The sequence below is a fragment of the Haemaphysalis longicornis genome, unplaced genomic scaffold, assembly GCF_048455015.1.
Source record: "Haemaphysalis longicornis isolate Haplotype H1 unplaced genomic scaffold, Haemaphysalis longicornis Haplotype H1 scaffold_8, whole genome shotgun sequence".
In the NCBI taxonomy this organism is placed as follows: domain Eukaryota; kingdom Metazoa; phylum Arthropoda; class Arachnida; order Ixodida; family Ixodidae; genus Haemaphysalis; species Haemaphysalis longicornis.
Window position 1 is genome coordinate 44,273,934 of NW_027526445.1, and position 288,358 is coordinate 44,562,291.

Consider the following 288,358-nt stretch of genomic DNA (forward strand, 5'->3'; position numbering starts at 1 on the left):
ATTTCTTTAAGTATCCACAATAAAGTAAAAACACCTTAACCATGTTGTCCCAAATTCATGATTACCACGCACACCCTTGGGTTCCCACACAACACACAACATACTCAGAACGTTTTCAATGTTACGAACGTCCCAATGTTTCCTCCAACGCCCTCAGGATATCCTGAGTATGTTTCCAGCCAAATGAACTCAAAAGATTCTTAGAGTGATGTACTCAGTGCGTCCTCAAACTGTCAGACGTGAAGTTGTTTGACAAAGCTCCCACAGCTCTTTTTCGGGAAGATTCTAATTTTTGCCTTCTTTCAGTAAAGTTCCCTATTTGGACCTGTTAACATTCAGAGTTCCTCTTTAAAAACTTACACATCTATGTAGCATAACCAAATCTGTTTTCTGGCAGTTGCGAGATTGATTGGCTGGGACAAATCTTTGCGACGAAAGTGAAAGCGAATGAGAACAGGAACTCTGGAAGATGGTTGATTTATAGATTGGGGGTTGAACAAGCTGCCGCAACGCAGGCGATAAGGCGTGCCGTGGTGGGGGGCTCTGGATTAATTTTGACAACCTGGGGATCTAAACGCGCACCAAAATCTCGCACACACTGGCGTTTTTGCTTTTCGCCTCCATCAGAAAAGCGGCTAAAAGAGCGTTGCAAAATCCGGTTAACTAGGACAGCTTTGTTAAATCCGGTTAACTTGGGTCACTCCTCAGCGGCCATCCTGGCTTAGCAAGAACGTGGCAAAGCTTAGCAAATATAACAAAACTGCGGAAGAACGGAAGAAACTAGGTCGACCCCCAGCTCCGCTGTCCTTTTTTTTTTTTTCAACTGAGCACCTAATTGACACCGTTTCAACACCCTACAGAAACCCAAGCGTGTTGCAGTCGGCAAACACCTTTTCGCCACACGACTATAGAGTTTTTAATTTTGAAGGTTCAAATTGGTGTTTTCCGTGCCGAAGCTAAACTTGGGGCATGAGGTGCACCGCATATTGAAACGAGCGATCATTGCATACACACAATTATTTTTTTTGCGTTTGAAAATTTTTAGCGAGTAGATAAGTATATGGGGATGTTTTGTTCTTTACATTGCTATTATGCATCCAAGCATGGCCTTATTCAATGAACAGCTAAACGCCTTTTTCACACCATTTCAACACCCTAAGAAATACCAAGGGTGTTGAGTTGACCAACGCCATTTTTTCACACAAAAAGGGTCTAGAGCTGGAAAAGGGTATTGAGATTCAAGAAAAAGGGTGTAAAGGGCTTCCAATACCCTTTTTGCATTTATGCTACACGTGTTTTGGCTAAACGGGTGTAAAAAATTTAGTGTGTACACTCCGGATTGACACTGATGCTTTGCCAGGAATTTTAAATCGGATAAGCAGGGGGACAAAATAAAAAGCTGTGCCTGCCAGGGATCGAACCTGGGACCTTCCGCGTGTTAGGCGGATGTGATAACCACTACACCACAAGCACCGCACGAAGTGCACACCTGATGCGACGCAGCCGCCTTCTGCTAGGTATTACAAGTGACACAAATACGCCTTCAGTCGATCACCTCGTTGGCGACATAGTAAAACCAAGGTCCCTTCCGGCTGGCGAGACGCCAACGGAGCGTCCGTTATCGGATGAGAAAGTCTACGTGAAGAGCAACAATATCAGCTGAATCGAGTTTAGTTGGGCCCAGTCAGAGAAGAAAAACACGAAATACAACTCGCGTTATCTCAACGCTACTTGTCCTGTCGTGTGTGCTGTTTTCTTGAAGTTCCTCAAACGGTTTCTTTTGGCTCTTTTATTCCTTCAGCTTTTCATTATGACACTGATGTTGAAACCCGTTTCCCACATTTCCGGCCGTATATGCGGGACAAAACACCGTCCCACAAGCAGGCTGTGGTACAGCGGGACCACAGCGGCAAAATCGAACGTGTACCGCCTAAAACGCGACGTCTGGTCAATTTACAGTTATGTGAGAGCAAGCGGCCATCGCGGACGATATAATCATGCGGTGGTGAATGAACTTCTACTAATAGATGAAAGAACAAAAGGGTGAAGGAAAAAGACAAGGGTAAGAGAAAAGGGGAAGATGCATATGTCTAGGGATACTGAAACTAAGAAGGATCGCCTACCAATCTGCGGCTGTGAAGGATGGGAAACTGGGACGGACTGTCTGTAGGCGCTCGTCAAATGGTACATGCAGGCGAGCTTGCGCGGTAGCCGCATGACCTGTGACGGGTTTGTAAGTGAGCTCACGCACCACGTGACCTTAGCCTCATTTCCTCATGCAGGGCGACTTTGAAGGCCTTGTGAATGAGGGTGGTAACCCAGGTGAGGTTGTGGTACGGGAGGCTATTCGCGATGCTGCTGGCGATAAGTTCGTGAATGAGGCGTATTGTGTCTTTTCCCCGCAATCTTGGTAGACTAAGTGTAATACCCCGGCTACACTAGTGTCCGAATGTCATTTGAACCGAATGTAATTTGACTCAAACGGGGTGCTTCCAATGTCATTCAGAATCCACCGTGCTGCACTTTAGTAGCTACACTACAATTTCGATGGGATTTGAAAGCTTTCACAAATGCTCGCCGTGCTGTAGTGGCACTGTGTTCGCCCCCTTCCGTTTCCGTACATTAATACAACACTCAAATTTAGCAGCAGTCCAAGGCAGTAAAATGATATCAAATTAGAAGAGACACGAGCTTTGACTCTAATGTGGTGGCTGTTTGCGTAGCTTTATTTTATTTTCCAACTGACCCACTGGTTTTCAGACTGTAAAAATTGAGTATGTTGATTTCATATTTTAAGTAAATGAACAGTGAACAAAGTTACAGAAACAAAAATATTTTTTTTGTTTTAGGTAGGGAAGTATTACATTTTTTTATTGCCGATCGAAGACGCTGCGTGCCAGAGTGCTAGAAATCACATTTGAAATCCCAAATATCCCTCTCGGTACTCATTTGGCTCGGGTGTCAATTGAGCCGAATGGTATTTAAAAACCCAGTGTAGCAGCACAACTTCGCATTCGAGTCAAATGACATTTGGTTCAAATGACACTTGGACGCTAGTGTAGCAGGGGTATAAGTCGGTTGATATCTGAACAAGCTGAGGAGTTGTTTGCTGCAGCCTAGGAGGGGTGAGATCCGCCTTGCCGTTGTGCTGCAGGAACACGCCATGAATACGGACCGTTCCTGGTTGTTTTCCGGGATAGGGGTTTGTCCTGTAAGGACCGTCGGATAGGTTCGTCGTTGGCACGATTCCCTAAATCGGCATGACCAGATTGGAACGCCTGTACAACCACGAAATCCGTAACGAAACTTGCGATCGGGGCCCGCGGTAGGAAGGAAATACATACGTGGCAGATCAGAAATCTCTTTTTGTAGCTAGTTTGGGATGGTCACAACCCCTTACGTAAGAGTTCAGACCAGCCGAAATAAAATATTTCCACGGTTTATCGTGACGAATACCAAGAAAAATTGACCTTTTGACACGCTATTTTCGGGTCCTCGGTAGTCTGCTGATCCAGGTTATCCAGCTTTCTGATCCCACTCATGAATCTTCCTTCCTTTACTTCTTTGTTTGTTGTCGTTCCTTTTTCAATGTGTGCGTGCGTGTTTGTGCTCGTGAAGTGCCCTCATGAGAAACTTCACTGCAGACGTAAAGACAGCCTGTTGTCTTTTTAAGGCCAAGTGCAGAAAAACATTACACCTGTTGAAAACCCAGAGAGAGAGAGAGAGAGCTCTTTATTAGATGAAAGCAGAGAGGTTTGCGGGCATGTTCCCGCCTACATGCTATTCTGCGGGGATCGGGAGAAGGGAGTAAAGTCCCTAAAAGAAGTAGTGCAAAAGACAGGGGCGAAAGAAGAGGTTAAAAGAAAAAGTGAACACGAAGCTTTGCGTGGGGAGGTAAAAGTCCGCACGACCTCACAGGTAAAGTTCGAAATTGTCTCTGCTACGCCGATTCCGCGTAAATAGTAAAATAAGGCAACCAATATTTTTCTCTGGGACGATGGAGAGGGACAGGGTCTAGGGAGACCTTTGAAAGATATAGATGTGTTGTTGAGGCACTCAATCTTTTCTGCGTGGTGAAACCCTGTTTCAGTATTGTCCGAGCAAAACGTCTGCAAAACAGGAAACAGAAGAGATGAATTCCTCGTATGCACGCCGCAAGCGACCAGTGAAACCAGTTAAAACTAGGCAATTTTGAAACCGAAACGGAAACAAGCGCGGCCATACGACCAAGGTGGAGTGTCGTTCCTGGGGCGGTATTCTCGTGTTTGTCCGTTTTGCGTCCGTTTTATTGTGACGTACGTCCAGTTCTAGACGGGCATTGGGCTAAGTTTTGCGCAACGGTTCTTGTAAACACAATTTAAACGACTAAACCTATTTTAAACTTGTTTATGTGTTTATTGTTCCAGCAGCGAACAAGCACAAGGCAACGAAAAATCGCTTGCTCCAAATCGTCTGCTCCGTGAAGCCGCTGTTCATAGCTCCGCCCTTGCTTGCATGGCGTGACATCCGGGTGTTCGCTTTTAGCAAATGAGCGCTTGCTCAAAATGGACACTTTTGAAACGGACATAATATGGACAAAACACGAGAATACCACCCCTGGAGGCAAGCAGCGGCCAGCCCAGTCCGTCAAAAGCATGCGCGCAACCTCGTGTGGCGCGCATGACAACCGTGAGGGAAGCGCGCCCAGCAAGAGCTGCAGAGATTGACCGGTTCTCCAGCTGCCCGGCTGCCCGGAGGACTAAGCACGCGGCCGGCAAGCATGGCACTTCCGCTTTATGGCTGTTTGCTTGATCCGGTAGCAGCTGCGTCACTTGCCACGGAGCGGCGTCATTTCCGGGTATGCTATACGCATCCGGGGAATGTTAATCGCAGACGACATTGTTTTTTTTATCTGATAACCAGAACGAAATGCAAAGGCTCATAATTATTAGTGGCCAGGAAGCCACAGATCGCGGGTCAAATTTTACCGCTGAGAAACCTGCAAAGGATTTTCAGTGACACCAGTACTGACACCGTGTCAATTGAGCATGGATGATTACCCACAGTAAAAGAATATTATTATTTCGGGGTGGGGATAAACGGAGGGGAGAACTACTTAAGAACTCACGAAGAGCAACTTAAGAATAAAAGAAAGCGCAACGCAGCTATAATGAAGCATAGAGCTCTGGGGAGATATAACAAATATGAAGTTGGGGGGGGGGGGAATGTGGAAAAGAGTAATGGTTCTGAGCCTCACATTAGCGAATGCAATTCTCTGCTTAAAATAAGACGCACTTTCATGCCTTGAAGTGAACCAGAGAACAGTAGGCCGTTTGGTCTTAGCAGCCCATGGCAAAACAACTAACGAAGCAGCACTGGGAGCAATGGGCTGGGCGTCGTAAGCTCAGAGTAAAATATGTTTTGAGAGGAGGTTGAGAGTAATGGATCAACGTAGCTGGAGGGTTAAAGTTTTTAGGCACCTATGCAAGAAAAGGCAAACTAGTAGGCCAACGATGAAATGCGAAAAGAGCAGTGGAGAGAGTACGAAAGACAGCCAAGGTAACCACAAAAGAAGGAAGGCGGGTAGGAACGATTAAATGGAGAAAAAAAGGAAGCTAACACGTCGTTAGATATGTATAGGGCAGAGAAATCGGACATCAGAAAAGAAAAATTCTACGGTAAATCGAAAGACAGTGCTTTGCCTTTTCACGATAAAGCAGGTTGCTTGAGAACTAGCAGCTTTGTGAGGAAGTATACAGAAAATGACGGGGCATGCATGGTCCACGGGAAAGAAACAAAAATTTGCGGCGCATTGTTTTAAAATATGGGTGTATCCATCCAAATCTGAAAAGGGGAAATCTTCGCCTTCCAGAAGGTTTGATATTTAAGGGTAGCACGAGTTACTTCAAGGCTGTTGAGACGACTAAAAGAAGATTAGAATGCTGGTGGGCCTAAAGCAGAGAGGCGAATAAGGCCTAAGACTGGTACCACCTGCATCAGACAAAAGAGTATTTTGTGTTTGCCCTCGAGGGAGAGAGAGAGAGAAACACGTTTTATTCCCTCGAGCAGCGTTAGTACTAAACGAAAAGTATAAACCAGATAAATTAGTTTTTCTTGGCAAGATGACACGTAATCGTCCTTCTTCAAAGGGGATACCACTAGCAATCAATCAATCAACCATATTTAAGCCATCGTGACTGCTGAACAAGGGATTTCACGGGTGTACCTGCCCAGTCCCGGTGGTTTTGATGGTATCTACTGCTCAGTTGGCCATATATTTTTGATGTCAGTTTGGCAAGGCGTCAACCAAAAAAAATTACGGTTGTGCCTGCCAGGGATCGAAACTGGGACCTTCCGCGTGTTAGGCGGATGTGATACCACTACACCTGCATCAGACAAAAAAGTATTTTGTGTTTGCCCTCGAGGGAGAGAGAGAGAGAAACACGTTTTATTCCCTCGAGCAGCGTTAGTACTAAACGAAAAGTATAAACCAGATAAATTAGTTTTTCTTGGCAAGATGACACGTAATCGTCCTGCTTCAAAGGGGATACCACTAGCAATCAATCAATCAACCATATTTAAGCCGTCGTGACTGCTGAACAAGGGATTTCACGGGAGTACCTGTCCAGTCCGGGTGGTTTTGATGGTATCTACTGCTCAGTTGGCCATATATTTTTTATGTCAGTTTGGCAAGGCGTCAACCAAAAAAAATTACAGTTGTGCCTGCCAGGGATCGAACCTGGGACCTTCCGCGTGTTAGGCGGATGTGATAACCACTACACCACAAGCACCCGACGTGAGGTAGCTTCGGAGAATCTCACGTTCAACCTTCAATAAATCACAAAGGTTTTGTATGTTCGTTCCCCTTAAATACCCTGCTGGTTATCTCGCAATCGGGTAGAATGAAGACCGTGCTTTCAAATGATCAATTAGTTCCGCTTAGATCACTCGGAGTAACGTTTGCGCAATTTGCTGCTCATCAGATAAACTGCTCGTTTGTGACCTCCTTTAACCCTACCGCATGGGAAAGGAGAAGGCGCAGAGAGGTGTTGGCGAAATACGCGTTTCTGGTTTCAGCATTCGCTGAAATGCGCACCAAATAAATTACTACCCAATAGGAATTTATTTTATGAACCGTTTTATGGTGCTCTGGCCAACTGCTCGAAAGGGCAGCTCCACATAAAAAACACATATGAGGTGTACCTTTTTATCTGTGCAGTTATATATACAGGGCAGACCTCAACCACGCCACACAATAACGAAAACAGTTCAAATAAGTTGCCGAGGGAAAAACCTTTTGCTCTAAAGAAGGGTTGGGGGGTAGTGAGTCAACCGGAATTACGGCAAAGCGGCTTCGCCGGAATTACGGCAAAGTTACAGGAGGCACAATGATGGGAGTTTCGAGGGGATTTGTCGTTGAATGTAAATTGAAACATATCCACGAAGAAAAACGAAAACCTGCAGTGTTTCAAGGGGGCAACGAATGTGAATAATGTATTATAAATAAGGCCGGCACACACAATGCCACATTTGTTCTTGTATAGCCGCTAGAAAAGACGTCACGGGAATCTGTTTTCTTGTGTCTTGATTTTTTTTGCCGGTAACACGTGGCACTGAAGGATACAGTAGTTGTGCATCATCAGCAGATGATCTGCACGCAATGCGCCAGAAAACAGTGGTACTGACAAGTGTACGACCTAAAAAATAACAAAAAATGTGCCGAAACGTAACAAAAAAAAAAAAACAGCTGTGCCGAAACCCGGGATCGAACCAGGGACCTTTAGATCTTCAGTCTAACGCTCTCCCAACTGAGCTATTTCGGCGGCACGGAGTAACACGGTCTTCCGTAAAAAAAGGGTTCAAGTTGCGGTCGCTCCGTGCCTAAGAAGCTTAACTTTAGAAAATTATTTGTCCTCATGCGATATTTATTCTAAAGAAAATTAGCAGATTGACTGAACCGAGCTGAACTGAACCGAACTGATCTTAGCTCAACTCACTCTGTTCAATTCAACGGAACTCAGCTGAACTGAGTTGAACTCAAATAAAACTAGCTGATGTTTACTCAACTGAACTCAACTAGACTGGACTGGATAAACTACCCAGCTAGATTGTACCAGATTCCAGGCTCCAGGCCAGCCTCCATCATGGCGTAGAGGCGCAGAATGGCCGGATTTCTTGAAGTATCCACAATAAAGTAAAAACACCTTAATCATGTTGTCCTAAATTCCTGATTACCATGCACACCCTTGGGTTCCTACACAACACACAACATACTCAGAACGTCTTCAATTTTACGAACCTCCCCATGTTTCCTCCAATGCCCTCAAGATATTCTGAGTAGGTTTCCAGCCAAACGCACTCAAATGATTCTTAGAGTGATGTACTCAGTGCGTCCTCAAACTGTCAGACGTGAAGTTGTTTGACAAAGCTCCCACAGCTCTTTATCGCGAAGATTCCAGTTTTTGCCTTCTTTCAGAACAGTTCCCTATTTGGACCGGTTAACACTAAGAGTTCCTCTTTAAAAGCCAATATTGCCAAGGCAACAAGGCTGATACTCCTAAAAGTAAACTTAATGATCTATATAGCGTAACGAGATTTGACTTCTGGAAATGGCGAAGTCAATTGGCTAGAACTAATCTTTGCGACGAAGGTGAAAGCGAATGCGAACAGCAACTCTGGAAGATGGTTGATTTATAGATTGTGGGGTTGAATGAGCTGCCGCAAAAAGGGCGATGAGGCGTGCCGTGGTGGATGACTCCGGATTAATTTTGACCGCCTGGGGATCTTTAACGCGCGCCAAAATCACGTACACACGGGCGTTTTTGCTTTTCGTATCCACCAGAAAAGCGGCTGGCATGACCGGGAATCGAACCCGCGTCCTTGGACTCAGCAGCGCGACGCCTTAGCCACTAAGCCACCACGGTGGATGGGAACTCTGCAAGATGGCGGCGATCGAGAAAAGTTTAAAATAGCGCCCCTGCATGCTTTAGGCACTTTATTATGTACTTTAGAATCACCATCGTGAAATGTCATGTGACAGAGGAGAGGGAAAATATAATTAGGTCTTGCTCACCAAAAAGGCATTGCTGGTAATCGAACGAAAGCTGATAGAAGAAACAAACTTCTGGTCTTGGAGTTTCAATGGGAACCCGAATGGACCTACAATCGGGCGTCATTGGGTATCTAAACTCCTTCTGCATTAAAAACGGAGCTGTTCTAGGACTGTCCTGACAGCCCAGGATGGTATCGTGTCACGCTCTATCCCAGTGAAAACAAAAGAAATTATATATATATATATATATATATATATATATATATATATATATATATATATATATATATATATATATATATATATATATAGGGAGTAGTAGAAAAACTTCGAACAAGGTAAAAGCACGATTGTGGCCTACGTTTCAGCAAAGAGAACTTGAAAGCAAGTTCTCTTTGCTGAAACGTAGGCCACAATCGTGCTTTTACCTTGTTCGAAGTTTTTCTTCTCTTGTATATATATATATAGAAATATAAATTTATATATATATATATATATATATATATATATATATATATATATATATATATATATATATATATATATATATATATATATATATATATATATATATATATATATATATATATATATATGCCCAGGGTCTTCATACTTTGATATAAGAAGACTTATCTTTTCTCGAAGAACGTTTTTCTGTCAATGTATTTGTACACAAAGGTGATGGCGACTCAACGAGATCCGTGATAGCTCAGCCTTTGTTAGCCGGCGGTTACACGTTGCCTGTTGCGCAGTGAGCAAGACCACCTACGGAGGGAGTATGGTTACAGAAAATGGCTGCAACTGTTGCTTGACCAGTGCTATGCGGAAACAAATTATTACGACAATTAGCCGCTAGGAAAGCCGAAGGAAAACGGAATAAACCCACAGCTCCGGCGTTTCAACACATGTGACACACCACCGCCTGTAGCTGGCACCTGGTCCACGTGCAACTGCCGCGCAGATCCCGACCACCTGTGTTGGGAGTCCCTCTCTACATTCCAGCTAAGCTTCGTGCCCTGGCCACCATAAAACGGGGACCCTGGCCTTCTTCTCTCCTGACATGGGCCTGTCCGGATCCCAAGCCTCCGGATCGAGCCACCGAGCTGTTCCTTCAAGACTCGGTGGCGCCACCGGTTATTGAACGGCTCCTCGACAGCCACAAGATTCAAGCGTCCCCCACTTAGCTGCCTCCTAAACGTCCGTTAATAAAACGGAGGCAGCCCGATTCTTTCCCTCTGCTATGACACCATAGTCGCTTCCACCGCAGTGCTTTCGGCACATTATAATGTGCCGAATAAACCTGGTTTCAATCATTCATTTACTAGTTTGGAATAGTTAAGTTTTTTCAGCCTACGCTCCCGATTGACACTGATGCTTTGCCAGGAATTTTAAATCGGATAACCCGCGGGACAAAATAAAAAGCTGTGCCTGCCAGGGATCGAACCTGGGACCTTCCGCGTGTTAGGCGGATGTGATAACCACTACACCACAAGCAGCGCACGAAGTGCACTGTTGATGAGACGCAGACGCACTCTGCTAGGTATTACAAGTGACCCAAATACGCCTTCAACCTCATTGGCGACATAGCAAAACCAAGGTCCCTTCCGGCTGGCGAGACGCCAACGAAGCGCCCGTTATCGGACGAGAAAGTCTACGCGAAAAGCAACGATATCAGCCGAATCGAGCTTAGTTTGGCACAGGCAGAGAAGAAAAAACACGAAATGCAACTCGCGTTCTCTCAACACTACCAAGACATTTTCTCTTACAAAAGCTTTAAGATGGTTTCCACCGTCTGTTCCTCACGTAAATACCGTAGCTTCAAATCGACGTTACGAAGACACTTATAGTACTCATAGGCGCATAAAGGTGAAATTGAAGAGGCGAGAGAAATCTTGAATAATGATAAATCCGCCATATTTGACTGTTTAAGGGCAGATTTTTATCCAAACTTTCAGTCACACTTGGCATAGTTCTTCAGCAATGCTTGTCGTGAATCTTTCATTGAGCGTTTCTTACGTCCCTCCTTTATCAAATCGTTATTCCGAAGAGTGATGACCGGAGCAGCATCACGAATATGGAAAACAATTGAATTTAGTATAATTTCCCTATTGCTAGCATAGAGTACAAGATTTTAATGAAAGTACCCTCATGAAGTGTTCCCTACCACCGGAATGAAAATATCGATATTAGTCCGCTATCCATGATAATAGAGTATGGTTATACGTTGAAAAATGTTGGCACCGGTTTTTTTTCTCTTTAGGGCAGCCAGAAATACCAAATCATGGTCCTGACTACACGGACAGCATATGGTGCCGTATTGCGCGCTTTATATAAGACAAACACGAAAACTGTGTCAAGCGTATTATTCTGACTAATGATTTTATTGGTTTTTTGACCAGATTATCTGCATTTGTTGCACGTGGGTGCGCAATGCTAAATAGGAATTCCGTATTGCCATAGTTGCTTATATATACGGAAGGTTTCACAAGAGTACCAGATAGAGCATTACAAGGTGTCATAAAAACATTAGTCGCCCAGAGTAAAACATTGCAGTGTAAAGAAGAGGAGGATACACTCGAATATTCATGTTGCAAGTAGTATACTCGAACCGTGTGAAATGGATCAGTCGCGTATAGAACTGCTTTAGATAAGCTTCCGTATCCTATGACACATTTGTTGAAGGACTAAAGCACCTAGACATTTGAAATGTTACGTTAGGAGGGGTTAGGGTAACATTATTTAACACAATCACAAAAATAAGCGTCAATAAGAAGCGAACAGAAATCATTTATGTCCGTTCCTCAGTATATAAAGGATGCGCGCTATCGCCCTTGCTTTTTTCTCTTTACGTTCTTTTTACGTTCAACCTTAATACGCCAAAAGTCACAAGAGAGACGTAATCACGGTGTACGCCTTGGATTCCGGCGCTGTAATTTCATAGCGTGTAGGGGTGATGTCGCCCGTTTTCTGCCTTGGTCGTTGAAGAGTTAAAAATGCTTTCGGTGTCATGCACGAATTTTGTGACAGAACTGGAAATTTATTTCATCTTAAAAAGTGCACTGGTATGTGGCTGGGTGATCTGTCGCAAGCCGGGCGTTCACGAACGAGGGACTTCGTCAGCGTCGACTCCTTTTATATCGGCATCCCATTTGTGCGTTTCCCTGAAGACACAAAGTATGGGAACAAAAGGGCACTTGGTACACGAGCAAACGTAGAGATGAGGCGGGGCGAATTATCATCATCAGCCTATCTACGCCCACTGCAGAGCAAAGGCCTCCCCCATTAATCTCTAATTATACCGCTCCTATGCTTGTTGCGATCAATTTATCCCCGCTAACTTCTTGATCTTATCTGCCAATCTAACCTTCTGCCGCCCCCTGCCACGCTTGCTTTCTATACAGATCCACTCTGTTACCCTTAATGAGCAACGGTTATCTTGCCTTTGCATTACATGCCTTGCTCACGCCCATTTCTTCTTAATTTATATAATATGTCCTTAGCACGCGTCTGTTCCCGGACCCACTCCACTCTCTTCTTGTCCCTCATTCCCTATTCCTTAATGTTACAATATGTATATCCAATTTTGGCTCGAGCAATGCACGCAGGGCGTTCCTTGTATCAAAACTTTGTTCTGTCATGCGGCTGCTGTACTGTCCCACTTTAAAGGCGCAAAAATTTCCGTGGATTCTTGCAGTGTTTGTGGTGCAATCTCAGATCGAGATTAGGAGTCGTCTCAGCAATCCTTTTAGACGGATCGAAGGAGGTGATCTTGATATTTCCCCATTTGTGTATTCTACGGAATGTGGTGCATGTTTTTATTGTTAAGAAACCAGGTTTCACCCTTTCGTGCACATGTCCTTGCAGGTTAGGTTGGCCAATACTTTACCTGATTTTGTTTTGTCCACAGTTTAAGGAACGTGCACGAATACCGGATTTTTTGCGGAAATGTTTTTTCATATCGCTGTCTGACTGCTTGTTTTTCTCGTGATTTGCTGTATTCCGTAACCACCAAGAAATTCTCGAGAGGTTTAACGGAATCTTTTTTTCCCCGACCCGCGTGTAGATGTCGCTACCGTGCCGACACAGGTCACTATTTTTCTATACGTGTCAAGAGGATGGGAAAGAAAGTGAGAAACGTTTGTCTTCAAAGCTTTACTCTGAATTTCTGGATTGGTACTGGTTAAAATTGGGATGCAAAACAGAGGTGTCTATCTTGAATGGGGGGCCCATTGTTTATTGCGCATAAAAGACAGAGTACAGCACGTTTTCCTAGATTGTCGGTTCGCACATAAAGCGTTTTAGTAAGAGAAAAGGGGTATAAGACAAGAAAAAAAAGGAGAATGGGGGGGGGGGGGGGTCTTCTATTCCGATCGGCCAAGGGCTGCCACTGCCACCTTGGCTCGGTTGATCAGTAGAACGTGGTCTTCAAGCCGGACGATGCGCAGCAGACACTCCCACCTCCCCAGAGAAGTGGGGTGGTTGAGGGTGGGGAGTTTGGGGCATAGCAATACAAGGTGGGTGGTAGTGCGTGGGGGATAGTGAGTGGCTGGGAAGTGAGTATTTAGTAGGAATAGGTTCTACGAGAGATGGTTCATAATAGGAAACAGCGCAAAAACAAATCTTGGACGAGAAAGACAACGGGACGAAACGCTACTAGCAACTGAAACGTTTAATCGTCAAAACACACAAATACATACAAAATCTAAGCCACCGCCCACACAAAAGTACAGTGCAATCTACAATCTTGTACAGTCACGGGGGGGAACAACTAACAAAAACACTGCATACAACCAAACCACACGTGTTCATACTCCGAAAGATGCACGGTACACTTTATCTGTCCTTATCCAAGAAAGCAAACTCAGCATCTGATAGCAAAACAGAAGGTTGGCTGACATCTGTTTTCTCCTCTTTTTTGATGTAAAAAAACTTCCATTATCTCTCTTGTTGCCCGCTTACGGTGTTTGTCAAGAACGATGGTGTGCGGTAGCTCCGGATGGCACGCGCATTCCTCGTGGTTTTGGCTTCCATCAGTGAGCGTGAGTAGATTGTAGATTGTACTGTACTTTTGTGTTGGCGGTGGCTTAGATTGTGTATATATTTGTGTGTTTTTTGACGATTAAATGTTTGAGTTGCTAGTAGCGCCTCGTCCCGTTGTCTTTCTCGTCCAAGGTTTGCTTTTGCGCTGTTTCCCATTATGAACCTATACCAACAAGCCCAACTCGCAGTTCTTCTAAACGAGAGATGGATTGTTGAGGTTCAGCCATTTTAGGGGACTTTGTTTACTCGCTTTGAATGGAGTACTGACATGACTTTTCAAAGTTTTGAGCAATTTTGTCTTTAAATTGCACGTAAAATTGCAAGCCCTAACACAGCGCATGCAAATTACTAAAAATTTTAATAACACATTTTTTGTTATTGAGAATTCATTGTAAATATATATTGAATATATGAATATATTTACGTTAAGAATACAAATATTGACACGGTAAAACACCGAAAAACCATCTCAGTGTTGCATCATGGCCCAACCCGCAAACCCGATTTCGTTAAGTGACTAGCCGTAGTCACTCTCAACTATGGACAGTGACTCTTGCAAGGCAATGAGTGGAAGCGGTTTGGCAGTTTGGGTAAAAATCAAGATAGACTGTCCCCATCCAGTGGTGTAAAACCCTCGTGGGCGTTCGCATCCGCAAGTGATTACTGTGTCTTGATTTTACACAAATGGCCAAGGCGCTTACATTCCCAGACTAGCCAGAGGGACTACCAATAATTAACAATGACTCTAGCTTATCAGTTAGCAATAGCGGGTGGCCGAGTTGGGTGAAATCAACTACGACTGCTCCCAAGACGGATCTGGTGAAACACTATTGGGACTGTTGCCATATAATATACATTAGCAGCGGAAGACAAGCGGATAACAACCCGGCGTTTAATTGATGTTTCGCCTTATATAGTATTTTACAGTTTCTTTTAATACGTTTGCCGAGTAGAGAGCTCCGCCTCCGTCATCGCACCAACTTGCTCTTTGCTTACTTGCTAGCTATCATCTTACACGAAGATTGGAATATGGAAATATGGATCACAGAACACTAGAGACTCAGGCAGTTTCATTGGATAGGAATAGATCATCGCGATGTAATAGCCGAATAACAAATATGAATAATTATAGTCGCGAATATTCGGAATATATTTAAACGCCACAGAAATTTTAGCACCCTCGTAAGCAACTCTCCCTGGAACACTAATTTTTCGCAGGAGTCTCGGCCTTTGGAGCTCTCCCTTGCATACGCCAGTACAGGCCTGCATGAGCATAAAATTGACATGCACTGCCATTTTATACGAATGCTTTCTAGCGGAAGTACCATAGCGGCAAAGGCTGTGATCACACCACATGTCCGCCGGTACTCTGTCCTGCACACCGGGCGGTGCAAGTATGAACACTTCACTGTACACAACAAGCCTCCAACGTACCGCTCAGTCTCAGTTTTCCTGGTCATGCAGAGGCACAGACATAACGTCCCGTCAGTAACCGTCTCGGATTGACGGGGTGAACGGTGTAATGAGAGCGTGGCGAACAAAGGCAGTGCCCTGTTACATTGGCGAAGGCATCCAAGAGCCGGCATTCATCAAGTCGTGGTAGCATGGTGAAGGAGCGGCCTGCAGAGCAGTTCCTCCATTGGTAATGACGAAGGGACTAGAGGAAAACTTAATTTGTTTAAGGGCGAGTAGAGAACACCGACTTTGGAGGCAGCAGCACACGGCCTTGCTTACAACAGGAAAACCTGAACGGGCAGAGTGACGTTCTGCAACTGAGCCCGGAACGCTCGGCCGAACGCTAGCAAAAACCGTCTCTTTATAACCAGAACTCCCAGTGGTAAAGCGCTTTGCATTTTTCTCATGGCCCCAAAATTCAAACACTCAAACCCAAAAACCCTCTCCGAGCCGGAGAGCCCATGATTAAGACCGCAGCCGTGAACGGGTGCTCGACATCGTTTAATCGCAGCATATTCTCGAAGCCACATCAGCGGAGCAGGTAGTTTAGCTCTTCCGTCACCATGGCTCGTCGAGAAAACACACACACACACACACACACACACACACACACACACACACACACACACACACACACACACACACACACACACACACACACACACACACACACACACACACACACACACACACACACACACACACACACACACACACACACACACACACACACACACACACACACACACACACACACACACACACACACACACACACACACACACACACACACACACACACACACACACACACACACACACACACACACACACACACACACACACACACACACACACACACACACACACACACACGCGCGCGCGCGTGCGCACGCACGCACGCACACACGCGCACACACACACACACACACACACACACACACAAGTGTTGCGGGGTTACCACTCCAGAATTTGAATGACTCCGGAATCATTCCACCTTTTCGAGATGCCGGAATGGAATGGGAATGGAATTAGGACAATGCTCGGAGGAATGGAATGGAATGGTACTATTAAGCGCTGTTTGCCCGGAATGGAATGGGAATGGAATTGTGATTTTCAGACGACGGCGTCACCAGTGCTGGTGCCTTCCGGCTACTTAGTTAGTCTGTGGCGCTGATGCTTTAGTATACCTCAAAGGGAGCACCGACGAGGAAAACGAGAAGGCATACTCGGCATCTCGAGTAACTGAATCCACGCAGCCTGTGGCAGTGTGTGTGAAAGTGAACTTCGAGCCGCGCAAGCGCTTCTGGCAGGTGGCGTCGCGCTGTGGCGTCGTTAGGTGGGCTCTTCTTCCTTCTGCAGTCTTTTTGAGGCATAGATTTCTCTGCACAACTGCCCGTGGCGCTGATGGCAGACTGGCTTCTCAGCGGCAGGCGCGGTGTGGCCAGGCCAGCAGGCGGGAATAGCATCGAGAAGCAGGAAGGGGCGGGGGATAAGAACGCCGCGCATCCGAGGCCGCGGTGTTTCTCACCGCAAGCTGATGCCGCGAAGTTTTGCAGCTAACAATACACAGCGTTCACGCATGATTCTTAAATCAATGACTGCGTTCAGCATTCTCCTCCCACACTCTATGCCCGTCGCGCAATGAATAGCATTGTAGCTTGTAAGCCAACGTATTGTCATGTCACAGAAATACGGCGCCAACCGGTCTACTGCCTGCTCGTGGGTTGCAGCGAGACCCCGGTGCTCTAGAAAATCAGAACAAAGTCAGGAAAAATAAAGTTGGGGCGAGGAATTTGGGGGCCCGGCACCCATCATAAGCGTACGAAGCGAGCTTCCGATATGTTACTGAGCTTTCTACCTCCACACACTGCTATGGCGGATACCCTAGTGGGCAGCTGAGATATACGATTACACCAGATAATATATAAGACAATGTATAAAACAGCTGCCGACAGGCGTTTCTAACAGTCCCGGCTCCAATATCGCCCTTTTCTGAGAGTGCCTTAAACAGACCTTTCTTGCTTCGTTCCGAATGTGTGGCGCTCTCCTCCGGTTGTGCCAAATTTCGTGGTTTTGTCGCTGTGCTTCTGCGCACGTGGCCTCTGCGCACGTGGCCTGTGCGCCTGGGTACAGACGTACCTGATTACTGAAGCCTTAGGTGTCCGCTTGAAATTTGGAGCATCGCAACTGTTCAAGTAGGGAGGTCTTATCCAAAATTTTGATCGGGTCCTCATGCGTATTGGTTGCACGTTCATGGAAACTAACTCTCTGACCATACTTCTTTATTTTGGCAGGGCTCAAGCCACGATATCGTTTTGTCACTTTAAATGAGCGGGTCATAAATACTGTCCTGTATTGAACGAATGAGGCCGAGGTAGTTCCAGGGCAATTAACAAGCGCGAACAAGGTCAACGTGGAAGCGGTGGAGGCTTTCCTACGCTGAATGAAGAAACTGTTAATGGTGTTCCGTGTCACGGCCCTCCCGTCTCACGCGTTGGTACAGTAGCACTAGTGCTCAGTGCTGTAAAAATTCACTTGAAATCCTTCAAGTGAGCATTTCGAATGCGTGTACATGTGAGCAAGCTCCGCGCGACATGCCTGTGAGTTATCCACAGCATACTAATTACGCTGGTAGGACGGTACACCGAGCAGATGGCAAGATAGCACGCCAAAGACTGTGCAACAAAACGGAAGAAGCCGACATCAACATAATAGTTACTTCATCTCGCCTCGCGGAGGAACAAACCGTTAAAATATGCGAACATGCGAATACTATAATAATTCCTATAATGCGAAAAGAACCACTGTCACAGTGTCCATTTTTAATTCGAAAGCTTTTTTTAGCGGCACTGATCGCATTCTGTCGAAAAACTAATACTTTCCCCCTTAGACCGGTTGCTCGACCGAAAAGCTCTGATAAGATCTTTGCACACACTGCGTGAACGTGAAACTGGGGACCACAAATTCAGTCTCCCTCTCTTTCTCTCTCTCCGAAACGGGGCCTCCATTGTGTCAAAACGCTTACTTGAAAATCGCAAAAAATTAACCGCTCCCCGCGGTGGCTCAGTGGCTAAGGCGTTGTACTAATGAGCACGAGAATGCTGGTTCAATTAACGGCCTCGGTGGCTGGTTTTCTGATGAAGGAGAAGTGCAAAAACGCCCGTATGTTCAAGATTTCGGCGCACGTTAGAGATCCCTATGTGGTCAAAATTAATCCGAACCTTACACTCAAAATCATACAAAAAAATAAAGCAACAAACAGTTCCAAATAACTGGTCTGCTGCACATGTCTTCAAAAAAAAAAAGGAATGCTACCTCACGCCTTCTTTTGGTATCGCTTCACATGCAGACGACAAAAGGAACGCTGGAAATCTACCATAAATCTACGCAAGTTTTCTGTGCAGCGTTGTGAAACGTAGTTAAGGCGATTCTTTCCCTTCAAGAATTTATTGTGACCAAGGCTTCCATGTGGAAGCCGAAATGTTAATTTTTTTAAACTCGAAAGAACTTGTGGTCGGCGTACTGGCCTTTCTTCTTCAACACTTAGGTCTTGAAGAAGGAGTACATTAGTATACCATCATCTCATAAACCACGTACCTTTGCACATTTAAATCGTTTTTAGTTGCGCTTACTTACTGCGCAAAAAGACGCTGCATGGGTTCGTTCTTCGCTTGCGGTTAGGGAGTTTGAAGGCTTGATGATCGGTTAGACGCACTTTCACCGAAACTAGGAAGGACTTTTAGCTTTCGCGCCTCTCTCTACTTTCTGAAGGGAGGGAAATTTTTTGCATTGGGTAGTTGCTCTGCATGAGATACGTAACCTATGGAATATGAGATAAGTAACCACTCCCAACTACGGTGACAAGTGACACTTTTTGAATACTTTTGTTATTTTCAACGCGTGTGATAAGGTCAGATTCATGTTGCTTCATCGGTAACTCGATGGAGCACCTGAGGCAGTTTTTACGTTGAGGAACTAAGGGAATGGAATTTAACTTTCAATCCATTCCAGGAGTGGGAATGGGCTAACCTCAACCTAGTGCTTGCTTCGACCCGCCTGCGCATTGCGGCCGCCGCGTGCAACCTCGCTCGACTAAGTGCGGTCAACCTCCCCACAGCTCCCGCGATTGGCTTCCTCTTGCACAAGTACGAAACACGGTACACAAGAAAGGCCCTCTACGCCTGCGAAGCCGTTGCCCCGTTGCTCTCCCTGGGCATGTAATCACGACAGTAATAGAGAGTTCTAGCAGTTCGGAAAAACGGTTCCGGTATGGTAACGTCCACCGTCTGGACGCTACCGCGCATGCGGAGAACCCTACCATAAACCGGAGCGACTTCGCCGGGCGGTACCGAGACGTACCATGTCCGTCGTTCCAAAGCGCGCGGCAGCTTTGGAATTGGCTCACCTCTAGTCGAACGGATTGTAAATGTGAGATGGTTTCAGAAAAATTCCCCGCATTTCCCCGAGGGGAAGAATGTGAAAGTGCGAATGCACGAGTTGAATTTGCGCGGTTCGGGAATGTTCGCGAAAGAGAGATCACACACACACACACAACTACAAAGAAAGAAAGATGCATTTATTCACAGACACCTATTTGTGTTGTCGTTGTACTTGATTGCTAGAGCGGATCTCAGCTTTGAAATTTCATGTCAGTGCTCCTTTAAGCGGGTGCATTAGCCCTTCTCACGCCCGATTCCTGGCCAATCCCCCACGTGGGTATGTGCCATGTCAGCAGGAACAACAACAAGAATGAGCCATGGGGACGCGGCCAGGCAGCGCGCGCCCATCTCCCCCCGTTGCTAGGGAAGACGAGGAGCGCGCGCACCCGCAGCTGTTGCTATGCGGACTACGGCGGCGGACGATTCAGGCTCGCTTAAGAAGTGCATTCGCACTTAAAAATGAGGTTGCAACAAGTGAAATCCGCCTGATTCTGACAGCGCAAGCAGCAAGCGAAACACGGTCCGAACCCAACTGCCGTGACTTGTGTCGTCGAACGACGCATGTAGGATAGCTTCTTTTATGTTAAATAAAGGCATGCTGTCTGCATAGCTAATATTAACAGCAACATGGGGCCCGTCTACAAATCGGCGAGTGAGGAACAGGCGGTATCAGTGCGAGGTACTCTCAAACACAACTAAAAACTAGAAGCAGCAAGCCGTATGTTCTGAGCGCCTAGCTTGACCTGCTGGCGCCATCTGTTGAGATGCAGTATGGGTAAAATTTCCACTTTATGTTCCCGCAGTCGCTTGTTCGAATCTCTGTAGGGGCGTTGGATATTTTTTTATCAGTGCCTTGAGCGCTTTTGAGAAATAAAAACTAATATTTCAGCACAGGAAGCTCGACAGGCTCATGAAGAATCGCCAAACGACGTACAATCCAAGTCACTGCCAGTCATGGTAGCATGTCCGGTAGTTACGGTCTGCTAGAACTCTTAACGCGAGCCTCCTCGGTATGGTCCCGTAACGCTACCGCGTACCGTACCGTAACCGTTTTTCCGTTCTAGTATAACTATGTAATGACAGGAACACGCGACCCTTACAAGGATGTTAACAAGAAACATGCTGTGAAGCTCCCTAAGAGATTTAATCGCAGTTTCGCACCACCTAGCAAATGCAGCATAACGATAATAATGGGGAAAATACGCGGCACTTATGCGAACAGCTGCGCACTCCCGCCTCCCCCCTCTTCAAAAACAGGCGCTGCATTTCAGAGCTATCGGCAAGAAAGATATTATATGCATCCAAAAAGGACACGTCTGAACTCCGCTCTTTCGCTTACGAAGCCACGATGCCACCACTAAAGCCATAATGTAATGCCCCAAAAATATTTTAGAAAAGCCCTTTATCGGCCCTTTCAAAATAATTCCAAATACAGAAGTCGCCATTCCTCATGGGTTTATGAAATTTCAATTGGAGACTTTTCAGCAAAGATACTGCGGAATTACCCTGCAGCGGCTGTCGGTATTTAATGGCCGAAACGACCGTGTCGACCTCACAGCAGCAGTATTCAAATGATCCAAATTCCTCCGTGTTCGTAAAAACCCTGAATTCAAGTTTAGCTTGCAGTGCCTTCTTAAAACGTGATGGTGTGCTTGAACACGCGTTCTCTAGGGGTATTTACCTGTTGCTGAACGTGTCTAAATACGTCTCTTATTGGTAGGCGCACTCGCGAATGCTTCGAATTTAATCGCCTCCGATTGCCCAGTTTAATATTTGGACCAATTTCTGTGCCCGGTGATGATGAGTAGCAGCAATAATATTCCGTCGAGAAAATTGGCAATTATGTGCATGCAAAGGTCGGTTGAAAGCAAATATATAGAAGCCGACACAACCAAGCGTTAAAATATGTGTTCCTAAGAAAACTACTGAGGTCACTGCTTGCAACTGGACTGGTGATGTCCCCAAATAGCCTTGCCGACCAGCTATCCTGTTAAGTGAAGTCATTCCTCCCCTACCTCCTCCTATGCTAATCAACAAAGTTCTACTGCTTGTAAGATCAACTGGTGCACCCTCTGGCGAATGGCTTTATAACTGTGCTACACGGAAGGCGATTGACTACTTTTTTTACAAGTGCTCTCCGTAAACACTAACACTTAGAATAACGCCCCAAAACCGAACATCCGCTCAGTGGTACACCCTGTCCGTAAACCCTCGAAAAACAGCTTGCTTTCGGCGCCGTTGTAAGGCCCATACACAAAAATAACACGCCGTTCTTTCAAACACAAACTAAAGTCGCACATACCAAACCGGCCCACTTCCGACGCAGTGATGGTCTTTGGAGTCACTCCTAAACTGCGCCTTATTAAAGGCACGCTGCCCGCTGTCGATCCGATGGAATGAGAAACGCAGACATCAGAGCGAGCCAAGAAGGGCTGCACCATACGGTCGCTCTCGCCCTCCCTCTCAACCATCGAACGGAGTGCATGCCCGACGAGTTTCAGCATTGACCTTCTAGGCATTACAAGTGACCTGATTACGTCTCCAATTTATGACCCCGTCCGCGGCCTTGCAAGGTCAAGTTCTCTTCCGGCTGCAGAGACGCCAACAAAACAAAACTTCTCAGTGAAAAAATGCTAAGCGAGATAAGCTGAATTGAATCTACGGGTGCAGTCAATGAAGAACACAAAATACGGCTCGCGTTAGCTCCACATTACAACAACCCGCGCTTGGTGCCATTTTTCGATACGATTTGCAAGCTTGTTAAGCTTTTGCGTAGTGCTCTTGACAAGACGTTCCTTACCCAACTGGATGTACTCGAAGACGAGGTTACACCGAGAATTCAAGTGCCAACAAGCTTAGGGTTAAATAAGCAGAAAATAGAAGATCCCAATAAAAGCATAACGTTAGGGATCTCAAAGCTCAGTGGCAAAGTTTTACAAATAAATTGCAGAGTTTGCCGTCTATTTACGCAATGTTGTTTCGAATGTTTGAGTAAATTTTTTCAAACTCACTTACCCGTGCCAAACCTTAGTATTCACAGGAGCGATGGCACACAACCGCTTAACGAATTAGCAATGAAACCAGATTTAAACCAATTAGACCAATAAACGTTACAAACAGAGGCTAAAAGATTTTCATGAATGCATTGGCCGAAAAACAACAAGGTGTCTTAAAACATTGGTATGCGCACATAAAGTTTGTGACTTAAAGAAAGGAGCTTTCGCAAAAGCCTTTCTGTTATACTTGGTACAGTGGAGTGCTGTTACGCGGACCTCAGGCGCGTAGCAATGCTACAGGTAGTCTTCGCGAAAGCTATTCACAGAACCTGCCATGACACCCTTCTTCAAGTTTTATGGCATGTATGCATAGAAAAGGTTACATTTAAAGATGTTAGAACACCATACTTTAAGTGTGGCAGAAAATACTACCTAAGGAAATAAGATAAAGCGTATAATAGTCTGTTCGGAAGTGCGCCAAGGGTGCACGCGGTCGTCCCTGGTTTTTCGTGTGTACGTCGAACCTCTTTGCGAGAAAATTAACCAAAGTTATGTAATTAGGGGGTACGACTTACAACCCAGTAATGTAGAGGTGCCAGTGTATGTGGTTGTTGTCAGGTTGTTGTTTTGTACCTGCATTAACGCTTCTGTATAGCATAGCTGGGGCTAGGTATATTTCCGTGCTGGATATTGCCCGTGGGAATTGGAAATTCCCCTTGAGGCTGAATCTCGGAGCCTAACCGCTTTTGCCACCCACGGTTGCATTATGAAAGCTGGCTACCTATACAAAATACAACTTCCTTGAAAAATGCAAATTGTTTAATACACTCACACTGCGCAAAAATATGCTAAGATGCTGACTAATTAGGCTGATACATCCAGGACAGTGGGTATTGAAGTTTTAATGCACCTGGCTGTCCATGTTGAAGAGGCATGCAGATAGTATATGGCATCATTTGCTGATGGCTTTCCCAAAAATAATCACTATGAGTCACTGAAAATTCAACAAAAAGTCAATAAGAACTCCCCACTAGAAAAATCATTGCGCAGACCACAACGAAAATTCCATTGAGCTCTCGATGTGTAAACTCAATGAACATTGAGTTTCTGTTGATTTTCCGTTGGATCAATAAGAACTGAATAACACGTAAACAGAAATTCAGAAACCATTTTTTCAAGGGTCAGTTTCCCATTAACTAGTATGCGCGAGCGACGACGTTTGCATGCGCGAGCGCCATATTACGGGGCCAAGTTGCAAAGTGCTTAAGACTAAGCACATGATCAGAAAGGGCGCTCAGCTGGGCCTATCGTATGCTAGGCTGTTCTTTCTTATGAACGTTACCCCATACAAGCGTGCAGCAAACGCACATGCAGCGTGAGGGGCCGAAATATCTTGCTCGCATTTTAAGCTACAAAGGTAAACGTTGCAGCAACTAATGGAGCAGAGGAAATCCAATTATACGCCGAACACGCGCAATCATAAAGTAAAAGGAAGAACAACTTATTCATTTGCTACTTCCTGGCGGAACCACCTTTTTATTTGTAGGAAGGTCAGTTATCAATTCGGTTTGCTGGAACGTTGATCTTCCAAACATAAAATACTGCCAAAATCATTCGGTTACGCACGCTGCCTGTTCGACTGCGGCGCGCTTGTTTGGGGTGCCGTTCTTCAGAAGGAACAGCCAAGCAGACGATGGGCGCAGCTGAGGAGCGCACTTTCTGAGCATGCGCTTACCCTCAAGCTCTTTCCAACTTGGCCCAGTCATACGGCGCTCACGCAGAAAACATCGTCGCTCGCGTACACTAGATGAAGATTTGGGCGATTGTACGAACGAACAGGTTTGAAGGCTTTCTGTTCATTTCTTCTACTGACGATTGTTGCAGTGGGCGAGTTAAGGTACCTCCTCCTAACCCCTTTGAAGATAATATTTCGAATGACGACGTGTTTTAGACTTTGTATAAACATTTGATTGATTGTAGGGTTTAATGCACCGACCACCTTGAGGCTTTTTTCCATACAAGAGGTCTTTGTAGTACTAAGAAAGCGCGCATAAAAATTCGTGTTTTTCATCTGTGCTTGCGCCGTTGCAATCGATTTCGCTGATCTCGTTGCCTTTTGCGTGGTGTTTTTGTTCTCCGAAGGCACGTTTTGTTGGCGTCTCGCCAGCCGGAAGTCGGACCTTGGTCTTGCTGCGTCGCCCACGAGGTCATCGACTGAAGACGTATTTCAGTCACTTGAAATGCCTACAGATAACGGCTGCTGCTCATGAGGCCCGCGCTTCGTGCGGTGCTTGTGGTGTAGTGGTCATCACATCCGCCTAACACGCGGAAGGTCCCAGGTTTCGATCCCTGGCAGGCACAGCTTTTTATTTTGTGCCCAGGGTAATGGGATTCAAAATGCCCGGCGAATATTCGAACTTGATCGTGAGTCTATGTAACCTTAAAGGGACGTTGCTAAACTTTTTTGATTACTCCATACGTCCTGAATGCTTTTAGAAGCTAGTCAACAAACTCTTCCAGTACTAATATTAGCGGGTCAGAAAGAACTTGAGACAAATATTACTGCTGTATGACCCGCCGCGGTGGCTCAGTGGCTAAGGCGTTGCGCTGCTGAGCACGAGGTCGCGGGTTCGATTCCCGGCCGCGGCGGCCGCTTTTCTGATGGAGGCGAAAAGCAAAAACGCCCGTGTGTGCGAGATTTCGGCGCACGTTAAAGATCCCCAGGTGGTCAAAATTAATCCGGAGCCCTCCACTACGGCGCGCCTCATCGCCTGCGTTGCGTCGGCGCGTTAAACTCTACAATCAATCAGTTACTGCTGTATGTACATCAGACAACGTAGAAACTTGCTGAAAATATGTTCCTCTCTTCCCATGACTTTCTCCTCTTTCAGCGCTTCAATCACGCCTTTAGAGCGATGTAGCTGCGTTTCGCGAGCCTTTGTTTAGCCGCGGCGATAAATCAACTCGAAAGCCGCTTTCAAAACATCGCCACAAAAGGAAAACGGAAATAGAAGGCGCATCTACTTCGGTAAGCAAATCCCGCGAGACCCTTCTGTGCTGGCGACAAATGTAGCCTTCGCAGGCCTTCCAAGCACTTAGTAAAGAGTGGAAGTGTTTATCGGCAGTGTTACAGAGTCCCTTTAAATACAGTAAACACGGTTCCACACGGTAAAAAACAAGTGAAGCAGCGAACATGGGGTTATGTTTACGAGGCTTCCATTTTATTTCGGCTTCTTTCTTGTGCGTAGCCCTAAAGTCATCTTATTTGTGATATAATTTGGTTCCGTATAGTTTGGCTGAAAGAGCAGCTACAGCCATTTCTTTTATTCAAACCCCGTCCAGAAATTACCATGAAGTGACGAGAAGGCTAATTCTATAAGATTTACAGGTTTACTGTAAACTAACTGACTTTAAGAAGTAATGGTAGAGCCTTGGTATTCTCCTATTCTCATGTAATTAGCTATAGACGGTATTCGTTGATAAGTTTAGCTGTCAATTTCTTCGCTTGGCAACACTGGAAACGGCCACAGGCATGGCCGATGCCCCACGGACACGGTGCAGCCTGGGCCACTGCGGCCGCACGCCGAAGGAAAAAAAAAAAGACACCGGCGTGCGCCATCTGCTCGGTTCCAATCCGATTCTAAACTGTGCCGCCAACAGAGATGTTAATAATCGCTCTCACAGTGAACTCGACGCAATACTTTGTGTTCGGCGAAGAGTTCGTAACGTGAAACACAGTCATGTGTTTCTCAGTCGTGCTTAGTACGGACAAGTGTCGCCATCCCGCGGAGACCGACGTAACGAGTGACGGCACACTCCCACGGTGCCGTGGAGGAGAAGAGTGGTTCCACGCAATTGAACACCGAGGATAGTTTCGACAACACAAGATTTGGAGCCTTTTTCCATAATCAAACTTCCTACGTAATGGTCATGCTTTGCTGTAAAACCAGCAGGGTGGAAAAGTCAGCTTCAACGACCACGGCTTATACCGATTTATTAAAGTTGGTTTTACCTCCGAACAGAATTGCATAGATGGGAATACAATTTTATGGCCAATATAAATCATCTTATATCAAACTATTACGCCAATTCCTGTTCCTATTTTCGAGCGCGTTTTTTTTCTATACTCTCACCCTATTTTTGAGCGGCGGAGAAAAATGCTCCCGAGAAAACGTGACGCGTTACAAGCCTCGACTGGAGTAAAGGCCAGCCCATGAACAGCTCCGCGGTTAATCCAGGAGGGAGCCTGATCCGCGATGACCCCCGTGTTTTCGTTTCATTGGGGTTCTCATATAACTGAAAGATGATAAGATCGTTGCTCTTTTAGCTTTTGTTGGATTTCCAGTGATTCATTTTAAAGCATGAGCTTTCGCAGTGGGACGGATGGCGTAGCGTTGGTCGACAGAAAGCTCTAAGGAGATCTTTTGAAACGCCTGAGTGCGTGTAAGCGGGCTTCCATTGTGTGAAAACGGTTATTTGAAAATCGTTAAAAAATGAAGGTTCCAGATACGAAAGTACACGCATCGATTATGAAAAACGAGTGCAATAGTACACCTCTATGCATTAAACCACGCATCGCTCCACATTTAAACTGTTCATAGAAGCGTTTACTTTGTGCGGGAAAAATCGCCTCACCGTTTTGTTCTTCATTTGCAAGTTGGGTATTTGAAGTTTGCGATTGGACGCACTTTGAGCGTGGGTTGGAAGTACTTTTAGCTTCCGCACTTCTCCCAATTAACTTTCTTTTCGGCGGGATGGTATATGTCTAGCGGAGAAATACCTAATTAAAATTTCTCTCCCCAGTTTCACTTATACCTTTTGACGACTGGCAATCTAGCGCACGTCAAAAAGTGCCTAGAGGAAGCTGGGCGCTATTTTAATTTTATTCGATAACCGCCGTTTCCAAGAGTTCATGCTCACATTGCCTTTCGCTTTCGTCGGAAGGATTGGGAGCCAGTCACAAGTTCTTTTTTGGCTTCATCGTAAGGTGACGGCCAAAATAAAACATTTTGGTGATCAAGCTGCACCCTTTCTAGGCGGGCTTGGTGACTCCGCAAAGCTTTTCAGTGCAGAGCACTTAAGGTGCTCGCCTTGTCGTCGTAGCTCGCTCGCGCTAACGTTCGATATCAAGCAATTTCCGCAGCCAGGCGGCGCAGCGAGATAACGAGCTCAAGTAAACCCCGACGGCTTATCGTAACGGCGGCCCAGAGAGGCTTCAAAGACCAAGCGATTTATATAGCCATAACAGTTCGAAACACCTTAACCACTGGCGCTTCCCGTACATCTCCCCGTTGTACGGGAAGCACAAAAAAAAGCCTGCAGGTACGTTCGAGGCAAAATCTGTGTATATAACCCGCATCTGCCTCATCCATTTAGTTAAGAACGGTCGTTGGGTTTATTTCTACGATGGTAAGCGAAAAAACTGGCCGCCACAAGCGACATCTTTCAAACCGCGCACTAAGGCGCCGGCTCGTTCAGTATGAAAGCAAGCAGAAAAAGAACAAAACTCCCACTGGCGCTGTACTAGGCAGGCTGTGCGCGAATCCTGCAAAGGCGGGTAATTTGAATTGCATTGGACAAACCACCATTACATTCATCAAGACAGGAGTGAGACACAGCGCTGAAAAGCGTGATGGGTAATAGCAATGAGCGGATAAAGGCGCCACAACCCATTACGGCGAATCCCTTCTCTGCACTTTCGACAGCTTTCACGTTGAGTGGAACGACTTTAATGCTTTTGTCGGTGGTTTTAAACTCGGATAGATTCATAATATCTGATATTGCTTCTGGCTGTTGCACCTGTAAGCGTAAGGATTCTTATGTACTACACTGCACCCTCATGCATGCAGCGTTTAAGTTGGTTTATTGCCAATTCGCAATATTGCAACGAAATCTACACTAAAACAAAGCCTATACCACCTGGTATTTGATTAAAGCCTATGCGCAACCTAGTTTTATTAGTTTCATAGCTGAGGTTTGTGACCACCTAAAACACACAACGACGAAACGTTCAAGTATCCATTCATTTTACATGTACTTATGTTCCTGTTTCTTAAGTTCTTGTTTCAGAAAATCGCCTAGGCTGGATCAATCAAACCTGTATTAAGAGTCCAAAATTGGTGATATTAAAAATGGTAGTTCCGGTAAAGTATATATGGCGCGGCAACCTTTCATCCAGATTTTGGTATCGTCTTCATTTGTAAGCAACTACTGCAGCTGCGAGTGGTATATTGGTAGTCGCGACACTAACCGTTACCGATATAGGTTTACTTTTTTAGACTCATGTGTCCCTTTAAACTCCTCCCGATAGTTACTACTATAAATATTGCCTCTGGAGGCGTCGTGGTGTGCGATGCATTTGCCATTTGTGCTTGCAAGGGAACTGAGCCACAAGACCCATAGGCCTTTATAAAGGTAGTCAGAAAGATGTCCGGGACCTGTCGAGAGTAACCTTGCTCTGACCAGTTTAACCTGGTGGTTCGGTACATAAGGCGGAAGTTTTCAAATCAATGTCAGTTCGAATTTTGTGCCTGCACCCGCCTCTTTCTTATTGTTTTTTCCCTTCATTAAAGTGACCTAGCAAGACACCCAACAATGCACTTTGTTGCGTCCTTCGGCATCATTTGCAACAAAACGAGCAGATATACTTCCGATTCTAAAAATAATCTTGTCAGAGTGTTCAATTGGGTAGTTTGTGATATCGTTGCGTGAGTTTTTTATACCCATATTTGAAAATGGGCAGCCAACCAAGGCCACTTTTTGTTTCAGTTGCGTGAATTATTTCTTTATTGTTGGTCTTTTTCACTAATGATGCACCTTTTCTGTGTTCCAACGGTTACATTTCTGAATTTCAATAATTCTAGCCTTTCGAGATGATACAAAACGTTACATGCATGGGGATCTCAGGCAATCGTTATATTTGTGTTTTTCTCGATGCTGTGTCCTGTCGTATTCACCTGAGGGCATTGGAACTGATACACCATTCGAACTCGGCAGTTGTTTTTTGTATGGGTTTTTCATTTAATTCCTCCTATATCCTGCTTTTGGACAAATATTCAACCTTTAAACCACAATATTGACTAAGCGTGTTACTTTTGTGAATGGGTGGTTGTACACCTTAACTGCTGTAAAACGCATTTACTCTGCGTGTGCTAGTGTTGCGCGGGAAAGAATGTTTATGCCTTAAAGTGATCAAAAACGCAAATACACTTTATTCGGCTTGAAGAGCTAATCATTAATAGCCCACTCATCTCCATTCCAGCCACAACAGACGTTGTTAACCGAAAAAAAAAACGCGATGCAATGAAAAACGTTCAAATTTTTCGCCATAGTGAGGCATTATTTGCATCACTGATACATTAAAGGCCAGCATTGAAAACCTAGTTTTCAGTGTAGTAACTGCACGTTACCTATAAGTGATGGGGTCAAACGCATAGAGGTCGCACTACAGTCGCGCAATCGTTGTTCTCGGTGGTGGGTTTCGTCTGCAGCCGCTAGTTGCACCAACAACATTCTGTGGCGTAGAACAAGATTCTGTGACGCATTGGAAACGTCGCCGTTAAGTAGCTGGATAATTGCCACTGCTTCGTCTGTTAGCTTTAATATCTCCATTATTTGTTTAATCTTCCTTGAAAAATTATATGATTCTTATCTGGAGAGAACCGTCTTCTTAATGAATCAGTGATTGAAACGACCTTGTACTTTTGTCTTCATGGCCCCAAGAAATCTCCCCTCGTAAGCCTTACCAGCAGTATCTCGAAACCACCTTAAAACGAACAGCCGCATATACGTCTAATGGGGCAAAGCTGTACTCTTTCCAAGTTTCATTAGGCTATTCACTCGAAGTGTACAGAAACTAAGAGTACAAAAAATCGTGTTTTGTGTATCGCAATCGATCGTTTGGGGTTTGCTACCCATCCACGTTCACGGCGTGGTTAAACTTAAGTCTGTTTTCTTGGCCTAGAGGGTTAGCGGTTTCGTCCGCTTTACCAGCTAAATCAAGATTTACGTACCGCAAGAAGTTCTCTATGGTGTCCGTAGTACTGAGCCTGTGTAATAATTTTCCCGGATCCGGCGTGGAACGCACAGCTCTTTGCACACGGCCTTTTACTGCTCGAAATCCTTTATCCACACTTCAAAAATTGCGATGCGAATGTGTCTGTGACTATGGCATATACATACGAGATGCTTTTGTTATTTTGACGAAAAGCGGTGAGAGAATTTTCATAAGAGAAATTTTTAGTTTTTACGCCTGCATTCTGTGATGAATAAGTGTACGACGTTTGCCTAATTGGTAATCAGCAGATGCAAGCGTCCGAACTTGGAAGTGTACCTCCAGTCAACGCTAGGCGGATGGTTCTAAAATGGAACATCACCTACTCCAGCGACACCAGGGTGCAGATTTCCCTGTTTCGACGTCCTTCGAACTGAATTTTATTAAACTTCAGTGCCACAATTAAGCTGCTAACCGATGATTTTAATCAAATTGCTTTGAAATTCCATTTCAGGCAAAAGAGAATCATCGCCGACTTTTGTGGTTCACAAAGGCCTTTCAAACAGGAACATGCTTACTAACGGGTGCAGCTTTTGCATGCCTCAAACAAAAAAATAAGTATTTAGAGAAAATGTGGATTTCAGAACGCAAGGGTTTATATATATATATATATACAGGGTGTCCCAGCTATCATGCACCAAGATGTTAAAAAAGAGTAATGGCGTAACTCGGAGAAAATCTAGTGCATAATGTTTGCAGTAGTGTAGAGAAGCGGACAGTAGTTTTTTAATGAAACTTTACTAATTAATTGTAATTTATTATCTAACTCGAGAGTTACTGTCCTTATCACTGAAGTGTCAATGAGGCACTTGTTGGTAACCATGAGGGGCATCTAACTGCGGTATTTTCAGTGACGAACTAATTGCGTACTCATTTATTCTGACTGATAAAGGAAATCGGCAAAATATGAAGAATACCACGTTGCACTTTAGTTGCACTTGAAGTCATTACATTACGCTCCTTTCAAGGTAACGCAGTTGCTTAAAAATAAAAGTGTTCCTCGCACCATTTTTCAAACACCGCCAAAGGGAAAAATGTTTGACAGGGTGTAAAAAACGCGAGTGGAGTATAGTGCTGTCCTCATATGTTGCACCCTAAATTCGATTCTGCTTACCTCAATTTTTTTTCGTCTTGCATTTTTTTTGCCTGAGGAGGTACGTTTTGATGGTGTCTCGCCGGCCGGAAGAAACCTTTGCCTTGCAACGCAACTGACAGGGTAATAAACTGCAGACAGAATCAGATCACTTGTAATGCCTAGAAGATTAATGCTGAATCTTGTACGCCACGCACTCTATTCGAAAGTTGAGAGGGAAGGCCCGACCGACCATACGGTGCGGTCCTTCATGGCTCGCTACGATATCTGCGTTCCTCATGGCGTGGGATTGTATGCGGGCTCCGTGCTTTTAGGAAGGCGTAGTTTAGCAATGACTAAAGACCGTCACTGTGTTGGAAGTGGGCTGGTTTGTTTTGTGCGACTTCTATATATTAATAGAATGGCGTGTTATTTGTATGTATTGGTCCAAGAACAGCACCGAAAGAGAGGCGTTTCCCAGGATTTACGAACATGGTGAAACACTGAGCGGCTGTAGATTTTGTCGGATGATTTAAACAGCGTGTGTTCCGCACGTGTTAAGACCAACCCGTCAATGTTCCGAAATGGAAGCACGGCAGTGCTCAACGACATCGTCCCAGAATTTGCGCTGGAAGATGTAGGGTATAGCCTTAGTGGCGCGGGGACAATACAATACACTCATTTTCAGAGCAATAGCCATGCTCGTCTGGACGATTTGCATATCCCGCTAGAGCATTTGCATGAGTGGGGCGATTACCAAGTGTCCCCGGTTTCGTTTAGCGACCGCTCTCTCGTGTCGGTTTAGCTTGGTAGGCTTGCAAAGCAAACAAACGCGTTCGGTTGGAGGTTGTTAAAACTTAATAACAAGCTGCTTCAGGACGAAACATTTGTTGAGGCCATTATCGGAAGTTGACGGGGGTATTTTTGCAGTAAATGTGACGTCAGCTATGCTTAAAAATGGGAACATTTTAAACAGGGAGTGTAAACGAAAGCCATTCAAAGATCGTCGGTGATGAAAAACGAGGAGAAAGAGAAAGATGTCAAGCTACTGAGTAGTCGGAATGTTCTTGTAAAAGAAGAATGTAAATCGCCTTGTATGTTAAAATACGACATTCCAACTGTAAAAGCGCACCTTGAAGTCATCGACAGGAAAAGCTATCACGGAGCACTTGTACGGGAAAGGACAGAACGTTCCCTGCTTGGGAAGCGCCGACGAAAAGAGCACTTATTTCCGACAAAGTTACGCTCGTTGGAATGTGATAGCTGAAAGAGTGTGCTACGGTGTAGTTACAATGACCTGAACAATATTGAGCGGTGTTTCTATGAGAATTCTGAAAAGCTATTTGAGCGTCCCCTTATAAATGTGGTTAAGTTTAAGCGGGCGTTAATATGTTTATCGTCAAAGTTGCCTGAAGAAACCATAAAGTATCTTGTAAATAGTATCAGCGTAGAGGAGGTGAGAGCAGCCATCCAGGATATGAGCCCTGGAAAGACACCACTCCTCCACGGTTTATCAACAGCCTTTCATAAAAAGTATAAAGAAGACCTTTGTCCGGTGTTGTGTAGAAAGTATTTGGAGAAGTACCAGAATGGTGTTCTCTCGCTTACATTTCCAGAGTCACATATCATTTTCATTCCAAAATCCCAGGATGGGGCTAAAGTTTGAGAAATCTTAGGTTATCGCTCCATTATCCTGACAAATGTCGACTACAAGATTTTAATTGAAGTACTGGCTTCCCGCGTGTAGACTGTGGGTAAAGACTTTTGGACTGCACCAAACTTGTGGAATAAAAGGGAGGTCAATTGTAACGAATTTTCACTCCGCCCAGGGTGTTTTCGAATGTTGCGATAGCGTTTAGGGAACATTAGCAATGCTCCAAATTGATGGGGCAAATGCCTTTGCTCAGGTATCGCATGAACTTCTGTTAAACGTGTTAGAGCACGTAAATATTGGGTTTGTTATTCCTGATGTGTTCATGGCGGTTACAGGTTGTACGAATAAGCTAGTTGTCAACAAAACAAACTGGAAACCCACCCCGGTTCAACGGTCTGTGCGCCAGAATTTCCCGCTGTATCCCATTGTATTGTGTGTCTATAGTGAAGCCTTTTGTTTGAGTATTATTAAGAGTCAAAGATTCATTGATTTCCCACTATAACCATGCCAAATGGGTCTTTTGGCGCTTGCGAAACACATTTCTGTCTTTTGCATTGAGAGGAGCAGCATAAGCACTGGAATGATTGCCATCTGATTTTGTGGAGTGCCGTGATGCAAATTCGTGTGAACGCTTGTTATCATCTTTTGCGTAACCCTCCCTGCTTGGGCAGCAATGCTGTCTGTAGTATCTGGAAAAAAATAAGCGTTGGTTTTAAACATACTAAAGGCTTTCACTAAGTACAGTGGCAGTTGCGCAATTGTGCAGTAATCCTTAAATTTTGGCATGGCCACTGGGACACTACCCCGAGTGTTTTTAAGTGCATCAGCTGGCGGACGAGGCAAGCAAAGTAGTTGGGAGTGCGATTACAAAATTATGTCGATAGCGATCCTTATTGGCTCAGGCAGGCTGTTGAACGGCAAGAAAAAGGCCGACAAATGGAAAGGCACTCGCCTTTCAATAATTGACAGGGCCTCAATGTGTAACGCGTATTTATGCGCAAGCTCTGGTATTTTCTTCAGGTACTTCACAGTTTGCGTCAGAACGTACAGGCTTTGATCGTGTCTGAAGTGTTTATAAGGGGGGTCGGCGTGGGAAGAAACGAGCCGCAGGAACTTGTTTCGGCGAGTGCTCGTCGGGGGTCCTTAGCTCTACATTTGCTTTTGCAACAAGTTGTGAAGTTCTCTTTGTTAGTACGTGACGTGAGTAATCCTTTCTTCATCCTATGTGTCAGATTGACCTAGGAAGGGCGCTACCTGATTTCGTGGTTTCATCTGCATTTGTTTCTTTTGGCTACCCCAGATGGCATTTTCGTGAGGTGGTACTGGCAACAGAGTTTTTACGGGCCCGCTTCACGCTGAAATAGCCGTCAAGCGTGACGCACAAAAACAGTACCATGATATTGCGGATGTTGTATTGTCTGTGCTGGTGTTCAGATCCATGTGCCGCGCAGGGCCTGTACGAGACGTACTTAAACAAATAAAAAGAATGACGGTGCTGCCATGGGTTAATAAGGTGTTTTTTTAAGCTTCACGTATGCGTTGTTCTGTGTGTGCGTGTGTGCGTGTGCGTCTACGTCTGCGCGTGCGTGTGCGTGTGGGTGTGCATGCGTGCGTGTGTGTGGGTGTGTGTGTACGTGGGTGCGTGGGTGCGTACTTGCGTGCGTGCGTGCGTGCATGCGTGCGTTTGCGTGCGCGTGTGAGTGTGTGTGTGTGCGTGTTTTTTTAGTTATATAATCAAGATATTGAGTATATTCAGCGTTCAAAGTCGACACTTCAACATGCACGGTCGGCGCACAATTAAAGCCCGTTTGTTCATTGCATCATTATTGACTTCGAACCCACATTATTCCTAATATAATAAAAAAACTTGTGTTGTATTTATGCAGACGCGGTTCGCGTTGGCCACTTGATTTTTTAAGCCGCCTTAATTTCCTTTTATATTTCCGCGTGGTGATATTGCATCGGCGGTGTCGAGGTCGTCAAAGTAGAATGAGCGCATGTCGGGCACGTCGCCTACGTAACCGACTACCCGTTCAAGACGACGTGCGCTAATTACAGGTCGATGTGCGATGCTTGTGGTGTAGTGCTTATCACACCCGCCTAACACGTGGAAGGTCCCAGGTTTGATCCCTGGCAGGCGCAGCTTCGCTTTTTTTGTCGGCAAGGTAAGGAGCCTCCCTCCGCACCCTAGTCATTTATAGGTATATTGAGTCTCACCATCAACGAAGCGAATGAAACAAAGCTTACTTAGTACAGGTTTATTCATAAGCAAACTGAGCTCCTTATAGTATAGTAGCGATAAGGCTAATAGAACTGTTCAAGCATTGACAACCTGTCTGCTCCCTGGCTTCCCGTTTTGAAAGTGAAAGTTTATTTCATAAAAAGGAATACAAGCATAATATTATAGAGACGACGGTCCCATAGTCAACACATTGTAAGGGGAACCTCGATTAAGAATACGCGAACAAATTCGTGAAAGCAGCAAATGGGGGTGACATCTCATCATAATAGATAAAAGATCAGTGAAGTTATTCTGTAATGTACATGCACTCAACAGTAAGCCTAATATATATACAAAAAGTTAAACAAACACAGAGGAAACAACGGCACAAGCAAAGAAGAATACCAATCATAAATACGAACAAAAGCAGTATCGCAATTAAACCAGAAGAAACTCTCTAAGGTTTTTAAAAGAATGTAATAGATGACGATGATTTGATTGTAACAGGCAAATTATTCCAATGTGACAGCTGCGAAAAGGATGTTTTCTTAACGTAATCAGTGCGCACAGTTGGTAATAAGGAATTATTATTACTGGAAAATCTGGCGAATCTTTTGCTTCATAAACTAGCAAGATCAATGAAATCATAAGAATGGTAATAGTGCAATAATTTGTAAAAAAATATTCCCAAGTTGTAGAGAAATACTGCATTAATTGATAGTATGTTTTTCTGACGTAGTAGACCTGTGGCAGAGGAGCGACATGAACTAAATGTTATAATGCGAATACATTGATTTTGAATATATTGAACCGATGAAACGTGAGAATAGTACGCGTTGCCCGATGAAACAAAGCCATAATGGAAATGATGGTGAACGAAAGCAAAATATAAAGACAACATGATGAGGGAAGAAGCGCCGAGCCTTGATCAAAGCTCGTATGCCAAAAGCGGTTTTTTGCTTAAGATTGGAAAAGTGCGATTTATATGTGATGTTAGGGTCGAGATTAATGCCAAGGAATGTAAGGCGGCCACATAATGCATATAAATGAGGCCAAAGTTCTAGTTCGGGAAAAATAGTGTAGTTTTCCGATATGACCTGAATTCCATAAATTTAGTTTTTTCTGGGTTAATAATTAGGTAATTCTCATGGCACCAGTTTATAGCGCTGTTAACCCCTGCATTCAAGTTGGAAGTAAGACAAATTATTGATTAATTGGATAATGATACTGTGGTATCGTCCGCATACAAGACGCGGTGAGCGTGAATAACGCAAGCGGGAAGATCATTATTATATAAAAGAAAAAGGGCCTAAGATTGATCCCTGGGGAACACCGTGAATAAATGTTTTCGTTTTGGAGAAAGTATCAGCAACATATACAGTGTATTGTCTGTTTAGTGAGTAACTTTTCAAAAATAATAATGCCGATCCAGTTATGCCATAAGCTTCTAATTTATTAAAGGAGCCATGAAGAAAAAACACTGAAATATTTCGTGTTTTATAGCGCCCCCTCCGTTTGCCCGAATGCAAACAATTTTTTGTTGACTGAGCAATTAATTATTCTAAGATAAAATTTTCATTTTCCCGCTAAATCGTGTGTTTTCGTCGTCTGCAATGACATCACAGGGCCTTGTTTACCGTTAGTCAACCTAGATGGCGCCACCACACCGGGGCTAGCCGTTTTGTGCCTTTGGTTTGTTTGTAAACGTATTTGTACCTGGCTTCTTTTGTTCATAGAGACAATCGTTTCGTGAAACTTGGTGCTCGCTCGACAAATACAGTCACGTAAGACATCGTCGCTTGCGTCAATTGGCCAGTGTCGTCTGAAACAACCCCAAAGCCCCGCAGTCCTGTGCAGGTAAACCAAGCATAGTGAACGCAGTACCAACAGCAGCATAAGCATCGGTACTTTTATGTTTACGTCTGCTTTCGTAGCTTCCACTGTTTGTCCCACCATTTTTAAGGCTTTCCAAAGAATCTGCCCTAAATTTAAGCGCAAATAGCTCGTTCAGCAGGCTTATAAGCTCCACCTAAATAGCGTTTGCTTTTGCCGCCCTCCGCCAATCGCAGAGCTGTTTGGTATGACATCATATGTTCTGTTGCGGGAAATGAGCTAGTGTGTCGCATGGACATTCCCTTTTTTTCCTATTTTTCCTAATTCGCTTATTTGAGCGAATTTTACGTTAAAAGTGGTGTCAGTATGATTCTAACGAGGCAATCTTCTGAACGAACCAAACTTGTTTTTTCTCTTCGTGGCTCCTTTAACAAGACTTCGTGATAAATGGTATAAAATGCTTTAGTAAAGTCTAAAAAACTGACCCCACAAAATTTCCCGAATCAATTGATTTCTTAAAGAAGTCAGTTAACGAAAGCAAAGGTAGGTTAGTGGAACTTCCGGAACGGAAACCGAATTGACAAGGGTATAGTATATTCGACTTTGGTAGCTATTAAGACGTTTGGAAAATAGCTGTTCAATTAGTTTACTTAAACAGGAGAGAATGGAAATGGGGTGGTGGTTAGATACTAATAATCGATCACCTTTTTTGAAAATAGGTATCACTTTAGCTTTCTTGAGAGAAGATGGGAACGTTCCACACCTAAATATAAGATTTATTACATGGGTAAGTGTATTTCCGATTAGATCGACCACTAACTTCAAATGGCGAATAGAAATCTTGTCTAAGCCTGGGCTCCTGTTTTTTAGTGTAGCAGGAGTAGACCGCACTTCTTCTGGTGTAACCGGGAATAAAAAGAAAGATTGGGTAGCCCGGGGCATACCGAGTTGCGCATTCAGAGACTGAGGGGTATTGTTATAGACAGAGGAAAAGTAATCGCAAAAAGTTTCGGCAATGGCAGTAGCTTTATTTAGGTTTGTTCCATTGCAGGTTATTTTTCGTGTTGAGGCAATAACTGTAGTTGTGTTAAGAAAGGTATTAAACAGGTTTCATTGTTTTTTGGGGTTATTTTCGTGTTTAGCAAATTCATTCACATAATAACCTTTTTTTGCCTATTTTAATAGAATGTTTGGGAGTGACCAGTATTTGTGCTATCGCTTTGCTAAATTGGAATTGAAGGGCTGCCTTTTGGTTTTCTTGTGAAGGTTTTCTTTCGCATGCTTTCTAAAACTCCATTAGTAATCCTAGTAAAAAGAAATCGTAGCAAAAAGACAGCTAATAAAAAGAGATATGGACCGCAGCTGTGTACGTAATTACATGTTTGAATAATCTGTTTAGTGAACGATTGCTTTGATTTTTTTAATAATATTCAACTTGTATAAAACAACACGTTGCTATTGAAAGCCCTGACCGTCTCCGATGTACGTGTTCCTCCAGCCCGCGCTTGAAGCACTTCGCACGCACCTCTTATCAGCTCTTTGCCATCTCCTGCAGCCTCTATCTGCCATTGGGCAGAAGCGATGAGCGGGCTTAATTCTTGTAACTTTCCTTACTGGATGACCCTCCGCATTCATTGAGCCTACCCCTCTGGTTTGGCTTCGGGATAAATACGCGGTAGGTCTGTTTTCAGAGAAGACAAAATAGAGGAAGTCAGGTCAACTATGATTTATCCCCTCCCGTATTTGTAACAGCAGAGCTGTTTAACATTTTAGTTCCGCTTTCGAGCGTTACCAGGGGACTCAGCCGAGCTGTGCTCCGCATCGCGTTCCCTTGCAACTACATGCGAGAGCACCGAACCCCGTAACCTCCTCACACCGAACACTATGGAGGCCGGGGTCCGCGGCATGTGTGCTCTCCACTCTCCTATCTCGAGCCATAGTACCCGTGGTATTGCGTAACATGAGGAGCTCGTAAAAAATACCGAGAACGGAAACCAAGGCCATGTGAACGTGCGCCTCGTGAGGAGCGCCCGGTGTTGGCCCGCTCGGTCTTCAAGAACACTCAGCCCAGCGTTCAGTGCGTGATCTCTCGCGTGCTGTCCTCCTCACCAGTTGACGTGCCTTTACGCCCGAAGGGGGAGCACAAACTCCGAGTTCGCGCTACAGACGCCGAGTTCGTGCAGCTCGTTGCCGCGTGTTGTAGCGCGTGCTATCGCGGTTTACTTCGGGAGAGATGTTGGAGTCTGCGTAATAAAGGATCCGGGCCTGCCAGTCAAAGAGAACGTTCAGCGGCGAAGTCTGGTGATCAGCGGAGAATCGAGACGACGCGGTTACGCAACGGCCCGAGGTCGTTCCTAACGTAACAGTTTGAGGTCTAGCGGCGTCAGCTTGTGGTCGCAGGTCGACATACAATGAGTGTCAGAACACTTCGCGGGTAGTAATACACATCTCGCAAGATCTGAACGTGTCTACAAACGACGCTAGGCTTTGCATCCCACCATATACCGGGACATAGTGAAACGGTACCTATTGAAAAAAAGTACTCATTGTACACCAAACTGCCGGCAACGTTCGGCGTCGGGAGTCCACCGAGCGATACGCCCTGGTGCGTACCCCATAAGTCTGGGGTTATACGACCAAGGTGCAGCATGCGTTCGCAAAGTGTGGCACACGTAGTCACAAAACGGTATGGTCAAAGATTTTAAGGCAGAGCATTTCTTCAACTCACGATGTCACCCGTTCTAGTTGTCCGTAGTAGTCCGCACCCCTCCCCCTACACTATATAAAAAATAATACTTACGGGCACCTAGTTTCGATCCCACGACCCTGCGGGCGGACCGCGAGGTACATGGTGCTCTACCCACTGCGCCACAAAGCCGACACAGAATGGAGGGCTACGAACGCGCCTGATAACCTTGACTCATTCAAACTACGTCAAGAAGCTGCGGATAGAACGCATTCACACCTGTGGGCGGAACGCGAGGTACATGGTGCTCTTCCTACTGCGCCACAATAATCATACCCACCTGCTAATAAATGATGTCACGTGACCACGTAATTACGTCTCCTCATTTAATTACAATACAACAACCAACAGCAACAAGGGCAACAACATTAACGTAACGCAAACTACTTAACGTCGTGCGCCCCCGGAAATGCTCTGCATTTGATCGTGCCCCTCGCGAGGGGGATGTTTGCGAATCTTGGCCACTCTCACAAGTGGGTATGCTTGGCTTGCAGACGTGCGCCGATGAAAATGGGCGGTCGCCGCGAGGCAGGCACACACGAGTGCTCGGCAGTTTCTTGTTTTTTTTTTAAGCTGCAACGGCTTTAGGACGATATTCCGTGGCGGCCGCAGTAAAATCGTCGCTGCACTTTCGATTCGAGCTGTGAATGAAAGAAGCTGGGCTAAATGACACTGACGCCGAATGTCTGCACGGAGCTGATTGCCATATCCAATAAAATTAAACGGTGAGTAGTCATAAATGCATTACGCCTGGAACAAATATTCATATAATTTAGTAAAGTCGTTACGTTTTCGAGTCATATGGTCAAGTTTGCTGTATTTTGTCTCCGTCTTTTTCTATAAAACAAAATTTTGTTCCTTATTCTACTCGAACTTGTCACAGTGCAAAGAAGATGTATGATGCAGTTAATAATGCGCAAAAAGTTTTTTAAAACACACCGCAAATTTTAACACAAAAGATTTCACTCTTTCAAAGAAAAGTCGTGGCACTTACTAACAGAACGCTAACCCGTTACTTGTCGCAGTATACACTAGGTACTTTGTGCTTTTACTAACTGGCCATGCACAAACCAGTAAAAATCTACGCCCGCAATGTGGATCAGTCGAGCGACCAGCAGGACATAAACACCTTGAATGCGCACATATCATATTTAGACAGCAGGCAATTAGATTTTGCAAACACGGGACATTCACGATGCGAACAAGTCGTGGTTTGTCATCATTTTTTTGCAGTTAGCAGCGGAAATTCCTCTGATAGGGCCAGCGGGCTTGTGGAAAAAAATAAAGTATTTTAGCAATGAATACATTATTATATTAATAAATGTGAGCTCGTAAAAGAGAACTTGCGGATTTCCGAAAACTTTTATTCGCGATGTGGAATGGGAAAAAAACTGTAGTTGTTAGTTTTAAAAATGTATAGACTTTTATTACTATCAGTGAATGTTAGTTTTACACAAGCAGTAGTACGTTACTAAGTGTACTGTCTAGAATAGTAACGATAGCATTTAGGTTCCATAATTAGTGGCCTTTGTTGTTCCGGGGGGCAGTAAAGTTCGTCAGCTGTTCGTAATTACAACCCGTTACTATTTATTACTAGCATTTTAGTTCAGAGTGTTAGGAAAGCGGAAACGCCTGTAAAATGGCAGATTTAAGACTGCGCTTTAATCAACCAATTCATCAATTTCCATTCTGCACTAACTTGATACCTCTGAATGGGCCTATAATTTTAACCTGAAATAATATTCCGGCGCAGAAGTTTACTCCACGGCACTCTATGGACGCTCACAATTTTTCCTGCTCGTTTTACCGCAGCCAGTGCATTTAACTGCCAAATGTATATGCGTTAGAACCCATGTGCGTTTCGTGTTTCTTGCACACGGTGATGTCCACAAGTACGTTAAAAGCGATGTTTCCTGTTCTGGTTGACGTACATTGCACCAAATGGGACGATTGTTGCTTTCGTTTGCTTATGCTTATTTTTCTCTTTTTTTGCACGGAAGACTTACGTTCGCACTTTAACAAGGCCTAAATGTGTTTAATTCACAAATTCAATTAACAATTTCGGTTAGTTGGTGGAATGAGTTCCACCCGGTAAAATGAGCAACAAGGCGGGGACACAAGAAAGGACACTAACAAAGGACTACCGCCCGTCCTGTGTAAGGGCCCTTCCTTGTTTCTTCTTCTTGTCGCGCTTTATTCCATGTTGAATACCAAATTATTCTCTTTTCTGCATATAAACGCTGCTACACGATTTGTTCTTTTTTCCAATTTTATGGCTCTTTTGGTTTCTGAAAATTTATTTTTATCTCCACGACGAGAATATAAGACACACCAGTCAATTTCGCGAGTTCGTTGCAGTTATTACGATATCTTCTCTTTTTATTTGTTTTTGGTTCTTTAAATAAACTCATACACACAATTGTAAAAATTTAATATCTTAACTTCTTGAACTGCAAAGTTCTCTGCAGAGACGAGGCATTGCATTTTTGGTGGCGGTTGTACTTAATCGACAGACAAGGCTTTCAGATTGTTAACATGAACAAGCCGCTCCTGAAACGTGCCAGCAGCCGCGCGAAGCCACATATGTGTCTGGTAGTCCAAAGCTCTAGTAGTCTTTCCACGTTTCCTTACTCCAATCAACTCGAATTGTCGGAAGTGGGCCCACTCCCGAATTAAGAGCAACCGGGTTGCTTACTTGTCCAATTATCGTACTGACCCGATTCTAAGCACCCCTTTTTTTTAACGATCGCGATGGCCGAATTGAGGTGAGAGCTTAGATTCGAAAAAACAAAGATTACCCCCTCCCGTTATATTTTTTTCGCTGTGGTATCAGGCTAGACGGTGGCGAAGAGTAACGTTTCATGTGACAAAAATTGCAAAGAAAAATAGTTACAGAGCGATCAAGCGCGAGCAACAGCCACTCGAGCAATCGCGCTCGGCGGCCTCGGTAACATGAGCTTCCTCACAGAAAAGGGGGTGCATAGATTCGCATGCAAATGTTTTTTCTAGTTCTTTTTTTTAGGAAGTGGTGGAGGGTGCTTAGAATAAGGGTTCGCTCAAAATCACGAAAACACGGTACGTCGACGGTGTAGTACACTTTGCCCACTGGATTATTTACGTGTTCCGTTAGCCTAGGGGCGACGCGTGCTGCAAATCGGAAACGTTAGCGAAACTTGCTCCTCTGCGGTGCTGAATTTTTTTATCGCTCTATACTAGGAACCATACTATGGCTGGCCAGAACACCGCTACTTCGGCAATCTCGGATCGGTTGCCTTTGCAACAAGGCACAAGCCGCTCTCAGGTTCAGTTATGGTCGAGTCCATCCAGGATAAGCTCGGGGCTGCACCTTGCGACATCTGAGCGAAATAGGCGTCCTAATAACTCCCATTGAGAAGTGGCGGACTCGTTTCGCATTAAAAAAATACAGGTGGCGATGCTAAAACACATGCTTTCTTCTTTAAGTTTCATAGCAATATCCTTAGGTGATATTGAAAGCGCTACAAAAAATTTTCAGGATCAACGCGGAGAATAGTGACGACAACAACAATCGCTGGAACGTTTACATCAGTGGGTTATAAGACGTACCCCCGGATTATATAACTTCGGTTATTTTCGCCCATTGGCGCTATAGGTACACACCGAAAAGCCGTGACGACAGCCCAGATACTTGGCACACTAACAAGCGCTCTTGTATATGCTTTCTGTTACTTCCATGTTATTATTATTTTCTGCCCGAGTTAAGGTATGCAATTCTAACACCTTCTAAAGTATCGTTTTTAATGCATACGTCCCTTAAAACCTTATACAGTGTGTCATTACAAGCTCTGGCAAAAAGCTTTTTTGTACACTATCTGTAGCGTTGCTACGCGTTTGAGATCCACGAAGCAGCACTTCAGTATACCAAGTATAACAGAAGGTCCTGGAAATTCTCCCTTCCTTCATGCAACACGTTTTATGTGCGCATACCAAATGTTTTTAAACACCTTGTTTTTCTGCTGATACAATCATGCAACAGCTTCCTGGCTGTGTTTGTAAGGTTTATTATTCTTATTTAGGTTTGGTTGCTAATTTGTGAAGCAGTTCGGCAACATAACTCCTGTGAATAAATATTGTTAAGTTGTGCATAAATAGAAATAAAAAATATGAATAAAATTTACAAAAATATTGCATTAAAGAGTGTCAAATCTAGAAGTATTTGCAGAACTTTGCACGTGAAACGGCCAATTTTGCTGTTTTGTTTTTCGGGAGGATTTTCTTTTATGTGCCTAATTTATTTTAAACTTATTTGCACTGAATGACAGGTAGAAATTTTGTTGTAAATTTCAAGTATTTGCGTTAAAAAAGCAATGAGGTGTCACCTTCCCTAGAGCCGAAATTTTGTGGAGTCACTTTGGTAGTAAGAAAAAGCTATTTGAGTATGTGTTGTCTTTCATTGACGGCGCGTGTAAATCCGAATCGCTTAGATCGTTTTCCCCCCAATCATTTCTCGCCTGAGAGGGCACGTTTTGTTCGCGTCTCACGAAATAGGAAGGAAAGTTGGCCTTGATGCGCCACTGACGGGGTCACAAACTGCAAACGGAATCAGGTCACTTGTAATGCCTACAAGGTTCAATTAAATGAATTTGTCAAGTTCCCGTTTTTCCTTGCATTCCGTAGACTGGGTCAAATAAACACACTTTTCATCGTTTATTCCGGCGATAAGGCGCTATTTGTTTTATAAATCCTCAAGGAAGAAAGCCTTCAATGCACAATTTTCAGGGCCGAACTCATTGACAGCAGTGACGTCAGTAAAACGTGCTACGTCAGTCGATGATGTCCAAGATTACCATTCAAACAAGTTTGGGCTTCGGTTCTGTGAAACAACATGGTAGTTATACGACATTAACTTTAGACGGGCATTTTCGATATCTCAGTAACCGGCTTACCACCTTTCTGTCATGTTGGCTGTAAAATGCGTCACATAAGCCTACAAGGGAGGCTTGGAATAGTAGCAATTAATAGCCGAGGCATACGCAGTGGCTGAACGCCCTTCGCGTCACCGCGGACGCGCAGATGTGATGCGCCTCCCGCCACCCCCCTCCCCCTTTGGAGCTTACCTGGCTCATGCCTGTATCATAAAAAGCGCGTTCGCACCAGGCCAAGGGGCCGCTGATTCGGGACTGTGCCCACTCTCCACAAGCAGTCGGCGCTTATCGCAATAGCACGCCAACGAGAACTCGCCAGCGCGTCAGTGTCAGTCTGCGCTTGTCCTGCGACCTCGCTCGTGGAGCAATGAATGGAAAGTGCAAAAATTATGAATTTAGCTTAGAAAACATCGGCCAAAATCAAAGATATCAACTTCAAGAAATTTGCCGCGTATCTTGTTCATCCGTTGCACATGTAGACGAAAGGCGGAGGCCTTTCGCCGACATTTTTGTTTTTTAAAGGAGCCATGAAGAGAAAACACAAGTTTGGTTCATTCAAAAGATTGCCTCGTTCGAATCATACCGACACCACTTTTAACGTAAACTTCGCTCAAATAAGCTACATACTTAGGAAAAAAGGGAATGGCCATGCGACCCACCAGCTCATTTCCCGCAACAGAGCCTATGATGTCATTCGAGCCTGCTCTGCGATTGGCGAAGCCGGCAGAAGCAGACGCAAATTAAGTACAGCTTACAAACTAGCCGAACGAGCGATTTGCGCTTAAATTCAGGGCACATTCTTTACAAAGCAATAAGAATGATGGGACCAACAGTGGAAGTTACGAAAGCACATGTAAACATAGCAGTAATGATGCGTACTGCTGTTCGTACTGCGCACAGCATGCTTGGTTTAGCTGCACAGCACTACGGGGCTTGGGGTTGTCTCAGACGACACTGGCCGATTGGCGCAAGCAATGGTGTCTTACGTGACCCCATTTGTCGAGCGAGCACAGTTTCAGGGAACGAATATTTTCTCCCAGAACAAAAACAAGGCAGGTTTAAATGCGGGCAAAAACAAACCAAACGCTTGCCACGGTATGGTGGCGCCATCTAGGTTCGGGTAACGTAAAGAAACGTGGGAACAAACCAACACCGCTGTACAGGGTGGAGACAACCTTTCAACGGACCGTGCCGCCGCAATTGGGCCAACGTGCTCAACGCGTTGTTCTTTTCGTTTCCCACGAGACCTAGCAACGCGAAACAGACAATATGATTCAAAATTCTGTAGTAAACCGCGTTGCGGCAGTAATTTTAGCGCCGTTTTGACACAATGACTTTCTTCGGCGGCGAGCGAGCGACTCAAAATGGCGGCGCCAGCGTATACGTGTCTCTACCCTGTACGGCGGATGCGTGAATGAAGGTATTCTAGGCTGCAGAGCGGTCGGTTCCTGTGATGTCATTGCAGACCCCGAAAACAAACGATTTAGCGGGAAAATCAAAATTTTAACCTAAATTGTTTAATTTCTCAGTGAATAAAGCATCGTTTGTATCCGGAAAAGCGCTGGGGGCACTATAAAACACGAAATCTTTCGAATAAAACCAACTTGCATTTTCTTTTCATGGCTCCTTTAAAGAGAACGCAGTGTGCGAAACTTCATGTATAGATTTATTTCACCTTTACATGCAGTACTGCTGCCTGAGTTTTTCGTTTCTGGTAAACGGTTCGTCAAGCTCATGAACCTATTTCGCAATTCACATTTAGATATGTCCCAAATCGCACAGAAAAAATTGTATTTGACGATGGTACTGGTTATCACGCTTTTTGTATTTCTTCTGTAAAATAAGAAAATACTGCTGCATCGAGTGGTGAACTGTTAGTCACGACACTTTGATTACCAGATATAGACAAACTTGCTTTTACTCTGTGGTCTCCATTTAATCAATTTCGCAAGTGGAAACGCCGTGGTACAACCCAGACAATACGGAACATTACCGCTCCTCAGACATGTCCTAGTCCTCACAGGCAGCTTGCTAGAACAGAGTTCACAGTCCGAAAACATCAGATAAACACCTGTCTTCCTGGATCTTTTCAATATTGCATAAACACCATTTGGTACCCTGCCATACGTAAATAATTCCCTCATCCATGTACCACAATTTAAGAATTTTGGGGTGGGCACATCTCACTGCCCTCGTACCTTTATGGCAGCCCATTTCCCTCCCCAGCTGTGGTAGAACCTCACGACCACCTCCTGATTGGATTCCACGTAATATCTTCTCTCCAGGGATAAAACAGCAAGGCGATTTGAGGCAACAAATTAATCTTAAATGCAAATTGTACAGAACATTTCTAAATACACGTTCAAGTGATGATTTTAAGTCCTTTAAGCAGTTCAGCAATAAGCTAACACAACAACTGAGCTTAGCTCGGAAAGAATATTACTCGGCATTTCTTGAAGCCAAGAATGTCGTCGGGAATGACTTAGTCTGGGCACGCTTAAACTCTCTGTTAAAGGCTGAGAAGCACCAAAATCAAATTTGCAACCTAAACATTAACGGGATAGAACTCTCTGGAATTGAACTAGCTAATGCCTTCACTAAGCATTTCACGACCATAGCAGCTAGCGGTTCATCTCAGGATGCATGCAAGTATGTAAACGTGCCCAATGATAAAACAGTATTTCTTGAACCAGTTAGTGTAGATAAAGTCATGTTAGTAGTTTCAAATTTGAACAACAGCCGATGCCGTGACATTAACGACATCCAAGTGAAGCCCGTTAAATATGTCGTGGATCCAATTGCGCCAGTTCTCGCACATATATTTAATATTTGTACAACTACAGCTATATTTCCAGAACAAATGGAGGTAGCAAAATTAACTGTTCCTTACAAAAGTGGTGATTGCAATGACCTGGAAAATTACAGACCTGTGTCTATTCTCCTTGTTTTTTCTAAAGCGATTGAAACAATCTTGCACTCTAAATCGTTTAAATTCATTGATCAACATAACATTCTTACTCGAAATCAATATGGTTTCTGCAAAAAACAAATCAACAGAACTGGCGCTACTGCATCAAAATGAATATATCCTGACACAATTTGAAAATAAGGCTCTAGTCATAGGGATTTTGTCGATTTTTCCAAAGCCTTTGATTTAGTGAACCATGAACTACTAATAAAGAAACTAGCGTGTTACGGTCTTAGGGGCACTGCTGGTTTGTTGATAGCGTCATATCTGTCTTATAGAACACAGGTTCTCCACATATATGACACATACTGTAGTGTTAGCCCTGTGGTCTCTGGTGTCCCGCAGGGCAGTATACTGGGGCTTCTGCTGTTTAACCTTTATTTGAATGACATTGTGAATATTAGTGACACAGCTACATTTTGTTATTTATGCAGATTACACTAGTGTGTTTTTTTCTGGAGATAATATGGATGAACTTATATGTACATGCAATCTCACGATAGAGGCGCGGCACAAATGGTATCATGCAAACTACATGCGCATAAATAAAAAACAAAAACAAAAGCAGTTATATTTCGCCTAAAAACAAACCGGTTCCATCTCATTCAACCATTAAACTAAATTCGCGAAATTTACAGTTTGTGGATAGCTACAAATGCCTAGGTGTCGTGTTTTCCGCCACCATGTCGTGGGATAATTATGCAGACCATGTTTTAAGTAAGTTGACTCGAATCACTGGTGTTATTCAGTGATGCCAATTTAGCGGATTTTCCGCTAAATCTGGCGGATTTCATTTTATTCTGACGGGGAAAAAAATAGTCTAGCGGCTGGTGGATTTTTTGACGGGCCATTTTCATACATAGCGGATTTCTGGCGGATACGTCACGCAGTGCATCGATTCAAAATCGCCCTGCAATAAACCATTTCTGTGTCCTCTAAAAATGCAGAAATTGCGTAACTTCAGAGGTTAGGAGGGCTCCTGTTCACTTGCTCCGCCTATCTCAGACAAACAAATCCGTGAGGTTTCAAAACGGCTCTGGGACAATCTAAAAAATTCCAAACCAGTGGAGCAAAATCACCCTCCTGGACTGGATGCAAATATCGTCCACGCAGTCGTTCTGGTGTGAAGTTCACTCCTATAAGGACGCCTGAGGCGAAAACCCGTTCGCCGAGCTGGCCGGATTTGCCTTGTCGATGCTCGTGCTGCCGTATTCAAATGCCGAAGTAGAGATGAGGTTTAGTCAGCTTAGCATAGTAAAATCCAAGCTGAGGAACAAGCTGAAGCCTGAAACAACAAACGCCATCCTCGTCGTAAGAGCGGGACTGAAGTCACACCAGAAAAGTTGTTTTGATTACGAATTCCCCGCAGCAGTTGTTACTGCAATCGGGACATCTGCAACGTATGTGCAACCAAGTCACCTTTATGGTCCCTCAACAAGTACCAGCGGTCCTGTGGAGAGGGTGTCAGACGACGACAGCGGCGACGCAGACCTCGATGTGTTTTTCGTTGACCTGCGAGTTCTTTTGTTTCATCAGTGTGAACATTTATATCTTTTAGTCTCATCCGTGATGAGGTTGACCAATGACGACCACCGCAGCACTGAAATCTCAAGTGTTCTGTTAGACTCCTTGTAAGACTCTTTTATATGTTATTTCAGCTCTCGTAGTTTTGGGGAGCTTTTAAGAATGATAAAGGTATTTATCATACGAAATTGCACGGTTATTTTAAATACAATAGGCCCTAGCGGGAAATTTAGCGGATATGTTTTAGAGTCTAGCGGAATCTGGCGGATTTCTCATTGCTTTTTAGCGGATGTCTGAAGCCAAGCGATGGCAACACTGGTGTTATTGGTCGTTTAAGGTACATTCTCCCCAAATCTGCGAAATTGCTTCTCTACAATTCTCTTTTTTATTCTAATTTAAATTATTGGCAACTTGTTTGGGGTACCGCAAAGTATTCCTGTTTGCATAAAGTTTATTTACTACAAAAAAAATTCTTCGCCACATTTATAATAAAGGTTACAGGGAGCCAACCAGGGACCTCTTTCTTAAAACTGGTGTTATCAAAATCTTCAACTTGTACAATTACCGTGTGAGTAGCCGATTCAAAATAGAAAAAAAGGAAACATAAACAATATGCTTTATTTGGCCCGGTTACGACGGAAACAAACAAATTGCCCTTTGAGGAATAAGGAACCTTGGGCGGACGCTACAGCCTGTTTAAACACTGGAAAAGAGCTCATACAGTATACCCTGCCTATTCTTTTAAATGTATTTGAGTGCACCAATTTTGATATCTATAAATGTTCGAAGCGTCAATTACGTATAATGTGTATTAAAATGTGTTACCCTTTCTATGTCTCTCATTTGCCTTTTTGTTTAACTGTTCTTTTTATACCTTTTGAAAACAACGGGTATTACGTGCAACAAAAAGAAGGGTCGTATTGTTAACTTTTATTCTTACTTTTTCGGTTGTCTTTATGACTGTTTTCTTTTGTCGTAATGCTGCTTTGAGCAGAAAGGGGGCGGCGGCCTGGTCAAGCTGTTTATGACAGCTTTTTTCGGCGGTTCCTTTTTCTGTATCTGTGTTTATTTATCTGTATCTGTGATTATGGAGCAGAAATAACATTTCCTTATTATTACTATTGTTATTAACCTCAACAACAAAACTCTCTCCCCAATGAGTTCTCCTTCTAGCAGAGGGAAGTCACGGCTGATTGGATTTCTTCGGTGCTAAAACGTTCGTAATACTTGATTTTTGCTCCCCCTGGAAGAAGCAGTGAATACTGGCAGTTTCTTCAAAATCTTATCAAAGTTTTTTTTGGAATCGCCTCTCAAGCTCAGACTCATTGTTCGCAACTCATCTACGCTCGCGCAATCTCAAACTTATGCCAAGTGCCAATCGCAGAACTCACTCTCGCTGAAAACTCACAAGCTCTCAGAATTCAATTCGGCTCAGTACTCAAATGACCTCACAACTCAAAATGGATTCAGATCTCACTCGTGCTCAGAGCCCCAAATGGACTGACATCTCATCCGTGGTCAGAACAAAAAAGGGCTCAGTACTCATTCTGGCCAAAAACTCAAAATGTCTTGGGAACTCACGCCGGCTAAATAGGCAAAATAGATCAAAACTCACTCGGGCTCAAACCCAAAATTGACTAAGAACTCAGACGGACCAGACTAATATAAACAACTACTAACTTCACAGTTTGGAAAATGCACGCGGATTTGCAAAACGTCGGGGCGAAAAGCCGTGTGCTCAATTTCTCGATTGTGAAAAGGAAGACCTGACATCGTAACTTCAGTGACATCGGAAACGTTGCAGATTGATTACGGATATACGCTAGGCAATGACTAAAGCCGCTGTATGTATTGGCAATGATGTCTAGCGCCGAGGTAGGTATGTGCTATTGGATTGATGTGGACTGCGTGTTCATGACAAAAAAGATTCAGGCCCGGGGTGAAAACAATGGATGGTGAGAAATGTGACGTGTGCTCTGTTCATTGACATCGAAGCTGTATATGACTGGGGTCTCGTCGGTTCATGTTCCTTATCTTAAAAAACCCCTTGTGGAAAAGCCAACTGTTCTCACGGTTCTGTGAAGGTACCGGCGTTCGTGGTAGTGCTTCTGTTTTTTGTTTTGATGCTTGCTTCATTTTATGGGACAGATCCTGGCTCATGTGTCCTTTATGACTGCGTGATTGATTGAGTTATTGGTAACCGCTATGTAACTGGTAGATGACGTGTCATCTGACGAAAGGATCTATATGTCACCCGTGAAAAATTCGCAAACTTAGCTTGGATATGTCAGGGTGTGTTCATGTGCAACAAGCATATTTTGGTGTTCTTCAACTGCGCAACTGCTTCCAAGCGGTCAAGATCATAGTCATTAGGTACGCGGATTTAAATTTTCATATTGTGGATTAGTGTACGCGCGTTTATGTTTATAAAGGGGCGCATCATGAAATAGTCACGGCTAAATTTACATCGTGTTGAAATTGTAAAAGTTGCCCTTAAGGCATGTGGTGTATAAAATTGAAGCTGTCAATGAGGGGAATCACGTCTGGACAAAAGAGAAATTGGTTTGTGTAAGACATTGATTTGTGTTAGTATTCAAGGTGCTGTCGCTAGGGTCTCTGTACTTCACTGAAGTACTTCAGTGAAACTGAAGTACTGAAGTACTTCAGGAAGTACTTCAGGAACTGAAGTGCTTCAGGATTAACATAACTTGAGGCTGATGCAAAATGCTTTCCGGTCATATTGATGACATGGCCGCTGACATCAGTACAACCCAGCAGTAGTCCATTAACCTTAGAGACACTATCACCTGATCAGCGGTCATATTTATAAACGCGGCGATCACCGATGCTTCGACGGGGTGTACAACCAGCGTGGTGAAAGCGATGCCCTTCACGTGGTTCTTGCTGCTTTCTCAGGTTGGTAATTACGACTTGCCGCGTTTATTTGCAGTCTTTATTTTGCCAGTTCAACCCCATTCCTGGTATGCTTGAGTGACCTTGCATTCTGAAATGGGATTTTGTAGGCGCTGGCGCTGGCGTTTTTGTGTACTGAGACGTGCACCATTTTACTTCACATTACTTCTTCTTGGTGGGGATATCGAGATAATCCCTGGTCCTACCCTGGAAGACCTTTTGGCTGGCCAGATTGTGAATCTCGAAAAACCATCACCAATTCAGGAAACCTTGCGCACTGCAACGAATAAAACAATAAATATTTCATTGGTCAAGTTTGAATGCGTAAGGTTCTCAACCCGTCGGAGGCGAACTTGCGGATCCGCAAGATTATTTATTTCTTTATTTGATACCTGCTTGCCTTTGCATGCATTACAGCAGGGATATACATACCACTAAGCATCAAATATAACACCAAATAACAAAATATATCCACAAAATGTGATAAAAATCGTCATTATAAACAGTTGGTACGATCATACGTGGAAGATAATTTCACTCTCATATTGATCTAATATAAAATAAATCGCGCAAGGCGTCAACTTTAAAGGAAAGTTATTAATTTGCTTCAAGCTAGCGGTCCCAATTTGGGATATATAGAATAGCGCTTGGATACGCTTCTCTCCTTCTATTCTAGTTTTCGAATGATAGATATTACAAAAAAATTTCAACCTGAGGTTTCGTTTCTGCTTCTTCCCGTCTTACCATTCTAGTTTACTTTTACTTTCCCTCATGACAAGTTGACAGTGACAATTACTTAATACAAATCGCACTACCCAATTGTGTATGTTTTCGAGCGTATCAACCAGCTCTTTGGTGTAGGGATCCCAGAAAACACATGCGTACTCTTTGAGCGCACATGAGTGAAATACGGTTGTTCTTTCAAATGGAGGTTCGTTGAAATTTTATCTAGAAAGACAAAGACACGTGCCACCGTAACTTTTGGGTTGTGAACGTGCCTATTTAACCTCTAACCTCTCGTTAAATAAACTCCTAGTTATTTGTATTCACCGGCCGTTTTTAAAGCACTCTAATTTACGGTATACGTATTCAATTGAATTGAAGGTTTTCTTGTAAAGGCGACGTTAACACACTTTTTAACATTCAACGACTTTTCTGAATCAGCACACCAGGATGTTAATAAATTAGAATCATGCCGCAGGTATTCAGAATCACGTTCATTCGCTATAGTCCTGTAAACTACGCAGTCATTTGCGAACATTTTGAACAAAGATTTGAGGCCAATAGTAATGACATTTATATATAACAGCAACAAAAGAGAGCCCGCAACTGACCCTTGGGGAATTCCTGAGGTCGCGGGAACATACCCGGACGAACAACCATCGAGAGCGACCGACTGCTGTCTTAGAGAGATATACTCGGCTATTCATGCAATAACCCATTCATTCAGTTTATAGCCCGCAATGTACTAACAAGACGCTGATGTAGAACACCTCCAAATGCTTTTTTTGCAGTACAAGAAAATACAGTGAACTACTTTAAGCTTATCTATTGCTAGAGCCAAATCGTGCGTGAACTCAACAAGCTGCGGTGAGCAAGAAAAACCCGACGAAATTCATGTTTGCTAGGATGCTGGCGATTATGTTTAAACAAATGGGTCATTTCCGAAGTGTAGCTAAGCTCACCTTCAAACACCGCAACTGAATTAACATCCAGGTGTCGTTATTTACAAGGCTCTGTTATTATGGCAAATTTAAAATAACGCGTGTTTCTAAATGGACAGTCATAAAATCTCATGAAGCCGGGCACGAAGTTGAGCCTACCAATGCACGAGCTTGGCCTCTTCTACGTTTATCACCAACAAAATAGTGCAACATTGTTTTTCTCAGTAATATAGTAAAAAGAATAGCCGCAAACTTGCGCTTTTGCGAACCTTTGCATTTCTTTGGTGGGGAGTCCTTGACATGGTGCCGTTGAGCTCCTGCGTGGCGGCCGCTTGCTCGACGGCCGTTGAGGCCACTTATTTTAGCGTACCACCTCCACCTCGGGTCGAACATCTCTGCCGGGTTGATTTCTCGAATGGTCTACATTTCTCGAGGGGGCGAATAGCCTCGAGCTGATGCGTCGACGAAGAAGGCGGGTGAGGCGTGGTAGCCGCTATGACTGGCGAGGCTTAGCTCACCCGTCGGTGTGGCACATTCTTCTTGTGGCAATAAAGGCATTCCAATGGCATAAAAGGTTCCCTGGTAATGACCAGTGAGTCTTTGCACCTTGCCTGTTCACCTAGAACACACAATATTGTTTACAAACGATGTTCGTTCATTTCAACTGTAGAAACCCCGAGCGGATAAAAAATGAGTCTGGTGATTCGGCTCCGTAACGGCTCTTTCTTCACCCTTGGAAAAAGTAGCCTACACCGGCGGGTCTCCTTCAAACACGTCTGTGCATGAATTCTCGGCGCCCAGACCCGTGCCGTTGTTCGGGTGTACGCCGCTTACCGAAAGAATGACGCATAACCTGAGATCTTATGTAGGAACACCACTTCACTCTAAACTTTTTTTCCACCCATATACTCCTAGAGGTTCTTTTTCGCCTGTCCTCTAGTGATCCTCCTTGTAGGAGTTTTTTTACTACATGGAACAGGGAGGTTTTGTTTACCTCCTCAAAACGGGGTATTTTTAGGTGATAGAAAGGAGGTAGTTAGGGAGTGTTAAGAAATGTTAGGGAGAATTTAAGGAGATCAAAATGGAGTATTCTTTACTTCCTCAAGGCGTTTTTAAGTGATGTTTATGGAATTTTTAGGCGGTTGAATAGGAGCTTATTATGGCTCCCTTGGGAAGTACTTATGTTATTTTAGGGGCGTTTTGAGGAGGTTCAAGGGAAGCATTTACTTCTTTTGCATGGAGTTTTACGTTTTGTAGGCCTCGCGAGGGGAGTTTTTAGGAGGTTCAAGGGAAGCATATATTTCTTTTGAATGGAGTTTTGCAAAGTTGGGGCGGTTTTGTAGGCCTTCTCGAAAGGAGTTTTTTCAAGGCCACAAGGGAGAGTTTCTAGTTCCCTGCGGGAGTTCTGATTTCACACGGTTTTGCTCGGTTTCAGGTTTATTTCAAACGAACTTTCGCATACAAGTTTACATGGTACATGGTGTACACAAGGAGGCTCCGAAATAAAAACTTAGGGCGACCTCCTATAAGAAAGCAAAAATGGTAAATTGCTAAAAACACGCCAGTTAGGAATGGAAGACAGCAATAGAATGCTAGTTGAACAAACCGTAGAATTAATATTACTACAAGAACTGGAAATACGCGAAAAACAAAGATAGGCGCAAACACAACCACATGGTAAGTGAAATCATTATATAATAATAGCGGATCAAGAACGCGTCACTACTTATCAGAACTTATCAGAACGCACCAGTACTCAGTACACAAAGAGAAAAAAATGGTTGCAGTGGTTTACAACAACAAAAAAATTTCAGTTGGTGGTGAAATGAGCGATCTGTGTGCTAGTTGAACAAACTGTAGAAACAATATTACTACAAGAACTGGAAATACGCGAAAAACATATAGGCACAAACACAACGGCATGGCAAGTGACATCATTATATAATACTAGAGGATTGAGAACGCGTGAGTACTTATCAGTACGCATCAGTACTCAGTACACAAAGTGAAAAAAATGGCTGCAGTGGTTTACAACAACAAATTTTTTTTTCAATTGGTGGTGAAATGTGCGAGAGCTGTGTAACGATTTGATATTCAAAGGTAACGAGCATTTTGTAGATGGTAAAGGCACAAGAGATGAATGATGTAGGAGACAGACAGCAATGAGATGGCTATAGATAAATGAGTAATATAAAGAACGAGAAATATGCTGCGGAAAATACCAGTGCGTTTTGATAAAGACACAAATGCGCCAAGAAAAGTGACCCAGTCTGAGGGGTTAATTGCAAGGATATAGAACAGAATGGGTGGTATCGCGACAGCTTCTTCAGAGTGAGAAGAAAAAGCCATGTAATTCGTGTTTTTCCGATAATTTTGAGTTGATTCATTTGGCACCAGTTGCCAACATTATTTAGATAATTGTTTCAAGTTATATTAGTTGGTTAATATTATTGCTTCACTAAAAGATAGCTGTATTATCAGCATACAGAAGGGCCCATCAAATATCCCCTGTTCAGTAAAAAAAAAGAAAACGTCAGAAACATAATACGAAATTCTTTAAACTACTATCCAATGATTACACGATTGAAAACAAATAAAATATTGGTGAGGGATATTGATGCGATAAAAGTTAGTTAGTTCTAAATCTTTCACACGTGGTTTGGTGCTGGCAAGGTCCGAAAAGGCATGTTCCACAAACGTTAGAGCTCTGTGTGCCTTCTTGGGATATTGAATGTTGAAAACCCAGAACGATGCAAACAGACTACACAGTCCTCCCAGTAAAGATGATGCAGTCAAGACACTCTGGCCATCGATGCGGAGGCTAATTTCCCCTTTCGCGGAATGCAGGCAGGGAGTCAAAGGAACATCTACCTGAAAAAGCAAAAAAGAAAAAAAATGCCCCACATGTAAAATTCAAAACAGACACTATGGTTAAACGAACTTAATAATTCGGCACAGTAATAAAATTGTTATGCCAGGTTCCCTGCGAATTTCAGTACTTAAATTAGGAATGCAAAGGCTTCATAAAACCAAGTGCCAGTGCATTAACCATCGTGGCTTTTGCAGCAATAAAAAAGATATTACTTCCGCACAATATACTCGAGCACAACTTTAAATGACAGTGAAGTTAAAATGCAAGTCTCTCTAGGTTGATAGATTAGCTCACGGGGAACACTATTATACCCCTCTTACACCTGACCTTTTTTTTTAAGTAAGGTTGAAACTAGCAAAAACACGTTTTCACCGGAAGGGCTTAAGTGGCCTGACGCGCACAACTTCTTTCTTGGCTGCCGCTGGATGGTGCTACTCGTCCATACTTGGGGTGGCAGTACCGCTTTCCAAGGGAGCATGCGAGCTACGCATGAGAAACTCGTTCGACGCCAAAACTTGCGAGGCCTCAAAAGGCCAATGTTCTTCTTCAGTGAAGCGTAAATACTGATCACAGGTCCCATGGAGAAACATTTTGCTTAGTGGTCTCGAACGGCAAATGACAGGGGAGTTTGGGGAAGCATGAGCGATTTGACCGGAACTGACCAAACTGCTTGGTACGTGGTAATTTTGTATTCAGTTGCTTGTATACTGCTATTAATCACCGCTGCTTCACTTGCTTCCGGTTTATCCTGATGCAAACAACGACTGCAGTCGTGTTTGCGTCACGCTTGATGAGAAGTTGAACAGCGATTTCTCAGCACTTAAGGCATCTTGGCACTAAATCAATGCTGAAATGGCTATGCGGAGGTCCGACTTCCGTTTGAAATCAACTTGCTGGTTGTCTTCAATGACCCTTTAACAACAAGTTACCCTTATGCCTCATCACTGCAACCGATTGTTCCTCCGTGTGGTGCAAAGTGTGTTAGTGTGTAACGTGAAACGAACCGTTTCTGTGATTTGTAGGACTGATTCTGCTATTAATTACTGCAGTGACAACAAGCTATGAAAGAAAATCCCGCCATCTCCACGAAGTGAATGATGATGAGAGGGGCGAATCTAAAATGCTTATCAGCAGACAATGTGACGCATTAAGTGCAAGCGGCTTTCATAGTGTGTGCATTGACATTAGGATATGGCCCCCTGGCAGAATGATTCGCTGCGCGAGATTTTGCCGTACCTAAAAGGACAGGCAACTCATTTTTACGGAGTATAGGATCTGTAAAAGGGTTGCGAGTTGGGCGAGTTGGTAATTATGCATTGCGAAAAATAAACTGCGCGCAAATTAACGAGGACACGAACACATGAAGACGGCACAAGCGCACACTCGCAACTAGTTTATTATTGCACAATTCAAAGCTTTATATGCCCAAGCGCCCAATTGCCGCGCCCCCAATGCGTCACAGTTCTCGGCGCACTCAGCCGAAAATACTAAAAAACCGTAACAACAAAACCACAAAACGAACTTTGAGGCGCACGAAAGGCGAAAAATCAGCAAAGATAACCGCATCATACATGGATTAAGACCCCCCTCCCACCCCCAACACGCATTCCCAGAAGCACCGAAATAGCGCTCAATGTGCGTCTAAATATGCGACTTCTCGATTAAGCAGGGCGATAGAGGGATGACATACATTCGGAACCAGCTTTTCTGATGTGGCTGGCTTCTACAATTTCTCGCGTTTGCTGGTTCTTATGTCGCAAAAGGATGGCTGTGCGCTCAAAGACAGGGACACAATCAGGTCTGCATGCGCGGCAATGAGAAGATAAGTGGCTCAGGTCATGTTGAAAAATGAAAAAAAAAATATACGGTACTTTTAGATGTCGTACGCTCGAGTTTGTGACAACGTACCCGTGTGCGGCTCTGTCCTGAAGTTCGGAGAATTGCAGGCGGGTTGTGTTATATTTCTCGTCTTGCATTACGTTTTCTTTTATATATTAGCGCCCTCTTTCCCGATCTCTCTACCTTCCTTCCCGCTTCCGTCTGACTGCGCTGATTTTCGCCAGCACGAATTAACCGTCACGTTGCTTTGAAACGACGCCGCGCGCGACAAACGATTTTACCTCGAATGCCCTGTTACAAACCAGCCTACAAAAGAATGCGAACGCATACCCCAAAACCCACAAACAAGTAAAATAATACGAGTGTGCGCTTTTTTCTTTGCCCGTGCGCGTACGAGCGGTGAGCGGCACGGGTACCCGGGTACTTCGCTGTTAACCCTATCCAAACGTTTGACAAGCGCATCGACTGATGAACGACCACTTACCAGCGAGCTGTCCACACCTGTCGCCGTATCCAAATGCTGTTTGCAGCCGTTCCTCGTGTGACAGGGGCACATGAAAATCTTTCCAGCAAATGGCACTACTAGTCCTTCACAAATAAGAAAAAACGACGGCCCAAGGCGAGGCTTGAAGCTCCGGCCACGCCGACTCACCGGCCGCGCTGCGTTGATAGCACAGAGGTTGTTTACATCCGGGCAGCCAGTCGTGCCGCCAGGGCAAGTTGAGTCGCTGTAGTCGGGTGCGTTGGCGCGCTGGCACGGGAATTTAAATCGTCTATGTATGCGCAAGCAAGCGAAGCAGATGAACGTTGCAATTGTTTGCAACGGCGAGAACTGCCTCTTCGTTAGCAGCAGAGTTCGACGCCACCTATCGCCAAAATAAACAGATTGAGACAACACGGCCGCGCTCTCTGCCTGTGATCGCGCTGGTTGAAGCATCTATACGGGTATACGTACGGTATTGGTTTTGTAGCTGCGTGCAACCGTCGCGTCCTGCTTACTCGTTCTAATTAGCATTAGGCCACGGTTGAAGTGCTGGTGCACGGAGACAACAGAAGACTAACATGGCGACCGCCCGCTTGAGATGATTACCTCAGATAGGGCGTTTATTGTGGACGTGGTAGTATACAAGGAACCGAACGCCATCTCACAAATGGTGTTAAGTCGTTCTAAATCCTCCCTTTTGCTACCCGGATGGGCAACGGTACTACCGTGGAGGTTCGTCCACTTCTTTAGATCATGCCTAGGGAGTACATTTTTTGCTATAGGTACTTTTCAGGGCACATTACTTGATTAAAACTCCATTTCCGGCTAGTTTGCGTTTACAGTGTTAAAAATTCTGCGGCCGTTCGCTTGCCGTAATTCGGCCGAGGACCGCTAACCGAATTAACAACGTACATTCTAGGGCCGTGCGGCGGCCGGTCTCCTGTATAACACCGGTTGCCCGAAGAAAACGAATATTCTGCCGCCGGACGCGCGATTCAACGTTGAAAGAGCGAATGCGATGCAGCCGCGCTCCGGCCGGCCTCCTTTCGAACACCAACTGCCACAAGAATACGGATATTCTGTGGCCGGTCGCTTGCCGTGCTTCGGCTGGACACCGCTTCCCGAAGGAAAAATGGATGCCCTAAAGCCGTACTTCGGCCGTTCTCTTTCTCAACATCGGCAGCCGAAAGTGAACTGAATATCTGGCAGCCCGGTAGCTGCCGTTGTGCGTCTGAACACGGGCGGCAGGAGAAACACCGAAGCGCTGGTTGCCGAATGTTGGCCGCTCAACGTATGATCTGTGGCTGCCAGAACCTGGATGCTGGCCTGGCATGCACGAACCGGCCATAGACGTGTCGGTCTTGGGACACACTTTCTGTGCCGCCTGGGAGGGACCTCCCAAAGCACAAGGTGTCACGAAGCGCGACCTTGAACCCGGTACAAGGCAAAGGTAGTCATGCAAGCCAGTATGCAGAAGATCAAGGGAATAGAAGAACGCAGCTGAACAAGCGAGCATTTAAGCAAGAAATCTAATTCAGCTGAACAATTACGGTGGAACCTTGTGGACGACCTAGCTAAGTTTGGTCAACGGGAATGTAAAGATTGCGGGTAAACAAAACATGTCAAAAGGAAATATATCGGCGGTGGAAGTGAGTGTGGAAGAAGTGAACATGAAAAAATCACAGCCACATGCTTAAGAGAATGTTAAAACCCCGACCCGTCTCCAATGCAGCCAAACACATCTCTGTCCACCTGGTAGCCCACCAATTGACATTTCGCCTAGCTACTTGGCCAGCCCCATTCCATTCCTTTTCCTCATTTGAACTATGCTGGCTGCTACTCGAGTGGGTTCTCTGATCCCAGTATCTGGTTTCCAGTCTCTAAGTGTTACTCCGATCATTATTCGTTTCATGGCCCGTTTAGCAGATCTAAGTTTCATTTCAATATTTTTAGCAAGGCGCCAAGTTTCCACACCATACGTCATCGCCAGCAGTATGCGAATGGTTTTATATTTCACATTTCAATGATAAGGGTCGCTTAGTTTTCATTATCTGGGAGTGTTTAGAGAATGCACTCTGCAGCATATGCCAATTCTGCGCCAGATTTCTTTCTCGCGATTCGGATCACCACAGGTAAACTAACCGATAGAGTTGTAATCTACTTGTTCTAGCATTGCGTTACATATGCTGAGCAGGGAGTTTTGGAGGTGTTTATTACAAAAGACAGTTCGCCCTGATCGGTCCCCATTGTGATATGGCGCTATCCGCCTCGTTGTCCGTTGGAATATACTGGTATCGCGGGGTGATAAAACGCCGCTGTGGTCCTTGAAGTGGTCGTTTAGATGAGAAACGGGTACTTATCATGGCCAGAAGCCTGGATAAACTGAACGGGCAATTTCAGCATCACGTGCAGGGTAGCGCCGCTGAGCCAACAGAAATCGGTACTTCGCTGTCTTTTCTCTTTAGTAAGATCCCACGCAGTCGCAGGTATCGCTCCTGCACGGCAGGGTTACTGTAGTAGAGATGGCACAGATACTACAGGAATGTGAAGTGGCACTATCGGTATTGTTGTCGGCAGGAATACCGTAATCACGGGCTGGTAGAACACCGCTGTCGTCATTGAAGTGGTCCCGGAGATTCACAGCGGGAACGTTCAGCGGTAATAAATGAGTGTGCCCCTGAAAGCCTGAAGAAGCACGTGTAGGCTTCAGCATCACTTGCCGGGCTGTGCCATTTAGTATGCGTATTGAAGAAATGAAAGAACACACTCGGCACAGAATGGGCGGTTAAAAGTGCGTTTTATTTAGGCATCTTCGCAACATCTTTCTGCGTTGTGTACATTCCCTTACGAAAATGCTATATATGGCCATATATAAAAATTGCCATATATGGCCACGCCAGGAATTGGGCATATGTGGCCATATATGGGTGTGCCATATATGGCCATATATGCCAATTCCTGACATGGCCATATATGGGTGGGGCCATATATGGATCTAGGCCATATATGGCCTTATATGCCCAATTCCTGACGTGGCCATATATGGGCGAGGCCATACATGAGTAAGCCATATATGGCGCCCTAACATCATATATGGCTATATATGGATTGAGTTTATGACCACGTCGATAGCATATATAATGAACTTCAGTTAACAGCAGCAATTAATGCTGCACCCTAAATGCCGACAAACACTTCATGACATACCTTCCACATTTTATTACAAAAATGATGCGCGTGCATGCGAATTAAGGTGGTTGCAGGTTGCTTTGTTGTGGCGATGGGTCAGTGGCTGCATTCTTCTTGGCCAGCTTGGCCCCTTTGATGGAAGCACAAGTTTCTCACTGCATTTATTTTTACCTCTTGTATCTAGCTGTGGCTTTACTAATCTTGCAAATGAAATGAAACAAATAGAGTTATCATTAGTCAATGTACAAGTTCTTTTTTTATTAATCCTGGAAATAAATTTCTTAAATATACTGTCACATCCTCAAATAATTAGAGGGCCTGAACCAATTCTCCCCCTTGCTAATACTTTTATTCTGCCTTACATTCTTCACAACAGGATACAGAACGCAATTGTTATTAGTGATGCTGAAAGGTAATTGCTTGCAATTTTGTCACCATAGTCCATGTTAAAACCTTTATGCAACTTTTAGAAAATAAATTTTATTTGTTTACATCGAGAACTCCTTATTTTGACAATTCAGCTTGAGGTTTAAACAAATGCACTTCAGCTATTCACTTCGTCAAATGTAAATGCACATTGCAGCCCACAGAACATTTTTTCTACTTATGTTGATAAGAAAAAAAGCGGCCCAAAATGGCATCAATTCCTGCATGGAGAGGTGTCTGCTGGATGGCTCGAATGTGCAAACATTTGGCTTTGAAACCCTTTCTGGAGAATGCGACGAGGCAAAAAGGCACCTCATTATTCAACCCCACTCTAGTGCTAATACCGAAAACAACAAACAGAAATGAGCGAAAATTCATTAACCACATTCAGCAGGAGAGCATGCTCATGCAAGGGGCATATTTCTCGGGCAGATTTGACATGGCGATAGTGCTACTAAGATTTCATTAACATGCATTTATATTCACCGATTTTTCTTTTATGTGTAAGTGAAAGCCCCATGAATATTATTTTGTTAAGATGCGTAAGCTATATTTAAATGCCCGGCGGAGTACAGATGAACGACGCTATAACGAACGCTAATATAGCGAATTATCAGCTGCAGCGAACTTAATACGAACTCTGTTTGGTCACGCTCCAATTCAGTGGCACATTCTTTTTATAACAAAACTAAAACATTAAGCCGTGCGCTATATTGGCTGTAATAAAGCAATATTTGGCTAGCAGGGATCAAAAAAATTTAAGATAAGACATTATTTTGAAGAAACTTGGGAAAAACTACCGACGTCCGAAACAGCACAAGTAGAAAACGCCCTTTTGTGCGTGGACACCGTGAAAAACTTCATCCTAATCCGAGCTGTGAAAAGCCACGGGATAAAGACCGCATCCTTCAAATAAATGAGACCGCAAATCTGTTTTGCCAAACAAGCGATGCTGTTGTTCTTTCACGTGCTCATGTTCCGGTCAATTACCGAGCGAATGCATTAAAATGTTTACTTTCACTGCCCTACTGAGTGATAAAAAATGCGTTATCTTCCGCGACGTAACTAATGCAGCAGGCAGCCGCGCGATAAAGCGGTTTCAGGGAGTGCGCCCACTAAGTGCACAAACTGCCAGGGCGCGTCAGCCTCCCAACAAAGTCATGTGCATGTATTGAGTGGCACGCACTCCCGTGTTTACTGACATAAAGCATTCGACTGTACCTCCACCGAACTAGTGGCCCGCACTATGTTTTTGAAAAATAGATGCAGGAAAAGGCGGTAAAACAGGGAAATACAGTGTCCAGGTTAACAGCTCTGAAGAAAACTGAGCGCTACCACCCTTACAACTTTTGGAAACGCATTAGCTGCAACCTTAACACGTACGTACGCGCACGACAAATTTCCGAGAAGAAGCCCTTACGTTAATACGATTTTCTTCAGCGGAGGAGGGGACGGAGAGGGTGAGCTGTAAAACAGCGCTTCTATTAAAAAAAGTAGGGTTGCCGCGGAAACTTTTCGAGAGAATTCGGAAGCGTAAAGCATCGCGTGTAAGAAGGCATGAGACGCACCACCCAGGTTAAGCGATTCTCGAACCACACGCCGGTTGCACTGGTTCTAGCGTGTTTATATCGGTCGAGGCTCGGACAGCAGTTGTTGGAGTACACTTGTTGTACCCGCGAGAGCGTAGGCCAATGGCTTGATCTGTATGCGTGGCTACACGGATAATATCCGCATCCGCGAAGGGTAGCTCGCATACCTAGAAAAAATATTACCTCCAATAAGCAAAGCCTTCGGTGCTTGTCATACAAAAGTGCGGCTTGGGAGCCAGTTACACAGGCCACGTGTATCCTCTTGAAATGAAAGCGCAATTCTATACCAAAATGAAAAAAAAAAAGCTTACCCTGGAATTCTCGGTGAGGCTTTCTCGCGGCACACGTGTATCCATGCATTTCTCAGTCTTTCTTCCCTCGGGAACGTGAACACGTGTACCTTCGTGTCCGCGGTGTAGTCGCCGCGGCATCGTTGTACACAGCACTTGCACGGCATCTAAGCGTACTTACTTTGACATTGCCGAAATTTGCAGACGCGGAAACTCACAGAAACACACAGAAAACGAGCGACTGGACGGCGAAGACGCGCACGTAGAAAAAGACACGCTGGGGAATGCGGAATGTGCGGTGCAGAGGGCGCATCCTGCAGCCCAACGTGTGATTCCAAGAAGTCGGAGTGACTAGACAAGAGGGGTGATCGCCTCCGCGGGGCTGCTTAGGGCGAGTAGAAAGGGTGCACCTGCACAAAGCCTTTCTCCCTTTCCAATCGGTGCTCCTACGACCCCGACGACCCCACCGCGAGCTGCCGAAAGAGAAAAAAGAAAAACGTGCAAGGCTGGACAGCCTAGCCCCTCCCCAAGCGGAAAGCTGAGGAGTGCCCCTTTGTTTACTTTGCGGGAGACGCCTTCCAAGAATGGCCGACCGGCAGCCCACATGCTCACATCCATGCTGGAAAAGGTCCATTTTGTTTCAAGGTGCCATGCGCTGTAGGGCTGTTTGAATGATCTGAATCACGCGCCACGCACATCATGCCGTAGGTAGCGACCGCGATATTGGGTAGGCGCAGCGGGCGGCGCCGCTTCGGCGCCGTGCTCTAGCTATCGCTAACCGATCGAGTTGCGTCACTGCGTAGCGTGCTCGATAAACATGCACCAGGCTTGCCCCCAAATCCGGCGCGTTGTACAGTGCCCCGCGGCGGTGCGCACCGGCACGGAGCATTAATAGAGGACAAATTGAGCGGTTCTACCCAAATGCCATCTCATTAGCTGTGAAAGCAATTCACAAATGCTTTCACAATGGCAATAAAGTAGTGTAATATGACACATCACTACTTAAGAGAGATATTTATTGAGAGGCAATGATTTTATGTGGAAGAACACCATATCTTTCTCAAATTGGAAAAAAAATCACGATAGCAGAAGAATTCTAGATTGATTGATTGTAGTGTTTAACGCGCCGACGCAATGCAGGCGATAATGCGCGCCGTAGTGGAGGGGTCCGGGTTAATTTTGACCACCTGGGGATCTTTAACGTGCGCCGAAATCTCGTACACACGGGAAGAGTTCTAGGCCAGAGTGTGATTTGTGAACATTCTCTTTGTCTACTGAACGCAATTTTAAACCTACTCGCGAGAGCGCTCCGATTAATAAACAGGTTTCAAGCTTTCAAATGCCACCACTACTTATTTTTTATACTGAAAATATCTTTTTCTCGTAACTAATTAAGGCGGGAACTGCGAAATGTTTTTCACAGCAAGCATAACCAGCTATTGGACGATGCTGTACATAAATGCTGTGTTGAAAAAGAAGGAATAAAAACTGTTTGTGGTGCTGTTGCATATATGACAAATAAAGAACTAAGGCAGCTGCATTAAATATAGTTGCAGTTTTGAAGTATGCAAGGAAAGATCTCTGTATAGTAGAAAAACTATCAGCAACGTAACTGGGTAATTAAAGAGAAAGTGTTTTCGCAGAATTTATACTGACAGGCAATTCATATTCCTGTGATTGTTAATTAAATAGTTAGAGAATTTGCATATATATTACTTTAGAACTGCGTTAATCAATTGTATATATAAGTAACTGGCCGCATATCTGGCTGCATTTAGTGTAATACATGAATCTGATTGTGTCATATAGCTGTTGTTCAAGCCATGCAGGGTGTCCCAGATATCATGCACCAAGATTAAAAAAAAGAGTAAAGGCGTAACTCGAAGAAAACCTAGTGCATAATGTTCGCAGTACTGTGAAGAAGTGGGCAGCATTTTTTGGTAATGAGACTTAACTAATTAATTGTAATTAATTTTTTAACTCGAGAAGTACTGTCCTAATCACTAAAGTATCACTGAGGCACTTGCAGGTGCCCAGGAGGGGCATCTAACTGCAGTATTTTCTGCGGCGAACCAATTGTGTACTCATTTATTCTGACTGATAAAGAAAACCCGCGAAATACGAAACATACCACGTGACGGCGCCTCCGCGTGCATGGTAAAGCAACGCCCTCAAACAGGCGGCCTCTGAGTTAGCCAGAACTAAATAAACAAAAGAAAGAAAGAAGAAATCGCGACCGAGTTTGTGCCTTATCTGCACACGCACCCCGCAAATCTCGCTGTGGCTGCTCCTTCCACGCATTCCATTATCAAGGTTATGCGCTGTCTCTTCGGGCAGGTGACAAGGGAAGCAGTTGCTTTCAATCAGCTTATATGGGGATGCTGCTTTACAATGCGCGCGGAAGCCCCTTCACGTGGTATTTTTCATATTTCGCGGGTTTTCTTTGTCAGTCTTAATAAATAAGTAGGCAATTAGTTCATCGGTGAAAATACCACAGTTAGATGCCCCTCGTGAGTACCTACAAGTTCCTCATTGACACTTCAGTGATTAGGACAGTAATTCTCGAGTTAGGTAATTAATTACAATTAATTAGTTAAGTATCATTAAAAAAATTACTGTCTGCTTCTCCACGGTACTGCAAACATTGTGCACTAGGTATTCTTTGAGTAACGCCATTGCTCTTTTTTAAATCTTGGTGCACGATAGCTGGGACACCCTTTATAACAAAGAACGTAGCGCCATATATGGATGTAGAAGGCGCCAGATATGGGTTGACCAGGCCATATACGGTTGTACTTGGCGCCATATATGGGTTGTACGCGCCATATATGGCTCCACGTGGGGCCATATATGGCCATATTTGGCGCCATATATGGGCTGGCCACGCCAGATATGGCCCTATTTGTCCCCATATATGGCAAGTTATAGCCTGATATGAACACATATATAGCTATATATGGCCACATATAATTTATATATGGGCCATATATGGCATTTTCGTAAGGGTTGGCTTACGCTTTTATAGCGTTCTCAGAGACCATTCCTTCACTTTGACGAGAATCGAGCGAACATCGCCGCAATCTACACTATATGATTTATACTGAGTGCCCACATTGTGCTGCAGCCAAAAACCAAACGTGTTAAGCGTCTTGCCCATTGCTCATTCACAACCTAACTCTCAAAGCATTATTTCCGTGAAGTTGCGGTAGCAACAATAAACAAATAAAAAGCAATCAATAAATGGGAATATACAATATTTGTTTACTGTTTTGACTGCAGTCATTTCGCTCTAATTCGCCTGGAACTTTACATTGTACAGCTACACCTCCTGCGCAAGCATGAATGGGCACATTTTCTGCATCCACTCTTCTAGCTCATGCCGGATCTCCGTGAATTGACGGTGTCCAGAATCCACTCGTTGTAGTTGTTCACCTTCGTGTAGAAACCGTACCGACCAGGGACGCCACACTTGCTTTGGTGGGACCAGCTCACGATTCCCACAAGGTACCAAGTGCCCCGGAGCTCGACCACGAACGGTCCCCCGCTGTCGCCTTCGCAGGTATCCATGACCACCGGCTGGTCGTCGTAGCCCGCACAGAACATGTTGTCTGTTATCTGCGGAACGAAATGACTCGTGTACATTGGAAAAACAAGCCTGCACCGTGGTTTCAACACTGAATACTGTTTGCGTTTGCCACATAAAACGGGTGATATAATTATCGTCCGTAGGGAAATACAACCTTACACTCGTTGCCATTGAACCATTTTGCGTATTGCCCCTGAGTTTTGGGGCAGTTAAACTTCTAATGGTTTTTCAATTGCCACCATGTTTACATTTGTTGATGCAATTGTTAGCATCCTGGGACGATTTTGGGGAACGCACGTCTCTAGGGGGTAAAAGTGGTCCACTTTAAGCTCTGTTTAGAGTGCTTACACGAAATGAATTCTATTATACAATACTGTGAATATTTGATTACTAGCAAGTGTTTGCACTCACATATGATATTCACTGGAAAGTTCATGGGGCGATGTCTTTGCTTGGAAACACTGCAAACCGCCATAGCAAGGCTCGGTGTGCCTGCCCATGAGCGTCGTGCAAGAACATCCCCGAAAACAAAACCCACCACGCGTCCCCTTCCAAGTTTCAACCCGCTCCGCGGCCGAGGTTTACACAGGTATAATAAGAATTGCAGTCACACTGTGCGGTGGCGCTCTCCTTGCTCTCTAGAAATTCGCATAATCGGATAACAAAACCGCGGCTTCGAACGATCATAACACGCATCGCTAGAGGCTGACGCTGCAGTTGCCTGTTACAACGGATGTTGACACAAGTGCCCCTAACGCGGCGTATTGCAAAAAACCCAATATTCATTTGAAAGACATTTTTCACGCGTACTTTGATTTAATTACGACGGTACCATAGCACATATTGCAGGCTTGGCCGTCTCCCGAGCCATAACATGCTCGCACTCTCTAGTCGGCGCAAGCGCTTGCGAATACCACGCGCCCTGTTTTAAAATCACTTCCGTTTCACTTCGGTATGACGTAATTGTCGGCAACAATATTTCTGCTTTTGTCCTTGAGCAATGACAGATTTGGAAGGGGTGACCGGCCCCAACCAGCATATACGCGTGACTTGGTCCATCTCGACACAGTTCCGCACGCACGTAAGCTCCAAAGTAGCTGCTGCTCTACAAAGCCGGGCGACGATTTGAACCGTGTCTGGTGATACGTAGATCGAAGTGTGCTGCGCAAAAACGTATCTCGAGGTGATGGCGGCATATACTTGGATCTTTTAAATTAGGGAGGACACTAATTACGAAATCTTGTTGGCCTATTTTCCAGATTCCTAAGAACTTTAAAGGTACCCGTAGCGTGCAAAAAACGCCAACATAATGATAACTCATCCGAAAGGAGATACCCAATATCTTAAGGCTTGCAGACCTATCAGACTACTCCCAGTTGTAAACAAGCGATTTACCATGGTAATAGGTATGCGATTAAGCGGCAGTCTACACTTCGGACAACAAAGAGAACACGTCGAGTTAGAAAGGGTACTCTAGAACACATTACATCCATGTCATCAACCAAGTATTTGACACAGCCGCTGAATATAACAAACCCTTTACGTGTCATTTACAGATTACCAAAATTCATTTGATTCTGTAAGAACCCATGCAGTGCTGGAATAATTGAAATACCAGGCAATACAGAAGATCTAAATAAGACTCCCAGACGCCTTACGTTCTTGTGGGCAATGAGAGAGACGAATCCACAAACCCCAAATACGGCACAAAAACTGCAGAGACAAGAAAAACAATCAACTTCAACTGGAAAAGAGGTTGCAATAAAATAGATTGGAGAACACCCGGATAACGTGTAGTCAGGTCGTATTTCGACTCGGAAATTCCCCAAATCCTGTGGCCGCACGGATCAAAATGAGCAAAATTAATTTGCCCAGTAGGAGTGGGCTTTTGTCGCTACGGATGTGCCTGTTCCGAGGTTGTTTTCCCAAGCATTTTTGTTTTTCGGATCTGGCCTATCTTATATCACTACGTAAATTACGAGAAGCAAGGAAAGAAGATCTGTCTCCACACCTTTAGCAGAGACGACCGGTCATTCCTGCTTCGCCTGCGGCCTAATTACTGAAATGTGGAGCCTGTCTGCATCACCAGGGTGGCCGGGCTACCTGCGCCGGCTGTCCAGAGCCCGAGACCCTCGAGCACTTATTGTGCTCTTGCCGGCAGCATGACACCGCGAGGGACAAACTCCGTGCCGCACTCCAGCGATTCTGTGCAGCAAGCCATAAGCTGGAAGACTTCCTGTTCCCCACGGAACCGACCAGCACCTCCTCAACTTCCAGGTCGTGACAATACTAGCGCAGCGTTTGCCGCCTTCAAGCCATGGACAAGACCAACCCGACATACGCTGTCCCCCACTCTCCTCACTCTTCGCTCTCTCTCTCTCTCTATCCCTTTCCTTTGACACCGGTACTCCCCTTCCCTGGAGTGCGTTGTATGAGAGTGAAGTCTTCGTTAAGCTTAATAATATCACCAGTTCTTTTCGCTTCCCGCCTCTCTTAATACAAAACCACGACCAACACCGCACAATGAAGAGAAAAAGCGAACAAAATGAAACTGAGAGATGTGAAAACTTCATTTATTCCCGCCTGTACACCCCTACAGAATAAATCGCGATACTTTTGCTTCACTCCTTTATTTACCACTTCCTTAATTAAATAGCCGCCGCATACTGGATCTGACCTCCCCCCCTTGTTGGTACGAGTCACTTTATTAAGCTGACAAAGAGAAGATGAAATGACCTTTCTTGCGAAACGTTTTGTAAATCTATGGCAAAAATATGAAAAGCTAGCGCACATACTGAGTGCATTCAGGTGCGTCCACGAAAGAAATCCTGCGGAAGAATCCGAACACAGCTCCTCATTCTGCCTCGATGAATCACATGGTCTTTCCTTGAATGGTTTTAGTGTCCTTATAGCCGTGTTGAATGTTAAAGCGTTTTCCGCCTCACCGCTTCCGTACCGTTCTTAACGATCAATTTCGCATTAACGTTTCATAAGAATGCCTCATCAGGTTGAGTGTTTCAATTTAATACGAGCATAAACAAAATTTATCATTCGAAAATTGGTCAAATACGGCTCACAATTTTTAATTACTGGTGGCCCTTAAACTTGCCCCACCTGGCATGGAAAACGTAGTATAGATTAGATTTGATAGCGTTGTACCTAGGTGCGGCAAAAAGCTTTCACATTTCTATCGGATTTTGTTTTGGGGGCATAAGACATATTTCGAAAAATACGGTAGCTTCGCACTAGTGGTGCGAAGAACGGGCAAACAGTGAAACGGGGGCTCACCTAGCTTATTCTTGGTTCGGCTAAGTTTATCCGTGGTTATGATGGGAGATTGTGCTGCTGAGTCCAAGTACGCAAGTACGATCGAGGCCGCGGTGGGTGCTTTCCTGATGGAGACGAATCCGAAGTACACATGGCCTGCCTGCCGCGTGAACCCCGCTATCTCTCCTTTTGTGCCAGTCGACCATTATTTATCCCGCGCATTCCCCGAGTGCAGTCAAGCCTGGCTGCGGGATTAGCTCTCGTCGCTGCTGGAAGCTGGGCCTGACTAGCGTTGAGCTCAGCTAGGTGGCTAGGTCGGTAGGATAGCGTGCGCCCGCCGCTCTTTGCTGGCGCGCGCTCTAATTTCGCGCTCTCCCGCCTCACCAGGAGGCACCACGTGCACGTTTTTGCTTGATATTCTTTCAGACCCCACCGGACCAACCCCAAGCTTAAACAGCTCCGCTGTTAAAACTGAAGTATGTAAATGATGTTCGGGAAGGGTCATCCTTAAAAAGCAAAGCGACCAATTCAATATCCGAAAGGGGGTACGCCACAGAGAACCAACTCGCCAAAATTGTTCAGGCATGTCTCGAGGTGGTATATAAGAGTCGTGACTAGGACAAAACTGTAGTTCTGATTAAAAGAGAATAAGTGTGGTATTGGAAGTTTGCAGACGACATTGTCTCACCAAATTAGTAGGCAGGGCATCTGAAAAAAATTCCTGAGAAAATACAATCAGAACGCCTGGCTGTAGGGTCAGAAATATATATAAGTAAATCCTAAGTATTAGCATATGAAGAAAGCGGCGTTTTCATCATAGATAACGCAACGCTATAACTTTTAGTCGAGTATAACGTCGTTGGAAAACTTTTCAACGCTGCTCCCGACTCCGACAAAGAAATCCGGCGGAGGAAAGGCATTGGCGGGTTGGGGGGGGGGGCACTGGGCAAGCACTCCCAAGAAATGAACAGTAAGCTACCTCTGTCACTGAAAGAAGAGCTATACGACCAATACGCGCTGGTGGTGATGACGTACACAGTGGAAACTTTGTATCTTACTGAATTACTGGAACGAAAACAAAGGTGGGCTGAACAAGCCCTAGAAGGAAAGATGAAGGGTGCAAAGCACAGGGACAAAATGACCCTCCTGGTTCAGAAAACAAACTTGAATGAGAAATAACATAGCTTAAACTAAGAAAAAGAAGTAGACTAGGGCCGGTCATGTAGCGAGACAATATGACAACCGGTGGGTCACAAAGATAAAACGCTGGCTACCGAGAGACCAGTCTAGAAGAAGGGGAAGGCCATCATAACTAGATAAATGGATGAAATAAGAAAATTCGGAGGTAACGAATGGGTTCTGGCAGCGTAGTACAGGAGCGGGTGTAAATCAATGGGAGAGGCCTTCGTCCTGCAGTTGACCTTAGAGCCTAATGATGGTAGTGGTAGTGGTGGTGGTGATAATGATGATTATGATGATATGATGACGATGAAACTTCCGACCGTGATTGCAGTGACCCGAGATTACCACCCAATCACTCCAAATGCCCATTTTGTCTATTTCTAGACGCACGACCACCAAGTTACTGGGACCCTTCCCATGTGTTTCAACTTCGGTGATAATGGGCTCTGACAGGGACCTCAGGAATATGTTACGTAACCGCTCAGTGTGCAAGCGAAAAAATAGTTCTTTAAGAGAAATGTGCCTTCGGGGTCTGTTTGGCTGAATTTAGTTAAATATTAGGGCTTATTAAATACCACATACCCGAACTGAAGGTAACGATCGGGAGGCATGCTGGTTTTAGCTTGCTCTCTTTTTTGTGCCTTTGTTGCACGTATTTTATTTTTTTTTCGTTATGGGCATTACCTTGGATTCAGGAACTACAGTGCGTAAGGATGGGGTAGGGTTTGCTCCCTTCCTCAGTCATGATGCTCGGTGAAATTCGCTGAGGGTCAATCCAACATGGATATCGGCCTAAACTATTTTAAATAGAATCTACTTACTAAAGACTCACATGTTCATGAAAGTTCTGTAGACCACTAGAATAAATAAGTCCCACAGTAAAACTATGAAGTAGTTTGATATGACCGCCTCTCCACCCACGGTGCCATGGGTTAAAGCCGCACCGTGTATGCATAAGAGTAGCAGTAAGCAATTTCCTTACCGCGTGTTGAATTAGACAAAAGTAACAACATTTCCTAATTAAAATGCTTACCATTTTTATATAGTTACATTGTTTTTATGTCTATTCCCAGCTTCCTTAAATTTTTTTACCAAAATTGACAAGACATTGTTTAAGCGGGAGACAAAAAAGGTGCATTTTTTAGTCAACAAAATGCCATGAAGGTATGCAATACAATAATATTCGTGTACTTTACAAAATCTTTGCACAAAGGCGATAATAACTTGTTTGCTAATCTGTTTGAGTGTTTACCCATTTACATCTCGCTCATAAAAGAATACGGAGTAATGTCGGCTCATACTGGACAAATGGCCCGCCGACATGCATTGTCCTTACACAAAAGGAATGCAAGGTGTTTACAGGTTCCTACACAGTTTCTATGATATAAACCCTATCATAATTAACTACACTTAAGAAGTTACAGCAAACTTTTTTTCAGAAATAAATTACAACATATGTGGCTTTACTTTATATAAACAAACTAACAATGCTACGTTTTGAATAACAAATACATGTTATGTTCTTACACTAACTCAACGGCCGTTCGACTGATGAATGACAACGAGGAGAAAAATAGTTACGGTAGGCAATGACACAACGATTGGTGCTGGAACGACTCTATGGAGTGCACCCACCCCTCACACGAAACTTTTAATTTCAAGAACGTAGCGAATTAGACGAGTTGGAGTATGTTCATGGTGGTCAGCCTATATGAAAACAGGACAAGAAAAAAATTGGGCCCATCTCCCCGCGAGGGGGACTCGAGTAAATGCGTCGCACAGGGGGTGGGTGTATTGCGTTAACGTTTAGTGTTTGGGGAGTTGGTGGTAGTGAATGCGTTGTATCAGCAGTTTCTTGACGTAGTTTGAATGAGTCAAGGATATAAGGCGCGTTCGTAGCCTCCCATTCTGGGTCGGCTTTGTGGCGCAGTGGGTAGAGCACCATGTACATTGCGTTCTGCCCGCAGGGTCGAGGGATCGAAACCAGGCGCCGGGTAGTATTTTTTTTATATAGTGTAGGGGGAGGGGTGCGGACAACGACGGTGCGGACTACGACGGACGTCAACGCGGGTGACATCGTGAGTTACTGAAATGCTCTGCATTTAAAAGAAAGGACGACACAAGCGCGGTGTCGTCATTTCTCTTCTTGTCCTGTTTTTGTCTGCGCTTGCAAGCATAAATTTTAATGTCAATTTTACCAGAGCACCACTAGAGCAGCCCAGCCTCACTAATTACAGTGGCGATGTGGTCAATACCGCTAAAGTTAGCCCGAAAGATAGCTAAAAAAAGGAAGGCCTTATGCCGGTGCTTTTGCCCCAGCTGTGTCGCCATTGTTGACTCTCCGTGTACTCAGTAGAGTTCAGTCATAAAAGCACTTTTCAGTTTTTTTACACGCTGCAATATATTATTATATTCACTTATTGTACCGCTTTCTAATGGTACAGTTTAGTCTCGATGCTTCCTTGTAGTACTAAGAAAGGAACAATTCTGCAGGATATAGCACGGAAAAGACTTACTGATTTATTTTTGGATTTCTCTCTTAAAATAACGGAAACAAATCATCCTTAATATTTGTAATATTTCAGCTATTACCAGCGATAATAACGCAATGGGCCAGCCTGTGGTATGATGTGAATTAACTCAGAGTGTATCGGTAGTTCGCTTACTTTTTTCCGTACGGCAGCACTCGATGATTCTAGGCAGACCTGCTTGCTCAGCACGGGCAGCCGCACTTCCTGCAGGTTCTCCGGTCGTGGGCCCTTGATGTTTACGCGGCCCCAGCCGCTGGCGAAGCCCAGCACTGGTGTTGGGGAGCGGAACGCCATCTGTCCGGGCAGCAAACATGGTGACACACAGCCGCGCCGAGATTGCGTCATCCATCCTGTTCGCGCAGTGGCGAGCGTTGCTATGGTAAACCGAGACGATTATTACCAAAATGAGGGGACTCGAAAACCAACTGCACGCTTAGAGAAATTCAGAAAGATAGTAGCAAAGAAACAAACCATGAGTAGAATGAACATTGTGCCCCTAGGCACCTGCGGCCCACGTGAAGTCCGAGAGGCTAAGTTACACATACAAGTATATTGACCACGTGCACAGCCAGCTGCTGATCAAGTGATATACCGGGATGGCATTGAATTTGTCTCCAATCGACGCTGTGAAATGGGTTGGACTGCGAAGCTGTAAATGAAACCCACAACGATTGCCCATGCGACGTCACTTGAATTTACACACGCTTCTCTACAAAGACTGAAGTCAAATACTCTGGCCGTGGTTACCTGCCTTTCGCAGGGGCGGCATCCGGAACCCAGTAGCGACGGCAGAACTAAAATGGAGCGGAGCGCCTGGCCAAGGTTCTGGAGAAGGGTCGTGGCTATGGCCACATCTCTCTCACCCCTGCACCTCATTCTTGTTTCATGCTTCGCCACCAAAGAGCGCCCTCTCCGCTCTCCCCATCCCTACACGCTTCAGAGTACAGCTCGCACTCAAATGGTGGTTAAAACGTTATTGGGGCTTACAGAGTGCATCCGGCCGAGCAGCTCTTCCTAGCAAAGTTCGCTCGAATGAGCGTGTGTTCTGCTCTCTTCGGCAAGACAGGTCTCAGAAGGACCACACACGGGGCTACCGGGATGGAAATCAGGAGGGAGGCAGGAATTGTTAAGAAAAAAAAAATGCACGGTCGCAACGAAGTCACATGAACACCGACGTTTGCAGTCCAAGACAGCGAATGTGAATCTTAGAGAAAAGGGGTAAAGATAGGAAAAGGAAAGGCTCGGCCATATCCAGTGAGAAAGAAGTGCTTCGTGGCCGCCATATCAGTAGTCTGTCTGGTTTGTCATTCCGGCAATGGTCGGGCTGAACGGTGAGCTTATTAGCCGGCTTCTGGGGAGCTCACTCTTCGATCCCGCATTAAACTGGCACTAGCTTTCCGAAGCAGTTAACCGGTGTCTACCCGCCAACGGCTGCGAACGATGGCGCATCGGGACCTCGCAGGCAAATAAATTTACCGAGCCCATAACTTACTTTTAGCACTTCAGTACAACGTGGTAGAAGTGCTATTTGTCAGGAGCACTCAATAAAGTCGCATTATAAGCACAATAAAGCGGAAAGTTGGGCGAGTTGGTTAATAACTAATGAACTCATATTGTTTTCGAACTTTAACACTGGAAAAAGTTGTTAAAGATCCTTTATTTCCTCCTTTGTCCAGTGTTTGCTAGCAGTATGAGTTCATCAGTTGACTTATGAGGATGATGAAGAGGAATAGTTAACCGTATCTGAGCACTATACCTAATATACCATTTTCTCGTCAATATAATTTAGATCAGTACTACAGGGTCAGTACAAACTGGCAACCGCAAATGCGTGCTCTGCAGAAAAACCCATGTTGCGTTCAAATGTAGTACCGCGCCACACTATCTAATCGCAAACTCAACTTACTCTCCGTGTGGTTATAATCTCGTGATAAAATTGCGCAGAAATAATATTGTGAAGACTCCATTTATTATCTCTAACTGGTTTTTGCTCTTTTACGTACCGTACACGCAATGCATGCCAACCACAGTCTGCAACAACTTTTTGTAGCGTAGTTGGGAACCATCCCTCGAGCATATTTGACGGCTGTTTTTGTGTTCTGACCTATGTTGTGATGTATACACTTTTATGGAGCAGTACCGTATCGGTCTCGTTCCCGTGAGATGAAAATCCTCAGTTGCACCTATATTTCCTCGTTATTCAAGTAACGACATATTCACAATATGTTAACGGCCACAACATTTTTAAGCAGTCATGTCAAATGGAATCATGATAGAAGTGGGCGCCTCCACATGAATAACCGCATCTACCTTTTCTACTCTTCTTATTGAAGTTTACACTATCGCAACCACCCTAACGTTTTAAACTAAGGAAGTCATGTTTTATATATGCTCTCCCAATACAGTGAAGCTCCCTTTCCTACGTCTTTGCCAACAGAATGATAGTGTTCCGTCTTTTGAGTTTAAATGAATGGCTGATAGCCGCGACGTGGATTCTAGCGCTCGTTATACCTATCGAGGGATTTCGTGCATCAAGTCGTTTGTTCTGAGAACGTGTACTGTACAATTCTTTTTTTGCCTGCAAAGCCAGATAGGGTATGCCGGGATACACAACGACGATCGCAAAAAATACTAAACCCAGTTCTACCCAGTGTATAGCAAGGTGAAACAATAGAGCTGTGCAACTTAACTGAAATAATTACAAGAAAATGAAACTCGGCTTGATGGTGCATCGGTATTAGAAGCTAGGTTTCCCACAACTGCTTCGCGAATACTTTTGATAACACAAGCTTTAAAGCCGTATAATGGAACCCTACTCTCTCCGTAGACAGCCATGCTTCACTCTGCAACACACAATGCAGAAAAGCCAGCTTCCAATGATTAGGCTTACAGCGATCTTCTTAAAATAGGCTTCAGTTTTGAACGAAGATTCATTGTTTTCAAAACATACTTCAAGGGCGAATATAGGCCGTCTTCTATAGAAATATAATGGACCTGGATGTTTTAAAGCACAGCTTTTTACATCTACCCCCCAGGGGTTCTTTCGCGACCGTTGGTATCAACAGAGAACTCCCGCGACCAAATGAAAGAATTTACTGGTACCGCCAGGAATTGAACCTGGAACTAACAGAGTAATAAAGCGAGAGCCCGTTGGCTTACCTATTTAGCTACGAGCTCACGCGGAGACCGGTACGATTGGTGGCGCACTCACCAAGCACCTCTACGTGTTTACCCCCTGCAATCTCGCTGAATTCCACGTGATAGCGTCACGGAACCTCTCGCGCCGCTCTGCGCTCTGTCCATGGCACATCTAGCGGCCATGTGCGCGCCTTGCGCGTGTGCTAGGAGTTGTAAAAATTAAAGGAAGCTCACAACAACGCATGGCATCTCACTTCTAGTACGCCAATGTGATAAATCCTGTTGCCTCCAGTGTTCACGTAAAGAATCACAGCTCCTTGTCGTCCGCCTTATCTCAAACGGCACACCAAGGAACACAGTCAAATGCTCCTTGATGGCCAGGCCATCACTCCAAGCCCCAGCATCAAGATACTGCCTCTGCAAGCCTACATCTCCAGGCCAACAATAAGAGTGACGTATCCTTGCAGCGCCTTAAACACAGCATCAATCAATTCATACACAGAATCAGGCGGGTTGCCACCAAGAAGCGAGGCCTCAAGAAATCCGACACCTTTCGATTAATTCAAGCTTTTGTACTTTCGAGAATGACGTCTTCCTCTCGGCGAGGAATACATAAAGATGCTTTATACAGTGATAAGAAAGGCGGTTGAGCATGCCGTTGGTCTTCCCATGAGTGCATACACAGAGAGGCTGCTTAGCACGGGGCTCCACAACACGGTGGAAGAGCTGATAGATGGCCATCTTTCTATCCAGGAGCTCCGTATGAGCAGAACTGCGGCGGGTCGCCGCATCCTTTACCAGATTGGCTGGGCAGTACAGAATGTCACTCCGCTTGATGTATTCCCGGACTCTTGGCGACAAGAGCTAAAAATACTCCCTTTTCTTAGAAATATGTACCCCTCACACAACGAGGGTCGCCGACAAGCACGGACTCAAGTGCTAAACACCACCCTCGGTGGGGATCATGCAGGTTGATACACAGAGACCTCCCAACAACGAGGACAGCAGTACGCCATCATCGTGGCTACCTCCAGAACGAACCTCCTTGCGTGTGCCTCACTCAAGACCCCAGACGACATCGCGGCAGCCGAAGAGGCAGCCATTGCCTTGGTTCTCACTCAACCAGGGGTTCGGAAGGTAGTCGCCGATTCCCAACAAGCCTATCAGAATTACCAGTCAGGTTGGGTATCTGGACCTGCACTGCGTGTGCTAAAATCCACTCCCCAAACAGTTCCATTTAACTCATCTGGACACCCGCTCACGCTTCCATGAGGGGCAACAAATACGCCCACCAACAAGTCTGTGCTTTTACCCCCCCGCCCCATGCTATGGAGCTGCACGAGGACACTCACCCGCTTGTCTCGTTCAGGGACATAACCCACCATCATTGCCTTCATAGACAGACCCTACCTTCGCCTTACCGTGACCTTTCCAGAGAACAACAAACTACCCTATAGTTCATATATTCGAGCTCCTTCCACAGCCGACGCGTCTTCATTTACTGCACCGGAATCGCTACGACGCGAATGTAAATTTTGCTGAGAAATAGGAACACTCCACTACATTATCGGGGTGTGCTACTTTAGCACTGAGTGCCCTCCTCTCTTTCCCCCAACTACACGACGAGAGCAATGGGAGATGCTGCTGTCCAGGCTTTATCTACCCAGCTTCAGCTGAGCACCCTTCTCAATTTTCGCCAACTGCCAAACCAGAGCAATGGGAGATGCTGCTGTCTAGCCTTAATATCAGCTGGTGGGCGGAGCACAGACGGCGGGGACTGCAAATGGGCACCAGTGAAGGAACCACTGCCCTGGGCCGCACTCTGGGCCGTTCAGAAACCAGAATAGAAGTATTTTCTCCTACTCTTCCTGCTTCTCTTGCACCGATCTCGTCGCCTCGGTCCGCGGCGGCAGAGATGGAGAAGTGAGATCGTCTAACACCGGGTTTGAGCTCCCTTTAATTTTATAAAGAGTTTCCACTCATGCGCTACACCAATACACCTCAACCAACCACCGTTCATGCATTGATTTAATCTCACCAAGAACATCTCTTTGAAGTAATAAAACGTGTGGTTAAGTGCATTTCACTTCTCTCTGGTTTCGCTAGCGACGTGAGTGAATTTAAGTGACGTCGCTTGGGTAATCGTTGTTAGTACGCCTGTGTGAACGAGATTTCGGCGCAAGTTAAAGATCCCCAGGTGGTCAAAATTAATCCGGATCCATCCACTACGGCGTCCCTCATCGCCAGCGTTGCTTCGGCACGTTAAACCCTAGAATCAATCAATCAATCAAATCTCTGTGGGTGCCGTTTGCAGCTTTGCTTTCCAACCACATTTGCAGGGTGGATTGGCGCGAATTTTTTATTGTCTTGATACTTTTCTATACAGGAAACAGGTATTGGCAGGGCACAAGAACATGCTCCTGAGGTAGCGCAGCATGACACCCCACCCCAATTTTGTCAAGCTTAACCATACAACAGTGTCTCATAAAAAATGAATACAGTTCCACTCAAAGTGAGAGCGGTCGGAAGTGGTAAGCAATGTTTCTCCAGAGTTTTCCTTGTGTGTGTCTTCTGTTTATTTGTCTTTTCTTCTGGTTTTTCCATGGTTTTCATTTGTTTTTCAAGTTATTTTTATTTGTGTGCGTGTGAGCACATTGGCTGTTTCGACGTATATGTTTTCTTTTTTGTTTTGCACTTCTTTATTGTTTTAATCAGCTGAGGTGAAATAACACCAAAAATTGCCCTCTTTCTGGCCAGTTCCTAAATGAGCATTGGCTGCGAAGCGAGAAACTACAAATCACCGGATAAAGCTGCTGGAGACTAACCTGCGACGCCTAGGATCGCATTGGTTCTGCCAGTGCTTTTTGTTTTCCGGGCACAAAAAGCTAGGCCCAGGCCATATGAACATGTGTTACACCGTCGACTTGTTTGTTGGATAGAAGGTCTGTCTGCCGTGCTAGCAATAATCGAATAAAGTTAACTTTGGGTTTATTTTCCCACCCTTCTTCGTTTTTTTATCTTTTTAACTTACTGGCTAAATAATTTCTTCTCCCGATTTTGTCGGACCTCATGGTTTTCACGACGAAAACTAATTATTCTTGACCCATTTGTGCTAAGTAGGTATGCGTCATTTCACTTGCGTGGCGCCCAACGACATTGGGCGGAAAACAATTCGTGGGTTTAAGTGCTCCGCCGTTTTAAAACATCATAAAAAACGTACTTGCTCTATGAACTGGGCGTCACCAAGACAGATGGGGCTGAAGCGTGCACTGTACTGGATGGCGGCCCGTAGTTCGAGAAGAGCGATATCGTTGTTTAGCGTGCGGTTCTCGAAGTCAGGGTGGATTACCAGTTTCCTGCGCATGGTTAAAATATTTTGATAGTTTTCTTCTGCTCATTTGGTCAGAAAAAACACGTACTACTGTAGCTGGCTTGGCAACGTAAGACGATGCCGTCGTTTCGGGAGGCAAGAAAACATGCCTGGGTGCCCCGGCGTAACTCCTGACAGGTTATGCACTGCTTCGTACTTTGCACGAAGGGTAGGATATAACGAAACGCTTCACTGGCCAGGGGTTGTGTTCAAAGTATAATTCGTGATTCGTATCCCCAACGAAGCAGGGTATATTTTCTTGGAACAAATTTGTTTATTATTTATGCTCTAACAAATTCATTTACTTATTCAAAGCAGTTTGGCCGCTTGCGTGTAAAAAAAAATACTTCTCCCATACGGCCGTTTTGCATGAGAGCAGTATGTTTTGGCTTTTACATAACCGAACTAACCACTCTCACTAACTCACAAGCAAGGATCACTGTTAATCAATAAAATTAACCCCGGGTAGGGAGCAAGCGGAAGCGATTTGCGGTACGTAAAACGTTAATCATACTGATCCTATGAAGGACGGCCGCCTTGATATAGGTGTTTGTACACTGTACCCCCAGAGGCATCTAGGATCGGTCTTAGGAGCATATATTGCCGCCACCCCGGGGGTCAAACTGGTGGTGTGGTTCGCTGATGCTCTTGTCGATCGCATTTTTGGCTCTTGGTTTGGCAATAAGTGGTGTAGTGGAATGGTGATTTTTCGCAGTTTTATGGTGATTTTCACAGGCGTCGCCAAACAAGAAAACAAAGCGCAGGAAAGGTCCCCGCTGCAAAAAAAATTACAGCAGAGGTGGCAACTTTTATGATAGAAGGCAAAATTATGGTGCACTTAGACATCCTTAGGAGGCGAACACTATTCCTGAGCCCTCGACTACGGCGTGCCACATACCTCTGGCGTAGTGTCTGTGGCGTTAAACACTAGATCAGTCAATCGATACAAAAAAGAGCAGCTTGGATGAGATTCCAGGGAAGCTTGCTATGGCTGAAGCGGCAGCGCCGAGCCGCAACTGCCATAATCGTTCCTACGTTCACTGCACGAATGTCACATATTCGGGTTGCCCGTCGAATGAAGGTAATGATCCCACTCTCGAGAAAAATAAGAAAATTGTAATCTTATAGTAAAGCCACGTAACTGGTACAAGAATTTCGTTGTCTCAGCGAGTTAATATACCTCGCATTGAACTGCCGGACATGGTCATAGATTCTTACCTCGCACTTGAACGTTACTTCAGAAATCAATTCAAACGTCCATCTCGTACTCGCCCATCAGCCATCATTTATTTATCATATTTTAACTAGTGGCCAAGTCCTTTTAATGTGTGTAGTGGTGCACTGACCTTTTGCTAAAAGTAGCAATATAAAAGGCAATAGCAGTGGGTGCCGTGCTCCGCTGTTATTATTCGTAAGAACGCGTCAAGGACTGAATATATGCTTATGCTCATAGATGGCTCTTCGTTGTGACAAGGAAGAATAAAAATACACATTTCTGGACTATTTCAGGATTGTTTGAAACAATTTAAAGCGGCATACTCTGTGCGTGGCAGCAACATTGAATGCCCTTTCTCTCGTTCGTGTGGCATTGCATAATGGGAACATGCCGGGACGGAATTTGAACATTTTGTCATCATTACGTTGTGCACTTGCAGATTGTGTAAGAAGGTGCAACCTGATGAAATCGGCGTACACTAACACCCGCACATGATATCACAATAGCAGATGTCTGCGAATATGACTAGCGGCTGCTTAGTCATCTTAGACAGTGCAAGTTCTCATTAAAGAACCACATTCTGTTCATGCGGCAACATCAAAGGGCCCCCTTTGTCCCTCCGCGCACACCATCTGCAGCAGCCTGCAATCTAAGTACTGAATCACCACCACACTTAACCATATGGTCTATATACGTGCGGTGAGCATCACTTGGCAACAAAAATTAACACTTTTTTTGTAAGTGCCCGACTAAACAAGCATTCAGCTAGGCAATCAGATTTTCTACAATGCACAATAGAACATGCGGCAAATCGTGCCATGCTTTCGTAATCATGACACATTGACACATGACCGTATAGGTACAATTATTATGTGATCGCCTGAAGCTCGTCTACCATACAAGCGCAGCCGCAACTCGCAAAGCCACCCATGTTCTTTTTGGGTACCTACTAAAGCGCACCTTGCCACGCTGACATCAGGCAAATCTGCTCTGCGCTCACTTGATGGACAGGGTGATTTCGTTTTCATCCCTGGTGACCAGACTGTGCTTCCCGAGGACTACACGTACGTCGTGACGGCTGTACTGCTTGAAGCAGTGCGCCGCTGTCAGAACCCAGCGATGGCTGATAAGGCTTCCGCCACAAAACGGGTCGTCTGTCTTCACGTGCTTCAAAAGAACCTGCAAGGGAGATGACGAAGAGGCAGCCGTCATGGTACGGATCATCTCTACACACCAAACAATGGCCTGAATACAATTACTCCTATGAGAAGATTGCATCCATGTGATTGCGCAAAGGACAGTCGATGAGTGGCGAAGAAATATTTCACTCCCGATTACAATAGCGCCAGTGCAAATTATGGGATATTTTCCGGATAGTATTTTGACAGAAGCAAGCCCGTATGTACTCGTAATAGTCTAGGCGCACGTAGAAACGAAGCAGCTGTTTCAACTGTTACGCTTCTAGCTCACAAAGAACTGGCTGAGTTTATTTATTGTAATGATTAAAAGAACATCAGGAGCAGCATATCTGTTGAGGTCAATGTGTAGTCATCATCATCATCATCACCAGCCTATCTACGCCCACTGCAGGGCAAAGGCCTCTCCCATTATTCTCCAATTACCTCGGTCCTGTGCCAACTGTGACCAATTTATCCCCACAAACTTCTTGATCTCATCTGCCCATCTAACTTTCTGCCGCCCCCTGCAACGCTTGCCTTCTCTAGGGATCCACTCTGTTACCCTTAATGACCAGCGGTTATCTTGCCTTCGCATTACATGCCCTGCCCACGTCCATTTCTTCTTCTTAATTTCTACTAATATGTCTTCAACACCAGTTTGCTCTCTGACCGACTCCGCTCTCTTCTTGTCCCTTAATGTTACGCCTATCATTTTCCGCTCCATTGCCCGCTGAGTCGTTCTCAATTTAAGTGGAACCCTCTTAGTCAGCCTCCAAGTTTCTGCCCCGTAGGTGAGTACCGGTAATATGCAGCTGTCATACACTTTCTTCTTCAGCGACAATGGTAGGCTGCTATTCATTATCTGAGAATGTCTGCCATATGCACCCCACCCCATTCTGATCCTTCTAATTATCTCTGCCTCATGGTTGGAATCTGGGGTCACAACTTGGCCTAAGTAGATATATTCGCTTACCACATCCACTGCCTCGCCACCTATCTCAAACTTCTCAAAATGTGTTGTATGGTACATTTAAAACTTAGCAGAGGGTGTCGCCACTTTGTGAAAAATCAGCATATCGTAAAATGGAGCACGTGAGTGATGCGTGGGGGCGTTTACAGCAGTAGCAGCAGACAGAACTGGCGTCATCTGTGAGCCGGCCGTTGCCGTGGAGCCCCTGTCCTGTTGTAAACTGATTTCTGTGTTAGTCCTCTCTTGTGCTCTCACCGTGATTTAAAAGGGCTGACTAGATAGAGACTTCTTCATTGAAAAAGAACCCTTTGGCATCGGTTAAAGCTATTTGAGTGCGAGAGACCCATGTGGGAGCTACCAATCATTTCGATATCTAGTACGGCAAAGACCCCTTGTGCATGGCACATCCCACACTCGCGGAGATGGTTGCTAGGCGGAAACGTGGAGCCACAATGTTAGCGCTATAGGCGGTTTTAATCAATGGTTTCTGGAGCAACAAAGACATCGCTCAGATGTAGTTTCATCATGTCAGATGGTATGGCTGAAAAATGACAAACCTGCGCAGTAACCTGCGTTGCTTGCCTTCGCGTTGCTTGCCTTCGATAAGGCCTCATCGCACGAAATCGCAGCCACAGTCTCGTCATTTTTTGCGTGAGCGAAACTGAGGAAGGTCATCGATTATTCAGCTACAGAACAGGGCACCAGTCACGGAGGCGTTTTCAGCATGCAAAAATGTCTGTGCCATATTTACACTGCAAGCGGTCCCCTACCTCTAAAGGGAATATTTTTTAGTTCTTTCAGACGCGATTTTTCTTTAACAGATGTACTAATGTTCCTTACATTATTCTCCCGCTCAGATATATCGTGCACGTTGCAGACAGGGGAACTGCACTTGTGATTACCTTTGAAGATAATAATGCTCTGCAATCTCTCAGGCACGATCAAGCAATAGCAAATGAACGCCTTCATACATTGAAAAGCCATGCCTTCATTGGTTTTCATGAACGTTGAACGTGTTATCCCACCGGACTAATCTACGCTAGATAAGATAGGCGAGAGAAAAGACCTTGGCAACCCCAATCCACAAGGGCGTGCAAGAGAGCAAGGTTTATAAGTAGATTACACAAGAACACCCACTCATCTGGGCGATGTGATTTAATCAGCGAAGCTCGTGGAAAGTATGGAGTCCCTAACAATGAATCCTAGACCAATATGTGAAGAGAAAAATGACTAGGAGAGAACAGAAAGGCCGGAAAGTTTATTTACTTATTTATAAATCCGACACACCGAAACTACTCTACTCCGAACACGGGGGGGGGTTATAGTATATTACTAAAAAAGTGGTTGTTCCCTCTTGCATCGAAACCAGTAAAACACAAAACTGAAATGTACCTTCGCAGGAGCGGTTGAATAATTATTGTGCATCGGTATAAACTTGCACGTCGCTATTTATATTTTGTCGGTATTGCACCGTTAGACGCATCAACTTAAGACACCGGATTGCACGCGTCGGAGCATTGCGTAAATCCGTCTGAAATCACAGGCGCTCGCAAACCGTTCGTGCGAACCACGGCGGTGCGAACGAAACCAAACGAGTTACCAGCGAGTCGTTTGGTGAACACACGCTGCAGCGGACCGTGCGAGCAAATCGGCTTCTCCGCAGCTTATGCTGCGCGTCCCCCGTACACGTAGGCGCTGCCATCGAGGCGCCAACTGTCGGTGCCCCGGCGCCTCTCCTAAATTGGGCGCGTTTGTCGCCCTATTCACGCGTCTGCTCATAGCGTACTCGGGAGAGCTTTTGGTACCTCCCGTCACGGCGGAAGAGTTCGTGGGTTGAATCCGGGCGCCGCCGCGTCAATCGAAGTTTTTCTGGCGATGTCATTTCCGTGACGGATATGACGTCAGTTGATCTTGGTGGACCCCGGCGTAAATCACTTTCCTGTTGAAATCGTTTACGGCACTGTGATGCAAAATGGAGACGCTCACTACGATAATCAAGCTGTACGGACACACTCCGCACGAAGAGCCAGACCGAATGGATCAATGTCTGCGTGAAGTTTAGGTTAACCATCCTTCAATAAAGAGACTTATAGGACAGTGCGTTGCAATGCGTAATTTCTTTGCGAATATTAGAATGCTTTTCCGAGCCCGCGGGTTCGGTTCGCGTGACCGCGACGGCCGCTTTTCGAATGGAGGCTAACAGCAAATACGCCCGTGTGTACGAGATTTCGGCGAACGTTAAAGACATCCAGTTTTTTTCAAAAGTAATCCCGAACCCTCCACTACGGCGCGCCTCATCGCCTGCGTTGCATCGGTGCGTTAAACACTACATTCAATCGATTGCTTTTCCATCACCTTTTATCCAACGCTCGTCAAGATAGCATGTATACGAAGAAAAAAGAGTATAATTCAGTGTATTGAACTATACGCCGGTTTATAAGAGAACCCGGTTGAAAGAAATAAAGCAGTCCTCAATGCTCATCTCTTTCAATGGTGAGGTCATCGTCTTTCGGCCAAATTCAATAAAAGTAGATCGGTGACATCTAACACAATGCAGCAAATTAAATTATGCACAACTCATTTCCCATTATATTAAGTAAGATGCTATTATCATTTTGCTTGGTGTGTAAAGGTTTTGGTTGTCGGCGCGAATTTGCGTGAACTACCCCTTTCAGGGTTTTAAACATCGCCAGTGTTAACAACGACATGAGATTTGTTAGGACAAATTGTTTGGTTCTTTCACCCATTCTCAAGTAGCACACCCTCCCTCTCTCTATATATATATATGTATATATATATATATATATATATATATATATATATATATATATATATATATATATATATATATATATATATATATATATATATATATATAGGGTTTGAAAATGAGCGGCTCGTTAGGAAATACTGAAAGAAATGCCGGCAGTCTACAACGCCAACGGAGGCATAGGGGAATGGTTAGATTATTTTTTACTGTTAGTGACGTTACATTGTTATTTTATTAATATTAATATTATTAGGTGAGAAAGAAAGAAAGAAAAACACGCGCCCAGAGTGGGGACCGAACCCACGCCTTTCGATTAGATATCGAATGCCTTAGCAATTCGGCTATCGCCCAATTCGCCCAGATAGCCGAATTGGTAAGGCATTCGAGATCTAATCCAAAGGCGTGGGTTCGGTCCCCACTCTGGGCGCGTGTTTTTCTTTCTTTCTTTCTCACCTAATAATATTAATAATAATAAAATAACAATGTAACGTCACTAACAGTAAAAAAAAATCTAACCATTCCCCTATGCCTCCTTTGGCGTTGTAGACTGCCGGCATTTCTTTCAGTATTTCCTAACGAGCCCCTCATTTTAAAACCCTATTATTGTGCGAAAGATTAGCGAGGTCCTCAGTTCTGGCAGCCTTGATGCCAAGGTAGCATAAGAGGGTTTCCCGCCAGTTAGCCACTTATGACAGGTTGTAGACGTTCGCGTCACGCCCCGGGGGTTGAAAAGAAGGTCCCCTTCTCCCCGTGTTGTCTGAGTGGCGCTGGCTACCACCCTCAAGCGTCAGATACAGTTGTAGTAAATATAAATACCCCAGAAAGTGAAGGACAACACAGTCGCCCAGATAGCCGAATTGGTAAGGCATTCGAGATCTAATCGAAAGGCGTGGGTTCGGTCCCCACTCTGGGCGCGTGTTTTTCTTTCTTTCTTTCTCGCCTAATAATATTAATAATAATAAAATAACAATGTAACGGCACTAACAGTGAAAAATAATCTAACCATTCCCCTATGCCTCCTTTGGCGTTGTAGATTGCCGGCATTTCTTTCAGTATATATATATAAAATAAGGGTTGGCAGTCAAGAAAACCTCGGAAAGCAAAGGGGAGGTTGTGGTTTGTCATAGAAAGATATGACGAATTTTTTTAGTCGAAAAGAAAGTTGTGAAAAAATGCCCGCCGGGTGGTATCCGAACCCACGACCTCCAAATACCGGTCTGGTGCGATAACCACTACGCTCCCGGCGGGGCTGTTTCCCCAGCACTTTCTCGGGTATTTAGGTTAAGTAATGTTTGTTTCCTGCACTTGGGGGTGGTAGCCAGCGCCACTCGGACTACTCGGGGTGAAGGGGACCTTCTTTTTAACCCCCGGGCCGTGACTCGAGTGTCTACGACATGTCGACAGTGGTCGACTGGCGTTGAACCCTCTTAAGCTCCCTTTGGCACCAAGACTGCCAGAACAGAGGCCCTCGCTCAGCATGTAGCGAATCAGAAAATGGGAAATGAGGGGCTCCGTGCAAATAATACAGAAAATAAGGGTTGGCAGTCAAGAAAACCTCGGGAAGCAAAGGGGAGGTTGTGGTTGGTCATAGAAAGAGATGAAGAATTTTTTTAGTCCAAAAGAAAGTGGGGAAAAAATGCCCGCCGGGTGGGATCCGAACCCACGACCTCCAGAATACCGGTCTGGTGCGATAACCACTACGCTACCGGCGGGACTGTTTCCCCAGCACTTTCTCGGGTATTTATGTTAAGTAATTTTTGTTTCCTGCACTTGGTGGTGGTAGCCAGCGCCACTCGGACTACTCGGGGTGAAGGGGACCGAGTCCGAGTGGCGCTGGCTACCACCCCCAAGTGCAGGAAACAAAAATTACTTAACATAAATACCCGAGAAAGTGCTGGGGAAACAGCCCCGCCGGTAGCGTAGTGGTTATCGCACCAGACCGGTATTCTGGAGGTCGTGGGTTCGGATCCCACCCGGCGGGCATTTTTTCACCACTTTTTTTTCGACTAAAAAAATTCTTCATCTCTTTCTATGACCAACCACAACCTCCCCTTTGCTTTCCGAGGTTTTCTTGACTGCCAACCCTTATTTTCTGTCTTATTTGCACGGAGCCCCTCATTTCCCATTTTCTGATTCGCTACATGCTTAGCGAGGGCCTCTGTTCTGGCAGTCTTGGTGCCAAAGGGAGCTTAAGAGGGTTCAACGCCAGTCGACCACTCTCGACATGTCGTAGACACTCGAGTCACGGCCCGGGGGTTAAAAAGAAGGTCCTCTTCACCCCGAGTAGTTCGAGTGGCGCTGGCTACCACCCCCAAGTGTAGGAAACAAAAAGTACTTGACATAAATACCCGAGAAAGTGCTGGGGAAACAGCCCCGCCGGTAGCGTAGTGGTTATCGCACCAGACCGGTATTCTGGAGGTCGTGGGTTCGGATCCCACCCGGCGGGCATTTTTTCACCACTTTCTTTTCGACTGAAAAAATTCTTTATCTCTTTCTATGACCAAACACAACCTCCCCTTTGCTTTCCGAGGTTTTCTTGACTGCCAACCCTTATTTTCTGTCTTATTTGCACGGAGCCCCTCATTTCCCATTTTCTGATTCGCTATATATATATATATATATATATATATATATATATATATATATATATATATATATATATATATATATATATATATATAAATGCACGCTCCCGTTCGCTCTCTCTCTCCTCAGTGAACCTCTATAACTAAAAAAGTGTAGGTCACTACAATTCTATTGTTACGTGGCCGCAGAGAAAATTAAACGGACTATAGAAAATATGATGAAATAATTACAGCGTGGACAAGCATGTCATGACTCACGCCTTGCTGCGCTTTCACAATTTATATTTCACAGGAGGTCATGACGTGTGGCTACATCTAGGGTAAGTTTGGACATATATTCAGTTGCTTTTGTTGTTTAACAGAATATGGGTTGACTATGACATAACCGATAAAATCGGTCTGGTTTCTATACTACAATGACTACTCTTAAAACAACCTCAAGTCTGACGTAGCAACATACACCGTCAATGCTCCCTGACGTCGAAAGTACCTTTGAAGAAACTACCTTGAAACTCAAATTTCTGATATCACATAATGGGGGCGATGCTTGCAATATGTTTCCCAGAAGGCACAAACCAAAGAATAGTGTTACTGAGAACTTCTCACCTGCCACGGGTGGGCACCGATTTTGGCATCGTTGCCACGAACTATTTTGGACCCTTCTTGATTTGTTGCGTCACCTGGATTTGCAAGCACCGGCTTCCCACATGCGCCTACGGGTGAGAAACCTTACAGTAAATGTCAAAGACACGTAGGAAATCATGAATTGTCGAGGGAGCGAAAATCACGTCTTTTATTTTACGCTTGCATCTTCTCAGAAAAAAAAACGAAAAAAGAAACAACTTGAAACACGCGAGAACAACGCAAAATACGGATTTTCTGCGTTTCTTCAAATACAAGTTTTATGGTTTTCCGTGCATTAAAGGACTGCTTGCTCAACCCTTTTGAAGAGTGCACTATATTTATCTTCAGTTGAATGGAAATTTTTTGAAAGTACGGAAAACCACATTTCTTAGGTAAAGAATTAGCAACCTGCTTAGTAATCACTGGAGAAGTTTAGACAATTTTCTAAAAAAATTGCTTCCGCTCAACGGTTTACACACAAGAAGGAATAGATGAGCAAAAGGAAGATAGATTTAATTGGAATACCGTACGTTGACGGACTTGTCTGCCATGCGAATTTCAGTCATAAATTACGCTGAGGTAAACTTCCAAGATTTCTCGGCGTACTGGCGTACGAGGAAGAAAAGTTGGAAGATAATAATACATGTGTGGAAATTCGTACGAGCGAACGTTAGATAAGGCATGTTCAAATTGGTGTCGACGTCTTATTATTGTGCTGATTGCATTGCGTCTAATTGATAAAGAGCGGCTTCAGTATGGCGGGATTTGTTTAGTTACTGTTTACTTCAAGTTGACAAGGTTAGCGTAACCATCCGGGAACCGGTTCAGATTGTGCTAATTTTCAATAAAGTGAAAAACACTCTAGACTATACCTCCAACGTAATATGAAATACAGCTACAGCTGTTTAGGTACAGGGATGCAATTCGAATGTTTTTAAAAGGCCCATGTTACATCCTGTAGGTCTTAAAGCCGTACGAAAGGGATAAAAGGAAATTTGCGGGACCATGCAATGCACCTATCTTGAGGTATTGACCTCCTTACCTATCTTGAGGTATTGACCTCCTTCAGATGATCGTCGAGATATATAAGGGGCGGTGCTGGAGTTCTATTTTCTTTTGTAAATGCTACCCTTCGATTGAAAAAAGGGGGGGGGGGGGTCGGGTTGTCCACGCTTTATGCGCAGCAACAGCAAATATTTCCGGTGCATCTGGTTCCAGCTGCGCCAATGTTTAAACCCCGAAGAATTTCCTGTTCCCTTCCCTAGCTTTAACACCGACCGCGAAATAATAGTAGAAAAACTGCAACTGCAACGTCTTCTTTGTGAGGTACAATAAGCCTACGAAATGGTGTTAAAACTTCTGTACTTCAGAATTATTTTGTTTTGCTACCTTAAATGATAAAGTTGAGCCTAGATCCACGCGTAAACAACACAGATCACAGTTCACTGTGACCGCGCACAGGTAAAGAACGACAACGGAAGCCGCAAGTGCACCTTATTACCGCAGCCCACCGCATATTCCTCCAGGCGGCGCAAAAAAAGCGCGCCCTACGGCGAGCCTTTCGAAAATGACAGGAGTTGGTTCAGTGATTTTTCAGACTTAATCTGCTTATAAATTACAGCAGCGACGAGAAACAAACTACGTGAGAAAAAGTAGGCAATGTCATGAATAAAGCGACATCTCCTTTCAAAACGGTATGCCGTGCACACATATTGGGGGCCGGCGCTTCGGTGGAGAGGTGAACTAAATGAGCTATTGCCGTCATTAAACTGTACCCGGACATGGGCTGCTGCAGTGCTGTCCTTTCTGTGACCATTTTGACCTTTGTGTTACACTGAGAAGGCACATGAGTATCAACGTATTCTCAGTACAAATCATGCTGTTCAGGTGTGCTGAGGAAGTGCCAATTTACATATTTATTGTAGTTGGCCTATGTCATCCATTGCAGCGTCGACTGTATAGGGATTGATAAATAACACTCTACCAAGTATGTAGTATTCTCGCAAAGCTGCGATTTTCGTACACAGTGTGCACACTTTACTGAACAACGTTTAGAATGAACTTGTTCAAAATCCAAACGAAACTCTCGTCACCCATTCGTTTTGGCTACTGGAACCTTTTGCGTATTGGACGGTACTCATGATCGCTAGGCCAAAAGGAAAGAAGAGCCCGTTTCGTTTCCTCTCCTTGCGCATAGTTTTCGATGGGGAAGGTGGGACTGATCATAGGATAAAGGGCAGAATTGGTGCCCTTCTTAAATGATCCGGGCGCCACTTGTCTACATGTCATCCATGCCGCAATATACCAACGGTTCTGTGCGCACTGCGGCTTCCGAGCTACAATCTACTTTGCAGTATAGCAACCCAGTCAAGCACGGAAGTTAATCTAAGTTATCTAAGTTATCCCGCCAGCAGTGCTGTACTGGCTTTGCGACCTCTACCCTCCGCAATCAGCTTTGGCTTGGTGAAAGGGAGAAGACGGCGGGTCGCATCAGCGTAGTCCAGGACTACGGATCACGCTCACAAACCAGCTAAACTTCACTGTCCAAAGTTTTGCTCCACCTCTTTACCTTAGGTGCCCCCGCACCTCACAATGCTGGGGTCAAGCACACCATCATGCCGCAAAATTAGGGGGCAGCTCAACATGATGATGAAAAAGATGAGGCAGGCCATTTTATTTTGAGGCACATAAATCATCATTGTTTATCAAACCTCAAAAATTATGTAAGCTATAAGGGCGCAGATATCGTCAAAGCATTGCACCAAACTATTGCGAAACGAAACACATTCACCGCAACTTTAATATGGTCGTTGTGGGGAAAAAGGCTTAGCAGAAGCCGATGAGTCACAAACCTTGATCGAGGCCACCTATCTTGTCAGCGGACGTGCTTGTACCTTTGCCGTCCGATGTCTCCGAGGGCTGCGCCTCGTAGGTGATGTGGAAGCCCCGATTCTTGGCTCCGCGTTGGCAACTGGCGGACAAGACCACGGTCACCTTCCTGCCGGGACTGATGATAGTTCCATTCAAGCTGCCTTCTTTTTCTTCGCTTTCTGGCGTCACCACTTTCAATTTGGGTCCGCCTACGCTAGGGAGAAAGGTTCGAGGGGAATGTTTAATGCTGAGAGGGGGTATATATGAAGAATGAAAATGCTGAGTGGGAGGTTTAAAGAAAAATAACTAAACTATCTGAAGGAGGGACAGCCCGAGTCACACTATTTTCTCTTTTATTACTTGAACACATGTATGATAATTGATTACTAAATATAAAAACGATAAAGTAGATAAAACGTGTATAACATGAATTATGCACAATTTTAAAAGCAGTTTTAACCACTAATGTAACCTCGAATACAGTTTTCCTGAAAATGCCCGGGATAAGAGTTTCTCAATAGGAAATAGACATCGGATTTTGCAGTCAGTCTAAGCCTCGAAGAGTTTCTCTTCTCAAGAAACATATCGATCCGTAGTCATTCAGATATAAAAGAAAACTTTATTTTGCGTTTTGATGTAGAAATCCTAGACATGAAATCCTTTATTATTTATTAAACAAAGTCTACCTCACAGGTGTAAACTCGGGCTTCAATTACACATGACCCATCTTGACGCCTTGTTGCTTCCACACAAGCTTGTGACCGCTCTACGGCCGTAACACTGGGAACTATGTTCGACAGGGAATAGGGTGTTCATAATACTGCCGGGATACTTCGGTATGTTAACACGGAATTAGCAAGGAACTGGTAATAAACTAATACTTCATCCCTGTTTTAGCTTTAACACTTGCAAAGTAATTGATGATTGCTCAATTTTTTAACCCCCAATATCAACCGCAGCTTAGGTAAACGCGAAAGCAAGTGATAGGTTTAATGGTGATGGCTGTGAGGTAGTGTCAACATCGATTGCGGTCGAATCAATTTTGCACATTATTTAGGCGTTCACTGACCCTTTAATTACAAAACTGGGCGATATATGAACCAAGCGAACATGTTAAACAGCGAAAAAGACAGCACGAAGATCAGAGAAGCACGGGATCCGCGCTCGTCGGGTGTTCCTCTGCTTTTCGTCTCAACGTCAGCGCTGTTTAGGTGTGATTACGCACCTACTTGCAGAATTTTTATTTTTTTTATAAAGTTCCCCCGTTCGTCGATCGATAGTTCTTTTCATGCCCCATTGTTTATTTTTGTTGGAACATGAGGTTGTCTGACGTCGTGTGCAGTCCCTGTAATGCAAAGGCACTCGTAAAAAATGATCTATTTTTGGCCCGTGCTAACGCCTCATAAAATGTGTCACCACACAGAATGACGAACTGCTGTGTTGGAATTCACGCTATCGTTCTGAGCTTGTGGCAGCTGTAGTTCTGTTTGCACCATTTCGGGCAATGCCCATTCCGGCGCCACTCTTCGTGAAGAGGTGGTAAATCGAGTTCTATTTTCAGGATTGCGTCATCGAGGGTCGGGGGATGGTGGTTCTGATAAGTATGCCTTTCATTACACAGCTTTTTGCTTGTGCAGTGCGTTCGTCACGTTTGATGGAGAAACACAAAAGACACACTGATTCGAAAACCGGTGTCGGCGTTTTCTGTAGCCGCGAAACAGCACCTTAATTCCAATTGGCTATGACGAACCCTGTACTGTCTTGTGTCTCGCCATTTAGGGAGAACTCACAGATGTTTCGGTGCAACGCAACGGCAAACTTTGCCGGCGTAGATCCACGTGACAGGCATGTTTGGAAATGTACGTTTACATGAACGTTTGGGGGGTTAACGTTTTGTTATGATTTTTTCTGAGAAAAAAATAAAAAAATTTAAAGAAGACGATTCCGCACAGATCTCTAAACAAGTCGACATCCTTCTAAAGGCGGAACCATTAAATGTCTCATCAAACGCGAAAAGTGACCGTAATTGCTGTCCACCAGAAGAATGAATCGAACTTACGGGCCCTGTAAAATAAAATTAGGATACAAATTATACTTAGAAACTTCTTGTGGTCAGAATGGCATTTTCAACCGGGTCGCCAAGAGTTCCAGACGAGTGTAAATAACTACAGCACTAACCATGTACCGTGCCACGACAGAACACGAATTGGCCGAATGCGGGGGGGATGAAACGTGTGTAAGGAATGTTTGGCCGGACCGCGTAGGGAGTCACGAACCCCGACTACGTTCTCGCAAAACACGCACACACACCAAAAATATTAACGTAAGATACGCACACAGCGGAATGGACCCTTAAGCACACGTACGCAATAGACGCGGAAACACACTCAGGGGCGGAGGAGGGTGGACAGAGGTAAATAGCACGAGTCATATTCTTGCGACGATGACCGTGTCGAACGGATGAATCAGTGAGGTACTTCTCTACGATCGACGATTAGTAGTGATGGTTCAACGGAGCCCGTGGCCGTAGTATATTGAAGATGGGCTGCCCCACTGGCCAGGAACGTGGTGGGGGCCGATGGCTACCGGCCAGAGGAGAGAGCTTAGCCTGCTCCGCCGATAGGCATCGCTGCCCGCGCTCTGTGCCACCTAACACCGCTCTCTCCTTGGGCGCACCGGCTTCTCGCGGTAGCGTCGGGGACCTTAGTCGGGGCTACACCTCGACGGATGGCCGTCGTCTCATTGGCAGCCGGGTGGGCGCTCGGACAGCAGCGTTGGCGACGGTCATCAGTCCTACACCGCGAGGGTGGCCGTCTTGCTGCCTCCGAGGCCGAACAACTCCTCCCACCTCTTCTTCCTCGAAACTTGCGTCTTTCGTAAGGTACACCCGTAGAATTCGGTGGATTGGCCTGTCTTGATTTGTTGCAGCGACTCCTCATCACAAGGTGAACGTGACGGCATCGCAAACACAATGCAGCAGTGAAGAACGCCTCGATAATCCCCGTCTTTCGCCTTCAAATGATTTAAGGGGCTGAAGGGCACGGTGAATTTTTCAGTCAAACATTAAAAAGGATATAATTGTTACATGCCAAAGCAGAAATTTCCCAGAATAGCTTGCGCTCTAAAGATCGACGCACAATTTTACGTAAACCTATTGATTTTAAATAGCTTTTTGCTCACGGGAAATCGGTCGCATCACAGCAACGTTCCCCGGAGAAAGTAAGCGTGTCATTGTAATGTTGTGCGGGTTGAAAAAACCAACAAAATTTTTTTCAAAAGTTTTTTTTTGTTTTTCTCTTTTTCCAACCACACACATCTCTAGGCACATTCGCGGGAAGGTGTAATTGTCAGGCTTGTGTGCTCCGCGTGCAGTGCATCCGGAGCTATCGTGCTTGTGAGCTACTCAGACCAAAAACAGGGTAGTTGGTTATGTCAATTCTGACGACAATAATTTGTCTAAGTGGGTACGAAGCACGAAGAACGCCATAGGGACACCTAGAATAGACACTCTGTGCTGCTAATAACCATCATTAGCTGCCACTGTCCAACCTCCTGGAATTCCCAAAGACACTTTCATGCCTTCACGTATTACCACGCTCATTTCAAGCTCCTTTCCCGTTAATAATAAATTATAAAGCCGCCACAGCTCCCTTCGTCGTGTTCCCTCCCAAAGCAAAACAATTTCGGCAAATTTGGCTTCTCGTAGAAGGTTGGAGTGCAAAAGTAAAAAAATGAAATTAAACGCCACTGAAGGCTCTCTCCAGGTTTCAGCTGTGAGTTATATCGTTAAATTTTGTGCGGGTCCTATCATCAAGTTCCGCAAGTAAAGTGGGGGCAGTTATGTTTTTAAGGTTGATTAGTAACCATGCTGGTTGTAGACTAGAAACATTTCGACAACGATTTCTGAAATGTTGTTGCTGTGTAAGACGCTCTGGCTCGCAAGGGACTGGCGCGTCACTGTTCAAGGTATGCGCGGGTGCCAGATAACTTCTTTCTGCCGCTGTTTCCGACTAGTAGCCGCAGAAAACACTCCGTGACCCGCTTTCCACCTTTTTGGGGAAGTTTCAGGCATTCGCGTTCTGGTAGCAGTGTTATTTGCAGTGCTAATACCACATGCGCACTCACGCTTTCTCGCACGTGAATTTAGGGACATTACGTTGGTGCACATGGTGCGACCTTTTTCTTCTTTGGCAGTATCATTGTGTATGACGTGGAGTTAACGCATCGTTCACCCACGCCTATTTGTACCTAATAAGAATCGCTGACCGTACTTCACGCATAAAATGACTGACAGCAGGCCTCGTGTCTTACGTAAACAACAAATTCGGAAATGCTTGAAGAAAAAAAAAATAGTTTAATCAATTTCATCAGTATCACGGACAAGACGGTTTAGCGTGAGGATTTTACACCAATTTAATTCAAATCAAGCAGGCTACTGGAGCTTAATTTCACCTAAGCACCAAGCCGCCATTCGCTAACATCAACCTCCACCTGGACAGATTGCAAAAAAATCTGGGGGTTCCTTAGAACGTTCGAAGAATGTGCAGGCGAAAGCCAAGTTGCAACTTCTGTGGATCTGCTCATGAGCTGTGTGATGAATGTGCGGAGATTGCTGCTTTAACGCGAGACCATTTTGCCGAGCTGTCCTTCACAACCACGGTTGCTTACTCGAATATAGAATAGTATCACCCATTCTGGTCGGGTTTACTTGGGCAAGCAAAATCTCCTTTCATCATTTTCTCCCCTGACTTGCCTTATAACCGGGTCTCGCACCCCGACTTTACCGTGATAGGCCACAATCTACCGCGTCAGCTCTGACGACATGCGTACAGCCTCTTCACCACGGGAACGCCTGATGCAACGACATTGGCCATGTGGGGCGTCGGGTGCCTTGTTGCTGTGGTATTCTATCGTTGAGTCGAACCATGCCTATCTGTAGAGTCTTTAATGCACGCCCCTGTGTTATTATTATTTTCTACCATTACCCTGTTCGCAGGACCGTATTTAAAATGTAGCAATGAACGCTGCCCGTAATATTTCACTATGCTGCCTACTCTCTTTTTGTGCCTGCGAACAGCGAGTCCGTCGCAGCCAGCACTCGTTGGACAGGATCACTGAGCACAGATGGCTGTGGGTTGGGAAAGTATGCCGAGTGCATACGTAACCCCACAACGCTTGCGGCAGGCCCCGCCACCACTTGACTATTCCCCTGGAAAGCACTCTCCGAAGCTCGTTCCGCTCGCCAAAGTACCATAGGCATTTCCAAACGCTCGCTTCGTCGCCTATTGCGAAAGCCTTCATCACTTCAATCTTCCCCCCAAAAGTTATCGTTTAGTGGCGGGTTATCCCCAAGCTCACGATCCCCGTTTCAATAACTTTCGCCAATCTCCGGCTTACACTCGCCACCACACGTGCGTTGTTTGGACCACCTATGGTGCAAACCTCATGAGGGAGAAAGAAAGGGGAAACATTAATCGCAGCCACGGGTACCGAGGGTTGGTGGCAGCTACGCGAAGGCCAGCTGCGACTTCAGTAGCTCTGCGTAGATGACCCTCCAGACACGGCCGCTCGATAGAAACCGTGTTTCCATCGACCGGCCTTGCTTCAGAATTTTCTGGATAGAACTGCCCAACGCCCCTCTCCATATCCCGCTGCTGAAGATGTGAGAGAAGGGGTCGTAAGGGCAAGCCCACATGGAGTGTTCTAGAGTGGCACATTGGCCGCATTGGGGACACTTGGGAGATGGGTATGAAGAGGAGCCGATGTGGTGTAAACGAGCTTTGCGTGAGCTGTAGTCTGCCTGCAAGAGTCCCCAATAACGGGTGTGGTGAGGATAGACGAATGGGAGAGAAGATAGTACGACGAATGAGTCGGTATAGCTCTAAACTGTCATTGAACGTGATTGAACGGGGACCGCGCGCCCTGTCAGGGGACGGTGCTCGCATGAGCGCGGAATGTGCGATGGCAGTCAATGCCATGCGCATGTTCGCTTCCTGGCAGCCCAGTGTGTGCAGGGGCCCACACCAACTCCATAATCTTTTGGGGTGGTTTACTCTAGATGATGGATGGGCTTCAAAAGAGATGGTTCACCGTACAAAATGCAGCAGGGCCAGCTTGGAGTCATTGACTAACTTGGGCGAGGTTGGTCGTTGTTTGAGGGCGAGTGCAATGGCCGCTTCCTCTGCAGTCGTTGGGGAGGTAGGGTAGTGAAAACGGTGAGAGGGCTGAGGGGAGGGCTAGCGCAGTTGCGCGTGACCACCCGAGCGTAGGCGTTGAGATGGCGGCATTCGGCCGCATCACGGTAGACAGCTTCAGGCCATTTTGCTCACGAGAAGTTTGCTTGAAACATTCCGAATCGTAGCTTTGGCTTGAGAATCTGCGAGGACGCCATAGCGCCTTTAATGAGTAACGACTGCAACCTTATTATTTCCAGATTGAACGTCGCAGCACGTTTTGCGACGAACAAAGGTCCTGGCTGGCTGCATTGCGATTAACGTGTCACTGGTAGAGTGGAGCAGAAGCGGCCGGAGTGCGATGGTTGACATGAGCACAGGAGTAGCAGAACAGTAGCCGCCGCCACCGTCTCTATTTTATTATGTGGCTCGGTCTGTGCATTCTTTGTCGTTTTATAGCAGAAGGCGTGCATTTTATTTTTCTTTTAGTCAGGCGCGTGCTACGCAAGGCATCCTGGCCGGTGATAGTGAAATTTCGGTGGCGCCAGAGACATTTTGTTCAGGGTTTCAAGGAGGACGGCCTGCTAGGCCTTTGGATAGTTTGTAGTCTCATAAATACAACACTAGGCAAAGCCAGGCGTGGAGTGGATTTTAAAGCAAAGCGTTATAGCTCTACCAGCCAACGGTTCTTTCGTGGCGTGCGGGACAACAAACTCTCAACGCGTCGTAGGCGGCGGCGAAGGAAGGCAGGGGAAAGTGCGGAGGGTTTCATTCACGGAGCCCACTAGAGATGGCGCCGCGAATTTACCCAGCATTTCCCGCGCAGAAGTTCCTGCTCGACGGCGGTGGCGGCTGCGCCGTAAGCGGTAGGGCTTTGTCGTCCTCTTTAGCGACGATTGTTTTGGGCCTGTTTTGGTTCAGCTTTGCGTCCATTGCGCGGTGCCTTCGCACGGCTTGATTAACTTTTTCGACAGCACCTCCAGGGTAACCCGCACCCGACAGAGTTAAGTGGTCGTATAGCAAACATACGGTAAGGATGGGTTTGCTGGGCGGGAAAACAAAGTTTAAAGACCCCATACAGACACCTTTCCGCTAGAGAAACGTTACCTCCTGCGCAATGCTTGCCACGAATGGGGCTTCGTTTTTTTGAGTTTCTGATTACCAATTCGGTTGTGTTTTAAAAGGTGTTAGAAAAAGCAAAAATAACAACTGGTTCTGATAAATAGCGATTATAAAAGTTCCCTCAGCTTTCTCGCAATTCGCAAACTTTCTGATGTAACTAGTTTAAATCGGTACAAATGGGTATCACTAAGCTCACGTGCTGAATTGTTTCGGTGTGCGCTTGTGTCGCATGGTGGTCTAGCCCCAAGCTAGCACATCATGATGACTGGGTTCCGCTGGCTCACCTTTTGACAGTCGCCCCTCCCCCTTTTTTTCTCCCGACTCACGGCTGGGCTACAGCGGCGGCGATCGCCGCTCTAGCTCGGCTGTGGCCGGCGCTGCTGCTGCGTTTTGGATAGCGCCCCCGCGAATCCCAGGTCACGGCTGGCAGAATCTTTGGTTTCACTCTTGGTAGAGCTACGTGCGTGCATTCAAGTGACATCGCATGCGCGATTGTTGTGGGTGTCGTTTAGAGTTTGCCTTCCAACCACTTTCACAAACTCGACTGGGGCCTTTTTTTGTTCAGGCCAATTCCGTCCCTCTGATGATAAACATCGCTCAAAGCAAAAAACGTCGTACGAGTTCAGTGCCTGTTCTATAACCGGTTGATGCTGTACAGTTTGAAACAAAAACTGTCAAATAAGAAGTGTCTCACCAAGACCTTCACCATCGATGAAAGTGAGGACGTTGCCTGCGCGGGGGCACAGGTCGATGTCTTCAATGCGAAACCTGATCACATTTCCATAGGGAACTTCTACTTTGGCTTCGCAGTAAGCCTCGAGCGGGTAGAAGGCGGGATACGTGGGGCTCTTGATGATACCAGAGAGTTCATTGTCTTCGAAATGACAGCCTGGGAGGAAATTGAGGAAACAAAGTTACAAGTTCATTCAACAAAACACTTGCGTGCAAGGTCGATATTGTCGATGTTAAAAATGACGATAGTGCCAGGGCCGACATAACAACCAACGCCATATTTCAGTCAGTAGTTTAAAAGCTGCCGCTATCACCTCGTCAGCTTTCTCCAACGCTATTCTAATCATAACCACCATTATAAACTGCTTAGCAACTATAAAACGAACTGGTGAGCATCTTCCACGGCAGCTCATGGGCTATGGCGTTCTGCTGCTGACACAAAGGACTTGGCTTGGATCTCGATGGCGCTGGCTGGTTTTGTGGTGGAGGATAACTGCAAAACAATCACGTGTTTAAACACTTCGGCGCGCTTAAAATACACCAGGTGCTCAAAATTATTTCAGGGCCGACAGCTATGGCGCACCTCATAGCTTAGGAGCAACTTAGGTGTGTTACGTGCGACAATCTTACAGCCAACTAATGGGTGAGGGAAGTCACGGCAACTCATGCAGAGCAGTTTTGTTCTTTGTGCATTAAGCATGTTGGGCAATTGCAATTGTTGTTGATTATGAAACATTAACCTAACCGTCGTTAGCCGGGTAGATCAAGGTTTAATTTGTTTTTCGTAGATCTAGACTCTGGCTTGCCCAGGTCCTAACATAATGTCATGCCAAGGCCACACCGTATTGATATGTTGAAGCTACGGTGTGGCTTACAAAATTATGGTAGTAGCTCACCAACGCTATGATGTTAAGCTGTTGTATTTTGCAAGAGTGCTTACTGGTTCAAGGTACTCGGGTTACACTGCACCAAAAAGGCCGTGCCAGTACTGCTGCCCCAACCGCAGACCCTTACAGGTCTGTTCCTTTTTATATACCTTTTACACTTCTATATGCCTTACAAAGGCAGGAATATCTGGCACTGAATAAGGCCTAGCTTTTCCTCAATAGTGGATGAGCATGGATTTTAAATATCAAGGGCTCTGTATAAAACCACATGCTTTAGCTTCAAAGACCGCTAAAAGCAAGGAATTTGTAAGTATATACCATACTTTGGATAAGAGCTTTGCTTCACGTTCGCGACTAGACTGTTTACGTCGTTTTGTATCAAACTCAAAAGTGTGTTTTCAACTGTGTTAATATAATGATATGTGAGCAATACCTAATCAATTTACAAAAGCCAGAGACTGAAGTCCATCGTATAAAGGTGCAGTCCTAATTCCGTCGTACAGTAACAAAATTTGGGTTTCGAATACAGTCGAACACGGATATATCGAACTCCAAGGGGATCGCGAAATAGTTCGACATATGAAAAATTCGATATAAAAAATATGGGCTCTGAGACCTCACCTATGGCGGACGATCACTTACCGATCGTCGCATTCAAGAATGACGACTAATTCCGCACTCACGACGCAACAGGACGCTTTATTTCCGTAAAAAAAATCGCTGATCTTGGCCTGCTTCTTAGTCCTCGAAATGAAATTAAAGACGCTGTTCTTGATCTTCTCGAGGCTGCACAACTAGAAAATTCCAGCAGTACGCTGCGCCTTCGCACACCATGCACAACACACGCGCAAAAGAACAACGCGCACGTACCACAAGAATTTTGAAGGTAACAATTCTAAGGCTCTCTGAACGGACTCCAACAAAGCGCTCGCGATGGTCATCTCCGAGAGAAATAGTGATCTCCGTAAGGTGCGGGACAACTCGCCAAACAGCAGCAACCGCATCAAAATGCAAAAGAAGGAGGAGGCCGCCAGCGCCTTCGTTCCCTCTTCCCTTTTCCGAGACGACATCGGGGGAAGACAGACCCAGAGAGAGAGAAAAAAAACTCTTTTTCGGCAAGCCGGGGAAGGTACGCAGCCGCAAAAAAAAAAGAAAAAAGAACAACAAATGGACGTGCCCAGTCGGGTCATCCCTACCTCGCACTGTCACATTTTCTTAGCGTTCAAGCTTGTGTGCCTAGAGAGATTTAGCATACCGGGCTCCGTCCGCTAACGCTACGGCGGCCGGTAGCGGGGCCCGACTGGGCAAGCGCAAATTCCTTCCGGTAGGGGGGATTAGTTCCGCGAGCCAGTCTTCGCCATGCCCGCGCATTCCTCGACATCCTTCTCAACCTCAATCGGGGGTGCAGCGACCGCCGAAGAGCACCTTCCAGCTCGCGCGGCGTTCGATATACCCAATGTCGGGAAAAATACGGTTCGATATAAATGTACGAATTCCTATACTTTTACACAGAATTTTCGAGGGGATAATTTATGAGTTCGATATAGACAATAATTCGATATACCCGTGTTCGATATATCCGTGTTCGACTGTACCACGAAAGGACTAGCTAGAAGTATTTTATGAAACTGTTATAGCCGTTAGTCACATCCGACTTCGCATAAAACATTTTTCAACATGTAATCATAGCTGCGGCGCCGATTCAGATTACGGTTTATTTGCACGATACAATTTCCTTTGTAGGGTCTTAATGTTTTTTTTTTTTTCATATTGCTGTTCCTCGCGTTGCCGTTAGTATTTGAGCCCGTTTTTTTCATGTGGAATTGTGTATAGGTGTGTGTATAGGCATACGCGGACGAATATTCATTATTGTTTATTTATTGATGACTCGGAGTTCTGATTCTGGGCTGTAATTCTTTGTTTTTGCTTTTTGTGCTCAAATCATTTATCATTCTCTCTTCCAAACGTGTACGTAAAGCGTTACAGCGAAGGAGTTACCTCGACCTATTTGGTATTTCGGTAACGAGGAATGCATTTAGTTAATTTTACTAAAAGGAACTGGCAACGTATTTAGTTCCTTTTAAGTTCAAACAACGAGTAACGGTACCTTGTTACTTCTGAAGAGTCAGGTGCACAACAGCGGTAAAACGGCTTTGTTTTTCTTCTAACTTGTGCATGCACCCGTAGCCACATTGCGCTGATGTTTGCCCCGAAAGCAGCAGCGCCGTTTTCTACATGCGGCTGGTTCGAGGCGTCATTTTTATTGTCAATTATGCCACGCTCATCACAGTCTCCTGTCGTAGCATTGAAATTACGGAAATGTCGACGCGCTGCCCGAGATGACGGTCAGAGACTATTAGCATGGTGAAGGACAAACTTGCAAAGTTTTAAGAAAGCAAGAATGGAAGCATGCGCACGGAGAAACCTGATCTAGCTCGCGGCATTTTCAGGTTTACAGTGTCAACGTCCGTCAATCACCGGGAGGAAGTTTCTCGGTTTATTCTTGTGCCGGATGTGTACCCGCTGACCTCAATTAAGGCGCAGTTCTCGAATTTTCACCGGCTCTTCCTGAAGGACAACGTTGCCGTTCCTTCGAGCGCTTCGTTAGAACGACTCTTCAACGTCGCCGTAGATGTATTTTCGAGAAACCAGGGAAACATAAAACATGAAAAGTTCAAGAGGCAGCTACTGCTTAAGCGCAACGATTACACTAAAAAGAAAACAATGATCCGTGAAACAAAACAGTTGTGCCTTTGGGCGTCAGTGTAACTTTAAAAGTAACTCGTTGCTTTTCGGGGAACTCCTGAGTTACTTTTTGGAATGCGTAACGAATTACGTCATTATTTTCTTTTGTAGGTTTACGGGAACATGTCTGTTCTTTTCGGAGTTGCTTGATCATTTTTTGTTATTCTCCTATTTGCGAAAACGATTTTTTCTGTTCGATTGTATAATAGACAAGTGTACTGAGATATACGTTGCTCACACCTTGTGCAGGGGGCTGAGGACCTCCGTTAACGATGAGCCGCTTTTCTCCCTTCTCATCTCTTCTCCTCTCCTCTCTCCATAAGAGGAAGGAGATGAGCCGCTAGCTTGCTGTTTTTCTAGCCTTGCTCTTCTAGTGGAAGCCGCGCCAATTTTTATTCCCTGTGGTCACCCTACGTCAGTCAGGCGACCCACCGGTTTCCGATGAGCTAGATGCATGTTCTCGCGGGCGTGATTGAAAATCATGATTGTTCTACACGAGCAACCACTTTCCTCTAAGGGATGGCGATGCGCCTGTGCAGCAAGTTCTGCTCGTCGGTTTAGAGGGTGTGAAATCGTGTAGAGCGTTTTTTGTATAGTCGGCCCATACGATAGCTACGGCAGTAAGCAAGCTGCTTTTGTAGTTGCGAGAGATTCGATGCTTTCAGAAAAGTAGCGCACTGGGCGACACGCTGTTCCTGCATGTGTCGGTAATAAAAACGCACCCCCGATTTTCCGGTCGTGTGGTGCCACTCCTAAGCAGGTGACGTAGGTAACCTTGAACTCGTAGTCCTTTACCACGTGAACCACGCTGCTTGACGACTGCACCAAGAGAGTCTCGTTAGGTAGAAGGCCTGTGCCCTTGACCAGAACACGTTCCACGTCTGCGTACAAAAGACACACTAAGCAACCCGCATTTGAGCCTCCCGTCTTGTGTCAATTTGCTATTGCAGGAAACATGCCTTCAACTTTGAATGATTACCCGTGATGAACATTTATGATTAATGTTTGACTGCGCTAAATGTTTACAGGAAAAGAACTACGGCACAAGTTCTCAAGCTAAGCGAGAACTACCAACTGCTTTATCAACTTGCTTTATAACGTAGACGGCGCTGGCTCTACTCGACGCATGCCGAAGAAGTGGCGCAAATAGCGTTCGGCCTGCGGTTTCAAAATGGAGCAGCCGAAATTACAAGCTCAAGAATCATTTTTGCTGGCTTTAGAGCATTATGTAACCACATAAACTTTACCGTTTGACCTTACGACGTGAGCAGGCTTCAAACAACAAAACTTTATAAAGTTACTAACTTTGGAGTTGAATTCACTACGTCTTCAGCAGAAAGAGCGTCAGAGTCCCCTGGAGACGGGCCGAGTAAGGGGCGTCAGATAGGACAGCGCCGGTGAAAGGGCAGCGACTGGAACTTAGTATGGTAACCATTACGAACCACTGTTAGGAAGGCGCTCCTTGACTTCATAGAGCGGTTGCGGCTCGGAGACGTGGTTTCTTTCTGACGGAGACGTCAGGAAGAAACTGTACACTGAATGGCGGTCGCTGTATAGCCATGCAGAATTGTACTCCACGTGCTGAAGAACGTCGGTGGCGGCTGGAGCGCACGCTGCGAGTGAACGGGAAAGGAACGGGAACCCCAATCAAGGGGCTTTAAGATATCTTCGAAGCGGAAATTCAAAGTCTGGCAATTCTGCCATAGTCAAGTTCATCCGAAAGCATTGTATGTACGATCACGTGCAGTGGGCCACACTGTCCAGAGAAGGGATTCCTAGGGTGCGTAGTTTTCAAGTGTTATTTCACAACTAGTTCAATGCATCTATAAATCGTTCCGGATGCCAACGTAGATTAAACAAATGCATGCTTAGACATGTTCAATCGTTGAAACCACCAACTCCTTATAAAATTATTAAACAACGCTTCGAAGTAACTTCTGAAGATAGAAATATGAACGCGCTTACTAGAACCGCAAATGGTGGACAGGGAAGGTATGGCAATTGTGATAGCTTTTGTGGATAACCCAGAAACCTTTGGCATGATCTTGAATCACTGAATGAAACTGCGGGTTTTCCACCATCCGGTAAGGCCCACCGTAAAAAAAACGTAACATCATCGACTGGGCCCCGGATCAGTGTGATGTTGCAAACACTGGCTGTAAATTCACCATGCAGTTGAATAACCTCATACACTGTGACGAATTTGTTTGGGCCGCCCAGCGTGTGTGTGTTTCTGGTCACTGATATGTTGCCTATGCAACCTCCGCCGAGGAGATGGCTGTAGCAATTGCATGCTTACGGAAGTTGACTATGCACGAGAAGATGCTGCGCCGTGTATAGGACTGCCTGGACAGTTCAAAACACGAAGTGCTAGCACAGCAAGTATTAAGCCATTGCCTGTCCCAACCTGTTTCGCGTGAAAGCAACAATCTAAGTATTGTTAGAGTGCCTCTTCACGTCAATGCCGGCTTTAAGGTGTTCGCCCGTAATTTTGCTCAAGGAGTTTGAAACGTTACTGTGTGAATCTTCACGCTCCATCTAAACCTTAGGAATTACCGAGAAGCAGATGCTGAAAAATTCCTTTTTCAGAGCCGACCCAAATGCGTGTCTGAGGTAGACAGCTGGATCAAATGTTGAATATTTTTCGTATTCTTATAAAAAACACCGGCTGCGAGTATTGTTTTAGGCTCTACAATGAAAGAAATGGCTCCGTATCTGCACGGTTTCGTAAAAAAATGCCCAAAGAGAATTGGTATTCTTCCCCCCAGGCCATGAAACTACCTGTCTTCTTCCATTCCCCTCTCGCTTCTCTATTGGTGTTAGCAACGGAGGTTTGTTCTTTTCAATTCCAATTTCCCACGTACACATTCCTTACGTGTCGTGTTTGGGACGGCGCGTACTTTTTATGGATGCTTTGTTCTGTTCTGTTTGGAGCAGCAGTACCCAAACTGTTTTTTACAATTACCTGACCTTTCTTCAACCCTGTTTCTTAACGCGTTGGTTTTCCTCGGCTTCTATTCAAGCTAATGGAACAAGTACCTTGAGGCAAAACAACACCCAGTAATCTTGTTAATAAATTTAGATGTTGCGTGAGATATGCATGAGGTTTCCATTGAGCGGTAGAAGGAAAACATCTATAAACAATTCTGGGAGTTTTACTTTTTTGGAATGTTCCTGTATACATTCTTCTTGTTCGCGCATTCTTTCACGTTGGCCGTGCCACTCAATCGAGTGACAGACAGGCACAACAAAAAACTTCGCGTTGCGGTAACGCAAGACAGACGACGGATGACACCCCATTTTAGATGTTAATGTACGTTTCACTAGGTCAACATCCCTGGACGTGATCACAGTCAATGAAAATGAGGAAACATACGGGGGCGATTGAAGACTATAGAATGCTAATAAAAACTAATACATTTCTTTTCTCGCGCATTTTATTAACCTTACCAGTTACTATGCTTTTCTGTTTATAATTGGTGTTCGATCACGCGACATATTTCGTGAGGTTGGTGGCAAACTCTGGTTCGACGCACTCGATGGTGAGATGACGCATCATTATTTATTTCAGGGAAGAACTATTTGCAAAAACTTTGTACACACTAAGGAGATGGTTTTCCGCTTACCTGCATAACGTTTCTGTCGTCGAAGAACGTTGAGTGTGCTTGACAACACGTACTGGCACCTGGAGAAAAAAACATGAAAAGGCTCGTTCATGGGATAACCTTCAAATGTCAGGTCAGTTCTAAGCGTTCGGAAATTACTGTCAACTGTCCGGTTCGAAGAGTTGGGCTAAAAGCACTGAATCATAAGGGTCCGCGCGTGTAGAGTTCGAACGCAATTCACAGAGTATTTATAGGTCACGTATGTGGTCAATTGGATAAAAGCTGGGATAATGCGACTGAGAAACAGTTCCGTAAATGAAACGTTGTTCTGAATTATTACCGGTGAGAGAATGCGCTATTTACGGAGCCAGCATTCGGCCAATAGAATAGAAGACGGGAAATCGCACTTGCCGCGGTTCGCGACAAACGGGTGAAACAATTAAGAGGTAGCGTAGACGATGGTAAGAAAAGACGTGGCCCTATACAAGGAAAGAACGGCGATGCAATCGGCGAGTTCGCTGCTGAACGACAACGCCCGGGCAACTTCAAGGATCACCCACACCATCTTCCTGGCCTGCAGGACTGACGACTTCTGTGCGCTGCCCTCAATGTAGCCCTCTTCTTTGACCATCGAACTTACTGGCAAAGTTCCACTTCATCTATTCGACACTGCGCATCAACGGCTAGGGCACCGTGCCAGCTCACCGCCACTGACCTGGTAAGTAAGCCCGAACATTAGTGCTTTGCCGTTTTATTTTCTAGTGACTGATTCCATTAGGTTCTTTTCTTTCTTGTGTGCATCGATGTGTCACGTTAGTATTGAAGTTAATATATATCGTTTGTTGTGTCTACGTCTGGCGCCAAATTATCTCATTTCAATCCACCAGGTCTGCTAATCCTCCTCCCCAACAAAACAACCCACTTAACAATCACGTTGCCTCTCCCTATGGTTAGTAAGCTGCTAAATACAGAGCGTTTATTTAGTGCTTATAATACAGCAGTGTTTGGTTATTTCAAACGGCTATAGCGAGTATTGGAGCGGCCAGTACATTGTTTCTGTTGTAATCTGTTTGTTGACCAAAACAAAGCACTAGGCTTGTGAGGGGGTTCGTGGGTGAGTAGGGAGGGTGGTGAAGGTTGGATGTCTTCTGTACTTGGCGCAGTGAAGGGACTCGTGTCCTTTTGAAGAGGGTATCCATTTCGTAAGCAACCAACATTGTACCAGTCGTGTGGATTCGCCCTTTATATCTGATTGTGCCAGTTGACCCGTAGTGTGCTCTTCTAGTGTGCTACGCTGAACAGGGTGGCTGTAGCTCAAAGGCAGTGGATAAGAAAGTTCGATATTTAGCAAGTTTGGGGGAATGGCCCACGAGAAAAGGAGGATATGCAGCGGGGTCTGTTTTTCTAGTAGAACTATGTGACAATCGGTACGACAGCTGCGTACAGCGCGTTTTTTGTTCTACTCAGCATGGTACTTGCCTAATAAAGGAAAGCTTGGCATCGCTTTTTGGGCAAGAAGTCCGTGTGTCGAGATACAGGAAACGTGCTTAACAGAGGAAATCACGAGTAAAAATATAACAAAATGAACCCATTCTAGCTGTTGTCGACTCCTTAGTCAAGGTGTTTTTTGAAGAAAAAGATGACGTTACCGCTCATTTGATCATCAACATGCTGCAGAAACCGCCGTTGCTTGGCGTGGACTAAACGGTTGCATTTCCGGTGCTGAATCTACCCAAACGAAGTAAAAACACGAAATATGCAAAACAAATAGCAGAATTATACGCTAGAAATTAATTGTTAATTTGGAATGGCCGCGGAGTCCAAGCGCACAGGATCCAATGTATTACTGCGAGACCACGAAACAGTTTTAGGATACTGTAGTGATACTACTTTTTGTGTTTTAATTAATGAGTACCTCACGAGGAAAAGTGCGAGAAAACCCGAGGCACCAGTATGCGGAAACACTTATTTGTACTTAAAGTATTTTGTAGTCATTTCATGGTTTCCAATCATAGTTTATGGAATAAGGTGGAAAAGACCTATTAGGCCACCAAGCCGAAACATGCAGCGGCAGATAGCGTACTTCTCCTTACTGATCTGAACTATGTCCATGATGTGAACGGCATAAAGAATAAGAATGAAGTACCTAAAGGACGTGAAAGCCCTGAATTCTAGGGTTAGGTCTACTTTGGCGTTCAAAGAACAGCTTTTCTCCAAAGCAACCCACATCGCCCTTCTCAAGCAAACCCCGCTCGCCGAATGTCAGCACAAAAGGAATAAAGTGCCATCCTTGCAATGCATTCCTTAAGATTACATGTAAGAGAAGTTGATACTGGTCAACGCCTTTTGGAAACGTTGCACGCGTATTGGCCTCGAGCTAACACGATAAATTCGTCTTTATGCTTTAGTATAGCACTCTGTGAACGCAGCCTATAATCATCAATATCAGCGTAATAAAGAAGACGGGTATTTTCGTGATTATGCGGAGCACAAGAGCCAATGATATCAATTAACCCAAACAGCCTGTCGATGACACCAAGTGCAGCAAAGCAGATCTCGACTGCTTTTCTGTATTCCTGCGATTGAAATTGGGCTGAATCTCGAGCGTGTAGGGCATACATTTTTCTCACAATATTACACTTTAGATGAATGGCGTCATGCAATCAACAAATGTCCGGACGCTTGTCGAGCCCTGAACCGTACTCAACGCTTTCGAAAATGGCGGTGAAAAGCTCTATAAAAGCGGAACTAACACAAAACACGAGCACCACAGCTAATGGCCGATGTGCTCTGAAGACGCAAATGTGCAGATACTTACAAACTCTTACCCGCTTCTTCGTATTTTCGTTACTATCTTCCCTTTCGTTTCTGTTTATTGGCGGAATGATACTCCCACCGACTGCTTTCCTGCTCTGCGGTTTCGCGCCTACCTCTTAGCTTATAATACCCTACATTTAATTTTACAGCTAGCCTTTGGAAGCTACTCAATTCGGTTTTATTATGGGGGTACGTTTTTCATATTAAAATTGTCAGAAACTTCCCCACAGCTGTGAAATTCCGCCATACTAGGCGCCAGGAGGATAGTAATGTGTATACCCTAAAACAAATTCATTTATTTATTTTTCTTTTTTACCCTTGTAGCCGCAGCGCCATTCCCTCATTACAATGGGGGGGGGGTTATACTACGCAGTTAGAACAACTTGGAAGTCAAAGAAATGCATTGCATTGCAAAAACAAAAATGAAAAATACGCCGTAAATTACAACAAACACCGGCACACAATGAACAGCACTAAGAAGCAAAAGTAGCGTATATGAGTGTTACATGCATCACCAACATAAATTTCCTAGATAACGACACAGTACAAATATCAAAAAGATAAACTATGTAACACGAAATAAACATTGCATGAAATCAAAGTACAGCTGAGACAGAACGAGATTTCAGCGAGTTAACATCAAGTTATCATTCAATCAGCAAAATTATAAACAATAATACAAGCACAACTATAAGCCTAAACCCTTTCCCTTTGGCGGCATCCAATCGCAGAAACAAATGCTTTTGACCTCCTAAGAACCCCGCGTTAAATGGGTTGGTGTGCAACAGCTGCTTTCTCGGTTTTTCTTGATATCTCGCGTAGTTTCTGGAAGTTTGTGCTAAAATTAGTTTGAGTGTTGTTAGGCAAAACGTTCATTCGAATGATACAAAGTTTCTTTCGCCTTGGAGCGACACCTACAAATCGGGGATTGTCAACTGGCGATACAGTACTTGTAGCAATTACCACCGTAGTTCCCAGGTCATGTAATTTCAGGCGTAATCACCTACAACCGAATAAAGTTTTAATGACAATTTTATTCAATAATTAGCGCCAATCATTGTTGCTGAGAGCGTATAGGTGTATGACTTGGGAACATAACGGAATCGTGCTTGCTAGTACACCTAATTTTTCTTAGTTATATCAAGCCCGTATTCGGTTCTGAAAATAAAAATTGCTGTCATAACAGGGAGAAATGTAGAAGTCATGGTTTTGATAGGTTTTTATAAATACCACATTGATCCATAAGCGTAAGGCAACTTTAGTAGCCAAATAATTATCTCAAGATAGGTTTTGGATACATCGCGATAACTATTTTTATGCGGAGGAGGGTTTGTTGCAGGCTTACAGGAACATGGCGCTAGCCATGTATACACGTTTCGCATTTTGTAAAGACGGTAACCAAGGTGTTAAAGGGACACGGAAGAAATTTATAAACATTGTTAGATAATTTGCGGAAATAAAAGGCTAGATGGCGTAGGCCATTTCTGGGGCGCGTCTGGTGTGTTCCCGCGAATGTATTTAGTATAAAAATTGATTCGAAACTGCGGTTACTCTTACTTTACCCCCATCGCCTATTTTTATAACGTTTTCTATGACACACAGTATTGTGGATTCACTTTACTGCGCAGAGTGTGAGGCTCACCAAACCGTCGTCAGGTTTTCAGAAGTCCACCGCGAAATTACAACTAAGCCTCAGAAAGATTTGCTCCCTGTTCAATTTATTTTAGTTTTATTTTTTTCTAGGGCGTAAACTTGTGCACCAAAATTTGTAACATTTGTTTGTAAAGTTTTCAAAAATCTACGAAAGCAATATATTAGCCCACTTGCGCGTATGCAGCTCTTTAGTGGCGTTCCGACACTTCGCTGGCTTAGCTGAACTGGAGTAATAACGGGCCTATACGTGTCCCATTGGTGGGCTTGTTCGAAATCTAAGGTAAGTTATGGCGGAGTACCACTTACAAAGCTTGGTATATGTAGTAGCGAGTTAAAATCAACTGAAGCGTGTATTTGTCAAGCGTAAAGCACACGTACGATATGTACCTTTTAGGCAATGTGAGCTAGCTGGCTGCTCTGCAGAGTGCCACTCTTCGCGGTTGCTTCTCCTTTCTTAAGGAAGTCCTTTGTTGGTGATCAGATATTTCTCCGGGCGTGGCCCAAGCTTACTGCAGAAGCGTTATTATTGAAATGGTTAGCTTAGTAGCTGATAATAAGAAAGTCCAACAAGTATAAAAATTTGTACATGACGGAATAGGCCTCAACGAAACTGGCTTCATCGAATAGTGGGGTTTAACTCCCCGGCGCTGCTCAGGCCATGAGGCGAGCCGTAGTAGAGGGCTCCGGATCAATTTTGATCGCCTGGAGATTTTTAAGTTGCGCCGAATCCTCGAAAGCACGTGCGGTTTCGCTTTTTGTATCCATCAGTAAAGTGGCCGCAGTGGCTGCGACGTGTATACTCCGGTAGCTGCACCAACCACAGCGCTAGTTGCATCTCCCACGGATTGGAATCACAGGCGAATTTAGTTGTTTCCCTTTTTGCCCTACTGGTGGTCTGGTATGATTGTACCTTCGACCTGGTGGTATTACAGAGAAAAGCCGGACAAGGAAGGTACGGCCCGCCTCCTCGCAGTTGAGCGTCCAGGATGTTGCGGTGGGCGTTCGTAGTGAACGGCATACGACACTTGTTAGCAGAAAGCGGTGCGGGAAGGCTTATTAGATCCGTTCCGCATCCGAAAACACAGCAGAAGAACGGTATGCTGACTTCTGAGATTTCGGGAATGAGGGACTGATTATAACGTCGGACCCCAAGCATTTTGTTTTGGAGAATTCAAGCGGAACTGATGTTAGGAACTATAAAAAAAAACTGCACATAGGCTTGTTGGCTATATAAAAATTTCCTTCCCGAAAGGAAAGAAGTAACTGTTACACCACCGCATGCTCAGACACAAGAACGTTAAAAATTTCGGCCTCACCCGATCACATGTCCCTGGTTTCGTTTGCCGGCCGCTGCGAACGCCGCAAGGAAATTTTTATACTTCCTGTCGTTATAAAAAACATGGCAATTGGGCTTAATATACGGCAAAAAGCGTGTTTTTTTAGCCGGTACGTGGTATACAGACAAGAACAACAGTTTGACAAACTCACTTCAGTGTTCCTTAAAAAAGCGAAACTGTTACTCACGTTAATATGTGGAGAACCCACGCTGACAACAGCAGATTTCGCATGATGAATGTGGCGCCCAATTTCAACTCTGAGAATAAATAAAAGCACCCAATACAAATCACCGACCTCAAATTGTAGTTTCAACATAACAACAAACGTTGTACTTAAAACTCTCCGTTTTTGCGTCAGCTATGCTCACTTTGCCGAGAGAGAGAGCACGGCGCTTTTTGGGGTCAGCACTGCTTGCACACCGCCATTGTCGTTGCTACGTCGTGAGGCGGAACTCTTCCCCGTAAAAAAAAGAAAACTTTCCGTGATCGCAAATTCTAGCTCAGGGCTGTAGTAATTAACGCTTCTTTCAGATGTACGTTATAGTTGGCGAGTGCAAAGAAAGATTGCTCCTATGCGGTGCTAGCACACGGTTGAATTCAAATCGTGGCTCCTGTCCTTTTCTACCTAAACAATTACTTCAGTAAGCATTCTGTTGGCTCAGTTTGTGCATAGCTGCTCTCAACAAGTAGCGTAAAACGGCACATTTACACAGGAGACATACAAATGCGCTACTCACAACGCTTCAGTTGCAAGTCGCGCATTTGTTTTTCTCTCCTATTCTGTAGATTCAGATTTAGCGCTATTTTTGTTGAAAAAGCAGTACCTTCAGTAGCGGAACAGTAGCATTTGGCCAGACAGGATCAGCGACAGTAGCGCCTTTCCACAAGGGAGGTAGCAAGCGCGAGTTCAATTTCGAGGAAACCGTGATAGGATTCTGTAGGCAAATAACGTGGAGTCTACAGAATAAACAACACTTCACGAAGCCGACGAACTTGAAATCTTTTCCTTGGGGGCCGGCTTAGGGTACACTCACCTTACATTTTGTTAATTACGCCAATTTTAAAACCACTGTTTGAAGAAAACGCGTCACACAACGCGGCACACGGCGCACAAACTATGAGCACTGGAGATGTGAACCGATGAATTAAGCACGCGCAACACACGGGACACTTGAAATGTCGACTTGTCAAGCGACGATCCTGGTGGGCTCGATTCAGGATCGGCTCAGTAGACATCGGCTAAGCGCGGCAGAATCCAACACCAACACACTAGTTTTGTCCCACGTATTACACACACACAGCCGTTGCAGCCGCGTTTCTCGCGTGAAAGCGCGCTTGCACGCCGCCGGAGGAGATTCTTCGGCACTCCGCGTCCTTGCCAAACCAGTTTCCAGTAAAGGGCGAGTTGGGAGGTTTGCCGGTTACGGCACGTGTGCGGAGACACGGCCTTGCGGTTGTAAACAGTGCCTTGAAGTGCTCAATCGACCAGTCACGTGATTGGCGATGCCCTGCACGTTACGGCCGAAGGACAATGCGTGTGAATGAACCACCGGAAACCTATTGATGAACGGTGTGAAGTTTCGCAACATTCAGGCAGATTGACAGACAAAGCGCTGATTGATGTCTAGTGAACTTGAAAACAGTGTTGTACACGTTCCTCTAAAACAGCAAGGAAAGCTCGTTCCTCGTTCCTTCCAAATTTTGAGACGAGTTCCCGTTACAAGTTCCTTTACTGCGAAAGGACGCGTTCTAGTTCCACTTCTAACATTGGAACGTGTCGTTACATTACGTTACATTACATTTTTTTATATTTAAACATGGTGTCGGATAATTCTGAGGTAAAATAAAGTGAAAAAATTAAAACTCACACTGACCTACGTATATTATACGAATAGTAACACCACTGGCAGCAGATTATCTGGAGATAAAAAGAACCCACAGAAACGCTCCTAGCCGATTTTTTCCAGGGAGCACCGGACAAACTCCAGGCATGTCTAACTGCGGTTTGGTGCTCGGTTATTATAGGTGAAACTCATATGGCACTTTCCCTTCAGCCTTACAAATGCGCAGTAACGTTGCTGCGCTTCAGATGTGCAAATAGAAAGTTACTCCCATGCAGTAACATAAGTAAATTTCTTGCATAAGAAACTGTGCCGAAAGGAACAATACATAGGCGTTTAATAAATGGTTATTCAATATTGCAGTGCATTTAAAATACTTTACACGCCCTTTGCAGGGAATTGAGTAAGGGGGTAAAAAAGTGCAGCTTTGGGAATCGTACATCACAAATTTTTGAGCAACAAAACACACCAGAACAAGTAATGGCTACGAGGTTCGCAACAAGTTTAAGTCAGAAGCCGATAACAAGCAAAAAACAAATGTCAACAGCCTAGTCACACAAGAAATCTACGCGCTAGAATATGTATACCGACCACAATCAGGGTAGTAGATAAAGGAACCAAGCAAAGATAGCCAAATATGTCAACGCGACGCACAAATCAGTGGCTGTCGCTAGAAATGCGCATAAGGGAAAAGTAAAGAAAACAACGTGGAGCCCAATCACGTACGTAAAAGAAAACATTGGCACATTAAAAATAAATGCCCAGGTTGAAACCGACCAACTAAAGCAACTCTAAACGCTGGCCGTCCACGTTTGGGCAGCCTCTCTCTGGTATTGTCCATATAGCACGCGACGAAATTATGCCGAACAACGAAATTCCCGTCGTTCGTCAAGAGGGCGCGGGCAATTCAAAAGGAGCTGGTACTCCCTTCGACCCATTCCCACCAGACCGGCGACAGACCGCGTCATGAGAAACTGCGTGTGTACTGTAAAACGGGGGACACATGTGCGGAGAGCGACGCGTTCTCACGCGCGGTTTTCCCCCCCGCGAAATCGGTCCTGTCTCTTTCGTGCGTCCTCCTGGCCACCGCTGGACCGGTTTCCAGAGTGCGAATAGGAGTGCGGATACGCGTCCCTCTCCGCTCATGTGTCCCCGCTTAACCAGGGGGATGAAACTCCGCCGCTTTTCTGTCCCGTGACGGCATCGAGCCTAACGTTGGAGGCTGTACTACATACGAGCATAAATGAACATTGTTGTTGCATTTTATATTTATTACCAAGTTACTTATTAATTAGGGAGTTTTTAATATGTAACTGAACTTAAAAGTTGCAGTTCGAGATTGCGAAAATACGAGCGCCACCCCGAGTGGAAAACGGGGACCGCGCCTTTGTAATTTGCACCGCTGAAAAGGGGTGTTTCTTGTCGCGCCCACAGGTATGCTACGATCCTCAGTGTTCCGACGGCCGTTTTTACCACCGTAAAGTTCGTTTCATCAAAACAGACGCATGAATGTTTTCGCGCCGTCATCACAGATAGTGCTGTACTGAGTGGTGCCAAAATTCTTCACGCCAGGCCGCATAACATTCTTCTGGATCCCGGTGGACGAGAGGTACGATCTGCATGCTGCTCGTTTTGCTTTTCTACGCTTGCACGAGATAGCAGGATGTGGTTGTGGCAGTAGCTTTATAATTTAAATAAGCTACACGTGCACTATTTGCTTATTACATTTTGATTGTCTTCTTTGACTCTTGGATTACGCATGAAATGCGCGGCAGAGCATCTGGTAATTAATACAATGTCTAAATTAGCTACACACGTTTGTTTATACTTGCGTTATAGGTTTAATGCGTTTAGGTCGTGTTTTGCATTTTAGCGCAAGTGAACGCACGGTATGGAGGAAAATGTATATGAGGCAACATATACAATACCTAATAGAAAAGTGTAAGCCTATCCGCACTCTTTTTATCAGCTTTTGATTGCCTGCGTTGTTGTTGTTATTGTAATAGTAATATTATTGTGAATATTATAATTATTATCAGTAATATTGTTATCGTTATTATCAGCCTATTTATGTCTACAGCTCGACGAAGGTATCTCCCTAAACTTATGGCTCAAAGGGTGGGTCCCTAGGTTCATATCGTGTTAGCACTATGCTTAATAAGTAGTGACTACATAAATTATTTCATTGCGTTTCAACTGTGTGTTCTGCATTTTCTGTTCCCGTGAATCAACGGAATATAGCAGAATAAATTTGTAGCAATAAATATACAAACTAAGCAATTACAGTATATGTTTATATTTCAATCATAATTCCGCCACTTATAATTTATACTTTAGACTTCAGTTCCGTGCTTCGAGTTTCAGTTATATATTCACAAACACATTCACAGAAAGGCAGTTACAGCTATAAGCCCATAAATATTTACACAATGCAAGCTTAACCTTTGCCGGTAATTTATTAGAGGTTTTTAAATAAAGTTTTTATAACCGGTTTACTGCAGGGCCCGAGAAATACCTGAGGAATACATAGTGGGCGAAAGTAGATATGCTTGAATAATTGCTTAGCGATTCTGGTGTAGGATGGCTGCTTTTGTCTGCAGAAATGTATTTTGGATTAGGAGGAAAGGTAGGTCGTTTCCACCGAACATTATGATCGCACCAATAGAAAATGTATCCGCGTCTCTTAAAAATAAAGGCTGATTTAAATTTAAAAATTGCCTTTACGATTGGTGTTGTCACAAGTCGTCTTTGTAGCCAAAATCAATTTAAGAAACAAAGATTCGAAATATATCAGATCATGTTTATTTCGAATACAGATGACAGTTTTCACTCAAAACTATGTGCGTCTGAAAGCACCATTAACGATAGCATTCATTCTAACCCAAATATACAAACGTGCTTGTTCATGTTCCAGATCTCGCGTTTGGCTCCAGTGTGTGAGAAGGCGGGACCTGGCTCAGTTACAACCTCGACAGTTCTACAGCAGCTACCGGCTGTGTCCTGCCCATTTCACCAGCAGAGACTACGCGGACCTTTGACAAACAAGGCCCCGGATACATATGCACTGGCAGGATACCTAGTCATTAGCATGCGGCCTGTGCCATACACTTTTGTTTGCGACTAAAAGCGCAAAATATCCAAGTTGTCGTTTCACTCTATGAATGGTACATTTAGGCAATAAAAATAAAACAACGGTACTCCTTATTCGTGTCTAGATTGTGTGTACTAATAAACCAAAACAACGTCGTACTTATATTAAGTTGTGCAAAAAGAAGTGGATGCGCAAAGCTTCATCCATCAGGACAAACAAATTGCTCTTTTGATAATGTGGCTGGTTGCGCAACATGAACAAGGTCGTGCGCCGGCATACTGAATATATTCCACTCGCTCAATTTACCTTTCATATGCGCCCCAAATGTATTTAGCGCTAAATCCCCCCCCCCCCCCCCCCCCCCCCACTCGGCTTTTCAGTCCTCGCTAAGATGGCGTCTCCCAGTGCATGTCTGCAAGGAACCGCCATGCTTTTAGTCCCGCCCCCGAACACCAGGGGTTTGTCCGGCGCTGCGAGCTTATATCGCGTCCCATGCAAGGTCTAGGAAGTTTCACTCCCCTGGCTTAACTTCAAGCAGTTCGGCATCCCGAGACACTGCGGCGTGCCAAGCCCTATTGATAGCCGGTGTTCCTTCGAATGAACTCACAGCGAGCGCAACCCCCCCAACCGCAACACACCCGCGCCTCGCGCGCACGAATGCGATAGTTACCCCTGGCAATATACAGATACGGTGGTTTCGCAAGGGACCTACAGCGCCGATCGTACTTTTGGACAACCTTACCTGGACTCTCCAGACCCGATGGAACGCACAAAGCATTCTCGCGGCTGCGCTATTCACCCGTCGAACGCCGCGTAAGCTCCACCGGCATGAAAGCCAGCACATGCTGCATGTGGCCCGCTGCGTGTTTATTCTTACGCCTTTGACTGTCAAAGAAGCACGTTCCGCTGAAGGGCGCGGGCAACTTGGACAGCTTGCAGGAAGTAAAAAACACAGTAGCTACTTGTGCATTTTTGTACTCGAGCCTTGACATCAAAAACGGCCAAATGCTAGTAATGTAACGTTTGCAGGAGGAACGCCGTTCCTACCGTTCCTTCATAAACCTAACGAGTTACCGTTACAGTTCCACCCACCCTTAATGGAACGGTTTCGTTCCTCCGTTCCTCCAAAAAGGAACTAGTTCCATGAACGCCGTTCCGTACAACACTGCTTGAAAATGTGATCTTTCTTGATAGGAAGCGGGATCATGGGGGTTTAAATAAGAGAAAGTTTTATCAATACACATTGCGGCTTACACTAGAAAACATGGCGCGCCGTAAACAAATTCGACATCGACACCTATTACTACTTGTTGCGGCTCTCGGGTACGCGGAGAACTTGCGGGCTTGCCTGTGTACTACTCCCTTAATTTGAGGTAAATGAGAACAAAATGAAACATTTTTAGCATCCATTTCTTATCAGCTCTTTGCGATTTCCCGAGGCTGCCAAAGCATTGGGCGGACTTTTTAGGTGCGGAGTACTTCAGGACCGCACAATGTCTGTCCGCGTCCATGCGCATAGCATTTACTATGGCAAAAAATCACACAGGCACCGGTAGGATTGGAGCCTGGGTCTAGTAGACCAGACAGTATCAGTCGTGTTACCCATCGGTCTACGACCGTGAGTTTGAATCCGAGAGCCAAAACGCTTACTCCCTCGCCTGTAGCGGTGCGGAGTACCTTAGGACCTTCCAACGTAACGTCCGTCCTCGTCCATCTGTGCGCACACCATTATCAAGCGAAAATGGCGAAATTCGATTTCATCTGTGAGTTGCAGTTCATTTAGGGAATAATCAAAGTGCAAACGGCTCAAATCAAATGACGGTCGGGGCAAAAATGGGATGTCACTCGGGGCGCTACTTTGATGTCATTTCGAGTCCCCGTACTCCGCACTCTAACCATTATCCACAGAGTGGAGATGGTGGCGTTTTTTTTCTTTGAACTCTCGACACCGGATGACCCTCTAGATCTACCGAGCCTACGACTGTTTTGGCCGTCCGGAACAATGCATTAGCTCTGTGTCCGGGAAGGGGATAATTTAGTAAGCACCAATTAAATTATACTTCTTCCCACCCCAGGACTTTTTGGCTGCCTTAAAAGCTGGCATGTCAAACCCCACAACCGCACAGGCTGCAGTAGTGCACAAGGAGACCATGCTCTGGCTGCAGATTAAACTTACTGCGATTTCCGAAGTTACGGGGTCAGTGGCCCTTAAAAACGAGACCGTACGCTAACTGGAGACTAGAGGTCAAACAATGCACTTTCTATTGTGGATGTTTATGCGTCATAAATCTTACGGCGGCCTACTTCGCAGGTGTAGAAAATGGTTGACTCGGTGAAGCCTGCTAGATTTACAAGTGTATAAGTTGCTCGCGCGAAGACTGATAATCAGCACAGCTCGATGTCGCCCCTAACATAAAGCTTGCTCGTACACCGTCGTTAACTGGTTCCCGCAGATCGACATACAATGAGTGTCAGGTAGCTTGCGATGTCGTAAGGCTCTGCTTCGAAGTTCTCAACGTGAGAACAAAGCGTTAGGCTGGACGTCCCACCATGGAGGGACGTTATCAAACGCTACACTCTTTGTCCATTCTTGGTTAACCGACCCACATGCTGCGTCAATTTAAACTGCTGCGTCAATTTAAAGCCGCTTATAAAGCGGCGGTTCAGGCTGCCTCAAGCGCAAGCGGCCCGCCAAACACGCGGCTTGGCGTTTAAGCGGTTCTCTTGAGGGCCGCCTATTCCAGAGGGCCACCTAAACCCCGGGCCGAGTGTTCGACGGGCCGCTGCCCGTAGTATTTCTACGCGGCCCGTTATGCTAAGCTATTCCCGCTTACGAAGCTGCCCCCAAATAATACGGCCGCTCAAATAAGCGGCCTTGTTGCTTTTCACCAAAAAAAGAAAAAAAAGCCACTCGGCAAGAATTGATTTTATCCGTTTTTTTTCGCCCGCTTTGCCAAAAAACGCGAGCACCCCGTGACGAATGCTCTAAGGACCCGTACGCTGCAGTGGCTCAAGCTTGATTTATGTGTACGTTCTTTTTACTAACCTCCGAAATGTACTAAGCAAGCGTCACTATCATTCCAGCAAGTGATGCTTATAAGGCTGATATTCTAATAATAACTGGAACTTGGCGATCAGCTGAAACACCAATTCTCGTTTTGTCGTTGGGACCTAACTGCACTTAAGGGAGGTGGCGTTCATTTGGCTATTAGCAAATTCCTTTGATAAAAGTGTACTCATATAAACAGTCCCCTTAATAATCTGGGCTATGGCCGAAATCGGTTTTTAAAATATTTTGATTAGTCCTTCTTACTTTATTGCTGCTTCTTACTAGGCCGGTTATGCTTCATATTTCTTAAATAAATATCTTGGCCTATTTAACTTGGTTTTACAATGTAGCTGTCATTGTGTAGTTGGTCGCAAAACTCGTATCGCAAAAAAAACCGCCAGGATCCAGTAGTTTTGACCAAGACGCCAAACGCGTGTTTCAGTCTAGGCAGGCATGCAGCATAGAGCTAAGTATTCGTGTAAAGAAAAAAACCACAAAAGATGCATCGAAACGACAGGATGGATATTAAGATGCCTGTAAACAATGGGGAACCCCCGTATGTTCCTGGTAAACATTAGGTTGGAAGCTGCTTACGAAAAAGTACGGTAGCGTTATTCTAGGGCGAGCAAATGTGTCAGGCTAGGCACGATCCAGCGTTTGCCGCCAGAGAAGCCAAGCACAAGTGACAAGCTCACCGAGACGACGAGGAAGGTTTCATACCCTTCCCCTTCAGCAGGTGTAGTGGTTTACAACAGCTTCGCTACACATCCACTTTCGCAGGGCGGAATGGCGGCCATTTTCTTCTACGCCATCCCCCCATTTCTCTTTTTGCTAGGTGACATAACCATTCGAACATAGCCTGTGCTTACGCGCCCCAAATATCCATCCGTTTACGGCACCAAGTAGCGAGTCTTTAAACATTTAAACTGTTTTTTGTGTTGCCCACACAAATTACCAAAAACATTCCTTACCTCTCCATTACATTTCCGCGTGACCTAGTTTCGAACACGACACTCTTGCCCTGTTTAAGCGATCAGTTATGGATATCTTCCTGCATCAGCATATCCGTTACGAAAGCCTGTCAGAAAACAAAAAAAAAAAACGTTTCGTCTTTCCATGAGGGCAAAGTACTGGGTGATTAACAAGAATGTCTGTTTGTTCCTGGATCATTTTCTTAAAGGGTTTGATCAGTGCACTGTAAAAATTACCTGAGTCATGTTTCTTGCGACGCCTCGGGACTTATCGAACCCGTATAATCCTATGAACAAAATTATTTCTAACCCCAGTGCACCCTGAAATACCCAGCACATAAAGCATCTTTAGAACAAGAAAAAGAAAGTGTTTTCATATGTCAGCTCAAAACTCTTGAAGCGTTCATCACTGAGCTGCCTAGAAATTAGCTTGTAATCAATTTATAGCAGCAATAAGGACTCCTAAAGAAAATATTTTACGGAATACGCTGCCATCGATGTTGTCAGCTGACGTTAAAAAATTTGCCTTATATATGAAACCAAGCGCTGACGGCATTATAAGCCTTGTCGATACCGCTCGAAACACAATTCAACCAAATGTTGTTCTAGAGTATCTAACGATACTTTTACAGCTGATGTTTTAGTTCATTCAAGAATTTCTCTACGTTCTCTGCAGGGATTTATTTAAGCCAACATGCCCCAATAATTATCAAACCGAATGACACGCTGCTTTAATAAATCCGCTAAACATTCTCAGGCCACCAGTACAGATTTGTAACTCCGAAGTTTTTCTAAGCAGTCAGGTTATTTTTCCAGCACACTTTCTATACTTTTCCATCAGTCACTATATAAGGTGTGCCTTGCCTATCCCGCGAATGGCAGGCGGGGAAGCTGGCTAAATTACGTAAATCGACTAACAAGCATTCTCCATCAAGTACCACCCTGCATCCCTTGCAAGCGTAGCATGCTTAATATTTCAATATCTTTTGTTTTTCGATCTTTCTCAAGTTGTGAAGTCAGATTCATTTAAAAAAAACACACAGCCTGGTTTCCGGAACACCGTTGATATGAAAATGCATGATTGATAAGTCTTGCCCACGCCCGGACCCGAGCTTTTATTCTTCTTTCTGGTCGTCCGCACAGGCCCATTGGGGTACTCAGGGGCGAGAAGGACTTTCCACAGCGCCAGAAATCATTCGAGGGCACTTACAAAGAACACAAATGAAAATATTCTCAAATAAAAACAATTCAAGCAAAAATACCCACACTTACGACTCAAGGCCTAGCTGCGAAGGGGAGCCAATAAAAAGTCAGTTTGCCGAAATGTTCATAACGGCAGGAAACGCCAGTTTTAAAGATTACTCTGAGAAAAGATCCAACAATATGTCCACCGTAATGAGGGGGAGTCCTCAGGACACGGAAGGCATGGGCGATGGCGGGAGGTTAGATGGGACGGGGTGACCATGGCGGCGTTGTGCTTGCCGAATGTCGATGAGAAACACCCACCATTATATTCGTCGGAAACGGCCTGCTCGACACCCACTCACTGGCGTGTGACAGGATACAGCAGGCAGTGCGCAAAAGGCAATGGGCAGCTGCCAGTAGACGATGGGCACAAGGCTGCTTGTCATTCACTGACGGGTTACAACAAAGTTGCCCCCCTGCAACGCTTCAAGAGCAGAGCCCCACCCATAGGATGCCAAGGCACCAACGCAACTCACCTGTCGCATCTCCCATTAATGATACCTTGGGGCTTTCCCTCCACGCCGGACATCACCTGAAGCCTCCCGGCCACTGGGAATATTGCCCACGATAGGTGGATGTGTCCATGCAGGTGGCGACAGCCTTTCTCAAGAAATAAAGCTATGAGACTCACCGGTGCCTCTCAACGTCGACACGGTTCCCGATAGCTAGACGCAGTGTAGCTCTTCTAGTGCTAACTGAAGTCGAATCGGGGCCAATGGACCGACGGAACATCCGCGAGTTGCTTCTGCTTACCTTCAACGGCAAAACTCTCTCTCCAAGGAGTTCTCCTTCTAGCAAGGGAAGTCGTCGTAGTTTGGGTTTCTGCGCTGATAAAACGCCTGTAATCATTGCATTTTGCTCCTTTGGGAGGAGGAGTGAATAGAAGGGAGACTCTTCAATACCTCGGCAAAGGTTGACCTGACTATTTAAACGCTCTCAGAAATGTATTTTCGTATTAGCCTCTCAAACTCACTTAATGCTTAGAAACTCATCTACAAACTAAACATTTCTAAACCTTAATGGCGGTGAAAGGGTGTATTCAATATTTTACACCCATTCTTCGCCTTCGAAGCCCCAAAATTTAGGTCCAGCACACTAACATGACAGTGCTTTTAAATAAGCGGTCTATACAACCATTTAAAATGGTGCACCAACAGCCGGAAAGGTTCTGATTGGTATTATTGCCGATTAAGGTGTTCACACAGCACCATTTCGGTTGGGTATTGAAACAAAGTGTATAAATATGCTAGTAGAAGGTGCGAAAATTGCACAAAAACTTCTGAATCTTCAAGTCACACTCAGCACTACAATACTTTTTCGAATGCACCAAAAGGTTTTTTCGATGTATGGGTATGGGGAAAGGAGAAGGGACTCAAATGCCTCTTGTAATCCTGAAAAATTTACGCAAGCCATCGGTGTCCTCAACAAAACAGAGTTTAGAAAATAATTTGTTCTCGTATTTTTATGCAGCGACAATGCTGAAGCGAATTTTCCGGGAGTAGTTGCCAGCATTAAGTTCTATCTTCATCATCAATCTTATCATCACCATCAGTAAAACCATAATCACCATCATCATGTGCTCATAACGCCCAGTCAACGATGAAAGTCTCCCGCACATAACACCAAAGATTGTATATAAGGCTTTAACATGTGCATCCATAAAGGGTTTCACAAGCACTACTTCCTACCACAACACACGAGTAAAATATGCGGCAAAATCTTTTTGTTGAGTTTCCATTCCGATTTGGTAGTTATGAATGCCGTCGCTGGCGAGGATGTTTAAGCTGTGGGGTGTAGCGAGCATTGCAAGGGACCTTTACACAGCCGACGTTTCATATAACCGAAGGATAAAGGTGTCCCCCACAATTTTCAACCACACTCCAACTGCGGACAATGATGGTCCTTGGAGGAAAAAGTGATGGTTTTGTTCCCAGAACCACCATTCACAGCGGGTTTTGTGTACCTGTAGTCTATCTTTGCTTCACCTACAGCGAGCGCGATGGAACTAATCAATCTAATGCAGCTTGATGAGAAAATATTAGGTAAAACGGCTTTCGATAAAACAATTTCTACGAAATGGCGAGTATTTCGGAGCCACGTCACAACACCTTGGTGGGGAAGAAAAAGTACAACTTAAAAAAAAAACTTTGTTTTAACGAATTACAAGCTAGCTTTCCCGCCCACGCCCAGTATATGTGGGCTACAATGTACTCTTGTGTGTCTGACGTTCTCAAAAGGAACTGTGATGGGCCCTTCACTTACATAGGTATTGGAAGGAAAGCCTACTGGGAAACATTTGACGGCCGCAGGTTGTATATAGATATTAAAATACATATGATTCTTTCACAGGGTTTTATAACCAACCCTTCCTGACACAACCAACCAATAAAATATGAGGGCAAATGTTTTATGAACTTTCGGTTAAGTTGTCAGTTCTGGTGCACCTGCATTACTCCGCATATACCGGCCACTGCAATTTCAGTGATCGATAGTTTTGTTTCTCCGAATGCCTGAGTAAAATTTTCCTTTTCTTTATTTCCTACAAAAATACCATAAAGATTCCATGATCACTACGTCTTTGTGGCCTAATATTCACAGCACCAAGATGCCAAAACATCCTTTTAACGCTAAGAAGAGCTCAGTTCCTCAATGACGCAGGAAACTCTATTGTGGCTGTGTTCGGTAATGCGAAAAATCAATCTCGAATTGGGTTAGAGAATTTGTGTGCATTGCAATTGACAGGCCGATGGTGGTTCACAAGTGAACGAATCTTTTGCAACGACGGCTGCTGAGCATCAGATATCGGTATGTATGAGCGCGATAGTGTTGCCATGTGCAGTTCCGTGATTCCAGTGCGCTCGCCAACGGCGCTACCCATCTGCTCTTTCGAGCAATGACCGGAACATACGCCACCGCACCAAAACTGTAAGGGTTGCAGTACGGGCTGGACCTCAAACCTTGAAGCAGTAAAAGACAAAAAGTTGGATACTCGCCTTCAAAGCAAACAGGCGACGTAATTCTAAAGAAAACACGATAGAAAACACAGCTGCTAGCCTCCCGGTCATCCAACTGGTGTTCCTCCAAAAAGAAGCTTCTTGTACTTCAAGTATCTACAGCTTACATCCTACCCCGAGCTACTGGGCAGCCACTAACATTTTTCTCAACTTTAGTTAGCACGCAAGCAGTCTTTACGATCACGCTGCGTGCCAAAGCGCTGTAATCCCATGAGAGTCCTAAAACGGTCAAATAGACACTTTAAAACCCTGAACTTTTTATTAATATTTGATCGCCACCAAGAGCAATCAACTCGCGCATGCAGTCAATCTCCACAAGCCTCCATGCCGTCCGCCATATTTGTGTTTGGGCGAATTCGTCATATAGAAATAGATATATAGCCTTTGCTCTACAGGCAAGGGTGTGTAGGTCTTTCCACAACCTGTATTCATTTCAAAAGAAACCACTTGCATATCTAGAGGCGAAAGCTTGAATTCTACACAGCTGATACTTGGCAGCAATTGGCTTTTTTTTGGATTTCTGTAAGCTGCGATCCTGAGCGTCCTAATAACGAGGCTTCAAGGCAACAAAACTGACGCCACTGAAGCAAGCCCCTAGAATAGTTAAATAGTGAAACCAGAGCGGTAGGATATCCGCATATTCATTTTAACACATACAGGCAGCAACGCTTTCGCGCCCACATGTATAGCCACGCGTAAATTGCCCGTGCCATTTTCACCTAATAGGACAACATACTTCGTTGACGAAGTTGTTGAATGGTAAAACCTTTCAATGCAGTTTTACGGTGTCATAAAACAAGCAGGAAAGAATAGCCAGAAGTTATGCCTGCATACTTCTGTTGTGATTCGAGATAAACCCCTACCCCAACACAAAAAACATACATTTCTATTCAAATGCCGTGATAAACACTTTATAAATGGTAACCTCGATAGGTTTCGCGTTCACAACTATAAATACGAACGTGTTAACAGAAATGTACATTAAATAGTGGCATTTGTAGGCATTTTATTAAAAGAAACAAAAATATCTTGTTTTTTTGCACTTCACAAAGTTTTTACTGACATATTTTTATATTAGGACCATTGTGTTGTTTTTAACAAACAATGAACCAACTACCAATTTCGTGAAACTTTCTATTCCAGTATAAAATCTAGGACGTTGTGTTTATTTTGCATGTATTGCTGTTATGTGTGAACCCATCATCGATCTTCCGCTACTTCATAACGTTTTTACTTGCTGAAATTACTTTCGTGCGCGACTTTGTGCACGTTGAGGCATTATTGCAGATACTTTGGAAATGCTTGAAAAGTGGTTCATCCGGACAGCCGGTGACAAATCATGAATTCACGACTGAATCTTCTGGCAAGCGGGCTGCCTGCCTGGCTGGCGGAGGCTTTTCCGTTAAGCAGACCACCCATCCGCCTACCATCGTCTTTGGGTGCAATCGAGTGTCACGGTGATGTCGTCTTGAGCCTCCCCCTCGCTTCCCCCCCCCCTCCTGACATGCTCATGTGGGGGCTTAGAATGTCTAAAAATCATGGTTCCTTGAATAAATCTATCGAGCAGGCTGGCAGATAAGCAGCGTACCGGCAAGCGGACACCCTCTTTGGATACCCGACATTTTATATTGTTACTTACTTATTTATTAATAATGTTGCCCTTGAACCGTTACAGAGTGGATGGTTAAAATATGCAAAGTGCATTTTAAGGACGCGTTCACCATTTTAACTGCAGAGCTATTAAAGCTTAAGCTTGGTCCTAATTGTTCCCAATACTTCCAGATTTATGCGAAAACATGATTGTAACCCGACAATATTATCGATATTTGCTCAAGCATCGAAAATTGAAAAAGCAAATTTTTTTCTCTCGACGAAGTAAAAAGCGCAAAATATCATTCATCAGTTGTATAATACAAGTGACATTAGAAGTTATAGGAAAAACATTTACGTTTTTTGCGAAAACACCTTACAATTGTTTCATATTGTTGGCCGTTTTGTTTAGTTAGAAAATTGAACTTGAAGGAAATAACAGTACTTTGTTTTTTTATTGATTAAATATGCCCACACAACTAGTATGAAACTAGAAAACCGCTATTTACCTTTCTGTTCGCTATTTTTGGGATAACTTGTGTAGTAATAGTCTTATTTGCAATTGTTTGCGGTGCACAGGTTAGAAAAAAAAAGTTGCTCGTTGCTTGGCAGAAATAATGACCCTACATATCACCGTTAAGGGTCCAGCGCCGTCATGATGACAGAGACTTTGTCAACAAATTTTAAGACGAAAGACTCGTGTCCCATATTAGGTCAACCCTCAACGTCCATGGGGATACCTTCGCGTAAAAAGTTTCTCGTGAGCACAGGGGACCTCCCAAAGCATAAGGCGTCACATAGCGCGACCCAGCAGAAGTGAAAGCGAGTCGTGCAAGCCAGTATTCAGAAGATCAAGCGAATAGAAGAACGCAGCTCAAGGAGCGAACGTTGAACCAGCAAATCCAATTGAGCTAAACAGTTGGAGTGGAAAACTGCGGACGACGCCACGAAGTTTGTTCAACATGAATGTAATGATTGCGGACAAAGAAAACATGTGAAAAGAAGATATGTCGACGGCGGACGTGAGTGTGGAATAAGAGAATGTGAAAAAATCACAGCCACTTCGTAAGAGAACGCTAAAACTCGTACCCTTCTCCCAAAGAGCCAAACACGTGTCCGTTCCCCTGGTAGTCCACCAATTGCCATTTTGCCAAACTACGTGGCCAGCCAGATTCCATTACTTCTTCTCATTTGAACTATGTTAGTTTCTGCTCGAGTCTGTTCTCTGATCCCAGTAGCTCATTTCCTGTCTCTACGTGTTACTCCGATCATTATTCGTTTCATGGCCTGTTGAGCCCATCTAAGATTCCTTTGAAAATTTCTAACATGGCGCCAAGTTTCCACACTATACGTCAACACCGTCAGGACGCGTTGGTTTCATATTTTCTTTTTCAAGTATAAGGGTCCCTTACGTTTATTATCACGGAGTGTTTACAAGAATGCACCCCAGTTCACACCAATTCTGCGGCGGATGTCTTTCTCGTGATTCGGATCACCACACATAAACAAATCGAGGCCGTTATAATCTACTTGTTCTAGCATTTCGTTACATATATTGAGCAGGGAGTTTCGGGCATGCTTAATATTTCAGTAGACAGAGGGCCCTGATCGGTCCCCGACGTGATATGGCGCTATCGGTATCATTATCACCAGGAATACCGGAATCACAGGATGTTGTAACTCCGCTATCGTCCATGAAGTGGTGGTTTAGAACAGCAACGGGATTGTATCATCACGCCTGGATAAACTAGACGGTAGATTTCAGCATCACCCACTGGGTAGTGCCGCTGAGCCCACAGAAGTCCGTACTTCGCTGTGTCTTCTCTTTAATCACATCCCAAGCAGTCGCAGGTATTGATCGCTCCTGCGGGGAAGGGTTGCGCCAGTTGAGAGGGCCCAGATACTTCACCAACGTGTGGTAACGCTATCGCCGTCGTTTTCGACAAGATTTCCGTAATGACAAGCTGGTGGAACACCACGGTCGTCATTGAAGTTGTCGAGGAGATGCACAGCGAAACGTTCCGCGGTCAGCAATGACTGCGTCCAGGAAACCCTCAAGAAACACGTGTAGACTTCAGCATCACGTGCCGGGCGGTGCCATTTAAACCACGTATTTGAGAAATGGAAGAACACAACCGGCACACACAATTGGACGGCTAAAAATGCCTTTTATTGGGCACCTTCGCAACATCTTTCTGCGTTGTGTAGATTGGTTAACCTTTTGATAGTGTTCTCAGAGAGCATTCCTCCACTTCGACGAGAATCGAGCGAACGTCGCTGCCATCTACACTGATATTATTTCAATTGAATGCCCACGATGTGCTGCAGCCATAAACCAAACGAGTTGCGCGACTTGCCCATCGCTCAATCACAACCTAACTGTCAAATTATTATTTCCGTGTAACTTCCGGTAACGACAATCAACAAATAAAACGCAATCAACAAGTGTGGATATGCAATACCTTTTTAATCTTTAGGCTGCCGCCATTTCGCACTAATTCACCTAGAACTTTACATTGTACAGTCTACACCACTTGCGCAAGCATGAAGTGCCACATTTTCTGCATCCACTCTTCTAGCTCGTGCCGGATCTCCGTGCCTTGACGGTGTCCAGTATCCACTCGTTGTAGTTGTTCACCTTCGTGTAGAAGCCGTACCGACCTGGGACGCCACACTTGCCCTGGTGGGACCAGCTCACGATTCCCACGAGGTACCAAGTGCCCCGGAGCTCGACCACGAACGGTCCCCCGCTGTCGCCTTCGCAGGTATCCATGACCACCGGCTGGTCGTCGTAGCCGGCACAGAACATGTTCTCTGTGATCTGCGGAAAGAAATGACTCGTGTACATTGGAAAAACAAACCTTGGCCGTTATTTCAACACTAAATACCGTTTGCGTTTGCCACATAAAACGGGTGACACTAATGTCATCCCCAGGAAAATGTCACGTTAGAATGGTGGGCATTGAAGCCCTTTACGTATTACCCTTTAGTGTTACGGACCCCTAAACATGTATAATTATTTATTTTCCGCCATGTTTACCTTCGTTGATGCAAGTGTTAGCATCCTGGGCCATTTTGGTGAACGCACGTCTCTAGGGCGTAAAATGCCCCTGTTTAAGCTGTGCACAGTCCTTAAACGAAATAATAATGTGAATATTTGATTACTAGCAAGTGTTAGCAATCATAGACTATATTAACTGGACGGGGCTATGCCTTCGCTTAGAAACACTGGAAACGCACATAGCAAGGCCCGCTCTCCCTGCGCATGTGCCTCGTGCTAGAAAATCACCGAAAAAAACCCACCGCCCGTCCTCTGCCCCGTTTAAACCTGTTCCCCGAACGAGGCTTACACAGGTATATTATTATTCGCACTCACACTCTGTGGTGGGGCTCTCCTTGCACTATAGAAATTCGCATAATCGGAGAATGAAACCGCGGCTGCGAACGATAGTTACACGCATCGCAAGAGGCTGACGCTGCAGTTGACTGGGCCCACGGATGTTGACACAAGTGCCCCTAACGCGGTATATCGTAAAAAAAACGTAATATTCATTTTAAATAAATTTTTCACGTTTACTTTGATTCAATTATGACCGTATCGTAGCAGAATTTCAGGCGAGGCCGTCTCCCGAGCCATACCGTGCTCGCACTGTCTAGTCGGCACTAGAGCTGGCGAATACTACGTGCCCTGTTTACAAATGACTTCCGTCTCACTTTGGTATGACGCAATTATCGGCAAGAATATTTCTACTGTTGTCCTTGAACAAGTGACAGACTCTGAAGGGGCGCACGGCATTCAGTAGCTTACGCGCGCTACTTGGTCCATCGCGACACTTTCACGTGCACGTAAGCTCCAAAGTGTTTTCTGCTCTACTAAGCCGGGCGACGATTTCAGTCGTGTCTGGTGATACGTAGATCGTAGGGGACTGCGGGAACACGTATTTCACGTCGAGCTATTACTTTGCGTTCTCTGGACACAGTTTGGAACATCAAACAGCTCTTGCTTTGTCTTGTACTCTGCTGCTTCGGGCGCCAGCGTGAACCAGTCCCGCCAGCTCGTTAAGCCCAACGTGACTAGTGACGAGTCTCTGGGTTTGTGCGGGACCGAGGCGGCTTCGTCTTAGCAACAAGGAAACTTGACGGCGCACACACAAAAAAAGGTTCAAGCGTTTTTGCAGCTGCCCCTTTCATAAGGGTGATTTCACGTGCAAGCCGGGTGAACATTCCAAGCGTTGTGGTCCCACACAAGGGCCGAGCGCCAGGCCGGGGCGTCGCATCTATCTATTTTACCAGTGGCTTCCCGGCGCCACCAGGGCACACGAATGCACATGGTGCCTTCGACAGCAACGGTGGACGCTCAACTCGCAACCGCGTGTGGTAGGACATGCCGCCAGACTCTTCCACCCGCAGCAATGGCGCAAAGCGGCATGATGACCGGGGTCCCCGCCAGATCCACAGGGGCCAGGGGCCCCTTGCAAGGGTAAAGGCAGCTTTCCAGGCGTGCATTCCCCCTTCAAGGGTCCGCGCTCGACCAGGGAGGCCTCAACCAATGAAAGAAACCGGTAGGTGCCCAGTGCTACCAGGATTCGAAACTGGTACCTACTGCATACGAGGCGAGTGCAGTACCTTTGATCCATCGCTGCGGCCAGACGTTCCTGCGTTTTTGGAGCCTCCCCTTTCCATAGGGGCGATTTCCCGTGCATGCCGGGTGAACTTCCCAAGCGTTGTAGTCCACATAAGGGCCTATCGGCAGGCCGGGGAGTCGCTTGCACCTATTTTACTGGTGGGTGCCCAGTGCCACCAAGGCACACGAATTGACATGGTGCCTTCCACAGCTACGGTGGATGCTCAAGCCGCAGCCACCTGTTGCAGGACATGCCGCCAGACTCTTTCACTAACAGGAACGGCGCAACGCGGCATGATGGCCGGGGGTTCCGCCAGATGGACAAGGGTCAGGAGCCACCCGCGTGGGTAAAGGCTGCTTCATGTCCAGGCGTGGATTCTGCTTTCAAGAGTCAGAACTCGACCAGGGACGCCTGTACCCATGAAATAAACCAGGGGGGGGTTGCCTGGCGGTACCAGGATTCAAACCCGGTAACTCAGCCATCGCTGAAGTTGAACCGCAGCGATGGCTAAGAGGTGCAGCCCTCGCCTCGTATGCGGGAGCTACCAGGTTTTTTTAACGGTTTTTGTAATGGTGCAGGCATCCCTGGTCGAGTGCGGACCCTTGAAAGGGGAATTTGCGCCTGGAAAGCTGCCTTTACCTTTGCGAGAGGCCCCTGACGCTGGTCCATCTGGCGGGGCCCCAGCCATCCTGCCGTGTTGCCGCATTGCTGGGGTTGAAAGAGTCTGGTGGCATGTCCTGCCATGGCTGTTGCAATTTGAGCGTCCGCTGTGGCTGTGGAAGGCACCATGTGCATTCGTGTGCCCTGGGGTACGCCGGGCACCTACAGGTAAAATAGGTACAAGTGACTCCCTGGCCTGCCGCTCGGCCCTTCTGTGGGACTACAACGCTTGGGAAGTTCCCCCCGCTTGCACAGGAAATCGTACCTATGGACCTGTGGAAAGGGGCGGCTGCCAAAACGCCGGAACATTTTTAGGGGTGCCCGCATGCGTGCCACGCCTATAGAGAAGCAAATATAGAAGCACGGCAGAAGACATCCCCGACGTCATTGCATGGCACGCCTCTCCCAACCCTCTGGAACTGTTTAGAGGTTTTGCATTCTCGTTACTCAAATTTATCCCGGTACCTCGTTTGGCTTGCTGCACGGTACTTGGGCGTGTCATTTTTGTACTTACTAACATTGCAGTAGCACGAGCGTCGTTTAAAAAAACATATTTATAAAAATCAGAAGCATAAATCCAACACAGAAATAATATTCTTCCCTGCTTGAAATAAAATTACAGATTCGCACATTTGTGTAAAAAACTCTTTTTAGGTATTCTTATTTGTATTTTTGAGCTCCCTAGACCACAATACGCGGAGTGCGCCCCCGAAATCACTTTAGAACACCTCGTGTGCATACCAGAGAGGCTGCAAAAAGAGTACGTTCGGCACAATTTGATTTGTTGTCACGTGACCGTAAGTTGTTTGGTACCCAAACCATAATAAACATCAATTTAAAAATTTGCTGCACGAGATTCATTTGTTCCGGTTCCGCTGAAAGTTCACACGAGGAAATGAACGCTCATTGTTAGGTTTGCTTTATTGAAATAATGTTTGTACCCGTGGCAACGTACAAAGTATTTGGATGTGACACAGACGAGATCACGTCCGTAAAGAGCCAGAGTGGAAGTGTTTGTTTAGTGACATTAAAAGGCTGTGGTAGGCGTAGGTAGATGTCTCGGGATGGAATATGACTGAGATGAAGGTGGCCATTCGGAAAGACAGCTTGGATGCCCAAAGACGCGAACCGGTAATCACATCCAAGTAAATGTCGTAGCTTAAGGAGGAGTTTTGAGCTTCACGTGGTTTAGTGTCAAGATGAATTGTCTTTTGAAAGCATTGCCTCCATCAATCCCCTGTTTAGTTTATGTGGACGATGTACAAATATCTTTTAAATATGGTAACATGTCCATATGTGAACGTCAGGTCAAGCTTGGGGTAAAGAAAATTCCTCGCTGCGTAGACGAAAATGGTTTCAGACTACTACCCCGAAAGCTACCAGTGTTGCATTCTCGAAGAGGCACGAAATAAGGCCAGATCCTAACATAAAACTCAATGGTGACCCAATTCCAGAAAAAAAGAACATACGTTTCTTGTTTATGGTGTTAGACGAAAAACTCACATTCACCTCTCCCATGAAACAAGTCAAACAAAAATGTGTAAAGAGACTGAATATTCTGAAAGTCCTATCACACCAATCGTACGGTGCCGATGAAGAACTCCTGCTGCGGCTTTATACCATTTTGTAGGGTCTCGCTTGGATTACGGAAGTGTTACCTACGGGTCGCCCACAAAAACAGCGCTAAAAGTGCTCGACGACGTGCTGCACTTGGGGATTCGGCTCTCGTATGGTGTTTTCTGTACGAGCACTATCCAAAGCCTGTATGTGTAATGTGACAAATGGTGCCTAGAGTACCAGAGAACTTAAGTTGATCTTTTATATGCTTGTAAAATCTCAGCACTCGATAACCATCCTTTTAAACCTATTTTTATGGGTACATCCACATCACAACTCCTTTTAAATCGCCCGTCCATTTCTGTTCCCTTCTCACAAAGAGTAACAGAGGAGGCGGCTTTACTTATTGTCTCCTTTATAAACAACTTCAATCATCTTCCACTGTTTTAAGCGTACCATGGCATTTCGCACTGCGTCGTGTGACTTGTCTTTCATCCAACTCTACAAAAAGAGGGTACTGAAAAATGCTATTATGCAGCCCTTTCTGCAACTGCCGGATAAGTACCAGAATAGAGAATTTTACATCGACGCCTCCAAAACTGCCTGCACCGTGTCATGTGCTGCGCACGGACCAAAGTTTATAGCTTCTTAGGCCATGAATGTAACTTGTAGCATCTTCACAGCAGAGACGTATGGAATTTTTTTTTCTGTGAAACAGATTGTGAAATGTCGTATTTGAAAATCTGTTATTTGCATTGATTCAGTAAGCGCTGTACATGCATTATCATCCGGAAAGAAGACCAACAATTACATCATCAATCTGGTTCTGAGGACGATTATGTCCGCATATGGCTCAAACCTTCAGGTGACTATGTTGTGTTCCAGGTGACTCAGGGATCACGAGAAAGGACATAAGAGTTTAAATGGCCGCTGCTGCACTCACAAACACAGTGCATATAACAGTACCGTACACCGACTTCAAACTACACAGAAACCACCAATTACGTAAAATATGGTAAAAACATTGGAGTGAACAGACGGACAACAATCTACCCATTACAAAACCACACTTGGGGTGATATACAACCGATTCACACAACAGGCACACAGAAGTTGCCTCGGAGAGGTTACGGATAGGGCACACACATGTAACACAATAAAACCTGCTGAATGGATCACAAAGACAAATGTGGAGTGGGTGTGGAGGGGGCCTATCCATAATCCACATACCCATTCAATGCAAGGCACTTGACATAACACGACGCAAACACTTCCCACATATATACACACGGCAATATCTACAATTGTCATCGTACTTTTTATCAGACGGGCCCATTATTCAATCAAATGCTTTTTGAGTATCTTACAAACGTAAAATGTTTACATTTCATTTCTTATCATGCATCTAGACAACCTGGCCCTTTACAGCAGTCATCTTCATCACGTTGTGTTTTACTTTGTTTATTTTTAATTAAATGCGTCACTTTTACTTCCATGCCAATCTCCTAAATTTTCTTTTGTTTGCGCTCTTTGCCCTTAGTTGGCCTTGCGCTAGTAAAATCCAAACATCATCATCACCAGCGAACCGGGTACCGATTACGCACAAGATGGGCGAGTGAACGAAAGGGGTTGAACTCTCGTACATCAGGCGTTACCCAATCAACGCAAAAATAGAGAAAACTACCCAGCCTACCCGCTTTGACAGAGGTGTCCCAATCCTATCTAAAGAAAAAGTAGAAGAGTCCTCCGAGGGCGTGAAAAGAGGAAAAGCTGAAGCTGATGGACGCATATACTTGAATCTTTTAAATGAGGGGGTACACTTACTACAAAGACTTGTTGGCCTATTTTCCGTATGCCTAAGAACTTTAAATGTACCCGCACCCTGAAAAAAACGCCAACTTAATTTTAACTTTTCACAAAGGAGATACCTAATATCTTAATGCTTGCAGCCCTATCAGGCTACTCTCAGTCGTATACAAGCTGTTTACCGTGGTAATAGTTATGCGATTAAGCGACAGTCTACTTCGGGCAACCAAGGGAACAGATCAGATTAGAAAGAATACTTTAAAACACATCAAATTCATTCCCTCGACCAAGTATTTCACATTCCCGCTGAATATAACAAACCCTTTACATGCAATTTGCTGATTACAAAAATGCGTTTGATTCTTTAAGAACAACAGCAGTGCTGGAAGCATTGAAATACCACGGAATACGGGATATCTAGATAAGACTCCCAGACGTTATACGTTTTCGTGCGACATGAGTCAAATGCACAACCCTAAATACGGTAGAAAAACTGTGGAGAAAAGAAAAACACATTAACTTTCCCCTCGAAAAGAGGTTGCAACAAAATAGATTGGAGAACAAACGGATAACGTGTAGTCAGATTGTATGTCGACTCGGAAATTCCCTAAATGCTGTTGTTGAACGGATCAAAATTAGTAATATTCCTTTGACTAGTAGGAGTGAGCTTTTGTCGTAACGAATGTGTCCGTTTTGTGATTGTGTTCGCAAGTATTTTCGTTTTCCGGAGATGGCCGATCTTATATTAGTACGCAAATTACGAGAAGGAAGGAAGATGTATCTCCACACGTAGAGCAGAGACGCCCGGTCGCTCCTGCTTCGCTTTTGGCTGAATTACTGCAACGTGGGAGACTTCCTGCACTACCGGGGACGGCGGGCGACCTGCACCGGCTGCCTAGAGCCCGAGACCCTCGACCACTCACTGTGCTCTTGCCGCCAGCATGACACCGCGAGGGGCGAACTCACAGCCGAACTCCAGCAACTCCGTGCAGCAGGCCACAAGCAGGAAGACTTGCTATTCTCTAAGAAAACTGACGCCATCCGTTGGTAGGTCTTTCACCACATCCTCAACTTCATGGTCGTGACAGGAACAGCGGAGCGTTTGTAGCCGCCAAGCCATGAACAAGACCAACACGACATACGCTCTCCCCCATTCTCCTCCTTCTCCCCTCTCATCTCTCTCTCACTTAACTTAAACCACTACTCCCCTTCTCTTGACTGCGTTGTATGAATGTGAACTCTCCGGTGAGTTCAACAATGTCACCAGTTCTTTTCGCTTCCCTCGTCTCTTAATCCATAACCACCACCACGACCACTGCAAAATGAACAGAAGCGAACAAAATGAAACTGATAGATGTGGAACCATCATTTAATCCCGCCTCTACCAACCCTAAGGAATAAATCTGGTTATTTTTGCGTCACTCCTTTATTTACCACTTCAATAATTAACTAACTACCCGCCACTTACTAGATATGACCAATCCTCCTCCTGCCCCCCTGTTCGTACGAGTCACTTTATTAAGGTGACCAAGGGAAGATATAACGAGCTTTCTTGCAAAACATTTTGGGTGTTTATGGCAGAAACATGAGGAGCTTGCTCGCATAGTGAGTGCATTCAGGCGTGTCCACGAAAGCGACCCTGCGGGAGAATTCGAACAGAGTTCCTTTTTCTACCTCGAAGACTCCCCTGGTCTTTCCGTGTATAATTTTAGTGTTCTTATAGCCCTGTTGTATGTCTAAAGGCTTTTCCTTAACATTTCTTCCGTGCCATTCTTAAATGTCAATTTGTCATAAGCTTTTAATAAAAAGGCCTCATAAAATTGAGTGCTTCAATTCAACACGAGCATAACCAAAAGTTATTATTCAAAAATCGGTCAAATCTGCCGCATATTTTTTAAAATTACTGGTGGCCCGTTACCTTTCGCGCCTAGCATGTAAAATGTTATATAGAATAGCTTCGACAGCGTCGTCCTAGGCCAGGCCACAAACTTTCACATTTTGATCAAATTTTGTTGTGGGAAATCAAACGTATTTCCAAAAAAAAAAAAAAAATGGGGCAGCTTCGCACTATCGGTGCGAGGACTGGACAAAGAGCGAAACGTGGGACCAACCTAGCTTATTCTTGGTTCGGCTAAGTTTATTCGTCATTATGCTGGACGATTGCGCTTCTGAGACCAAGTTCGCGAGTTCGATCAAGGCCGCGGTGGCTGCTTTTCTGATGGAGAAAAAACGCAAGTACGAAGGGCCTTTTTTGCCCGCATGGCCGCACGCCACCTCAACCAAGCTATCGCTCTTTTTGCGCCAGTCGAACATTATTTCTGCCGCGCGCTGCCCGAGTAAAGTTCAGCCTGGCCGCGGAAGTAGCTCTCGACGCTGCTGGAAGCTGGGCCCGCATAAAGTTGAGGTCAGCTGGGTGGTCAGGTCGGTAGGATAGCGTATGCCCGCAGCTCTTTGCTGGTACGCGCTGCTTTCTCGCTCTGCCCCATCGCCAGAAAGCACCACGTGCATGTTTTTCATTGGTATTTTTTCGGCGCCACCGGTCCAAGCCCAAGCTTCAACAGCTCCGCTGCTAAAACTCCTTATGTTTGTAAAGGATTTACGGGAAGGGTCATCCTTAAAAACCAAGGCGACAAATTCCCTATCCGAAACGGCGTACCCCAAAGAGAACCAACTCGCCAAAACTGTTCCCGCATTTCTGGAGATGGTATTTAAGAGTGGACATTGGGACAACACTGTAGTTCTGATAAAGAGAGAATAAGTGAGGTATTGGAGGTTTGCCGACGACTTTGCCTCGGGGAGTTAGTCGGCAAAGCACCTTCAAAAATGCTTGGGGAAATACAATCAGAAAGCTTTGCCGTAGAATGAGAAATACATATGAGTAAATCCTAAGTATTAGAATTCTTCAGAAAGTTGCCTTTCATCTTAGATAGCGCAACGCTATAACTGTTAGTAGAGTATAACTTCCTTGGACAACTTGTTTGCTCACTAACTTCGAGAGAAATCCGCTGGAGGAAAGGCATTGGTGCGGGTGCTCTGGGCAAGCATTCCGAAGAAATCAACAGTAAGCTAGCTCTGTCACTGAAAAAGAGGTATACAACCAATGCGCGCTAATTGTGACGTAGGAAGCGGAAAGACTGTGCCTTGCTGAACAAGTGGAAAGAAAATATCAGCCGCGTATCTGCTCCGTTCGTTGCAAATGTCATCAAAAGACCATAGTCTTTGTAGACATTTGCCAAGAAAATGCCCCCTTTGCTTTCCTGCTCACCTCTCATGCTGTTCCTGTTCCGTCGCGCTCATCCCAAGGTAAGCACACTAAAGGTTTGCTCAAGGTGATTTGAATTTACCGCGTCCCACTGCTACAGGCGGGGTTCCTCGATGCCAGCGCTGCTATACGGTGGAGACGCGGGTGAGTCGAGGCGGCCGACTTCAAGGTTTAGAGAACCATGTGGCCGTTCTCCACGTGCGGTCCTAGCAGAACGTGGAACCTAGCTAATAGAACCTTTCGTTGCTATTGCCGCGTGATTTCTCATATGCCGCCAGGAGGTGGCGCGGGCAACAGCAGGCCGGCGGCGGTTTTCTGGAGTAGATGTAGAATATCATTTGCGATCGAAAAACCAAGTCTCCTGGAATTTTTAATAAAGGAGCACTGTAAATATCCCTTGCGTACCAATTTCCTGTCTTTCATTTGCGTAATGTCTTCTTCTTGTTCAACATAGTTGACACGTATGAACATATAAACCGGGCTTAGACGTTCACATTTGGCTGTGAGTATAAAGACTACTGCTGAGTAATGATTCTACTTTAGCCGGGTGGCTGAATCGAGTTACAAAGAGAGATAGAGACAGACAGACAGACATACATACAGACCAAAACTTCTGGGTTTAACTAGACCAAGAAAGGCTATCATCTTTAAAATAAAGCCAGCTCGAAAAGGCCTCGAACGACAGATGAAAGGTACAAAGCGCAGGGACAAAACGACCCTCCTGGTTCAGAGGACAAACTCGAGTGGAAGATTTACATGGCTTAAACTAAGATAAAGAAGCAGAATTAGGCCGGTCATGTAGTGAGGCAATATCACAACCGGTGGGTCGCAAACATAAAAGGGTGACTTCCGAGAGACCAGCCTAGAAGAAGGGGAAGACCATTATAACTAGATCAATAGATGAAGTAAGAAAATTTGGAGGCAAGGAATGGACTCAGGCAGCGTCGTACAGGAGCGGGTAGACAGGCCCTGGTCCTGCAGTTTACCTAAGAGGCTAATGTTGATGGCGTTCTGGTGGCGATGATGATGATGAAACTTCTGACCGTGATCGCAGCTACCCTACATTACCACCCAATCACTCCAATCGCCCCCTTTCGCCCATTTCTAGATGGCAAGGCCGGCAGGTCATAGCGGGCCTTCCCATGTATTTCAACTTCGGAATTAATGGGCTGGGAGAGCGCCCCCAGGAATCTGTCGCGAAACCGCTCAGTGTGTAAGCGAAAAAATAGGTCTTCAAAAAAAAAGTGGCTTCGGTGCCTGTTTGGCTAAATTTAGTTAAAAATGAGGCGTAAGTACCACGTACCCACGTTGAAGGTAAAGATAGGGAGACATGGAAGTTTCAGCCTTTTCTGTTTTTTTGTGCGTTTGCTGCATGAAGTTTATTTTTTTCTTTATGGGGATTACCCTAAATTCTGGAACTACCGCGTGTAAAGCTGGGGGCCCGTTTGCTCACTTCCCCAGTCATTATGCTGGGTGAAACTCGCTGAGGGTCCATTTAACATGAATATCGAGATAAACTCTCTATTAATCGTATCTACTTACTAAAGACCGACACGTTCACGAAAGTTCTGTACACTACTGGAATCAAGAAGTCCCCCAGTAAAATTATATAGTAGTTGGATATGATCACCAGTGCACCCACGGTGCCCATCGGTTAAAGCCTGACCCGTGTATGCATTAGAGCAGTAGTAAGCCATTTCTTTACCGCGTGTTGAATTAGGGCAAAGTAACAACATTTACTAATAACAATGGTTAACGTTTTTATATAGTCATATTGTTTTATTTCTCTTCCCGGCTTCGTGAAATTTTTTTACCAAATTTATAAGACATTGTTTAAGCGGGAAATTAAAAAGGCGCATTTTTCAGTCACTAAAATGCGCGAGGGTATGCAATACGGTAATATTGTTGTAGCTTTACAAGAGCACTGCACATAGGCGATGTTTGTTTTTTTTAGTAATCATTTTGAGTGTTTACCTATTTACATGTTGCTTATTAAAGAATACGGAGCAATGTCGGCTTATACTAGTACAACTGGCCCGCCTACATGCATTGTCATTACATAAAAGGAATAAATTGTTTTTACAGGTTCCTACACAGTTTCTGTGATAGAAACACCATAATAATTTACTACGCTTTCACTGTTTACAGCAAACCTTTTGCGAAAAAAAAATGTCAGAAATGTGGTTTTATTCTATATAAACAACCTAACAATGCCATATTTTGTACAACAAAAACATGTTGTTTTCTAATATCATTTCCACGGCCGTGTGACTGATGAATGATAACCATGAGAAAAAGATTTGCAGTACACGATGACACATTGATTGGTGCTGGAACGTCTGTATGGAGTGCACCCGCGACTCACATGAGAATTTTAATGCCAAGAATGTAGCGAATTGGTCGACTTGGAGTATGTTCATGATGGTAGCGCAGAAGAAATCATGACAAGGAGAAAAAAAAGAAAGGACGACACAAGCGCTGTGTCGTCCCTTATCTTCTTGTCCTGTTTTTGCTTGCGCTTGCCATCACATATTTTAATGTCAATTTTACTTCCACCCCACTGGAGCAGCCCAGCTTCACTAATTACAGTGGCGATGTGGTCAATACCCCTAACGCTGGCGCGAAAGAAAACTAAAAAAAATGACGGCCTTATGCCGGTGCTTTTGCTCCAGCTGTGTCGCCATTGTTGTCTCTCCGTGTACTCAGTAGAGTGCAGTCATTAAAACCGCTTTGGAGTTTTTTTGACATGCTGCAATATAATAATAATATATTGACTTATTGTACCGCTTTATCAAGGTACAGTTTAGTCCCCATTCCTCGTTGTAGTACAAAGAATGAAACAATTTTGCGGCACATGTCACGGAAAAGACAGTGATTTATTTTCGCATTTGGCTCTCAAAACACAAACCAATCAATCATCCTTAAGACCCGCAATATTTCAGCTACTACCGGCGCCAAGAATGCAATGGGCAATCATGTGGTATGCTGCAAATTAACTCATAGTGTATCGGTCGTAGGCTTACTTTTTCCCGTACGGCAGCGCTCGATGATTCCAGGCAGACCTGCTTGCTCAGCACGGGCAGCCGCACTTCCTGCAGGTTCTCTGGTCGCGGGCCCTTGATGTTTACGCGGCCCCAGCCGCTGGCGAAGCCCAGCACTGGCGTTGGGGAGCGGAACACCATCTGTCCGGGCAGCAAACATGGTGTCACACAACCCCGCCGAGATTGCGTCATTCATCCTGGCCCCGCAACGGCAAGCTTTGCTATGGTAAACCGAAAGGATTACCACCGAAATAGGGAAGCTCAAAAACCAACTGCACCCTTGGAGAAAGCCAGAAAGATAGTAGCAAGGAAACAAACCATGAATAGAATGAACATGGCGCCCCTGGGACCCTGTTGCCTACGTGAAGTCTGAGAGGCTAAGGTCCAGATACAAGTGTATTGACCACGTGCACAGCCAGCTGATGAACACGTGATATACCGGGATGGAAGTCATTCGGGAGAGAGAAATTGTCAAAAAGAATTTGTCTCCAATCCAGGCGGTGAAGGTGGTTGGACTGCGAAGCTGTAAATGACACCCACAACGATTGTCCATGCGACGTCACTTGAATTCAAACACGTTGCTCTACAAAGACTGAAACTAGAGACTCTTGCAGTGGTTACCTAGCTTTCGCGGAAGCGGTGCCCTGAACGCAGCAGCGATGGCAGAAAGAAAACAGCGCGGAACGTCTGGCGAAGGTTCAGGACGAGGGAGCCAAGTGCGACTATGGCGTCATCTCTCGCACCCCTCACCCTCATTCTTATTTCATGCGTCGCCGCCAAAGAGCGCCCTCTCAAGTCCTCCCCTTTTTACCACACGCTTTGGAGTCCAACTTGCTCTTTATAGAGGGTTAAGGCGTTATTGCGGCTAACAAGGTATATCCGCCCGAGCTTCTCTTTGTAGCGAAGTTCGGTCGAATGAGCGTGTGTTGTGCTCTCTTCGGGAAGTCATGACTCAAAAGGACCACACTCGGGGTTACCGGAATGGAAGTCAAGGGGGGAGACAGAAATTGTTACGAAAGAAAAGCACGGCCGCAACACAGTCACATGAGCACCGGCGTCTGCGGCACAAGTGGGCGAACGTGAATCTTGGGGAAAAGGAGTAAAGATACGAAATGGAAAGACACGGGCATATGCACAGAGGAAGAAGTATTTGAGGAGTGTAATCACCAGTGCTGGGAGAGATCTGGCGGGAGGCGTGTTAATGTGACTCTATGACGAGGAGGAAATGCAGCTTGCGGAGCAGCGCAACAGATGACGCATCAAGAGCGCTGCCATAGTTTACATGGTCTTCTACGGACTCGGCGCACTAAAATCGTATTATCATCAGAAATAATCTAAAAACTGCAAATATCTTTTCGTAAAGTAAATAAATAGACGTGCTGGACATTTTAGCAGCAGTTATTAATTAATACTGCACTAGTTGCAAGCCATACCGCACTTGAAACGAAGCCCTAGAAGGAAGCCCGGAGCAGACGACGGGTGCCGATGCTGCATTCTCGGGATGAGTGGTTCACTCTCGACGTTCCCCCGTCTAAAGGGCTTCTCAGATTTGCCCGCGATTTTTATGTTACACAGCCAGGCCGGGGAAGTTAGGACAGTATAAATATGATTTAATGGCACAGAAGATAAAAACCATCAATCACGGGAACTAATCATACCCAGCTTCTCAATTACATGTTTTTTATTGTAGGTTTCGCGTTCTTAAAGGAACCATGAAGACAAAATACAAGTTGGGTTTATTAGAAAGACTGCTTAGCCCCGATAACAATGATGCCAATATCATCGCAATCTTCGAACAAATAACGGAGATATCAAAGAAAACGTGTGAAGCAGTCGCGACCCCTAGCCAATTTTCCGCAACTTTTCCATGACGTCACAGAACCTTGTTTGTGCGATTGGTCACAGTTGGCACAGGACTGAGCTAATTGGAGAATAATGGGAGAGGCATTTGCCCTGCAGTGGGTGTAGATAGGCTGATGATGATGATGATGATGATGGGAACTGTCCCCCTAGCATATTTTACTGCTGTCTTCAAGTTCTAGGTGATTTTGTGATTTGGACATTTTTCTCGAGCAGTACCGCATCGATTTTGTTCTCAAGAGGTAAAAATACCGAACTAACACTTATTGTCATTCAAGTAACGGCATATTCAGACTATGTTAATGGCACTGACATATTTAAGCAGTCATGTCAACTGGAATCATGCTAGCAGTGAGATCCAATAAACGTATCTGCCGTTTCCAACTTCTTATTCAGTTTGACACTATAGCAATCACCCTAACGTTTTAAACTATGAACGCCGTCTGTCATATATGCTGCCCCAATAAAGGGAAGCTCCCTACCTTACGTCTTTGCCCGCACTAGGATCGTGTCGCGTCTTTTGTGTTGAAATGGTTGATAGTACCCTCGACCTGGGTTCTACCACTCGTTATACCAAAAGAGAGATTTCGTGCTTCAAGTCGTTTCTTCTGAGAACCTCTAGTGTAGAAATCTTCCTTGCCTGCAAAGACAAGTATGGTATGCCGGGCGACACAAGGACGATCACAAAAAATACGAAACCCAGTTCTATCCAGTGTACGTCAAGGTGAAACAGCAGAGCTGTGCAACCTACCTGTGAAATAATTACGCCAAGGAAATGAAACTCAGCTTGATAGTACACCGGTATTACAAGCTAAGTTTCACGCATTGTTTTGCGAATATTTTAAATAAAGCAAGAATTAAAGCCGTTTTATGTAATCCTACTTTCTCCGTAGACGGCCATGCTTCATTCTGCGAAACAGAATGCGGAAAAGCCAGCTTACATTGATTAGGCTGACACCAACGCTATTAAAGTTGGCTTCACTTTTGAACGTAGTCGCATTGGTTTGAAGACATACTTCAATGGCAAATGTAGGCCGTCTTATATAGAAATATCATGCACCTGCGCGTTTTTTATTTTCATATTTTTTTTCCAATACTTGAAACAGGTATTTACAGGGCGCAGGAACATGCTCCTGAGGTAGCGTAGCGCGACACCCCACCCCAATTTTGTCAAGCCCAACTACACAACAGTGCCTTATAAAGAAATGAATGGAGTTCTACTCAACGTGGGAGCTGTCGGAAGTGCTAAGCAATGATTCTCCAGTGTTGTGCTTGTGTTTTGATTGCGAGATCCTTGGGTGTGTCTTTTGTTTATATGCATTTTCTTTTGGTTTTTCTGTGGTTCTCAGTTGTTTTTGAATTGAACTTTTATTTATGTGCGTGTGAGAAGATTGTCTGTTTCGGCGTTTAGGTTTTCTTTTTGTTTTGCGCTTGTTTATCTGTTTTAATCAGTTCAGGCTGAAAAACCCCATAAATTGCTCTATTTCTGGCCACTTCCTAAATAGGCATGGGCTGCTGGAGACTAACCTGCGACGCCTAGGATTGTCATTAACGCTTCGAGTGATTTTTGTTCTCGGGGCACAAAAAAGTTACGCCCTGGCGATAGGAACGTGTGTCACACCGTCCTCTCGTTTGTTGCGGAGACCGTTTGTCGGCCGTGCTAGCACTACTCGAATAAGTTGATTTTAGTTTTTTTTCCCATCCTTCTTTCTTTTTCTCTCTTTAAATTACTGAGTAAATAAATACTCCCCATTTCCTGTCGCCTCATTGGTTTTCCGACAACAACAAATTATTCTTGGCTTAGTAAGTACGCGTCATTTCACTTGCGTTACGCCCCGCGACATTGGGCGGACAACAATCCGGGTCCCTAAGTGCTGCGCACTTTTACAATATGATGAAAAACTTACCTGCTCTATGAACTGCGCGTCACCAAGACAGATTGGGCTGAAGCGTGCACTGTACTGGATGGCGGCCCGTAGTTCGAGGAGAGCGATGTCGTTGTTTAGCGTGCGGTTGTCGAAGTCAGGGTGGATTACCAATTTCCTGCGCACGGTTAAGATATTTTGATACTTAACTTCTGCTCATTTTGTCAGAAAAACACATTGTACTGTAGCTGGCTTGTAACGTAAGACTATGCCGTCGCTTCGAGACGCAAAAAGAAGTTTCGGAAATGCCACGTCATTGTGCTTAGGCGTACCTCCTGCCAGGTTACGCACTGCTTTCTACTTTGAACGAAGGACACAATAATATAAAATGCTCCACCGGCCAGGGGTTGTGTTCAACTGAAATATTTCGTTACTGTTAGCCACAACATACGGGCGCATATCTTCTACAAATGAATTTGTTTATTTTTACGCTCCAAAAAATTGATTTCTTAAATCAAAGCCGTTCGGCCGTTTGCGTGTAAAAAACAGATACTTCTCCCATACGGCCATTTTGCATGGGAGCAGTATGTTTTGGCTTTTACATACCCGAACTAACCACTTTCGGTCACTCACGAGCCAGGATCGCTATTAATCAATAAGATTAAACCGGGGTAGGGAGCAAGCGAGAGCAATTTGAGGTACGTTAAACGACAATTATACTGTCACATGAAGGACGGCCGCCTTTATATAAGTGTTTCTACACCGTACCCCCTAGAGGCATCTAGGATCGATCTAGCATATATTGCCGCCACCCCGGGTTCAAACTGGTGGTGCGGTTCGCCAATGCTCTTGTCGATCGCATTTTGTGGTTCTAGGTTTGGCAATAAGTGGTGTAGTCCAGAGGTATTTTTCCGCAGCTTTATGGTGATTTTCACAGCCGTCGCCAAACAAGAAAACAAAGCGAAGAAAATGCCCCCGGTGCAAAAAAAATTAAAGCAGAGGTGGGAACTTTTCTGATAGAAGGCAAAATTACGGTGCACTCGCATTAGACATCCTTAGGTGGGGAACATTATTCCTGAGCCCTCGACTACGGCGTGCCACATACCTCTGGTGTAGTGTCTGTGCGTTAAACTCTAGATCAGTCAATCAATACAAAAAAACAGCAGCTTGGATGAGATTTCAGTGGAGCTTGCTATTGATGAAGCGGCAGCGCCGACCCGCAACTGCCATCTTCGTTCCAACGTCCACTGCGCGAATGGCACGTATTCTGGTTGCCCGTAGAGTGAAGATAATGATCCCACTTTTCACAAAAAATAAGGAAATTGTTACCTTATTGTAAAGCCACGTAATTGGTAAAAGAAGTTGATTGTCTCAGCGACTTAGTATACCTCGTGTTGAACTGTCGGACTTGGTCATAGCTCCTTACCTCGCACTCGTCCGTTACTGCCAATATAAATTCACACTTCCATCTCATACTCACCAATTAATCAGCTTTTTTTGTCATAGTTTCACTAGTGCCCAAATCGTTTTAATGTGTGTAGTGGTGCAGTTAAATTGTGCTAAAAGTGGGAATAATAAAGGGAATAGCAGAGGGTGCCGTGCTCCGCCGATATTATGTGTAAGAACGCGTCGAGCACAAAATCTGTGCCCGTGCTCATAGATGGCTCTTCGGTTTGAAAAGGAAGAACAATATAACACATTTCTGGAATATTTGAGGATTGTTTGAAACATTTTAAAGCGGCATACCTTGTTCGGGGTAGCGATAATGAATGCTCTTTCTCTCGTTTCGGTGGCATGACAGAATGTGAGCACGCTTGACCGGAATTTGCGCAGTTCGTGATCATTACGTTGTGCACTTGCAGTTTGTGTAAGGAGGTGCAGACTGATAAAATCCGCGTACACGAACACGCGCACGTGATATGACACTAGCAGATCAAGTGGCATCTCTGTGAAGATGGCTAGCAGCTGGCTTAGTTATCTTACACAGCGCGAGTTCTCACCGAAGAACCTCATTCTGTACACGCGGCCACATCAAAGGGCCCCCTTTGTTCTTCCGCACACACCATCTGCAGCAGCCGGCAATCAAAGTTCCGAATCACCAACACACTTAACCAAATGGCTTTTAAACGGGGGGTGCGTCTCGCTTGGCATCGAAAACTAACAATTTTTAATAAGTGCCCGACTAATCGAACATTTAGCTAGGTAAACAGGTTTTCAACAATGAAAAAAAAAACCTGCGCCAAATCGTCCTGTGGTTTCCTAATCATGAAACATGACCGTCACCGTCTGGGTATAATTATCATGTGATCGCCTAAAGCCTGCCTACCCCACAAGCACAGCAGCAACTCGGAAAGTTTTTTCTGTGTACCTACTAAAGCGCACCTTGCCACGCTGGCATAAGATATATCTAAACTGCGCTCACTTGATGGACAGGGTGATTTCATTGTCATCCCTGGTGACCAAACTCTGCTTCCCGAGGACTACACGTACGTCGTGGCGGCTGTACTGCTTGAAGCAGTGCGCCGCTGTCAGAACCCAGCGATGGCTGATAAGGCTTCCACCACAGAACGCGTCGTCGGTCTTCACGTGCTTCAAAAGAACCTGCAAGGGAGATAACGAAGAGGCAGCCGTCATGGTACGAAATATCTCTCCACACCAAACAATGGCCTGGATACGATTACTCCGATGAGAAGATTACATCCACGTGATTGCGTAAAGAACAGTGCATTAGTGGCGAAGAAATATTTCACTCCCGATTACAATAGCCCCAATGCAAATTATTGTATATTTTTCGGTGAGTATTTTGCCGGAATCAAGCTCGTATGTGCTGGTAATAGTCTAGGTGCACGTAGAAAAAAAGCCGTTGATTCTAGGGGCTTCTAGTTCACAAAGAACTGGCTGAGTTAATCTATTGTAATAATAAAAAAAACAATGGGAGTAGCATGGCTGGTGCGTTCAATGTGTTGAGCGGCACATTTCAAATTTAGCAGAGTGCGACTCCACTTTCTTAGAAATCAGCATATCGTAAAATGGAGCACGTGAGTGATGCGTGGAGGCGTTTACAGCAGTAACAGCACATAGAACTGGCGTCATCTGTCAGCCGGCAGCTGCTGCGGAGCCCCTGTCGTATTGCAAACTGATTTCTGTGTCAGTCCTTTCTCGTGCTCTCACAGTGATTTAAAAGAGCTGTCTAGATAGAGACTTTTTCATCGAAAAATAACCCTGTGGCATCGGTGAAAGCTATTTGAGTGCGAGTGACCCACGTGGGAGCTACCAATCATTTCGCTTTGCAGTACGACAGAGACCGCTTGTGCATGTCCCATCCCACACTCGCGAAGATGGTTGCTAGGCGCAAGTGTGGAGCCACAATGTTGGCGCTGTAGGGTATTAATTAATGATTTCTGGGGCAACATAGACATCGCTCAGATGTAGTTGCATCATGTCAGGTGGGTAGCGCTGCTGAGGACAAGGTCGCGGGTTCGATTCCCGGCCGCGTCGCCCGCTTTTCTGATGGAGGCGAAAAGCCAAAACGTCCGTGTGTACGAGATTTCGGCGCACGTTCAAGATCCCCAGGTGGTCAAAATTATTCCAGAGCCATACACTACGGCGCGCCTCATCGCCTGCGTTTCGTCGGCGCGTTAATCCCTGCCATCAATCAATGTCAGATGGGTAGGCCGATTAAATAACAAACCTGCGCAGTAACCTGCATTGCTTGCCTTCGCGTTGCTTGCCTTCGATATAGCCGCATCGCACAAAATCATAGCCACAGTCTCGTCATTTTCCGCGTGAGCGAAACTGACGAAGGTCATCGATTATTCAGTCTCAGAACAGGGAAGCAACCCCGTAGGTGTTTATGCATGCAAGAATGTCTAAGCCATATTTACACCGCAGGCGGTCCCCAACCTCTAAAGGGAATATGTTTTTAGTTCTTCCAGACGCGATTTTATTAAACAGATGTACTAACGTTCCTTGCTTTATTTTCACGCTCAGAGATAGCGTTCATGCTGCAGACAGGGGAACTGCACGTATGCTTACTTTTGAACATAATAACGCTCTGAAAACACTCTGGCATGAACAAGTAATAGCAAATGGACGTCTCCATACATTGAAAAGCCATGCCTTCATTTGTTTTCATGAACGTTGAACGTGTTATTCCACCTGCCTAAATTACGGCAGATAAGATACGCTAGAGAAAAGACCTTCGAACCCGAGTCCACAAGGACGTGCAAGAGAGCAAGGTTTATATGTAGATTTCACTAGAACACCCACTGATCTGGGCCATGTCATTTAATCAGCAAAGCTCCTGGAAAATATGGAGTCCCGATTAGTAACTTGTGGAGAAGAGAAGAAGAGAAATATGGAGAAGAGAAAAATGGGCAGGAGGGAACAGAAGGTCCGGTAAGTTTATTTACTTATTTATAAATAAGATACATGTAAACTACTCTGCTCCGAACACGGGAGGGTAAATAATAGCCAAAAATTGTTTATGGCTCCATGATGCAAAGAATATTCAAAGATGGACAGGCGCTCACTGCGATAATTAAGCTGAACGAACAGACCGCAGAAGAGCCAGACCAATGGAACAATATCTGCGTGGAGTTTAAGTTAACTGTTCTTCAATTAAGAGATATATAAGCCAGTGCGTTCCAATATAAAATTTCTTTGCGAACAATAAAATGTTTGTAAGGAAACTCTTGTAACTACAGCTATCGCGTAGAGTTACAGCATTCGTCTCGTATGGAGAAGGTAGCGAACTGATATCCGCGTACCGCGGGGCATCCGCTGATTTCTTTTTCTAATGGGGAAAGGGAGGCGGCAGAGGGGGGGGGGGGGTACCGCAACCATTTTTGGGTGCGGATTCTGGAAGGGGATATTCACGCCTTTAAGACTGTCTTTACTATTGCGAGATGCATTTACCCTTGCGCGCGATCCCTCCAACAAAAATACTTGTCTTCTCTAGCTGGTAGAAGTTGGGATGTTCTGTTCAACGGTAAGACTATGTCTATGACCTGACGCCCTTGTTTAGTCCTTCGTGTTTTATTCTTTGGCACGAAAACACAGTTTCGAAACGTACAGATAGAAAACCGTAAACAAGCAGTTATTCTTTTGTCAGCCAGAAGTTGGCACCTCGCATATATCAGCATGCCCGAAAGCTGGTCTGTGCGACTGTATTGCGTCGTTAATTTATCAACAGCTGATCGTGCGATTTCCAGTTATTTTCTGCCCAGACGTGGGAACGGGAGTCTAATTTCAGTTCATCGAAGTATATGCAAATTTATAAGAGAACACGGTTGAAACAAATAAAGCCATCCTCAATGCCCATCTCTTTCAATGGTGGGGTCATTGTCTTTCGGCACAAATAAATAAAAGTGGATCTCTAACATCTAACACAACGCAGCAAATTGAATTAGACACAACCCATTTCCAGTTCTGGAAAGAGTGATGCTATTATCATTTTTCTTGGTATGTAAAGATTTGGTTTTCGAAGCGAATTTGCGTTCCTTACCCCCTTGTGCGGTTTTAGACCTCGCCCTTGTTTCACAACGACATGCTGGTTGGTTTGCAGGGCAAATTGTCTTGGTTCTTTGACCCATTCTCAAGGAGCACACACTCTCTCTCTCTCTCCCACTCTCTCTCCCACACACTCCCACTTGCTCTCTCTCTTCTCAGTGAAGCCCTCTTACACAAGAAGTGGACCATGACCACAATTCTCTTGTTACATGGCAGCAGAGCAAATGAGAGGGACCATAGAGGATGTGACGAACTAATTACAGCATGGACAAGCGTGTCATCAGTAACGCCTTGCAGCACTTTCACAATTGATATCTCACAGGAGGTCATGACGTGTGGCTCGATCCAGGGTCAGTTTGGGCATATATTCGCTTGCTTTTTACGTTCAAAAGAGTATGGATTGACTGCAACATCACCGATAAAGTAGGACTGGTTTCTGCTACATTGACTACTCATAGGAAAACGTCAAGTCTGGCGGGAGGAACATACACCATCAAGGCTCCCTGACGACGAAAGTACGTTTGAAGAAATTACCTTCAAAACCAAATTTCAGGTATCACATGACGGGGGCTATTCACGCAATCTGTTTCGCAGAAGGCACAAACCCAAGCACAAAATTAAACGAGTACTTCTCACCTGCCACGGGTGGGCGCCGATTTTGGCATCGTTGCCACGAACGATTTTTGACCCTTCTTGATTTGTTGCGTCGCCTGGATTGGCAAGCACCGGCTTCCCACATGCGCCTATGGATGAGAAACACTACAGTAAATGTCAGAGACACGTAGGAAATCATAAATGGCCGAGGGACCAGAAATCACGCCTTTTATTATACGTCTGTATCTTCTGAGAAAAAAAGCGAAAAAGAAAACCAACCAGAAATACACGAGAACAACGCGAAATACGGGTTTTCTGCGTTTCTTCAAATACAAGTTTTATGGTTTTCCGGGCATTAAATGACTGCGTGCTCAACCCGTTTTAGGAGCGTACTATATTTATCTTCGGTTGTATGGGTTTTCTGAAAGCGGAGGAAAAACACACTTCTTAGGTAAAGAATTAGCAACTTCCTTGGTAATCACAGGAGAAGTTCGGGACAAGCTTCTAAAAAAATGACTTCCGGCTGAACGGTTTACACACAAGAAGGGAGAGATGAAGAAAAGGAAGATAGATTTAATCGGAATACCGTACCTGTCTGGCATGCGAGATTTATTTATAAATGAGGCTTAGATAAACTTTCGAGATTTCTCGGCGTACTGGCGTACGAGGAACAAAAGTTGCAAGAACGTAATAAATGTGTGGAAATTCGTAGGTAGGAACGTTGGATAAGACAGATGTTAAATTTGGTGGTGAGGTCTTATTATCGTGCTGGCTGCTGTGCGTGTAAAGAAAGGTTTAAATATGGCCGGATTTGTTTAGTTACGGTTTACTTCAAGTTGACCAGGTTAGTTAGCATAACCATCCGGGGACCGGTTCAGACGTACTAATTTTCAACGAAGTGCAAAACACTCTAGACTATACCTCCAACGAAATATGAAATACAGTGAGAGCTGTTGATTAACAGCGATGCCATTGAAATACTTTGAAAAGGCCTGTGGTACATCCGGTAGGTCTTAAATCCTACTTAAAAAGATAAAAGGAACATCGAGGGAACATGGCATGCACCTATCCTCAGGTATTAACCTCCTTCAGATTCGTCCAGATCCAGAGTTGCGTTACTGGAGTTCTATTTTCTCTTGTAAATACTACCTGTCGATTGCATTAGGGTGGGAAGCCTTTTCCACGGATCATGCGCAGCAACAACAGGCAATGTTTAAATCCCGAAGAAATTTTTGTACCATTCCCTAGCCTTTAATACCGACCGCAAAATAACAATAGAAAAACTGCAACTGCAACGTCTTCTTAGTGAGGTAAAATGTGCGTCCGAAATGGTGTTAAAACTTTTTTTTTTATTTCCGAATTAGTTTGTTATTCCACCTTAAACGTAAAGTTATGCCTACGTCCACGCCCAAACACCACAGATAACTGTTCGCTGTGATTGCGCACAGGTAAACAAGGGCAACGGAAGCTGCAAGTGCACCTTATTACCGCAGTCCACCGCATATTCCTCAAGGCGGGGCAAAAAAGCGCGCCTTACAGCGAGCATTTCGAAAATAAGCGAGTCGGTTCAGTGATTTCTCAAACTGAATCTACATATAAATTACTGCAGCGACGAGAAAGAAACTACGTGAAAAAAAGCAGGCAATGTTACGTGTTAAGTGACATCTCCTTTCAAAACGGTCACCTGTGCACAGACATCGGGGCCGCCACTTCGGCGGCAAGATGAACTGAATGCGCCATTGTGATTATTATATTGTACCCGAACATTGGACTGCAGGAGTGCTGTGTCCTTCCTGTGATCATTTTGTCCTTTCAGTTACAATAAAAAAGGACATGCCTATTAACGCAATTTGAATACGATCCGTGCTGTTTATGTGTCCTGAATAACTGCCAATTTACATGTTCATTGTAGTTGGTTTATATTATTCATTGCAGCGTCGACTGTCTAAGAATTAAATAACTAACACTCTTCCCACTCAGTTGTGCACTCAAGAAACAGCGGTTTTCGTACACAGTGTGCGCACTTTATTCAGCATCATTAAGAATGAACTTGTTCACAGACGAAAAATTCAAACGCAACTCTCGTCACCCATTCGCATTGGCTACTGCAACATTTTGCGAGTTGGACATACACTCATGATGGCTAGGCCAAAAGGACAGAAGTGCCGGTTTTGTTTCCTCTCCTTGCGCATGGTTTTCGACGGGGCTGGTGTGACTCCGTAAAGGATAGGGGGCAGAATTGGTGGCCGCCTTAGATGATCCGGGTGCCGTGTATCTACAGGCCACCCACGCCGCAATATACTGCCGCTTCTGTGCGCACCACGGCTCCCGAGCTACACTCTACTTTGCTGTCTACCGAGCCAGTCGAGCACGGAAGTTAATCTATTACCTCATGTATCGCCCGAGCAGTGCTGCACTGATTGGGGCAGCTCGAACGTCCGTATTCAGCATTGGCTTGCTGAAAGGGAGAACACGGCGGGCCGCACGAGCGGTGTCCTGGACTACGGATCACGCTCACAAACCAGCTATACTTCACTGTTCAAAGTTTTGCTCCGCCTCTTGGGTTGCCCCCCCGCCCCCCTCGCTCAAATGCTGTGGTAAGGCCCAGCATTGTGCCGGAAAATCATTCGGCATCTCAAAATGATGGAAAAGGTGAGGCAGGCCATTATAATTTGAGGCACATTTATCAAGCAAAGCAAAAATAATGTGATCTATAAGGGCGAATACATCGCCAAAGCATTGCACCAAACCATTGCGCCACGAAGCTCCTTTACTGAAACTTTAACATGCTCGTTGCGGGGGGAAATGCTTAAACGAAGCAGAGGTGTCACAAACCTTGATCGAGGCCACCTATCTTGTCAGCGGAAGTACTGGTATCTTTGCCGCCAGATGTTTCTGAAGGCTGCGCCTCGTAGGTGATGTGGAAGCCCCGATTCTTGGCTCCACGTTGGCAACTTGCGGAAAAGACCACGGTCACCTTCCTGCCAGGACTGATGATTGTTCCATTCCAACTGCCTTCTTTTTCTTCGATTTCTGGCGTCACCACTTTCAGCTTACGTCCGCCTACGCTAGTGAGAAAGGTTGAAGGGAATGTTCAATGCTGAGAGTGGGTATTGTTACCAATCGGCCAGTGCCGCCGTACTTTCCCGCTTCACTCCTCGGCTGTGCGTTGAAGCCACTGCGTGCGCCTTTGAAAACAGGCGCCACCATGTCGGTGACAAGTTTCGACAAGCCGAGTCAGACGCTTCGCTTTCGGCGTATTTCGAAACTTCGGCGGCTGCCGGCGAGGCTCGTCTGAACGCTCTTCAAGGACACAGGGGCCCCGCGAACTCAGCGGAGTCCTCCTCTCTCCTCTCTCTCGGACTCAACGTGCGCCGAGGCTACCGACGACTTACGAACTCTGGAGAGAGCGTTGTGTGTGTCTGTGACGTTCGTGGCGTGTTGCCGCTTGTTGGCGTTTTGACCATTACCGCTTTCGGGTATAAATAGACCCCCGCAAGCGCTGTAATTCATTCCTGTTTGAGCAATGAATCCATGCTGTCGCTCTGCTCGAGTCCTGTATTGTAACTTCGCCTATCGGGGCATTGTTCTTTGGCTTCGGCTCACCTCTCGCTATGAAGTAAACAGTTACGTTAGCCTACGGCTTCTGGACTTCTTCACGGCTGCAACAGCGGCTGGCCGCTCGCATCATACACGCTACCACTCGTAGTTCGGAGGCCACGGAGCTCGGATGGGGTGCCCCACTCGGTCGCAACAGTATATAAGAACCGTTAAGCGGAAGGTTGAAAGAACTTCCTTTAAAGCTAACGGAACTGTCTAAAGGAGGGACAGCCCGACTAACACACTCTCATTTTTTATTACGTAGCTCACGTACGATTAGCGATTAGTAAATATAAAAATGATAAAGAGGATAAAACATGTGTATTAGGCATTATACACAATTATGAAAATAGTTTTTTACCACTACTGTCACCTGGAATAAAGTTTCAGGGATAATGCCTGTAATAAAATTTTCTCACAGTAAATAGACATCGAATGCTGCTGTCAGACTCAGCCTCGAAGATTGTCTTGTCTAAGGAAACATCGCCATTCGCAGTCATTCAGAAATAGAAGAAAAAATCATTTGGCATTCTGAAGTTTCCAGCCTAGACATGTAAGTAGAAAAGTTTTTATTATTTATTAAACTAATTCTGTCTCACAGGTGTAAACTCGGGCTTCCATTACGCTCGACCCATATTGACGTGTTGTTACTTCCGCACTTGCTTGTGACCGCTGTACGGTCTTAATACTAGGAACTGTTCTATAGTGATTCGGGTGTGTATGATACGGCCGAGATAGGTGGGTATTTTAACACCGTATTAGCAAGAAACTGGTCCGATAAATCAATACTTAGCCTCTGTTTAACCTTTACACCTACTCAGTAATTGGTGGCTGTTAAATTTTCTAACCCAAAATTTCAACCGCAGCTTAGGTAAACGCGAAACGACGCGATAGGTTAAAGTGTGACGACGGTTAGGTTGTGCCAACATTTGAGGCGATCGAATACATTTTGCACCTTATTTAGACGTTCATTCACCCTTTAATTACACAATTCTGCGATATATGAAGCAAGCGGCCATGGTGAAACAACGAGAAATACGAGGTAGTGCAGTAAAGACGGTGAGCGTGCGAGGGAAGCGATAGCGGAGTTGCACTGACCACCCGAGCGTAGGCGTTCAGATGGCGGTATTCGGCCGCATCACGGTACACTGGTTCGGGCCATTTTGCTGACGAGCCGCTTGCTTGAAACAATCGGAATCATAGGGTTGGTGTGAAGAATCTTCGAGGACTTCAAAGCGTCTCTAATGACTAACAAATACGAATGTATTATTCCCCGATTAAACGTCGCAGAATGTTCTGTGACGCGTAGAGATCCCTGGCTGGCTGCGTTGGGATTGACCAGTAACTGGGCGAATGGAGCAGAATCGGCCGGAGAGCGAAGGTAGGCAAAAGAAAAGCAGTAGCAGAACAGCAGGCGCCGTCACCGCCACCGTCTCTATTTCTTATATGGTCATCTATGCGCATGCTTAGGTGTTTTGTTGCAGAGGGCGCGCATTTTGTTTTTCTTATTAGTGAGGCGCGCACTACGCAAGGCATTCTGACCTGTGAGAATGAAATTACTGTGGTGCTACCGACAAATTTGTGTTGCGTTTCAGGGAGGACGGCCTTCTCGCTCATTGAATAGTTTATATCGTCTCATAAGTACAACAGTAGGCAAAACCGAGCGTGGACGGGATTTTTTTGTTCATGCCAATGCCACTCCTATGATAAGAAACATCGCTCAAGGCAAAAAAATACATACGTATTCAGTGCCCGTTCAATAACCGGCGGATGCTGTTAAGTTTGTAAGGTAAACTGAGAAATAAGAAGTTCCTCACCAAGACCTTCTCCATCGATGAAAGTTAGGACATTGCCTGCACGTGGGCACAGATCGATGTCTTCAATGCGGAACCCGATCACATTACCATAGGGAACTTCTACTTTGGCTTCGCAGTAAGCCTCGAGTGGGTAGAAGCCGGGATATAGAGGGCTCTTGATGATACCAGAGAGTTCATTGTCTTCGAAGTGACAGCCTGGGAAAAATAGAAGAAACAAATCTACAAGTTCCTTCAAGAAAGCACTTGGGTGATACCTCATCATTGTCGACGTTAAAATAGACGATACGGGCAGGACCGACATTACAACGAAAGCCACCTGCCACAGTAATTAGCCTGAAAGCTGCTGGTTTCAGCTTGACATCTCTTCCCAACATTATTATAATCATCACCACCATCATAAAATGATTATCAACTAGCACCAACTGATCAGCACCCTGGGGAGCTTCTTTTCTGATGCAGCCGAAGTGAAACAAACTCCAGACTTAAACATTTCGGCGCTCTTTACGAACTCCACGTGGTCAAACGTATTCTGCGGCCCTCTACTGTGGCCCCCCTCATCGCTCAGGTGCAACTTCGGCGCGTCAAAGCCCGCCATCTCACAGCCAACTAATAGGTGAGGGGAGGCAACATTGGGCTGAATTGGCAAGTGCTCGCACATTGCTCCAGCATTACAACCAATTTCTGGCAATAACAGCGGTAACACTGACAACGGAAGGGTGATGTTCAAGCTCCCGTCAGAGAAATTTTGAAATAACACATTTGCGAAGTGTGAATCATATCCTATGAGCTGCCATCGGCTGCACGCGTCCGCACTGCCCTCCGGGTTTTCGGAAGGGCATGACGGCGCTCACTGTTGTCTGCCTCATCGCTGTGAGTAGCCAGCACTCTAAGGAAACTTCTAGAGCAGTTTTCAGATTTTCATTTTTTCATTGTTGTTTTACGCTCTGTTACCGTCGGCGCGCCTCCGCAGATGCTGCAAATTATATTCTCGCGTCAAAACGCAAACCAGGTGTAGACTTTATGGACTTGCCTGGACCGAAACACGCGATGTCCCGAAACGGGGAGCGGTGCTTTTAGGTTTACCAAAGCAAATTATGCAAAGCAGTTTTCTTCTTCGTGCACGAAGCATGTTGGGCAATCGCAATTGTTCAAAGCAAATCAACCTTAACCGCGATTACCCGCAGTGAATCAAGGTTTAAATTGGTTTCGTACATTTATTAGACTCTTGCTTGCCTAGCTGTTAACAAGAAGTTGTTGCTACGCCACACGGTAGCTAACATGTGTGAGCTACGGTATGGCTTAGAAACCTACGCCCATTGACTTACCAGCGCTGTGATAATGTGCTGTTGGATGTTGCGAAAGTTCTTACTGGTTAGAGCTAATATCCTCCCACTGCACCAAAAAAGCCACAGAAACACTGATGCTCCGAACGCAGACCCGTGCAGGTCTGTTTCTTTTCCTTTACTTTCTACCGATTCCATATTTCTCACAAAAAGAGGAATATCCAGCCCTGAAGAACGCCTAGCCTTTTCTGAATGGATGATGAAAGTAAATTTTGTATATACAGGGCTTAGTATGAAAACACATGCTTGGTTTCCAAAGACTGCGAACCACACACAATTTCGAAGTGTATACCATACTTTACATAAGAGCTTTATTTTGCGTTCATGTCGAGACGATTTACGTCATTTTGTATTAAACGCGAATGTGTGTTTTCGACTTTGTTAATAAAACGAAGATTTGATCAATACCACATCAACTTCCGAAAGACAGGGACTAAAATCCATCGCCTGCAGTGTAACAAACACAGAAAAAAAGGCCACTCCACCACTGTCCCATTTGCCCCGAGCTCATCCTTTCTGTTTGTTTTGCTGTTTCTTTTCCTTCAGCGCTGCTTCGTTTTGGAAGTTACAATCTCACGGACTACTGTAAGTTGCAATACCCTTTCTCCTGCTTCTGATTCTGAAGGAAGGAGGTTACTCTCTTCTACTGATTAAAGAGCGCATTACCCAGAGTTAGGTCTCGTTACTCACTCGTCCTATCACGCTTTCAATTTGCAGTGGCATGCTCCGTTATAACATTCTGCAATGTAGCGGAGGGAACGAATCACGAGGAATGCCGCCGTATTCATGGTGACGCACCCATGTGCAATATCTATCTCAAAATCAATTGCAGTAATCAGAGAACTATAAAGTTGCAGAGTGTTAAATACAGCACACAATTAACAAAATTTTGGCCCAGAACCTCGAGAAGGGGGCCGCTAACAAATTACGCCTACTGTGCAAAAAAAAAAATCTTATTCAGAGGTGGCGTTTACGTAGCCACTGCAGGATTTTTTTAGAATGCTACAACTCATGCAAAAAAGTGCCCCACTGATTTTTGAACACGCCCACTGCTGATGTATGGAAGGTACCGCCGGTACGCAGGCCTAACTCTAGGCGTTTCATTTAACATTTATGGTAATAAGCGGTTCCAGAGAGAATAGTGCGATTTCAACAACAAAAAAAGAAGCGGGAGATCGCATATTCCGCAGACAGCATAACCCTTGGGGGTTCCTTTATGTAGTCCCTCGGACAACATAAAGGCTAGGTGGGAAAGTAGCTGGTAAATAATCATTACTTCATCTGTTTTCCTCATTGTAGAGCCTAATTGATTACTGTTGTCTTTAAAATCACGCAACGTTGCTTGGGAAAAGCAAATTTTCCTTCCGAATAAAAGAAAGCCTCGACTGTGATTCCAGTAACGTCGTATACAGACTGCACTGCGAAATGTGTGGCAAGGACTATATTGGCCAGACCGAGAATGCATTCCGACTCAGATTCAACAACCACAAATCCCACGTCACCTCACAGCCGGATCTACCATTTTCCAAACATATGCGCCTGCCGGACCATTCCATTGAGCATATCAGAATCACTCTCCTGCAGTCCGGATTCCGCTCTTCCCTCGAACGCGAGTAGAGGGAGTTCTACTTTATACATAAATTCCAGGCATTCACCCATTGCATCAATGAGGACCCGGGCCGCCTCTCATTCTTGCGACAAAAAGCTGCGCCTTAGACGGAAATATCGGTACCTTGCGGGCAATGAAGTGGGTGAGCGCGGAAGCGGGACCATGCATACAACTTAAAAAGAAAGCAAGAAGGAAAAAAGGAAACCCCGCTTTAGGGACCAAGTCAAGCAAAACAAACGGGTAGAACGCCCCCCCCCCCCCTTCCCCGCCCGTTCGGCAACCGCCACCGTCTTATCAGTGACCTTGAACAGCTGTGAGTGCGCCCCGCGGGCCCGCCGACGCACAGCGGCCTGAATTATGACCGCCGCACCACTGATAGACAAACGGCCGAAGAATGCGCTGCAAACGAAACAAAATCCCAGTGTTACTTGTTCCGCGGCTCGCTGGCCGCGTAGCAAAGCTTTGCTGCGCCACTCGGTTTCGGCGAAGTGGCGCCAAGACGAGAGCTGCTGTAGGTTTAATCAGTAGTAACACAAAAGCGAAAATGGGACAGGAAATTCTGAGCATGGCGCGGGGACCATGTGTCGACTGGGCGGGCCGTGCATGCATGCGGCCTTGCAGTTTGATCGAATCGAAGATCTATGCCTGTACCGCCATCTTATGTCCGTATCCCTTCATCCCCCCCCCACCCCTTTTTTTTTGCCCTTTTTCCCTTCCCGCTGACTACTGTTACACCATTTGCGGAGCGCGCAGGACTCACTCTTGTTTTTGATCTTGTATTTGCTTGTGTGCCTCTTGTTACGTGTTTTCGTGCTGCCTTTTCGTCCGTGTTCTTTCCCCTTCCCTCACTTTCCACCTTTTAAGCCAATCGGAATGCTCACTTGCTCAAACTGTTTGAAACACCCCTCACCTGCGACCTTTCCTGCAGGGATGAGGGAAGTAACCCTCCCTCACAGAAGTTTTTGTATAAAGGCGCAATGTGAGAAATTAAAATACAGCCGTGAAGAATGAGTTTCTAATTCCGAAACTGTTGGCAACAAAAACGGGAAACGTGTCAGTCGACTTCTTTCACTATATATATATATATATATATATATATATATATATATATATATATATATATATATATATATATATATATATATATATATATATATAGTAAGGAAATGAGGGGCTCGTTGAGGAAATACAGAAAGATAGGTCGGCAGTCTACAATGCCAAAGGAGGCATAGGGTTGTGGTTAGGCTCTTTTCTTTTTCACTACGGTTAATTAAGTAAACATTTTTTTTAAACATACAGAAGAAAGAAAGAAAGAAAAACACGCGCCCAGAGTGGGGACCGAACCCACGCCTTTCGATTACATGTCGAATGCCTTACCAATTCGGCTATCTGGGCGACTGTGTTCTCCTTCACTTTCTGGGCTATTTATATTTACTAGAAGTGTATCTGACGCTTGAGGGTGGTAGCCAGCGCCACTCTGACTACACGGGGAGAAGGGGACCTTCTTTTCAACCCTCGGGGCGTGACTCGAACGTCTACAGCCTGTCATGAGCGGGTTACTGGTGGGAAGCCCTCTTATGCTACCTGGGCATCAAGGCTGCCAGAACCGAGACCCTCGCTAGGCTTTCGCAGAATAATATAGTAAGGAAATGAGGGGCTCGTTGAGGAAATACAGAAAGATAGGTCGGCAGTCTACAATGCCCAAGGAGGCATAGGGGTGTGGTTAGGCTCTTTTCTTTTTCACTACGGTTAATTAAGTAAACATTTTTTTAAACATACAGAAGAAAGAAAGAAAGAAAAACACGCGCCCAGAGTGGGGACCGAACCCACGCCTTTCGATTACATTTCGAATGCCTTACCAATTCGGCTATCTGGGCGACTGTGTTCTCCTTCACTTTCTGGGCTGTTTATATTTACTAGAAGTGTATCGGACGCTTGAGGGTGGTAGCCAGCGCCACTCTGACTACGCGGGGAGAAGGGGACCTTCTTTTGAACCCCCGGGGCGTGACTTGAACGTCTACAGCCTGTCATGAGCGGGTTACTGGCGGGAAGCCCTCTTATGGTAAGGCATTCGACATGTAATCGAAAGGCGTGGGTTCGGTCCCCACTCTGGGCGCGTGTTTTTCTTTCTTTCTTTCTTCTGTATGTTTAAAAAAATGTTTACTTAATTAACCGTAGTGAAAAAGAAAAGAGCCTAACCACACCCATATGCCTCCTTTGGCATTGTAGACTGCCGACCTATCTTTCTGTATATATATATATATATATGGAAAGATAGGTCGGCAGTGTAGAACGCCAAAGGAGGCATAGGGGTGTGGTTAGGCTGTTTTTCTCACTATGGTTAATGATGTTAACATTTTATTTAAATATACAGACGAAAGAAAGAAAGAAAAACACGCGCCCAGAGTGGGGACCGAACCCACGCCTTTCGATTAGATCTCGATTGCCTTACCAACTTGGCTATCTGGGCGACTGTGTTCTCCTTCACTTTCTGGGCTATTTATATTTACTAGAAGTGTATCTGACGCTCGAGGATGCTAGCCAGCGCCATATATATATTTCTGTATATGTATATATATATTCATATATATATAGTTATATATTTATAAATAGTGTATTGAGGTAACGCGGGCTGCAATAATTAGGAACTGCGCACAATCCCTTGTAATGGCTATGTGCCATCAGACATCACCATGTCTGGCAGACAACCACCGGTACGTGTGAACGAAGAACTTCGGTCTGCGGGACTTTGAGTGTGATCGTTTGTCGGCTTCGTCTGCGGTTCTCGACCTCTGGACCATCTGTGTCTACGGAGAGGGAGACAATTCAGGCAAAGCGTTTGAAGTGGTATTATTATGATCCCCTAGTGTCGTGGCACCCGTGAGGGGCTAGGATGGCGCTTTAATCACCGGGGAGCAGTTGTAATGAGGTAACGCGGGCTGCATTATTAGGAACTGCTTCCAATCCCTTGTAATGGCTATGTGCCACCATTCGTCGCCATGTTGCTGGCAGACAAACAGCCGCAGGTGAGAACGAACAAGCTCTGTCTGCACGACTTTGGTTGTGATCGTCTGTCGGCTTCCTCTGCAGTTCGGGACCTCTGTGACTATCTGTGTCTACAGATGGTCACAGAGGTGACCATCCCCCTTTCACTACACACACACACACACACACACACACACACACACACACACACACACACACACACACACACACACACACACACACACACACACAAATAATATAGATATGGATTGGCAGTCAAGAAAACCACGGAAAGCAAAGGGGAGTATGCGGTAGGTCATAAAAACGTAGATATTTTGGAAAGAAAGTGGAGAAAACAAGAAACAAAAATACCCTAACATAAATACCCCATAAAGTGTAGGGGAAAATAGCTCCGCCGGTACCGTAGTGGTCATCGCACCAGATCGGTATTCTGGATGTCGTGAGTTCTGTTCCCACCCGGCGGGCATTTTCTCCCACTTTCTTTCTTTCAAAATTATTTATCTGTTTCTATGATCTACCATATACTCCCCTTTGCTTTCCGCGGTTTTCGTGACTGCCAACCCTTATTTCTGTCTTATATAAACGAGCCCCTCATTTCCCATTCTGATTCTATGCATGCATAGTGAGGGCCTCTGTTCTGGCAGTCTTGATGCCAAGGAAGCATACCAGGGTTTGCTGCCAGTTACCCGCTCATGACAGGCTGTATACGTTCGAGTCAAGCCCCGGGGGTTGAAAAGAAGGTCCCCTTATGCCTGTGTAGTCAGAGTGGCGCTGGCTACCAGTCTCAAGCGTCAGATACAGTTCTAGTAAATTTAAATACAGCAGAAACTGAAGGAGAACACAGTCGCCCAGATAGCCGAATTAGTAAGGAATTCGAGATCAAATATAAAGGCGTGGGTTCGGTCTCCACTCTGCGCGCGTTATTTCCTTTCTTTCTTTCTTTCTTTCTTTCTTCCTTTCTTTCTTTCTTTCTTTCTTTCTTCCTTTCTTTCTTTCTTTCTTTTCCCTTTCTTTCTTTATTTCTTTCTTTTTCTCTTTCTTTCTTTCTTTCTTTCTTACGTACATTAAAAAATGTTAATTTTGCTAACCACATTAAAAAAAGAGCCTAACCATACCCCTCTGCCTCTTTTGGCGTTATAGACTGACGGCCTGTCCTTCTCTATTTCGTCAACGAGCCCCTTATTTCCTAACTATATTAGTCTGCGAAAGCCTAGCGAGGGTATCGGTTCTGGCAGCGTTGATGCCAAGATAGCATCAGAGGGTTTTTCGCGACCCTTACCCGCTCATTACAGGCTGTAGACGTTCGAGGCACGCCCCGCGGGTTGAAAAGAATATCCCCTTCTCCCCGTGTACTCAGAGTGGCGCTGGCTACCACCCTCAAGCATCAGATACAGTTCTAGTAAATATAAATACCCAAGAAAGTGAAGGAGAACACAGTCGCCCAGATAGCCGAGTTGGCAAGGCATTCGAGATGAAATCGAAAGGCGTGGGTTAGGTCCTTTCTCTCGGAGCGTGTTTTTCTTTCTTTCTTTCTTTCTTAATTATATTTAAAAATCTTAACCTCACCAACTGCAGTATGTATATATATATTGTAAGATGGGTTTATTGCGGAAGGAAATGCGGCAGGATGCTCAGAGAAGGCAATCCAAAGCAAGCGGGGCACACGGCTGGCTCTCACGCGCTCTTCTCGCGGTCCACGCTGAAGATGATGCCTGTCCAGTTCACCGGTGCTTCATCTTCCTTGCCGTTATTGCACGACGGCCAATCTCCTCGATAGGGTAGGAGATAGCATAGAGCTTTTGACCACTGTCACCTCTTCACACTACAATCACCCCCCGCGGCGAAGGGAGCCACCCTGGCGACTTAGGGGCACGCCACGACAACAGGGTCATAATAACGCTTGAGGCGCTGCACGTGGACTGTCTCGCGGCCTCGGCGACGGAGGTCTGAAGACGGGGTTAGCGGCTCGACAACGTAGTTGACAGGCGACGTGCGTTCGACGACGCGGTAGGGGCCGTGATACTTGGATAACAGCTTGCTGGAGAGACCAGGAGTAGTAGTCGGTATCCAAAGCCATACCAGGGAGCCGGGAGAAAAAGTTGCTTCTGGGCGGTCGCCATCATGATGATGTTTTTGGTGTGACTGGTCTTCAGAAGTGAAGGCGCGGGCAATCTGGCGGCATTCTTCGGCGTGGCTGCTGAGTCGAGAAATAGTCGTGTGCTCCGAAACATCAGGACGATAGGGGAGGATTGTGTCGAGAGTGCAGGATGGTTCTCGACCGTACAGGAGGAAAAAAGGAGAGAATCCTGTGGTGGACTGTACCGCGGTGTTCTACGCGTACGTCACAAACGGAAGAAGCGCGTCCCAGTTGGAGTGGTCAGAAGAAATGTACTTGGCGAGCATATCGCCAAGAGTGCGGTTGAACCTCTCCGTCAGCCCGTTCGTCTGCGGGTGGTAGGCAGTAGTGGTGCGATGAGTCACCTTGCATGTTTCCAGGAGAGCTTCTATGACTTCCGACAAAAAGACACGCCCTCGATCACTCAGAAGTTCACGTGGTGCTCCGTGACGGAGGATGAAACGATGTAGTAGGAAAGAAGCAACTTCGCTCGCCGTGGCTGCCGGTAGCGCAGCGGCCTCAGCGTAGCGCGTAAGATGGTCGATAGCAACCACGGCCCAACGGTTGCCGGCAGCAGTAGCTGGCAGCGGCCCATATAAGTCAATGCCGATCCGGTCGAAAGGGCGCGCTGGGCAGGGTAAAGGCTGCATTGGGCCGGTTTGTTGTTGATGCGGGGACTTACGACGCTGGCAGTTTTCGCATGCCCGGATAAACTTCATCACGAAGGTGTACATGCCTCTCCAGAAGTAGCGCTGCCGCAGTCTTTCGTACGTCTTAAACACGCCTGTGTGGGCACAATGCACATCCGCGTGGAAGCTTTCACAAATGGCAGTCCGCAAGTGACGAGGGATCACGAGCAACCACTTGCGTCCTTCTGGACGATAATTGCGGCGATAAAGAAGTCCATCACGGATGGCGAAGTGCGCAGCCTGACGTCGCAACGCCCGGGGAGCGGTATGCAGCGTAGGATTGGAAAGGAGGTCGCAGAGTGAGGATATCCAAGGATCCTGCCGCTGTTGCCTCGCCATGTCCTCAAACGGTTGCAATGTCGGGGTAGAGTCAATGGCGGTAAGGTCTGCTGTATCCGTGCCCAGAGGTGAACGGGACAGGGCGTCCGCATCGTTGTGTTTTCGCCCAGACCGATATATTACGCGGATGTCGTATTCCTGGAGGCGTAGAGCCCATCGGGCAAGGCGACCAGAGGGATCCTTCAGTGATGTCAGCCAGCAAAGGGCGTGATGGTCTGTCACGACATCGAAGGTACGGCCGTAAAGGTAGGGACGGAACTTGGCAATAGCCCACACGATGGCCAAACACTCTTTCTCCGTGACGGAGTAATTGGATTCGGCTTTTGTAAGCGTGCGGCTCGCATAGGCAACGACGTACTCTTCAAATTCTGGCTTCCTCTGGGCAAGTACGGCTCCCAACCCTACGCCACTGGCGTCAGTATGGATCTCGGTGGGCGCACGAGGATCGAAGTGGCGCAGTATAGGGGGTGAGGTGAGCAACCGACGTAACGTCAAAAAGGCTTGATCGCATGCAGGGGACCAGGTAGACAAGTCATGGTTGCCGCCAAGGAGCTTTGTCAGAGGTGCAATAACGGATGCAAAATTTGGAACGAATCGCCGGAAATATGAACAAAGGCCAATGAAACTGCGCAGGGCTTTTAGAGTGGTCGGTTGTGGGAAGTCGGCAACAGCTTGTAGCTTGGCAGGGTCAGGGAGCACACCGTCCTTCGAAACCACATGACCTAGAATCGTCAGCTTGCGGGCCGCAAAATGGCACTTCTTAAGGTTTAGCTGTAGACCGGCAGCCGTTAGGCACTGCAAAACCTGCTCTAGACGAGAAAGGTGGGTGTCGAAATCGGGAGAAAATATAACGATGTCGTCCAAGTAACATAAACATGTTTTCCACTTGAGGCCACGCAGAATATCGTCCATCATGCGCTCAAAAGTGGCGGGCGCATTACATAACCCGAACGGCATTACGTTAAATTCGTATAATCCATCGGGGGTCACAAATGCGGTTTTTTCACGGTCATCGTCTGCCATCGGCACCTGCCAATAACCGGAGCGCAGGTCCAGCGATGAGAAGAACTCAGCTCCTTGCAGATAGTCTAAGGCATCGTCAATCCGGGGCAGAGGGTACACGTCTTTCCGAGTGATCTTGTTAATTCTGCGGTAATCGACACAAAATCGGATCGATCCATCCTTCTTCGTGACAAGTACGACGGGAGAAGCCCAAGGGCTATTAGATGGCCGAATGACGCCACGCTCGAGCATCTCATCAACATGGCTTTCGATGACAGAACATTCTTTGGCCGAAACGCGATACGGTCGCTGGAGCAAAGGACGATGGGAGCCAGTGTTGATTCGATGAGAGACAGTCGTCGTGCGACCCAAAGAAGTCTTCTGGCAGTCGAAGGTGGATTTGAAACGTTGAAGAAGGGTCAGAAGCTGGTCGCGCTGAAGGGGATCGAGACTGTCATCTACGGCGGTAACGAAGGCAGTAGAGTCAAAAGGAAGAGGTCGGCTCATTGAGTTAATAGACAGAGAAGGTGACACATCCGGGAAGTCGACGAGGTGGCTGCCAATAGCTTCCACACGGCCAAGGGACTCACCACGAAGTACAGTTAGAGGTGATGGAGATGAATTACAGACAGCCATTGTGCCAGCCCCATTCTCTATAGTAAGGACGGCGTAGGGAAGAGGGGTACCTTTGCGACCGGAAAAAACATTAGACGGTGTGAACACGACTGTTGCCTCGGAAATTGTGTCACATGTCACTGGTAGGAGAACGGCAGAAGCTGGCGGAATTGTGCAATCGTCGGCGGCGCATAACTTAGAAGAAAGCGCAATACTCTCCGTTTCAGCGTCAAACAGAGGAAGTAAAGTAAGCTCGGCTCGGGCACAGTCAACAATGGCGCTATGACGGGACAAGAAGTCCCACCCTAAGATGATGCGATGGGAACAAGTTGGCAGGACGAGAAACTCGATGATGTACAGCTCATTTTGTATTAGAATCCGGGCGGTGCAAACTGCGAGGGGCTCGACCTGATGCGCTGTGGCAGTGCGGAGATGAAAACCGGAAATTGGCGTCCTCACTTTTCTTAATTTGCGGCAAATCTCTTCGTCCATAACTGATAACGCAGCTCCAGTGTCAACCAAGGCGCAAGTGGGGATTCCTTCCACCTGGACTTCAATCGTGTTTGCGGGGGACAGACAAGGGCTTCGGTATTTCGACGGCGCCGCAGTTCTTGCCTCCGGAACTGCGGCAATCAGTTTTCCTCCGGGGCATTCGGACGACGCCGCATCGGCGAGATGGAACGACGTCGAGGGGAGAACGACCGGCGGGTACCGGAAGAGAGGTCGTCACGAGAAGGCGGTGAGTAGGGCGGCTCGGCATGGGCGTCGTTGTAAGGGCGGCGAGCAACGTACGAGTTATCAGCGTAGGCCGGCCGTCGGTAAGAGTCTCCTGGCGGCGGAACCTCACGGCGGCAATGACGTGCGACGTGGTCAGGAATTCCACAGGAGAAACATATCGGCCGGTTATCAGGCGTTCGCCAGGTGTTGGTGTGGAGCGGCGGCGGTCGAACCTGAGTAAGATGCGGCGGCGGCTGTGGGCGGCGGCGAGGCACATAAGCGTTAGTCGGGGACCGTGCCGCAACTTCAGCGTAGCAAAGTGGCGCCGCAACAGGTAAGGGCTCGGGAGCAGCTGGGATAGCTGCTGCGACTTGCTCTCGAATCATCTGATGGAGTGGCGACGACTGGGCAGGATCTTGTATCGGCGACGGCTGCAGCGATAAACAAGGCAAGAGCGAGATCTGCCTGGCGACCTCCTCCCGAATCAGATCTTTAATGCGGCGCAGCAGGGACGGGTTTTCGTCAACTTCCAGTGCACAGAGCGGATCGTCACGCTGTGGCAGTCGGCGACGAGTCAAATTGCGCTGCCTGCGCAACTCGTCGTAACTTTGGCACAAGCTTACGACTTCGCTTACGTTTTGGGGGTTTTTCGCCAGCAGCATCTGGAACGCGTCCTCGTCTATGCCTTTAAGGATGTGCTTGACCATGTCGGGCTCAGGCATCGACGGGTTCACGCGGCGGCAGAGATCTACTACATCCTCAATGTAGCAGGTGAAGGTCTCACCGGCCTGTTGAGCCCGCTCTCTTAAGCGCTGCTCCGCGAGAAGCTTGCGCACAGCTGGGCGACCGAATACGCCAGTGATGTTCGTTGTAAATGCGGGCCACGTTGCCCTATCAGCTGGGTGGTTCAGAAACCACTGTTCGGCCACCCCCCTCAAGGAGAAACCCGCGTTACTGAGCTTCGTGACGTCGTCCCATCGATTGTACGCGCTTACTCGCTCAAAACAAGAAAGCCAGTCCTCGACGTCCTGGTCGTCCGCGCCATTGAACTGCGGTGGGTCACGCTGGCGGATCGCGCCGGAGCAGATGATAGCCGGCGGGGAAGGTGACGCGCTGTGTTGGGCATCACCAGGCATGGCTGACTCAGTGGGAGATGGCAGGGTGCGACTTCGGAGCTCCAGGCTTGAGGGTACACGGGGTGAGCTGAGGCGGAGAACCCGCACACTCCACCAAACTGTAAGATGGGTTTATTGCGGAAGGAAATGCGGCAGGATGCTCAGAGAAGGCAGTCCAAAGCAAGCGGGGCACACGGCTGGCTCTCACGCGCTCTTCTCGCGGTCCACGCTGAAGATGATGCCTGTCCAGTTCACCGGTGCTTCATCTTCCTTGCCGTTATTGCACGACGGCCAATCTCCTCGATAGGGTAGGAGATAGCATAGAGCTTTTGACCACTGTCACCTCTTCACACTAAAATATATATATATATATATATATATATATATATATATATATATATATATATATATATATATATAGATATATATATATATATATATATATATATTGTAGTGAGGATAATGAACAGATGCGACAGGCCATCAGGCCATTGGGGTATCCGCCTCACCAGGATAGAACATGAAGGATTGTGTCCAATCCACTTGCAATTAAATTTGTAACAATTTAATTGCAATTAAATTGTTGCAATATATTTGTTACAATTTGGTTACAATTACGTTCTTAACTTCTCGTTGTCGTGCGACACAACATTGAATGAGCGCCCCGGTAACTCCCTTGTACGCGTATTACACTGTTGCTGCATATCTAGAGCCTTTACTCTCAAGTTAGGTGAATGATTCAGGAATCGCTAACACACAGATACCCTAAAGCTGCGCTTCTACTTTCTAGTGCAGGCGATATAATTTCGAGGCCACTTGATCAGTATTCGTTACCGCTGACAATTTGCACAGTTGGCCGACGTCGTTTAAGGCATATGTCGTTGAAGCTCGGCTGACGAGGGGTAATGCACCAATTAGGACCAGTGGCTGTCGCGACTATGGGTGCCTGTAGTGTGCATGCGCTCTTTTAATAGCAGAGCTCTTGATGCCTGAGCTTGGTACATCTACGTTTGTCTAAAACATACCATAAACATATCGAGCGCACTTGAGCGTGCCCCCGTGTCTAGCGCCCGGTGTCGTCAAGGCTTGCGCGTCGGCTTGCGCCACGTGAGCAGCTCACCAAAAATCCAAAAGATAATCCCGAAAGCATGTTAGTGTGCGCATAGTGATGTGTTTGCGGCATCGCCCAACTCGACTTTTCAGAACACTCTGCGCAACGAGTTGTTATCCCTCGTTAACTCTTCACTTCGCCAGCTCATGTGCATTCGGGCCTGAAGTGTGTAGCACCGACAAGCTCGTGCCACAGACGTCGAATTCGCAAAACTGGTCACCGCCGGTTCTAGGGTACGCTAATTTGGCCCACATTTTGAGAGGTGTATAAGCCTGCAGAAAAATAATCAATGCGAACTTCCAGCGACAAATTCGGTCATCTATGTGAGGTTCAACGGCCGGGTCTTTGAGAAAGGGAGATCCGCGGCTATCTTTGCTTTTTTTCAGCCTTGTTCCACTAGTGAAGCTGCGGCAATTTGTATACCCTCGTCTCACCCTACGTCACATAGGCATGCCTAACAGTTTCCGAGGAGCCAAACGCATGGTGCCACGGTCGTCGTTGTAATGCATGCCGGTTCTACTGAAGCTACCCCTTCCCTTTGAGGGATAGCGATACGCGTCTGCAGCAGGCTCTGAATGTCGGTTTAGAGAGTGTGAAACCGTGTAGCCCCTTGTCTTTGTAGCTGGCCCTTTGCGATAGTTATGGCACTGGGCAACCCGCTTTTGTAGTGGCAAAGATTTCGATTCATTGAGACATTGTAGCCCACTGGGCGACTCGCGTTTCGAGCGTGTGTCGGTAATGCATACGCACCCCCGATTTTCCGGTCATGTGGGGCTACTCCTAAGCAGGTCACGTAGGTAACGTTGAACTCGTAGTTGGCTACAACGTGAACTACGCTGCTGGAAGACTGCACCAAGAGAGTCTCGTTGGGTAGGAGATTTGTGCCCTTGACCAGTACACGTTCCACGCCTGCGTACAAAAGACATGACGAACAACCGGCATTTGAGCATCTCACCTTGTGCCACATTAGTATTGCAGGAAACGGTCTCAATGTTGAAGGATTACGAGTGATACACTCTTATGATTATCAAATTGCTGTATAACATAGATGTTGCTGGCGTTAGTCGATGCACGCCAAACAATTTTCCCAAATAACGTTATGCTGACGGTTTTAAAATGAAGTAACCGAGACTAAAAAGCTTGACAATTATTTTTGCTGCCTTTCGGGCCTTATTGAACTAGACACACTTCACCGTTAGACTTCGCGATGTGAACAGCCTTCAGACTATAAAATTCCGTTAGGTTAAAAACTTTCAAGTTGCATTCCCCAAGTGTTCACCCGGCAACAGCGCTGGAATCATACTAAAGACATGCCGAGTAATGGACGTCAGACAAAGAGGTCAATGCCAATCGTCCCACCTACCCAATAATATATAGGAAAGAACCAGTCAGACAGACACAACTAGAACTTAGTAAGATAGTCATTACGAACCACTTTTAAGAAGGCGCTCCTTGACTTCAAAAAGAGGTTCTGGATGGAGAACTCCGCTTATCGGGGAGTGCGTGAGGAAGAAACTGTACACTGAATGGGGGTCGCTGTATAGCCATGCATAATTGTGCTCCAAGTGCTGAGGAACCTCGGTGGCGGCCGGAACGCACGCTGCAAGTGAACGAGAAAGAAACGGGAACTGTAAAGAACAGTACATTGTCTATGACGCGGGATGTTCAAAGTTCAGGAGTTCTGGCATAGTGAAGTTCATCCTGAAGCATTATCAATAGACTTCTCTTATTGACAGCATTTTCATCCGAGGAATGGTGGTGCTTTCGTTCTGAAACACGTGCTACGTGACACACTGGCTAGGAAGGGGTTTTAGGGTTCGTAGTTTTCAAGTATGCTATTTCATAACTAGTTTACTGCCTCTATAAATCGTTCTAGATGGCAACGTATACTAAACAAATGAATTCTTAGACAAGTTCAGTCATTAAAATAACCAACTGCTAATAAAATTGTAAAACAACGTTTGGAAGTAACTTCTTAAGATAGAAATATGGGCGCGGTTACTATCACCGCAAATGGTCAACGAAGGTAAAGCTACTACGATAGATTTTTCGGATAACCTAGAAATGTTTGGCACGATAATGAATCGCTGAATGGAATTACCGGTTTTCCGCAACCGGGTAAAGGCCGCTGTCAAAAACTTAAGACACCGATGGCGCTCCGGAATCATAACAATGTTACCAACAGTGCCTTAAAATTCAGTGTACATTCTACAAGCACATACACTCCGTCGAATTTGTTTGTGTGTGCATGTCTGGTCACTGATATGTTGCCTATGTAATTTCATCCGAGGACACGGCTTAAGAAATGGTCCTATTACTGAAGTTTACTATACGCCTCGAGCGCGGCCTGTAGGGGCGCCACTGAAATCCCCCTAGCGGCCCGTTTCGAAAGCAGGCGCGGGAGTCCCTGGCCCGCTCCCCCCTGTCGCCGTTGCTTTTGGGGCTCGTTCAAGACAGCGATTTACCATTTGTCCGCGTTCGAAATACCGAATAACGTGGAGCAGGCACTCTGTTTGCAAGCCTGGTGTGTTCACGAGAGTATAAACGTTTCTGACGCGATCTTAGAAAGATCTATATGAGCGCCGGGCGTGTGTCACAGGCCGGCGTCCCAAAGCCAGCATTTGCATGCAGCTGATTGCAATTCCGCTGCCCTGAAATTTAGTGGCAGTAAGCAGTGTTTCCTCCGATGGTCATGTTGCGGCCATACACACTATGATGTAATTCGACTTTGTGCACTATAATATCCAGCGGAGCACTCATACCTGACAGCACGCAAGTTACGCCTGCCAATATCACAGTATCACATATCAGATATTGGTCAGTACCCTGAACAAGCCAATGCGGCATAAATTTCGCAAACATTGTACCAAAGAAGTACGATGGATAATGCAAAAGTACACTCCGGAGTCAGCACACGGCGACAAATTTAATGCTGGGTCGTCTTGTCCCGAGGTGAGCGCTCGCTATAAGATTCATCTCTTACATTTATCCTCCACGAGAAGCGCGAAGATGGGCTTATAGAGTAATCCGCGTCCGCGACCAAACCCTTCTTCGAAACATCGTCCTATGACACAGGGAGACTGCAGAATCTAGCATAAACCGAAATCAGATACCCTTATCAGATACGACACTCTTCCAACGAGCCCGTGTGTACGAGATTTCGGCGCACCTTAAGGATCTCCAGGTGGTCAAAATTAATCCGGAGCCCTCCACTACGGCGTGCCTCATCGTCTCCGTTGCGTCGGCGCGTTAAACCCTGCAATCAATCAATCAACTCCTTCAACGACACCTCGTATTTCTTGTGAACTGCTTACTCTGTATTCTTCAAAAAAATGCGTCCGCCGAATGATCAGCCGTTCGTTGAAGGCAAAAAACAAACGAAAAGTGAACACGCAGCTTGTGTGTGTGATTAATAAAACGTTCATTCGTTGATTTCGCTCCGCATTTGTAAACAACGACAGTTGAGCGTCCTCCTCCCCCCCCCCCCCCCCGCCCCATGTCTAGCGAAATATCAGTGCATTTTGCATCTAGTTGGTCTGGTGAATACTACCTCGCTCAAACACACGTCTTTAGCATTTCAGAAGCTGGACTCGGTTTTTTTTTATTCCCGTACGACTATTCTATTTATTCCTGACTTGCAGACCATTCATTTTCCCGTGGTTTCATTAACATATATCTTGGTTCATGCATAAGGCATGAGTGGGCACATATCTGACAATGCATGATAAGGCATGAGTGGGTACATATCTGACAATGACATAGCCTTTGAGTGTACTTAACATTTTCGCGTGGTTTATATTCCCATAAAAGGCGCGGGTTTTTGTACGCTATTGGGTTATCACATCCCCGAAACATATTTTTCTACGACGTACATATTCGAAGCAAAGCCGCATGTGTTGTCTGCGCTGCAAAACGAACCAACCTAGCTCTTACAGTGCCAATATCAAGTCTAAACGAGGTGACAATAAATAGAATTCACTTGTGCTGACGTGTTCGAAGGTGACAGCGGTGATATGCTGCTGCCGTCGTCGACGCCCGCAAGAGCGGCCAAGAAGCGCGCAGAACCGCCTCCCCGGGTAGCTCTTACTGGCGTTCGAGCGCTCTACCAAGACGCAGCTGTTTTTTTAAGCGTCCTAAACGTGCAGTTAGCTTACAGACGTCACCTTAACAAGTTGTTTAGTGCGCGGAAAGGCAAAGAGAAGCGAAAGGGAACCAAAACACTGCATGACCGCCTATCAGTCGCGCAGCGCTAATCCCGCAAACGCCGCGGAGAAGCGGCGGCAGGCGGCGCAGCGATCGCGAATCTCGAGGCGTACACGCGAGAAGATGCTACGCCGTCTATACGACTGCCCTGGGCAGTTGTATATAACACGAAGTGGTAGCACAGCGAGTGCTCAGCCAGTCGCACCTTGTTTTGCTTCAAGACTGAAACTCTGAGTTTCCTAAGGGTGCTTCTTCACGTGGCATTACGGTGTTTGCCTCTAATTTCGCTCAAGGAGTTTGGAATGTTAATATGTAAATGTTCACGCTCCATCTAAATCTCAGGAATTACCAAGCCGTTTTAAGAGTTTAAAAAATGGGGTTTTTTAGTGCCGACCCAAATGCGTGTCCGAGGTAGACAGCGGAATCGCCTATTAAATATTTCTTGGGCTGTAATGAAAAGCAAAGACCACAAGTACATTTTAACGAGCTGCAATGAGAAATACTGACTGCATCTCTGCACGGTTTGCTGAAAAATTTTCCAATTAGGATTAGTCTTCTGCTACCCCTGCCATGTAACTACCTGTCATCTTCCCTTAAACTCTCGGTTCTCTATTGAGGTTGGCAACGGAGGTTTGTTCATTTCAAATCGAATTTCCCGCGCTCGCTATTCTTACGTGTCGTTTTTGGCACAGCGCGTGCTTTTTTCTGCATGATTTGTTCTGCTGTGTTTGGAGAAGCAGTAGCCAAATAGTTTTGTTAAAAATTATCTGGCCTTTCATGAACCCCGGTTTTTATTAAAGCGTAAGTTTTCCTTTGCTGCCATTAAAGCTAATTCAACAAGTACTGGGAGGTAAAAAAACACTGGTTATCTCAGTTACGAATTTACATTTTTCTTAAAATATTCATGAGGTTTCTATTAAGCGGTAGAACGAGAACATGTATCAGCCATTCCGAAAGTTTCAGTCGTTTGGAACGTTCCTGTCTGCATTCGTTCCGGTCTCTTGGAACGTTCTTGTCTGTTGTTCGCGCATTCTTTCACGTTGGCCAGTCCGCTTAATTGAGTGATAGAAAGAAAAAAACTTCTCGTTGAAGTAATGCAAGAGAGACGATGGGTGGCACCCAATTTGAGCTTCGAAAGTACGTATCACTAAGTCAACATCACTGCACGTGATCCCAATCGAGGAAAAAGAGGAAACAAACATGGGTCTGGAGAAGACTCATAACTCACACGAAATTTGACAGTAGAAGTGAAGAAACAGGATTGGTGTGAAGGCAATAGCCCAAGACAGCACAAAATAGTAGCAAAAGAGTGAGTGGTCATTGAAAAAACATTGTTCCCAATAAGAAATAGAGATATAAGCAAATTTCTTCAATTCTTTCTAATGATTATCATGACACCCTATAGGATACACAATAGTCCTTCCCTGCCGTGCTGAAATCTCTCCAGGAGTTGACTGGAGGCACCTTTATGGCAAGTCTACTCTTTAGGAAACCGCCAGTAACAGTTCGTGGCTGTAAAAATCTCCCTAACGCTTCTACTAAGAGGGATATTGCACCTTTACGCGATTTTATTTCGTGAAAGCAGTCAGTTGCATTCCACTTTGAGCAGGCCTTTTCTTCAACATTTTTAAATGCAAAGTAGCCTGAGGTACTGCTCGATTTAGCTGTGTTGCTGAAATGAGAGTAAAAGCCTTAAAAAGCAGAAACATATACACGGGAGAGTGCGTTATGAAATGAAACCATTATTCCCCCCTTTTAACGGAGCTTTTTATACCGGCTACGTGTTTCCAAATGTGAAGTGTGTTTTTGTTGCCCTGAAGTTCACAATAATTAGCGTTTTCGAGGCGCCAAATGCAATAAAACTGACACGTTTCCTTTCATGGACAATGTATTGAGCCTTACAGTGGTTTTTTACAATGATTTTCTTGTTTACTATAGGTGTTGGATCACTCGACATATTCTGTGATGTTCGAGACAAGGTATGGTTCGACGTGCTCAGTGGTGAGATAGCGCATCATTATTCGGCTTCAGTGAAGAATTATGGGCAAGAACTTTGAACACACTAAGTAGATGGTTTTCTGCTTACCTGCAAAACGTTTGTGTCGTCGAAGAACATTGAGTTTGCTTGACAGCACGTATTGGAACCTGGCGAAAAAACATAGAAATTCGCGTTCATGAGATAACTTTGAAAAAAATCTAAATATTTCTAAGCCGTCGGAAATTACTAGCACATAATTATAAGCATCCGCCCTTTTAGGGTCCCATGGCAATTCACAGTGCATCTATAGCTCGCGTTTGTAGTCAATTGGACAAAGGTGTGATTATGCGACTATGGAAGAGTTCCTTAAATTAAACGTTGTTTTGACTTAATACCGGTGTGAGAATTTGCTTTTCACGGAGCCAGCTGTCGGCCAATAGAACAGAAGATGAAGTGCGTGTGCCGTGGTCCGTGAAGAGTACGTGGAAGAAGGAAAACGTAGTGGAGGCGATGGTAAGAAAAGACGTTGCTACAACGGATGCAGGAGGAACGAGGCAGTCGGCGAGTTCTCTGCGTGACGACAAAGCTCCGGGAACCTCAAGGCCTACCCACATCTTTCTCCTGGCCTGAAGGACTGACGGCATCTCTGCAGCGTCCTCAACGTAGCCCTCTTCTTTAACCATCGAACGCACTGGGAAAGTGCCATTTCATCTATCGGCTGCGGCCGCGTCAACAACAAGGGCACCACGCCAGCTCACTGGCATTGACCTTGCAAGTGCGCCCGTTGAATAGGGCTTTGCCGTTTTCTTTTCTTGCGACTGATTCCTTTAGGTTGGTTTATTAATGAGTGAATCGGTATATCAAGTAAGTATTGAACGCCATTAATATAGTTTGTAGTGTCTACGTCTCACGCCGAATCACCTCATTCTTCTCGGCAGAGTCTGCGAGTCCTCCTGCCCAACAAAACAACCCGCTTCGCACTCACGTTTCCTCGCCGTAGGGATAGAAGGTTGCTAAATACAGAGCGGTAATTTATCGCTTACAGTGCACCCATGCTTGATTATTCCAAACGGTTATAGCGAGTATTGGAACGGCAAGTACGTTTTTTTAGCTGTAACCCATTTTTTGATCAAAGCAAGGCACTAGGTTTGTGAGGGGTGCGGGTAGGTAGGGAGGGGATTGAAAGTTTTATTTCTTCAGCAGTTGGCAGTGTGATGGGACTCATGTCCTTTTGAAGGGGGTTTCCGTTTCGTACTAAGCAAATTGTTTCACTTGTGTCAAGTGGCTCTTTAAGCTTGATTGTGCCAGTTGAACCACAGTGTGTTCTTACAGTGTGGTGCGCTCCACACGACGAGTGTTTTCAAAAGCACTGGATAAGAAAGTTGGGTATATAGCAAGTTTGGTTGAAATTTCAGACAAGAAGATGAGGAGCTGCAGCGGGGTCTGTTTTCCTATTTGGGGCACATGAGAATCAGTATGACAGGAGCGTACAGCGCCCTTCTCGTTCAACTCAGCATGGTAATTGCCCTATCAAGGGAAGTTGGGCATCGCGTGTTGGGCACGAAGTACGTGCGTCCAGCAACAGGAAAGGTGCTTAAGGTAAAAAATCACCAGCAAAAATATACAACAAAAACCTTATTCTAGGTTTTGTTTACTGCTGAGCCAGGGCGTTTTTTTTTTGAAAAAGAGATGACGTCACGGCTTTTTTTATTCCAAATGCTGCAGAAACCGCATTTTTTTAACTGCTTGAACTATCCAAACAAAGTAAAAACACGTAGTTTACAAAACGAATAGCAGAAATGCACGTTAGTCATTATTTTTAAATTGGAATGGCCGCAAACTGCAAGCAAACAGGGTGCCACGTATTAGTGCAAGACTGTGAGAGAGTTCTTCCAGCGTTCTGTGGTAATACTACTTTTTGTGCCGTAATTAGTGAGTATCGGAGAACGACAGATGTGACAAAAACCGAGCCACTGTATGCGCACTACGTGCGTATGCACACGGTGTGGGCAAGGACTTATTGGAATTAGCAGTTGTTTGTAGTTATTTCTTGGTTTCCAATCATATAATAATCGGGAGAAAACCTATCAGTCTGCAGGGCTAAAAACGTGGCAGCTACAGATAGCGTACTTCTCGTTACTGATCTGAAATTTGTCCTTGATGGGAAGGGCATAAGCAATCGAAACGACGTATCCACAGTACGCGAAATCCGTAAATGCTAGGACTACGTCGGCGTTGCCTTTCAAAGCGTGCGTTTTCTCGAAAGCAATCCACCTCACCCTGCTCCAACAAACCCCGCTGGCCGGAGCTTGTAACAAAAGGAATAGAGCGCGTTCCCAAGAACGCTTTCGGTAAGTCTACGTGTCAAACAATCTGATACGGGACAACGCCTACTGGTGCCGTTGCACCAGAACCCAAGCTACCTCGGTAACTGTCTTTATGCTTTAGTACATCACTCAGTCAACGCAACATATAATCATCGATATCAGGTTAATGGAGAGGACGGCTATTGTCATTATTATCCGGAGGAGTATAGCCAATAATATTATCAAATAACACAAACAGGCTGGCAGGGACACCATATTCTTAAAGCAGATATATACTGCTTTGCTACATTCCTGCAATTGAAAGTGGGCCGAATACGAGCATGGAGGGCGGACATTTTTCACGCGTTACTACACTTTAGATGAATTACGTCATGCAATCAACAAATGTCCGGACGCTTGTCGAGTCCTGAACCGTACTCTACGCTGTCGAAAATGGAAGTGAAAAGCTCTATAGAAGCGGAACGAACACAAAAACACGAGCACCACGGCTAATCGCCTACGTTTTCTGAAGGCGATAATGTGCCGATACTTAGATATTCGTATTTACGTTACTGAATCGTATTTACGTTACGGTCTTATTTTTTATTTCTGTTTATTGGCAAAATGATACTGGAACTGGCTGCTTTCCTACTACGCTGTTTCACGCCTGCCTCTTAGCTTCTAATAAGCTATATTTAGTTTTACTGCTAACCTTTGGCAGCCCAGTGAAGTATTATGTATAACCTAAAACAAATGTTTTTTACCCTTCTACCCACAGTGCCATTCAGGCATTACCATCAAGGGGGGCGGGAGGTTCCTGGCAATCAGACAATTACAATGCATTGCACTAACAGAAAGGGAAAATACGCCGTACGTTACAACAAACTCCGGCACACAATCAACAGCACTAAGAAGCAAAAGTAGCCTATATGAGCGTTATGTGCCGCACCAACATAAATTTCCTAGATAACGGCACTGTACAAATACAAAAAAAGATAGACTATGTAACACGAAATAAACTTTGCATGAAATCAAAGTACAGTTCAGAGAGAACGATATTTCAGCGAGTTAACAACAAGTTATCGTTCCATCGGTAAAATTATTAAGCAATCATACAAGCACAACTATAAGCCTAAACCCTTTATCTTTCGCGGCAGCCAATCGCAGAAACAAATGCTTTTGACCTCCTACGAACCCCACGTTAACTAGGCCGGTGTGCAACCGCTGTTTCGTCGGTTTTTCTTCATATCTCGCGCAGTTTCTGGAAGTTCGTGCTGAAATTAGTTTGACTGTTGTTTCGCCGTGGAGTTTCTTTCGCCTTGGAGCGACACCTTCAAACCGGGGATTGGCAGCTGGCGATACTGTACTTGTAGCAATCACCACCGTAATTCCCAGCTCATGTAATTTCAGGCGTAATCACCTACAACCGAATAAACTGTTGCTGACAATTTTATTCAATAATTCTCACCAATCATTGTTTCTGAGAGCGTATGAGTTCTATGACTTGGGAACATGACGGCATCATGCTTGGAAGTTACATAATTTTTTCTAGTTAAGTCAAGCCCGTATTCGGTACTGAAAATAAAAATTACTGTCATAACAGGGAGAAACGTAGAAGACATTGTTTTTATCGGTTTTTATAAAAACCGAATTGATCCATAAGCGTAAGGCAACTTTACTACGAAAATAATCATCGCAAGATTAGGTTTGGATACATCGCAAATATATTTCTATGCGGCGGAGGGTTTGTTGCAGGCCTATAGGAACATGGCGGAAGCATTGTATACATGTTTTGCAATTTGTAAAGCCGGTAAACAAGGTACTAAAGGGACACGGAAGTGATTTGTAAACATTGTTAGATTACTTGCGGAAATAAACGGTTAGATGGTGTAGGCCATTTTAGGGCAATTTGGGTGTGTTCGCGCCAATGTATTCAGTAGAGAAATTGATTCGAAACTACGGTTATTCTTACTTTACCCCCATTGGCGAATTTGTATAAGGCTTCCTAAGACGCACAGAGTTATAGATTCACTTTACACGCAGAGTTTGAGGCTCAGCGAACCGTTGTCGGGTTGTCAGAAGTCAACCACGAAATTACAACTAAGCCTCGGAAAGATTTGTTCCCTGTTGAATTTATTTTAGTTTTTTTTGTTTCCAGGGCGTACAGTTGTGCACATAGCTTGTGAAATTTGTTTTTAAAGTTTGTAAAAATCTAGGAAGGCAATAAATTACCCCACTTGCGCGTATGAAGCTCTTTAGTGGTGTTCCGACACCTCGCTGGCTTAGCTGCAGTGGAGTAATAACCGGCCTATACGTGTCCCATTGGTGGGCTTGTTCAAAATTTAATGTCAGTTATGGCGGAGTACAAGTTACAAAACTTGGTATATGTATTAGCCAGTTAAAACTTGTAAAGCGTAAAGCACGCCTACGATAAGCACCTTTTAGGCAATGTGAGCTAGCAGGCTGCTCTGCAGGGTATCACTCTCCGCTATTGCTTTTCCTTTCTTAAGGAAGGGCTATGTAGGCAATCAGATACTTCTCGGGGCCCGGCGGAAGCTTACTGCAGGATCATTATTACGAAATGGTAAACAAATGGTAAATGGTAAACAAGTAAAAGAATTACATGACGGAATAGGCATGAACGAAACAGGCTTCATCGAATAGTGGGGTTTAACACGCCGACGCTACGCAGGCCATTGGGCGAGCAGGAGTAGAGGGCTCCGGATCAATTTTCATCGCCTGCGGAGTTGTAATTTGTGCCGAAAACTCCAACGCACGTGGGTTTTCGCTTTTAGCCTCCATCAGAACAGCGGCCGAACGAAGGAAGGAATACGTTTTTTTTCGTCCATCGGGATCAGTTATTCAGGGTGAATGAGGCCCACAGGGCCGCCGCGACCGCCAGGGCCCGGGAGGTGGTCAGGACTGGGCCTGACTCCCCCGTGTCACGCAACATATGGGAGGGGAGGGAACGGGGGGACGGGTTTGCGGAGCATTCGCAGAGGGAATGGTAGTGAGTGTCAACTGCCCCGCAGGCTGGATAGGTAGGGTCAGTAAAGAGGTGTGGATGACTGTGTATCAATTGTGTTCTGTGTGGGAAGATGTGCGTTTGTAGGATGCGCAGCATGTGTCCTGCCTCCGGAGATAGGTGTGGGTGCAGGGGTGGGTATCGCCGGTGGGGAAGCGGTAGTGCAGGGCAATATCGCTTTATTGCAGGAGGGAGGTTGGCTTGCCTGCAGGGGCATCGCACGTAGGCGTAGTGAAAATGGCGACGTGCCGAATTAGTTCGCGAGCACGTATGTGCACCACTTCATTCATGCCTACGCCTGTGTGGGCTGGTGTCTACAGCAGGGTCACGATGTCGGATGGAGGATTTTTAAAGAGAATTTTCAATGCAATCGGAGAGATGTTACCGCGAATAAAATTGCGGATTGCCTGCTGACAGTCACAGAGGACGGATTCGGGGGTGGGGCGCTGGGTGAGCGCGAGGGCAATGGCTGCCTCCTCCACCGTGGTTGTGTTGCTAGTTAGCATGGTAGCCGCGGTGCCGTTTGGGGATGTGTGATGGCCAACAACAGCTACCCACTGTGCAGGTTTGTGAGGGTAGGGGGTGGCATGAGTGTGTAGTGTGCATGGTGATGGTGGGTATAGTTTATAGTGGGCGTTGGCTCGTGCCAGTCGGCTGGCTGCATGGAAAGTTGGGTGCATTTGGCGAGGAATTTGGCGAATACGGATGCTGTTACGAATGTGAGGTTGAATGGGTAGGGGGAGTGGGATGGTGGGTGGTAGTACGTTTATAGAGTTGAGAATGCAGTGCCCTGTACGGGAGCACGCGAGGCGCGTGAGTTGGGAGACGCGGTGGCCGTCTAGGCGCTCCCGTATGGTGTTGTGTATGCCGAGCTCGAGTAAGCGATGCGTTGGTACGTACGGGGGAAGCAGGAGTGCATGCCTATACGTCTTCCGGAGGAGGGCATCAAGTGAGTCGAGTTGGGTAGATCTAAGGTTAAGGTATGGTAGGGGGTACAAGATACGGTTGAGTAGAACACTGTGTACGAGACAGAGTCGGTCCTGTTTCGTGACGACGTGGTGTTTGCTGGTGATTCGTCTATTGAGATGCGTGGTTTGGGTAACGTATTTTTTTGCGTGCTGGAGCATGAGTGCGGGTGATCTGGTATGTGTTAGTGTGAGGCCTAAGACTCTAAGTTGGTGTGTGTGGGGTATTGGGTCATAGTGTATAAAAAGTTTGATGGGGGGTTTGGAGGGGGCTTGCTATGAGGGGGCGTGAAAGTTAGGAGAGATGATTTTTTTGGAGAGCACTGGAGCGCCAAAGGTTCGGTGTGATCTAAGACTTGGTTGAGGTCTTGTTGAAGTGTAGTTTCAATGTGCGGTCGGAGCCAGAGTGAACCCACAGGGCAATGTCATCTGCGTACAGTGTGATGCGTAGTGAGGGTGTGGTGAGGAGAGAGCGGGCAAGTGGGATTAGGGTGAAGTTAAAGAGCGTGGGCGAGAGGACCGCTCTATGTTGGCACGGGAGCAGTTCCGGCAGCATATTTGACGCTCCACGCTTTTGCATTTCGCAGGCCTTCATCGTTCCGCTGTTACTGCTCTATTCGCCGGAATCATGTGCAAGATATGGACCACCGACGCAGCTGCTATCGCCGAACGAAGATTTCCAACAACCATCCTTTTGCGACGTCTCCATCGGGTCTCTTAGCCTGGTGCGCACATTCATCTGCGCGCCAGCGTCATCGACGTCGACACCTACGGCACCTGCTGACTTAGAGGGATGGCCGGACGACAGTCTCTTCAGTGGGCACAGGAGCAGTTCCGGCAGCATGTTTGACGCTCCACGCTTTTGCATTTCTCAGGTGCGTAAGCAATTCTTGTTATATGCTAAAAGAAGCGACAACCGTTGCTTGCTTGTTCTCCCGTGCCCCGAAGTGCTTTGTGAAAGTATTTGTGACTGTATTTCTATGATGCTACTCTTGATACGCTCTGGTGACGTAGAATTGAATCCTGGGCCGTATAATACTCGTTCCGTAGCCCCCCTCGATGTTGAATCACTGCCGACCGACCCATCCGAGCAAATAACCGCAATCTTTACTATACTTAAAGACCTCCAGGCGCGTTCGGTGCAGTCCGCTAGCAGTCAGTCCGATCTCGCGGCTGACATAAAGGCAATCAAAGCTGGGCAAAAAAACATAGAGGACAACTTTCGCGAAGTACAGAAACGGGTCGATGCCTTACAAGTAAAAACTAAAGCGCTAGATCTTGACAACACTGCCACCAAAGAATCAGTAAGAAAACTAACAGCTCAAGTTGATTCCCTGCAGCTTCGCGTAGACGAGCTTGAAGACAGGTCGCGACGCAATAACCTTTTATTTTACGGCATTCCCGATAAGCGTGAAAAGTGGGAAGAATGTGAGGCAAAACCGCCTAATGCATTGGCAGGTGTGGTTGATCCGTTGCCAAGTGGTGCAATAGAAAGAGCCCATCGACTTGGCACGTTTTCGAATGACAAATGTCGCCGCATTATTGTCAAGTTTGCTAGCTTTAAAACAAAATATAAAATACTCGGGGCCCGTAAAAAGCTGAAAGAGAAGGACGTATCTGTTTCCGAAAATTTTTGTCTAGCCACACGTCAGATCCGTAAAAAGCTTGCTACGTACGCAAAAAACCAACCGGGTGAGCCCGCATTTCAACTACGCTACAAAACGCTAGTGATCAACAAAGAACAGTTCACGTACAGCCCAGCCACTGACAACGTAACCGTTACCCAGCCAGCACCCCGTCTAACTACGCAAAATGTGAACACTTTTCCATGAGAGGCATCCTAGGGGGATGCGAGGGGTAGTGGAGATAACCTATCCAACATATCTGTTTTGTTTTGTAACATCCGCAGTATCTGCAATAAACGAGAATCATTGGCATATCCGCCATTGACACCTGTAGCCCCGACATCTTAGTATTAAGAGAAACTTGGTTGACATCGCAAATTTTCGACAATGAAACATTTCTCTCGGCTCATTAGTACTCAATCTACCGCTGTGATCGCCCAAAAGGTCGAGGCGGTGGTGTTAGGCTAGCCATTTCCAAACTTTTAACTTCATCATACATACATGTACAGAGTGACTTAGAGACTGTCTGGGCAGTCGTCGAACTGGGTTATCAGAAAGTAGTCTTAGCTGCCTGTTACCGCCCCCCAACGCACAGTACCACTTTTGTTAACGAGCTACATGATGTTAATTACTCTGTTCGAACCCGTTACCCGAATCTCCCCATATTTTTGCTCGGTGATTTTAGTTTTCTCAACATAACCTGGCATACAGATTCCCCCACTATTATTCCCTTCACTTCGCTTGCCCAGGAATTTGTAGACTTTTGCACAACGTTCTCATTCACCCAAGTTGTCAAGCAATTAAGCAGAACTACTCAGACCACTGCAAACATTCTTGACCTCGTATAAACCTCTACGCCGGACTTATTATTATCAATTAGTTACCTACCCGGTTTGACCGACCATTCTTTATTATCGTTCTTTATTGACATGTCACGTCCAAATACGACAAAATCAACCAAAGTTATACGTAACTACAAGAAAGCTAACTTTGAAGCTATCAATAACCATTTAGGCGGTTTTCTTGAAACATTTTTGATGAATTTTGATAAACGAAGCGTCCAAGAGAACTGGGATTTGTTTGCAGCAAAGGTGAATGAGCTAACAAAAAAATTCATTCCTACTTATACTATTCAATCTAATCAAAAAGCGACATGGTACAACGTTCATTTAAAAAGGTTGTCTAACAAAAAGAAGCGCCTCCACAAATCAGTGAAGCAATCTTCATCCCCGCGCGCTGGTCTTCCTATAAGGCTGCGCATGACGCTTATGTAGCAGCACTAAAGAACGCCAAGATTAGCTTCCTACAAAGCACATTGCCACGCCTATTAACAACGGACACAAAAAAGTTTTGGCGTACTATCAATCCGAGTCGTAGCGACCACATAACACTAATCAACACGGATGGAACAGCTATCCCTCCTCATAAATGCGCAGCCGCTCTTAATGCCGCATTTATAAGCAACTTCTGCCAAAACACTAATCCTCCCTTACCTGCCACCCCCTACTATGACTATGTTGTAATGGCACCTATCACTATCGATGTGGGTGGCGTAGAGAAATTTATAAAATCTCTGAAACTTTCCTCTGCTCCAGGTTGTGACGAAATATGCCCAAAATTTTTAACTAACACATGTACCTACTCCTCAATTATACTAACAAAAATTTTCCAGCAAACCCTCGACGAAAGTGTCCTTCCTGCTCAATTCAAAATCGGGAAGGTGGTCCCCCTATATAAGTCCGGTAACAAACATTCCCCTCTCAATTACAGGCTCATTTCACTAACCAGCATTCAATGTAAAATCCTTGAGCACATTCTCTTTTCGAATCTCAGTAAATTCCTGGAGTCAAATTCATTTTTCTCTAAATCGCAGCATGGCTTTCGAAAGACCTATTCATGTGAAACACAGCTAATATCCTTTACACATAAGCTTAACCTCAGTCTCGACAAGTACTCCGTTTCTGATTGTATTTTTTTAAACTTTTCTAAAGCTTTCGATAAAGTTTCTCACAAATTACTCTTACATAAACTGCGCTCGCTTAACCTAGATGACAAGCTACTAACATGGCTAGAAGTTTTCCTTGCTAACCACTCCCAGTTCGTTTCAGCTAACAATTATGACTCCGAGCCCAGCGGCGTTCACTGAGGTGTTGCCCAGGGCTCGGTATTGGGTCCTCTTCTTTTCCTAATTTATATTAACGATTTACCGTTCTGCGTTTCTTCACACATTAATTTGTTCGCCGATGATTGTGTAATTTATCGACAAATAATCTCTGACAACGACGTCAAAACATTACAAGCAGATCTAAACGCTGTAACATCTTGGTGTAAAATCTGGTGCATGGAGCTAAACACTAACCAGTGCAAGTACATGCGTGGGTCCCGAACTCCTCAAGAGCTACCTTCGTACTCTATTAATAACTCCCTTCTAGAAAATGTGTCATGTTACAAATACCTAGGTGTTCACCTTTCAGCTGATCTTACATGGAACATTCACACGGATTATGTCGTCAACAACACTTACCGGGCATTAGGATACCTTCGGCGTAATTTTTCAAGAGCACCTTCTTCACTAAAACTACTACTTTACAAGACGCTGGTTCGGCCGAAGCTTGAATATGCGGCATCACTCTGGAATTCAAGCCAAGCTAACCTGACTCAAAAAGTAGAATTAGTTCAGAATAACGCGGCCCGTTACATACTATCCGATTATAACCGTACCTCCAGTGTCACACACATGAAATTGAGGCTTAACCTACCATCTCTAACGTCTCGTCGTAAAGTTCTTCGTCTGCGTCTTTTCCATAAAATATTCTATCACCCCGAACTACGCAGTGAATTCGTTGAAGCGCCTCATTACATTTCTGCTCGTTTAGATCACTCAAATAAAGTCAGGATACCCCATGCACGGACTAACGCTTTCTCACAGTCATTTTTCCCCCGGACAGCCACAGACTGGAACCACCTTCCCGACTCCAGTACCTGTATACAAAATCCGGTATTGTTCAAAAACACCTTAGCTAACATTGTATACTAGGAATGTTTTTGTACTTACCTGCCTGTAATTACTGTTTACTGTACTTATTTGCTTTGTTACCTAGCTAACATTGTATAATTAGGGAATGTTTTGTGCTTTATATTGCCTCTAATTTCACTCACCGTATTTCTGTATTACCCACTCCCCTCTGTAATGCCTTCGGGCCTTGAGGGTATAATAAATAAATAAATAAATAAATGTGGCGTTCCGCGGTCTGGCATGTGGAAAAGAACAGACTGGACATGGCCGAAGAGGATGGTAGCAGTACGTTGTGTAGGAAATTTATGATATAGTGATAGAAGTGTAGGCCTAAGTTTTCGGATGAAACTAACTGGAGGATGCTATGATGTGAGACATTTTCAAAGGCTTTTGGAAGGTCTAGTGAGAGAATACAGGTGTGGTCTTGTTGTGGGGGGTGTTGGTGGAAATCATAATGGTACTGTATAAGAGCGTCTTGAGTGGATAGGTTGGGTCAAAAGCCGATCATGCTATAGGGAGGTAGGCTTGAGTGTGTTCAAAGTGTGCATTATTACGATTCTGCAGGACTTGTTCGAGAAGTTTACTAAGGCAGGAGGTGAGGGAGATAGGGCGAAGGGTGTGTATGGAGGGAAGAGGGTGGTTGGGATGAGGTTGATGTTGGAGTGTTTGCAAGTGGAGGGGAGGGCGTTGTTAAGCCAGTGTTGGTTAAAGAGTTGCACAAGGTGTTCGAGGGCCTCCTCATCTAGGTGTCGTAAGGGGGCGTTTGTGATGTTGTCATGTCCTGGCGCGGTGTTACATTTCAGGGCTTGGATCGCTGCATGTAGCTCTGCAAAGCTCATAGGGGCATCGAGCTGTTGATTGGGGTTGCCAGTGTATTGTGGGGAACCAACAGGGTGTGGTGACGGCGGTGGGATGTAAATGGAGCGGAAGCTGTCGCATACGGCAGTGGGTGAGAGTTTAGTGTCGTCCGCTATCAGTTGAGTGGTTTGGTTCTGAGATTGGGTCTTAGTAGAGCGCGGACCGAATAGGCACCGAGGATGTGCCAAACTTTCTTAGTGGAGAGCTGGCCTCGCATTTCGTCGCAAATGTTATTCCATTGGTTCCCGGCTAAGGTGAGTGCGTGTGCTTCTATCTTTCTACCGAGGGTTTGTAGTTTGAGCCGAAGGTTGCGTGGGTGTTTATGTTTCCGCCAGCGCTTCTCTATGCTGGTGTAAGCCTCCCAAAGGTTACGGAGGTGCGTGTCTACATATTGTCTACATGGGACGTGTCTACTCCGGTAGCTGCAGCAACCACTATGCTAGGTGCATCTCCTACGTATTCGAATCACAGGCGAATTTAGTTGTTTCCTTTTTTGCCCTAATGTTGTTCTGGTATGATCGTACCTCCAACATGGCGGGTATTACCCAGAAAAGCCGGACAAGTTCGGAAGGTACGGGCCCGACTCCTCGCAGTTGAGCGTCTCGGGTGTTCCGGCGGGCGTTCATAGTGAACGGTATACGACACTTGTTATCCCAAAGCGGTGCGGGCAGGCTCATTTAATCCGTTCTGTAGCCGACAACAAAGCAGAAGAACGGTATGCTGAGTCTGAGATTTCGGGAATGAGGCAGCAATCATAACGTAAGGGGAATTCAAGCAGAACTGATGTTAGGAACTATAACAAAAACCGGCACATAGGCTTGTTGGCGACATAATAATTTTCTTCCCGAAAGAAAAAAAATAATGGTTACAACCACCGCATGCTCGCATACAAGAAAGTTAAAATTTGGCATCACCCCATCACACGTCCCATATTTATTATGCCGGCCGGTGAAAACGTCGCAAATATTTTTTATACCTGTTGCCGTTATAAAAAATACGGCCATTGGGCTTGACAAACGGCAATAAATAATGTTTTTTAGCCGGTACGTGGTATACAGACAAGAACAGGAGTTCGACAAACTCACTTTAGTGTTCCTTAAAAAAACCTAAACTTTTACTCACGTTAATATGTGAAGAACCCACGCTGACACCAGCAAACTTCGCATGATGAACGTTGCACCCAGTTTCAACTCTGAGAAGAAATAAAAGCACGGAATACAAGTCAGCGACCACAAATTGTAGTGCCAACATTAAAACAAACATTGTACTTTAAACTCTCCGTTTTTGCGTTAGCTGTGGCCATTATACCGAAGAGGGCACGGCGCTTTTCGGGGCAGCACTGCTTGCACACCGCCACTTTCGTTGCTACGTCGTGTGGCGAACACCTTCCCCGTAAAAAAAGAAAACTTTCCGTGATTGCGAATTCTAGCTCATGGCTGTAGTAACTAACGCTTGTTTGAGATGCACTGTATAGTAGGCGAGGGTAAAGAACGATTGCTCCTATGCGGTGCTGGCAGACGATTGGATTCAAATCGTGGCTCCTGTCGTTTTCTGCCTAACCAATTACTTCAGTATGTGTGCCGTTGGCTCAGTTGGTGCATAGATGGTCTCAACAAGTAGCGTAAAACGGTAGACACACAATGTATGATAGAGATAGAAATGCGCTACTCACAGCGCTTCAGTTGTCAGACGTGCATTTGTTTTTCTCTCTTATTCTGGAGATTCAGACTTAGCGCTATTTTTTCTTAACAAAGCACTCACTTCAGGAGCGGAAGAATAGCATGTGGCCAGACAGGATCAGCGACAGTAGCGCCTTTCCACAACGGGGGAAGCAAGCGCGCGTCCAGTTTCGATGAAGCCGTGATAGGATCCCGTTAGCAAATAACGTGGAACCCACACAATAAAAAAAAATACTTCACGGAAGTCGATGAACTTGAAATCTTTTCCTTGAGTTCTGGCCCACGGCACTCTCACCTTACGGTTTTTTTTAATTATGCACCTCTTGAGAAACGGCGTAACACGGACACGCTGCGTCGCACTGCACACAAATTATAGCACTGGAGACGTGAACCGAAGAATAGAGCACGAAAAACGCACGGGACGCTTAACAGGTCGCCTTGTCAGCCGACGGTCCTGGTGGGCTCGATCAAGTATCGCCTCAGTAGACATCGGCTCAACGCGGCACAATCCAGCGCCAACACACTGGTTTCGTCGCAAGTCTTACGCGCACACAGGCAATGCCGCCGCGTTTTTCCCGTGAAAGCGCGCTTGCACGCCGCCGGAGAAGAGTCTTCGGCACCCCGCGTCCTTGCCAAACCAGTTTCCAGTAAAGGGCGAGTTGGGAGGTTTGCCGATTACGGCACGTGTGCGGAGACATGGCCTTGCGGTTGTAAACAGCGCGCCTTGAAGTGCCCGAGGGCCCAGTCACGTGATTGGCGTTGCCCCGAATGTTATGAGCGAAAGGAAATGGGGCTGCATGAAGCACCGGAACTCTGTTGATAAACGGTGTGAGGTTTCGCAACATTCAGGAAGATTTACAGACAAAGCGCTAATTGCAGTCTAGTGAACTTGAAAATGTGACTTTTCTTGCTAGTAAGCGGGATCTTCAGGGTTTAAATGCGAGAAACTTTTCAGAATACATTATGGTTCACACTTGAAATACTTCGCGCCGCAAAAGAATTAGACATCGACATCCAATAGTGTTTGTTGAGGCTCTCAGTGATACGGAACACTTGCGGGCTTGCATGTGTACTGCTCCCTGAATGCGAGGTAAATGACATCAAAATGAAACATTTTCACTAATTGCACTGGCGAACGATAGTTTCGAGAAAACTACCTCAGCGCTCGCAAGGGTATATATAAAGTTTATGTAATATCTGTGCGTGTTTTATGTCAAAAGTAGGAAATTGAAGGAACCGTTTCAAAAGACCATATTACTATGCCCAGGTGAATTGGAAATAATTGAAAAAAAAAATGCGGACCTAATATTATCTGTGTCAATTCAAGAGATGTTTCAGCAATGGCGAGCAAGTATGCCTCTTATAAGAAAAAAAATGTATCAATTGGTATATGTATTAGCGAGTTAAAATCTACTGAAGCTTTTCTTCTAAAGCGTAAAGCACGCGTACGATAAGCACCTTTTAGGCAATGTTAGCTAGCAGGCTGCTCTGCAGGGTATCACTCTCCGCTATATCTTTTCCTTTCTTAAGGAAGGGCTATGTGGGCAATCAGATATTTCTCGGGGCCCGGCAGAATCTTACTGCAGAATCATTATTAACGAAATGGTGAACAGATGGTAAATGGTAAACAATTAAAAGAATTACACGACGGAATAGGCATGAACGAAACAGGCTTCATCGAATAGTGGGGTTTAACAGGCCGACGCTACGCAGGCCATTGGGCGAGCAGGAGTAGAGGGCTCCGGATCAATTTTGATCACCTGCGGAGTTTTAATTTGTGCCGAAAACTCGAACGCACGTGGGTTTTTGCTTTTAGCCGCCATCAGAACAGCGGCCGCACGAAGGAAGGAATGCGTTTTTTTTCGTCCATCGGGATCAGTTATTCGGGGTGAAGGAGGCCAAGAGGGCCGCCGCGACCGCCAGGGCCCGGGAGGTGGTCAGGACTTGGCCTCACTTCCCCGGGTCACGTAGGTGAATTGGAAATATTTAAAAAAAAATGCGGACCTAGTTCCATCCCTGTCAATTCCAGAGATGTTTCAGCAATGGCGAGCAAGTATGCCTCTTACAAGAAAAAAAATGTATCAAATAGGTGTTAAAAAATGCCTGACACTGATGACGTTTAGGGCTATTCTTTACTGTCGCAATGCAGAAACTTTTTGCTCTTATAGGCGTAAGAAAATATGTTCGGCGAGGGAAGCGTTTTCTAAGGGATTTAGAAACGCCGAAATGCTTTTTCTTCTAAAAAATTGTAACCAGCTTTTCTTTTTTCTATATTTTCTTAAAAAATTTCTAACGCCTTACTTTTGATGTAGCTCAAAACGATGGCGAATTGGGAATGCTAGCATAGATTAACCACTTTGTTGGCCTCGTAGACCAACGCTTGAGATGAAACGGAAATATGCGGGTTGAACTCTCAAATGAGAATTTCTTTTCTTTGGGCTAAAAAATCAGAAATCCTGGTCTTGGTGGAACAGTAATGGGGAATATACATGAAGTAATGGGATGCATCAGCTCCAGTTCATACCGATCAAACCCGCATGCATTATTTTACATTCCTTCTCACAACACTAAACTATATCGGCCTTTTACTGTAAAAGTTAATCTCTAAGAACACAAGTTCTGTCATGAATTATTTTATGACAAAGTTTTATGAATACGATTAATTTTCCTTTCTATTGGTCTAAAATGGCCCGCTTGCAACAGCATGGAACCTATTTTAACGGTAAAGCCCCTTAGGGGCTGGAGCTGTTGGCATCTCCTCATTGTTGACGTCGTCGTAATCGTCACCTAATGTGGTAACGGCACTTAAGCCTCGGAAAACTCGTGTACGCCTCGCGACACTACGTAACACGTGCTAAAAAGAACGGTTCCCTCATTTATGCCTCGCGCTGGAGCGCTTCGTAACGCGTACTAAAAAAACACCGGTACACTCCTTTACGCCTCGGGCTAGAGAGCTTCCTTATTCAAAGACAAGATACTTTTACAGCGAAAGTGAATACCTTTACCTCCCCCCCCCCCACCCCCAACGGTTTCGTCTCCGTCGGCAAAAACGCCCAGGCGCCAAGACTACACTTATACCCTGCAAGATTCGCACCTCCCCAGGTTTCGCGTTAGTGGAGTTCACCCGAAATTTTTATTTTTAAACTACTCATTAAAAAAGATAGCTGGCGTGAACACAATGTCATTGGTTTCCGCTCAAATAAAAAAAATTCTGTCCTCTCCGTTCATGCCCTTTGCGAATGAACTCAACCAGCTATTGCCTGCATAGTACCTGAACCAAACCACATTTTGAGGCTTCTTTACTTAGCTGCTTTTAGACGTAACGTGGAGATTATAAGTTTCGATTTTGCCTGCCTGTTGTGGTCAGGCTCTTTTGTTTCGATTTTTATTCGTTATTTATGTCTTTATTCAGGCATGGAATCATGTATTGACATCTCCACAAAATCTATCTCCAATTGTCATACACATAAATGATCGTAACGTAAGAATGAAGTGGTTCACAGGCCAATGCTAGACAAGTAGTTGTAACGAAGACCGCAATCATCTCTGCGACATCCGATAAGGAATTACTTTACTGTTTTGACGATATATGGCTCGAGTGGCGACCCAATGAAGTGAGAAGATGGAATGCCTGCTGATAGTGACGGGAATTGTCCATTTAAAGGGACACTGAAGTGATATGTAAACATTGCGGGATTACCAGCGCAAATTGTAGTCCGGAGTCCCCAGGCCATGTTTCGACCACTCTAGGCGCGTTTACGCGATTTTATTTAGTAGAAAAACTAATTCGAAAATGCTGTCCTCCTCTCTTTACGCTCGCCCATTTTCTGTGGCGTTTTCGTGTGACGTCAGGAGGGGATGAGCTGGCAATTGGCTGCGCGCTACTGCACGGCTCCCCGGCCTTCAGACAGAGTCAGTCGGCCCAGCGTTTCGTCCGCCGGCCGCCGGCGGGTCGTCGCAATCAAGGAGGTTAAAAAAATTGCTTGGTCGCAATTCGTTCGCTTAGTTGAAACGAAGCCAGGACACGTTTGTGAATGGAAGAGTGTGCCTTTCTTTACTTGGTTTGTTTGTACACTGTATCTGGCTCCAAGTCAAGGCCGCTTCACACAAGCGCACATGCGACGCTTCGCTGACTGGTACGCCAGTAGGAAAATATAAGGCCTCTTGAAGGCAGGAGAAGAGTCAGCGAAGTCAATATAGGTACTAATGAAATAAAATCAACTGATATTTTTACCGTACAGCGTAAAACTAGGGCGCGGGAAGCACTTTTTTGCACTGAGCGAACAAGCACAGCGGTCAGGAGCACGACTACGCATCTGCGAACGCTTTTCCGTCTACGAAATGCAATTGCTAGACGTGAGCTACTGTGGAAACTCGGGCGACGCTTACTGCACGAGCGCAGTACAACAAATAGTCACCTAAGCTGCTTGAAATGCCAAAACTAAATAAAAGTGTAAACCGGTTATACAATATATACCCTATATTAGCAAGGCATTCGGATCCCGCTTCGTGGCTGAGTGGTCTGGGGTGCTGGGTATGTCACCGCAAGTGTTTTGCAAGTCACGAGTTCGAATCCCCGCGGGTACATGCTTTTTTTTTGTAACTTAACTTTTTTGTTTTCCGCCGATGTTTTCTATATTGAGTTCACCTTTTTTTGGGTCGCAACGTTCATGGCTACACGAACTAGTTCACAAAACGCGCGCAGGCTGAAACTGGCGTGCTAGCGAGTTCTCGTTGGCGTGCTGTTGCCATAAGCACCGACTGCTTGCAGGCAGTGGGCACAGGCCAGAATGAACAGACCCTTGGCCTGGTGCGAACACGCTTTTTACGATACAGGCATGAGGGAGGCAAGCTCCAAATATGGGGGAAAAGCGCATGACATTTGGGCGTCTGCGGGTACGCGGAGGGCGTTCATGCACTGCGTAGGTCTCGGCTAGTGAATGCTACGACTACAAGCCGTCCTGGGAGGCTTATCTTGCGCATTTTACAGCCGACAACATGGCAGAAGCGCGGTACGATGATTACTGAGATATTGAGAATGCCCATCCAACAACGCCATTGGTTATGTTTTACAGAACCGAAACCGAAACCGAAACTTGTTTGATTGCTAACCTTGGGCATCGTCCAATCACGGCGCCCCTCCTCCCAACGTCACAGCCTTAGTTGGTGCGGCCGCCGCAAACCGCGCATGGTAGTTTTTCTTCTTTCGCGCTTTGTAAAATAATTACCGATTTGTCAACCGGATAAACGATGAAAAGTGTGCTAATTTGAGCCAGTCTACGCAGTGCAAGCAAAAACGGGAGCTTGACAAATTCACTTCAGTGTCCCTTTAAGGTTGATTGTCAGGCCATGCCTGATACAGATTGGGGTACACAGAAAACCCGAGGTAGTATCCCGTGGTACTCTGTGTTGAATTTTATCAACAGGGTCAACATATAGTGTCAGGAATGCGCAACAACGCGCAATTGGGCTTCACATGCCGACTCGCTTTATTAGTTCACGTTTGAGACAAACCTTGAAATTACTTTGTATATGCCGGTAAACGTGTGTCAGCAAACATTATTTGGATAACGAACTGGCGTGCGAGATAATCTTTAATTACGGGAGAGACATAGTAGCCCTTTTTCACTCACTTAGGATCATTATGAAAATTTCTTGCCTTGCCATAATAAAAAAGTATTCCCGAAACTTCAAGCATTTACTTTCGCACTTCGAACAGCGCGTTTCCGCCACATGTGACCATTACGGGTCTCATATCAAGAATCGCACACGCCCTTATGCAGCCCCGGTAAATCAGTGACCTCTAAAATGAACTTTGCCATTCGTTGTTGTATTAAAGGATCTATAATCTTGATGTACCGAAAATCCAGATCCTTCCAATCAGGTTTCAGTTTAACCATGTAAAACACTTTCCAGACATTTATATGAGGTTCATTTATCACAACAAAACGATTCCAATCGTAGCGGGCATTAGACGTAATCAGGGATTTACAAAAGCACGATTGACTTGCTACGTTACCGAGAACATTTCCAAGAAACCGGCCTTACTGAGCCCCTACTCTGAAATAGAGATATATTCCAAAATTTTGAATCTAGCTCCAGCAGCTTCGGTTGGGGCGTTGATAAGTTGCCCACCCAGTAGATGCGTTGTTCGGATTAGCTGGAACTTGTCTGTGACAGCGGACGCTCGCTACATGCAGCCGAAATAGCTCAGTTGGGAGAGCGTTAGACTGAAGATCTAAAGGTCCCTGGTTCGATCCCGGGTTTCGGCAGAACTTTTTTTTATAAACATGATGTTTTGCGTTAATCACTTCTGTTTTTTGTCTTTTGCCTCCAGATAGTTCTGATATAATGCACCGCTCGGTGCTTTGGCGATGAACAAGCCAAGGAAACGCAAACGTCCGCGACCTCTTTTTGAGCTAGAATAGCGGAACATGTGCGCCATTGTGTATGTGCGCCTCACTCAATTATATTCACCTTCGTTGTTGGTGTTTCTAAATCAATTCGTGTTTTTTTTTTCGTCAACTATGTTAAGTTTACATTTATGAAACATTCTCCTTAAACTTTCTTCGCACATCTTCTGCAGTTGTACTTGCAGCATTGCCTTAAGAATTGATCCCTTCATCCGGCCTTCCCTCATTTGTTCTGTTCACCGCGCCAGATACATCGGCAGCTTCCCCGAAGAGTATTCGTTATGTGTGGTTTCGCTGATGTACGGGCTCAAAATGTTAGTAAACACACCCACAGCAAATAAAAGCACATATATTACACATGATCTTCGTCAATCCTTCAACAAAGTGCTAATATTAGGAGTTACAATATCGCTATTTCATTTCTATCAATCAATCCGGTCCTTTCTGTTTCAGAACAATTTCTTCCATGCAGCTTTTTAGAAATCTGACACCTGTTGGGTCTCCCACACATCCCGCTCGCCACCGGTCTATCATTCTTTCTGCGAAAGCAGCATGAATATGCCAGAGCAGTTTTTTCTGTATAATTTCTCAAGGCAGGACGCTCACTTATCAAGAAATGAGAGGGTGAGGTCATCTAGGGGGGTTGACCGCATCAGACAACACTGGCATGGTTTATGTTGCTAGTTATTTGTGCACTTCCATCCCTGCAACTTCGTGCACCACGCATAACAACTCATCATAGCAGCCTTGCTTAATAAACTCCTTGTGCGCATATTACGAATATTTTCTTTTGAAATGATAAACGCTAAAGGCTTACCTACATCCGCGTTCATAATATCCGCACGGTTCCAGCAGGGTTCATTCAGGCCTAGAAGAAGAAATGGATGATACGATGCAGTTGTTGCGCGATGGACAAATACCAAATTCCACGTGATGTGGGAGAAAGTCGTTATTTAAGAGTATGCAGAAAGCGTCTGGGAAAAAGACGGCGTGTTAAGAATCCGGGAAAACGTGTTCTACACTTTCTGGTTCAATTGCGCAAGGAACAAACGTAACACCTGAGAGATAAAGACTTATGCTTTGTATTAACCTGTAGTGTTACAGTGCACAGGTTGTAATTTAAGGTCTTTGACCTCCGTGTTAGAGCTTTTTCCCAACAGTTTCCAAACCTATGAACCTACGCCAGCGCGGAAACGAGCCGTATACGAAGCTTTCGCCAATCCACGGTACAGTTAAACCTCGGGACGATTTTTCTGGAGTTACCAAATAAAAATCAGTATAGAAGCTACCAGCCACAAACAAGCATGCAAAAACAACTCCCTACAAAAAAAAACAGTCATTCTTACGCCTTCCTCGAAGTGTGGGCAAAATAAATGGCTTACTCGTACAAAATGAAAAGACTGGCCTCTTAACAAGCAACGCAGCTGAAAGACCACTTCTCTATTTCCGTCTAAATAGCGTACTTCGACTCGTCCGCTAGAACAGGGATTACCATACAACCTTTGCGAAAATCCAATATAAACATTTTGCCTTTAACGTGGAAGAGTACAATGCCTCCCATAGCTTTGAGACAAGAAACACATTGCGAACCGCTGCTCGAGAAAAAGTGAACACATATCCCCGGACCATCTCTCCGTTTTCGCGAGCATCTCGTCTGCTCTTTCGTTCTGTTACTTTGAGTTGTCTCGGCTATACTGAAACAAAGTTACAAAAGAAGACGCAGCCCTCATCGACCAAATCACTCGTTTGTGGACCTATTGGCGATATTGGCTAATCACCACTACAAAAACTATCGCCCCTTGTATTTTTAATGCCGAAGCATCAGCCATGAGCAGTCAATCAATCGTTTTCCTTCTACTCCGGCCACTCTTCCCCGATAACTCGCCTTCCTAGCGCTTTATTCACGTGACCGGTCAACCGAGAGAGAAACGCGGTGGAAAGCGGCAACGTTGGCAAAACGTGGTGCGCGGGCGCCGCTAAATTTTCTATTGCTATATTCTAGGAACGATACCATCGCTGGCAAGAGCGGCTCTCTGTCGGCAATCATGAACAAGCCGCTCTCGAATTCAGTCATGGTCGGGTGACCTCGGGTAAGGTCGGGGCCTCACCTTACGACTTTTAGGCGGAATAGGCGTTTCAAATCAATCTCATTGTGAAGCGGGCGCTGCGTTTGGCACAGCAAAAAATACAGGAGGCGATGCTAAAACACCCCCTTGCTTATTTAACTTGACGTCACGGCAAGTTTTATCTCAAAACTTTTACGCGATACTCAAAGCTTTATCAAAGAATTTATCATTAACTCGGAAAATAGTGACGACACTCCCATACGCTCATGCCCCCTGATTAATTAACTTTTAATTTTCCCGCATAAAGGTTCGCGGACACACAAAAAGTAGGGGTGACAGCGCGTCCCTGGCGCACCAACGAACGGACTTGTATACACTTTGTGCTAATTTCTTATTAAGTATTATTTTGTGCCCGAGTGAATGTATGCCATTTTAACGCCTTCAAAAGTAGCGTTTCCTATGCCTACGTGCCTTAAAACTTGATAAAGTGTGTCATGACAGACTCTGTGAAAGGCTTTTTAAAATACTCTCTGTAGCGTTGCTACGCGCCTGAGATCCATGTCGCACCCCTCCAGTATAACAAGTACAACAGGAAGGCTGTTGTAAATCTTCCTCTCCTTCACGCCACACATTTTATGTGCGCATGCCAATGTTTTAAGACACCTTGTTGTCCTTGTGATGGTAATTTCATGAAAATCTTCTAGCGTCTGTATGTAAGGTAATTGCTCCATCTTAAAACGCGCTATGCTCCGACGTGGTTCATTACTTAGTGTCTCTAGCTGTTACTAGGCTATACTACAATTGTGTGTGTTCTGAGATGGAGAAAAGTACGGCGAGTACGGCGGTTTTAAGAGAGATTGTCGCCAACTGCGGATGTACGCTATAGCATGGGCAGAGCAGGCGCCGTGCGCTACACGCACATTCAGTGCAGGTTTCACGCGTTCCTCGACCGAGTGTATATATCGTTCAGTCTTATTCCTGGCTGCCACAATTATCACGTGCCGCCTGTTTTTTCAGCGATCACAGTCTTGTGTCCGTAACTTTAGGGAAGGGGGGAGGGTAAATCGTCAAAATACTTTTTCATGGGTGCTCCGCAAGATAAACAACTAACTGCGGCACGATGAAGCATTCCTTGTCATGGTCAACGCACGCGCAAAATAGATTTTTTGTAGGGAGCCGTCATGAACTCCGGTTTTAAGTGGGAAATCCTTAAACAGCAAGTTAAAATTGAAACGCGCAAAATATCAGGTGCCATTGAAAATGAGGAGGGTGCACGAGAAGCCTTGCTTCTGAGTAGTCTGGATGTGCTTGTAAAAAAAGAGATAAAGTCGCCTAGAACGTTTGAAGACCCCATTTGTACCCTAAAAGCGCATCTCGAGGTTGTCAACAAGGAACAATTCCACGGAGCGCTGGTAAGGGAAGAACTGGAATGTTTTCTGCAAGATGACGCACCGACCAAACGAGCTTTCATTTCTGAGCAAAGGCATGCGCGCAGAAACGCTGTAGCCGAAGTAGAAAGTGCAGAAGTCTTGTATAACGACCCGGCAAACGTTGAAAAACCTTTCCGTAGCTATTACAACAAGTTGTTTTCCTGTCATGACGTCGACCGGGCGAAATTGTAAAGAATAATTAATGCTCTTGCTGCCCTGTTTGCAGAGTGATTTTTCTGAGTACTTAGATATCCCTTTTGGTGAGGTAAGGCAACCTGTAGAAGAGTTGAGCCAGGCAAGACACATGGTCCTGATGGTCAGAGCGCAGGCTTCTATAAAAAGTTTGAGGATGATGTTAACCCAGTGCTATGCAAGGTATTCTCCGAAAGTTATCACCATGGGACGCTTGCGCTTTCCCATTCTGGTGTCCCACGCTGTTCTCATTCCGAAATCAGAGGATGAGGCTAGGTTGAATCAAATTTCAGGGTAGAGCCCCCTTAGTCTGACTAAAGTAGACTGTAACTTTTTGATGAAAGAGCTTGTCAGCCGAATGCAAACCGTCATAAAGGATATTGCGGGACGGGATCAGACATGCGGGATAAAAGGGCGGTCAATTGTCACTAACATACACACCACGCGAAGTGTTCTCGAGTGCTGTGACAGCATGCAAGGTGCCGTATCAATGATTCAGATGTATTTGGAGGAAGTGTTTGATCTACATCCCACTAGCTTTTGTTATAAGTGTTACCGCACGTCAACAATGCTACTGTTATTCTCAAAGGTGTACGCATGGCCTATAGGGGGGGCTCTACAAAGCTCACCTTGAATTAGACGCCGAGTAAATCCATGCAAGTACATCCAGGTGTGCGTCAGGGAGGCCGGCTGTCCCCCTTGCTTTTTTGTATATATATTGAAAGTTTTTGTGCAGGTATTGTTCGGAGAGGAAGCGCCAACGGCTTTCGCCTGGAGCCATGGGTGGTGCGAGTTTTAGTTAATGCTTACGATATAGCTCTTTCTTGCTGTGATAGGAGCAAAATATTGTTCATTCAAACACCCTCAAGTTGTTTTGCGAATATGGGGCCAGTGGCGTGAACCGGGAAAAATGTTTGGGTTTTTGGTATGGCCAATGGGACAAGGCTCCGGAGGTGTTCGATTGTGTCAGCTGGCCGACAACGCCAGCTAAGTACCTGGGAGTGACTTTAGAAACTTTTACCGATAGTAATCCCAAACGGTGCAGGCAGGCTGTCGGAATGCGCGAAGAGTCCGAAAAATCGAAATGCACTCGCCTTTCAATGTTTCCGAAAGATTCAGGGTGATGTGTTTTTTTATAAATAAAGTGTGGTATGTTCTGCAGGTATTGCACTATTTGCCGCAGACCACACAGGCCCTCCATCGTGTTTTTGCAGTTTTTATTTGGGAGACGACGCGGGAACAAAGCCGCACGAACACTCTTGCGGCACGTCCGCCTCGGAGGCCTTTCGCTCTCGCTTTGGTTTTTGCGGCAGGTGTTAATCGCTTTTTGTTTCTGCGTTACGCAGAACCTTTCTTCATTACTGCGTGTCATACAAAGCTGGCTAGGTCACTGCCTGATCCTGCTTTTCCGACTGCATGTTTCTCATTTGACACACCCAGAGGATATTTTCGTGGAGTGGTTCTGGTAGTCCCGCTTTTACGAGCCCGCTTCACTCAGGAATACTTGTCCAGTGTTACGCACCAAAACCTGTACAGCGATCTCGTAAATATCGTATTACCTGTGCCATTGTACAAATCAATGCACAGCACGGATATGCTGTACATTGTGCCAGGATGTTCTAAAGGGTGTCAAATTAATGGCGCAACTGCCATGGATGAAAACATTAATCTTTAAACTTCACGGTGGCGTGCTACCCGTAAAGACATGGCCGAAAGCGGAGGGGCTTTACCTTCCATGGGGTGTTTAGTGTTTTCCGTGCAAGAAACTCGAGTAGATCCAAGATTTGTTTTTAGAGTGTTTGATTGCGGTCTCCTTCTGGGACCTGTTTCAGCGCATATTAAAGATTTCCCAGCATACGCATACGTGATACAATTATTACCCATCTAGATTGATGGAGGTATCCCGTACAATCTCCTCATAATTCTGGGCCTGTACGGCATTTGGAACTTGCGTGTAGTCATACGCCATCGTGATGTTGATGCCAAACGCTCTAGGGAATATTTTTTCGGGTCCATCCGGTTTATTGAAAGATGGAGGGCGCAGCCTGAGGCCCCAGAATGGTGACCTGCGATAAAAACATTAAGAAGTATGAAGCAATTTTAGCCAGCTTTCTGCTACCCGAGTGTCGGCTAGCAGTTTTAGCAATGAACAGTGGGCGAGAGAGTTTTTGGACCCGGAGGTGACCGAACAAAATCGGAATGGAAGAGCACTAGAAAAATCCGCGAGTAGCAAAAAACAAAATTTGTTTTATTTAAACTGCACTAAAACCGTCACAAAGGGTTCCCTGCCGTAAATAACTCCTTCCTGTCAGAACGTCTGCTGCATCTCAGTGAACGTCAGGTTGTCTGCGTAAACATTGAACAACAAGGCCATAGCATTTGCAATGTCTTGTTTTGCCAGTTGCGGGCAGTCGAAAGCGTCTTCTTCGCAGTCGGAGTCGCATTGTGGCAGCACGGTCACTTCCTGCACGACCTCGTCGTCCGTTACATTCGCGCACAACAGGATGTTGCTGTCCCTTGAAGCAAACTCTCGAAATGTGACGAACGGTCAAAGTTGGTTACCCGGGCGGAAGCCAATCCCCATTCAATCCAATACAAAGCTAGTTAAGATTCAAAATAGTGCCCATTTGAGTCGCACTGTGGCTGTGCCGCAGAAAATTTGTTCCGAAAAATTGAACTTTTTGCTTTATTTTGTGTGACATAATCGTTGTTCATATACATTCTTCCTACGTGACAACCAGCCCCAGGCAGCCCAAGAGTGTTCGGCCTAACTCATGGAGATAAGAAAAGCTACGGAGAGGCCCTGACGTCACTTCTGCAGCAGCCGGAAGCGCCATATTAGTTAGCCGCCCATTCTTGCTTGTATTTTGCTCGCAAGCGCTATCTCCTTCGCCGTCACTCGCTCCACTGTTGTCTGCTTCGTCTTTGCCCGCCGACAAATGGCTACCGGCTGGGCCGCGCACGGACGTCGTGCTTCATGTGAGTCGGCCTTCGGCGCCCTTGCTAGGACGCCGTTGCAGTTTGCTTACGATGGCCGCTATAAAATTACGTCACTTCTTCACACTCCTCCCAATGACCCGGTGGCTAGAGGGCCTGTCCTGAGCTTTCTTTCGTCCCTGACCAAACTGATGCCTATGTACTATGCAAATGATTTTCTATACGGCCTTTTTCCGGCAGACGTGTTCGGGCGGTGTCCAAATCTGGGCCTTTCGGCCATGTACGGCCGCATGACCCGGGGCTAACCAACGGCCAGTCTCTGTCAGCCGGTCGATCGGCTTAAGTTCATACGGCCAGACTCCAGCCGCACGGCTTCGGCCATTAAGTAGCCATTTCATCCCATTTGATTCCTGTCCTGTAATGTACTGACTAAAACAAACAGAAAAAAATACCAGGATAAAACCCGCACTAACAAAGCTATCGCAGCTTTTAACCACTTCAAAATAAATAAAATACGCACTAGGCCAAAAAACACTTTTAGAAAAAAAGCCTATTCGAAATAATTAAAAATTAAAAAAAAATAAAAATCACTCCCCATCCAAGGGCACTACTGTCTCCATCCACACTAAAATATTCATATACATCAGACCCAACTATTAAATCTAACAACATGAGAGTGAACACGCGAAAAACGTCGAAGGATGGTATGAAATGAGAACACACTAAAAATACATGCAAAACAGTACACTAGCAATGTCATTACAGCAAGTTCTGAAACTATGCGAAATTGGTGCATCAGTGACCCTTTTCTCACCACCTGCAGATCCATGGACACAATAATCACATTAAAACGGATCAACCAAAAATAAACCAGCTAGAAGTGACACAACTAAATTCACAAATTTTAAAGAAACAGTACTCGGTCGGAAAGTAGGCACTATTGTTCACTACACTCTGCAAAGTCTTGCACATTCACCGTCATTCATTTTAAATACACTTCAGCGCTGCCTGGTCTGCGCAACTAAGTCCTGAAACTAGAGTTCACCACACACCAAACCGCACTTAGATGGCTTAGGAGCCACTATCACCCCAAATCACCGCAATTCTGTATTACACTGCACAACACATATCCCCACAGACGTCACATGACCGCGTATGACTTCGTCTCTTGATGAAGTTGGCTTCCAGAAAGACAGGCGAGACAGTCAAACTTCAGGTACAGGCCCAGCCACGTACTCAACGAGGTCTGTAAGGACTTTAATTGCAGCGTTGTTATCATGTATTGATCTAAGGTGTGGTGGTTCAAGGGGATGCTTTGTGAGCCTCGGCAATTTTTGGACGTAGGGTCTTGTTTAGACGCAGTCCAGCAAGTGATGAGCCACAGGTGAAACACTGTGTCCACAAACACACTGGCAATTGTTCTGTAATTCCAGGCGGCAAAAGTAGTGTCGAAAGCGTCCATGCCCTGTTAACAATGTGGTCAGTTTCCTCGGGGGTGGGAAACACCTCGTATGTCCAAAACACTCGGGGTCCATCGATACAGTTCTCTACTGCAGTTATTGGTCGACCAGGAATTCTGCCACTCTAAGCGACCAGCTTTTAGTGGAGGCCGAACTCACCATGGGCTTCGTGACTCTACCGTGTACATCTACACTTCTCTTTACGGCGTGAGTTGCTATGAAGCCAACAACTTCATTTCCCCAGACACCATAGTGACTGGGGACGCGGTATATATGTAATGGTAGGATCAATGCCAGAGAGCTGATGTTGTTCCTGAGGTTTGGGACGCTGATTGAAGTGGTGAGAAGGTTGTTCAGGGCCATGAGTAGGGAGACCCAGTTTGTATAAATGTGGAACGGGGAAGTGGGGGTGTTACACACGAAATACTGGATTAGTTGGTGCAGGGCTATTGTCTAGGCATAAGAAGAACTAGTGGGGGATACCAAGTGGTATCTTTGGACGGCTTGTATAGTTTCGAGGTCTGAAAAAACGACAAACGTAGGACCTTCAGACGTAGAAGTGCGGGAGCCGTCCGTATACGCATGCAGCTCCCGGTTGTGACATGATGTGAGATACATGTTGGATGCTGAAACGTTGGAAGGGAACACTGGTTCGTTGTGCTGGATGAATGGAAGATAAGTCAATGGGAAAGTCAATTTTAGAGGGGTAACTGTAAGTGTTTCAAATGTAATGGTTTGGTGCTGGTGAAACAGAAATAATGAATGAGTTTGAATATCCATGTGACTTCTCAGCGGTAGGACATTTGCAATCACTTCAAGGGTAGCAGTGCGGGTGGTGGTGTATGCTCCTGTAACGGAAAATAAAGGACATCTCATTCGAGAATGCACACGAGCCTTCAAGGTGTCGTGTTGGTGTGTATACCACCATGCAGGAGCTGCTTACGTTGCCACAGGAAGTACAACGTGTAGATAAACTTCTCGCAAGTGATCTCTGTTTATGTAAGTATGTATTCGGAAAAAATTTGTTAAGGCCGCCGTCATTTTTTTCATACGTTCTTTCAAATATTGCGTATGAGCAAGAAATTTTAGTTAACGATCAAACATGACACCTAAGCGCTGCATTCTATAAAAAGTTTAGAGTGCCTAAGTCCGGTGTTGTGTACGTTATATGCTGAGGCGTATCAGAATGGTGTGCTACCACCGTCTTTTCTTGAGTCGCACAGCATTTTTGAGATGATGACACCAAACTCCAAGCTACATCTTGGTATCGCCCAACCAGTCTCACTAATGTAGACTATAAGAGTTTAATGAAAATTCTGGCTAGTCGCTTGCAGACTGTTATTAGGGACATCGCTGGACCGCATCAAACATGCGGTATAAAGGGGCGGTCGATAGTAACGAACATTCATACTGCTCGTTGTGTTCTTGAGTGTTGCGACAGCACTCAAAGTTCTCTAGCAATGCTCCAGGTAGACCTGGAGAAGGCGTTCCATCAGGTATCATACCAGCTCCTTATAGCCGTGTTAGAGCACATAAATGTAGGGGCTGTTATTCTTCAGGGAGTGCGCATGGCGTATAGTGGGTGTTCAACTAGCCTCGTTGTGAACAAGTCGCTCAGCAAAGCAGTGCAGGTTCAACGTGGCGTACGTCAGGGTTGCCCATTGTCCCCATTGCTTTTCTGTGTATATGTAGAAGCGTTTTGTTTGAGTATTATTGGAAGCAAAACCATCATCGGCTTTCGACTACAGTCGTGTGGGGTGCGTGTGTTGGCCTATGCCGACGACGTTGCACTTTTCTTTGTTGATAAAAGCAGCATAAGCGAAGCTGTAAAGACAATAAAGGCCTTCTGTAAATACAGTGCCAGCAGTGTGAACTGGCTAAAATGTTTAGGTTTCTGGCATGACCAATGGGAAGAAGCCCCGGAGGTGCTTGAAAGCATAAGCTGGCAGATGACGTCAACCAGACGCTTAGGTGTGCTTCTCGGAAACTACGAAGACAGTGATCCCTGTTGGCGCAGACAGACAGCTGAATTGCCCGAAAAAGCTTAAAAATGGCAAGGCACTGGGCTCTCCATTTTTGCAAGAGCCTCACTCTGCAATGTGTTCTTGATAAGCAAAATATGGTACGTGCTCCAGGTGTTACACTGTTCGCGTGGGCATGTGCAGGCGTTGCACCGCGTTTTCGCCGTGTTGATTTGGGAGTCCACGCGGGAAAAAACAAGTCGAACGAACTTGTTTCGGCGCGTGCGTCGCGGGGGCCTTTCCTTGTCTCATGTGTTTTTGCGACAGGTTGTCAATCGTTTTCTCTTCCTTCGGGATGTACAAGACCCCTTTTTGCGAACTGTTTGCCAAATGAAGTTGTCTGTGGTGTTACCAGATTTTGTTATAGCGTCAGCACGTTTCCCTGTCTTGACAATGAAGGGATACTTCCGCGAAGTTGTTCAAGCGACCAAGTGTTTGCGTGCCCGCTTCACGATGGAATACCTATCTAGCGTTACCCGGGAAAAATTGTATAATGATCTCGTTGACTCTGTACTTCCAGTTCCACTGTACCGGTCAATGTACCATGCAGGACCAGGCGAGGATGTGCTTAAACGCGTGAAATCTATGGCGGTACCGCCATGGGTTAAAACATTCTTTTTTAAGCTCCACGTGGGTGTCCTACCAGTCAAAACGTGGCAACAAGAGAAAGGACTGTACGTTCCGTGGGGGGTTGGCGGTTATCCGTGCAAAAAGCCGGAGACAGTAGAACACGTGTTTTTATAATGTTGGGATGGGGTCTTTTTTGGGACGTGCTTCAGAAGACTTTAAAGAAAGATTTCCCTCTAGACGCCTATGGAATCAGGTTTATACCCATCGAGAATGACGGCGGGTTGCCGTGCGGTGTGGTAATGGTTTTGGCTCTGCACGGCATTTGGAAATCTCGCATGGCTAAACGCCACCGCGATGTTGATGCTAAGCGTTCCAAGGAATACTTTGGAGAAACTGTATGTTTGATTGTAGAGTTTGGGAAGACTAATCCTGACCCCCCGGAATGGCTTCCAGTAATGGAGTCGCTGACAAACCTAAAGCAGTTTTAGCCATTTCCTGCTAGCATAAGACTGTTAGCAGTTTTATCAGTGTATGTTACAGCTTTGTGTACCTGTTTTCCTTGCTTTGTGTGCTTGTTCTCTGTCGAGAGCATGGCAATAAAGAAAAAAAAGGTGCTTGTGGTGTAGTGGTTATCACATCCGCCTAACACGCGGAAGGTCCCAGGTTAGATCCCTGGCAGGCACAGCTTTTTATTTTCTTCCCCGGGTAGTGGGATTCAAAATGCCCTGCGAATATTCACAGTAAATCGTGAGTGTGTGTAAGCTTAAGGGGACAAACTTTTTCGACATGGCTGTACATCTTGAAAACTTTGGAATTTAGCCAACAAACTGATCCAGTACTTACGACGGGAGGTCAAAAAGAACCTGAGACATACATTACTGCTGTAGGTATATACAGCAGATAGCTTTGAAACTTGCTTAACATATTTTTCGCTCACTTGTAGAGTCGGTGGCTTCGGAGCTCTGGAGCGCTGCGCTAGCCCGGTGCCCTTGACATTAGCGCTGCACCTTCAAGTGACGACGCGGCTCTGTTGCCTGCTCGCTCGTTGGTTACTGAAGAGCTCCACGTTGCAGACGCAAGACGCCTTGCCAGTGTAGACGGGAATGAAGGAGCTGCGGCTCAAGGGGGAGGTACCCTGGGCGTTGGCATCCAGCCGGTCATTCCCGAACCCCTTGTTCCTTGTTACACCCGCGCGGCTTGAAGACGCTGCTTCCTTCTCAAAGAATACGGCACAGAAAAGGACAGGAGGAGGACATGGCTCGGCCTTGAGGTCTCCTGAACATTCGCGACCAGCAGAGAACTCACCGATTACCCCGCTCTTCCTGCCTCTGACTTGCCACCTCGCTTCCTCTTCCCTTCTTCCTCTTCCTTCTCCCGCGCGTGATACTCCTTCGCCACGGCCGAGCGCTTCTTCTTTCTCACTTCTACGCGCTGCCACAAGTGCCTGCTCACATGTGTCCTCATCAGGAGAAGTGTTTTTGGGAAAACACACTTCCGGTGAAGCATTCACTTGATGGCCACAGTGGTCGATCGTCGTACTCGATTTGTACACACTCACTGCACCGTCAATCATTAAAATCACCGCTAAAAGTTCACTTAAATAGCTCACACCAGCTGTCTATAGAATAATCAATGCAGGAAGCACACAAACACAAATTAAAATACACCTGCTTAAGAATACGGAGGCTTGCTGGCAGTTTTAGAGCGCGTCACCTAAGCTTGAAGAGAAGCAAGCTTGTGTTAACCAAACGAACAAACACACCTTTTATTTTACCACACAACAAAATTACCACTGTGTTTAAATGTTCCACACTCTACACAATTGGCCTTGGTTCAAGGTCCACCACTTTCCTGTCCTAAAATAAAGCATCTCCAAAACTTTCCTTTTCTCTTGGGCATCCGATTTCCAGCCAAGTTGATTCCGTGAGTTCATACCGGTTCGCTGATGGTAGGCTTCACTTTCACTTTTTTGTGGCGCTTCTATTCAGCAGCTTTCACTGCGTTGTACGCTTGGCTATGAACAACGGCTGTGATCGCATCGCTCACGCGTGTAATGCACAAAATCGGATTAATTTGGTTCGCTCTAAACCAACGCTTCACAATTTTGCGGGATACCTTGGCCTTACGGCTAATTGCTCGAGCATTCTCTCGTGTTCCGAAGAATCGGTACGTATCGCCAACATTGCGACCTGCGGTACCTTTGTCATATTCTTGACTATGGCCATTTATTTCACCTGATTGCGCCTTCGCTTTTATCTGCAACAGTCGCAGTTTTCTCTTTCTTGCTTGATGCATACCCATTATTCTACGTTTCACTTTAGGCGTACCCCCATCAACAGAAACTCTCGTCGATCTTCTTGCCTCGCTCTGTTTTGCGTGCAAAGGAACGACTGAAACCGTTCTCCCGGGGCATTGCGCTCGGCCCTTCATGCGCTTCGCGTGTTTTTGCCGCAGTCTACTAGCCCCTGCACAAACAACCTGTCCTTTTTTATTATCTTGGCCACCGTCGAATAGCTGTGTGTGGGGGTGCCTTTCCAGCTGGCTATCTAACTCGGTGCACGGCTGCGCACGGCTGCTCCCACATGGCGCATTTCGGTACTCTGCAAGCGGTGCGTCTGAAACCGTGCCATATTTGAGTAGCGGATCAGCTCGCGCTACGCGCGCGCCTTTAGCCTGAGTGAGCAGCGGCCGGAAAACGTTTTCTTTGTCTTTTCTTTGTCTCATTGATGTCTGTGATACGCGTGACTTCTCTGTCACGTGAGTCCGGCTCGATGTTCTTCCTCCCCAATCTTTCTGCGACACGTCTCTTTCACTCTGCAAGTTCAAGTTCTAAAGTGGGAGTCCCCCGCTCCCTTTCTTGGAGCAATATCTCGCGGTCTAGCTCAGCACCTTCGAGCTCAATCCTGTGAATTTCAGCTTCTCTCGCGATCGCTCTTCTCGGGCAGCTTTGGACTCTCTTTCTAACCAGTCTTTTGTTCCGTGCCCGACAGACCTATCTCTTTTCCGACAGCCAGCAATTTTTCTATATCCATGTCTATGTCTGGCGCCACGTGTTGGCGTCTCCGCCACAAGCAGTTCCTCCTCGACTCTCTAGAAATTACGCAGAGAGTGCTGTCGCGGACGCGATTTGTAAAGCAGGTTGTTTTGTGTTGAGGAGCTTATGGCGAAGTAGCGGAGAGGAAGCGCACCAGGTGAAGTCAGACACGGACTGTATTCTCGAGACAAGTACATGAACAAGTACGCAAATGAGGCACACGCCTTAATCGACAGACTAAATGTCATACGAGAAAGTCCCAATCAAAATAGTTCTCCCTCACTTGTAGAGTCGGTGGCTTCAGAGCACTGGAGCGGTGCGCTAGCCCCGTGCCCGTGACGTTGGCGCTGCCCCTTCAAGTGAGGACGCGGCTCTGTTTCCTCATCGCTCGTTGATCAACGAAGAGCTCCACAATTCAGACGCACGAGACCTTGCCAGTCTAGACGGGCATGAAGGAGGTGCGGCTCAAAGCGGAGGTACCCAGGAGGTTGGCGTCCGGCCGGTCACTCCCGAACTCCTTGTTTCTTGTTCCACCAGCACGGCTCGACGACGCTAATTCCTGCTCCCAGAAGACACAACAGGACAGGAAAGTACGGGAGGAGGACGTGGCTCGGCCCTGAGATCTCCTGGACGGTCGCGACCAGCAGAGAGCTCGCCGATTACCCCGCTCTTGCTGCCTCCGATTTGCCACCTCTCTTCCTTTTCGCTTCTTCCTCGTCCTTCTACCCCACGTGATCCTTCGTCGCCACGGCCGAGTGCTTCCTCTTTCTCACTTCTAAGCACTGCCACAAGCGCCTCATCACAAACGCCTTTCCATATCCTAGAACCGCACGTCATCTTCATTGTAATGTGTATCCGCACATAAACTGGATTCACACTTTTTAACTTCTCCGAACGAGCCCAACCACGTATAAAAATGGAGATGTGATTTTCTTTCTTGTTCCGCTCAGGTTAACGAAAGCTATAGTATGCTTAGAGAGCAGCGCTGTAGGCAGTTTGCAAGATGCACAATGAATGTACGGTCAAAGGTGAAAAGGAAGGAGGTAATCATAACGGGCGATTTTAAAATCGGTATATTATCCCGAGACTATACCACCACACCTTCTAGACTTACAGTTAAACATGAATTTACGAACCTCTATGCTACGAATTCATCGATTTAACATGGTTTTTTAATTTCCCATTGCAAGCCAGATTGAAACCCATGTTTCTGCGTCCTCTACATACCAAAGATGTTGCGACAGTTAACCTGGATGTAGTAAATTCGCCGGGCGAATGAGCCTTTGTTTTTTGCACTTGTACTGAAAAATCAGGTGGAGAAATTCCCTAACTTACCGACTTTCGTTCGCACCCCAAACTGCCGTGCGTTTTCACGCATGATAGCGGTGTCGATTACGTGCTTGGTTTGTCTGTCAGCCGGTCGTCACGCCTGCCCGCTGCTGTCTGTGGTGTCGGTTCGTCGGCGATGATTTCTGTGGCCAGAAAACGAAACGTGTTGCGTTTTCGACACAAGCTCACCATTTTAAATGGCATCTGCGTCAGCGAGAAAGAAGAATGGCGCCGTCGAGTACATTATCCCAGCTGGCCCCCTCTCACCAATTTTCAGTGCGGAAAAGAGCACCAAGTTCGCGATTAGGCGACATTTCAGTGTGCCATTTCTTCTTGAAACGTGTTCAGGCACTCAAAAGTGTCGAAGCAAAAGTGATACTCAAATTGAGGATGTGAATACTAAACAAAAGTGATACTCAAATTGAGGTTGTGAATGCTGAACTAAGTGACCCTTCTCCTTTGAAGTGTTGTGTAGTGAGTGAGCTCGTGGGAAAGCAGCAGGCGGGAATCACGCATCTTTTCACAGTGAAATACATTCTTGAAGGGTGTATTCACCATAACTGATGTTTAGCATTTTGGTTTCGCTTCTACTTCTTCCACGCCAGACTTAACTAAACACCTGCATTTAAGGAAAAAACCTGTGTGTATCAAACATCGAGAATTATGTCAATTTTGTTATATCCCGGTTCAACTTTATTTCTCCGTGTTGGAATGAAAGTGTCATTAATATCTCTACACGAGCAACGGCGAGATCTCAAACATTCACTGATTTATGTTTGACGGTTTATGAAAGAAACAGTTTGCAAGCAGGTGTATTTAATTCAAGCCATAGGGATCATATGCCAATATTGATTGTTTTCACACCATTTCCTAGTCCACACGGACGACCTGCGCAAGTACACCACTATGCAGCTCGCAGAAAGTGTTGAACCACATTGAAATATCATCTTCATATATCGTTAGTTTCGCAATGCATTGACGCCAAGAGTGACGACAAAATCGGAAATAAATAATTGTTTTGTATGTAGGATTGCATGAAATCTTCGTTTTTATCTTTTTAATTGAAGACATGAAATGTTTATTTGTTAAGTTTCATAACACCTATTGAAGCATGAGCACATCTGCGTCTCCCTCCAGGAAGCATAAATAATATTACTAACTGCAATAAACGCTGGTGGAGCAACCAACTCATTGTTATTCCAAAGTGCAGGCCCCAGGCACCGAATGTGGCCGTAATAAGATCATGTGCAGATGTTTAGATGTATTGCGAGCCGACGAGCAGTAACTTCGACATTTAATTTAAATAGCAGACACAAATACATTTTGGTCGGACGTGGGCCTGACTGGTGTGGGTGAGCGTTAAAAAATGCGTTAAATTGCCTTATTTTGACAGAATACCAACATATTTTCCATCAAAGGCTTCTAACATGTAACACGTGCCTTCTCACACAGTGTTTATACGAAAATTCTATGATTTGGTATCCCAATAGCAGAATGGCTATGCGCTCGATAAATACAATACATTATGATTCATAAGCCCCTACTGCCAAGAACTAGCTACGCTACCGACTGAGTTTGTCTGTGAAACAATGACAGATCGGCTGGCGCTTTCTTTTTGAATGGCGTCTCTTTTTTTCGTGGTGTGGACCTTCACACACGGGAGGTGTCAAACATGAATTCGTATTTATCCGAGAAAACAATCATACCGCTCTGTAAACACTTGATGCTTCTTAAAATTTTACGATTTGAGCGAACACCCAGTTAACAGAACAAAAATTAAGTTTTAGAACAGTAGGACGCGCTTTCGGTGCGGGTAGCATGCAGGCCTCAGGTTGTTTTTGAGGTATTGAATGGAATGTGGGTAAATTGGCGCCTACATTTTCTCCCCTATCCCTGTGGTGCTGCGGAGGCCCACAGGGGTATGGCCGTCTTATTTGTGTTAACCCGGGCCAGGGGAGGTGAATGCTTGACTTGGAGAAACTTTACGTTCTGTAGAATATGGCTCCCACTCTCCACCGTCAGCCCATTCCCACATGTGGTGTATTTGGGGCTCCATTGGTCAGTGGCATGAGAAGCAGGCCATGGCGATGGTTTGGATCCAGTTCTTCGTGGGTTGCCTCAAATGTCTGGAGCGGCGAAAAATGTTGCCACGCCCATTAGTAATCATTTCTTTCATAACGATGGCCTTATCTCAGATTATGAGCCGCATTTTATGTACAAAGAGGGGCACGGGCCTCACGTGGTATTATTCCAATGACCGGTCTACAGTCGTGGTGCGTGGCGTACGCGGACCTTTGCCTGGCCCTCTTCCTTGGCGGCGATTCTATTGCCGGGTGAGGGCGCCCTGGTTTAATTAAGTAATGTGGTTCGACGGCTTCTAGCGGGTGCTCGCTTCGTCGTTCGCCTACGTGCAGACAGCCTCACTTCTGATGCCACCCACGTGTTCCGGAACTCATGCAACCTTCACGGAAATGTCCATCGTTCTGCTGCGCGCCTTGAGTAATTTTGTTTCGGTGGCACCTGAGGGTAACGGCTGCGGGTTCGCCTGGTCTTGCATCAGCCTTTCCGCTGTCAGGGTACATGCACGTTGAAGGCCCCGCGGGAGACCTCTTCAGTTTGTTACAACTTCTCAGTGTGGTTCACCACGAAAACCCGTCTTTGATCCACATCAACACCTTGTCGAACTCTTCGTCACGCTAAGAGCCGGTCCTAATAGAATTGCACTGGAACAGGGTGCGTCCACCAGAAAAACATGCTGTGCTCCTCATGCACGCTTTGAACCACGGCCGTTGAATGCTAGAGCAGGTATTTTCGTGTGTGCCACTGTCCACACGAAGATGCCCCTATAAACGCTTGTTGGTGATATGAACGCAGGTTTTGTTTTATTACGTTTGATCTAGACTTCAAGCGCACATGGAGACAGGACAGCGAAGTTTACGCCAGTCCGGTGACTTCTTTGTTTATATGGCAGTAAAAGTGGGGCAAAAAGCCGACACGATTTCAGGAGATTTTTTTTGGCGTTACCCATCCGTGTGACCAACATAATAAGGCTGCGCTAATATTATAAGGCTCACATGAACCAGTTCACTAAACAATATACTACGGAACGGATTACACCTTTGCTTTATAAATAGTCTTGTAACTCATTTAAGGCCGTTTTTAAAATACCTTATGCCCGCTATAGAATGGCGTTCTGAGAATGTGTTTTCTTCCCATTATTTTTATGTGCTATTTTGTATCTGTGTCGCCCGACTAACCAATTGCTCGGAAACACCCCACAATGCGAGACCTCCCAAAGCGTTCGGAAAATTGAGAGCACGCTGTACTTTCATAGCATGCCATAAACCATCAAGAGTTCACGGGCACTCGTATTCATGTCTTGTACCCGCATCTTCAGCGTCTCTGAGCCTCAGCATCTCTGCATCGCTGAAACGAGAAAGGGGAGAGAGAAACAAATTCGGCCGAAACTTCCTCTTGGGAAATTGTCATATACTGGAATCATACGCCGCCTGATTCCACAACCACCACCACCACCACCACCTACTGGAATCATAGTTGAATGTTGATTCGTCTTTCAGCGCTATTTTTGCACGCTGCCGGGAGAAGTTTCCCTGATCGGTGTGGTTTAAACCATGCAAACTGTACTGTTGGCAAGACGTCCTTTTGTTCGGTTTTTTGTTACGTGTTTGGTGATGCTCTAAACAGTACCTGTGCGATGCTGATGATCTCTAATAAATATCAAACTTCGGCGAGCTATTGGGTGTAAGAGGAAGGGGTGGGTGTGGGACCCTTGGTGCAACCAGGTGAGGTCAAGAAAACAAATTAACGAAGCTAACTCGAATTTCGCATGATTGCCTAATCGATACATATTTCAGTGTCATGATAATTTGATTTTCCAGAGAAGAGTTAGCGAGAACTCACAAGGTACACTTCCGCAGTTGATCTGGAAATCCTTGTAATGCAGGATTACTGTTAGGCAGGTTAGATAGCAGAGCAACATAAAGGACCGATTAGTTTTAGTAGGTGAGGAAGAGTTTGTAAGGATGTCTGGAGTGAGGGCAGTGTTTGCCACGGATTTCATTGTAAACATCCCGGCGGAACTCGGAACCCAGAAACGCGATTTTTTTCCTTCTAATAAGCCGTTTTTTTTTCTTCTAATAAGCGTTTCTCTCTCGTTTTTCTCTACACGATTTCACTAACCAGCGTTGTTGGTGGTGACGAGCCTGGACAATTTTTGTTCTGCGGAGTTGCCCGAACTTATTTCGCCGCTACTAGTTTCTTGAACGTGTGTTATGGTACCTTGATTTTATGCATTGTTTGACGTTTCCAAATGCTTGACTAGTATGTTTTGTAATTTTACACAGTTCGCTTCAGGAAGATTGTAAGGGTAGGCGGTGCCTATAGTCAATATTGTTTGTAAAACACAGTCCCGATTTGAGATCAAAAGATGCAATATTGCTTGTGGCGACCCATCTGACTGTTACAGGCACTTGCACACAGTTGCCAGTTTTAACTGAGTAAAGGAATTGCCTCAAGTGGGTCTATTGACGCATACGCCTACGAATTGGGAACAGCGTAAAGCGCGCGCCTCGCCGTTTATTCTTTTCGCACGCTTAGCCTGCGCTCTGAGGCCCAATGGATCACGCGAGCATAGAATCAGAAAACTCGCAATAGAAGGTGAAAAAGGAACACCACATCACGCGAGCGCAGTGCTCAGGGCTTCGCATCGTGAGGGCAACTCTGGTATCTCTTTTTTTGTTGCGTCCAAGTTGGCCCTGAATAAACGCCGTTCATCGAACTGTCGTTCTTACGTACTGGAGAATATCCTCTCGCCTGTGCATTTAAAATATCTGCCGTAAAGCGGGAACAACGCGGAAACCCGTTGTAAGTGTATTACGCATGCGTTTGCCTGTCATTCCGACCTGTTGTCCTTTTCTCCTGACTCTAGGCGTGCGTAAAGACAAGGGTATCAGTGTTCACCGTCTCTCAATATCTTGAGAAAAGGTTGCAGAGCTCCCTCCATTTTTCTCGTATCTGGATTTCACAACTTACATTCCTTATTTTAATTCCCTATCACGCCGGCTTCCCGGAACTGGTTAGTCTACAGTTTGTTAGTTTTCGGCGCGCCTCTTTCCCCACAGAAGCTACCTTCAAAGAAAGCAGAGGGACGTACGACGTCACCCCACTAACAAGCCAAATTATTTTTTCATAGTTGTAAAACAGCGCGCAAAAAACCAGGACAGAAAGAAGAGGACCCCAACACGAGTGCTGACTAACAACGGAAATATTCATTACACCGTGAAAAAGTATATAAGAGCGTGTGTGCCAAAACAGTCTTGACGTATATCTCACATCTGCACAGAACAACCATTCATTCAACATCTCTCCAGATAGGCTACTTCACTGTCCAGTAGCTATATGGACGGGCAAATAATACAAACTTCTGAATCCTTTTTGATACAAAGGGCTTCAGCTATCTCCCTTGTTCTCCTATCTTTGTATCATCAAAACTGTTGTACTATTAAAGAGATAGCAGCCGTAACTTTTACAATGAGATAAAAAAATGTGGCGTATGCGTGCCGTTGATGGTGTTTAGATGTACCGCAAGCTCCTCAATGAGTCATTCTTCTGACCCAGTTCGCGACACTTTTGAAATGATTTCACTTGCGATAAGGCGCGCCGTAGTGGTGGGCTCGGGATATATTTGGCCACGTGGGAATCTTTAACGTGCACCGAAATCTCGAACACACAGGTGTTTCCTCTGTTCGCGTTTCGCCTCTATTAGCCAAGAATCAAACCTGCGTCCTTTGTCTCAGTAGTATAATGCCACAGCCCCTGTGCCTCCACTGCGGGTCAATGGCCGAGTGAAGTGGTATATGTCACCCGAGGTCTGGATTATTGATTTCTGCACACTAACGGAACACAGCATAGCCACTTTTGGGCGCTGGTACAATGCCTTTAAAACACAAAAGAAAGAGCAAATAAAAGAAACAATGCAAAAAGGGAAAAGAAAGATGTCCCAAAGTAATCAATTGTAGTTAAAAGAGTAGAATTTCTGGGTGATCTGATCAACCTCTACGCGACGTTATGATATTTTGTTCAGGAACAGAAAATACAAAATGATCGAAGTAGCGTGAGCCGACGTACTTGCTACGATAACGAAATGCGTACCTTGCAATAACAACAAATAAAGCAATTTTTCTTTGATAACCCGTACAATCAGTCATTTCATCCCACACTTGAGCTCAAAAATTTAGGAAAGAACGGTGGCCCTATTGAGAACGCCAGTGCGTCCGGTGGGCCGTTGCTTTTGATATAAACGCCCTTGCAGGTACCTGTCTCCTCACCACGATGTTATTCAAACACAGGGGACCTTCCATACAGACACGGCGTTGTAAAGAGATGGTTGCGGTCTTTAAAATGTGCGTAGGTGCACGCTCGGCCTTATATTACTTTGTAAGCTATAGATAGGAATGCTGGAAAATTTTCGCCGCCTATACATCAGCAGAGACGGGAGATGACTGGACGAAATTTGGAAGAGAGAGCGCGGATACAGCTGCCTTGCAAGGGGGAGAGAGCTGTACATGCAGTGCTGCCTGCATCTTCACAAAGACATCTAGTCGGAGTGCGGCTCCCTCCTTGCCTATTCTGCCACACCGGACGCATGCTATGATACATGTCCTGTAACTTCCGTAATTCTCGTGCGCGTTATAAAACCGGATGTGCAGCTAGTGCTGGGCCGAATAGACAAGTTAACGGGAACGATGACGACAAAATGTCGACAGGGGTGGACATACAAATGGGGGGCGGCTGCAGGCAATCGCGCTTTAAAGCGAGCAAACGTGACCACTGAGGCTGTTATAAAGCGATAGGAATGTTTGGAACTGTCTACGAGGGACGTGCGAGAAGCGCCGGGTTGCGGATTTCTTTAGTTGGAGCAAGGCGAGGAAATCGGGGCGACCCTCAAGTTTGTGAGGGACGATAACCACATCCTTCCGCACTTTTAAAAATCTACAGTATACTTTCGACTATGCATTCCCGCAAGGTTCCCTTTGCGTTGTCATTTTCCTGGGGCTTCCCCTCCCAGCAGCCGCAGCGGCGAGTGTCTAACACCTGCACTGATTCCAAACACACATGCTCACGCACCCAAATACAACCCAATAACCCTGGAGCCCTCCCACTTCATGAAAAGATACAAGGAGCGATCAAGTCTACTAAGTACTTGGTCATGCCTAGATGCAGGGTATAACAGAAGAGCAACAGAAGAAGATACTACACTCCGATGAGCCTGCAGCCGCATCGAACCTCAGAGAGATCCCATACTACCAAGTTCCTTCACACTAAAGGATAGGCAAGACAGCCACAATTCTTACCCCAAACCACACATACACCTAACCAAAGAAGAACAGGTCTTGCCAGGTGAACTGGGTACCCTCCTAACCTGAGCATGAATGGCCCCTTCCGAAAGACTATTGGCACGATGCACGGAATGCCAGGGAGTGCTCCGACAGCGTCACCAACTCGGAACTTGCAACAAAGAAACAGGTGTAAAAGCCATGGTAGGACTTACATCACGGGAATCAAAACCACCCTCACCGCCTTCATCAAGCACCACTTGAAACAGCCTCTTAAATGTGTCCAACAAGCCCCCGACAATGAAATAACCCAGCCCACACAGAACTAAAACGATGCCTATGAACCCACAAAGGTAACCTAGGTTCCCTTGAACAGAGGGCACCTATACCAACAAAAAATCTTCAAACAAAGCTTTCATTCATTCATTCATTCGTTCGTTCATTCATTCATTCATTCATTCATTCATTCATTCATTCATTCATTCATTCATTCATCCATTCATTCATTCATTCATTTTAGTTCACGAACCTAATTTCGACTGCGAAAACTGAACATTTATTGACATCGGACAACTGGTGGGGAAAGCTCTAATCAGGTCCGATGAACACTGGCGTAGCAACGGCCGGCATGTCCCCTCTGCTTACATTAGGGCACCGAGGTACAATTCAGTCCTTCTGCCGTCCATATTTATCCATTGGTCCACGCACCCTATTAGCCTAATCTACACACCCCTGATGGACCCAGGCATCCAATTTTACAAGTCGGTGTGAATGACAGAACGAAAAAAATCGCGATATGCTCAAGACCTTACCTGTACATTATGACAGTTATTCAATTCAAAGTCACATAGGGACAACGTGTTTCCTCAGTAGAGCTTGAATCTTAAACTAAATTTTTGTTTAGACATATTTCCGTCTTTCTTGTCCCCCCAGTAATGCAATTCACCCAGGTCTACAAGTCAAACAGAAAGAAAACTGTAGAATACTACCACCTCTAGGGAGTCTTATAACAAAATGAAACGTGAATATCTTTCAAAAATACACACAAAATATTTTCGGTTTGTTTAAATGTAAAAAACTTTTGAAACGCAAGTTTCGCAGTTACACCATAAGAGTCACAGTTATCTTGGGAAATATTGCTCTTTTGGGGAGCTTGTGTGAAGCCCAGTTCAGCGTACGGCATTGCCAGAACCATTAAATAACGTTGAAAGGCCTTCCAGCTGAAGCACAAATGAAGACGTTTCCGCGACTTTCATCCAGACGGCACTTAACTGCAAGTAAATATCCACCTAAGGGAAACGAACAACTCGCGGCGAGAGCAGTATGCCATGATTTTTACCCAAAGTCTAAGTCGTAGCGCTTTGTATTATCTGCTTGACGCTGTTCAAGTCCCGGTTCACCTTAGGCTTTGGAATTTCTTCGCTCAGTCTTTTACGCACAGCGCTGCTACCCGTTCCTGTTCTGTGTATTGGGAATTTGGACGGTGATGGTGGATTCCACTGCCCGTTTGTTCGCTCACATGGCTCCTTTCTGCCGCTACGTTACTTCATCGGCTGCCGCAAGTTACAGCGCATGCTACATATGGGAGGCTTCGCTCTATAGCATGCCTTACTGTAAAGAAGAGAGCGATATTGAGAGATTTAAGCCTCTATTGGTAAGCGGGCCTGAAGGCCCATTGGGGGAAGAAGGTTTCACAATTGGATACGTTGAAGTGCGGTAAGATAAAGTACGCCGTAGTTTTTTTGGGTCATTACAGGAAAATGAGAGAAGACACGTCGCTCTATATACTCTCCAGCAAGACCACTTGATAGCCCGAATAGTGCGAGTACATGAATATTGGGAGTGTCGACGAGGATCGGGAGAATTCTTTGGACGCGACCAGATATCGTGTTTAGAAATCTAGCCAAAACAGCTGCTCCGTATTATTTGAGGAAGCAATGATGTCAAAACTGAGAAAGTGCGCTCATACGGAATACCGGTGCGCTTCGTGGAACTGCCCTGCGTTCATTAATTCATTGGCCCAAAAGGCCCATCCAGTGAAACACACACACACGCACACACGCACACGCGTTCGCGCACACACATACACACACACAAACACACACACACACACACACACAAACATACAACACACACACACACACGCACGCTCACACACACACGCACGCGCGCACACGCACGCGCACGCACATTCACACGCACACGTACACATACGTGCGCGTGCACGCGCGCGCGCGCGCACACACACACACACACACACACACACACACACACACACACACACACACACACACACACACACACACACACACACACACACACACACACACACACACACACACACACACACACACACAGCAGAATAGAACGAGACACCAACAGGTCACCTCCTAACCACAGACCGATCGTTAGTGTGGGCCAGCCTCACCTGTTACAAGAAAAAGGAACCATCGTGGGGCTTTCGAAAGAGGAAGACGAAATCGCCCTCATCGCCTTCACCAAGCACCACATGGAACGCCGTCATTACGAATCGCCGAACGCCTGGAACGCCGCCAAGCCCCCCACAATCACTCAACCCATGCCACTCAGGACTACGGCGCCGCCAAGGAAGCCACAACAGGCGACTTAGGGGTTTACCACGCAGAAGTGGCCTGTACCGGCAAGAAATCGACATCATAAAATAAAGCCTTCAACCACAGACCGATCGTTAGTGTGGGCCAGCCTCACCTGTTACAAGAAAAAGGAACCATCGTGGGGCTTTCGAAACAGGAAGACGAAATCGCCCTCATCGCCTTCACCAAGCACCACATGGAACGCCGTCATTACGAATCGCCGAACGCCTGAAACGCCGCCAAGCCCCCCACAATCACTCAACCCATGCCACTCAGGACTACGGAGCCGCCAAGGAAGCCACAACAGGCGACTTAGGGGTTTACCGCGCAGAAGTGGCCTGTACCGGCAAGAAATCGACATCATAAAATAAAGCCTTCATTCGTTGATTAAATGCAGGCGGGGAACTTAATTACGACTTCAAGAACTGCGCATTTATCTACAACGGACAAACAATGACAAAACTCTCAAATGGGGCATGATGACTACTGGCACAACCACCGCCAGCAAGTCCCCTCTGGTTACCTACATTCCGCTGTCTAGTCCCTCTTCAATAGTCCTTAAGCCGGTGCAGATTTTACCAGTGGTTCACGCAATCCTGCACCATGGCTGGCATTACTTAAGGGGCGCAGCGAAGATTTTCAAACGGCTGCGAATAAAACTGAACTGTGCAATGGCGAGAGATTTTGAAGGTTGTCTTTCGTATTGCCAGGTACTCAAACTCACGTGTGACAATGTGCATTTCAAATTATGCTTACTTGTTGATTTAAACAAAACAAATTTTTAAATTTGCTTAGATATGTTTTATATTCAGCAAAATTGCGTTACCGTTTAAAAAACGCAAAAACAAATTTTTGTTCTTTTAGTTTCTACGTTGTGTTATTAAAAAACACAAATGAATGCTTTGCAAACAAATAAAACCTAAACAAAAAAATTTGCCTTTCCCTAATTTTGAGTTATCTAAAACGTACACATAATTGCAAATTGTTTGTGTATTGCATACATTGTGGTACAGTTCATATGCATTCAGCAATGCGTTGCAATAGGTTGAGGCTGTAGTAATGGTAAGAACAGTTTGGGTCATGCGCGCAATAGGTTAGTTCTGAACACTCTTTGCGAACACTTGTTATAATAGTGGTAATGGATTTTGCAGCGTTCGTCTTGTATTGTGCTTAATGCTCGCTGTACTTGGGATGTGATTGGATTTTTCTCTGTTTAAGGCACCGCTGTTACCAGGTCACTGCGCACTAGTATGTGGTTGGAAATACGTAAAAAATAAGTTGTTGGGTGGCTTAGGTAGCTTGTTTTCGGCTCTGTGCAGCGTACAGCACCGAGACGAGATAACATAATGCTACAATACCCTCCAGACAGAACCCAAAACAAGACCTGCCCGCTACTTCTTTGGAATACGGCTGGAATAAGGTTTGAATACGGCTGCCACTAAAGCTGCGTCTGTTGGCACTTTCCAGCGAATATAGGTGGCGCAACGGGGTATCCAAAATGGAGGACGGGACGATGATCGGGACGTCATGCAAGCGCGCGCATATGGGGGGAAAAGCCGAACCGGGCCCATATTAGTGTCTCTTCAGACCATCTCTTCCCTTGCCGATGAGACACGGAGGTGCTTTGTCGAAGGCGAAGCAGTTTATAACGCCAGTTACAAAATGTTTTGCGGCATCAGGGAGGCTACCGATGACATGCTGAGCATCCATGGATTGTGCCTGCAACCGAATGGCGTCACCAGCCAGCCGCGCTGCGTGAACATTTGTTGGCACTTCAGTTTCTATAAATGGCGCTACACTTCCATTCATGCTCGAAAGATTGTTTAAGCACACTTTACGAATATTTATTGGGCGCCAAGCAGAGCTCGGTAGACGCAACCGAGCACAGCGTTTTGGTAGTGCCACAGGCGCAATTGTGTCGAGTTACAGTTACAAGGGCGAATAATGCGAGTAAATTATAATTTTGTGAGCTGTTTTTACAAGGAAATATCCAACGGCGTTGATGCAGGTTACAGGTAATAATAAAAATACCGAAACTAAATATCAAACGCAGACGCCTCTACGGCAGGGCCTGTTACATAAGCTGTGCTGTACTTTCAGCGCGCTGTCGGAAACGACGATGCCGCAGTAACAGGTTTATATTTTATTACATATACCTACCTAGCAGTCATTCAGGCATTACGGAACCTGGGGGTAGATGAACATTATGTAAGAATACTAGAGGATATCTATAATGGTTCTACAGCTACCATCATCCTCCATAGGGACAGCAGTAAAATACCTATAAGGAAGGGTGTCAGACAACTAGACACAATCTCTCCAATGTTATTCACAGCATGCTTACAAGAAGTATTCAGAACGTTGGATTGGGAACAAGTGGGAGTAAGGGTTAATGGAGAATACCTCAGTAACCTCAGATTTGCTGATGACGTTGCCTTGCTAAGTAACTCGGGGGACGAATTGCAAAGCATGCTTTCCGCACTGGGCGAACAGAGTAGAACCGTGGGCCTGAAAATTAATATGCAGAAAACTAAAGTAATGATCAATAACCTCGGGACAGCACAGCAGTTTGAGATCACTGATCTCCACTTAGTTGCTGGATGGCGCTTCGCCGCTGTCGCGGCCGGGCGCGCGCACGGCCACCGGAAGTTCAACGGCTCGTCCCGGAAGTCGGGCGTCTGCTATGCTTTTCAACCGCTGATAAGCGTCCCGATTGGCGGATTTTGGCATTTTGTTCTCACTTTATTGCATTTTGGCTATACACATTGCGTTCATATCGCAACATATGCTATACCGAAATATGCGACGTTAATATGAAGCAGAATTTAATTGCAAAGGAGAACGAAAATGTCACTTGGGTCTTGGTTTGAGAGACGAAGCAGCTCTAACAGGATTTATGCTAGAAATGTATGCTAGGGATTTATGCTAGAAAGAAAACAACGTGGGCACGGCGACAGGCTGTAGCCGAGTTCGCGCGCCCGTTCTGTCAAAACAGTTGTCAGTAAAGTGGTCAGAGCCTGCTGCCTGGGGATGGAGAGGTACACGGGCACAGTTAACTACGGTTAAGCAAACCGCGGTCAGACAAAACCGCAGTTTGCTGCGTTACACAACGAAACTGCGGTTACGTCGCTAACCATGGTTAGCGCAAACTGAGCTTGGCACCTCAGATCGGTCACGCTAACCGCACTTTCTGCAGCCGCAGTGCTCAAAATCGCACAATTCAGTTCGGACCCAAGTGGCGGCGCATCAGCGGAGGCGAAAAAAAAATCACCTGGCGTTCGGAAGAGACAAAGGTTCTCAAATAGCGGGCGCCCAAAAGCTGTCCCCAAGACGCGCTTACGTTCTTTGCATCGCTCTCGCAATCAGCGCGACTGCCCGTCAGCAGCGGCTCGTTTCCCGATCCGCCCGATCAACTACGACAAACGCCGTGCTAAATTTGTAAATTCCGCGCGTCGTCCGCCAGAAATGGATATAGCAAGCAATCTTGAAGCGTTTTCAGCACACGGAAACGATCGGCGCGCGCGTCGGCCGTGCCTGTAAACACGCCGGCGCGCCTGCCCGCACGGCACTGCTTGCGGCCCGAACCGTCCCAGACCACGGCAGCAACAGCTTATCGCATCGCCGCTCTTCGAAATCAATCTGATCGCGGAAAAGAACTTCCGCATTCGAGAAAAGGGATGTTAGTGCGGTGAAAAGTTGTGCTATGGATTGTAATTCGCAGTTGTAGAGATAGCGGTGGTCAAATATCTACCGCGATGCTAAGATGAAAGTTCCCAACACCGAACAGACCTAAGCAAACCAAGCCGGTTGCGAGCTGTTGGGGAAGCCCCTCTTCTCGCCGCGCACGAGTGCGTTGCGTTTGTGTCAGAAGCGAATGCTTTAACGATATTTCGTTTTGTCTACACTGCTTCTCTTTTTTTTATCGTGAAGTTAAAAGTGTGGTAATTTATTTTTGTTGCGCTCATAATCAAGACTGCGGTTACCAAACTTGCAATTTCGCGTGCAACATCCAAAACCGCAGTTGGCGATAACCGCGGTTAAAGTTTAGTAACCACGGTTAAACTTAACTGCGGTTACTTTCGCCGTGTAACTAGGGTATAAGTTTGCCACCCAACGCCGGTATAAATCCGGCTGAGAGCGAAGGAATCTGCGTAACAAGAGCCCCAGCTTAAAAACGACACTGATATGACATTTGCGTTTCGCTGCGTATCACGCACGTCGTTCAGAATATTGTAATACTTCCAAGTAGAACGTCTTCCCAGACGACTTCTCTGGTCTGCTTGTGCAGTTTACAGCGCAACAAGCAGGCATTTGTGGCGGAATGCGTGCGAAACCGGCCCATGCGTAGCATGCGCTATGCTGGAACGGCCCGACTTCCGGGACGAGCGCTCGAACTTCCGGCGGCCGTGCGCCGGAGAGCTCGAAGCGCCATCCAGCAACTCTGGTGGAGATCAGTGTTTGAGATAGATGGCGAGGCAGTGGAAGTGGTAAGCGAATATACATACTTAGGCCAAGTTGTGACCCCAGATCCCAACCATGAGGCAGAGATAATTAGAAGGATCAGAATAGGGTGGGGTGCATATGGCAGACATTCTCAGATAATGAATAGCAGCGTACCATTGTCGCTGAAGAAGAAAGTGTATGACAGCTGCATCTTACCGGTACTCACCTACGGGGCAGAAACTTGGAGGCTCACTAAGAGGGTTCAACTAAAATTGAGAACGACTCAGCGGGCAATGGAGCGTAAAATGATAGGTGTAACATTATGGGACAAGAAGAGAGTGGAGTGGGTCAGGGAGCAAGCTGGTGTAAAAGACATATTAGTAGAAATTAAGAAGAAGAAATGGACGTGGGCAGGGCATGTAATGCGAAGGCAAGATAACCGCTGGTCATTAAGGGTAACAGAGTGGATCCCTAGAGAGGGCAAGCGTTGCAGGGGGCGGCAGAAAGTTAGATGGGCAGATGAGATCAAGAAGTTTGCGGGAATAAATTGGTCACAGTTGGCACAGGACCGAGGTAATTGGAGAATAATGGGAGAGGCCTTTGCCCTGCAGTGGGCATAGATAGGCTGATGATGATGATGATGATGATGATGATGATGATGATGATGACATATACCTACATGATCCAATTCTTTGGGGGGTTTGAGAACTAAAAAAAAGCAGCAGGTTTAATTCCAAAAAGAGAACGAAGCACAAACAACCCAACAAAATACATAATGCAACTGGAATATATCATTTATTAACAGAAACCAGCTCGGTAATGAAAGAGCAATGACGTTCTCCTGTTCGTTCTTGGCTTCACTTTCTTCTCTTGTGTGCGCATAGGAATGTTATGTGGAGGCACGGCACCTTTCTTCAACCGCGGTTTCAGTGGCTGCAGGCCACCTATTATTAAACGACGCATTCAACTTGCACGAAAAACACACCATCGATAACAAGAGAGCGAACTAAAATTACGGATATTGCTCCTGAAGAAGTCAGCTTTCGTGAATACTGCAAACCTCATTGTGTTGCTGACACCTTTTCCAATGCGGAGCATAGTTATCCAAACATTTCAGGCTTTTTTATGCCTGGGAAAGCTATGAACGCTGGCTTTTCCCGGCACTGAGCGGTTTCTAAACTGCTGAACACAGCACATTCCATTGGGTTTTCGTTTGCGTTCTCAATCCCCACGTTTACGAACGCTCCGGCTGCCTTCGTTCGGGACGCCGATCATCTACAAACAGCTTCGGGGAAAAGGAGCGCGGTGGCGCCAACGTTGCTGGAAAGTGCGCATAGGAAACACACGACTCGCGACGAGAGCAATATTGGCGGTGAGATGTTTCTCGCACCGCTGTAGTGTGCTACAGTCCGCTTGTGGGAAGCAGCAGTGCCTCCGCTAGAAATCCCCGCTTTTATGCTTTAGTCCATTGAAAAGCGTATTTCTAGTAATTCAGTAATTTGTGCTGGCTTCTGACACATCTAAATAATTTCAAGCTGTATCCCCCCCAAGTTTGATACACACGAAGAGAGAGACAACATTCTTCAGAGTATCGGTCAGAAGATCGACTGTAACTCGTTTTTTCTAGCTTATTCGGGAGGTTCAACGCTCGGAGGTTTTCGATAAATATTCAAAATGCGTACTCGTCCCTGCAGTACTTTTAAGATGCCCTTATGGAGGCTCAACAGTCTGTAATACTACGATCCAAGCAGCGGGCCCCTATTCCCACATCGCACAGCAGAAAATAAGGCGGCTGTTTTGTATTTCTTTCGTTGACTTGTATCAGATGACGGTTTTTTTTCTGTGGCCAACGCATTATTTTTCTGCACCGTCCCGAACGTCTTATTAATAGGTTTGGGGTTGTTTGGGATACTCACAAAGATTGTGTGGATATTTTCTTCAGGCTGTATGGCATACATTCCCTTCTTCACAAATTGGTTTTCCTTACGGCTGCATGTAAAAAAATGTATATTTGTAGCATGAGTGGTTTATTCCGATCCAAATACAAAGATAAGGTTGGTGCTACGCCACCGCGATCGCGCCTCAGACAACGTTGTCCGGTGTACTCGAAGGCGGATTTTGTGCTCCGAATTTCTATTGTAACCGTCGTTATCATAACGAACTGACTCTCAACCTGAGCAGTGACGAAATGATTACGGTGTTGAAGGCTTGATATTGTCGCTAACGAACGCAATGAATAGTATACGTGCATATATAACAAGAAACGAAATCGACGCGTATTTCCACGCGGCTCTTTATTGTTTTCCAACTTTTATTTCCAGGTGTAAAGAAAAAAATGAATCTTACTGTCTTGTCCGGGACTGAGGACCCGGCCAACTAACCATCTCGATTTTCCGGTTACATAAAGTTTTTTCCTCCTGCTCTTCTTCTTGAGGGCAGCTTTCCTACAACGGATATCTGAATATTGAGAATCTATGGCTGTGGAATATGTGACAAAATATCCCTCTAGCTATGAACAAACGTAATGTTACGGTAGTTTTACCGTAGACGTGGATCGTTTTGCTCAATAAACCTTCATACTGGTTAGAAGCTTGGTATAAAACCACCAGGCCCCTATACACAGAGTGGGTTATTTGGTACTCAGCCTACAGTTTTTGTGGCCCACAGTGCATGTCTGCAAACTTTCATGCCACGACAACGTAAATTGAAGGGATACAATACTTTCGAGCGTTCGGTAAGGTTGCAAAAAATAGATTTACCTCATATACGATTACCGGGAATCGTAAAGCCTTCTGCCAAAGCCGACAGCCGTGAAGGCCAGGAATTTGTTTTGGTCTTGTATTTTCCTGTGGTCGGCTACTAAAAGCTGGCTGTTCCTTTTGTTTGAAATATTGCTTACAACAGAAGGCGACGCCTAGCACGGACTCTCCGCGCTGCGCACAAGACCGGCTTCGCTATGAATGGGGCGACACCGGCAATGTTTCTTCCGTAGCGGTATCGAACACCATACGTTAAATCACGCGTTGACCTAGTGTAGGCGTTTTTAAGTCTATTCTTATGACAAAAAGTTACGCACAGGCAAAATGTGGTGCGGACAAGCATCAGACGTCAACCGAGCGCAAAGAAACAGCAGGGAGAGCGAGCCCGAGTGAAGCGGACGACAAATGCGAGAATTCCTTAGCCGACGTCATGCAGGCGCGCTTCGCAGTGCCGCCCGTGGACGCGCTCACCGCCAATCCCTTACTTTTACTCAAGCAGCCACGCAATTAGGCGTGGCTTACGAGCTCCTTTTTAGAAGAGGTTTGCTTGCCGCCTGACACGGTTTGCTTTCCTATCCGCGTCACCTGATGCTTTCAAATTTCTTCGATAGTCTACCACGCGCGTCTCCGCTGCGAGTACCTGCCGCCATATATTGGTAGAGGTCACAGCTATGGTGGATTCCACTGCCGGTTTGTTCGCTCGCATGGCTACTATCGACGCTGTCGTAAATATTCTGCTGCAGCCAAGTTACAGCGCATACAATACATGAAAGGCATAGCAGTATAGAATGCCTGGAACTAAACGAAGAGAGAGAGAGAGAGAGAGAGAGAGAGAGAGAGAGAGAGAGAGAGAGAGAGAGAGAGAGAGAGAGAGAGAGAGAGAGAGAGAGAGAGAGAGAGAGAGAGAGAGAGAGAGAGAGAGAGAGAGAGAGAGAGAAAAGCCTGTATTGCTAAGGGTGCTGTAGGCCTGATGTCAAAATGGATATAAAGGATGGGGTAAGTTCATTCAAGTGGAGTAACGTGAAGTGGGCGGTAGTCTTGTGGTTGCGTTTTCGTAAGAGGTTAGTAAACCCGTCGTGCTTTACTTCTCGAGCAATACCGCTTGAAATTTCCAACAAAGTGATTACATCAAGAGTGGTAGTGTCAATCAGCCTACCGAGTTGTATTTACGATTTCGGTTGACATGACTGCAAAATGTATAGAGAATATAGACATAAACAGCTCCGCTCTAATGATGAGATAAATGATAAATGAACAATGAGGGAAACTTCGTTCACGGAAAATACCGGTGCGCTTAGTAAAACGACCCTCCAATTTTGAAGTAAAAAGCATAAAAGGCCCACTCAGTGAAAAGGCCTGCGTAGGCATGACTCCTACGTTCGGCGAAATGACTCCTACGTTCTCGCTGACTACCCACGATAGCATGCACCAGACCGAAGTCGCCATTATCTGCCCCGAGCTACGTGGGTATGATTGCGATTATATGCGCCAACTGGGTATACGTCGTCACATAGAAGCCATCCATATTTTCTGAAGGCGGCGAGGTCGGAGAGGCGCAGAATGCGCCTGCATCACTAAGCGGCGCAGCAGACGCCATGGAGTCATGGTACTGGAGTAGGCGCACCGCAACACTCAGGGTCAGTGGTGCAGCCGCTACTGTGCCTGGCAGAACTGAGCAGCATGCCACCATTCGCAATGGCGGCATGACCATTCCAAACGCATTGGCGTCCTGGAAACGACACGCGCCGCACGGAATTCACAGCGATGTCAGCGCGCCACAGGTGCGTGGATCGAGATGCAATTGTGTCTCGATGTAAGCCATGTAACCCCGTCGCAGTGCCGAAAGGGCGAGCGAGACAAACATTATTCTTTTTTTATTAAAGCGAACGCTTTCCTAGTAGAACCGATGGCGTCCTGTCACGAATACAATGTATTTCTCCGTAGACAGCTGGGTCGACCGAACAGATCTGATAAGATCGCTGGACACCCGGCGCGTGATTCAAACTGGGCTGTCACTGCATCAAAACTGATACATTGAAATCTGCCAAAAAATCACCGCTCTAAATAAGACGATACGCGCATCCATCGCGAAAGCACAATAGTATACAATCCTTAATGTCATTCCTTAATCTCATGAACCACGTATTGGTATACATTTTCATTGTTCGTAGGTGCACTTACGTAGGATTTGAAAAATCGTCACACAGGTTCGTTCTTCGTTTGCGATATGGGCATTGGAAGTTTTGATGATATAATCGTGGCACATTCAGCGTAGGTTTCATTCACTGTTGTTGCGTTTTTTTTTTTGTGCGAGAAAACTTTCACGCTTCTCTTTACTTTACGTACGATGGAATGGTAAAATTTTGATTACAAGTTGAATAGCAGAGGGATAATCTCTTTCAGTGGGGAGGCGATTCTGCGATGCGCGTTTCGTTGGCAACGATTCGCGATAAGTCAGGTCCGCAGAACCCTTTCCACAGCTGGCCGCTCATTTTATGAGTCGGAGCTGAAAACAGAAGCGGTAAGCACGCCGGGTATCAGGCATTTGTTGGACGCTGCAAAGGGTTCTGTGATGAGATTTCCAGTGACCAGAATCGCTAAACGTATTAACAATGCGCCCCCTTGTGCACGAAGCCAAAAACCGAAGCCTGGAGCTTATGCCAAGGAAATACCCCGTCACCGTCAACTGTGGTCGAAGGAGCCATAGCTTTTGGTTTCCGTGCAGCGGGTCTTGGAATTATAGAAAATGTTTTGCCGCAATCTATTCCCTCTGATTTTATTTATTTGTGTGTTATGTTATCCGGCGCCATGCCGCACCCAACTTTCTTATTTTGGCTAGAAGTGAGGCGCGCATTTTCGTCTCTTTTGTATGCCGCGTGGGCTATATTTCTTTAACTGCCATGCAGTATATGTCTAGCCTCTCCCACCCGCACTTTTTGTTCAGGTGTCACCGATTTACTCGGCGCCGCTCCGGGGCTCCTCCTCACCACCGCTGACACCCCTTTTTCAGCTATGTTTTTTTCCTTACCTCTACGGATGCTTCTTTGGGAAGTTGCTCAATAGGCAGCTAACGGTGGTATTGCGGTTATCAGATGATTAGAAAAAAATGATCAGAAGCGCCGATGGGCGTAAAAAGGTCCACTTATGATTACTTTGCTCCCGAATATGAAATTTGTACGCAGCGTGAGCTACAGTCTTCTTGGTCACGGCGCATTTCTGCTGCGTCTCCCGAAGTGTTCGCGTAATCAGCAAACGCACGGCGGCATCCGCTAATCTGGTTTTACTTCTCAACGCGCCGCCGCCGTTGGCCAGCATGTTGCAAATCACGTTTGAACCTCAGCGCAACTTTCACGTGGTTCGGATAAGAACCGTAGGAGGGAGCAGCGAGCATGTAGTTGCAAATCGTGTTTGAACCTCCCCCGCAAATGCCACGTGGTTTGGGATACCGGAGGATGGAACTGCGGAAAATAGAACCAAAGGGCACTGTTTGGTGGCGGCGCATGAAACATGTGTTAGGGACAGGCACTTAGCAAGTTGGCGCCCTCGCCGCTCTTGTCGTACTCCATTTCACCCTTCGCTAGACACTCCTCTCCTGTGTTTTTCTTTCGTCGCGGCTGCCTTCGTTCATTCGGTTACGCTGACATAAACAGACGCCGCTCCTGCGAGGCCCAGGAAAAGGCTACCAAAGGGCTGCCCCCTAAAACGACCGAAACCCACCGTCGCCGTTTCTGCTGAAAGTCCACTTGGCGAAGTAGCTGCGAATCCCTCCCGGTTGAAGAGAAACTTGCCCAGTTGGAACACCGGCGTGAGCCAATATTCCTTTTTCAGCTTGGAAGGCCTTCCGAGGGACATTTTCGTCGGTGTCTTTCACGCCTATCTATCACCGGTTGCCGGTATATGCGTGAGTGATTTGCGCATGCAAAAAGGGAGGCGCTCACAGCTAGGCTTTATGCCACTACCGATGAAATGCCCGTTGTCGTAGTGGGAGATTTAGTGGTCGAAATTAAATGGGTCAATGCGCTGAGTCGGCTGGGATCCTTAATCGCGGGGTTCGAGTACGGGTTGATGTGTTACACAAACATCTTACACAGACAGTAAGATGCCTACAAGGGAGTACAGCCAAAGGTTTCTACGCGAGAATAGCGCTCAAGGTCTTCCAGGTTTTAAATCGTTATGGGACGGATGCTTCCGCACGTTCGGAGGAAGAAGAGCAAGAATTGAATTGTTGGCACGAACACAAGTGCGAATGGGTGCAAAAAGAACCAAAAGCTGCTAGTGCCGCCGTTAGAGCCTCAAGTTCAGCTCCTCGAGTAGAGGCGAGTCCCTCCCCAGTGAACAGCAACTTTCCCGTTCAGAATGCCGGTATGAGTCAATATCAGTTTTCAGAAAGATTTCTACCGTCATTTTCCACCGCGTCTGTCTCTTCTAAGCCCACACACATGACCGGTTGCGGCTTATGAGTGCGCAGGTTTGATGTGCAGATTAGTGGGAGGGAGGAGGGGGGTGTACACGCGCAGCAATAGGTTGCATTCCCGCACTGATCGACGGCATTCCGTTGTACTGCTGCGAGGTTTAAACAAGGACGTTAAACGTTCCAATGGTACCTGCCCGGAATACTTAGTGGTAAAGCGGATTCGGTTTGTGTGTTGCACAAACAGTACGATGCTCACGACACGGCTGAGACACCGGAGTTTGATGTTTGTGTCCAAGAACAAGCTTGGATCTTTCACAGTTCATTCAGCTAATTGGTGTGAAAGTATGCTCCATGGCTAATACAACAAACGTGTTTTGCTCCGTTCACTCCATGAACTGCGTCCAGCTTTGCAGGTCATCCTTCTTTATGGAGTGGAAGGGCACCTATTTTTTAGTATGGGTGTATCGGTTGTTATCAGTAGATAGAATGTAGGTCTTCGATCCCCCACCTTCCTACATCTCACTCGATTGTTCACGATTGCTTTACACCCAGGTATAAATGCTCGCAACGCAAACACCACTGCATTCTTTTCGCCGACCCCAGTCAGCGCACGTGACTTCATTGACGGCTTCTACACCGCTTGTATTCTTTAATACCAAAGTGTATACCTCTACCCCAACGGTTTCATCGCCGTTGGCAAAAACAATTTGCGTGCGAAAATGGTTAGTGTTGTGATTAGTGTTGTGAGATAGCCGCATCTCCGGCCTCGCCGTTACTTTCGACCAGGTCGTTTATTAACACTACCGAAGTTCCAGCACAACTGCACCTTTGGACACTCTCCAGTTGCTGAAATAATGTTACCCGAGTAACTTTCGATTGGCATTCGGAATAACGTCAGTCGCTCGCTGCCGCAGAGCAGGGAGCACAAGCTAAGTCTACCAGCGCTGGCCGACAAAAGCCGATAAACAACATAATGCCAGTCGCCATGAACTTTTAGAGCGCGAACAAACGCCACGTAATGTGAACTGACCAATGATCATTGCGGCGGCACGGAACGATAAAAGAAAACAGTGCAAATATTCGGTACCCTTATCCAGTGACACTAGACGAGCCCTCCCGACAAGCCTGCCGAGGCTTTCAGCAACATTTCATTCCCTCATTTATTACCACTTTAGGGGTTCACAACACATTTGCTGGAATCCATTTACGAAGGGTGGCAAGGCGAAATTTTCTTATTTAAGTTTTAGCACAGAACAAGTTCGCTCCAATAAAATTTGTTCCTTGGGAAAACCTGTGTACGCTTGGGCTACGTTACAATAAAAAAAGCTTCAGACTACAGTCGAACACGGATATATCGAACTCCAAGGGGATCGCGAATTAGTTCGATATATGAAAAATTCGATATAAAAAATATGGGCTCTGAGACCTCACCTACGGCGGACGATCACTTACCGATCGTCGCATTCAAGAATGACAACTAATTCCGCACTCACGACGCAACAGGACACTTTATTTCCGTGAAAAAAAAATCGCTGATCTTGGATTGCATCTTCGTCCTGGAAATGAAATTAAAGACGCTGGTCTCGATCTTCTCGAGGCTGCACAACTAAAAAATTCCAGCAGCACACTGCGCCTTGGCACACCATGCACAACACGCACGCAAAATAAGAACAGCGCGCACGTACCACAAGAACTTTGAAGGTAACAATTTCAAGGCTCTCTGAACAGACTCCAACAAAGCGCTCGCGATGGTCATCTCCGAGAGAAACAGTCATCTCCGAAAGGTGCGGGGGAACTCGCCAAACAGCAGCAACAGCAGCAAAATGCAAAAGAAGGAGGATGCCGTCAGCACCTTCGTTCCCTCTTCCCTTTCCCGAGACGACATCGGGGGAAGACAGACCCAGAGAGAGAGAAAAAAAACAACTCTTTTTCGGCAAGCCGGGGAACGTACGCAGCCGCAAAAAAAAAAGGACGTGCGCAGTCGGGGCATACCTACCTCGCACTGTCACATTTTCCGAGCGTTCGGGCTTGTGTGCCTAGAGAGATTTAGCATACCGGACTCCGTCCGCTAACGCTACGGCGGCCGGTAGCGGTGCCCGACTGGGCAAGCGCACATTCGTTCCGGTAGGGGGGATTAGTTCCGCGAGCCAGTCTTCGCCATGCCCGCGCATTCCTCCACACCCTCCTCAACCTCAATCGGGAGTGCAGCGACCGCCGAAGAGCACCTTCCAACTCGCGCGGCGTTCGATATACCCAATGTCGGGAAAAATACGGTTCGATATAAACGTACGAATTCCTATACTTTTACACAGACTTTTCAAGGGGATAATTTATGAGTTCGATATAGACAATAATTCGATATACCCGTGTTCGATATATCCGTGTTCGACTGTAGTTTGAAATGGCAATGCTTATGATTAAGGAGAACAAGGGGTTTAAAAAAAACCTAACACATGAGTTCTAGAAGTTGCATGGCTCCCAACTTTTTCTCAATGATTTTAAATCCCTAATACATGATGATGTGCGAACAAGTACACGGATGTTGCAGAAAGCGTAACGGGAAATGACAAGACATGCTCAGGAATGTGCTCTTCGTATACGACCAGTGGTTTCAGTGCTGTAGTATCGTGATAAAGACTATTTGGAACGCAATTTGTATGCTGTACTTTTTGGTATTCAACTAAATTCGCCTTTTTAGAGAGCATTCTAAATACATAAAACACGCATGAAAGTATATAAAAGGAAAAGCGCAAAAAATAGTTGTTATAAACTCTAAAGGTATGGACTATTTTTTTAACGTAAGAAAAAAAAGTTCTACATTTGTGGAGTCGCGAGCTTAAATGTTCATTATGACAACGCGTTCAAGTACAATATCTGCTGCTACATGCTATCTGTAGTGTCACTGGGGTCGCTGCATTTGATGTACTGTGATTTTTTTAAACGAGCAGGCAATGAGAGGTTAGTGACAAACCGTTGCTAAAGCTAAGTTTCAGTTTTTTGTCTACTTTCATGATTACCTGCAGGGACAGAAATTTACCTTACGAGAACTAGCCGGTGCCGCTGCGTTTGCTTGAGGTAACCTGGTATAATTGTGTGTCTCGACGTCGTCTTGCCATCGCCGACAACAGCACCTAAGTGTTCGTTGTTGTATTCACAGTAAAAGTACATTGACGCTTTGTGTACCTTCCAAATGCCCCGAACAATTAGAAAAATGGTGGTGGTATATGTTTTTCTTCTACCGCTCATGATAGGAAGAATAATAGCATACTAAAATGAACTGCTAAAGGCAATTCGGAAGACCCATACAGTGTGTGTGAAGCCGGAGGTGAAACGAAGGGACGGAGGGAATGCTTTAATGTATGCAGAAGAAGTTATCATCACTAATGACAGGGTTTGCTACTTACGATGGTGGGGAAGTGGCTGAGGTGACAACGGGAAAGAAAGAAAAAATGGGTGAAGAGACCATAAATAAATAAAAAGGGTAAAAGTAAAAATAAAAATTATTTGGAAGAATCATAAAGAATTAACATACATGAAAAGCATGTCGACGGCCTTAAGGCTAGATAACCTTATAGCCGCCTGGACGTTCCTTTACGCTGCCCGATATCATTGCAGCGCTGCCTGCTGCAACTCGTTCTACAGCTCCTGCGCGTTATGAAATTACGTACTCTGTCCTCAGACATCTCGGCAGGCAGTTGAAAAAAGCTTATTTGTCCCTCAACAACTTCTACTGGTGTTCTGGGTCTGTCTCAAGCCACTGGAAAAGAAGGCGCTTAGTGGCTCTACTGAAGAATCATAAGTCTTTATGAGATATTTCTTCCTACGGGCCAGGGAAATTGTCGAGCTGTGTAAGCAAAGTGATGGAGAGTATCATCCTCGCTCGTCTGGAATGGGTTATGCAAAAGCATGGCTTGAACCCAGACACCATCACAGGTTTCTGCAGAGGTCGTTCATCGATAGACAGCGGTATTGACCTTGTCGAGAATGAAAAACACGGCTGTTGTCTGACAGATTCCATGTGCCTAGACATTAAGAGAGTATTTGATATTGTATCTCACGAGCCTATGGCTATTGGGGCACGGTTGCATCAGTGGATAGCCAGCTCTCTCCGCGGACGGATCGTTTTTATGTCCACAATTGTGGCTGAGACATTCCATCACGCCATCACTCATGGCGTTCCACAAGGAGGTGTACTCAGTCCTTTGATATTTACCCTGGCTCTGAGATGTATCACTACAGTTCTTCCCAAAAGAGTGTCAATATCGGGTTATGTTGATGATGTATGCTTTTGGACAACAGGTGTACGCGACTTCACGTGCACGCGCGACTTCGGAAAGCAGTACAGTAAAAGCTCGTTAATTCTCATTTCACGGGACCGGGAAAAATGTCCGAATTATCCGAATGCCGAAATATTGAATGAACAGGAAAAAACACCATTAAAATTACGTTGGAGAAGCATGCCATACCGTTTTTGGATGATTTTGTAATAGCCGTCTGCTTTTTCGCGCAGATTCCGGCTGACATTACAATTTTTCTTAACACTTCCAAGTGGCCAACAGCAAGCAAACTATAGAAACTGCCCAGGCAAACGTCCTTCAATATCAAAAGTGCCTCCGAGACTTCTCGTGAGGCGCAATGAGGTCGCCGCTGCACTTCCTCGGATGACTCTTCGTCAGAATCGTGGTCTGCCTGGGCGCCTGTGACATCAATAATAATTTCTTCATTGGTCAGGAGACCGGACGTGGCGACACAATCATCAATCGCGATGTGGTCCTGAAGGGTCACATCTGTGGGAAGGACAGCATGGAAGGTCGGGCAGTCATCGTCGGTGGACTCGGCTGACACCTCCTCGTCCCCATCGCCGGCTACTGCCGCATGATCGGGCCTCCCAAAACCATGTGCCAAAAACAGTTGGCGATGACTTGCGGAGGTGTATTTTCCCACACCTGGGCGATGATGTGCACTGCGCCGAGTAATTCCACCTGATACAACTTTCCAACTTCTGAGCATACTATCATTCGCTCTAGCAGGTGCTTGCGGTAATTTGACTTCACGTAGTGATTTAAACCCTGGTCCATCGGCTGAAGGGCAGATGTAGCGTTTTGCGGCACAAAGCTACTTTGATGCGCTTCCGTTCCACTGTACAGTTATGGGCACTGCAGGTGTCAACAACCATAATTATCTTGCAGTTCCTAGACGAGAAGTGCCGGTCTAACTGCTGCAGCCAGCGTCGAATAATGTCCGAGGTCATCCAAGCCTTCCTGTTCGCTGTGTACTCGACAGGAAGGCTTTTGATGATTTTAAAACAACGTTGCTTATGCGCCTTCCCGATGACAACAAGTGGGAAGCGCTCCGTGCCAGTCACATTGGCGGCAAGAAGCACAGTTATCTTTTGCTTGCACTTCTTGCCACCAATGCACGGGTCCCCTTTGAATGTCACAGTCCTGTCGGGGAGAGCTGTGAAAAACAGAGCAGTTTCGTCTGCATTGAACACGTCACGCGGTTCATATGCGACGATGTGCTCAAGCAGCGTCACATTTCTCCACTCGGCGTTCATGGTTTCGTCAACGCGTGCCTTTTCGTTGCGCACACTTCTGAAGACCAGTTCGTGTCTCTCCCGAAACCTCGCAAACCACCCTTCTGACGCTCAGAACGATTCAATGTTCATCATTGCAGCGTATTTCTCACCTTGTCCCATGATGAGAGGTCCGCTCAAAGGCAGGTTCGCGTTGCGATTGTCAGTAACCCACCGCAGCAAAGCTTCTTCCAGCTGGGGATGAGCTGCGCTTCGCAACTGCTTTCTTGATGCATGAAACTTCTCGCTTTCGAAGGCCTGGAGAATCTGTTGTTCATTTTTAACGTACGTTCCCAACATGCTCCGCTTCACGTTGTTCTTGGTCATAACGTGCTGTCACGATTCGCCGTTCTTCAGAGCTTGCAAAATTTTCACTTTTGTCCCCAAGTACTTGGCTCCGTACTTCTGCCGCTTTGCCGGCGTTGCCATCACTGTAGCGCACGATGGTGGTGGCATGCAAAGGCAGTGAAGCGAAAAAAGAAGACACCGAGGTTCTGTGACGCTGCGATCGCCCCCAGTAGTTGATGACGATGGCGATGCCTCTCAGGTTTCGGCTTCACTCCAGTGATGCCAGCGCTGCTAAATTACCACACATTTGTTTAGCGGCAGCCGCCAGAATTTGCCCGATATAGGCGGTGCGGGTCCAAATTCTGACGAATTAACGAAGGCTTGATCCCTTATACTAACATGCGCTTGGGCCGGGACCTATACAGCCATCCGAATTATCCGAATTTCCGAATTAACGGGTGTCGAATGAACCAGCTTTTACTGTACTTGACATTTTGACGTACCTACGCTGCCACGGACTTGAACAGTCAATGTCCAAGAGTTCCAGAATACCATTTGCCTTAAAGCCCTTGATATGCTACCCGGTAAACATCGAAGCTAGGTGCTGCTATCCCGTGGATCACCCACCACAAATTTTTCGGCGCGACGGTTGATCGAGATCCCTCGCAGTCAAAACATGCCTCTGCACTATGAAGGCAATTAAAATTTTACCCACGTCCTTCAACATGTGGCAGAGAAATAAAGGGGGTTCATCGGTTTCGTAGCTTTGACACCTTTACCAGGCGCTCTTTGTTGGCGCTATTTACGGTACAGAGCACCAATACTTTGTAAGCTCCAGCGATCATCACTAGGAGTGCTTCAAAGCGCGAAGGCACTACCTCTACGTATCTGTTTGGGCTAGACTCGGTGCACATCAACATGTGGAACAATCGCAGTTTAGGACTACTTCATGGAAGAACCTCTTCATGTGCACCTCCGACGTTGACAAGACATCAATGTCTACACAAGAGATTGTGCCAAGACAGCATTGACCCGACTACACGCTTATGGGCGCAGATATAGCTATTCCATGTCGCTGGGAATGAAACCGGAAGTCAACATAGCGAGACCTGTGCAAAGGCTATCATCTCGTATGTGAACGTTATTTAATTGAATTTGGTAAGGTTAGGGATTGCATCCTAAATAAAGATTACAACATAAACTGTAAATGTGGTATATTTCCGTCTGTTTGTTTGTACACGCAATACAAATATTATACAAGGTTCTAGTTAAGCAAAAAAAACCGCGCAGAACGGTAGTTTGTGCTAATTCTTGAAACAAGAAAATAAATATATAAGTAAAAAAATATTATATTGAAAATTTTTTTCGTTCTGGTGTAGAAACATTTTATTCTTGTCTTTCTTAAGAACATTCAAAATCACAGCGCATTAGCAATTTTTCACATCCCCTCTGGTAAAACGTAACTGACTAAAATTGAGGTATTTCGGTTGTTCGTTTGGCCTTGTCAAACGCACGGCACTTACAGAACGATTCACTAATGCTGAAGTGCTGTCCTGACGGAACTCAAATCGAGCAGTACCCGCGACCTTCCCCTAGCCGGATCTGCCGGATAAAACTACCATGCGAGGGAAATTACCATGCGACGTTTGCAGCGGCTACAACAACCACAGCCGTGAGGTGTAAAGATTACAAAGTCGTTTTGCGATATTAAGTGCGATGCACTTCTTAAGCGACCCTGAACCTGCGTCCACCGGCGATGTCCGCATAGCATACCCACGTGGGGGATTGGCCAGGAATCTCCTCGTCTTCCTTGGCAACGGGGGGAGATGGGCGCGCGCTGCCTGGCCGCTGACATGGCACATACCCACGTGGGGGATTGGCCAGGAATCGGGCGTGAGAAGGGCTAATGCACCCGCTTAAAGGAGTACTGACACGAAATTTCAAAGCTGAGATCCGCTCTAGCAATCAAGTACAACGACAACACAAACAGGTGTCTGTGAATAAATGCATCTTTCTTTCTTTGTAGTTGTGTGTGTGTGTGTGATCTCTCTTTCGCGAACATTACCGAACCGCGCAAATTCAACTCGTGCATTCGCACTTTCACATTCTTGCCCTCGGGGAAATGCGGGGAATTTTTTATTAGAGTACATGCAAGATCCTAACCTTCATAGACAAGCACTTGCATTTGTCGGAATGTTATTTTTATGAAACACTTTAGCTCCTTTGTGAAGAACCATACTTACTGTAAAGCAGAATGAAGTTCTTGTGCTATATATTTGTAGTGTTGTACGAAAAAGTTGTGGTTTCGGTTCGCTGCAGCATGCTCCCAAGCTTGCGATGTTATCTGGGATTGCACAATTCAGGCCCATTTTACCGCTGTATGTACTCCTTAATAATAAACAATTTGAATTTGTAAAAAAAAATTCCAGATGCTACTTACAAGTTCAATCGAACAATGTCAGCGAAGCGTCGTAACGCCACTGTAGGGCTATTTTACGACTACTGACGCCAAAGCCATATAGTGATCTATGGACGTAAAGAAACGGCATGTCAGGCAACTCGGTTGGCTGAGACGAGAAGTGAATTCGTTCTTTAACGTTGTTATGACCGTTGCAGGAACAGTCTGAACGCGGCCTAATAAATGCATAAGCATTACTGAGCATTTGTGTTGATTTCATGAGCTCTACTGTCTTCGATGGCCCTAGAAGCTGCAAAAGGAGGAATATTTTTCAGCACGCAGATCATGCCACAAAGCAGTTTTCACTTTGTGATATGCTGCTGACGACTCATTGGCGGTTTGTGTGACCGCGGACCAGGCGCTCTGATGTCGAACATACATAGAGTGATACGAAAGTTTATAGGAAATCCCCAAGAAGATGCAGAATAAAAACCACATTCGAATTGGTTTTGCTGCTATAAAAGGCTTGCGCTGACGTCACCATTTCTGTAAAGGTTCCTACCCGTAAGCACGCTGAAAGGCTGAAATCCCATCTGCTGCGGTTATATATGGAACAAGAAAAAACGCTGGAGATGGCTCACCAGAAAGTGCTGTGACGATGTCGTACAAGCCACGAATACAATTTCCAGTACAGGTACCCATCGTGGACTGTATACGGCCGAAGGCCTCCAGAAGGTATTATTCAGAGTTTTCTGACAATGTTTTCAAGCTCCTCCGGTGTCCTTTTGGTTTTAGCATCCGCTAGAACAAACCAGGTGTTCCGCCTCAATAGTCTAGTGATATTATCGTGGGTTCTGGATTGAGCGCCCAGAGTAGAAATACAGCACTGCTAGTTCTCTTGCGGGGAACGTTTTTTAGATGCGGAGCATCTCTTTATGGGAGTGATATCGCTTGTCCATGCCCCGCCCGCATCGCCTCTGAGGAAATTTGTGATCGGATGCCCTTAGGAATTGGCCAACCAAAAAATCCATCAAAAGATAACTTCGCGTTCAGCCACCGTCGCAATCTTCCCATTGGGTAACCGCTGAAGAAGAACAAGGAAAAGAAGACAAAGCGGCGAAGAGGAGGGCGTGTACATTGCTAATTCATCATGACATAGCTTCGCGTTCAACCACCGTCGTCATCTTCCCGTAGGGGAACCGCTGAAGAAGAAGAAGGAGAAGAAGACAAAGCTGCTGTTGCGGAATTATGGACGAAGAGGAAGACGACCGCGTACTATCATGGCCATCAGGGGATAGAGAAGGAAGAAGCTAATAAACCTCGGTCCGGCTCAGCCATGGCCTCGCGTCTGCGTCCCATTCCATAACATTTCTGGTGCCGTGAAACCCGGGAACGACGGACCAGCGGACTTCACGGCGCAGCGCCTTCAAGGTGTGCGTGGCCTCAGGTACGTCGGATCGTCTTATTTCGGAGGCCTCACCCTTGAACGGTGCCTGCCATGGCTGCGTGCTGGACACAGACCCCCCACCTAGAACCCGGAGATGAACCCTACCCATCCGACAGTCCCGACCCTTGCTTCGCTGCGCTTTCTGGTTTAGATGACAGGCAGGTCGTGGACCAACTTATCAGTTCGCGAGTCATCCTCCGGGCGAACATAACGGAACTAGCCAACACCACTATTCGGGTCTTGGAATCGTCACCATCGAATATAAGTATGCTCATCGATTTGCATCGTATGGCAGAACAAAAACAAGACGAACTTCGAAAGCTGGACGGTCATATCCAGAGCCTTCTCGACTTTGACAGGTTTGTGGCAGACTTAGAAGAAGGCGAAGAGTTTTCATACGTGATAAGTCGCACGAAGGTTTCGTTGAAGGAACGAATCTCTCAGGCAACGTTGAGGACGTCGTTCACCGCGACGAAGACTTTGTCGCCACCTCAACCGACGCAGGATCCTTTCAGAGGGGGCAACTCCCTGAAAAGGGACGCGGCCATTGTAGCACTCCCATTCGCTACAAGGGATGCTTGCGAAACCGCGAGTTCGTCGTGTTCAGCGGAAGAGAGCACGGAGCAGCACAGCGCCCCTTCATTTGCAACGTCGTCGGTGAACCAGGCCGCGGGACGCAGAAGCAATACCGAGCTCGACGAAGCAGCCGCCGCCGTGCCATTCCGCCCAAGTGAGGAAAATATCATCCCAGACTCGCATGCTCTCGGGGCTAAGCCAAAAAGGCCATCTCGCACGCGCAAAACTCTGATGAAGTCAACGGATGACAGGTGTCCTACGTGCAACGAGAAGACATTCACCCGTGTGCCAGCGTTACGAAACGAGTGGCTCGGCAGTAAGTCTCTGAAGAAGCGAATTCAAGCACCTGAAAGACAAGCGTCCGCTCGACCGCCTGAAAACAGAAAACGCAGATCCATTGCGACGATACAGATGCAAGTGGTCAAAACTCAGCCAGTACGCAGAAAGGAACGTCGAAGGCGGACAGGAAAAGAAAAGGGCACCACTGATCAGAAGCTTCAGGCTGCATTCCGAACACGATTTGTACATGCTCACTCGAGGACTATGTTTACTGCATCATTTATAAGACAGCCCGACCCAAGCAAAACTTGGGGCTCCGTCCTACCGAAGAAAGTATCCAGAAGAAGGCATCGAGCCTCAAAGCATCGATGGAGGATAAAGCAGAAAGCATCTACCACCTCCAGACTCCGCAGGAATGACATTGGACTAATCTACGGCAAGACTAGACTAATCTGCTCTGCACTTCCTCACCACTAGCGCCACCGTCGGGGGTGGGAGTATGTTGCGGAATTATGGACGAAGAGGAAGACGACCGCGTACTATCATGGCCATCAGGGGATAGAGAAGGAAGAAGCTAATAAACCTCGGTCCGGCTCAGCCATGGCCTCGCGTCTGCGTCCCGTTCCATAACAGCTGCGAAGAGGAGGGCGTGTACCTTGCTCTCAGCCGGTGCACCAACGTCAACAACCTTTACCTCACCAACTCTGACGGAGACTACCGGTTCTATCGCAGAGACGACAACATCGACAAGAACATGATGGACAAGTTTCGCGCCTGGAGAACCACCGCCTACTCACCGTCACACAGCAGTACTTGCGTGCCTTTGCCACCGGTGCGGACGCGGACGTGGAATTCCCTCTGGCGCTACTAAACACCAGATCACTCAACATAACGGCAACACCATGGGACCACATGGAAACCCCATCATGCTTCGCATCCTTATCAGGGTGATTTTTTATTGTAAAATGTTTGATTCGCTCCATTCTCCGCATTATGTTTGTATATAACAACGTTTGGGTATCTTTATTCGATGTAAAGTTTCGACGTGGTCTATCAACCCATTTGCGTTCTGCCTCTCACATGAAGTTCAGCACATGTACATATAGCTGACCCGATATTGGTATCTCTCACGCCAAACACTGAAATGTAAATTAACTGGCAAGAAACTACTTTTGCCGAGACAGGCGGAGCATATTGCTCGGCTATGTATTTTACTATTCACCACCATGGAAACTTGTCGCCGAACATAATCGGATCATACCCCAATTACACAAGCCAAGCAATACATCGCCTCCGTGATATGCCGTCAAGGCTTGTCTGACGGAAATGATACGACAGAAACGTCGTAAAGTTACTCGCACCACCCTACGATGCTCGTGACAATTTGACCCCGATATTTTTGTTTTCTCATTTGGCAATGCTGAACGTAGAGTTGCATTGCATGTTACATGGGCTGCTCCCACTGCGCTGCAATATAACTGGGCCTAGAGGCTACTGAGTTCAAGCAGGGTGTTCTTATTTCTTTCACATCCGCCGGTTCGCACCTATGCATGCCCGCTTGATTTGTTGAGAAACTGAGCAGGTATGCTAAAAACAGACGCATCAATACACTATTTTTATTTAATATGCTTATGCGGAGATCTCCACAAAACATGTGCCGGAATGTTCACAAGATTGTAACCCCACAGAAAGTTGCTCGGTTGTTTTGTGTTTTAGGAAAATGTTGATAACAGCCGCATGAAGTGGCGCCGAAAGCATTTGTAGCACAAATAATAGTGCCTACGGCCCGTACGATAGTCTTTCCTTTTTCAGGTTCTACGCAAACTTTTACCACTAATTGGTAACGCGGCTACGTGGCGCTTCGACAAGTAAGGCCTCATTCCCACAGCCGTTTTTCACCCCGTCACGTCACCGTTCCGTCACCGTCTTCCGTCATGGGCGGTGTTTTTGGACCGATTTCTCGCCGAAAACGGTGCGATGGTGACGGGAGGCCGAGCACTACGTTTCCGTCACGTCAACGTGACGAGACCATGCCCCGCGCTAAACCAGCTAATCAGAAAACAAATTTGTACGGCTAAATGTCGCGAAAAGTGAGCACAAACCATTTTCGTTACTTTTCACACTAAAACGCTCAATTCTAGGCTAAACTGATCACTAGGCAGACGACCCTGTAATCCAGTCTGAACACTTCTCCGTTCCGTCAACGCCGCTTTTTGTTGACGTGGTGGTGCCGTGACGGAGACGGTGACGGCTGTGTGAATGAGGGCTAACGGTGCGTCCACTGCAAGCCGTAGGTTCTCTTGTTCCTTTCGTGAATGTAACGCTATAGTAGAAAGGCGCTTTTACAGCGCGTTCTGGCTTTACGGAGCGGTATTTTCTTTATAACAGGGCTTGGAGTAAGACCGGTGTTCACCGTCCGCACTGCGAAAAAAAGCGAACCTGGCCAAGAGAAAGAATAAAATTAGCGCTCATGATGGGCCACCCAGGCACAACGCAGAAATTCTCTGGGCAAGCTGACTCCCGTTGGCTCTGGGTGTGGTCGTGGGCTATGCAAAGCAGTATGGAAGTTATTCCACTGTTGCCGTCCTTGATTGAAGCACCATTTTTGTTTTACGCTTATCAATGAAATGAATTGCTCAAAGCGAGTTTTTCACGAGATAATTTCTTATCCGTGCCTTTGTTTTTTATGAAATCTGATATAGCCAATACCAAAGACACGTAAAGTTGGGAGTGCCGCTTATTTTGAGCGTTCACCTTTGTTAATCGTGAACCACGGTAAACATATTTTGGAGTCGTCTCCATCATCAGTGTGGATTTTTCCGCATTGACACCGTGCCTTGGGTTGGACAAATTATTCTTTCACCTCAAGAAAACTGTGAATTTCGCACTAAGTATTTCTACCCTCATGTATGACCCGTGTGTAAGCGCCATCAAATAGGTCGATAGCGCTGCTCGTGTCGCAATTAAGACGGCGAGACAGAATAAATTTCATGGAAAAGGAGAATGTTTGCCAAGCCATTCAGCGGGCTTACTCCCAAAAATATAGAAGAAAAATAAATAGACAAAAATGTATTCGCAAAATGAAAAGACGTTCAGAGAAACGACATGGTGGGATAGTTGGTGAGGCATAATAAAACAGTGGCCAGAGCACGCAGACGAGGACACAAAGCAAGAAGCAACAGGACGAAATGCTTTGTCCTGTCGTTTTTTGCGTTTCTGTCGTCGTGTGCTCCCGCTAGGTAACCTTTTTAATCTGCAAAGCGTGGAATGTTGTGGAGAAATATCCGAGTCGCATTCAAACGTTTTTTTCATAATTATCTGTCCAGTTCTGTGCTGCGACGAAACACCATGGGAACTTTGGTTGCATGGGAATCCTGATTGAGCCCCGACCTAGGACACAAAGTAGCCATCTAGTGAAGTACCGCTTGAAGCAGCTGGCAGAAAAGTAATAGCAGCTTGTGCGTGTGCGCGATCTATTGTGAAGCAAAAAAAGTTGAAGATGCCTCCTGAGTTTTGTATACGACTTTGATGCAGCACGCATTTAGGTAAACAACGAATCGCTTCCCCATTTTTTGTTCACTTTCAGCGCGTCACCTGAATGCGACATTTTCCGCAGCACAGCCATCAGGCGATCATAGTGTTTCGAACGCAGAGAAGTTCTTAATACTGGAAATTGGAATCCCTCAAGCTCATTCTCTCCACGTTTTAATACTGGGCGGGAAAAGGGTCCTATTGAAATTGAGCAAGGATATGTAAAATCGAGCCCTTTAGGAACCATGGTGTTTGCGTGCGCTTCGTTCCGTGGCTCTGAATGCTTTCCGTTCAAAAAGGAGAGCATGCACATATACGAAGACGTTAAAAGCATTTCAGCCACATATGCATATGCGGTTAGGTCTTGTTAGGTCTTGGCGCTTGATTTGTCGATTCGATAAACAGCCCGAGCGAACCGCCTTCAAGAAAAAAACTCATCGGATACTTCTTGCGGTAAATTTTGCCGTTTTGTTCCTCTTCCGGGTATTCATGTGGTGCTTTTGGTGAAAGGCAATAAGCTGTTTGAGGTACAAAGTAGGCACAAGGTGTGGGTGCTGCATAGCTTCCATAATTCATCATCATCATTCGCCATCGTTATCATCATAGCATCACCATCAGCAACAACAGCCCACTAGATACCCTTCAGGACGAAAACCTCTCCCATCGACTTCCAAATGTCCCTGCCCCGGTATGGACTCATGAATAGGGCTCCAACCCGTCTGACACCGGCGAGGGTCACATGAAATGGGCTGAAAAAAAGTTGTTTCTCTCTTCCTCTTTGCTCCGCGCCGCTGGAGTGAAGGTCGAAAGAATGGGCATTACTATACTAAGATATCCGTATAATGCCACATCGGTAGTAAGAACTTGAGGTCAAACATTCCGAGCACAGTGTTTGCAGGAATTGACATTTGTGATGAATAAATTTCATGCATCTTCGAAGAGTGTACGGACCTCAACAGAAATAACTGTCCAATTCCGATGAGTCAGAAATGATTTATTACTAAACAAGAACACTTATGTATACCTGTATAGATAGGGAAGTGCCTCTGCCGTCAGTATCTGGCTATACTACAAAATACACATTCTTCCTGCTGGATAGCATTAGTAAAAGATATTACATTCTTTAGCCCCTATCCTACGTGGTCATGCAAGAAAATGGCTAGGTTTCTGTCTTCTGCATATCCATGATCGCCTAGTGATTATTACTATCTTCTTAAAAAGTGGCGCCTACCCTTCACGAAGCGCTAACATTTACCAGTATAACCTCCTGTCTACGCGCCTGTCGAATGCGAATATGTAGGCATTTTATAAAGCTTTCTCTATTAAGGCGCAGTTGTTGCTGATTTTAGTTTTAATGCGGGCATGTGTATACATGCCCGTTCCACACCAACTAAGCGAATCCTTTCTTCATATGCTTTGAGCGCAGGCTTGAATTAAACAACTGAACATTTATTCGGGCATGGAAAGCTCTGAACGATGATGACGGGACCCTGCGGAAAAATAAATCACAGTTGTTTCATATCCATGGAAGCAGAGTAGTCACCTTTGCTCAGTTCTAACTAATCGAATATACCATTCTTGATAAAGCTTCCAGCGGTAACCGGTGTTTCACAAAACGATTTCGCCGCGCTAGCGTTAATGTAGCGGCACTCGATCCCCTGTGTACAATAAACTTCAGGCAACAAAGGCTGCTCTGTTATCTTCGACAGCTGTCCCCGTCTTTCTCCTTATCGTCTTTTCCACCTCCCCTCTTATAACTGTTGCATACATGCGAAGTGAGTAAATCTACCAATAGTATTCCTGGGTTTATCGGCCCTACCTTTCCAGCGTACAGTTTTGTAGCGAGATGCTCCGATACTTTCATAACGCAATCTACACGCATTTGGGAGTAGTGTTAACCGTTTTGAACCCGAGCGAGCAGCTTCGTTGTTTGGGAACTGCAAGGTTGCAGAAAATCAACCTTTTTCAGAAAAATTGTTCCAGAACATCAACCTTTTTATTTTACCGTTTCTTTATTCCTGTCACTATGGCATGCACTTATTTTGTCTCGCTTGCTAGAGCTTCCCTATCTCGCTGATCCATACTTTTTACAGCCAAGCAGTTTATGTACAGCCACTCTAGTCTTAATTCCGGCTAAGCCGATTTACTAGGCGAAGCTGCGTCACTCCTCATAGCAACCGCAGACATGGATTTTAATATTTTTTCGCCTTGCCGCCAGCGATGCCTCTTTCACATGCTTCGCAATAGGCGGATAGCGTGGGTAGCACCCTCACCAGAGGTTACCAGAGCAACTTGCCCGCTTGAAATGCCTACGTGAGCACATAATTCATTTTAAGTGTGAAATGCCCCCACGCAACATTTTCGGCCGCGTATTTCCCGCCTAAGCAAACGCCCATCACGGGTTGGCGGTTTGAAGTTTGGGGGTGGGCGTGCATGCACAGCTGTTCTTCATGCGGCTACCGATGATATACGCGCTGGGCTGGCAGGAAATGTAAATGTGGAAGTGTCGCGGCTCAATGCAACCTGCAAGCTCTCTTCAATAGTCAAACAGTTTGGGTGCGGGTTTGTGTGTCACAAAGAGAGTGAGATGCCTATGATGTGGAACGGAAACAGACAGCCGCATGTGCGCCCACTACAATAAAGCTCGAGTCCTTCCCAGATTTTACCTCCATATAGACAGATACGTGATGTTCTCTGGGACGAAGCACGGCGGGAATCGAAGGGGAGTCTTGGGGAAAAGAAACGCGAATGGTTGCGAAAACAACAGAAATCCACTGCTTCCACCATATCCACTGCACGTTCCAACTCGACAAGTAGCCGGAAATCTCTTCAGGATGAACAGCAATATCGACGTGAGCAGACATTTCTCGTTCAGATTAAAATGCCTTCAGAGTGACAATTTTAGCGGTGCTTTCACTTCTAAGCACGCGCACAAAACTGGTTTCCGGATTACCTTCCTGAAGTGGGGAGTGGAGAAAGGGGGAGGGGGGTTGCACACGCAGATATCGGTTTCATGCCCTCATTTTCACAGCACGTTCCAACTGGACGAAAAGCTTGGAATCTCTCCCTGACGAACAGCAACGTCGACGTGAGCCAACATTTCTTGTTGAGTTTGAAAGGAATTCAGAGCGAGAATCTTGGCGGTGCCTTTAACATCTACGCGTGCGCACAAAACTGGTTGCCGCTGTATGAGGCACAAGTGGGAAGTGTAATGAAGGCGGGGGCGAGTCATGAACGCACACAAGTGCAGAACCTGGTGGAAGCAAAGATCAAGCAGAAAAGCGAACAGGGGATGGCAGAAATACGGAAGGACAAAAGCGCATCCAAGAAATTTTGGAACCAAGTAAATTACTAAGCTAAAAAAACGATATCCATCAAAAATTTGTTATTGATGAAGCATGGAAACATTTAGAAGGAGAGCATGCGTTGGCGAATATTCGTGGACTTATTAGTGAGAAATTTAGGGCAATAGTGGTGGGGAAGCCTGCACCGATAACATGAGCACCACAGAAGACATCAGAAAGGGAAATAGGTTTGAGCAACCTAGATTGGAAAAAAGCAGAGGAAAAGGTTTCCCCCCAGGCGGGACTGCGCCCGGACGGAATACCAATGCAACCGATAAACCTGCTTGGTCCTAAAAGTAAGGAATCCTTGATGAGGGCAACAGATATGTTGAAACAAACCAAAGAAATACCAGGGGACTGGTTAGAAAGTAGGATCAATTTAGCATATAAAGACAGAGGCGAGAAAGCCAGTATTCGTTCATACGGACCACTCACAGTAACGTCTGTGGTGTATATATTCGTAATGCAGGTGATAACATCAGAAATTCAATCACGCTTAGAAGAAAATGAAATACTTGGGGAACTGCAAAATATCAAGCCTTGAAGTGAACCAGAGTACGGTAGGACGTTTGGCCTTAGGCGCGCATGGAAAAACAACTAACGAAGCAGTACAGGGAGATGTGGGCTGGGCGTAATTCGAAGTTAGAGAAGCACATATAAAATATGTTTTGGGATGAGGTGGACAGCGATGGTCATTTAAGGTGGGCAGCTAAGGTTTTTGGTACCTATACTCGAAAAGCGTGGATACGTAGTGGTTAAGGAAGACTATGCGGCTAATGATGAAATACGAAAAGAAGAGTGCAGGATCCAAACCAACCAAGGTAAGCTAAGAAGAGGCGAGGCAAAACGAATAAATGGAGAGAAAAAATGGAAGTTAAAATGTTGTTCCAGATGTAGAGGGCTTCGAAATTCAACATCAGAAAGGAAAATTTCTACGGAACTACGCAGGGCAGTGCTTTGCCTTTTGAGGCTAGAGCAGGTTGCTTGCGAAGTGAGAGCTTTGTGTGGAAGTATTCACAAAATGATTGGTTATGCGTGGTCTGTGGAAAAGAAACCGAAAATGTGCGGCACATAGTGTTAGAAAATGATGGCATCTATCCAAGTCTACATGAGGGAAATGTTCGGCTTCAGAATCCTTAGGATTTAAGGGTAGCACAGAGGAAGTTAACTTCAAAGCTGTCGAGGGGACGAAAGGAATATTAGAATGCTGTATGGCGAAAAGCAGAGAGGGGGATATTGCCTAGGACAGTTACCACTTGTAACAGAAAAAAAAGTATTTTGCGAATAATAAGCTCTTTGTGCCTGCGCTAAGCAGCGCTAGTATTGAACCAAGTGTATAAAACTAAGGTATATTAGTCCTTTTTGGTGAGATGACTTCTCATCACCCGGCTACATACAGGAAACCAATAGCAAGCATCATCATCATAATCATCAGATATTGGTTTCATGCCCTCATTTCCACTGCGTGTTCCAACTCGACGAGAAGCTGGGAATGTCTCCCAGATGAACAGCAACGTCGACGTGAGTCAACATTTCTTTTTCAGCTGGAAAGGCCTTCAGGGCGACAATTTTGGCGGTGCCTTTCACTTCTAAGCGCGTGCACAAAACTGGTTGCCAGTGTATCAGCCACAAGAGGGGAGTGGAGGGAAGGGGGGAGGCACGCACGGGCAGATATAGGTTTTATGCCCTCATTTACACCTTACATTCCAACTCGACGAGAAGCTAGGAATCTTTCCCAGATTAACAGCAACGTTGACGTGAGCCAATATTTCTTGTTCAGCTTGAAAGGCCTTCAGAACGACAATTACGGCTGGGCCTTTCACTTCTAAGTGCACACACAAAAGTGGTTGCCAGTGTATCAGGCGCAAGTGGGGAGTGGAGGTAGGGGCGGCATGCACACACAGATATAGGTTTCGTGCCCCCATTAGTGACATGTCCAGTGAGCTGGTGGGAGGTTTAGACAGTGCACGTCCACCACCTCGATTCCAACCTTCCGATGTCCTCAGTGGTCGAGCGGATAAGGTTGGTGTGGTACACACGCACAAAGACGCCTGCGAGGCGGTAAGAGAAGAGACAGCTCCATTTTTGCCAACTAGTATATATCTCGAGTCTTTCAAAGTTTTATTGGGTAAGGGCTACATGCTGGATCGCAAATTACAAATTCGTTTTGTTTCGTGCATTTACTGCACACCATCCAGCTTCGCAGGTCATCCGTGTTTACAGAGTGGAATGGCACTAATTTTGTTCCCTGCGATCTGTAGACTTCGCATTACTCTTATTTTTTTTTTTGAAGTGGTTAAACTGTTTATTTTTCATGCTGGCTTTTGTTCACAACTGTCATTCGCTCTATCATTATTCATTGTGACCAACTATACCGGCTTGGACAACGCATGCAGAACTACTCAGGTTATGGGAAGGATAGAATTTGCATGGTGACATAACGGCCAGTTCGTCAACCTGCCCGACACGGCCATTAGGCGACTGAATTCGCTGCCCCACTGCTTACGCAGAAAAGCCTGCGTTTTTACCAGCAGTGTTAACCGTGCGGCGTGGTTCGAGGATATCGTGAGATCAATTTGGGGGCTGACGCATGCGAGGCGATGTTTGGCTATTTCGGCGTATTTTGTTAGCATGACAATGAGATGTTCTCCCATACGTACTCTTATACCTGGGCATATGCTCTCGCACAGGTTTTCTCGCAACGAGTTTTGTATGATCCCTTTATTTGAAGTGACATTCATCCCCCAGTTTAATGCTTCCTCGTTACAGCTTTTTTAGTTGTGCCAATTGTCTCCCTCTACTAGTGTTGCGTACTCTTTGCGAAAAATTAAACAGGCGGTACGCCTCCGGTGTTTTTCTACACATACTTGTAGTAAAAAAACAGCAGCCCATTCCAGCCGTAAAACCATGTTTTATTAGGTGAACAATCTTCTCGCATAAATTGTTCAAAATATTCTGTACATAGAAGCACCACTGAAAGGAACTCGTCAAAGATTTTGTAGTCCGTCTTAGAGAAGGATTTCTTTTGTGCTCAACGATGAGGTGTTTTGTGAGCGTTCGCCAAGATTAGGATTGGCCAAAAGGATGGCTTATGAACGAACTGTTTCTGTAACGTATCAGTATGGTTTTGATTAAAGCGTATGAAACACTACAACGCAGACGTGAAAGAACGAGTTATATGCTTTTCCACGATGAACGCTCAGACATTTATCGAACATAAACAGAAAACCATTTACATTGCTTTCAGCGTGTGGAAAGTAAATTCAAGAATGTCGTCGTCTCACACTTGCCAAGAAGCGGTATATCTGGTGGTCATGGCTGCGGCAGCGGTTGCCCAGGAAAGTAAGTAGGCTATTCAATCTTGGGGTTGTCACCACTTACCTAATGGCATTGGCGGAAGTGCAAAATAAACCCGGGGCAAGAAAAAAAAACATCGATGAGATGAAGCGCTTCTAATAGCTTGATGGGTAATGGCTACCTAATGGCTTATGCATAATTATACCTAATACCTAATGGCTTAAAAATGAAATTCTCCCAAATACGATTAAGACAAACCAGACTGCCATGCGAGAGAGAATTTTATATGGATGTCGGTGTCCCTCTTCGGAGACAGTCATGCCTGCCTTCATTTTGAAACAAAAACACGCAGATTCCCTTTTATATTTCTTTCTACTATCCTCGTCCACGGAGAAACTCCAATCATTGTTTCTCGGCGGCCGGGCGTTCGCCCAACGTGTCACTGTATAAAAATGGGATATTAAATTGATATTGAATAGCACTGTGTGATGGAAGCCATCGCTGGACGCTCCGGCTGAGGAGGGTAAGAGGGCGCTCCAGTCACTGCCTTCTTCCCCCTTTTTCAAACAAATTAGCTCAGTTCCCCACCGCCATCCTACTGATTGTGCGAGTTAAGGTTCAAAATGAAGCAATTGTGGATCACATTCAGAGTGAATAAAAAGCTGGTGTTTAGAATAAACGGTGTAAAAAAAGTTAATTTTGGAAAAGCCGACTTTTACGATGTCTCCGCTGGAAGCACTCACCTGACTCCGTGAAAAAATTATTCAGGAGCCGAAAACGCCGCACTCTTGTTTCGGGAACAACGAGACGCAGAAAGACGAACGGTTGGCGAGTATAAAATCTTAGTAGCCGAAACATGTCCCCAACAAAATTGTGGCTTTAGGCTTTAAAAATATTGTGTGCATCGTTCAGTCTAAAATTATGATTATCACCATTACTTCCAGCGCCAGCACCGCAACCATCGACATCAGCATAACTGGTTGTCTTTAGCTGCTGCTGCTTCAGTGCCCCCCCCCCCCCCCCCTTCGAAACACATTCGGGACCCCTGGCTTTCTCGGTCACATGCTCCAAAAAACTCTTTGTACTTAACGCACTTTTTGCATCTAACCACGTGCCATTGATTTGGTGGGTTGTTGAACAGAGGTAATCGGAAAAATCAATATCAGAAGCCCTAGAAAGCTGCTATTGCCGCAGAATTTTAGAAATTTTTCAATTTTATTGGTGCAGTGGGTTTTCTGCATTCTTTACGATTTCATGTGGGCAAAGCTGACTCGTCGCTTCAAGCGGTGTTCTCCGGGTTGACGGCCAATTCTGCAATTCCGTCCGAGGTTACAATCGGGTGAATATTCTTGCAGTGAAAAGGAACACAAGCGGAACATTCTTATGTACTGCCCTACCAAATTTGTCTTTGCAGAAGAAATACGGGCTAAAGTGAAATATCCGCTCAGACGAATGTGTAATTTGCAAGGGTATCACTAAACATTGTTAAAGTTTGGTGCGACTTAGGCAATCTTTTTAATGATAAGCATTTGAGAGCAAGCCAAATGGACTGGTGTTTTCACCAACTAGCCGCATTTCTGTTTTATGACCGTTCTGCTATAATCAGAACATGTAAAATGTTGTGAAAAGAACTGCACTAGTCATCTGTCGTAAACGTTTCAATGGTGTACACTTGGAACTGGTTCTCAATGTACGATTATTATCTACTGTAGCAAGGCATACGAATTAATCTCACGAAAATAAGGTCAAAAATTAAAGGCTAAAAACAGTGCTAGATTTTTTCTTAGTATAATACGTGATGTACAGCAACAAAAAAGAATACGTAGTGCACATTCATGCACTGGTAATGTAACATATTTACGTTTTATTTGCGCCCTTTATTGTGGCAATTACCGGATGCCTCTGTTCCAAGCCTGATGGCACTTCGAACCTGCAAATTTATTGCTGTATTTTGACTACTAGACGCCGCAGCTCTTTTCCACACTGTATGTTGACACTTTTGCTGATATATTTTCGCAGAGCCATGCTCCAGCCCGGTTCCGGATGAACTCTTGGAAAGCACTGTGAACTCCCTTCTGTCTAAACTTCCAGACTCGACCGAGATTGAGTTCTATTCAATCTTTTTAGAGAGAACTATTGGTAGATATTTTCCTTTGAGATTTCATAAAATGAAAATCTCGGGCTTCACGTATTTACGCCGAGTAGGGCCCATACGGACGTACTGCGTGCAAGGAAACCAGATGATTGAGTTTGCAATGCGCTCAAAATCTGCCATTGGATTGGAGATTGGTTTTGAATTTTGCGACAACATTGCCGCAAGAGTGGGTGCATCGGCGAATACTTTAGAAGTTGTTTTCACGTTGGAAGTTTTAGATGAGCGTAAGGAGTTTCCACTACGACTACTCAACATAGATCCTCTGTGGTGCAGATCCACGAGCGTCTATTTTGTGGGTGCTCGTAATTTAGTGGCCTCTATTACGAGAGTGGTCGGTGCTGTGCTCGCCCCTGTCTACCAGGATAATTTGATATATTCCATTGTCGAAGGGTTGCGTAGAACGGTAGTTGAAATTTTATCTCCGGAGTGTGTGCAGCGGGATTATTATGACAGCTGGAATATCTGCTGACCAAATAAATATCTTGAATATTGGACACTTTTACTCTTATTGTAAATCCGATTCGAGTATGTTTCATTCAAATTTATTTTGCTACATTATAGAGCTGAGTAACGGGTTATGCGTTCGCAAAAGGGTGCGCGCGCTACCATTCGCCCTTCCCTGCAATCGGGATAAGGCAATACGGCACAAGTGTGCCCAATCGATAGCCAGGCATTTGAGTAGCGCCTTACACTAGCACCGTTTCTGATAGACAGGGCTTTTCACCCTTCCACGAGATCAGCAAAATGTCGTCCTTTAGTCGGCAAAGAATTTGAAACACACTTTTGTGCCTGAAAGCACGTGCGGCAAACCATTTCTTCAAAATGTATTAAAACACAAAAATACCCCGCAACTGTCTTTAAGTGTCACTTCCAACTTGCAAGCGGGGAGACGAGCTTAATGTGGCTATGCTCTGGCCCATCCATGAGAGTCAACGCAAGGAACTACACGATGTCTCGAGAGGCTTCACCGACTTCTTTACGGAAGCTATTAGTATATGCATGCCCGAAAATGCATTAAAAACAAATAATTGTTTGGTGGTAATTCGGTTCTATCAAAAGAGAACCTCGCATCACAATATTGGCAGGTTTCTGCATTGCGTAAGGCTGAGAAGTGCAAGCACCCCATCGTTATCGTGTTCACAGTGAAATGAGCATTGACACTGAAAATGGCAGTAACAAATAGCCTTTCGCTTACTGCTTGTTTGACAGAAAGGGGGCCACGTTTAAATGACAAGAATATTTTAAAGACGATAAAATGTCTTGAGCAATTTTAATTCCGACACATCTGTCTATCCGCTCGTACATCTTTCTCTCAGATCCTGATTTAATCTTTCTGCCAAAAGTTGAAGAATTCCGCAAGGAGAAGTGTACATAAATTGTTTTGAAACCACAAGTCTGCACACATCATTTGTACTTGCTATTTGTGGAGCAAATGGGAAACACTCGGCGTGTTTCAAGCTAACGTGAAGGCACTGATTGTACTCGTGGTGTCTTTTTAGTGAAAACGATTTATGCGATTTGTATTTGCAATTGGGAAAAAACATGGCGGAAACAATAATTTGATCTAAAATAAATACAGCACGCTAGGAGTTATTACAACGTGGTGATGTTCCAGATTCAACCGTCACTCATCTTTATAACAGAATGCGCGCGAGATGGGGAAAATTGAATGGAATCTAGGAAATCTACTTTATGGCTGTCGTGAGGGACCGCAAGAAAGCGGTACAGCATCGGACGTGCGTGGGAGAGAGAAAAGAGCCATTTCCTTGGCAGAGGCGTCATAATACTATCGTCTTTATGATATATATAATGCAAAGTGCGCCGATGCGCGACGAACGTTTTAAAGGGCAGAATTAAAGTAACGCTTTCTATGCATCGTCCTATCAGACCTACTAAATGAACCAGTGCACAAAGAAGAGCGCGCAAAATATTACCTGCTGCAGGCGTGCCTCGAAGCCACCTGCGAAACTCAGTACATCTCGGGTGAACGATAAAGACAACTTTCAATATTTTGCGAAGTGAGAACAACTTCTCCGTAAGCGGTTTTCCCAAAAGCGTTCACATCAATGGCACCTCATTTTCTCTTCCGAATGCATTCCTCTTTCTGGGTATACAGAGGGCGTCGCGTTCATATGCATGCTTATAGCTTAATGTGATATTTTCCTGCCGAATCTGCGAGTAGAGTGAAATAAAACAAAGAATGTTGTATCACGCTATACTATTTGTTTCGTAATTTGGGTTTCTGCTCCAATCTGGCATTTTGTTGAGGAATCTTTTTTTATCTTTGTTCGGAGACACCGGGTTTTTTTGCAGATTGCAGAGTGGATCATAATTTTTTCTCGTGTTGCTATTATTTTGCCCAAAATAGGTGAAAACTGTCCTAGTGTTCAAAGAAGACACCATTTATATATCAAACACCAGACTGACCCTTTGTTTCCCAAGCTGCACTGCAGGATCGAAATTCGGGATTCAACAATTGGTTACCAAATATTTTACGTTTCGGTTCGAAAAGCGAATAATTGGTTTGTATACTTTGCAACAGATGTATTGTAAATAAGACAAATTGGTGCCTAATATATGTACTGTGGTCTATCGACGTAGCTTTAGGTCTAATGTTCGTTAGTCTGTAATAAAAGCACATGCGAGATCGTATGTAGCACCCTTGGTCCTTTCAAAACAATGCAATACGATTATGTCACAGGTTTCACTTCTTCTTCAACGTCAATCTGAACAGAATGTTAAACGCTATGACTTTGCAGCCATTTCGTTATGCAAGCTTCGAAAAGACTGCTGCGAGCACGAAAATGCCGAGTAATGTCCTGACTTCAGGGCCTCCTTAGAGACTCCTCCTGCAACGGACTTCTCCACCGACGAAAGTGAGAGTAAAGTCCGCAGCAGCACCGCTCGAACTTTTGCGCAACAGCGTAATAGTGGGCATATTGACAACCTTCGATTTGGCTGAACGCTCACTTAAAATTTATTAGAAGTTTCCAAGAGCAGCGCAGAATTTAAAAAGCGGGAAGTACTGCGTGGGTGAAGTTTGATCGGATGGCGAAAGATATTTATTTGAAGAAGTTTGAGGCAGTGTTCCTGGCCTTCTGTTAGCGATTACTGGAAGAGAGAATAGGTCTTCTTTCGTATTTTGAATAGTCTGTTATTTCTTTTACTTAGGTTTTACTACAGACAGAGATGTGGAGCTTCAAAACATATTCGGTGTAACGAATATGCTCAGTTTTTTACTCGCCGCGATGTACAGTTACAATTCTTCAAACTATTTTGAATTGTGTAAACACAAAGTACCGAGGGTACTTTGCTCGAGTTGCCTTCGAGTGTACCATGCTACTCCCTAACATTACACGCCGAAAGAGATCGTCCTTAAGCGGGTAGCGCCTTTCCGGCTGCTTCCGGCGAAATTAAATAGAAAAACTAGCTTTTAGATTATGCCCGAATGCGTTTTGTTGAGGTTTGGGGATCTTCAGGTGAGGCTCAGGTTTTGTCACGTTATGATTATGTTAGGTTAACGTAGGCTATATCACCTTGGAACATTCTTCATATGTGTGTGGTGCTGCGTAATGATCTGCAGATAGATCCTCCCGCTCGGACACAATGCCCCATGTCCATTGTAAGGTTGTAATTTGCGCAGGAATGCAAAAGCCGCGATTTCATGTTGAACTATCCGTTCAGCGACTACAAAAAGGTGGTATTACCGATTGCTTGGTATTACCGATTACGGGATTACCGATTGCTAAAACATGGAGATATTAGGCGACCTATTTTCTAGTGTAATTCTTAAGGTATTTTGAGAAAGTTTCAAGCCATTTTGTAATTGCTTGTGTCTAATGAAATATAAACACAGTAAATGTATTTTGTCATGCAGAACAACCAAATTTCTTGTACCCAGCTGCTTAGCTTTTGCGATAAAATCTGGCGCCTATTGGTACTGTATTCACCGTCAGAAACAACATCAATGGTTTTAAAATGATAGCTTATGCGAAGCAAAAATAAAGAGCTAAAACACTTGAGTTCATACGGATTTGAGCCTCGTTCGCCAGAGCAACCGCCTACTGCACTTTTATGGTCTAACCCAGCACTGTGAAGGAAGCAACAAGACTTACCCTGATGCGGTGCTTCTGGCAGATGAACGAGAAGACAATGGCAGACAAGAGCTACACGCGTGGACGAGCTCTGACTATGGCAAAGCTGTCATTTGAATTTCGGCCACGCTGCCGCGATGCAAGAATATTCGCTGGATTCACTCTTCAAGTTACGCAAGGAGACTTAGTTACAAGGGGATATTTTACATGGTTACCAGACATTAAGTTTGCCGTGATTGTACGCGCATGAGTATTCAGAAGGACGTTTTGAAACCGATATTCAGCTTCGCAGAAGTTTTGTGTCCTTGCATACATTCGTTGTAGCAGACAGTGTACAAAGAACTTTACCAACTGAGCTGAATTGCCCCGATGAAACTCTTTTGTCTAATATTTTTGCCTGCTACTTTTCATGCTTTTGAGAGCTTCATGCGGCTATGCTGACGGAAATTACCGTGAGCACATCTTCACGGCAAACACTCCCAGGGCGACGCCATTTACAAAGACGCAAAAACCAGGTTGGAGGGGAAATAAAACGAAGGATGTGCTAGGTTTACGCGTGACAAAATAGTCTTGATTCTACCGACAGCGGTATGTGAGAATGGCGCAACGAATGGAACGAAGGAGTTGCAATGCCATCTATGTTTAGTTTTTAACATGCACGAATCGATAGTGTTACTTCGACACCGATGAGTGTATTTGAAAGGAAGTTCTGCGTTCAAGATTTCTGATGTCGAAGTATACTGGAGTTCAGTGAGGAGATCAAAGCCGGCATCAGCACATTTAAAGGGCGCGGCATTGTAAACACAGAGACCACCTAGGTTTGGCGGCTTAAGATATGGCCGTGAAAAGTAGCGACTGATTGCTGTTGGTGAGTTGCCAACCATTCAAGTACCTATTTCCTCATCCCATGACCTGTCTGAACGTTTGGTCATTTGCCTAGAAAGAGAAATAGAATCACTATGCTCAGTAATAAAGTGTAGGTGTTACGGCAGGGTGGGAGCCAAACCCAGAGTACCCAATCCAGCAGCTTGTTACCTGCCCTCTCAATCAGCTCACAGTGCTCTCGAGTTAGTAATGGCTAGTGAATTGTTAGTCAAAGATGCCGCACATTTCTTGAGAGAAACGTAATATATATTGTTTGATTTATTCGTCCATAAGAACGGCTAGATTGTGGAGAAGAGCACGCAGGTTTTTTTTTTCAACTAAGCCCTTTTTTAATTTAAACTCTGCTTTGTCCATCCATGCACCGATACCAATGGAGATTTGTGGATAGAAAATTGGGTTTATGTCCTGCGGGCAATTTGCGCATGCATATATTTAGCATCCCCTTGTTGCACACAAAGGGTCGTGTTCCTATGCATAGAACAAGGCGATGTTCTCCCTATTTTTTAATGCGGGGAGTGTTCTGGTCGTGGCCTCAAGGAGCACGCTATGTGAGCGCTCTCGTGCTTCTTGGTCTACGGCTTCGGTTTCTTGCAGACACTGGCGTACGGGTGTCCATGCAGTTTCTACTTCATTCATTGTGGATGCGAAAATTTTTGAAAGCGTCTAAATATTACTTTTATACTGGTGTTTCAAACACTGTAACGAACGTCCCTAAGGATGGTTGTTTTTTATCATAGTTTAGACTGCTTGATTGTGAAGAGAATTGCTCCAAGTTTTACTTCTTCGCTTTCTGTTTCGGTGGGGGGGACTTGCAGTAACAAAGAAGGCTGAAATGGTATGCTGGCACGATAATCGATGTCTGAACTTGTTGTGAAGTCCGTGCATGTTGTGTGTGTATGGTTTATGTATTATAATGGGCACACACATTCAAGGTTCTACCTGGTATCTCAGCAGGTCTTGATTGCAAGATTTGGGTAGGGAAGTGCTTTTTATGAGGCGTCGCTGGAACATTGCCATATTCATTACGCTGTCCAGTTTCTTTTATAAAGTGAAGATGAACATCTTGAATGCGATAGCCCGTCTTGATCTTTTGTCCATTCGCTTCTTTACCGGTGGGGGAGTGGCTTCCTCAATGTTTTCAACAAAGTTGTGAAGCCGTATTTTAGCATCTTTCACGGGACCCATAAAATTACCAGTTTGAGATCCTCCTAATTTTCTGTCGTCACGAAGGCCTCTATTTTGTTTCGCTGGGCGAGTATAAGTTGTGGTACGGCAGGCTGTACAATATCCTCGCCATATTCAGTCCCTCCGCCAGTGTTATGATTTCTTCTTGATATCCTCCAGTTGCCCTTGTTAGACACTTTACATTATCGCGCAGTTTGCTAAAGGTTTTCTGTACTTCGGGGATTTAAATCTCTCGACAGCGTCTCAGTGGCGCCATACGAAATTTTCTCAACAGAGTGTTCTCGGGGAGAACAAATAAATACGTTTCTGTCATTTTTTTAACTTTGCGCTGGCTGCCATCACTCATTTCTCTCGGACACCTTACAGCGGTGACAGACTTGACAACGAAAATTAAGCTAAGGTTTGTTTTGAATTGGCGATAGATACTCGGATTTCTTTCTTACTGGGATACATTTACGACATTTTGGTTGTTAATGTAGGACTTCCTCCGTTTTTTAGACTCTGACTATATTATCCAGCACCACTTTCAGAGAAAGAGAGAGTGAGAAAGAATGGTTTAGTGATACTGACGACGTTTGTTTAGCAAACAGCCTGACATGATACGGCAGATAAAAAGTGAAACGAGTGAGAAAGAAAAGAAACACAAGAAAATATAAAGAAAGCAGAAACAAAAGAAACAAGGAAACATAAGGATAAGAAAAAGGCATGATGAGAACTGGAGTCGCAACCAAGATCAGTAGTTCGGTATGAAGGAAATGTTAAAGTATACTCGAGGAAATGTTCGTTTCAAGTTGAACCCGGTTCTGAAACCACGGAATAGCCTCAGGAAAACGCGGCACTTTCAGCATTACGATAGCAGCCATGCTAAACGCACACACGGCAAATGTGCACTTTGATTTTCCACAGAGGTTAGGAGTTGAAAGATAAGGAACGCGGTCCTATATCAGACGTATCATCGATTGTCAACACTTTTAAAGTGTTGTCTAGACCTGAACTACGGAGGTAGCTGAGAAAGGCTTTCGTCACACATGAGGCCATTTTACCACATGACTAGGGGCCAAGCACATCATGGAACTTAAGACATGAGATGAGTAGTGTGGCCGAGGGTGGAACAATGGGTCATTTCAGTGCCTCAGTGCAGTCAGTCAATATTTCCACCCGGTTCTAACGCCGTTCTGGGTGATTGGTGACAACCAGGCGTGCAAGGTGAATACATTCCTCTATGGCAAAAAGCTCAAGTTCCGTTATATCGGGGTCGGCGTCCAGCGAAATTAGTTGAATGCTTCGGAGTTCATCGGAGTTGGACACAGCGGCTATTGCCGCCATACAGGACTCGGCCCGCAAGGACGCGTCCACAGCTATCTCGAGTGTTGTACTGCTCGGAGAAGTAGCACCGACTGCAACCAGTGAGGTCCGATGCGACGTGTGCCTCCGACGCTGAGCTTTAGAGGGTGCAGGTTGTTGCGCTGTAAAAAGCGTGTTCTCCCATGGCGGGATATGCTGCTTTATAAGCGGCGTGGCCGCCGGTCCAATATGGGCATCAGCTGTCAGTAATCGGTGCCCTTGCGGTGTGAGCTACTGGCGATCGGAGACTCCTAGGGACCGTGCAAGGACCGTTTCTTTGAGAGTAGGAAGGCCAGCATAGCGGTACAGCTCAGTGACCTTCGTGTGTCGGGGAAGCCCCGTGATGACACGAAGGGCTGCCCTGTAACGCGTCTCGAGCTGTTCCGTCTCTCGTTTCGTGAGACGGAAGCACAGAGCCCCGTAGCAGGCTTTGCTCACAAGAATGCCTTGAACTAGTCGGCGGGCGAAGTTTTGGGACGCTGCACCGAACGTATTACAAATTCTTCGGATTAAGCGTAGTAGAGGAGTCCATTGCGCCTTCAACTGTAGAAGTCATTCTGAAGCTCCTCCGGACTTGTCGATTGGAATGCCCAGCACTCTGATCCACCGTTCTGGGGCCCGCTGAAGTGTTTGACCTCACATAGTGAGAGCAACAAGGGCTTGCTCTTCTGGTCTACCTCTAATTATAATAAAGTTGCTTTTTGCCAAGGAAACCTCCATTCCTGTAGCGGGGAGGAGACTGGTGGACGTATTAAGAGCTTGTTGCAGACTACGCACAGCGCTTTCTATCGAGGAATGATCCGCAGCTTCGGTCCATATAGTGATATCATCGGCATATGCCGTGACTTGGACGCCAGGGATAGCTGCAACCAGGGAAAGCTCGAGAGTATTGGTGTATCATATCGTTGACACACACATGATATGATGGATGTCTTCTGGAAAGTGGCCGTCTTCGCACACGGGTGACCTGGTCTGCTGAAGCGACCTTCAGACGTATAAGGTGTATTACAGCTCCATTGTATTGGTTGAGACCAGGCAGTAACTTGAAAATACATGTTGCGTCAAAGGACTAGAGCGGTGCGTAGCGGCGTAATGAAGCAGCTTCTGTGGAAAGCCGTACCTGCCGCGCAACCAGAGTCGCCAGTGCGGCCGCATCTTTCCTGGAGAACGGTACGGCCGCAATAGGAACATTTTGATTGTGAGCCTTGGAAACAGTAGCGTCTACTGTAGAATAGTCCGATTCATCGCACTGAGCTGGAATCCACTGAAGTTCGACGAGGTGGTGAGCACTGATGTCTTCGTATTGTAAAAACCGAATGTTCCATTGCAGCTGTTGATTACAAAAAGACCGAAGACATTGAATGGCTATGCAGGAGTCTGTAAAAATTGCCCATTGACTGGCTGGCTGGGTGGTGATGTATTGAAGAGTTGCACGCATCGCGGCGAGCTCAGTCGCGGTAGTTAATGTCCTGTCGGCGGAGTCTCGGACCGAAGACCCCGACCACAAATATGCTCACTTAAACTGTGATTAAAGTCTCTCTCTCTCTCTCTCTCTCTCTCTCCCTCTCTCTCTCTCTCTCGCTCTCTCTCTCCCGTGGCTGAGTATTTTGGTGTTTGTGGTTCGCGAGGCCGGAATATAAACAGCAATCGTGGAAGAACCTTCGGTGACTGAGACATCGCTATATATGTGGGTATGGCAAGCGTGTTTGCTATGTAGGAGTTGCAGAGGAAATAACTTAAGAGCTGGAGCAGGAAAATCCGCTCTTCGTTTGATTCCTGGCACGGTTGTGTAAATACTTATTGGTGGAAGCAACCATAGCGGGTACGACGGCACAGATGGGGCCTTGCATTGTTGCAGCAAGAGGTCTTCCAGATCTGGAGCACTGGTCTCAGCCAATGGTTCGCTTGGTTGTCTCGTCATGAAACGTAAACGCAAACGAAGCAGTTCCTGTTCATGCAGCGCTATCGGCATCAAATATCGACATTCAATGATAGTCTCCACAGTGGATGTTGTTTTTGGAATTCCAATACACACAGGTAGTATGCGCGCCTGCATGCTTTCTACAGCCTTTATATTTACTCCTGTAAGAGGAAAAAAGGCAGGAAGGCTGCAGCGTAGTAGACCTTCGCAGAGAGCATCGTAGAGACGAAGAAACCAGTACACTGTTGAGCCACCAGAGTGGCGAGAAAGCATTCGCAAGATGTTGAAAAATGATAAGAACTTTTCCTTCAAAGTGCGGATGTGTGGTGTCGATGTCAATAATCTGTCAAATGTAACGCCCAGAAATTTGTGATTTGCGATGTACGGTAGTGGGATTCCCAATACAGTGAGCTGATACGGTGTAACGTCTCGCTTCGTGAAAGCGATTGCCGCTAATTTTGTAGGAACGATGAGATCTAATCAATTCTCTCCTGAAGCTTCGCACGGAGCACACACCGATTACGTCTGGTGCACCATACGCTAATATCATCTGCGTATAGATGGTATTCGTTGAAAAGTTTAGTGGTCAATTTCTTCGCTTGGCAACACTGGAAACGGCCACAGGCATGGCCGATGTGCCACGGGCATGGACAAGTACCGCCATCCCGCGGAGCCCGACGTAACGAGTGACGGCGCACTCATACGGTTGCATGGAGGAGAAGAGGGGTGAATGATCTGGGGGCCGTGCGCACAAAGTCGCCTACCAACAGACGCTTGGCCACAGATATGGCGGCGCATTCGCATGGTTGCCTGCTTGCATTCCACGCCATTGAATACCGGCCATACGAATATCGTGACAGGTGGTGGCAAACACTTTTTGATTCCGATGAGGGAGATAATAATAATGCTGGACTAAATACTACAGCTTGGGGAACGCCAGGAGATACGTTGTTCTTCTGTGTGTCACCGTCAGAGGTGGTCATAAAGATGGTTCTGTCGCTGAGATAATTCTACAGCCAGTCATACATACGGCCTCCAATATCTAATACATTCATTAGAAAGCAAATAGCATCAAGCGTTACAGAGTCATACACAGCCTTCATGTCCAAAAACACCGCTATGACGGGTTACACTGTGCTTTTTCGCACTTGACACAGTGACACAGTTTGCAAGGGCGATAACATTGTCAATACTGCTCCTCCCTTTCAGAAGCCGGACATCTGTCGCGGGAAAACATCTCTCTAGGTGAAGTCCCAATCTAATTGAAACACCACTTTTTTTTCCATGAGCTAGCCTACACAGCTCAAAAGTGCAATAGGTCGGTACGATTGAAGGTCTCTGGAATCTTTGCCTGGTTTTAATATTGGCACAATGCGAGCAGTCTTCTAGGTGGGCTGAAGACTACTAGTCATTAAGGTTGGTTGAAAATGTTGAAAAGAAATCTCTTCCCTGCATCCCCTAAATGAGCGAGTGCTGTGTAGGCCATGCCATCTGAGCCACGGGAAGAAGACTTGTTAACCGACGATAAAGACATGACGAATTCCGACCTTCTGAATGGGTCATCAAGAAGGGGCTTTTTATCGGATAGGCGTCCAATATCCAAGAGCGCAAGTAATGGAGGCGAGGTTGATGCAGCCGCTATTTTTGTAAAGAACATATCTGCGACGTTTAGGATTGGGAGCTTGTTGCACAATGAAATATAATTAAACTGGTGGAAACATGTGGGTATTGTGCGAAGCCTTCGGACCAGGCTCCATATTCTAGTAAGCGGCTTCCTGGGGTCCAACTTTGAGCACAATGATGTCTATTCACGCCTAGCCAATTTGCACATGTGCCACTAAATGCGCTTCTGCAAATGTCCTCATGTGCGAACGTTTTGCCCACTCTTCTTGCTACTCGCTGGCGTATGGCACGAAGCCTTTTGAACTCTGCGTCGGTGACATTGCGTGACTTGGGTAATATGATATATTTTTTTAGCTTCCTGAGACAATGTTGGGGCTGGTAGTAGTAACGGTTGGAGGGCCGCTTGGTGTGCCCGAGTAAGCTGTTTGCGCGGCTGAAGATGTTGAGTATCACCATCTCCTTAATAGGGTGCACTGTCAGAAGATATGGGGAGTCGACTCAAGAGAGCCAACAAACCCCACCCAATCCACAGGGCACAGTTGACAAAGGTGGTGGCCGTCTGATGTACGGCTTTCGCCGACCAGAGCGGCAAGAATGAGCAAGAGCCCTGAACGAAAATAACACAAAGACTTATATTTAGACCGGCAAAATACTACACAAACTCGAGGTAACGAATCGATAATGACAGACAACTTAGATCGAATTCAAATGCAAGAGACAGTTCAAAATTAGGCAAAATGAAACAAACAGGACCGTTAACAAAAGAATATTACGAAGTGGAGGAGTTAACAAAAAAACGAAAAAAAAGAAACGAAGAGTTCGATGCATATTAGAGACAGAGTCCCACAATATTCACCGACCGTGGCGGACGATGCACCACTGTCGGAGGCGATTCGGCTACCTGGGAAGCGTAACTTCGTTGTAGTCCAGTTCGTCCGAGATGATCACGGTGATTCGAGTCCCGGGAGTACGTTCGAGTCCTCCAGGGCGCAGTCGTCGATGGTGTGATGCACAAACTGGCAGGTGCCGTGGTCACATCACGACTTCCAAACGTAGCTGGTAGCTTAGGCGCGGCTTCTTTTTTGTAACCGCGCCGGCGCGGCGAGGGAGGACACAACACACAACGCGCCCGCCGCCGTCAGTGAATAACTTCCCTCTTTCTCCCTTCTAGAATCCTCGGCGCGCTTTAGCACTGGCAAGGCCACGCATGCCTCCTCGAGAGGGCTCGAAGCTTCGGTGAAAGCTGAGCGGCTGAGCTTTTATTTTGGTATGTTCTTGCCGGCGAGCCGGCGAATGGTCGTGTTACCGCTTCTTCGTTCGAAGAAGTTCCTGCCTTGTCTCGGGGCGAATAGAACCGAACTGAATGAATCGGATGACCGCAAGAAGAATTAAGCACTGTACAATACAATACAAAATTTATACGGCACTTTAAGACGTCGTACGCTCGCGTTTGTGACATTCAACTTAGCATTCTACCATGGCCAGATCGTACAACAACTTCCCGGCGCAGGCATTCCAGGTGATCGACTCACATAACCATCATATAACAATCTACTCACATAACTTTTGTTTCGACCATAAAATCATTGCCCTCTTCACATTTCAGTTGCGGCTGCGCGTGTGCCAGATTCAGGTGATCTCACGCATCTGCCTGCTTTAGTCGTATCTTCCAGTTGGCAGCCGTGATGTATTTCCACAAACGCTTGCGGTGCACGGCCGAATAGGGTTGGCTAACCGTCACAGAAAATTTTAAAAATGAGGCTGATAATGCTATCCCCTAAGCAGTCTATCTATCACTGGAGTGCATGCCCATAGCTACCGCATAAAGAACTGTTCAAGCAGCAACGGGGGGTAGGAGCAGCGGTGGCGCAACCAGAGTAACGGTACTTTATGGTGGTTGAAGCGTTGAAGTGCTAAGCATAATACTTCCATCATTGGCCGCAGGTTAACCTCAGCTGATTTACCATCTGTACGTTATATATAGGCGGATTTTGTATATCTAGATAATAACCCTTTCTCCGCGCGTAGTTGGTGCGTGCATGTGCCTTAGCATTTGTCTAGTGTGTATTCCTTGCACGTAGAAGCGGAATTCTTTCTGCGGGATAGGATTAACCTGTGTGGCAGTTCCGCCATGAAAACGGAAATAATTGTTCGCCGCGGTGGCTCAGTGGGTATGGTGCTGTACTGCTGAGCACAAGGATGCTGTTACATTTCCAGCCGTGGCGGCCACTTTTCTGATGGAGGCGAGAAGCAAGACCGTCCGTGTGTTCGATAATTTGTCATGCATAAAAATCCCCACCCAGCAAGCCGCGTTACGTGGTGCGGACTTCCAGCAATCGACAGCAATCGACATTTCAGATGTCCAGGAGGCGTACTGTTGGAGTCAAACCACCACAAAAAAACCAGTCCAAATCACGTGAAGGATAACGTAAAACGCACCTCTCATGGCACTTTTATATGCTGTTTTCGGGATGTTACCGTACTGGTACAGTTTATGAATATTGCAGTGGTACACACGCAAGACGTATATGTATGTCGGTTATGCAATATTTTTGCTGTCTTTGGCACAAGCTTTAGATATTTAAATTCATTTCTAGTCTACGCCAGTATGGAATCGTTGAGATGAGCCTGTATGTATTAAATATACATTCTTTATACATTATTTGGGAGCTTGGCCAACCCACTTTGTAAGGTCACCTACGTGTTGTGAGCACTTATACTTCAAATAAATATCTTGCTGGCTATTGAGCAGAGTTTGCTGTGACTTGGCACCTGGTTTCTAGAGAAATGTGTTTCTATTTATGAAGTGCTGCCTACTGCAAGAAGACTCATATGTGAAGTGTCAAGCTAGCCACAGACTCTTGCAGAAGCACACAAAGCACAGCTCCAAACAAGAATTGTCGCATCGAAAACAAGTTGCAGTAACAAATAGCAAACCAGTCACGTTGACCACAAGTGCCCTTGATGCTATGGCAACCACACTACTGTCATCAAATTGTCCTACCCAGCATAGTTGTTCAGGCATTATGCATATAACCTCTCGGAGAAACAATTAAAAGTAAACGAAATAAAATGACAATCCTGCCAACGTAGTTCTAAGCACAGCTGGGCAGAAAAAGCTTTCAGAGTACACACAAAACAGCGAAACGTTCAGGTAAAACAGTTTATCTTGACTTCAAAATTATATAATATGCTTTCGCAACACCACCATTTTAATTTAGATGCATTTCTGCCCTGGCTTAAATGGTACAGATTATAGTAACACAAGAATTGTACAAATCTGCATGACTATAATTAAGTCACCCCTTGCTGAAAGATTGGCAAAAAATAGGAAACAAAGAAAAGATGTAAACCCAGGGTACAAAACGAAATAGTTATGCAACTTGAAGTATCTAACACTAAGTGAAATGTGTGGAAAGCAACACAAGAAAATTGTGGAAACAAATTATTGAATGAAGGTAACAACAACGAGTCAAATTTAGTACTCTCACACACATCTAGGGAAATGGTTATAAACGCTAGAAAAAAGGTGTATTTACAGACATTATTGTAGGGTGGTTACGAGCCGTAGATATTTACATGAAGAAATGATTCAAAACTAGCGGGATGGACGGACAATATTAAAACAAAAAGAACTGTAGAAAGAGAAATTATTGAATGGTGATTAGGAATACAGTACAGAGTTATACTATAATTATATTCTGCACAACGTAATATGCTTTGAGTACAAAAGAAAAGAACAGGCAAACACAGAAATGTATAAATACAATAACAACAAGACAAAATTGCGGGACTAAGTATTCACACCTTGTGATATGATCAAAGAACACCAACAGATAATAAAAATACTTGGAAGCCCTGAAAAGATTGAATGGTAATTCAATGGTACGTTGGCCCATCAGTCAGTTGAGACCTCCCCCCACCCACCGTAAACCACGATAGCCACTCTACGGAATTCACTTAAGCTGCCACGAATAATATCGTGAGTCACATGTCCATAAAATGCAGATGTCGGACACTAAATTTCTCTGAGACCAAAATATCGACATCGCCTTTCTACAGGAATCCAAAATCGCTAACCCGGCCAAGACAAAGACCTTCGTCAAGAATTTCGGAAAGAAATATTGGTGTTTTTGTAGCATGGCGGTCCTCTGAGCGGAGTGGTTCAGCCACTCTCATAAAGAAGCGTGAACTTGTAAAAATTGCCGACTGCAAACTGGCGAGAGATGGCGGCTTTAGCATGGTTGATGCAATCACGGGGAGGGAGCTCACCCATTTCCTGTGCACTTACGCTCCAAAAGAATGGCCCCCGCAGGCTTAGTTGTTTTTATTTAGTCCGCTCCCGCTTGGACTCCGCCGGAAATGTGTTTCTTGGGGGTGACTTCATAAATGCAGGGGGACCGTCAGGGAGGAGAGGCAGGGTGGACGCATCGGCGCGAATTTTGAAATCCGTACTACAAATCTGCATCTTTGTGGATGCTGCCTTAAAGAAGGAATGCAATGCAGTGCAGCATACGTGTTGGAGCGGCCAGTTGCAGGCCTGCTTGGACGGGGTTTATATTCTGTAGATTTGTTGTCACACTGGTCACAAGACTTTGTTGATTTGTTGTCATGAGGTCACACCGGTCCCCCGTTCAGACCACCATCTCGTTACTTCGGACTTCCAACTCGGTCACACGTTTGCTGCCTCAAAGCCATGTAAGCGTTGGATCATGAATGCCACCATGTTAAAAAATACTTTATCGAAAAATCACTACAGAAATAGAAAACCTCAAAGTAGGTGCTGTGGGCACCACTTCCTGGTAACAGCGTAAGAAAAGGTTCAAACCTCAAGCAATACACATTGGCAGAATGTGGGTTGCTGAAGATACAGCCAATTAGCGCTGCCTTTTTAAAACCCTTTGGGACCCATCGAGGTCGAAGAGGAACAGCCAGGAGAATTCCAGAAAGACATCCAGTTAGTGAAATATTATTAATAAAGGTCGAGCTGGAGTGACACTACCGGAGTGCACTGGTCTGCAGTCTCAAAATGCAGGTTGAGCACAAGGCACAACTGTCAAATCCCTCTCATACCTTCCAGAGGAAACATGTTACTCAAAAAAAGCATTCTCGAGGTGGAACACAAAGTCCTTCTTACCTCCAGGAGTGGGGAAGAACCTTTTGCCTTCTCCGAACACGTATCCTGAATATTCAATGGTGACGAGCTCGAATTCGCCCCAGAAGAAATACTGGAACACATCCCCAAAGTGTCAAATGATATTATGGCAACATTAAATATGCCAGTATGCCGATGACACCATCTGAGGTAGACCAGACGATTAAAAAGGTGCAAATGAACCGATCCCCAAACCCAGATGGAATCGTCGCAGATTTCTACTCAACTTTCCGCAAAGAACTTAGCCCCATACTCGCGAGTGTCTTTGGAGGCACATGGAACGAGAAACTCCCGCCGCCATTCATGCGGGGCAGTCAACTGGTTCTTATACTAAAAAATCATTAACAGATACAACCACAGAAGGGAATGCCTTCTGCGCCATCACGCTATCAGCTAACTACAAAATACTCGCCAAGGCCCTGGTCAAGCTACTTGAGGCGGCACTGGGAGGCGTGGTAGGAAACCATCAGACCTGTGGCTCCAAAGGCCACTCTGTCATCCCGAACTTACACCAGGTGAGGAACGCATTTGATGTGGCAGCTCTGGGCGTTGCTCAGTTGGCAGTGCTTTAACTGGACTAAAGGCGAAAGGCCCCTACCTACTTACGCTTCTGCGTCATCTAGGGATTAATGATGTAATGCTCGAATGGATGAAGAGTTGTTACAACATTACCACCAGCCCTGTCTTAAACAGTCGGCATGGCTTCGCCATTTCAGTGCACAGATCAGTGCATCAAGGGTGCCCAATGTCATCAGTGCTATGCGCACAGTGCCCTGAGCCACTCTCCCGGATGATTTGCGTGAAACACTATTACAGGCCTTCTGCTCAGAGAGGAAAAATTGCGAGTCCTAGCTCAAACAGATGATGTAGCTTTCTGCACATCTGAGGCACAGGCCGGTGAGGTAGTAGAGTTGGCTGGTCACTTCTGCTTGGCTTGGCCTAAACAGTGGGGTTACTAACCTCAACACCTCTTCAGCATCAATTGCAATGAGAATGTTGCAAACTACCGCAATATAAATATCGACCTGGAGAAGGCGTGCCCCCAAGATTGCGGAAGAAACTGGTTGCTGTGGAGAGGGAAGTTCAGGCATGGATGACGAGCCACATTGTAATTCTCTGAAGGGCTCGTGTCTGAAATCCCTTCCCGAACCCTGCCATATTGTACCGAGCACGCATCACTACGATTGACGCCAGCTCAAACAAACTTTACCAGTTATGGGCTGCCTACCCAGTCGTTCAACATGCGAACCCATCCATCGCCCCAACCTGTTCTGAAGTCTAGAGAAGGGAGGAAGTCTAGAGAAAGGAGGAAGTCTAGAGAAGGGAGAAGTCTAGGGAAGGGAGACGCTGAAGCTATTCCTACAGCGTTTCTTTTACTTCCGCTACGAGCCGGGCTCTTTTCTTCGTGCGGCTTTGCAGTGCCTTGGCTCCGAACACCTAAGCAGCTGCCTCACCACGTCAGAAGGCCTTAACCACAATTTGAGTCACACTGGTTGTTACAAAGAGGCCCTCGTAACATTGGAGAAGCAGTTTCAAAGGGATTACCTCCAAACCGTTGGGCCACGAAAGCTTTTCTGGGACCTCTTGTCGAATGTCCTTGCGCCGCCTCTCTATCGGCAACCTTGCGAGACCACGCCAGGCACAAATGTATTGAGGCGTGTGCGACCCCTTCCAGTGCCCACCGGTTTTAAAGATTTCTTCTTTCCTTTCACGCCCGAGTGCTGCCATTTATGGTGCGGCAGGAGTAATGGGCCTTGTTTATGTCCTACGGTGCGAGATGCATCCTGTACGGTAAAACGGTGAAGCCTGAGTACGCCTCCCTGGCAATCCAGATGGCCCACTGATTTTCCAACGAAATACAGACTATCTGTCAAAAGATGGCAAATAACCTGGTCGAACCTCTTATACCTAATTGCGGAAGCGGAATGTCCTGTTCTTTGCGACTGTATTCTCATCCTGGGCCTTCGCTAACTCGGGAGGGCCCAGGTCGACGCGGTTGGGTGCCCTGTGAGCCTATAACCTGCCTGTCGTCCCTTGTTGACAAACTCAACTGGACCACAAGTTGCCTAGAGGGTGCCGAACCTGATGAACAACTGCGTCAAGCATTTGAACCGTGTAGCCAGGCGGTGATCTCTTGCAAGGCAAAGGAGGCCATCCGCAGTGATGCTATACGAAACGGTAAGCGTTAAAGGAGTAAATGCCACATAGAGCGTGCGGCAATTTCTGAATTGCCACGTATTGCTTGTTTTTGCTTTTCCGTTACTGTTGATTATCTTTCATAGGCTGCTTCCTAAGATTTAATATCTCAGATTATGCCACTCGTTACTTCCCTTTCTTTTCCAGATGCACTGCGAGAAATGTCCTCATGCTACAAGTTTTCTTGCTTTTTGTCTGTAATGGAGATCCTTTTTTCTGTAAGTTTACGTGTGAAAATTTCCGTGTGTGAATGTCTAGTGTCTTGGCTGATCTCTCATGCCAGCGCATATCTTATCATGTCTTGTCATGTCACTTGTAACCATATATATACTCGTTTATATAAAGTAGTATTTGAAAAATAGGCATTAAAAATTGAAAAAAAGTCAATATCATGGACTTAGGGTGTGCTGGAAGCACATGGTTGTTCACTACAAAGCAGAACACAGCGAATGTCAAATCTGAACCGAATTGACGAAGCAAGTGAGTGGATATATTTTTTAGCATCAAAAGGCTTTAAACAGCCCAAAGAGACTGATTTTGGCTACAACAAATTATTTCCCCTATTACCTTGTAATACTCCAAGGCAACTGCTCGGGGACTGAGAGAATAATTTGTAATGCAGGCCTTTAACGAGCACTGGTACTAAGGTGAGCATGGCTATTCAAACAAGTTGGAAGTGGCAGAAGCATCCCCACCTTATGCTGCCAAAGGAGAAGGCAAAGCGTGAGCAGCAGCTGGGAGGGGAGAGGATTAATTCAATAGAAAAAATCTACCCCAATAAAAGGCAAACAGAAAGATTCTTCCTGTAGAGCCGGTATAAAGTGGGTGCTAGAAAATTTTCTATTTTCTGAATTCTAGCATAATAAGCAGGGTACCCTTTCGTACATAGTTTTATAAACCAATCCAAAGGCTTTATTGGGTGTTTCACAAATGTTATACAGTATGATCGCACTTAAGACACATTACATTTTATAGCAGAGAACAAATTTTATAGCAGAGAACGCGCTTTCATTTATTGCACTTCGATTCATTACACTAGACAAGGTCTAAGGATTGCACCTAATGTTTCATGTGACTAGACGAAATTGTGAAGTTCAGTAAAAATAACTTTTATGGCGCTTCTGGCCTAAAGCTGTTGAGTTCTACATTAGAACTTGTTGTCTTCCTGTAACTTCTTCCTTCATCAAACGTGTGAAGCCACCTTATGATACTGCATTTTTGGTAAATCCACCTTCAGAAATGATTAAGTAGGCAGCAATTGCTCAATCCTCCATTTGATGTAATATTAACTCATCACGATTGCAAATTAACCGACAAATAGGAAAAAGAAACCAAACAAAGCATCAACGCCACCAGGGTGGGCACCAACTAGATCGAAATTAATCGATTATGATAGTTTGGTAGCTGCCCTTTGTAACAGGTGGGGGGCTCTTGGATGGGTATATATTTGATGCCGTCCTAGCGTTAGTTGGTTGTTGTCACATTTTTTTCAACTCTAGCCAGCTCATTTTCACCAATCCTCCTGTCGACACTAGCTCATGTAAAGTTGATTCTGTGGGTGTGTACTGCTTACCTGTCTTGCTGGCGCTGCACTTCAAGCCGTACATGCCCTTTTGGGGCATGTACAGAACACAGGAACCAGACACAAAAAAGGGACGCAGACACACCACGGACACAGCGCTGTGTCAACCTCTTTTTTCTCTCTCTGTTGTCTGGGAGGTTAATAAAATCAACAAAGAAATCAGAGCGTGCACCCGGAAAGGACCGTAACACAGGCAGACGGTTCAGAAAAAGGTACACTCGTCGACCAATGTCCACAGCGCGTGTAGTTTACGGCGCCACAGAGCATTGGATTTTCATTTGACATCGATATGCGCGACGACACTTCGGGGACGAAGTCGAGCCTGAACATGGCGTTTGCCCTGTTTGTTCGCTTTCCCTTTCAGCGGTAACTGATTTGTCGCACATACTTGTGAAGCAACACGGCACAGGTTCCCCAGAGCAAGAGCTTTTCGTGGCTGGTGTAATCCTGCCATAGAAAGTTGCGTTCAAAAACACCAGACATGTAATACGATCAGTTCCGGGTGCAACACTATCCGGTTGCGCTGTAGTAAAGCACTCGGCTCCTAGTGTGGGTTACCGGCTTCAATTTTGATAAAAAGACCAATGTCTTGAGTGGTCTTTACACCGTGGGCAGTTTTGTCTACCGGCAAAAAATCGAAGCTTGTTTTTGCCGCGATACGGCAGTTACCGGTTCTCTTTATCAGTTGCAGAATGCTAACCGCCGAATGCGTTGTATTAAGCTTTGTTTGGTGGCATCGCCTAACAGTGTGTGGATGCTTGATTTAATGGTGACCGCCCATATTGCCCTACCTTCGTGAAATTTCGCTGAACCAGGTGCAGAATAGATACCGCAAAGCAGTTCTGTTGCAAACGCTCCAACTTTTACTTCAGGCCAAGAATTGTGGGAATGTAAGTACCCTATATATTAAATGGTCTTATTGTAAAGTGCATGGGCGGAGCCATAAAAAAATTATATGCAGTAAGTGCCACGTAGAGTACATTAAGAGGTAAAATGATTTTCGTACGCCGCCGTGTAAAAGGAACCACCAAGGCGTAAAAACCCTAATACAAAACATAGTTTGTGTGTTTCAAAATAACAATAAAATTGTTAAAGTTAAACTCAAATTACGTTAACTTTCAATAAAATTGAAATTGTTTAATTTAAAGCAAAACGCAAATCTGGTTAGGAATGTGTTCACTTAAGTAAATTGTTTTTGTTTTATTTTGCGTTTTTGAAAGGTTTTGCTTATTTGTATTTTTTATATACGCGGATATAGAAATACTCAAGTAAAAAAATTTCTTTTTTACTGTTGCTCAACCATTATAAATCGATGGTGTCTGCCAGATATTGAAAACCATTATATATTAAGTGCGTATGCCAGATGGTGAAATTTACACCACTTTGTCTACATATGTATCTTTGTTTCGTTCCAATGGCCCCAGTGTTGGGAAAGTAGTTTTGCTTTCTTTTTGTCTATACAGGCAGTGTAGTTACAACAAGTGGCTGTGCCCTGATAAATGATTCATTATAAATTCTCTTTTCGCACATTACCTCCTTCAGAAGAAATTCCGTTTTCATAGGCGCTACTTTTCTGGGAATACATTTTGTGGTGGGTTGTTGGCCTCCTTTTAACTTTGTTGTGCCGTGCGTTGAATCTACGGTTGAAAGCAGATCCACAAACACTAGTTGGATAATTTCCGGGTTTACCGTAGCGCTGTTACTATTAGGCGCTGCGCCCTGATATGTGGCATACAAAAAAATTCTATTTTCACACATCATGGACGTTGACTTGTCCAGATTGAAAAGGCTAAGCTGCCAACAATTGAAAATTGTACCTGGTCTTGTAGCAAGGCACGAAGGAGGGAAAGTCCTCAACAGGAAACATCACACATCAGAGGTCTATTCTAGCGTGTGAACGAAACAAAAAACAGTAGCTTCGAATGGGCTTTTACAAGGGCCAATATCTAATTATCCTACCATCACCACTGAAGGCTACTTTTATCAAGCGAACCACATCTGATTGTTCACCGATGGTGGCTTCCGATTCCCAATGCGATGGGTTTAGAGCGGCGGCTTTGGGGCACTTTTTATTTTTATTTATTTATTTATTTATCATTTTATTTATTTATTAGTTATTTATTTTTGTATTTATTTACTTTTTATTTATTATTTGTATTTATTTATAATTTATTTATTTTTCAAACGTATAATGGTTGGTAGTTAAGTATTCTTCTTTTAATACAGGTAACCTCAGTACTGCAATGCGACTGGTGACTCCAACGGGCAGCTAATAACTGTACCTGCCCATAAATACGCATTTTCGCAATGCTATATATAACCGATCCGGTGGGGCAACATCTAGGGATTTGTTTCGGGTAAGTCGAAATATATTTGGGTGACAGGCGCTTAAGTAAACACTCCTGACTATCACGCCATGAATTGTTATCGAGTAAAATGCCCAATATCTCAATTACACCTTGAAAATGTTTTTCATAAAAATATACAGGGCTCACTAACAAACTTTCTTAGGCAATCGCCGTGGATGTGTATGTGATATATCCAAAATATATATTACGAGTTAAGAGAAATCGTTCAGCTAAATTGAGAACGAGCAACATAGAGAAAGTTGGTTTTGGAGGAAACCCAAGTGGCGTCAGTGCTAAGCTCGCCATAAAAGCCAAGATTTTGGCGCTATTATCGCCCGCTGAAGCAAGTAGTAAATAGATCTGTGGAAGCGCAGCCGCGGCTTTCGCTGAAATACTGTGTTCCATTTTTTTTTCAATTCAACAATTTATATCGTTCACATATTTGCGAAGCCGTCCATAAGTACAGAAAAACAACAAGTCATGGCAGAGCACAGAACGCACCCCGGTGTCGGCCTTTTCGCTTTGGCCCCCTGCAATTGTGCAAACTACTGTGTCCTCAGGGAAGCGAGAAGTGTCGCCAGATGGCTGCGAACTGCCGTTCATGGACCCGTTTTTGGTGGTTTTATGTATACGCAGTTCCTTCTGATACAAGTCATGAGCAGCTATGGTTAAAAATAATTACAACCGTTTTAAACATTGATGTATTGTTATGCAGTGGTGTTACTTAATAAACAGTACCGACAACTTATTTATGTTATTACTACGTAGTTCTGCACCCCACTTGTCGCACTTTTTTGGTTTTTGCGTAGTACCAGAACTAGAGCTGGTATGCTTGTTTGTACTCCGCTATGTTGTGCTAGACGAAGGTTCGTGAGCAGGAATACCAAACAACCTTTACGCGGGAGGCACGTGTAAGCGCAACTGCAGTCACCGCCTTGACCGAAAGAGGCGTAAATAGAAACATTCCCATAATATTTGACATTGCACCAGCTCCAATGGTGGTATAATTTTTATTAGTTTGGGAACAGTGTGCCAATTCGGTTTGTCAAGAATGTTGTACGTTGGTACTTTGGGCAAATGGAGTGTGGAATTGGCATTTACGTATCAGTTAGCTGCACATTTCATTTTGTTCATCATCACTGCGGTGCATTTTTTAGAACGTCTTGTGTATAGTTGGCCTTACTCTACTGCGTTCTAGAGTTTGAAATTTTTCATCTGTGTGACATTGGAAACTTCACTTTATTCAAATGCTTCATCGCGTCTAATACAATGGTAATAGCTTTCCCTCGTCACTTAACCTATCCATTGTGATTCCGCCCCGTCCAGGATGGCTGGACAAAGAAACGACACCACACCCACCAATAATGGTTTTTTATAACGGTTTCTTTTTGATGGCTTCGTGGTAGTCAAGCGGTGCAAATGTCACATACCAAACAATGAACAACGAACCAAAAAAAGTTTCCATAACAGTTCGTGCTGCATATTTTTTTTTTTCAAAAACTTCCTCGGAGCACATAGGTGTGCTTACGTGTTTTAAGGCAAACCCTTTTGATATGACTAAAGAATTTGCTGACGGCTATCTAGTGATTCCGTCTATTTTCTTCGTCCCCTATAACAACATACTTCGAGCAGAATCTTTTTTCGAGAAGTATTTCTATACAACTGATATCGGCTGGTGGGTCTCTTCCTTAATGATTTGTTATCTCGCTTCTTGTTAATTCTATATGTGGGCACTTTTAGTGGGTTTAGCTGTATGAAAAAAGCGCAGCAAGCAGTTCCAGTTACAATTTCCTCCACCCACGGAAAGATCCACAGTTGTGCTTTCGTCACGAGCAGCGTTTTCGCTTCGCTTCTTTTCATTCCAAGCTGGTTAAGAACGGGATAGCCCACACGTGTCTCAAATCCGCAGTCAGCAGGTCATGTAATCATTTAGCGCAACAAAGCTTTAATTCACAAGTAGTTCGGCTGGAGAACGCTGGGTTTCCCCTCTCCGTCCTCCAGGCAATCTGTCAGCGTCTTGTGAAACAGTTGAAAGGGTTCACGCATCACATAACAGATACCGACCAGAGTAAAAAAGCGGCAGTCATTCCCTATGTACATGCGCTGTCGCATCGCCCCAAGAAGACAGCTGACAGATTCGGCGTCAAGGTTGTGTTCTCGGCCAGCAACAAGCTAGGCAGATTATGCAGCATGGTGAGCAACAGACTCGATTCCTGAGGCAATTCCCCCCCCCCCACGAGGTTGTTTGATAAAACACAGGCTCCAATTTGTTTGTTGCATGACTAATGTTGTGTACTGCATTCCCATCTCCTGTAGCCGGGTGTACGTCGGCCAGAACGGCCGCTGTCTTAATGTACAGCCGGTAAGACGCTTGTCTATAACAGCGATTTCAAGTTCCACCAGCTACATCCGAAAACTGCCGAAACATACTCGTTCCAAACATGTCGGAGGCAAAAGCGAAGGGCTAAGACTTCAGAATTCCGCGGTAGTTTTATTCAAATTCCGCTCCGGCGGTGCACGATAGGGCTGAGAGCACGAACGCTGTGTTATAGACAAGCCTTTTACCGGCTGTAATCCTGAGGGAGCATCATTCCTCTTTGAAAGGAAAGCCCTATACACACCTGGCGCTGCACTGTTCTAAATGCGGTTGTCAGCCACGCTTCACAGACACGGAAGTACTTTTTAAGCACAGAGACCATGCTACCAGGGAAATTGGAGAAGCCTTCCATATCTGTATTAAGGGTTCCGATTGTATAAGTCACCCGTCGCTGAGTATTTTAGATACAGAAGTGCAACTTCTCAACGAGAGGGGCTGGTGGATGACGGAAAGGAGAAGAGAAACGAGGAGGGAATGGGGCGGTTGTTCTCTTGTACAGCCGTACGCATGTGCGAAGGGTACACGTGCTGGGTTGTTCGGTCTGGGGGTGGTATAAATGTGTTTTCTTTTTCAATAAAACTTTCAGTTGATAGTAAGCGCCTGTGCCGTTCCCTTTCTAGTCCCTGTAAATTTTTTGCGCTTAAGTTTCACTCATGAAAATTGTTCACCAACTAGCTCGTCTCTCCATTTTGCTTCAGATTCTTTGATCGTAAGGTGGTAATGCTGTCAGTCGCCTTCCGACGAGAAAGTCTGCTGGAGACAGAGGATATGGTTCCTCAGCCTCATTGAAAACGTATGTTAAAGGCCGCGAATTCACGACGGCCTCCACTTCTGTTAGAAGCGGGGACAACTCTGTCTCGTTTACAAGCCGCCGTCCAAGCATCTTCTTTAAACAGGTTTTTACAGACCGTACTATCCTTTCGTAAAACCCACCCCACCAGGGAGTGCTCGGGCATATGAATTTCCGTTCAATGGCCGAGGATGAGAAGAAGGCAAGCACGTCGGGATTTCTAATCGTTCTCCGAAGCTTCTGAAGTTCTTTGGAGATCTTGACAAATGCTCGTGCATTATCACTATACACAGTTTGACAGAGATCACGTCTGGATATGAACCTCCGCAGGGCGCACAGATAACTTTCCGTCGTCATGTCTGCCACTAATTCCAAGTCAACAGCCCTTGTTGCTGTGCACGTAACAAGGGCGACATAGGAGCGCTTCTAGCAATGCCCCGCACGGGGCACCTCGAGCAATCTTGGTGACGGTACTGGCGATACCGCGGACCCCGAGACCCCAACATAAGCTGTGACCTACCGTGGTGATGTGTTTTTAAGGTGAAGGGTAGAAACCTCAAACGGTGGCCGTCGGAGCCCAGGTGAAGCTCCGGCGGATGGGCTCCCTGCCTGTTTAGCAGGCAGGGAGCTCCGGGACCTCTCTCGGTATCAGGGTAACCCGAGCGAAGGAAGTACCCCCGTCCCCTGATTTTTCCTATGCCATATGGTAAATCGAAAACCCCCCTCCAAACATGATCGGACCCTGAAAAGGGTCCGCACCGAAGAATCTCTTCCACCTCTTCCTGCCATCAACTCACCGAAACCTGACAACTACCGACATTTTTTGATAGTTGAATCGGTTGACAAATCCAAGCCTCTTTCCTCACAATCTGTATTCCTTGTATCCAAGTTTCTTGAATCTATCCTTGGCAAGACATACAATGCTAAAAAACTAAGAACTGGCGAGGTCCTAGTTGAGGTTAACTCACAGAAGCAAGCCACAAATCTCATGAGCCAAACTCTCATGGCAGATCTGGATATCAGAGTCACACCCCACCGCAGCCTCAACAGCTCCCAGGGTGTGATATCTGAGCCAGACCTCCTAACCGAGACAGAGACCGATCTGCTCGAAGGCCTAAAAGATCAAGGCGTGACAGCAGTAAGGCGCATCGTAATTAGGAGAGATAACAAAGAAATAGCCACCAAACATCTGATTCTGACTTTCGACCGCTGCACACTGCCCGAGCATGTCAACGCAGGTTTCATCCGTTGTTCTGTCTGGCCATACATCCCCCACCCGCGCCGTTGTTTCAAGTGCCAGAGGTTCGGGCATGGTACCAACTCCTGTCGTGGCAGAACAACATGTGCCAAATGTGGCCAGCATGATCATATATCCGACAACTGCACTGCAACCAACCTTACCTGCCCGAATTGCGAGGGTCCACATGCAGCATACTCTCGCGCTTGTGAAAAGTTTCAACTAGAGAAAAAAATCATTAACATAAAGGTAACAGAAAACATCACCTTCCCTGAGGCGCGAAAGAGGTTCGCCTCTTTTCCCCTAGGGAGGTACGCCGACGCAGCTCGCCGGGGGGCGGAGCGGCGTCTGGTTTCGGCGGGGACCCAGTACCGCGAGTCGGACTTGGTCCCGGCCCCGCCCCCCCCCCCTGGGTTGCCTCTGGCAGCCCAACCCGCCTCCGCACCGCTCGCTGAGCCAGCAGCGGTTGTGGTGGCAACATCTTCAGTCGGGACCGGTGCCCTCCCGTCCCTGCCTCCCCATCCTCCAGAGCGTTGGAAGGTGCCATGGACACCACGGGCCCCGCACCGGCTCCCACCGTCACCGCACCGCCCGTGCCACTTCTGATGCCTCCGATACCTGCGGCGGTGGCGGGTTAAACGAAGGGCCCCCGAACGGGGGCCAAGTCTGGGGTGCCCGGTTCGACGGGCACACAGAGGACATCGGACGACGAGATGGACGCCGTGCCATTCTTGCCTGCGACGCAGCGCAAGGATCGACCTCCGACGTCCAAGCCTACAGAAAGGCCGAAAAAGCCCAATCCAAGAGTCACAGCCCCGAAAGCCGACACATAAACATACACACTCCAGTAGCTCTCACACTAAACAATGGGAAGAGAAAATATGGTTCAATGGAACTGCAGAGGCCTTCTGAATAATCTTGATGACGTGTATGAGATTCTGCATGCCAATCAGCCAAGGTTAATGTGTGTCCAGGAAACACATCTGAATTCCAAACACACAAATTTCTTAAATAGTTACCTGGTATACAGGAAAGACAGGGATGGCTGCACACACTCTTCTGGCGGTGTGGCCGTAATCTCCCGCAAATCCTTAGCATGCCACCCTGTCACCTTGAACACCGTCCTTGAGGCTGTAGCCGTTCGCACAATAATATTTATTAGGTTGATAACGGTATGCTCCATATACATTCCTCCTGATGTTTCACTTACGAGCTCTGACTTCGAGGCGCTGGTTGACCAGCTGCCCGAACCATACATCCTTACAGGCGACCTTAATGCTGACAACTCTCTTTGGGGCTCTTCCAGAACGGATGCCCGAGGTCGCCTGATAAAAAAATTTCTTACATCTTCTGGAGCATGCCTTTTCAACAATAAACAGCCTACATACCATAACATAGGTCACAACACATACTCATGTCTTGACTTGGCTATTGGCTCCGCAGTTCTCTTTCCTCTTGTCGAGTGGGGAGTGGGAACTGACCCATATGGCAGTGATCACTTCCCCACCTCACTTACATACATAGGTAAAGGCCCAAGCAGTCCATCTTTCCATAATAGGTTCAATGAAGCACGAGCTAACTGGAATAGATTTACAGAGACATCTAAACTATACCGCACATCCATAGGACACCTACACGTTGAAGAAGCTACCCAACTCCTCACGGCGCATATCCTCGACGCCACCGAAAAGTCCATTCCCCACGCCTCTGGAGCCCCGCGCAACCAGCGGAGGCCCTGGTGGAATGAGGACTGTAGGCGGGCGCGAGGGGCTCAGAACAAGGCGGGGGGTATCCTTCGTCGGTACCCCACGTCGGGT

General features: G+C 45.7%; 2 protein-coding genes and 11 non-coding genes across 19 annotated transcripts; 5 read left to right on the forward strand and 8 right to left on the reverse strand.

Annotated features, from left to right (window-relative positions):
• Window positions 1–1,400: 1,400 nt before the first annotated feature.
• On the reverse strand, window positions 1,401–1,473 carry Trnav-aac (transfer RNA valine (anticodon AAC)). The gene has a single exon. It is a non-coding gene; the product is annotated as a tRNA-Val (tRNA).
• Window positions 1,474–6,697: 5,224 nt separating this feature from the next.
• On the reverse strand, window positions 6,698–6,770 carry Trnav-aac (transfer RNA valine (anticodon AAC)). The gene has a single exon. It is a non-coding gene; the product is annotated as a tRNA-Val (tRNA).
• A 959-nt stretch (window positions 6,771–7,729) lies between these two features.
• On the reverse strand, window positions 7,730–7,802 carry Trnaf-gaa (transfer RNA phenylalanine (anticodon GAA)). Its single transcript has one exon. It is a non-coding gene; the product is annotated as a tRNA-Phe (tRNA).
• A 2,652-nt stretch (window positions 7,803–10,454) lies between these two features.
• On the reverse strand, window positions 10,455–10,532 carry Trnav-aac (transfer RNA valine (anticodon AAC)). The gene has a single exon. It is a non-coding gene; the product is annotated as a tRNA-Val (tRNA).
• A 14,718-nt stretch (window positions 10,533–25,250) lies between these two features.
• Trnav-aac (transfer RNA valine (anticodon AAC)) lies at window positions 25,251–25,324 on the forward strand. Its single transcript has one exon. It is a non-coding gene; the product is annotated as a tRNA-Val (tRNA).
• Window positions 25,325–68,216: 42,892 nt separating this feature from the next.
• LOC144148806 (coagulation factor IX-like) lies at window positions 68,217–116,906 on the reverse strand. 7 transcript variants are annotated; one of them, XM_077680313.1, is made up of 12 exons: window positions 116,728–116,906; window positions 115,751–115,820; window positions 109,778–109,836; window positions 107,594–107,764; window positions 106,874–107,032; window positions 102,482–102,676; window positions 94,474–94,701; window positions 91,604–91,710; window positions 84,495–84,673; window positions 82,129–82,264; window positions 75,906–76,064; window positions 68,217–68,819 (listed from the first exon to the last, which is right to left on the reverse strand). In XM_077680313.1, the coding sequence occupies exons 2-12, from the start codon at window positions 115,792–115,794 to the stop codon at window positions 68,574–68,576; spliced, it is 1,683 nt and encodes a 560-aa protein (XP_077536439.1). In that variant the 5' UTR covers window positions 115,795–115,820; window positions 116,728–116,906; the 3' UTR covers window positions 68,217–68,573. The 7 variants fall into 7 exon arrangements, with proteins under 7 accessions (XP_077536439.1, XP_077536438.1, XP_077536436.1 ...); XM_077680312.1 differs by having other exon boundaries at window positions 116,603–116,906; XM_077680310.1 differs by having other exon boundaries at window positions 116,598–116,906.
• Window positions 90,052–90,124, reverse strand: Trnat-ggu (transfer RNA threonine (anticodon GGU)). Its single transcript has one exon. It is a non-coding gene; the product is annotated as a tRNA-Thr (tRNA).
• On the forward strand, window positions 90,321–90,393 carry Trnat-ggu (transfer RNA threonine (anticodon GGU)). Its single transcript has one exon. It is a non-coding gene; the product is annotated as a tRNA-Thr (tRNA).
• Window positions 90,786–90,858, forward strand: Trnat-ggu (transfer RNA threonine (anticodon GGU)). The gene has a single exon. It is a non-coding gene; the product is annotated as a tRNA-Thr (tRNA).
• A 15,904-nt stretch (window positions 116,907–132,810) lies between the features above and the next one.
• Window positions 132,811–194,237, reverse strand: LOC144148161 (uncharacterized). Its single transcript, XM_077679743.1, has 12 exons — window positions 194,120–194,237; window positions 193,323–193,392; window positions 180,514–180,572; window positions 175,657–175,824; window positions 174,975–175,133; window positions 160,563–160,757; window positions 157,981–158,208; window positions 155,188–155,294; window positions 151,463–151,641; window positions 149,083–149,218; window positions 145,298–145,456; window positions 132,811–133,185 (listed from the first exon to the last, which is right to left on the reverse strand). Exons 2-12 carry the CDS (start codon window positions 193,364–193,366, stop codon window positions 132,940–132,942), a joined length of 1,680 nt encoding a protein of 559 aa, XP_077535869.1. The 5' UTR covers window positions 193,367–193,392; window positions 194,120–194,237; the 3' UTR covers window positions 132,811–132,939.
• On the reverse strand, window positions 164,838–164,909 carry Trnat-ugu (transfer RNA threonine (anticodon UGU)). Its single transcript has one exon. It is a non-coding gene; the product is annotated as a tRNA-Thr (tRNA).
• A 5,841-nt stretch (window positions 194,238–200,078) lies between the features above and the next one.
• Trnaf-gaa (transfer RNA phenylalanine (anticodon GAA)) lies at window positions 200,079–200,151 on the forward strand. Its single transcript has one exon. It is a non-coding gene; the product is annotated as a tRNA-Phe (tRNA).
• Window positions 200,152–211,579: 11,428 nt separating this feature from the next.
• On the forward strand, window positions 211,580–211,652 carry Trnav-aac (transfer RNA valine (anticodon AAC)). Its single transcript has one exon. It is a non-coding gene; the product is annotated as a tRNA-Val (tRNA).
• The last annotated feature ends 76,706 nt before the right edge of the window (window positions 211,653–288,358 follow it).

Excerpts from the sequence above, each read along its gene's own strand:
- LOC144148161 (XM_077679743.1), bottom strand. The coding sequence starts at position 193,366 with ATGCGAAGTTTGCTGGTGTCAGCGTGGGTTCTTCACATATTAAC. Across the intron at positions 155,295-157,980 it reads GATAGGTGGCCTCGATCAAG|GCGCATGTGGGAAGCCGGTG; the intron begins GTTTGTGACACC and ends TCTCATCCATAG. Across the intron at positions 149,219-151,462 it reads GAAATCACCCTGTCCATCAA|GAAATTGGTAATCCACCCTG; the intron begins GTGAGCGCAGTT and ends AACCGTGCGCAG.
- LOC144148806 (XM_077680313.1), bottom strand. The coding sequence starts at position 115,794 with ATGCGAAATCTGCTGTTGTCAGCGTGGGTTCTCCACATATTAAC. Across the intron at positions 94,702-102,481 it reads CATCGATGGTGAAGGTCTTG|GCGGACCCAAATTGAAAGTG; the intron begins GTGAGACACTTC and ends TCCCTAGCGTAG. Across the intron at positions 68,820-75,905 it reads GTGCTGCCGTACGGAAAAAA|ATAACAGACAACATGTTCTG; the intron begins GTAAGCGAACTA and ends TTCGTTCCGCAG.